The sequence below is a fragment of the Lepisma saccharinum genome, chromosome 2 (assembly GCF_977018435.1).
Source record: "Lepisma saccharinum chromosome 2, izLepSacc3.1, whole genome shotgun sequence".
NCBI classification, from domain to species: domain Eukaryota; kingdom Metazoa; phylum Arthropoda; class Insecta; order Zygentoma; family Lepismatidae; genus Lepisma; species Lepisma saccharinum.
This window is the reverse complement of record NC_139230.1, coordinates 15444300-15732657: the sequence shown is the minus strand read 5'-3', so window position 1 is coordinate 15732657 and position 288358 is coordinate 15444300. Positions and strand designations below refer to the sequence as shown.

Below are 288358 nucleotides of genomic sequence, written 5' to 3'. Positions count from 1 at the left end.
ATATATATATATATATATATATATATATATATATATAGTGTGTGCGCGCGTGCGCAATTTGTAATTAATTAATACACTTACAAGGGAGGTCTAAGTCTCCCCCTCCGATTTCCATGAAACTTGGCAGGTGTATAGAGGCCCCACCCCTCAAATGTCAAGATGAGGAGAAATTGACGTGGGGATCTGACCCCGAAACCACGTAAATATGGCATAGGAAGAAACAGGGGGCATAGGGCCTATCTATACACCTGCCAAATTTCATGGAAATCGGAGGGGGACACAGGGGTCAGATGATCCCCACATGAATTTGTCATCTTGACATTTGAGGCGGGTTTTGCTCCCTAAAACAGTTTTTTAGCCGAAACAAAAAAAAACACGTATTTCTTCCTTTGGGCCCCTCTATACACCTGCCAAGTTTCATGAAAATCGGAGGGGGACACAGGGATCAGATCCTTACTTAAATTTGTCCTCATCTTTACATTTGAGGGGATTTTGCCCCCTAAAACAGTTTTTAGCTGAAACAAAAAAACATGTAATTCTTTCTTTGGGCCCTCTATACACCTGCCACGTTTCATGGAAATCGGAGGGGAACACAGGGGTCAGATCCCCATTTCAATTTGTCCTCATCTTGACATTTGAGAGGAGGTTGCCCCCTAGAACAAATTTTTTGCAGAAACAAAGAAACACTTATTTCTTCATTTGTGCCCCTCTATACACCTGCCACGTTTCATGGAAATCGGAGGGGACACAGGGGTCAGATCCTTACTTCAATTTGTCCTCATCTTGACATTTGAGGGGATTTTGCCCCCTAAAACAGTTTTTAGCTGAAACAAAAAACACGTAATTCTTCCTTTGGGCCCCTCTATACACCTGCCAAGTTTCATGGAAATCGGAAGGGGGACACAGGGGTCAGATCCCTACTTCAATTTGTCCTCATCTTGACAATTGAGTGGGTATCGCCCTGTAAAACTGTTTTTTAGCTGAAACAAAAAAAAACATGTATTTCTTCCTTTGTGCCCCACTATACACCTGCCAAGTTTCATGGAAATTGGAGGGGGACACATAAGTCAAATGCACACTTAAATTTGTCCTCATATTGACATTTGTGGGGGGGGGGGTTGCCCCCTAAAACCGTTTTTTAGCCGAAACAAAAAAAACGTGTATCTTCATTTGGGCCCGTTTATACACCCACCTGCCAAGTATCATGGAAATCGGAGGGGGACACAGGGGTTCGATTCTTACTTCAATTTGTCCTTATCTTGACATTTGAGGGGGTTTTGCCCCCTAAAACAGTTTTTTTAGCTGAAAAAATAATACACGCATTTCTTCCATTGGGCCCCACTATACACCTGCCAAGTTTTATGGAAATCGGAGGGACACAGGGGTCAGATCCTCACTTCAATTTGTCCTCATCTTGACATTTGATGGGGTTTTGCCACATAAAACCGTTTTTTAGCTGAAACAAAAAAAACATGTATTTCTTCATTTGGGCCCGTTCATATACACACCTGCCAAGTATCACGGAAATCGGAGGGGGACACAGGGGTCAGATCCTCACTTCAATTTGTCCTCATCTTGACATTTGAGGGGGTTTTGCCCCCTAAAACCGTATTTTAGCTGAAACAAAAAAACACGTATTTCTTCCATTGGGCCCCACTATACACCTGCCAAGTTTCATGGAAATCTGAGGGAAACAGGGGTCAGATCCTCACTTCAATTTGCCCTCACCTTGACATTTGAGGGGGTTTTGCCCCCTAAAACCGTTTTTAGCTGAAACAAAAAAAAAAAAAACACGTAATTCTTCCTTTGGGCCCCACTATACTGCCAAATTTCATGGAAATCGGAGCGCTACACTTAGATAACCTCCCTTGTTAGTCTTACACTTTGTAATTATTTAACACTGCATATATTATAATGTTTTATTTTAATTTGTAAAACTGTAACTGTAGAACAATTGTATAATTTTTGTATAACATTTCTATCTTGTTATATATGTTAAAGGTTTCATCCTGGAATGGAATGTCTCACATTTATGTGTGTTTTTATTTCCAATACATTCGAATGAATACATATTCATTTCAAAGGCATTTACAAAATCACCTCTGACATTTGTGCACGAGTGTGTTAGCCGATGCGTAGCAAAGTATTTTAGGAACAACACTTGAAAAAAAATCTTCTAGGACTAACGAAAAATTTCTTTGTAATCGAAGATCAAAATACCTTTTAAGGTGTGGTAATATTATAATGGGATTGAGATACGAAACTCTTGGATCCGGATCCAGATCCGAAACTTTCAGACCCGGATCCAGATCCGAAACTTTCAGACCCGGATCCAGATCTGAAACTTTCAGACCCGGATCTGGATCCAGATCCAGAACTTTCGGATCCGGATCCATATCCGTAACTATTGGATCCGGATCTGAACGGATCCGGATTTTTCGGATCCGGATCCATTTGGCCATCCCTAGTATGGATCTGTTGCATATCTGTCCATTTCTGTTGTCTTATCACTGTCCTGTTCTCCTGATTTTGTGCAGTACCTTGCAGAAAGCACCCCCAGAACTCTGTTGTGCTAATGACTCAATAGACATGTATTGTACTGGTTGAGGACATACTCATCTAATCAAAATACATTGCTACTTTTGACTTACCAACTTTGGTTTTGGGATTTCTTGCTTGCTCCCCTAATTTTTTTGACCAGTGTATTTAAAATATTTAATTTAAGGTGCAGAGTTTACACTTGCCATTTCACATACTCAGACTGTAAATACTGGCATATCTACAATCACAAGTCACAAATATTATGGGATATATTAATCTATGAAAAAATATTAATACTAATTTCAAACTCAAATTTACCTAACCAACTTCAAGATATCTTATGTTGCAATAATCCTCCTGTCGGACACTGCGCAGGACACTAAGAATGTAAATGGATTGAGAGATTTCTGATTTATTATCCATTCAGCTTTATTTTCTTACCTCAATACAAATAAAAGCTAAAGTGTGAAAAACTTGCCTCAGGACATTTATAAATATGTATAAATTCAATGAGATTTCGATTAATAATAGTTGCAGAGTGGGCCTCCCAGATGGCGCAGTGGTAGCATCGTCGCCTTGTAATCAAGGGGTCCCGGGTTCAATACTCGGTGGAGGCACAAGTGGTTCGGATCCCACTTTAAACTGTAGGTCCAGTCCCGATTAGCCTTACTGTGCATAAAGTGGACTTAAAACACCCACTCAACTCAACTCAATAGTTGCAGAGTTTCACGTCTGTGGAGAAATATTCACACAGAATGCACACATAATTCTCAGAGCCAATAATTCACACATAATTCAAGGAATTCCCGGTGAGTAGCCACCCTACATGTGCAGTAGATTGATGATTTTGTAGTCCAGTGCAGAGGCAGGATTGATGGAATTTTGATGTCCAGCTTTGGTGTTCTAAACAAGCTGCAATAGACAAGTTGTAGGCTGACCCAGAGATTCCCATGGCGAAGGTTCCAGCTCCATAAGTCTAGAGCAGAGCAGTGTGTTCCTATCTAGTTCCCATGGTAGTCAAGCAAATTCAAGCAGATTCAAATCCAAGAGAAGCTGAAGATTTCACCATGGTGATCAGAGGGAATTAGACAATTTGCTGATGAAGGATTGGATCATGGAGTGACCCATGTCTAAACAACAAGGGAGTGTAGCACTGAGAAAGTCCACGCAAAACATTTCAGGTATCCTAAGTTCAGTGACTTGCTGCTTGGAATTGCTTTATATGAGGAAACATATAGTCCCAAGACTTGTTTGAGCAAAGCTGTGTACATTTTGAAGTTTCATAATTGTCAGAACACTAAATGATTTAGGGACAGGTTCCCTTCAATTCAAGATTCATTCAAATATATGTTGTTCAGGAATTGGGAGAAGGTTGATACGTAAAAGGTTGGAGACCATCAGATTGTGTGTACAAAGTGTATTGTGTATCTGTAAGAGGATATAATTTTGTTTGGTCTATGTTATGTAAAGAAGGATAGCCTCCCTGAAGGTGCAGTGGTAGCATCGTCGCCTTGTAATCAAGGGGTTCCAGGTATCGGCACATAGTGGTTCGGATCCCACTTTAAGACTGTAGGTCCAGTTCTGATTAGCCTAACTGTGCATAAAGTGGACTTAAAAAACCATATCAATCAATTATATAAAGAAGGGGAGAAGTTTTAAATCGTTCTATCATGGATTTGAGAATGGTATTCACACCTGATAAGTGCATGCACATAGTTTATGCCATTAAACATTTCTTCTGGAGCCGTGTGGTGATCTAGTTGGTAGGGCATATGACTGCCGCACAGAAGATCTGGGTTCGATTCTCAGGGTGGGTGACCTAAATTCGGAATTTTCCTGGCATTGTCCCTGCATAAAGAGGCTCTGGGGCTCACTGAGACTCAAATCAGTTGGTAACTGGGGCACCACGTGGGGTAAATGTGGCTGGAGCATGATGCTGATCACATCACCTCCAAATTGGCTGAGATCAAGAATATGTGGGGCCCTACCCCACATCCCCTAAATCCTCTTATGGTGGTGAACCTTGCAGAGTTACACTATTTGGGTTTTGGGCCACCCTATAAACATAGGGCTGCACTACTCTGTAACAGTAGTGCTACTGTAGGTTGGGAAGATTGTGCTTCATGAACATTTGTCATTTTTAGCTTATGAAGATGCATCATAACCAAGTAATTAGCAATTTGATGTGGTTTGATTTATGATTGATTGATTGATTTGGTGTTTTAAGTCCACTTTATGCACAGTAAGGCTAATCAGGACTGGACCTACAGTTTAAAGTGGGATCCGAACCACTTGTCTCCACCGGGTATCGAACCTGGGGCCCCTTGATTACAAGGCGACGACGCTACCACTGCACCATTGGGGAGACCCAGGTTTGCCTGACGTCAGCAACTCACCTGTGGTGCACCAGCCCCTAAGTTGGGAAGATTGTGTTGCATATGAATGTTTAGCACATAGAGATGTTTTATAAGAGAGTAATTACAAACTTTGTGCTATGATTTTTGAGAAAGTTATTATCCATAATTTTCCATATCTCGCATCACAAATGCCGATGTTATGGCTTCAGTTTGATGCGAGGTGTGCACTTGATATCTGCCAGATTGGAGATCCAAAATGTTACAATAAAAGGCAAAACAATTGAAGAATCATGGCAAACTGCCATTTTACTTTTATGTGTTTTATTTTTTTTATTATCACTACTGAATGTGGCTGGCTAACCCACAATACTATCCAAAAGCCAAAATGTACATGTTTATCCAAGAAAATAAACGGGATTTTTATTGAAAAAGGTTCAATCAAGAAAGGTGAAAATTTTCCAAACTAATTGTTAGAATGAATTGTTTGCCTGCAATGGGCAGACAGATTGACTGAAATATTGTGAACAATCCAATAAGGAATACAGTGAAATCTCTATTTTACATTTTTCAGGGAACCAAGATAAAAGAACTTAAAATGTGGGAAAATGTAAAATCGAGGAAAATTTTATAACATTTTGCTTGGGGTTTCACTGTATTTCACATAGATCAAATGTCTCAAATCCAGGCAAATGGGCCAATCAAGTTGATTGATGTTGTGTTGAGCTGCTGTTTAGGTAGGCATGTAAGTGCACATAAAATTTGTCTTCATAGCTTGGTTAGTTTCATAGATACTCAGATGGAAAACAGAATGGTGCATAAAGGTATTTATTCAGTGTTGCTGATTGGAATCCTAAGAAGTGATTAAAATAAGCAAGATGCAATTAAAAAAATACATACTTTTGATTACTTTGATTTATTTTACACAACAATCTCTCCCCCCCCCCCCCCCCCGGGATCTAACGTGAAATCTACCATAGTAAGCGGTCTATCACTTTGTAGCCTTGTATTGTTTCGAACATGGAATTGTTTCCACATGAACATATCTGGCAACAGTGTATTGCTGTTGATAAGTGAGTTCATTTCGTATTCTTAATTGACACAGGAAGGGTGACTTTGCGAGAGTGTGTGTGATAAACTGCTGTTTTTTCATGTGGTGCACTTTGTGTTGGATATTTGACTACTGTACAGTCTGAGAAAAAAATACCTGGGCCACGGGACGTAGAATTTCGTAACGTCTTAAAGCCTGTTGTTTATGCAACCCAAATAACAAAATATTCGCTTAAGTTTGCCTGGTGATTCTGACTTCTCGGGAAGGATTGAGCTTTGATAGCATGAGTCACATGACTCGTGCCCCAGCCACAACAAACAGCTGGGTGCTACGATGCCTCCAGAAGAAAATTTCAGGAACTGGTTTCTTGACAAGAGCTACTCGTAAGGAAATACTATTCTATCAAGTGATATTAGAGTCATTGTCAAGAAGGTTCGCTGAAATGATGGTTCTCATCACAGACCACATGCCACACGTTAATTGTTTAAGTCTAGTTCATGCACTGGACCTACAGATTAAAATGGGATTCGAACCAAAGCCTCTCTACTTGGTATTGAATTCGGAAGCCTTTCATTACATGGCGAAGACGTTACTACTACGACATCAGAGAGGCAATGGAACCCCTTGAGAAAGAGATAAGCGAAAATTGCTACCTGACAAACCATATTTGCCCGTAAATTTTAAATATAAGACAATATTTTGTACTGACAGTTTCGAACCGTGGGAGAGGCATATATTTTTTTGTACCATCGTCCATTTCACGAGTTTATAATTCTTCCTCACCGACACGAGTAACGCGAGTGGTAGAAGAAAAGCGAAGTAAAATAACTGAAACAGAAATAAAAGGAAAAAGCGAAATAAATTTTATTCATAATATTCTGCAGTCACTTGAGTTGTATTCACGGGATGCTATCTTTAAAGAAAGCCGTGGTCTCTTCCTTGTCTTTTTCGCTTTCTTTGTGCTCTTGCTTCCCCCGTCACGATTGGTCTAAAACTAATTAATGCGACGTTAATTAAACAATCCAAACAACGAAACAATGCACAATCAACTGCACAAGACAACATTCCAAATGTTTTCGAATCGGAAAACAATTGAGATGCTGTAAAATGACTTAAGATGCAGTAATAAAGTGGGAATTCGGTACCGTATAGAATTAAATCGGTAGAGATGTTCGATTTGATTGGATGTTTGTTATTTAGATTTGCTATTCTTTCACTTTTGGCAAATAGCGACGATGAAGATGAGTGATGCTATGATGAAATTGATGAAGGGACACTTACCAAGGACACCCACGCCCAAGTCGAGATTCTAACCAGGGACCCATGGCATCGTAGCGCGCTGTGCTAACCACTCCTCCATGGAGTGGACATTATAGCATATTTTGTGTGCTCAATTGGGATCAATCAATGGAATGAATAGGCATATTATATGATTAATAAATTCATATCATAATACCACGTCATATTATTCGGCACGAAGTAACATCAGAGACATTCAATCTTGCATTTTTGCCTTTCAACTAATTCTTTGAATTCAGGTTAATCACAACAATAAGATAAATTATGAAGAAAATGATAGTGAATGTGGGATATTGACAGTTATTACGAATTTCCTGAGAGAAACAACATTAAGCAGGCTCGGTGGTCAAGCTCATTAAGTGATTGACATTCGATATCGTCGCCAAAGTTCCCGGTTTTGAGTACCGTCCTTGTCGGGGGTGTTTGACTATTTCGTCATCAATTTCGTGTAATGGTCACTCGTCCTTATCGTCGCGATCATCGAACAGGGAATAAAAATTATAAAAATAAATACGATGGAAGAGTACTTATTTCATCTCTCACGAAATCTCCTACAAAACCGGAATATATAAAATACATGTATATTCATTCACATACATTTTCGATTTCTATATTTAACTAGTCGAGACCGAGAACGGGAGAGCAATTTTCAATTCGACAAACCGAGAGACGGAGAAACTGTCAAGTCTCGTTTCTTCTTGGCACCTCCGTAATCGAGTTGTTCTGTTTGTCATTGGCTTTGTATTGGCAATTATTGTCATTATTCTTCCCCTGCAGGTAAACCATAACGATGAATTATGATGAAATGAAGCAGATAAAAGGGCAAGAACAAGAAAGTCATGCCTGTTCGGGACTCCAACCCAGAACCTTATGTAACGAGATTTGAAATTCTGGAGAAGGCGTCCGTGTTTCGCTTGGTTTTCTCTTTCCTCTACTTCTCTTATATTATCATACATGTATAATAAAAATGGATCTCATACGATATGTTGCGATTCATAATTGTGCTGGTTAGATGCTACAGATGTGAACTCCAACCTGCAATATATTATTCCCTTTTGTTTCGTATCTGGTTGAACATGAAATTTTCTTACACTGTTTCAATTTCTTTCTTAGTTTTGGTTTGGTGCACAGATATGCTAATCTGGACTCGACCTTCAGTTTAAAGTGGGATACTAACCACTATGTGCATCCATCGTGTATCAAACCCGGGATCCACTGATTACAAGGCGACGACGTTATCACTACTCCATCGAGGAGGCCCCATGACAAAATGTTATTCACTCGATCTCTACCATAATTTATTTCAGCATTTACATTTTCGTTTTCTTCTTCTTTTTACCTTTTGTTAACTACTCTTATACAACTCTTTTTGCGTCTTCGAATTTCTTCTTGTTAAAAAAAAAAATAATAATACATGCAGGCTCTATAAAAATCCCCCGTTCAAATAGATAAAACGTTCACTCTCGAGAACTAATTTACATGTTTATCACTAACGTAACCATTAGGAAACTATTGAAATGTTAACTGATATAACTGCAGATGAAACAATACTTACAGCCACTAACGAAATATCTATTCTTGTGTAGCCTCACAGACAACAAGTATCTGGTGAGTCATTCACTCTTGCTGACTACGGGCGAAGGTCACTGAACTAAAGGGTGGTGGCAAGCAAGCAGGCTTGTGCTCTACCAAAGACGAGGTCACGTGTTCCAGTTATCAATGGCGTACGAAATAAGGAGGAACACAGCTATCTGACGTATGTTTTGGTCCCGTCATTGCACGTAGACAGTGGCGTATGCTGGTTCTAACGAGTGGGTAATCTCCGACCTTTTGATCCTCAAACTCCAAAAGTTTCCGTGCAATTTATGTCACGCTCCATATTGGATTTAGGAATATTGTGTCGGAATGTTTGTCTTATTGCTACGATCACAATCAATTAATTCTCGTTATTGCAGTTTACTATACGCGTAGAATTTCAAATAATAAAACAAGACAGTATTATAAAGCTATAAAAAAACAGCCTGTGAAATATAAAAATGAAAGACGTGCACTAGTGAAATAAAAACCCGCAATATTAATTTAAGTGCAAAATTCAACTTACTCCAGGACCCGATTACTTGTGCTGTACTACATCCAAAGCACGCTGTTTGTCCAGTTGCACGTCAATACGTGTCTGGGCGAAAGATTGCAGCTTAACAAAGGAAGTTATGTGACTTTTGGATTTTTCATGTTTGGCACAAGTGTTGCAAAGATTACAGTCACGCATCCATACATTCTTTTCAGCCCCGAAAAGTAAGCACGGCGAACAAAAATGCAAAGCTTATTAACACTTATACTTCCTGTCAACCATGGTGTTTTGTCATAATTTGCTTGCGAAAATGCCTCACATATTCCCGATTTTGTCTTTGTGTGTAGAAATAAGTTCAAGCGATGACACTGGCCTACCTGTATTAACAATTTGCAACTTCTCCTGAAAAGATCTTGTTCCAAAAGGTTTCACCAGCAAATCTTGTATCACATCCATTACCCTTTAACACAGCACTATCACGACAAACACTAACACCTAAATAAATAATAAACACGAAGCACAGCACGAAGCCAACGACTACACGCATTCAGTTTCACGCGCCAAACTTCTGTTGTTGTGTTCCTGGCTCAGAATGAAATTCCCTATGAATAATAAAAAAAATCCCTTTCCGAGCTCGAATTGACAGGTTTTTAAAAGTTCGAATCATTGCAGGTCAGAGTCAGAATTTTATTTCGGGATGGGGATCATCCCTTATTATCAGCCGCCACATAAATTTGAAACAGTGGGGTTAGAAGTCCTGAAGATGAATCTCAGATTATTACAACGTATTAAGCAAAGTGTTTAATCCTGCTAATGAAGTAAAATGAATTACCACTATACACTTTTTAAATTAGATATTTGTAGGATTTCGGGGAGGGGGGTTTCCCTTTAAAAAAATATTCAGTTCCGTGAGATAAGTATTCTCGCTGCTTTTGAAGATTAGAGAGGAGAAACAATCACTATTTTTGTAAATACAAGGATGGGGGGAGTCAGCAAATAGGTGCTTTAATTGCTTAAACCTTGAATTTTAATTCAGTTTGCTTCATCTTCAATATTTAAGCTTTTCCCTTTTGATAAATTTATGTTCAAGTAACAGAAATCAGCAAGACAGAAGCAAATGTAAAGTGAAAATTAGCGTAGAATTGGTTTGCCCATGTTATTCAGTTTTCCTGTTCTTCGCACTCTACCGGGTATGTTTTCCCTAGTTGAGCGGAGGGAACGGAAAAGGCTCTCAAGGTTGAGAGTGCGACCGGTGGACTCTCACAAGAAGGAGCTTACCCTGGGCACGGAATCACCGCGCCTGAAAAGCAGTGTTTCCTCCCCCTCTTTCCTTTCTCCTCCCTCCTCGCCAAGGGTTGTAAGGAAAGCGGGAGGAATGACGTCAGGGTGAGATTGTGTTCGCAACGAATGAATCAAATTTGAGTGATATGATATGCAACCATTGGAAGACTATTGAAAGAAAAGCTACGGGAACCTGCCAGTTTTTCTACTGCAGACAGGAAACCATAAACATGCAAGAGAAGCTTATATTCTATGAAACCTGACGCTATGTGCTCGAATACTGGCTATATATAATCCATAGAGGCATAGCAACGTTAAACAACCTCTTATATGATACATATAGGTTTAAAAAGGTCGCAATACAAAGATTGTGTGCGCCTCACTGATCGCGTAGTGGTAAGGCCTTGTAATCAAGGGGTCTCGGGTACGATACCAGGTGATCGCACATAGTGGTTCGGATCCCACTTTAAACTGTATGCAGTTCAGATTAGTCTATCTGTGCCGGTGACTCAGTCGGTAACGCGTCTGACTACCATGCTATAGGCCCCGGGTTCGATCCCCGGCCGGTTCAAGCCCGGGAACTTTTCTAACGTTGGAAGCGGCCCCGGCGCCCACCCAGCGTCGAATGACGTGGATACCTGGGGGAAACCCTGCGGGTAAAGGCGGTCAGGGGCGTGATGATGATCACATCACCCCCCACTCACGAACGAATCAAGAAAGTATGGGGCGGCGTGATGCTGATCACATCACCCCCACTCACGAACGAATCAAGAAAGTGTGGGGCGTTACCCCCACACCCCCTATACGCCTTCATGGCGTAGCGCTAAGCACAGGTGAGAACTTTACCTTTTTTTTTGCATAAAGTGGACTTACAACAAAATTTAAAATTGCGATAAAGATTATGATAAGGTATTAAAGAATTGGGTCTAACACATTTTTTTATTGTTTACCAATGACCTTGTTAACGGTGGAAGCGGTCCCGGCGTCTACCCAGCGTCGAATAACATGGGTACCTGGGGGAAACCCTGGGGGGTAAAGGCGGTCAGGGGCGTGATGCTGATCACATCACCCCCACTCACGAACGAATCACGAAAGTGTGGGGCGTTACCCCCACACCCCCTATACGCCTTCATGGCGTGGTGCTATGCACAGGGGAACACTTTACCTTTTTACCTTGTTAACTAATATTCTTAATTTCAGTTTCAAGATGAAATCGGCTACGAAATAAAAGGAGTGGGTTCATATTTCTGTTACGAAATTCCACTTTTGTAGTAGACCTGTGCCACACTAAGATGTGACATAATAAACAAATCTGAGACACTTTCAAAGTATTAAATTGCTATCTACGTATTTGGGAACAATCTTTCAATATAATACTTTTTTTGGACGCGTCAAATCATAGTATTTAATTCCTGTTTTAGCAGCTTTAAGAAACCTGATTTTTTTGGGGGGGGGTTACAAATGCCCTTTCTGCTCCCGTCAAGTTACGCCTATGAAAAAACAGGAATTCAAAGTAAAAGACTGTCCCGACTAAATCGGGAGACACGTCTGATAGATTTACAATTGGGAAAATCATAATTAAGCTTGTAGTTGAAAACAACCTATTTTCATATATTGCATGCAGCTCTACTTTTTCTGCAATGTGGATCAAGAACTGGGGACGTGGAGAAGCACAACACTCCACGTAACCAATAGTCACGTGACCCTCTTTACTTTCCTGTCATGTTGACCTTCGCGTGGAACACATTTCTCGGTGTTAAGACAGGCAAAATCACCCGATCATCGAAGGGTGCAATATGTGTTGCCTACCCTCCTGCATTACTTGCTCCTATTAAAGCCTTATGGGGAAGAACTTTTTTCCATGACTGTACACGTGTATTTGTGATATGCCGGGAAAGTTCTGTAGTAGCGTGGAAAAAGCCAGCATTATTGCATGGCGAAGTGAAAACGTCCCGATAAAGACGATATATAAACAAACATGTCATGCAAAATTAACCATAATGAAGGTACTGGCAGCCGCCAGAGGACCGCCTCTGACTGTCATTCCAAGGCACAAATTCGATGGTGGGAGGCAAAGAAAAACAACCAAATCTACAGATGCTCTCCTAATGAGAGAATATAGAAAACCCCTTGACTGACAGCATCAGAACTTAAAGAAATGCACCCAAGATGCAGCAGCCGCATTCTATGTTTACAAAGGGAGAATGTGATACCAAAGGTGTATTAAGTGTACAACTGCAAGTGATAAAATGAAAGCAACATCTTATTTTGCTTAATTATTGCATTACTGTTAGATATTATATTTTAATGTGTAGTGTGTAGAATTCACATAAGAAATAAGGGAAGTTTCTAATTTTTTATGTCAGTCCTTGTATCTTAAGCAATCAATGAAGTGTATCTACAATTAGAGAGTGTAGACTATGGACATGGAATAAATGTACACAGTACAATTTATATAAACAACATAAGCAATGAAGTGCTTAAGTAGACAATGGACATGGAATAAATGTACACAGTGTAATCTATATAAACAACATGATGTCCACGACACTTTTAAAGGCTGTGTTCTTGCCGCCGAGTCTTGTAGCGAATGTCACGGAATACTCTGTAGAAGCAAAATGAAATTCTCTCATTCCAATTTGTTGAATAGGTATGGGCATTCTTCATTTTGGCAGATAAGGACATCTTGTAAAATATCACACACAATATTTTAAATAGTATTTTCATTACTGAAAGGAGACATTTCATAAAGCCTGTAAAAAATTGAATGCTGGTTCAGTGTAATTTGAAAGAGTTTGACTTTTCATAAATACGTGACCTGAAATTTTGAGAAAAAATGGCTTCTCTGAGAAGTACCATTTAAAACATGTAGCAAGAATTGTATTGTTTAGTATTGATTACAAGTTTAGAAATTTTGCATTTAAGAATTCATTATGAAATTATATTATTTTAAAACTGAAAAGTGTCAATTTTAAATTACTTTCTAATGTGTTATTGTGAATGTTTTGTGTCCTACATTTTGGGACATTATGTCCTACTTTTCCCTTGTAGTGATCTGGTAACCCTAGGTTTGGGGAATCGCAAATCAGGGCCAACACTGGTCAGAAGAGCCCATGATAGCAAGATGAGCTCAAAGTTCTATAGGGTGGCCATTCAAGGACCATGATAAAATTCACGTATAATGCCAAGCTTCTAAGGTGAACTTTCCAAAAATTCAAGTATACAAGCAGATGCTTCCTCTCCTTCAACCTTACATATTACTGCCTCTCATCACATTACACACACAGATGAAGGGTCTGTGTGATTTCAATCCAAAAATTCTAATTCAATTAAATGGTATATACATATATTGAAAATATTTAATTTATGGTACGGCGTTTACATTTACTATTTCACATACTCACACTCGAAAAACATGTACGAACACAAGTCTCAAATATTATGGGATATTTGTTAATTATATAATAATTTCAAGCTAAAGTTTAATGGAGTTGGTGTTTTCAGTCCACTTTATGCACAGTAAGGCTAATTGGAACTGGACCTACAGTTTAAAGTTGGATCCGAGCCACTATGTGCCTCCACCGGGGTATCAAGCCCGGGACCCCTTGTTTACAAGGCAATGACGCTACCACTGCACCATCGGGGAGGCCTAAGCTTTGAAATAATCTTTCATCTGTTAGATACACTGCAAAGTAGACTAAACAAACAGACACAATTTTGTTTTATTTTCCACACAATTTCCTTTTCCTTCTTGATAAAAATAAAAGCTAAACTGTGAAAAACTTGCCTCAGGGCATTTACAAATATGTTTAAATTCAATGGAATTTGGAATTAATAAAAGTTTCAATTCTTCATATCTACAGAGAATGAAATTCATGCAGAGTTTACGCATCATTCCCAGAGTCAATAATTCACGCAGAATTCACCAAATTCCCAATGAGTAGCCACCCTGTTCTATAAACTATAACTACATTAAACAGGCTGCCACATTGCAAGGCAAAGAAAACTGTTTCACGCACAAAGAGCAAGAGTTGACGTTTGTAAGTTTTCACCTGCAGTGTGCATGCAGGACAATCTGAACTAACTATTAACCTTTAAACAGCCAAGCTTCGAAAGTAGCCCCTCTCTCGCTGTGGCCTTTGCATGCGATTTTTAAATTTTTACACTTATTTCAGAAAAACGTTATATCTCAGACTATTTGAGCAATCTACTTCGGATAACTTTTGTTTGAAAGCAAAAACATCGGAGCACCTGACTGTGTACAATTCAGAAAGCCCAAGTGAGAAAAACGGGTTGGGAGGGGCCAAGTCCCTAAATTTAATTTTGGAAAAAGGGCGCAAACTTTTGGATTGTTTTCAAAGAGTAGACCTTTTGCAAGGAAGTGAAACTTGTTTCAAGTCCCTAGTTCTCATACAGGCTGAAATATGACTCAATAAGTACAATCCTGCATTTTGGCTAAAAATAGCTAATTTGCATATTAGAGAAAGGGGGAGGGGGTGGGTTTTCTTCCACATGACATTTCCAAGTCTTATCTCAACAGCTTTCAGCATTTACAACCTCACATACAAGTATGAAGGTCCTAAAAGCACGTGAATGTTGTAATTGGCACCATGGGTCATATATGATCCATTGGCTGTTTAAAGGTTTAAAACTCTAAAAAGGTAAAAAAAAAAAAAAAAGGTAAAGTGCTCCCCTGTGCATGGCACCATGCCATGAAGGCGTATAGGGGGTGTGGGGTTAATGCTCCACACTTTCTTGATCCGGTCGTGAGTGGGGGTGATGTGATCAGCATCATGCCCCTGACTGCCTTTACCCCCCCCCCCCAGGGTTTCCCCCAGGTACCCTGTCATTCGACGTGGGGTGGGCACCTGGGCCACTTTCAACATTAGAAAAGTTCCCGGATTTGAACCAGCCGGGGATCGAACCCGGGACCTTTAGCATGGTAGTCAGATGCATTACCGACTGAGCCACCGCGGCCATATTTTTAAAACAAACTGTAGTTGACATATTCATGGATTCACACAGTGCATTGATGATAAAAATACTCACCCCAATAAGTGCAAAACTTTGTGTAAATATTGTGTATGTAAATGTAAGGTAAAAGTAAAGTTTCCCAAGTGTATAGCACCATGCCATGATGCCATGCCACATTTAGGGGATGTGGGGATAGGGCCCCACATATTCTCAATCCCAGACATTTTGAAGGTGATACGATAAGCACCATGCTTCGGCTGCCTGTACTAATGCCAGTATAGACCTATTTAAATGTAATTGTAACATTATATCTATTCGCTGAATTTCTGTATGTTTTGTTTCGTTGATTGAATTTTGGTTTTCATTTAGCTTATAAGGTTATGTCCAACAGTTTAGCGTCATTTATTATATTACCTCTGTTTCCTTTGTCTTTATAATCTAATAATTAAATTCTTCTCACAATTGTTCTTAAATGTAAAATGTATATTTCGTCATTCATATTTCTTGTTATTTTCTTAGTTATGTTCTTGTTTATGTAATAGTGTCATCCCATATTGAACACTGTAATTGGGCAGGTGCCTGTTGTGTTTCAATTAAATAAATTGCTTTGTGAACGCCCCTCATACATTTGAAGCCCAGAATTTGGTATCAAACTTCATTCATATTTTATACACATTGAATCACAAATGCTATCATTTTAAAAGTGCAGACTCCATGGAAGAGCGAGTAGTGCAGCATGCTATGAAGCCAGAGATCCGAGTTTGAGTTTTTGCTTTTAGGGCCACTTCATGCACAGATAGCCAGACACAGAATTTGGGACTGGACCTACAATTTAAAGTGGGGTCTAAACCACCATGTGTATTGAACCATGAATTACAAGGCAGCAACTTTACCACTATTCCATCGGAAGAGGCAAATCGTAGGTAAAGCGTAGTCATCCTATATATTTAATATTTTAAGGGGAAATAACAGACATAAGGGATTACAAGCACTTTCTGGTATAAGTAACAAAATTAATTCAAGAAAAAATGAACATCTTTGTGCACCTATGAGGGAGGATCAATTAGTCCTTAATTTGATGATATTTTTTAATCAGTAGATTTCTACATGTAGTGTTGCACAAGTTTGCTACTCATTTCTGCCCTACATATTCAGTGCTTTTCATGGTCAAGTCGTCCAAGGAGCGGCAGCTAGCACACCTTGCAAGTAAGAGCGCCTCTGCAGGCAAACTTGTTGCAACATCCACATAACTGGAACAGTTAAGGGAATAAGCTCATACAATTACATTGACATTTACAATTTAAATGAGCATGTACCTTGTTGAAAGAGATGCTGGAAATGTTGTCCTTATGCATTCACACATATAATGTATTTTTCAAGGAAATTTTCACTAACACTTATCAAAAATTGCTGCATTTTCTCTCCTGGTATTTTCTTTCAATTCTAATGTGTGGCTACAGGTTTATAAGCTTGGTAGCTTGCTACGCAGATGTCATTGAAATGCCGGATTCTCGTGCAAGGCACTGGGGGTTGGGGATTTTTGAAGTATGTTCCAATGTAGTCTACTTTCTCCTCAGTAAGCACACATCGTTTCATCCTTTTCTTCTTATCAAGAACAGACCCTGTTTCCATAAATTTGTTCACAAGTTTTCTAGCACTGTCTCTGTGTGGAACAGGAACATAAAAGTCAGTGTGGGTCCAAATGCTAGCAAATTGGCTCTCACTTGCCCGGCAAGCTAGCGGCTGCTCCACAGACGACTCAACCACGGAAAGCACTGTATTTGCAAGTCCAAGTTCATGCCTGCATACATCAAGAATAATCATCTTTGGGCTCCCTGCAATTTCTGGTGTACCTCAAGGTAGTTCTCTGGCACCAAAAGCACGGGGCTATGGATCCTTCCTGCATGGTGAGTGCAGTACAGGCAGGTGGTTAATTTGAAACGTATCCTTAATTCATTGATTCATTCATTCAATGTTGGGGATGATACCTTTAAAAGCCTCCCCAATGATGTAGTGGTGATGTCATCATGGGTTCAATGCTTAGTGAAGAAACATGGTTTGAATTCCACTTTAAACTGTAGGCCCTGTCCCAATTAGCCTTTCGGTGCATAAAAAATAAATTCAAAGACAAACCTTTAACAAAGGTTATGGATACTTTCTCCAATCATGCCATGCCAAACTAGTTTGAGTGGGTATGCATGTGATACTTTTTTTTGAAGGTGTGTTTTGTTTGTTCACACTGTAGAGCAAAGTCACGCAATCAGAGAAACAACCCCCCCCCCCCCCCAAGCACCAGCCCAGGCAGTTCTCATCCAAAACATGCATGCTGTTGCTGTGGGAACTGGTGATGCTTAGTCATATCTACATTTTCGGCTTATCAACTTCAATTTCTTCTACCTCAGTAAATACACACGGTAAATTTCTATAATTTTTGTTATCTCATAATTCATTCTTAGCATTAAAGAGTAAATGCTAGTCTTAGTATTTGTCCAATCCTTTGTGGAACACTGGGAGGGTTTTGCAGATCCCCTGAGGGGGTCCCGCGGACCACCGTTGAAGAACCACTGCTCTAGACAATATTGATCTTTCTTGGGCTATGCAGAAAAAAAGGGAAAAATAAAACTTCAGTAGTGAATTGATGTGCATACACCAGCAACGAAGTACTTTTGTACAAAAAGTTAAGACATGAGATAGCAAAGAGGAAACTGTTGAGTTCCCAATGGCACTACTCGCTGTGTCTGCTGTAAGATGATATGGTCTTGCAGTGTTGGTAAGTTCTTGTTAGTTGAGACTGATGGCTGAGGGAGATGGGATTTGAAGTTTGACCATGTTATACCATGGTAAATAAAGATTTCCACATTAATTTTCATAGAGATTATTTGTATTTTTAATGTGTACACCTTCCTTAACATCCCATTCTGTTTTTATTTTAGCCCATGCCAAAAATAAAACACAATCCTGTAGTTGGTTTCTATCACATGTTTGGCCAACCCAGAAGAACTTTCTTTCCTGCATATGTATCCTATGTGATCTGCAATATAAAACGAAAGTCAAAAGCCTCCAGCCACCAACAAAGGGTTGGAAAACAGCTGACTGCTCTTTGCTGTTTCACAAAACTGCGCCATAGGATTACAAACGAAGTATTGTTGAATGATTTGCCTTGTTTCTGTTGGTCATGCTATTTTTAGCCCCTTGCATCACGTGTTTACTTAGGTAAGTTGCTGCAGAGGGTATGACAGACTAACAAAGCAAGTTGGATGAATTGAAATTATTAGAGTTTGAACTTTCATTCAGTGTGTGTATGTTCCCCAGCTTGTGGCATGTGACCAGTGACTAGCTGTTGCCTTTGAGTCGGTGCTTTAAGTCCACTTTATGCACAGAAAGGCTAATAGGGACTGGACCTACAGTTTAAAGTGGGATCTGAACCACTATATGCCTCCACCAGGTTTCGAACCTGGGACCCCTTGATTACAAGGCAATGACGCAACCACTGCAACATCTAGGAGGCCCACAAGCTGTGGCATTGAGACTTTTTTCTCCTCCAACAAAAGTAAAGGGCATATAAGATGGCACCGAGTGAACTTGACAATGAGTTATTAGGTACAGATTTGTAAGGGGGGATGAAAACATCAGCTACCAGATGGCTTTGGTAAGCAACTCCAGTGACTAGGATGGAACTCGGGGTGGATCTTTGCATGACAAAAGCGACACTGCTTTTGATGACTCGACCTGGCAAAAACCAACTGCACAGCACCAACAGTTTACTCCCCAACCATTTACAGGTAATCACGGTATGACTGCCCCCATGGATGCAAATTCATTCCCTTGACTTCTTCTGACTACTGTTCACAGATGCACTTTTCCGTCTACTGCTTGTGGAATGCCAAAGATACTACGACCAGCATGTTGTGAAACATGGGACAACAAGACAGCAACTCCTTTTACGATCCGCAACTTCACCTTCTTTTCCATTCTTCTGGCAATGGGACATCACAGAGTAGACAGAATCAAAGACTATTGGGCACGTGATGGACTGTTTTCAATCACCTGGTTCAGACGGGATATCTGCAGAGACAGCTTTTTTACATATCCTCAGGTTTCTTCATTTCGAGGACAATTTCCAGCCAAGACCCAAATGCACGAGACTACGATAGGTTGTGGAAGATCAGACATTTATTTGATGGAATCAATGACCAATACAGCAGACACTATGCTCCTACCGAAGGTAGATCTGTTGATGAGGTCATGGTTCTATTCAAAGGAAGGGTGATCTGTATATCCCAAAGAAGCACAAGTGGTTTGGAATAAAGATATTCCAAATCAGTGATGAATTGGGATATACTTACAACATGACAATATACCTGGGGAAAAACAAGAGACCTAGCCCTAATGTTTGACTTGACACACAAGGTGAGAAATATTGGCCATAGATTGTTTATGGACAACTATTTCTCATCACCTGCATTGTATGATGAACAAGCAACTCTTGGAATCCAGTGCTGTGGTAGCCTACTGTGAATCCAAGTCAAGAAGTCTTCACATGAAAGCACTTTCATCTCTGAAAAGGAGATATTTGTGCTTTTGTGCATGGAGGTTTGACAGCAAACTGTTGGAAGGACAAATGAGAAGTTTACATTCTGACAAACTTGCACCCACTACCAGTAGACTGAAATTTCAAAGATGACAACAGCAACGCTATCAAGCCTGCCATTGTTGTAGACTATAACAAGTCTATGGGATATGTTGACAAATCAGACCAAATGACGTGTACGTACTCTGAGCACAGATGGACTCAGCAATGGATGACCATACTTTTTATGCATTTACCTACAAAACAGTTCTGAATGTGTACCTAATGTATAGACTCTTATCACATGAACGTATAACACACCGGGACTTCAGACTGCAGCTTATAAGCCTCCTCTTGGAGGAGGGGCACCTTCGCTGGGCTCTCAAGGGAACCCAGGTCCATCAACAACACCCACATGGGCCCTTCACATGCCTATGGAGGCAAAGGTGCGGGTTTTGTGCAGAGGGGGGCAAAGCAAAGAAAACAAATTTCCAGTGCCCGGAAATTGTCTACAACAATGTTCCCCTCTGCATTTTATGCTTCTGAAAGTACCATGCATGGTAGGAGGTAATGGCAGCCAGGCGGAGTCAAGGTAGATAAATTATTTTTTGCTCTACATTGAAAAAAAATCTCCGAAAGTATTACAAATAACTGCCTAAATTTTTCCACATCAATGGCAAACATACCAGGCATTATGTGGGTATCTTTTGGAGATTCATTTGGCATAGCCTGCGTTGGGTTTCGAAGAATTTGAACTTTCATGTAAAAAAAATTGTCACTTTCCATTTTTTCTTCTAACTGATTATGGATTTTTTCCCCCATCAGGATTATAGCCCAAAGTATACTGAACAAAACGAGGTATCATTTGCACCTCTTAGTTCTGGAAATATAAAATTTCATTTAGAAGTATGCAGAATTTCAAATTTCCCTCTGAAAACATGCTTGGCGTTAGTTCAAATACCTGGAAAATCAGTCTCAAGTGTCTAAGGGTCTACCAGATCAAGTCATCTAGTCTTTACCTTAACATTGGCCCTACCAATATGATTATCATTTATGTTATTTGGAAGAATTAATAATACAAAACATATACTAGCACATTAGTACCGGAAGGTGTGCCAGCACTATTATTACCAATTATAGTATGTATTGAAATAATTAGAATTCTAATTCGTCCAATAACCCTATCAGTACGACTAGCAGCAAATATAATAGTTGGACATCTAATAATATCAATAATTGGAAATACAACTCCATAGCTCTCTCTTTCTTCTTACTTAGTACAAAAACTTTTCTACTTTAGTAACTTTTCCCAATACTGAATACTCATGTAAAGGATCATTTTCTTGCTTAATTTTTTTAAATATATCTACATAGGCAAGTCAATTCCCAGTCAAGGTTCCTGTCTATCGCTTTTTGTAAAAAGTTACACACACTCAAAGTCTCAGTTGCGTGACTTGTTAGACACCCTGTAAAATTTAGAGAAATTAGAAGAAACACACTCATGATATGCTTGAAGCATATTTCAGTCCTAATAATTTTTCTTTTATCTGCTTCATTATGTTACATGCATTCATTTTAAGGTTAACTTAATGGTATAAATATACAATGTGGAGATTAAGAAAAGACAACAGAAATCAGACTAGAAAAATTTAATGTGTGCTGGAAATAACATGTTACAAGTAGCTTTCCTTACTTAAACTGAAACATCAATGCACACACAAACAACTTTTGAAAAATAACACATCTTAGAAACACTTTTTTTTTTAACAAAATGACAAGAAATAAAAAACGTATCCAAAAGAACTTTGTCTTTGTCTCGACACCTATGGCAGTATGGTCACGTTTGTAACCTTTATCACAATTTCTTTGGCTTATAAACAATACTGAGAGAACTCAGTGGCAACTGTAACTGCTGGTCACCTGCATCAGCAATGGCATTTTTCAGTCTACGATCCAGAAACAAGCAGACCTTTTGACTGTCGCCTATTCAAGCGCAATGGACAAATATAATAATAAAATATAGAAATGCCTTTAAGAACAAAACTAACAGTCCTAATAATTTTTCTTTTATCTGCTTCATTATGTTACATGCATTCATTTTAAGGTTAACTTAATGGTATAAATATACAATGTGGAGATTAAGAAAAGACAACAGAAATCAGACTAGAAAAATTTAATGTGTGCTGGAAATAACATGTTACAAGTAGCTTTCCTTACTTAAACTGAAACATCAATGCACACACAAACAACTTTTGAAAAATAACACATCTTAGAAACACTTTTTTTTTTTTAACAAAATGACAAGAAATAAAAAACGTATCCAAAAGAACTTTGTCTTTGTCTCGACACCTATGGCAGTATGGTCACGTTTGTAACCTTTATCACAATTTCTTTGGCTTATAAACAATACTGAGAGAACTCAGTGACAACTGTAACTGCTGGTCACCTGCATCAGCAATGGCATTTTTCAGTCTACGATCCAGAAACAAGCAGACGATCATCGCCTATTCAAGCGCAATGGACAAATATAATAATAAAATATATAAATGCTTTTATGAATAAAACAGAAAATCGTTGGCAATACTCAAATAATACTGACTGCTGGTCACTTCTGGCAGTTTTAAAAATTAGGAAAAGCCTGTTGCAGTCTGTATGCTTCAGCGACAAGCTCACTTATTTCATCAGTACACCATTCTTTTGTGGGCAAGTTTTGAAGCATCCGCATCAGACCCTAGAACACAAATATAACTAAATTAGAATTTAAAACAATACCATTAGCGGTATCATGCACAAAAATCCTGTTAACATTTGAACTACCAATGAACTGAAAAGTGATCAAGAAGAAGAGGCTGATATTATCAAATGACATTCTAAGCAAGTCCAGGTATTTTAAAATAAATTTCTAGATAACTCTCTCATGCTGATTTGAAGTGAATATCTACCGAAATTAGTGAACCACAGTGACTATACATAAAGATATAAACAGCTACATTTTAGTGTAAAGAATGGACACAACAAATTATTTTTGGAATTCCTTTTTCTGTCCATGTCCTTTTCTACGGCATTGGATGTATGATATTACCAAGAAAACAAGTAAAATAATGCTCCCATAAGCTTAATGCAATTCTCCTTGCCTCCTACAGGCCATCCTGGCAGTGTTGCCAAACCTGATGCACATAAAAGAGCTATATATATGAAGGCTGAAAAAAGTGCCTCCTAGAGTAATTTTAGGTGTCAAAGGGGTGGGGGTTCACTTTAAAATGATGACAATCTATTTTTAGTTTTCACTGTCTAGATCTGGCAGCATCACCCATGTCAATAATCCATCAATAGGGGCATGCATATTTAGTTTTTGACGAAAAAATGAAATTTGAAAAAAACACATTGTAGTGTTAATTGTTCATGTTTTTGAAAGGTGTGAGATGCATTTTGTGACCATGTTTTGTCACGAAATAATGCGAAATGAACTGCAAAAAGCGAAATTAACTCAAACATGAAATTCAGGGTTTATTCACTGACACGACACCTTCTGAGGTCTGAATTATTATGAGTGTTATGCAATTCCCGGAAAATTGATTAATTCTGCTGTTAATATTGGAGAAGCAAAAAAGGGATTCCTTCACACAGAAATAAACTTAATTTTCTGATAACTACATAACTGTGCTATTAGAAGTGAAATGTTAATTATGTGGAATAAGTGTAGTTTTTAAATCAAATTTAGGATTATATTCACAATTTTAAAACCAAAATGTGTTTTCATATACCACTTTTCATCCAACTTTTCACCGATATAACACTGATATTTTATTTACCGCTTTTGAACCCGAAATTGACTCCGTTTTTGTACCAAAAATTTGCTTTTTTATTTACCAAAGTATGTGCCTCTATCAATCAATGATCATATGAAATTGAAAATAAAGGATTCCCAGATGACATTAAGTCATCTTCAAGTCAGCCATGGTGCTATAAGAAAAGTAACTTGGAGGTAAGAGGGGGGTGGGAGTGATGCAGCCAACATAATATTATGTGTAAAATGAATATTCACGGCAAAAGTTCGTCTATGTGGACCAAAGTCAGTGATGGCCTCATAGTGGGGCAGGTGCCCAAGTACACAGCCAAACAAGTGCACAAAAATAATCAGATCTGGCTCCGAAATCCTTGACATGCCCTTAACATTTAAGCTGCCACCCAACTGAAAAGTGATCATGAAGAAAAGGCTGTAGGACTGGTTGGTTCCAAGATTCCCACTGACATTATCAACTCTGAATTACTGACTTTTCCATGTATTTAACACACGCATACTTAGTAATTTCATCACCACTTCAGGTATTTTGAAATAAATATTTCTAGTAGGGATGGGACAGATTAATCGGTAAAAAAAAGTAAAGTGCTCCCCTGCGCTTAGCACCATGCCATAAAGGCATATAGGGGGTGTGGGGGTAACGCCCCACACTTTCTTGATCCGGTCGTGAGTGGGGGTGATGTGATCAGCATTACACCCCTGACCGCCTTTACCCCCCAGGGTTTTTCCCAGGTACCCATATTATTTGACACTGGATGGGCGCCGTGGCCGCTTCCAATGTTAGAAAAGTTCCTGGATTTGAACTGGCTGGGGATCGAACCCGGGACCTTTAGCATGGTAGTCAGACGCATTACCGACTGAGCCACTGCGGCCAGTACTCTATTGGTATTGGCTGATATAGGCATATCGGTGTATCACTTTTATTGGTAAAATTACCGATTATTTTACCATTCCGATATATTGATAAATACATGATAATTTAGTGCAAAATTCTGCCATTTTGTTGTAATTTTTATGGATAATCTCTGTGCCCTACTCTCCAAAAAAAGTAGGGATGGGCCGATATGAAATTTTGGCTGCTACCGATATAAAATTTACCGATACCGATAACCGATATTCTACCGATCTGATATAAAATTAGAAATGGTCCTTGAAGACCCTGAAATTTTCATTGATCTCCGTAATAAATGTGTGTTTCGAGCTGATTGCAATGCAAAAGAAGTTGAATATTTAGAAATTTACTTTTCAGAAAGTAGGGCATGGAGATTATCCATAAAAATTACAATGAAATGGCAGAATTTTGCACTAAATTATAAGATATTTATCGATATATCGGATCGGTAAAATAATCTGTAATTTTACCGATACACTGATATGCCTATATCGGCCGATACCGATAGAGTACCGATTAATCGGTCCCATCCCTACAAAAAGTAAATGTCTAAATATGCAACTGGTGGCCGCAGTGGCTCATTTGTTAACGCATCTGACTACCATGCTAAAGGTCCCAGGTTCGATCCCCAGTCGGTTCAAATCCGGGAACTTTTCTAACGTTGGAAGTGGCCCCGGTGCCCACCCAGCATCGAATAACATGGGTACCTAGGGGAAACCCTGGGGGGTAAAGGCAGTCAGGGGCGTGGTGCTAAGCACAAGGGAGCACTTTACCTTTTTTTTTACGTAAATATGCAACTCCTTTTGCACTGCAGTCACCTTGAAGCACACATATATTAAGGACGTCAATGAACCTTTCAGGTTCTTCAAGGACCATTTCTAATTTTATATCGGATCGGTAGAATATCGGTTATCGGTAAATTTTATATCGGTACTTTATCGGTATTGGCCAAAATTTCATATCTGCCCATCCCTAATTTCTAGATACCTCTCTAATGGTTTCACTAACTTACAAATATGTGCAAAATCCTAACACTAATCAAGTCTATCAAACAATGTTAACAGTAAGACTTGCAGAGGGCAAAAATGGCATTATCTCAGAATTTTTTGGAGTGGAAATTTGCCAAAATTAGTGAGCCACAGTAGAAATAGATAAATTTACAGATAGCATAGCATTTAGAATAAAGTAGGGGTGGTGCAAATTGTGTGTGATTCCAGTGGAATGCCAATTTCATGTTTAAAGGAGCCCACTGATAAAAAATAAATAAATAAAATGCAGGACATGATATAAAGCAGGAAATTATTGGGGAAGAGATGAACTGAAATTCAAGTAAGAAATGAGCATGGTAACAACAGGACAGAAAGTTGGTTTTGATTGATTTGGTGTTTTATTAAGTCCACTTTATGCACAGTAAGGCTAATCTGGACTGGACCTACAGTTTAAAGGACAGAAAGTTGGTGTCAAATTAATGGACTCTTGTGGAAGATGAAAACTTCCTGTAGCTGACCCTCCCTTCAGAGTCCTTTATTACAATGGGACAGTGTTAAAGGCAGGCAGGCCCATTATCTGCATAGAAAAATTGCTGCTGTGTTTAAGAATACATATATTATATCCTGCAGCGACTGCTGTGAAAGGAGCATGTTTTATTTTTCTTTCAGATAGTAAAACATCACCCATCTGCCCTGTATGAGAATACTATTGCATTTTTGGATTTTTCCACTGTAGAAACACACAAAGGTAAAGTTTACTCCAATGCTTATGCACTTTGCCTTACTCTGTACATTTTTTAACATATTTTTTGTGTTCCTGGTTTTTTTCCTGCATTATAGATTTAATTTCATAGTCCCAGTACAGCAACATGTTATGTTATATTTTCTGGATTTTACATTTTTGGCATTTTAGGTTGTCTTATCTTGGTCCCTTGGAAAACACAAAAATGGGGTTCCACTGTAAGTACACACACACTATGCAAAAACTAACCTGAAAGTCCTTTTCATGAAGTAATTGACTTCTCCAACGTAAAAGAAATGCAGCACACACATACACATGAAACTCTGCAAAACCATCACATTCAGCCATGTATGTGTCCCAGAGTCGAATGGTGCAGTGCATAGGCAGTTCTTTCATCAAGAAACTTTCCATCCAACTAAATGAAAAGTGCATGAAATCAACTTCATTCTCCTGCAGATGACTGTGGAGCTCGCCTAGAAAGAAATGTAAGAAAAAAGTTAATATTAAGCAATGTACTATATCAATCCATCAGAACAGAAAGTGGCTAATTTCCTTAAATGGAATATATACAGAGGAAGGGATTCTCTCAGGTGGTCAATATTCTAAGAGAATAGCTTCATCAGTCACTGACAGGAAAGCTGAAAGACATATTTTAAATTTGATACCATTTACCTCGTGCATGCAAACCAGGTGCTCCAATTTATAGCAATTACAATTTCTTGACAGCTCAAAAATTATGCAACTTATTCAATAGGCTAATCAGCATGGGACACTATCAAAAACTAGTGACGAAATTATATAAAAACCTCAATAAGTATGTACAGTAACCAGATTACTGCAATAGATTTGGCTTTGAAAAAGATACTGCATATTACACCTGTACCAATTCATGTATCCTAGTTCTGTATGTTTAAAATTTAAAAAAAGAAACAACGAAATAGAAGACTCTTGCACTATTTACAGACATATCAGATCAGAAGAATTATTGATAATTTAAACTGAAGCACTGATATGACTATCACCTGATATCAATAGAGTAGCAACTAATCTCTCCCACCCCCAATAAAACAAAATATATCCCAGATACTGAGACCAGCAAGATTACATGTATGAAGAAAAAGATAACATTTGGGAATATAAAATCAAGGTTCCATTGTATTTAATTAATTTCTTTCAGCACTATGGTCCATCAATAAGAGGTGTTCAACTTTGTTACAATTCCTTCAGGACTCTTAAAACATGCACACAAGATCTTGAATTGCAGCAGCCTAAATTAAGGTTCAGCCCAAAATATACATAGATGGTATAGGAGGGACACAAAAATCAGTTGCTATCAGAAAATCAATTCTGTTTTCAAATGTATGGGGTAAGGTAAAAGATGTAAAGTTCCCCATGCATATAGCAACGTGCCATGAAAGCACATTCAGGGGATGCGAGGGTAAGGCCATCTCAGCCATTTTGGAGGTGATGTGATAAGCACCATGCTCAAGCTTCCTTTACCCAGGTTTCCCCCAGATACCTATTGATTTGAGGCTGGCATCCCAGTGCCAGTTTACGTGGAGACAAGGCTGGAAAAATTCCAACCTTAGATCAGCCACCCTGGGAATCGAGCCCGGGCCTACTGCATGGCAGTCAGATGCCCTACCAATAGAGAGACCACCCTGGCTCCCATGGGGAATAATTTGTTCATTTGATCAAGTAAGAAGATTAAAACAACCAAGTTTTAGCATGTTCTAATTTCATATTTCTAGGAGTCGAATTTAGAAATATACAAGGTTAAGTCCCCAAATAAGTGACACTGGTTAATCTATCCCATGTATTTGCCATTTGTCGGCAACTATAGGAAGTCAGTGCTTGTGCATCAAAGGCATTATGGACTTCGTCTGACGTCAGTTGAGAGCAGACACTTTCAACTTTTGTAGTTTTTTATTGATAGAAAGGACATCAGTGAAGGCAAGCTACAACAAATTTATTAATTGCATCAAACTGCTGACAAAATTCTTCATATAATAGGATAGGTTACCAATCCAGAAGATTACAATTTTGACCTGCGACAGCCATTTTATTTTTATTCACTGCATTCCCTAATGAGAGAGAGTAAGAGACTCTCTCTTACCTAGAACCTTTATTTTTGGTATATATTTTAAACAAAAAGCTTAGGTAGTAATTAGGGTTACACCAATGCAAATGTATTGAACGATGCCAGTGGTGTCAGTATTGGAAAGTATCAGTTAAAACGCACCTACCAATACCAGCCAATACTTTCCCAGCACACTAGTCTTTCACAGGGTCCGCAAAAATGTCATGCGACACTTTCATGGAGTCTACTTAACCAGAAAATTATGCAAAATTCAAACTACTTATTTTGCACAAATTTTGTATGAAAAATACATTTTGTGATTACATTATATCTATTATAATATTCTTGAATATTCTAGAGGAAATGTCTTTGTAAATTAATGCACATAACTGGAGAAGAATATTTATGCACAAATATTGGTCAATATTTTCAACAAATTGTAATTATTGCAATTTTCAAGTAATCTGTACTGGCATCGGTTCAAAGTGGTATCGGCTCAGGCCTAGTAGTAGTTAAAAATATTATTCAAGCCATATTTTTTATTAAAGCTCCATATTCATGATAAACTCCTTCAATGTACATAGACTTTTCAGTGAAAAATGCAGGCTTGACCAGGAATCAACCTGGTCTCTGGCATACTGTGCCATTGCTCTAACACTGAGCTACCAAGCCAGCCTGGCATTGCCTGATTTTTCAAATGAAGGGATTATCAAAAACAACTGTATAAGTTAATCAGTTTAACATTGAAATTTTTAGAACACTAATTTCACCTGGGAAAGGCCAGGAACAATAAGAATTTGCTGCTGGAGGGAGTTGGCCCACTACTGCACTGACCCTTCAATTTTAAAAATATTGCAAATTTATTAAAGTGTATTTTATTTAACACAATGGGGTCTCATGATGGGCGTAGCCTGCAGTGCACTTAAAGTCAATGTGGACGAACGACGGGCATAGCCCATCCCGCGGTATGCAATCGCTTCGCCGATTGAAAGACTGGCTATGCTCGTACTTCGTTTCATGCACATGTTCATTCAAGCCCCTCTGTTGAAATTCCGACCACTAGGTGACTCATGTGCTATTTTTATCTTGCACCTGGGACTGTTTGTTGTCGTGTTGATGTACTGTGCATTGTCTAGAATGGCGTCGTTCGATCCAGACTGCAGAGAGGATTCCGACTCAAGAGTTTGAAGTTAGCTACAATTTTGATGATGCAGATGAATTTGAAGATTTGGAAGGTAGGTTATATTCGTAATAATTATTGTCGACAATATAAACAGTGTTGCAAACTCTAGTATTTTATGAATGAAGTGAGAAGAGGTAATTTTTTTGGGTCTATTCATCTTGCCTCTTGCTTGATTCTCCTACATGCACTGATGCATTTTTAGTTTTTCCATTTATTATTTTGTATAGTGTATGTCAAATGAAAATTTATTTAGTTTATTTATTTATTTGTTTAATTTTTACAGATGACGCAGAACCAACTGATACATCGTCTGGTCCTGTCCTACAGCCACTTTTTCATACAAAAGATAATTACTTGTAATTTGTAATTATTTTTTGTTATGTGCACATAAGAAGTATTCTTATGCAAGATTCAAAAGATGTATTGATAGTTTATGTAGTTAATTATTGAAATTTCCAGATTACTTTTTTTCCTTCACAAAACATTGCTGAAAAAAATATTAAAAAATGTCTGAAAATGAAAAGAAAATTTAACAATTTTTTTTCATTGACAAGAGGAAGTTTTGTAGATTTATGAAATATGTGGCAAATAAAAAATAAAAAATATTTTTTCTATGATTTTTTAAAAAACAACCAAAAACTGCAGACCAGAGGTAAAAATGCTGTATTATGAGTCCAGACCCGAATGTGTTAACAGTGTTACGTATTTCTTCAATTTTCAGCTCAGTAATGACAATTTATTTCTATCTTTACAAATTAATGTCAAAAATGCACCTCTTTCTTATTTAGAACCACTTTCCAAAACACCATCCTTTCCAAATTTCTTATCCTTTTAAAAAAGAATGAGGAGAATGTTGTGGTATGCACATGCATGGACACATTTTGTTTTCAGAGTTAAAATATTTTGAGAACACAAATTGTGCAATTTTCATTGATCCTGCATCAACCTCACAAGAAGTTGATTTCATACTTAAAAATTAGCCTTATTCTGATAAGGATGAAAAAATATCTTAATTTATGTCATGTGAAAATCTATGAACTACATTAAATTGTTACAATCTTCAACTATTGGTAAGAGTATCAGCAAGGGTGTTGGCTCAAACCCTATGATGTGTAGTGTTACATATTGAAAAATTCTAGTATGCAAAACAAAATTCCATCAAATATCTATTCCTCTCCCTTCTAGTATCACTCAAGTGTTTTCTCTTCTGCATTATTTCATAGTATTGGACTAAATGTACACATTATGCAGAACTGTACATAACCACCTTACAATGTGGTTATGTACACCTTTTGTGCATCTGTGTGTGTTTTATAAAGATATCCATTTAACCATATTTATAAAATGAGTATTAAACTTGCCATCGATCTTTTGAATAACTTCCTTTAACTTCTTTACTTTCTGCTGGATACCTCGTTGCCCAAATGTATAATTATCTTCAAGTCCTTCCAAAAACTTGGACAAATGCCAGAAGGCATCTGCTTCAATGACATCTAGTTTCTCTGTAGGTAAAGTGGCAACGTCCCATGTTTGAAGCTCTGACCCTACAGATGATTGTATGATCATGATAAAAAATACAATATTCACAAGTAAGACAAACTTTACTACAATTCAGCAGAACCTAATAACAAGCACTAAACAAATTGTTCCAGCACTGACTTAAGGAAATCTTAAAAGATTTAAAACTGCAAAAAGTGCCAAACTGTATTAAATATTTCTGTAAAAGTAAACCCACAACTACTTCAGCTTTTAATAATAATACTAATAATAATTTTCTTTAATACGCAGGCAAGGTTGTTCTGTCAACTAACCTAACCCTTGTCAATGTAATGTTACATGCTTAAAATAATACATATATACTTCTAAGAGAGAAAAAATAAATGAATACACAAAGTGTCAGCGGCGGCAATTAGGAGGGCACTTGCCCGCCCCCCAATTCTCACCACTTTTGCCCCCCACTATGCTAAACCTTATCTACAAAGGGAAATATACTCCCCCCCATTTTGGAACCCAATTGCTGCCACTGCAAAGTGTTTAACATGTTGAGTAAACACAATGTTTTAACAATATTTCAATATTCTCTGGATAATGATTTGCCATAAAAATTTACATGTACTTACAAAAACTAAATTTCAGATAGATGAACCATGCATCATTCCTAGGATATCATTCACTGCTTTCATAGTAAACATTCTTCTATATTGTAGGTTTAAAATGTCGTCTGTTGCATGTTAAAGTTTATTATCAAGTAACAGTTGGGCTGAAAAGTTCATAGGCTGACTCATAGATGGCGTTACTAGAATTAAATCCATGTGATTTTTACTTAGTACTAACCTTCAAAAGATACGTGTATACATTTCACAGCTGCCGGATAATTAGTTCGTGAGATATAGCATTGTGAGTGAAGCAGCTTTTGTTATTGTGAAAAAATGGATAAAAAAGAATTTCGTGTGTTAATAAAGCATTGCTTTCTGGCGAAAAAAAATACTGTTGAAGCCAAGGCTTGGCTTGATAAACATTATTCGGACTCTGCACCAGGAAAATCAACCATTGAGAAGTGGTTTGCTATATTTAAACGAGGCGAAATGAGCATCAAAGACGATGCACGCAGTGGATGCCCCAAAGAGGCTGTTACCGACGAAAACATCAAAAAAGTCCACAAAATAATTTTAAATGATCATAAAGTGAAGTTGATCGAGATAGCTGAGACTTTAAAAATATCAAAGGAATGTGTTGGACATATTGTGCATGAATATTTGAACATGCGAAAGCTGTGTGCAAAATGGGTGCCACGCGTGCTCACAATCGATCAAAAGCAACAACGTTTTGATGATTCGGGGCAATGTTTAGCGATATTCAACCGTAATAAACACGAATTTTTCGGTCGATATATTACAATGGATGAAACATGGCTCCATAACTACACTCCAGAGTCCAATCGACAGTCAGCCGAGTGGACTGCACGTGATGAACCGAATCCAAAGCGTGGAAAGACGCAACAGTCGGCTGGCAAGGTTATGGCATCAGTATTCTGGGATGCGCATGGTATTATATTCATCGATTACCTCAAAAAGGGCCAGACCATCAACAGCGATTATTACATAGCGTTGTTGGAGCGTTTAAAGGATGAAAACACGAAAAAACGGCCCCATTTGAAGAAGAAAAAAGTGCTGTTTCATTAAGGCAATGCACCGTGTCACAAATCAATGAAAACGATGGCAAAATTATATGAATTAGACTACGAATTGCTTCCCCATCCACCATATTCTCCAGATCTGGCCCCCAGTGACTTTTTCCTGTTTGCAGACCTTAAAAGAATGTTCGCTGGAAAGAAATTTAGCACTGATGAAGAGGTAATCGCCGAAACTGATGCCTATTTTGAGGCTAAAGAGAAATCGTACTATAAAAATGGCATCGAAAAATTGTATGACCGCTATAATCGTTGTATCGCCCTCGAAGGCAACTATATTGAATAATAAAATCGAATTTTGTCAAAAAAATATTTTTTACTATGTTAGCCTACGAACTTTTCAGCCCAACTGTTAATTACAATACCTTTTAAATTACTTCAACTGTAAAGTTAAAAAGCATGAGACAACATTACTTCAAATCTTACCTTGTGGTACAGCTTTACTCATAAATGCCATACAAATGGGAGCAACAACATTTAAAACTCCTGAAAAGAATAGGACTTCTTGATGCTGCAAAGACCACACAAATGTAATTCTTTCCATTATGCACAGCAAAATTTTCTGTGACAGCAAGGGTGAAACTGGAAGACTTTTCCTCATTTCCAAACTGATCTAAAAATAAAAAGTTATAATGTCAGTTGCCAATAAAAAAAATATAAAATGTTTTGTCATAGTACAGAAATACAAACTAACCATGCATTTGCTCTCTTGCTTCATAAGTATTATTGGTGTTCACATCAGACTTTTTCAGACAAGAGCCAAAAATGCCATTGTGTGAAGCTGGTGACAAATCTGTCTACAGAATGTAAATGCCACAATGATAAAATTGAGATAATATATCTAAAAACTATTCTAAACTTTCAGCCATGAACTAATCTAAACAAGGACCCCTTGAATACAAGGCTATCTTACTACTACACCATTAGGGAGGCTCTTCTGAAGATTCAAGAATGAATAAAAAAACAACGTTTGATAAATATTGCAATGGGAATAACAACTGATGTGTTCTGTGTTCAAGATCAAATTTTTCAAATATTCACTTTTAATTTGATTTATTTATTTTATCTTACTATTCTGCTACTTGTATCTAATTGTGAAGATTATGAATGGTGGAAAGATTTTCTTTTAAACAAACATCATTAAAAATTTCTTATTCTATTTGAGAATATTAGGTTTGCTTTCACAGCTTATACAAAATCAGATATCCATATCACTTACATAAACTGCAAAGCAAGGTCAAAATTATACTTTAACTTCTGTTCAAAAAGTTTGTATTGCATGTCTTATCTCTCTAGTTATTATCTCTACTAACCATATTCTCCCCAGCAAACCCAATGTTTACTGAACAATATGTTACTCTCCATTTTGCTACATGTTCATGCATAATTAATAAATACAATTATCAAAAAGAAGAAAAACCTGCATCAGCTGGTAGACAATTTCTAAGTAGTAGTTGCACAAATAGCTTATCTTCATACTGCTCACTTTTCAGCGATTGCCTAGAATACTTGCTATTCCTGGATCTTCAGGGAAATGGCATTGTACCTTCTGCCAGCTAGCTATGCTGAATGTCCCCCCCCCCCCACAAACAGTTATTGTTGCAAAGAGACCAGTCAATTTATGTTGCCCCCTAGTACATAATTTGTGGTGCTGAAATGCAGTTTGAATTTGAAACTGGGAAATTCAAGTGTTAAATCTAAATTACTTTATTTGTTCTTGCAAGAATTGTTGCTCCAAGTACTTGTAAAGTCTGGTGTATCTCAACTTGGCTTTATAAAGTTGTCAAGGCTCTAAAGCATTCAATAAATGATAACACTGATGATTTACAAGGGTAAGATGATAGCTGATTTTGGAGTGGTTAGCCACAGGCAAATACTGAGAGTGTACATTTACCAAAAGCTGAGGATGTATCTGTCACACTTGTTAACATACTTCCAACACAAATATATTTTAATTCTAGATAATAATCTAACATTAGAAATACTCTTGAAAAATAGATGTAGAGTCCAGCACAGATTTATTTATTACTAAACACAACAGGCGAATGCCCAATTACAGTGTTCTACATTTCTTATTTATCTTTACACTCAGTATATCAGATCTTTACCACCATGTACAATATATATAAGATACAGATATAATATATTATAAATTACATAAAATGTGGAAATAAAATAAACAAGGATAAATCAAGGATAGAAGTTATTTACATTAAAGAAATATATTAATTGTGTGTGTAATAAATTACCTGTGAATAATTGACACACTAGAAAGTACGTACATATATGTAATTGAGTATAAACTACGAAAGAAATATATATTTACAAATATTGCGTTTATGTTTACATTGTTGACATTTATTCTTCCATTCCTTGAATAACATTTTTGAATGTCCCAATAGGCATGCGATGGGCGACAGAACTAAAGAAGCAATGTTGCTAATGGAGCAGATAGAAAAATCGCTGCAGTGTGCCGATGCATAGCTGTTACGTACAACAAGGAAATTAGAGAATTCAGGTCTATCTAACGTTGAGTTTTAAACGTCATGCATTATACCAGGACTAGGATTAATATGTACTAACAAGTGGCTTTGTATGTAGCTACATACATATGGACTAAAAATTCGCAAAATATGAACTAACACATACGTAAAATTACCAAAAATGCTGCAAAGAAGACTTCTTCATACGATTCCTTATTTGAGTGATTTCAAACAAAATTAAAAAAAATATTATTTTTCATTGCATTAATGCACTGGTGGCGTTCTAACTGTTCACTCCCAAAACCCGTATACACTGGTATGGAACTGCAACGGCAGATAACAACATGCCAACGTGTTAAACTGCGACAATTGGACCACAACACTCCGCCTCAAGCAGTATTATTATTTCCTCTCTGTGATCGGCGAAAGTCGGTTGCCTTTGTTCTACATTTACAAACGATGCCGGCTTCCACAACAATAATAAGTACATATACTGCCACTAGACCACTAGACGATAAGCTGCGCTGCTTTTTCTTTTGCTATGAACCAGGGCTGGCGCTAGTCATTTTGCCTCCCTGGGCGGTGGCGGTAGATGCCACTCCATTTCGAACCCCCCCCCCCCTTAACCAAGAAACAGGAAATTGAAAATCAATATATTCCTAAGTAAAACATCAAAATATAAAATAAATAATGAGACTTATGCTATTTCAATACTATTAAGTGCAAAATAATATCTCGCTCGACCAGTTTTCAATAGGCTTATTTTTTTCTTCTCTTCAAATTTTGCCGCCCTGGCCGGTGGCACGGTTCGCCCTCCCCTTCTGCCGGCCCTACTATGAACTTGGTCACCCATCAAAGCATGGCAATTTTAACACAGAAAACAATATGCATCGCATTAAGCAGCAAAAATGACAGCCTCCTCTACCTAAATCCCATCTTTCGCAGCAAACGTCGCAAACTCTCTCGACTTCCTGCAAAATGTATGTCCGCCTGTAATTTGACATGCAATTTTTTCAATGTCGGCACTTCATTTTCACGCAGAGCGTAGTCGTATATGCACCTACGGATAACGTTTTCATCGAAAGCGTCCACTGACGATTTGGTCGCTGGTCTTGTCGTTCTTTCCCGGGAGTGTGGAATGATGTGGAGGGGCCTTCTGACATCTCAAGAGATTGTCTTTCGTTCATGATAGCCCTGATTGTTCGTTCAGGAACTCCAGTCGCAGCCGCTGCTCTCTTGCCAAAATGCTGTATTGGGATGCTAACACCTTCACTGGTTTCCTCCTTCATGAACTCGTGCACGTTGCTTAGAATTTTCCGAGCTTGGCTATGCAAGGTTTTTGATTTCAACTTTGACAGAACTGGATGCATTATGGAATTTAACGTTCATTAACAAACACACACTGTCACATACACACACGCAATACACGCACACAACGTCAAACCGGTAAAATACTTGGTATGAAATAAAAATATGGTGCTTCCAATCCAACAAAACTCGCTGTCATTTTACCTGCCTTTTCCCTTCCGTGACAGAAATAGTGATTCATTATTACAGTTGGCAACACTAATTACTAGCTAGCCAATGAGCATGCACTGCATAAAAGAAGCAACCACTACGCCGTGCTATATTGCCACATTACCGTCCCAGCCGAACGGTGTGAACCGCAAACTGGAGCGCTATTCAATTGTTTTCAATGATGTTTGTGCGAGTGTGTCCAGAAATGGAATGACAATATGGCAACAATAGCGAAGGTTTTCGAGCAGGGTAGAACACGTGATACTAAGAGAGAGGGAGATGAAACGAAAATTGGTATCTACGCAACGGCAAATTTATGTGTGTTGTACTCTACAGTGGAACCCCGATATTATGTTCCCGCATTATATGTTTTCCCGCTTAATACGTTCATCCAGTCAGGCCCCGTTAAATAATAGGATGTTCACCTCGATTTTACGTTCACTCCAACTCCTGTTTCCCGCTTTATAAGTTTTCCGAGCCGTGATGATGTTTTAAAATGCACTGATGCCAAACCAATTCTCGCTAAATGGTGCCTGCCTTAGAATTTGGACAAAGAAAGTTTACCCTCCCCACTCCGAGTGGAAAATTGACAACAGGACTCTATAATCATTTGCTTCTTTGCTGAAACAGAAAAGCAGGGGGGGGGCTTGTTTTTTAATTTTTTCTTTATTCTTGTCTGCAGCGTTAATAAGAAGGGTTTGCTAACCTCCGCTATCAGATACTGAATAAGAACTGCACTACTTCTTTAATGGGAAATCATTTAGATTCCTAAGGAAATACGATTGGATCCTGTATATTTCACTGTAAATTATGTTTAATCTAAAGTTTTTCGTGAATGCTGTGTCATTTGGTCATCAGAATGAAGCTGAAAATGCATAAGCTAAAGTGATTATTTTTTTCTATGGGCAGATGAGCGATATTTTACTGTGAAAAATATTGTCAAATGAATTGTTTGGGGGGGGGGAGGGGGAAGCGAAGTTCGGACACTTGTATTATTTATTCTGCATGGGGCAGAGAATGGTTCCTTTTATACAGATTATGTGATTTGCGTGTTGTACAGTGGCGGAGTCAGGAAAAATGAGTGGATAAACAAGGGGTGTGGCAATATTATCTTGGAGCAGTCAAATTTAGTGCATATCTAAATACCATTAAAATGCTTATTTGGGCCAAAAGAGCATATATTTACTTACTTTTTCTTATTCGCTGGGAAGCTGTGGTTGCCTAGTTAGTAGGGCATCTGACTGCCACACTGGGTTTGATTCCCAGGGTGGGTGATCTAAGCTGCTCTGGAGCTCACCTAGCCTCAAATAAATGGGTACTTTGGGGAAACCCTGGGAGGTAAAGGCTGCCCAAGCATGGTGCTGATCACATCACCTCCAAATTGGTAGAGATCAAAGAATAGGGGGTAAAGGTGGCCACAGCACGGTGCTGATCACATCATCTCCCACACACCCCTATATATGCATCCCGGCATGGTGCAAAGTGCACAGGGAACTTTACCTTCACTTTTTCTCATTCCCTTGGGGGGGGGGGACATTTGCTGTTTCTTGCTCGTGTGGAAGAGACAATCAATTAGCATAAAGGCGAAAAGGTATCGTCCCGTCTCTTTCCTCTGCGGTTTACAATTAAGCAGTCACTCCTGCATATGTACATTCTACGAACATAGTGTACTACAAGTAAAAAGAAAAGTCACCCATCTCCCCCACGAGTTCATTAATCAGCCACCGGTGTGCATGATTCAGCCAGTTTCTTTTTTGTAATACCTCTATCTGCGGCGAAAATATTGCTCCTATGTCAGTAGCATTGAAGTGACAGCATGGAGAGCCTAAAGCAGTGATCCCCCCTTCTTCTTTCCTTCTGCAACTTGGCCAGGAATGATCACACTTCTGATAAGACTTTTCTTCAACAACTGCATTGGCGCCGCTCCAGCACATGTTCAACTTCCCTTCCCCCTCACTATAGCGGGTCGGTGTGGTGTCTGCAGGCATCGAGCAGCTGGCAGCCGGCGCCAGTGTTTGTCTCCTGGCTCCAGAGCAATGACTCATCCATCATAAAGGGAAGGAAAACTGCATTGTTTTGAATCTCGCCTCAGAAGGTTGTTTTGCTTTGAAGATTATGAAACACCAGCACCAGACACAAAGTGACAAGTTAAAAGACAGCTATTTTTTTCTTCTTGTTTTGCCTTCTGAAAAACATCTTGAACTCTCAGAACAGTGCAGGGAGGAAATGCACACGATGCTAATAATAATATACTCTATACTTTTCTTGGGAACTATTCACGTGTTGAAAATAAATTGTGAAATATTAAACTTAAATCGGGAGGGAAAAAAACCCACTAAATCCAACAATAAATCATAGATTAATATGGACGTAAATAACAATCAGTGGCATGTCCAAAGGTGGGGTTGATGGGATCATCCTATTAAAAAATATATATGTAACTGCTCTCACCACACCCTTGCCAAAATCATGGGAATGTCATTCATAACAATTCCTCGTATTGTAACGTCAAAAAATGCATAACTTTGACAAAGCTGTTTTCAGTTCAGTTTATGCAGTTGGGCTGATCGGAACTGGACACACATGCAGCTAAAGTGGGATCTGAATCATTCTACATGTCTCCACTGTGAACTGAATCCAGGACACTTACCGTATATAAAGATGTTTGATGTCCAACTATAAATGATCACCCCCCCCCCCCCCCGCCCCATTACCAGATACTTTTAAAACTAGCAGAGTAAATAAAATCCCACACCATCAAAAGCATAAATAGAACCTAATAGGTGGCAGATAGAAGCAGTCATCCACCGAACCACCGTCCCTACCCTCGAAAATTGGTCACGTTAATCCGTCACTGATTTTCACAGCAGGTCTTGCTTTTTTTCCCCTTACAAATTCATAATCATACTTCTTTACCATTGTTGAATTATTTTTGTCGATTGTGAAGTAGTTTCTTACTGACACTTGAGATTCACCCCTCCCCAATGCTCTCCCTCTTTTTATGTTTCCCCGCATTTTAAGTTTTTTTATTTACAGGCCCCTGAAAAATGTAAAATTGGGGTTCCACTGTATTTCTATTTTGCTGTCTGCAGATAATATCTGAATATTTCTGTACATGAACTTGTAGCAATGGATGAAGTATCCCATAAAAATAATTCTAAATGAGAAAAGAATTAACATGGTATAGCATCCCACTGTATGAAAAGTATGGATCAGGGTTCCCAGGTTTGCACCCTGGGTAAGCCAATGGACATGCCATTCTGCTTGATCCATCATCTTTCTTGCCGGTTAATCACTTAGAAATTAACCCTGACAGGTTAAAAGAAATGTAAAATAACCAAAAGATCAAATTTGGATCAAGAATGACAATATTCTAAACACAATATTATTTATATTGAAAAGTAAATTTGTCCAGTTGACTCCAATAATTTGAAGACACATCCACATTGTAAAAATCTATATCCCCTACAACACCTACATTCTGGTAATGTTTGGTTCATTTTGTTTCCTACTTGTACATTCATAGATATATGATTGAAGGAATAACTACACAAATATTATTACATAACTTTTAATATTTCAAATAGTTATTCGTAATCAAGTTACATACCTGCTCCTTAAGTTTCTGATGGTGAACATCCCAAGACATGTCCCAGTATCTCTTCACACAGGTCTGGTACTCTTTTCTCTTAAAATCCGGGCTTCCTTCTAGCATGCCTGACGCACAAGCCTATTGGAAAAAAAAAATATAAACGTGAGGTCCTGATGGTGATACATTAACATTATAATATAATGTTAATTAATGTTTAAATATATTTTTATGGATATTGGAATCTACACAGCTAAAAGGGCTGCAGGATGGGTGGGTGGAGTAGAAGAACTAGATTATTCACTATAATTTAATTGTAATCCAAGGTTCTCATCATTTCATAAGCATACTTGAGTGATTGATTTGGTGATTTAAATTCACTTTATGCACATTAAGGCTAATTGGGACTGGACCTACAGTTTAAAGTGGGATCCGAACCACTATGTGCCACCAACGGGTTTCGAACCCGAGACCCCTTGATTACACTCAAAAAGATTATGTACAGGGTGTAAATTATGCAAATCTAAACTACTTCTCCAGTAACTCCTGAAAAATGGCAATTTTCTCCTCAATACACATAAGGAAGAAATTAGATTTGAGGAATTTATTTCACACGTTCATAAAAAAACCATACAAATAGCAAAATTTTGCACTCAATCACATATATTTACAGATTTATCACATATGGAAATTTATTGACATTTTTACCAACAAATTTATATTCCAATATGGTTTTGTCAGCTAATAGCAATGAAGTGTCATTTAATCTCTGTCAATCATAGAGGTTCAAACACACAAAGTATGAGTAAAAATATTGAAGATAATTTCCAAACGAAAACTAAAAAGAATCACAATTTCAACATATATTATACTTATATGTACATTGAAGGGGCAAATACATGAAAATATGTAGAAATAAGCAAAGCACTCTTCATTCGTTGGAAGCGGCCCCAGTGCCCACCCAGCATCGAATAACATGGGTACCTGGGGGAAACCCTAGGGGGGGGGGGGGTAAAGGCAGTCAGGGGCATGATGCTGATCACATCAACCCCACTCACGACCGGATCAAGAAAGTGTGTACCTTCATGGCGTTGTGCTAAGCACAGGGAAACACTTTAACTTTTTTTTTTTACCTCTTCATTCTCTCTCTACACTTACATACTTAATATGAGGCTTGTCCGGAAAGTAAAGATGCAAACCAAAAATAAGATATAAAAGATATGTATTGCTCGCAACTAAGTTACAGTTGATACACTGATACAGAGGCTATTTCTCCACATAAGTGCCACCATTGTCCAAACATTTGTTCAGATGCGTAACAAGTTTTTGTATCCCTGAATCGTAGAAATCCACCGCCTGCATCTGGAACCAAGTTGTGACTTCTTCCCTGACTTCATCGCCATCGGCAAAGTGTTTTCCACGAAGATTTTTCTTGAGGTGCAGTAACAGGTGGTAGTCGCTGGGTGCAAGGTCGGGGTTGTATGGCGGATGGTGAAGGACCTCCCATTGAAACTGTGCAAGCAGATCCTTGGTGACATTCGCTGCATGGAGGCAGGCGTTGTCATGAATAAAGCGGATTCCACTTGACAACATGCATCCCCGTTTGTTTTGAATTGGACGTCGAAGATGTTCAAAGTCTGGCAGTAAATTTCAGCATTAATTGTTCTTCCAGGAGGCATGACTTCCACCAGCAAGATGCCGCGGCGATCCCAGAAAATGGTTGCCATCAGCTTGCGGGTTGAAATTTGACGTTTTCAATTTTTTGGCCTTTGGAGAATGGGTATGGTGCCACTGCAGTGACTGCTGCTTGAATTCAGGTGTATGGTGGAACACCCATGTTTCATCACCTGTCACAATGTAGTCCAGGAATGCATCTCCCTCTTCTGAGTAGCGAGTAAAAGTCCAGTGCATACCCCTGTCCTTTGGTTTTGTGTTCGTCAGTCAAATGTTTTGGGACCCAGCATGCACACAACTTTCTCTACCCTAACCCACACACAACTTCATGAATAGTGGTGTTCGAACTATCAGGAAACATCACACAGAATTCTCGAATTGTCACCTGCCTATTCGCATGCACCTCTGCTTCAATACGATTGCAAAGGTCGTCAGTGATCACGGACGGCCTCCCAATTCTCTCTTCATCATGAACATCACGTCGACCTTCTGCAAAGGCACGCACCATTTGGCCACATTTTGACGATTCATTACGTTGCCATACACAGTCACAATTTCTAGGTGGATCTCCGATGAACGCTTTCCTTGTGCCTGCAAAAACCTGATCACGGCGCAAACTTCGCACTTGGCGGGATTCGGTATCGCCGCTGCCATTTCCAACACGTGTTCGTCGCACAAGACTGAGCTCAGCACTGACGACTCACTCCCAATCCTCATCGTATGCATCACGGTTACTGCCAGTGTTGCCAACTTTGGTACACATTTTTCCCCTAATGTGCAAATGTGTTTGTATCTTTACTTTCCGGACAAGCCTCGTATATTTTCAATACACTCACGGAAAAAAGCTGTGATAGCAAGGATAGCCTCAAAACTTCTCAGAACCAGTATAAAAGGCCCGCTCTTCCCAAAAAAGATAAAAACATTTAGTAAAACATCTCCCAACATGGATGAATGATAAATCATTGGGAAGGTTAAAACTCTGTCTCAGGAAATTAAAAGCAGCACATGCGAGACGAATGTGCCGAACACTTAATACAATATTACAGGTATGGCACAGTGGAGGGTCAAGCCCTTGCAGCAAATGGCAATGTGTGAGACGGCTGTGTCAGATTTGAAGTACAGTTAAGAGGACTTATTCTCGGCAAGAGAGAGAATGAGAATGAGGTGTACGAGAAGGTCACCATCTGCATTAGCAGACTTCACAGTAGCATCAGCTACTCTGTTCCCTTGATACCTACATGACTGGGGACCCAGCAGAAGCAAACTAATTGTTACTCTATTGGTATGGGCATATCTGTGTATCAGTAATATTACTGATAATTTTAGCCATTTTCATTACTTTTATGTATAAGAGAATACAATTTGTATGTCATGGTTCTGTGAAGTAAATTTCTAAATAAGCAGTTCATTATTAAAGTAAATTATATTGAATCACTTGGATACATACATTAATTGAGGAGGTGAATGAATGTTCCGCAAGAATCATTTGCAATTTTGCATTGGCTCAGTTATCAGAATCAGTAAATTGTATTTCAATTGTTTATCAGTACTGGGCAATACTTCATGTCAGATCACTTTCCGAAATCAAACTAAATGAAGAATCCCTGTGCACATATAAGTACGGTTACAGATATTGGTGATTTTTTTTCCCAACTGTATTGCAATGCACAAAATAACATTCCAAACATACCACATATAGAACAAATATTGTCACACTTTTGAGAAAACCGAAATTTACAAATGGACACAATATCTATTAATCTGTAATGGAAAATAAACATATGTTACAAGCCTTTGTCTTCAAAGCAGCTTGTGTGAAGAAAATCAACAGGTAGGAGCATATTCTAGCCCTTCAGATGTACTTCAATGTGGCTCATTGTTCAATTAGGTGACTTTCCCTGAGAATTTTACTTTTTTCAAATTCCCTGAGATTTCCAGGTGTGTGGGAACCCTGCATTTTTACACTCAAATTCACCAATTAAGAAACCTAACCATTACAACTTTACTTTCCCAATTTGGTCTTTTGAATAGAGGCACATTTTTTTTTTGTAAATAAAAAGTAAAATTTTGGTACAAAAACAGTCAATTTTTTGTTCGAAAGCAGTAAATAAAATTTACAGCAGTGAATAAATCTGACTTCTAACCAGTTAAAAAAAAACAAGAAAAAAAAACACTACATTTATTATTCACCATAAAATTTGTCCACACTAACAGTCGCATGGAGAAGCATTCTTCATATTTAAAAAACACTACATTAATTACAATAAAATATTTCATTTTGAGAGTTTTATGTGGGATCTTTCTTGATATAAAAAATTGCACCCATTATTCACAATGTAATTTGTCCACACTAATAGTCATATAAAAGAATTATTGATAGAGCTGAGCCGATACCACCATTTGCCGATACCGATACCATGACCGATATGCACCAATACAGATGCCGATACCAATACTTGTATATTTCCAGTATAAAATAAGAAGGCTAGTTACCAAGTCATACTAACTCGACACATCACTAGGCACGTATTTAGAAATATATAATTTGGGGAGCCAGACCGAGCCAAGTGTCTCAGAAATATAATAAAATTGTTTCTATTTAATATGTTAATATAATTATTTGTAATAATATGAAAATTAATTAATTAGTACTTCTATGATGCGTATGGAGTATTGTTGTATGTAACCACAGACTAAGAAATGAAGGAAAGACAATGTTAATACTATTTTGTTCTTTCTATCTTGACTAAAAAATATTGTTATTACATAAATAGTAAAAGGACGCTATAAAATCAGAGATAAAACAGCAAATATTAATCATCTAGCTTACGTGTAGTTAAGACCGCTAAAATTTGTGTCAAGACAACAGTCATGGCATCGAAATTTATGCCAAAGAAGTAAAAAAGTGAATATTTATTGAATAACAATTTGATGAAAAGTAAAGTTCCTGATAAATATTTTATGTACATTATTGTAAGTAGTGGTGTACATAGGGGCCTGTCCGATGGTGTCGCCGTCGCTTTGTAATCAATAGATCATGGGTTCAATACTTAGTGAAGGCACATAGTGCTTTGGGTCCCACTTTAAAATGTAGGTCCAGTCCCGATTACCTTATCTTTCTTAGTACTGTCATTCAAAGCCATATGTTCCCAATCTAATCCAGGTGGAAATTATTGATTGACTGATTGATTTGCTTTATTTTACTTTGCTTTTTGTGCCACTTTTGGCTAATTTTGCAAAGATGAGGTTGAGTGATGATGTGATGAAATTGATGAATGGACACTCCCAAATATTCATGCCCAGGCCGGGATTCGAACCCTGGCATTGTAGCACGATGTGCTAACCACTCTGCCACAGGGGCTGGCTTTCAGCGAAAATAAATAGCCATCATTGGACGATACTGGCAGTCACATGAAAGACAGAAGTGAAGAGGATAAGTATAAATTGCCGATTCCTTTTCAAGCTTGAACATAGATAAAACAAAGCTAATTTCACAGTGACCTTTTCCCTCTTTTCCAAGAACTTCGCAACTACCTGACCCAGCTTTAGCATGGCGGGGGGTTAAAAACATCCACCAATCTTACCACCAAGAGCTTCAAGCAAGTATTGGCAATGAATTTCCCAGAGCGTTAACTAAGCAGATACATGCCTTCATGGTCACGTTTGGATTCAGCTGTCACTAACCCATGCCTTTGATCTTGCCATCTCCTTCCAAGGAGGATGGGGTTTTATCCAGTGTTTCTAGGAAAATCTATGGAACTTCCTGTGCTGGTCTCCCAATCTGTCACAAGGAAGGGTGAACGAACTTTTAGAAAGGACAAATGTTGAGACGAGCTGTTGCCTTTGCCCGCATTTCTAGCCACTGAAAATCTTTGGTATCGGTAAGAGAAAATAAACCGATACTCACTGATACCGATACATCGGTATTGGCTCAGCCCTAATTCTTGATATTAAAATAAAAAGCACAACTAGGGCCACATATTTATTGTGAATAGAAGATCAAGATTTCGGTACAAAAACGGCACATTTCAGTTCATTTTTGCTTCTCCAATATTTGCGGCAGAATTAAACAATTTTCCATGATTTGCATAATTCACAGGATAACTCAAACTTCAGAAAGTGTCGCATTGGTAAACAAACTCAAAATATCATGTTTAAGAGTTTATTTCACATTTTGGGAGTCCATTTTGCATCATTTTGTGACAAAACAGGGTAGGAAAATGCAGAAACATAAAATATGAGCATTACAACATGTTATTTAACATTTCATGTTTTGGTCAAAGATGAAATATGCATGCCTCTAATCATAACACATGGTTCACAGTTACTAATGCACATGTTTGTTCTGTTTAATCAAGGAATATTAGTAGGACCAAGCTGATACCAATACCATAGGTTGTAATTTAATCATCGATACGATAAGTTTCTGAAATTTGAGCATCTCTAACAGTCCACGAAAATGTCACACAACACTTTCTAGAGTTTAAATCTACTGAAAATTATGCAAAATGCATACTTTTTCTATATTTTTGCACTATCTTGAAAGAAATGGATTTTGTGATTAAATGACTGTGTCAAGTGATGTTATGAATATTTTGAAGCACAACTTCAGCAGATTGCTAGGCAGAGGCGTCAATTGTGGGAAAAGACTTATTACTTTCCTTCACTTCAGATCCAAGCAATGTAATATAAGCTTAGTTGAGCACTTGTGTAAAATAAATACTTCTCCTATATGTAGAAATTAAAATTTAGAAATGCTCATTTATGTCGTCGCAGAGCAAGCTGTCCTTTTCCCACAATTGACGCATGCGTCCAGGAGACACCTCTGTTGCTAAGGTAAATTGTACTGCCTGATGGTTCAATTAGTTACATTCGAACTTGAAAATCTGAGGTTCTCAATTAAAAACATGTTTTAAAATTCATAAATATTCTAAAATATTTTGAATTAATTTCAAGTAAAAGTATCAGAGGGAATCTGGAAGAATGAAATGTAGTATTGGCTCAGCCATGTATATTAGTTCTTTTCTTTTATGTACATATTGCTCACATTGTTCAATTATCTTGTAGCTTACGGTTATTACAAGCATATAAAAACAATTTTTAACCTTTTGGATCCCAAGCGTCTCGATCGAGATACCTACAAGTAACCCTCACGGTCCCAAATGTCTCGATCGAGATGCTGTGTCAAGGTCGTAGTTTTTACGTTATAACTTTTCTATTTTTGGCTAGAATTTCGATTTTTTTTTAATATTGTTCCTAACACATGCATTTAACAGAAATGTTTCTTGCACCTTTTTTTTTTCCTTCATGAAAATGGAGGTGAAAAGGCGGGAAAAGGGACTTCTCTTTTCAAGGGAAAATATAAATTTCAAACATTTCAACAATTTTTTAAAACAATTTTTGGGGATTCTCTCCCTTCCCCCTCCATATATACGCCATATTTGCATAAATTTTGCATTTTGTGCATTTTGACATTTTTTTCGGGGGTGGCGGGGGGAAAACCATTTTTTTAAAGAAAAGTATTTTTAAGAGGATTTCCCCCCTTTCCTCCTCCATATGTTCGCTGAATGTGCATAAATTATATATCGTCTGAATCTGTGATTCATTCTGCGTACAACGGTATATCTTTCATATCTCCAGGGCATTTAGTTTCTGAGCTATAGTCATTTCAAGGTACCGCTGCATTTTGAAGCTTGAATCAGTGGCGTGCCCACCATTCCTTTTGGGGGTACAACTCAAGTTACATTGGTCATACGACAATGATGCAAATATTTTTCTGTTTCTTACATGCCAGCGATAATTTCTATGTGCATTTTGAACTTTTCATATCCTTTTTTTCGGGGGGGCGGGCGAAACCCCATTTTTTTAAAAAAAAAAGTATTTTCAGGGGATTTTCCCCCTTTCCCCCTCCATATATATGCCGAATGTGCATAAATTATATATCGTCTGAATCTGTGATTCATTCTGCGTACAACGGTATATAGTTCATATCTCCAGAGCAAATAGTCTCCGAGCTAAAGTCATTTCAAGGTACCGCTGCATTTTGAAGCTTGAATCAGTGGCGTGCCGACCATTCCTTTTGGGATGTACAACTCAAGTTACATTGGTCATATGATAATAATGCAAATATTTTTGTGTTCCTTACATGTTAGCGATCATTTTCATGTGCATGTCGACACTGTCATGTACTTTTTTCGAGGGGCGGGAGGGGGCAAAACCCCATTTTAAAAAAAAAAGTATTTTCAGGATTTCCCCCCTTTCCCCCTCCATACATATGCCTAATTTGCATAAATTTCATATAGTCTGAATCTCTGGTTCATTTCGCGTACAACGGTATATCACTCATCTCTCTAGGGCAATTAGTCTCAGATCTACACTCATTTAATTGAAACTCTGCATTTTGCTCAAAATCAGCTCGGGACCGTGAGGCTTACTTGTGAAAATGGCCTTGGGACTCAAAAGGTTAATGTGATATTTTGGGAGAAGACGCACCACCTTCTACAAACAATGGACATTTCCACAATTCTTTTACAGCAATTTAAAAACTACACGCTGGAATAATGACCCCTGTAAGTTCTTGTGTTTCTCTGCATTCAGTTTAAGACAAAAACGAGACTTCCAAAGTTGCGAGGCTAGCGTTGTGCTCGAAACACTCTTTGCCATGTTAATATCTCACTACTTAGAGATCATTTGTCATCTGCTCTTAGAGCATGTTAACTGGGGGTAGCCACAGAGAGCCAACATGTGCAGCAGTTTTACAAATCTGTAGATTTAAATAATGGAAGAAGGAACAATATGCTTTGCAATGATCATTCATCTATTAAATATCCCTGCTGCTCACGTGCAATATAAATGAAAGGGTTCTGCTGCATCCATGTTCTCAGGCCATGAGAAGAATATTGCTTGTAAAATTGGTTACTGACCAAATTCTCAAAAATATATTTTAAACTTATATTTACCGAAATTTACAATAACCTATGTAGTGCAAAATAAGAAGCCTATTTTACTTTATTCTCCATTAAGCAATTTCAGTTTCTGCTTCATTTCTGTTACACAAATTATGATGAAATATTTTTGTGTAGATAAGGGAAATACACTGTAGAAGATTACATCAGTTGCATAGTACATTTCAAAGCTTAGTTTATGTGTAATTATTACAAGGAAATAATGTGTATATGATTATACCACATACTCAAATGGTGTGATATATTTTGAGTTTTGTACTGTGCAAAAAGCCACTTCATCTCTTTACCCCAAATGCATTAATTAGTTGGTTCACAACATCACCACTAGGATTGTATTGAGACGAAACATGGCAGTTCTGGTCTTGTTCTCTTTGAGCATTGTAAATGTCTGTCTCGTGTTTATTTGTAAATGTTTCGTTGGCAGTCTCATCTAGATTTATAAACATCTGTCTCGTTATAGTCTCAGTTTCGGAGGGCAATTATCGTTCTTGTCTCAAGTCTAAAAAAATACAGAATTAACAACGTATGTAAAGGTGGTTTATCATACAAACTTTCACAGTGAATAGAAAATATAGACAAAAATTTTTATTAATGATTATTTTTGCTTGCTTGTGTGAATGCTACGAGTCCTTGAAAACTGGATATTATCCTGCTTATATATGCAAACCAAACTGCCGATTCAGAATTACCATGAATGAACTGGCATTGTAATTATTATACACAAAATTCATGATTTATCTGAGGAAGTTGCATGTTCCAGGTTTGATTCTTGACCTGGGCATGACTGTTTCTTTGTGAATGTCATTTCATTGAAGTAGAAATTGTTACATAGGGAGATGCTTTCTCAAGACAAAAGTGGGAAGAAACGTGATGTTAGAGACTATACATACTAAATTAATCATGCTTTCTCATCGTTGTGGTTAAAGTGACGGAAAAGAGACATAAAAGTAGGGTAAATACATAAATTTGCAATATATATATATATAAACAAACTGCAATAAACCATCATTTACTGCAGGAAATTTAAAAACTCTGCATACCATTTTTACCATATCACCTGTTATATTTAAGAAATTGGCATGTAAACCTGAGTGTTCTAAACGTATTGTTATTTTAAAATTTCCGAAGAAAATAATTTCTTGCCAGTCAGAACCTATGTATTGGCAATGAACAAGGCTGTTCATGTGTTCAACCATCGACTGTTACCAGTGCCAGTATTGCTTTGCCAGACAAATGGAAAAATTCTGTACTGAGTGGCTGAATTATAGTAAATACTGCTATAAAACGTAAAGTGCTCCCCTGTGCTTTGCACCACAGGGTGTGTGGATTTAGGGCCCCACACTTTCTTGATCACGGCCGAAGGTGGGGGTGATGTGATCAGCACCATGCCCCTGGCTGCCCCGCCTCGGCATGGGTGTTCTTTTGTGAGTGTCCCTTAATCAATTTCATCATATGAAATGAAAAGTAAAATAAACCAAATCAATTGCTGATTAATTGTTTGTTTGAATTGTTGTTTTATGTGCACTTTATGATAGATAAGCTAATCGGCACTGTACCTACAGTTTGAAATGGAATCTGAACCACTGCACAATGAGCCTCCACCAGGATTTTGATCAATATTACAGTTATAACAATGTAGTAAATTTAATAAAAACAAAAACAAGCAGTTGTACAATGAATCTTGTCACATTCTTGAAACAATAACTGTGAAACAAGAATTTGTTAAATTTACTACATTGTTATAACTGTAACATTAATCAAACTAAGAATAAATGTCTGATGAAGGGAGTGTGTGTTCTCCCAAAACATTATATGAAAAATTGTAGTTATGGGCTTGTAGATCCATACTACAAGAGAAATAATCCTAAATACAGTGTTCCACTTAACTTTAGGTTTCTCAGGGGAACAAGCTGTAAAAACTTTAAAATATGGGAAAATGTAAAATTGAAGAAAATTTTAAAACATTTTGCTATGTTGGGACCATAAAGATTGAATGCATAACATGGTAAAATTTGGGAAGGTAAAATCAAGGTTCTACTGTATTAGCGCAAGTATAAACTTCATACCTGACTTTCATGCAGACCAGAACTTGGCTCTGCGGTCTTCATGCCAGATGGGGAATGAATCCTATTTTCCATAAAATTACCACCTGGTGGTACAATCTCTTGCTCTCGATTTGTGTCAGACCTAGATGATTCTTTGTCAGACTACGAGAAAGAATACACAAAATTACATACATTTATAACAACACTACAGAATAAACATTACGAACACTTACAATTTTATTCAGATACCTTATTAAACAAGTTTTAACCTTTAGCTTATGTGACCTTTTATGATGTGAACCCTATCTGGAATGGAAGTCTTCAAACACATGCATTTTAAAATGCAGTGATGGGGAAAAAAATATAGGAGGACAACTATTTACTCCATACAGTGGGAGTTGGTTTTGATTTTTCCTAAAATAATCATGCTCTTGTGAGAAGGGAAATTTTGGTATTCACTTCCCAACAAACACAATAAGCAGAAAATGTAAATTTTACACAAAAATTCATATTTGAAGATAAACCAAAATAAACCAAAGTGATATAAAAATTATAAAATGTAGTACCCACAGCATTGTGAAGTTTTGATTAAAATAGTTCAATATTCATAAAAATATTAATTTTTATTACACAATACTAAAAAGTGGCAGAAGTGGTGGGAATAATTGATCAAGCAAGATGGCATGTAAACACGGTTGGATTGAAGGTATATGTCCCTTGTTAGCAAATAATTTTCCTTGATGTGTGCTAATAGAGGTCAAGCATCAGTAATTTTAAAGTTTTTAAAAAATCCTTTAGTTAACAAAATTTTAGAGGTTTTCCAATTTTTTTTTCATTTTTCAGGTTTTCCTATGGTCTTTCAAGGCGCATAAATCAAAGTATCTAGGTTACATTGCCTGTTGCTAAAAACCAATGCTTACTTGGTAATAGTTGGAAACATTACTTTTTCTAGTGCATAATATATTTTAATTAGGGATGGGATTGATTAATCGGTACTCCATCAGTATCAGCTGACTGATATAGGCATATCGGTGTATCAGTAAAATTACCGATTATTTTACCGATCTGATATATTGATAAATATCTGATAATTTAGTGCAAACTTCTGCCATTTTGTTGTAATTTTTATGGATAATCTCCATGCCCTACATTCTAAAAACTTAAATGTCTAAATATGCAATTTCTTTTTCACTGCAGTCACCTCGAAACACATTTATTAAGGAGGTCAATGAAACTTTCAGGTTCTTCAAGGACCATTTCTAATTTTATATCTGATCGGTATCGGTAAATTTTATATCGTTACTTTATCGGTATCGGCCAAAATTTCATATTGGCTCATCCCTAATTTTAATTATTTTTATGATAAACTACAAGGCAATTTTCAACCATACTTAGCACAATTGTATGCACAGAGCAGTGCACAATTTTGCAATTTTTCTATTCACTTTTCTTTCTTGTGGAGGCAGCACAGGTTCACCAAAAAGGGGATTCTTGAGTAAACTATCCTTTTCTTCTTCTTCTAACTGTATCTGAATCAACATAGAATGTCAACATTTTACTTCCTGTGAAGTATGGAAAGGCGATCCATCCCCCACCACATCTGGAAAATTTGCCAAAGCCCTCAAACCCTTCAACATCCGAGTAGCGCACAAACCCATATCCCAAATCGGAAGGGCACTACCCAACTTCAAGAGATACTACCTACCCAAACTTGCATCCCCCGGTGTCTACAAGACCACATGCCAATGCCACAACACCTACATTGGCAGAACCATCCGCACCATCCAAGAACGGATTAACGAACATGTAAAAGATGCCAAAAACGACACACCTAAATCAGGCCTCTCCCAACACCTCCACTCCACTAACCACACCATCTCCTCCATATCCATACTTCACCCAACCGGCTCTGTCATAGAAAACACCATCAAAGAAACCCATGCCATCATCCAGCAGAAACCAGCACTAAACCTGGACAATGGACAAGCACACCCAACTTGGCACCCTGTCCTCAGAAAGATCCCCGACCTGAAAAAGAAAAGATGCTATGCACATACTCGACCCCCCTCCAGCCACGCGGGGAACAGGAACGGCACATTACCGAGCAATGCTGCCCAGCCCCCAACCCCCAACTGACAACGCCACCGGACAACAGGAAGCAGACGACACAAACCAAGATGCACGCGCCAGTGCTGCCGAACGGGGAAAATCGCAACCACCGCCGCCCGGGAACAAACAATGTAGTGACGCGGTACCATCTCCGCTTCAAACGCCATACCCTTTTGTGAATGAAGACAGTGGATCTTCGAAATTAATAGGATTGAACCATTAAATTGTGCAACGCGGAAGTACGAAATCTTCTAAATTTCACGTAAGTAATTTTAAACCGCGTTTACCGCAACCACCATGAATTGATCAGGAAATTCAGAAGATAAATCATCTTCATGCCTGTTACAGAGGGCGATAGCTGCATCTGAAGTTGTAGGAAGGACGGAAGAACTGCTAATATTATCCATACCCTTCTTCAGTTTAAAACACCAGAGGGATTTAAATGGCCCATACTTTGCTCCGTGGAAGTTTGAGGAGCTTTATCATTAACATATTAAAATTGTATAGGCTACGCAAGGTCACGAGACAGAAGAAAAGTCAAGACAAAGCGCTTTTAATTCAAGAAAAAAATAAATGGATAAAAATGTCCAAGCAATTTTAGCGTTAATGTTTCACATGAGAACTTACTTACTTAGTCGCATCCTCTTCTACCTGCTGGTGTCGAGGGGTTACAGAGAGTTCTCCAGACGTTTCTGTCCATTGCCTTTTCCTGTGCCTCTTTCCATCTTATGCTTCGTTTCTCCAAAATCTCTTTGACACTCATATTCCATGTCTTTCTTGGTCTTCCTTTTGGTCTCGTTCCTTGTGGACATGCTTCCCATATCTGCTTTGGCAGTCTCGTCTCACTCATTCTGCTCAAAAGGCCGAACCATCTGAGTTGATTACATTCAACTGTTTCTTGTAGTGGCTGAGCATTTAAAGATTGCCGAATGGTTTGATTCCTTATCCGATCTTTCCTGGTTTTCCCACTTATTCTTCGAAGGTACCTCATTTCCATTGTTTGTACACTTTGCAGGTGTTTTCCAGTCATTGTCCAATTTTCACTGCTATATGTAAGTGTTGGTTTTTCCTCAATGCCTACTTCTACCGACAGAGGTCTCTGTATCTCAAATCGCAATTCCTCCTTCCAAGCGACGGAGGAAAAAAAAAGCCTCACAGTTCAACTTCGGGTTCTCGTCGAGTAACATTCAACAACAGTACAACTGTTTTTTTTACAACTTTCCTTCCCAGAAAAAAAATCACTAATGATGATAATATTAATAATAATGTAAAAAATAAATTGACTGTTTTGATATGCTTATTATTATTATTAGTAGTAGTAGTATTAGAAGTAGTAGTTCCCATGAGCTGGCCCCAGTGGCGGAGTGGTTATCACATCGTGCTACAACACCAGAGGTTCCGGGTTCGAATACCGGCATGGGTGATTGTGAGAGTCGATTCATCAATTTCATCATACCATCACTCTTGCCCATCTTCGTAATTAGTCAAAAGTGGCAGAAAAGCGAAGTATAATAAACCAAATCAAATCATAGTATGAAGTTCCCATGTGCATTCATTTGTGATTGGCATTCCGGCTATTGAATCAATTAGTTTTGTATTGACAGTGCCTGTGGAAATTAGTGCATGGTGATGATAATAATACGTCACATTTTTATCATCTGGAACTATCAACATTTTCGTTAATCTCGTCATCACCTTGTAATCCAGGGGTCTTGTGTTTCATATGCAGTGGATGCATATAGTGGATTGGATCCCACTTTAAATTGTAGGCCCAGTCCCGATTAGCCTATCTGTGCATAAAGTGGACTTAAAACAACAAATCAATCAATCAATCTTTTCGTTAATCTATAAATTTCTCATTTTACTATTTATTTATTTTGACATTAATTTTCTAGGTAGAACACCTCTCTGATAAAAAGAATAGTGGTCTTAAGTAGAAAGAAGCTAGAAAATGAATGTGTTTTATTAAATGTATATTATTACACCATCTCCTTACTGTTCATATAGGTAAGTTAAAGTTTCCATTGCACATTGTACCATGCCATTAACCACACATCTTTGATCTCATCATTTTAGATGGGTGATCAAGATCACGCTCCGGCAGACTTAGTCCTCTCCAAATGGTTGTCCCCAGGAACCCATTTATTTGAGCTGAGTGAACCCCAGAGTCACTTCATGCAGGGACAAGGACTTAGATCACCCACATCAAGAATCAAACTCGGGTCTACCCTACAGACTAAATCACCGTGGCTCCCTGCCTCTATTCACATAATAATCCATAATTATTACAAGTATTACCTATGCTGTATCTATTTCTTTCTACTTAGTTATTTTATCGCATTTCTGCAACTTTTGGCTAATTGCGACAATCAGTGAAAATTGGATGAAATTAATTAAGAACACGCACACCCAGGCTGGGATTCTGACCCAGGAACTGCAGTGACAATATCGAAAGTCGACCACTTTATGCACTTTGTCTTAGCAGATATTGTATTATTGAGACAACTTTGCTATTATTATTACATGTGATACAATTGACCAGCATTCGAAAACCCTTCCCAAAATATATTTCTAGATAAGTGCATACGTCCATGCCATGCCCCAGAAATTAAGTAAACGACGTAATGATTCAAATATTTTGTTTTAACGATTGAAAAAATTGACACTTTGTCGTTGCTTTTAAATGACTTTGTCAAAGCAGAGGAAAGCTTGCTTCCGTGATGATGTCACAAGTTTCTCCCTTGCGGAGACCTCTTCAAACAGGATAGGGGAAACTCTTCACGGACCTTGATAGATGTGACTACAATAGAAGTTATTTGTTTTCCTTGTTTGGCAGGGGGGGGGCTGTACCTTGATGTTGACAGATTGACCCAAGGGAAGGTGGGGGGGGAGCATAAAAAGAAACCTAATTGAAGGTTTAAAAGCCACTCATTTTGAGTTTCTCTTTACATTCCAAAGAAAGGAATACTTTCTAAAAGTGGTATTTTGTGGTAAGTTCAAGGAAGTACATAGATTACATGGATTGTTGTTAGACCAACAGCCTACTTAGTAATAGCTGGCAACTCCACTTTTTTGCTTTTTTGTATGATAAACTAGAGGACAAGTTTCAACAATTTTAGCATGACTATAGATACACAGGATTAGTATGTTTTGAATTTATCTATTCACTTTAATATGATGTCGCACGGGTTCCCTAATTGTGGCTGTATTTGGATGGAATGTTCACACTGAAGTTGCATAATTAAAAAACAAAATAAAATCTGGCACCAAAGACTAACCTCATTAGCAGGCACATCCTCCTCAAGTGCTCTGTCCAGGCAGGTTCTCAGTTGCTTCAGTTTGCCTCTAAGAACATCTATGGTCTCCGTGCTCTGCCCTGGCAAAAGGTTGGACATTTCGTGTTTCAGCTCTTTTCTCGTTAGCATTATTTTTTTCTTTAGTTCTTCTGCGAGAACTACTTTCTCTTCCTCACATGGCTGTTTTTCAAGTGCAACATTCTGAGAATATACACAAAAATAATTATCAACAAACACCATGGTGGCTACTCTACGATATGCAATAAAACAATAGAAATATGCAGGGTACATGGTCGCCATTGTGCTGGAAAATTTTCACCTGACACCTGAATTTTGAAATTCAGATTAATTTCTTTTATTTAAATACTTCGAGCTCGCTTATGGAAATTTCCAATACATATTTCTTTTCTCAACAAGCACAGGATGCATTTTTAATGTGTGTGTGTTTCCTGTATCATTAAATCACAATAATAAACATGCCATTATAAATTTTTGCACTGTTGCTAGTGATATGGTAGAGTTGAATGTTCTAGAGTAGGTTAACATCATTACTAGGGAAACAAATTTAGGGTAAATTAAAACTAGGGAGAGTGGTAAAAAAAAAAGTTAGATTGGCGGTACATACTAGCAGTGAAAATTTCTTTTGGGAACACACCTTTGAATGGCAAGAGGAAACAAAATAAAAACAATACATTAAGTTTTGTAATCAATACCTTATCACCAATCAAGGATCGGGCACACATACACAAACACCCACCCACAGACCCAACCTAAGTACAAGGGGCATTAGGTTAATATCAGAAAAGGCTTGCAAGGGCTATTTCCCAAAGGCTTATACTATCCCACAATTAGCATCAATGGTAATGCTTAAAAAACATTTGCTACGCCCACGGGACTCTGTACTCTGTACCAAATACAAAAGATTTTTTTTTAAAATTTGTATTTGGTACAGAGTCTGAAGTCCTTGCTAGAAGGTTGAAACGTAATGTCTAGTTTACGTTTTAAAATAAAATATATTCTGCCTTGGTCAGCATATTGAGTTTTTGGATATCATGGAAACAAGGATTAATGGTGTTGTCATTAAACATTTTACGTCACCAAGTACAATGAGTGTGGAAACCACGTGACCAAGTCACCAACCATCTGTACTGCATGCTGTGTACTTGCATACTTCTGTTCTTGGTGCTTTTGAACTGTACTAGGTGAAGTCACTTCTGCCAAGACCATACTTCAAGTCTGTGTTTTGTACCTTTCGGACAGAGCCTGACACTATTTTGGCAAGGATCAACACGCATCTACCATCACAAGGAAGTAGTTAGATAGGTTCATGTCATCAGTGATGTGCTGAAAGTGGGGGTTACATATACTTTTCTAGTAGTCCACCCTCATTTTGTCATCTTATCCTGCTTCCGATATTCTTCTATCTTTCTTTTTTTAGGAATATTGGGCCAAACAGGAGGAGAGGGGGTATAGAATCCATCAACTCCCTCTTTCACACACCACTGTATGTTATGTGTGAAGTGTATTGCATTACCAAACAAACTGGCATGACTTTAGCAAGGATCGACGTGCAGCACAAGTACCATCACACGGAAGTCTTAAAATTGGCTTGTCATGCAAGACACTTTTTTTTTTTTTCAGAGTGATGTGGCACAGTTCTAGCGAAGATAAAGTATGTGCACCTATCGTAATAAGGGAGTGGCAACGTCAATATTGCTTGCTCGAAAACACCAATCGAAGTGACGCGATATATGTGGAGATAGCCGACCTCCTTGACTGAGTTGTTAGCACAGTGAACTACAAAACTAGGGATCCTGGGTTTGAATACCTGTGTTGGCATGGGTGTTTGCTGCGAGTGTCCCTTCATAATTTCACCATACCATTACTCATTCTCATCATCGTGATTAGTCAAAAATGACACTAAAATAATTCTTAAAAAATCAAGTTACACGGAGGTAGGAGTGTGCCCACTGTCACCCGAGAGCGATAACGTCAGTATTTGTTATGAGAGAAACTGAATTAAAAGCAGTGCGATTTTGCCAGAAATCCAGTACGTGCCTACACACACAAGGGAGTATAGTAACATCGTTATTTGTTGCATGAGAAATGCGTTAACAAGTGAAGTGGTGTAATTTGCATCGTGAGGACAATTGGGAGCTACTGGAAAGCAATAGTGAACTCAGATAGCGAAACCATACATTGAAGCGATGGGACTTGATCTGACTATGCATCATCACACACCAAGTTGGAAAGTGTCTGGTCATGGGACTCAATGGGCTATTTCTAACGGGGGGATAGGTGTATTCAGATTACAACTGTAATTGTAGTTTTTAATTGATTAATTTTACTTCATGCACAGCGAGACTTAAAAAACTGTGGTATATCCTTTCACACATTCACCTGAAAGTCGAAACAAATGTGATTTGTAAGGAAGTTGTTCGCATTGACTTCCGAGGGATTTCCGTGGACTTGTCAGCAGCTACACTGGCATCATGTGCAGGCTGTTTAGATCTGCTCAGTTGCTATGCAGCTGACTAAAAAGGAGTGCAACTGAGAGCATACACTTGTTTACGTTTTGGCCTCGCAGGAGGGTGATTCATTCTCCAAGCCTTTCTTATCTTATCTTGCTCGTTGCGAACACATTAATTCTGAAATCGTTGCTACAGCTAGCAAGTTGAATGTAACTGCCAGCTGTGAAGAGATTACGAGAAAAGAAAAAAAAGAAATGCACTTTGACAAGCATGGTAATATGTGAAGTTTTTGAACTGAGACTATGTGCATGAGAAACCACAATTTGCAGTTTTTTCCAATGTGATCAAGATAATTTGTTTACAACTACAAGTAGTAGGTTCCTTTATACAACTGTTTCACTACAAATCAGTAGTGTAAACACAGCCTCAATTGCCGGTTCTTGTGTTTCCTACTTAATTCAATGATATTTCACAGCTATTTCATGAAAAGGCATTAATTTCATGGAAAAGCACATATTTTGCATTACTTCACAAATAGAAGTCGCACATGTTTCATCATTGGTGATATAGTTATTTGTAGAATGTTAAAAATTGCAATGTTTCTTCACATTTCACATTTTTGCGCATCACGAAAATTCAATGTCTTTATTATGTATTACATTAGATACCATCTATAGATGTCATTGTTGCAAACAAATGAAAGTTTCTAACAATTCTAGGTTTTCCTAGTGAAAAAATCAGACATATTGATGTCAAATGTCACACACACTAAAAATGCATGAAATGCATGCACTGTTTTAAACTGCAAAATACCATGTTAGAAAGTATGAACAGGGACTGGCCACAGGATGGAGAGAAAATATACAAAGCACGAAATGTGGAGGAATCCATATATTATGATGAATCAGTGACAGCACCAGAAAAAATTAGGAAAACAGAGGAGGTCAGTCCCATTCAATATGCACCTAATACAACACTAAAACGTATATTATGACTCAAATAGCATCTAAAGTGGAAATCATAGAACTTGTAATGAATTTGCGATATTCTTCAAACATCAACATTCATTACACCAGTTTTGTGACGCATCTCCTTAATTGGACAAAGTTCTAAGTTTTGCCACTCGATTGCAGGCATCTCCCTACTGGTTAAATGATACTTGCTGCCACCTGGTGGTACTTCTTGTCACATTAGATTTGAATGTTTGAATGCAGTTGGAACTCAAATTTACTTGGCCTAGATTCAGCGACTGGGAACGTCATGCAAAAACAGCTCGCAGCTCTGCTGTTACCTACATGCCTGCAACTGACAAGGAAGTCTTGCAATGCATCGTGATTACGAATTAGGATGCCATTTGCAATTTTAGCAACTTGCACGTGCATTTAAATACGATGGTTGCAATACGTAGTCACTTCCAAGATTGGTTTCATGTTATGCATAAACTACAGTGACATAATAAACAGGTACGTTAAGAATATGTAGTGTTTTGAAACTTTGTGAACTGTGTAGCAAGTGAATTTTGAGTTATTGTGCGTAATCATGTACCTGCCTTCGAGTGCGTATTTTTGCTAAATGGTCAGATCAATCTTGAACTGTCTAAATTGAAAGTTAAAATTGCACAACATTTTACGTAGCTTCATTCCCATGAACTGCAAAAATAATTCTTAGTGCAGAGTCATTAAATATTCACATGTTATGTAATTTAAAACTGTTCTGAATTGTAAAGTAAGGCAAATGCACAAATTGTGGTTTAATTAAATCTTGCGACACTTCACAGAAAAATGAAATTGCAATTTTGGCAACGTTAAAGCGTGTCAAGATCCAATTTTTGCATTGTACTGAAATACTAATCAATTAACCTGTCCTTTTAGTAGTGTTAATGAGTACGTAATAGTTTGAGTGTTGACGGGAAAGATTAAAGTATTTATAGAAATGTCAAGGCATGCTTAGGTTTCGAAGTGAATAATTACAATAATGTTAATATTCTAGTCTACTTGCTTGGTAAACAGATTGAAGCTTTATTGCATATTCCGTGGACTTGTCAGCAGCTACACTGGCATCATGTGCAGGCTGTTTAGATCTGCTCAGTGTTAGTATTTGTGAAAAGTTAATTAATAATGGAATATGAAAACTTATTATATATTGTTGTTTATAAAATGAATAGCAGAAAAATGAGTATAGATTCTCTGACATTACATGCATCAAAAAACCTTGTTAAGAATATTGTATGCTTAAATGAACATGTGAATAAAAGCGTGCATGTTGTTAACAAAAAAGAAAAAAAAAGACCATTCTTGAAAACTAAAAACAAAAACTCCTGCATCGATCAAATAGTTGGTGCTGGGCTTAGCATGCATGTTGTAATGTTCTAATGGTATTTAAGCTTGAGCATAAAAGGAACATATGTAGCACGACAGTGAAATTGACTCCAGTCTTGTAAGTGGCACTTGCGTCCCTCTATGCTTGTAACCTTGTGGCTTAAGGAAAGAAAAAACTTTAATGACCCTTATGCAAAACCTTTTCACAACAGTACCAAATATTGTATGTTGTGAGTACACGAGATTTTTGTGCTTCCTTCATGCTCCCCCCCCCACCCCACCTTTTTGTGCTAGCATAGCCTTTAACGATTGACTCTGTATAAGTTTCATTGAGTTAAAAGGAGGAAAATCCCAATTGTTTGTGAGTGCCTGGTTTGGTTTTGAACTGCTTTTACCATCTTGTCCCAATTAGCGAGTTTCCTCCAATTCTGGGTATTGGTTCATTAACTCAAGCAGGTGTCACAAACTTAAGACCTTCTGTAAACAAAAGCACTTGTACCTTAACAGTGTTGCAAACTTTTGAAAATAAAATAACCCACATAGCCACAAGGTAAAAGGACATTCCATTTTTCAAACAACGCGGAATAAGCAGTGTTTCACTGATGACCTGTTGGGAGTTAATGTATGTATGTAAAAAAAGAAACCAGAGTTTCTTGATTAAATTTTTTTGGTGTTTGAAAGTGTTATGGTTTACTATTATATATAATGAAAGTTAATATATATGATTGGAATGACTAAATTAATAATTATTAATTAGAGAAAAAGAAGGAAAATAACTAATTTGGAATTCAATTATCACCTATCCTTGAATCGTCTCGGTACCTAATGACAAATGTGGTCAATCTACACCTCAATGCCACACATTCCAGTATCCTCCAGGGTGTACATCAATGTCTCAAGTTACATCATCCAAAAACACCAAGGAAAACTAAAACAGCAACTTAGTGAAGCGCACACTCAAAAAGAAAAAAAAAGGTGGGGAAATAACACTGTAGGATGCACAAACAGGGTGGCTACAGATAAGGAGAAATGAAATTCCCTGACTTTTCCAGGTTTTCCAGGACAAATTATATATTTTTCCCCGTCATGTAAACTAAATCCATGTTTTTACAAATGTAAATAATAAACTCTCATACAGATCCAGATATGGATTGTGTTACGTACCAATATTATCTTGAGAGAAACTGACTTCATTTCTCTATGACTTGAAACTGCAAAATAGTGAAGTTGGAAAATTATTACAATTCACAAGCTAGGGAGAACTTATTACAGGAATTTTTTCATATGCAGCCTGTTTTCAATAAAAAAGATTGATTAGTTTAAAAGTTGTGACTAAATGAGATAAGAGTGAAACTGCTATTGATGAAAAAAGAAATTTTGTAATTTATCAATCTCCTTAGACTTTCTCATTATTATATGTTGATATTTCCACTGAGGTTTGGATCCCTCTGCTTGCAAGACCCATGAGCGCAGATTTACTTTTTGATGCATTAACACTTTTATCATACTTCTCTTTTCTCTGTAAATGAAACAACTTAACCTTTGCACATATGAGCGAGATTTAGACAGGGCAAATTCATGACTTATTCGATGCACACATGGAAACACAGTATCTGCTTGGTACCAAAACTTCTAAAATCCCTTAAACCTGATTCTCTGGAGTAAATGTTCTGAAAGTGAAACAATGGGATCGTACAAAACAAAAACAAAGTGTTATATTTATTTACATTATAAATGGAACTTCTCCTTCAGTACAAAAATTCACAGTATACAGTATATCCATGTACTGTGAAACTGACAACACGCAGTTATACCATTATTGCAAAATTATACCATTGGCAAAAAGGGTATATACATACTGTATTAAAAGGCCATAAATTTATAGACAAGAGTCTGCTGCACTCGCAGCACAGTCGTGTTAGGTCAGTGCTAGGAGAAAGATGGTACGTATGGTAATCAGATTTTTGCATGCTCAGAAGTGAGCCATCAGCATAGAGCCACCAGCAATTGCGTGAGGTGTATAAACCAGACGTCATGAGAGACAGTATGGTCTTACGATGGTGCAATTTACTGAAGGATGATCTAATGTGCACTACCCCATCCATAAGTGAATGTGGATTGTTTTGAATCACTTCAAGTGAGAGATATTGGACCACTCCTATACACTCCCGACCTTGCACATGACTCATCTCTTTATTCAGCTGAAGAGGCACATTCTACATTATTCACCTCTATAACACCAAAATGTTATTTTATTTACCGGTTTTGAACCCGAAATAGACTCTTTTTGTACCAAAATTTTGCTTTATTTGCCAAAAATGTGTGCCTCTACAGATTAACAATCATCTATCATGAGTTTGAATGGACAGGGCCGAGTGGGGGGGGGGGGAGGGAGGTGAATTGCAATGCGACTGTAGCAGAAAACTGAGGTTGGGATCATGCACATGCCAATTTTTGTTAACGTTTACAAATGCAGATATCTGTTCCACTATGTTGTGATATTATTCAATAGATATATCCCGATTCGCTGGATTCTTGACATGGAATAACAGTTCAATGTCAATGTAAACATGTGTTAACCTGTATTATGTTAAGGGGATGAAAAAAACCCTTCATACACTGCTACAATAAAGAAGGAAAAGTAAGCCAAAAGAGTAATACAATTCTAGCAGCATATTTGCAGTGGTGCAGCAGTGTAAGATTCCATTTATGAATTTGAATTTTGTTGCATGTTGCATCCGACAAACATCGTAAACTACAAATATTGTTATTCTGCGACATCCAAGGAACATTGGATTAATAAGAGTGCAATGCATACGATTATTTTTGAACCATTTTACATTGGAATGTAATAACAGAAAATAACGCGAAAAATAATAAACTAATATTACATGTGATAATGTGACTCCTATATTTTTACTCAACAGCCTTCTAAAACTTGCCTGATTTTCAAAAATGCCTATTTTGTTTGTTACATTATTAAATTGCTGGGCAATCTGTGGAACAGGGAACAAATGTCGAACTGCTATGTCCAACATGCATAAAAAGTTGTTTCAATGAAGTGTGGAACCACACCAGACAAACTCCGATATACAGTCACTGACACTTCTGGGTTTTAACTATCCCATTAAAAGTCAATGAAATTGTTACAACCCAGAATTGTCCATGACTGTACAAGGCTCTGTTTATGCATGCAATTTTTGTCCGAGACATTCAACAAAAATTAATTGCATAAGAGTGCCATGCATACCATCACGACTCGCCCTCTTTCACCCACTAAAGTATTCCGGAGTGTGAGCATCTCTGGATTATAAATCTGCTCCTCTGCATCCCGACCCTTCCCACTTTCCCCCTGCAGCATCATCCTCACCGACAATGTGAAATCACACTATCATATGCTGACATTCGACTTACCACTTCTGTTTTTGTACTTAGTGAGAAGGATTGAGGTTGGCAACAGCCTAATAACTGATTTCTTCTGCAGCATGTAGTCTGTTCTATAAAAGTAGGCTAATTCAAGAAAAACATGTAAATTACATTGAGTTATACATTTTAAATCTATTTTCATTAAAGGTTTCAACTGATCACGTGAGCAGCAAGAAAATAGCACCAGTTTTGAACATGGTGACTTCAATGTGTGCTCAAGAGTTTCCTTCAGAAATACAGCCGTTTGAAATGTGTCGAGAAGCAGGTTGTTCTTAACATTTATGTGACGTTGAGAGATGAAAGCATTGAAGTTGGTGTCAGAGTGTCGTTGTGTGTCTGAATCTTGCATTTTCAGTGTGATGAAAGAAAGGAAAATGACCGGCCAAGTCGTGAGTCCCATAAAGAAACACATTGTTGCTTGCATAAACAAGTACACCAATTTTGAGATAAGCCTGATTCGGCACAAGGTGCATTCATATTTTTTCAATCAGAGAGATGTCCACTGTGAAGAAAATATTGGCGGATGCTATTAGTGATAATGACTATTTCCCCGTTTTGACATTAATTCGCCTCTTGTGGCACATTGAGTTAGTTTTTGGGGAAGCAAATTTGACAGACACTCAATGACAGGGACGATATCGTCTAGCATCGCAAATGCCTCCTGTTCAAAAAGGAACTGCTGAATCAAGGTAAGAAAATACTTGCATGAGACGTGGGTAAATAATGTGATTATTATCGTCTTATAGTTTCCAGTGCACGAGAAACAAAGAAATATAAACAATATATTTTCATTACTCGGCTTATCTTTCTTTAGCTTCCCCTAAAACTGGCAGTATATTTGTTGCACCAAGGAAAAAAACAATCCTCTGTATGTCAACAATGTTAGGCAATAATTTGGTGGAAGCGACAGCAACAAAACCAAAAGGTTTGAATTTACTGAAGCCATTCTCTCACCCGCTTGTAAGTTTTACTTTCGTGATGCCATACTGAGAGAGGAAAGGGAAGGGTGATCTGCTAACCTAGTGTCAGATAAATAGAACTTTTGACGTAGAAAACTATGATCATTCTTCAACAAGAACAAATTTTTAATCACTTCTCAAAAATGTATTATACTTCAGTGTGTAGATCTATCAGTTAAAATAGGAATAAGTTTTCCCACATTACATAAAATTAAAGGTCGGGTGGTGTCAGTGAACAGCATATGATGGCCACAGCATTCTCGAAGTGAGATGGCTTGTTTACAGAGGGTTGTAAGGTTTGTTACTCCAACATACAGGGTGTCCGACTTAAAAGTATAATAAAAGAAAAATTAATAACTTGAGAAGTAATTAAGATATTTATTGGCGGTTTGCTTCTACAAGTATATTAACTCAAAATGTTTTTTTACGTACCTAATACACCTCGACATGTGCACCATTAGTGGCGCGACAGACATCTAATCTGTATTCCACTTCTCTCCCAAGTGTTTTGCAGGATTGCAGGCGTAACATTAGCAATAGCTGCACGAATGCGATGGTGTAGATCTGGTAGATCACGAACTGGTGTCTGGTACACTTGATTCTTGATACACCCCCACAGAAAAAATCAAGTGGCGTAATGTCTGGGCTTCTAGGGGGCCAAGCAATCCATGTACTACCTCTCCCAATCCAGCGCTCTGGGAACTCATGATCCAAGAAATCGCTCACAATGTTTGCAAAATGGCATGGTGCACCATCTTGTTGAAAGATCACTTCACGAGGAAGTTGTGGCACAACATACAGCTCCAACATGTTGATGTACGTTCTTGCATTAACTGTAGGCTCCGCAAAGAAGAATGGGCCTATAACCCTGTGCTTCAACAATCCACACCACCCAGTCACTTTCGGAGAGTCACGTTCCCACTCCATCACTACGTGGGGGTTCTCACTTCCCCATATGCAGCAATTGTGCGTGTTTACCTTGCCGGAAGTGTGAAATGTAGCCTCGTCCGAGAAACAGATGAAATCGAGGAATGCCTCATTTTCATCAATTTTTGCCAGAATTGTCTCCGCGAAGTTCTTCCGTCGTGGCCTGTCCTCGGGCTTGATTTTGTGACGAAGCTGCATTTTGTACGCCCGTAGGCGCAACCTTTTATGGACGACATCGTGTACTGTCGAACGAGGTAACTGTAACTGCCTACTTGCTTGTCGGATTGACTTACGAGGGCTCTGCTGCAAGGACTCTCAGATTAATTCAACAGTAGCCTCTGGAACTGCGTGCTTGGCATGGCGGCCCGACATTGAAAGCAAACTTCCAGTTTCCCGAAGCTGCTTGTCCCACTTCTTGATTGAAATGTAACTGGGAACATCGTCGGTTGGTCACAGTCCATGTTCAAGCCGAAAACGACATTGTACCAGTGTAACAGACTTTAGTTCCGCGAGAGAAAGCACACAGAACACCTTCTGCTGTGGAGTACACATGGCTACTGACGTGCGCGTTTACGTGAACAAAGCAGTTACGTGCAGTTATGAGAATGCGCACGTGGTACCAACTGCCGCAAGCATACGTAAAAAAACATTTTGAGTTAACATACTTATAGAATCAAACCGCCAATAAATATCTCAATTACTTCTCAAGTTATTAATTTTTCTTTTATTATACTTTTAAGCCGGACACCCTGTGTATATATATATATATATATATATATATATACAGGAAAACCTCGTTAATACGATATTCGATATTGGTTAATACGAAGTACCCTTTAATCCGAAGTTCTTCCCATTCCCCAGCCGATAAGATAGGATTTATAATGTATTTCAGTACGGATAAATCGAAATACGGATAATTTTTAATACGAAGTTGTTTACAAGACCCTTCCGCAAAACTGGTTTCGCTTAATTCGAAGTAGACACCTGCGTAAGTCGACAAGAGAAGATCGAATGTGGAGAGAGCTTGGATGTTATTTTAACTTGACCTTGACATGTTTCCTTGTCCTAAGAGTTGCTGACAACTTGAGGGAAGCAGGCCGAAATGCCCGCTGGACATTGACATTCTTTGTCAATGTGCATGGGAGGTCAAGCTCTTTCCCCGCTGAATGCGCCACCTTGGAAATATTCACCAGTGCTAGATGAGAAATGCGAGATAAGATCACACGAATGTTCCAAAATACAAGACGCGTGGTGCCTGGAAGTCTCACCCATCTGTCTAGCTCTGAGCTCGAGATACAGCAATTTCCCGTGAGCGAGCAACTTTTGGCCTGGTAGCCGACAACTTCCGGTAACCACTTTCATTAAAAGCATGTTCTTTGTGCCCTGTAGAACTTCATAAAAAAAGGGAAACTGTTACAGATAATCAAAGCGGCATAGGCCAACTAAAGATCGTCAACCTGCTTAATGCGTTGTCATCTAGGTTTCCCGCAAAAGTTGACGTCGATCTTACGTATGTTGCAACTCGTTTCCCGCTTCATACGTTTCCCAACTGTGCCGGTCATAAAACTTGCCAAAACAGTGTTTTGTTGTCTGGGTGACTTCTCCCCTTTTTCTATCCGCAAATGGGGGGGGGGGTCCGTTGCTAATTGTTTCAGCCACGATTTTCTTTTTTTTTTTTTTTTTTGCTCGTGTGCACACACGGGCTCCTTTCCTAAAAAAAAGCAAACAGTTCTGAATTCCTTCTTCAAAACGAACAAAAACCGCATGATAAGTAAAAGAAAAGTGACCCCCTTCCTTCTCCTACAACAGCTCATTATCCACCACTGGCCTCTTTCTTGTTTGAATTCAGCTGTCTGGATATCTGGATAGGAAATATTGACCGTATTATTGTCTGTTGCATGGTAAAAGGTAATAAAAGGTAATGCAAGGATCATTTTTCTTTTTCACACTGCTGATAAAAGTTCGGTCTTCGACAACTGCGTTATCTTTAAAATGCCGATGATTTCCCTTCTGCCACCTGCTGCTCGAACTTCCAGCCGGTCTCATTGTGTTTACGCTGCAGCTGGCACCAGTGTTTAGTCTAGCGTCTGGGAAAGCTCTCGCTTGTCAATAACTGCAATGACTCATCCAGTGCGAAGGAATAAGCGTCATTGTTTTGAATCTCGCAAAGCCATATATAATCCCTGCTTTTCTTCAGAACCATTAGCATGCTGCTGTTAAAAAAAAAAACTACAAAAAAAAACCCGCAATGCTCAATGTAGGAATACGAGAGGAAAAGTTTTGGCGGAGCGAGTGTTTGACCTCCAGAATACTCCTGAAACCTACAATAAATTGTCGATTAATCTGAAAATACGCAAGTTTCGTAAAGCTTGTTTTTAGTTCATTTTATGCTGATGAGCTAAGCGGGACTAAATATACAGTTTAAAGTGGGATCCAAACCAGAGTGATTATCAAGTGCGGCACTGTTTAATGTGTCCTAGGATACACATTCGGTTCAAACAGATCACAAGTTGTGTGTTTACTTTTTCAGAGTGGATTACAATGCAAGTTGAGGAAGAGTTTGAACTAATCCCTGCAAAGGGGGAGGGGGGGGATATGAAGTTAACTGAAGCAAAGAATACGTGACTTTTTTTACAACGAAATTTACAGCCCCGATTTTTTTGTTTTGTGCCAGGGAAAGGTTGTGTTCTCTCCCAAGAGAATCTTCTCTTACCAGTTAATCCTGTAACGGACAATGTTCTAGTGAACGCACATAAAATCCAATATTCGTTCTGTCCGATTATCTCTCATCTCTTGCTTGCGCCAGTGTGACTACTGTCAAGATTCTTCCGAGTTTCACTTCTTGCAATACACGAGATTGTTTTCCTTTACGGGTTTCTTATGAACTAAAATTGTAAGAATTTCGTGGAAGCACGATGACTTTGCACAATTAAAAGAAAATACCGTTTTTCAAACGACTTTTTGCCACAACATGCATCCCGTGCATAACCGGTTGTATAACTAGGCAGGATAAATGGTGTTAACCTTCTCCTTGGAATCTTTGTGTCCACGTTAAGGTCCGTGTTCTCATTTTTTGTAACATTTTTTACACTTTCTTTAAAACATACAATATTATTATATAGTACATATAAAGCTTATTTTCTGAGCTACCACCAAGTATAAAACATCCTTTGTGGGCGTAATTTATAGTCTACTTTATTTACACCTGAAAACAGGCGCCATCTTCAAAATTTTGGATAACTCGAAGTCGTTTAATACGAAGTTGACATTTTTTGGTCCCTTGAACTTAGTATTAACGAGGTTTTCCTGTATATATATATATATATATATATATATATATATATATATCTTGTTTTCTTGTATGGTGGGGTTGACAGATCAACCACGGGAGAGCATCTGCCCCCTGGGGACATCATGGGGTTAATTGAAGTGATTATGTTGGTTGATTTAACTAATGCCATTTCTTATAAATGGACAAGGAAGGAGGTAAAAGGATATGGCATTTGTTGAAGTAGCCATTGCAGCACTGCCTCGAGTGATGACAGAGATAATGGAGAAACTTAATTCAAGTTGCAAAAGCCATGAATTTTGACTAGGACTCAGCCAATACCAATATCGGTATCGGAAAGTATCAGTTGATATTTTTGCACTGATACTAGCCGATACCATTGTCTTTGTGTTGCTAAAAGCGTGGCCAAAACCAAAATTTGTTCCTTTAACAAAAGTCCATTCACTTTTTCCAATTTACCTTTGGCTTTGAAAAAACTTAAAAATAAGTATATTTTTGCATTTGTTAGTTGAACGTGGACTCAAGTTCCATGAACAGCAAGTACATGACAAAGAATCCATACCCAGATAAGACTCGCGGTCAAGTATCCTGTAAATCAAGGGTAACGTGAAACTATCCCAAAATGAGTTCCTTGGAAGTCTACCAGGCTTTGTTCCCACAGATGCTGTCTCGTGTAACAATAATTCCAACAAGGTCCCAGTGCCAACAAGGCCCCTGGTGTATTGTGGACATCTCTCTCAGAGACCTCCCGCAGTCAAAACAGTCACCGCCCACGTGGTGGACATGTCTCCGACATAGTACATAGCATATTTCTGGAAATTCAAATACCTGGGCTAACCCCCTTTTCCATTCCAACTTTAGACTTTTGTTTGTTCCGACCTGGATAACTGGGTTTCAGCAGGCATGTTTCGACACAGGGACGTGGCTGAGGAATAATGATCTTTGAACGACAGGTGATGGCAGGTACTTTCTGGAACATGTAGTGATGGGTTTGGATTTTCCTCCACGCCAATGGATAGAAGAACTATGCAAATACTTTTTTTTTAAGAAGTCATTTGCCGAAGTTGAAAGCAAAGTCACATTGGAATATCACTGTACTGAAGTCAATCGCCTGATATATAACCAACTGGTTAGTTAACATTCTCTCCTTACATTTTGTTTACAAATTTCACTGTTAGTTTTGGACAACGTGTCCGGTCGGGGTTAGTAAATCGCCATTTATTCTTGTGTTCACGATGATTTAATGTTAGTTTGGGAAGATTGATCCCTTAGTTTTAGAGGAGGTTGAAGAGGCATGATCTCATTTTTCAATACTGGGGGTGGGGGATGACAACACTATTATCTCTCTCTTAGCATCTTATAATATTTCTCTCATATTTGAAACATCTGATCGATTATCACCGATCTAAAAAAGACTGTAAACTTGAGTATCGGTATCGGTGAGAGTATCAGTATCGGCTCAGCCCTAATTTTGACGTTTTCCAAAGTAAGCAATATTTCCTGAAAGAGTGGTCTTTTGTGGCATGTAAGTTTAAATAACTAGGGTACATAGCCTGTTAGACCAACAGGCTACTTAGGAATAGTTGGCAACTCCACATTTTTGCTGCTTTGCATAATAAACTATGGGACAAGTTGCAACTATATTTAGCATGACTATAGATACACAGCAGTGGCACAGTTTTAATTTATCTATTCACTTTTATGTAGGGCTCTGATTGTGGCTGTATTGAGATGGAATGTCCACACTTTACTTTCTGGTTCACTTGTGGCTTGTAGTTAATGAAGACTTCCATAATTATAAAAAATAATAATAATAATAATAATAATAATAAAATCGGACACTAGTAAAATCTGTCACCAAAGACTAACCTGGCTAGTTTCCATTTCTGCTATTGGTTCATTTTCCACAGTGTCTGACAATGGCATGACATCATCTCCTTTAACATCATCTCCTTCTCTTTCTTCCAAGTCACTGACCTGCTGGGAAGGTGGAGTCTCTTTTTTCTTTGTTTCCTCTTGCTGTTTTAGCTTTATAATCTTTATTTTGATGCGCTGCATCTCCCTTTTCAACTCAATCGATTTTCGCGTTCTGTAAGCTTCCGACACAGCATTCAGCTTAGTCCTAAGACTTTGAAATGATTCTGACACTTCGTCCTGCCTCAAGTCCTGCAGAGACAAAAATAATCATCAAGAAACACCATGGTGGCTACTCTAATATACAGCTGAAAGAAAAGTGCAATAAAAGTTTTCACATAAAATTTCTAAAAATTCAAGGCTAAAAATTCTGCTATTTTGTTACAATCCTTATGAATATATATGGTGCACACAAATTATTGACTGAATTTATAAGATCATATTTTCACCAATACTGAAAAAAAAATACTTCATACTACCACCACTACCACCATTTGAAAGAGGAATAATTGCAGTTTTACATAGATCTTAAATGCATTTAACATGCATACATGTGGCAGGACAGATGTCCAGGCAGTACTCCCATTCTTGCCAAACCTTCTCAAGCATGCCTTGGGTGTTGGTAAGTGCAACAAGAAAGTTGTAACTACCATCAACAACAACAAAGTGATGTCTGAACCCCTATGTTCCTTCACTAGGTAATGAACTCTGAACCCCTTGATTACAGGCCATGTGTTTATCTTAACATTTAACTTAGGCACATAAGGAGAGTAATCAAGCAATATACATATTGAGCTTCTCCAATGGCAACATACACACCTTGTATTCAAGAGGTCCTGGGTTCAATACCCAGTGGAGGCACACAGTGGTTTGGATCCCACTTTAAACAGTAGGTGCAGTTCCAATTACCTTATATGAGCATTAAAGTGGTATTAAAGAAAACCTGAAACCAATCTGAATACAGTATAACCTTGATTTTACATTTTTCAGGGGACCAAGCTGAACAAACGTAAAATGCAGGAAAATGTAAAATCGAGGAAAAATTCTTAATATTTTGCTATGTTGGGACCATCAAGCTTGAATGTAGAATGCAGGAAAATGTAAAATCCAGGAACATCAGGAAAATGAAAAATCTAGGAACATAAAATCAGATGCAGATAAAATGTGAATCATCATTTGATTTTGTACAGACTCCTAAATGAAACATACAATTAAAATTATTGAAATAATAAACTAGAATAAAGAACAGGCTTTCTACAATTAGTGCACACCTATACTATATACAAAGTGGAATCCTCATACATACATGCATATCTCTCTCTCTCTTTTTCAGAAAGAGAGAGACCGAGAGACAGTGAGTGAGTGGGTGGGTGAGAGTGAGTAATAGTAGTAGAAAACACTTACCAGATAATAAAAATGTGGACATTTCTCTGCATCAGTCGCATTGTCGCAATCGTATCCAAAGAGCAGGTGATGGAGGTTACATAAGGAAATGGCCATTGGCCAGAAGGTTCCATGTAGTGAGCTGAAGGGGAAGAGGGAGGGAGGAGTGAGAGGAGTGTGCTGTCAGGCGTATAGATAGAGTTGAGTGGGTGGGTGATAAAATGGAATGGTTGCTGAGTAGTCTCCTTCAGAACAGGGGGGTATGCATGCACTTGTAGCAATTCTGTAAGCTCTGTGCTATCTTACAGAGGTACTGGTAGATAGGAGTGGATAATTTGATTTTTCGATGTTACTTTTCCAACATTAGGGGTTTTTCTCTTAACTTTTTGGTGTTATTTTCTACAAAATTTGCATATTAATTTCAGCATGATTTTATGCCAAATATTATGCCATTGTTGTGCTTTCAATACATTTAATATTATTCTCAAGGAAATTATTTTCCCATATTCTTCTACACAAATGCCTCCTGTTTGACTGTAGATGACCACATGATCTCTACAAAATCAAGCCACTTTGCTCAGGACCGGAAAAATGTTTCTCAAGTGACAAATAAGGCTCCTGTGAGCTGGAAATTGTGCCTTCAATCTCTGTCAAAATCATGCCATTTAGCATGTGTTCTTGCATGAAAAATACCGATATTAAGTCTCCTGTGTGTTGGTAGGTGCACACTCGATCACCAACAAAATCCTGCCACTTCACTCAAGAATGCACAACCATTTCTAACACAACAAATACTGTTGTTGTGGCTCCACGTGATGGTAGGTGCAACTCATTTCCTGTTAGAAACCAGTCACTGTTTTGTGATGCCAAATGTTCTGACAGAATGTGTAAAAACATGGGAAACATATGAGGGCAATTTGAAAGTTTTAAAAATGATTGATAGATGGCCACAGTAGTTCAGAATGGCACATGCCAGTGTAATCCACCACCCTTCAAGGGAACATGTGCGTACAGTATCACCTGAGTGCCTTCCTTTGTTTTGTGTCGAGAGGCATGAACAGCCGAGCAGGTGTGACTGTAGTGCAAAATGGACAATATTGAGCACAATGCAGTGATGAAAAAGTATTTCACAAAAAAGAGAATCAAGGTGACAGAAATTCATGCCAATATGAAGGACACTTTAGGGGATTCTGCTCCTTCATTTGCCACTGTGGCAAAATGGGACTACTGAATTTAAATGTGGCCATGAGAGCTTAGAAGATGACTCATGTAGCGGAAGGCCAAAATCAGCAACAACTGCAGAAATGATTTAAAATGCACATGTTATAGTGTTGGAGGACAGTCGTCTGAAGGTGCGTGAAATTGATTAAGCTAAAGCTTCTTAGTTGAATGGGTTTTCTTATTTTTATGGTAGAATTGGGCATAAGAAAAATGTCTGAGAGATGGGAACTGTATCTGTTACAGTTTGATTGATTTGGCTTATTTTACTTCACTTTTGTGCCACTTTGGCTAATTGTGAAGATGAGGATGGGTTATATGATATGATATTGATGAAGGGATGCCCACAAACACCCATGCCCAGGCTGGGATTTGAACCCGGGACCCCTAGCGTTGCAGCACTCTGTGCTAACAACTTCGCGACGGAGGCCAACTGTTAACAAATGATCAAAAGTGAATGCTGATGCATGTCCAATGAATGAGTGACTCATTTTAAGAAGAACACGACAGATTGTGTGAGAAGATTCATAACTACAGATGAAATATGGGTACACTACTACATGCCAGAGACAAAAGAACAATCAAAACAATGGAAGCATCATGATTCATCACCACCAGAGAAGGCGAAGGTGGTTAAGTCAGCGGGAAAAATCATGGTGTCGATTTTTAGGATGCAAATGGCATCCTGTTGACAGATTATCTCCCAACTGGTTCCACGATCAATGGACAGTACTATGCTAACCTAATCAACCAACTGAACACAAATATTCATGCAAAAAGAGCAGGATTGAAGAAGAAAATCATCATGTCCGCTCACACACTTGTGTTTTTGTAATGTCAAAAATCGACCAATTGAAGGATGATTTGCTGCCACATCCTTTTTATTTACCTGACCTGGCATTCTCAGACTTTCATGTCTTTCCACACCTTAAAAATTAATCGGTGGGAAGCAATTTTCATCAGATGAAGACATGAAAGCCGGCAGTGGAGGACTACTTTGCAAACCTTGAGGAATCTGCATTTCATGATGGGGTCATGGCACTGAAACATCACTGGATGAAGTGCATTTTTCTCAAGCAAGACTATAGTAAATTGAAACCAATTTCAACAGGTAACTATGTTGCTTTTTTTCCCCTTTGCCATTCCTAGAACTTTTCAAATTACACTTGTACATTTGCACATGGTTTCATGTAGGAATTATTTCATGTATAAAATGCCCCATAGTTTTCTTCTGGATAGTCTGGGGAAAAATTGAATTCTGTAAGGTAAAGTTCCTCATGTACATAGCAATGTGTCATGAAGGCACACTTAGGAGCGCACACATTCTCGATCTTCGCCATTTTGAAGGTGATGTGTGATCAGTACAACATTCCAGCTACCTTTACCCCCCCCCCTTCCAGGTACCCATTGATTTGAGGCTGGGTGAGCCCCAGAGGCACTTTATGGGGGACCAAAAATGGAAAAATTCCAACCTTAGATCACCCACCCTGGGAACTGAATGTTTCAATATGGTACATTTTATTAGTTATACCGCGTACGCTTTTAGAAGGAACATGAGTTCAGCCAATATGCAGCCAGTGCTGTCGCCCTGTTGCCAAACCAACTGCTAGTGGAAGGAAAACACACAGAATTCGCTGTGTCCAATATTCAGCTTTTTATGGGTATAATGCATGCACGTGATATTTCAGTACAATGAAATATATAGTGAATAATTCTACACAGGATTATATCATATCACTGCAGCATATAAGATAAACTCATACCTAAAAGAAGTTTGAAGGTACGTATTTATTGTAGAGGAACTGCAAGGTCGCATCATCGCTCTCGTTTCTGTTTTCTGGCATTTTTTCCCAGGAGATTTGAATAGGGGTTCGCCAATTTCTGTGGTAGATACTTTGTCCTGTTTTATAATGAGCAACAGAGTATGCACACATCACACGCTTTAGCTGTTAAGTTCTCGACTCGGAGAAAACACTGTTTCAGCACGCACATCTTGCGAACGTCAATTCCTTGAAGTAAGAATAAGCTTTAAAACTAAGATTTCTGTCTAGTGAATGTAATATGAGTATTTTACCCTTGGTGCCTGTACTACTGGTACGTACGTACTGTAAGGGCTGTATTGCACAATGCACTACAACGCCAGGAGTCTCGGATTCGAATTCCGGCCCGGGCATAGGTGTCGTCTGTAAGTGTCCCTTCATCAATTTCATCGCCGGCCCCCGTGGCAGAGTGGTTAGCACATCGCGCTACGACGCCAGGGGTCCTGGATTTGATTGATTGATTGATTGATTTGGTGTTTCAAGGCCACTTTATGCACAGGAAGGCTAATCGGGACTGGACCTACTGTTTAAAGTGGGATCCGAACCACTTGTGCCTCCACCAGGTATCGAACCCGGGACCTTGTGATTGAAACACGGGTTCGAATCCAGACTTTGGCATGGATATTTGTGAGTGTCCATTCATCAATTTCATCATATAATTTTTCATCCTCATCTTTGTAAATTAGCCAAAAGTGGCAGAAAAAGAGAAGTAAAATAAATCAATCAATAAGGGCTGTATTGAATCCTCTCAACAGTTCTTCGTGCCGTACGAGTAAAATTATCTTACACCACCATTGCTATGAAAACGCTGAACTCAAAACTGACCCAGACTCGCAATGTTTGTGAACACACAAGATAATGAAAGGTCATTGTACATATTCAGCCGAATTTGACACCCATAGCTTTACCAAGACACAACAACTCATCAGGGTCAACACGGTGGCAACGAAAAAAACAACAGACTGAACACGGAAGGAAAACGAAAGGGTCATTGTGTCTGTGTGTAGAGACGTGTTGTTTCCAGTGTTTCTTCGAGAAAGGATAACTCCGGCTGTAGGCTATGGAAATTCATGGGACTTTGACAGTCAGGTTCAAAATGTCATGCCCCATCTTATGATGAACCTTAAAGTGGCGAGTTTTATGAAAACTTCTTGCGCGCAAGAAAAATACAGAACACTGCGTTTAACTTGCATGCCGCACTTTCCTAACTGTACAACGTTGTACTCCTGCCACGCACACCCCCTCTGTGTGGCTCCGCCCGATATCGATTCTAAAACCGTGCGTCGTATAGGTCTAAAACAGAAGTATTATTGGTTTTCACTATAGTCTTCATTTTCTAACCACACATTGAAATTCTCAAAAAGGCTACCATTTGCATTTTATGGCAAATTCACGTTATTTCCTTATTTCAATGGATGATAAATGTGATTAGAACAAATCACTGCACAAACATTAATTTGCATAAATTAACATTACTCAGTGCTATCGCATTTGAGAAAAATTAAGAACTCTAAGTATAGGTTTGGGTGGAACAGCAGTGGATGATTTGAGGTTGAAGGCTGTGCATGCTTTATGAAGGAAAATATATCATAGGTGAGGATGTAAATGAAGCTTGAGGTGCAGAGTAGAGTTTGGGGTAACTGTGTGAATCTGAAGGGTTGAGGGGGTAATACGAAAAAGGAATCTCTGGTTGTTCCATCAAGTGGTGTTTGGCTAGAAAACTAAAATACTTTTGGTCAAATTTATCAATATTGAGAAGCAGACACTGAAAACCAATGGTAGGTTTATGCAGTAACTGAATTAGAGAAGTTAAAACTACAATCATAGAGGAAAAAAAGATTTAATAAATGTGATAAACTCTACCATGAATATGACATAAAACTTACTTTCAAATTCTACAATGTTAATTTAAATAAATCAAATACATGATATATGTGAAAGCATACCACAGATGGGCTGATCTGCACATCTTGCATATGCAGATTCCAAATCTTCTCAGCTTCCAAGATACAAGGGGACAACAAGTTCTTCGATGCTATTCTCAAGAGCTGCTCCATCGCACTATCTGAAATGTATGTTTAAAATGTATTTAAACTGAATTTTGTATCATCTCATACCAACAGCAAGGCTTGGTCGACAATGCATATCCAACCATCACACCTGTCACCCATCACTCCTCTCTGGCTACAATGCTGCACAGACACAGACTATTTCATTCTCCTCTAAACATGCACACACACCACACAATATTGACCTTCTCTTTTTGTTTTTGGTAAGTATGTAGTCTCCTACCTTACATATTTTTGTTAACTTTACATCATAATATATTTAATTTTTCCTGTGACTGATGAGTTTCCTCTTTCATTTCTTATTTTACATATATGGATAAAAGAAAGGAGGGCTAAAAGGGCTAAATAAAAATCAAAGAAGGAGAAAGGAAACACTCACCTGACAGTGGAAAAAATTCAAATTTTCGCAGACTATCGCTGCATCATCAGTGTTAGGAAAGACTGAAACGATGACCATCATCCTAACACTGATGATGCAGTGACAGTCTGACTCCAACTTCACAGTTGCCAACAGCCATAATACCATCTTCAACAACTGTTTCAGTGTTGCCATTATTCATCTTTAACCCCCCCCCCCCTTACAGACACGTCTTTCCGCAGGCAACGGGAAAAGGCCTATATATCAGGCATGCAGGCCACTGTACCCCCTGGACTCAACCCAGCCAACCAATAACTCTATCCCCTCCTCCCTGAAACCACCCATCCACCATGCAGTAAACACTGGTGAAAGGATGTAACCTTTGTTACCTATCAACTAACTTTCTCTGGCAACATTGTACCGACACTACTTTCAGTATTCTGTGCCCCTGTACTACATGAAACTATGCACCCCTTTCTTCTCGAATGACAATGTGGTAACTCCGCAAAATATCAATGTATTTTTTTCATGTGGTAAGTGTTTACTGTCTCCATCATTTGTGTGTGTGTGTATGTATATATATATATATATATATATATATATATATATATATATATATATATATATATGCGCGCGCACACGCACGTGCGCACACGCACACACACACACACACACACACACACACACAAGGTTCACCGATAAAAGAAAACGATTTTTAGGAAAGAAAACAAGTAATTACCTTCAAATGACTTTATCACCTTCAAAATAATCCCCAGAGGAGGCAATACACTTTGACCAGCATTTCTATAGGTATTGGAAACACTGTTGATAAGTCATTAACAATAAATGCTTGCAAAATACACTTAACATTTTATTTAATGTCCGTGACGTCGTCAAATCTTTGCAATTTCATAGCCATCTTAAGCTTGGGAAAAAGGAAAAAATCTGCCGGCAATAAATCTGGAGAATATGGAGGGTGATCGATCACTGTCACTGAATGCTTAGCAAGGTATTGTTGTACAGACAATGCGGTATGAGGCTGAGCACCTCACTAGTGACCTCTCAGTAACAAAATACTGATGGTGGAAATTTCTCTCCTTCCCCCTTTTTTGTGTTCTGTTTAAAATTGATGCATCTCCTATTTTTGTAATTGTCACATATTTACCTGGAATAATCTACATTATTATATAAATAATATATAAATATATTAAATAATATACTAGCTTATTTCCACAAGACTTTCTTGTGATTGTTTTATTAATTTTGGTGGTCCCTGCCGCCATCCACATGCAAACTGATTGAAATTAACAAAACCATTACAATTTAAGTATTGTGCAAATAAGTTAGTAATTAATATTTCTTTGCAATAAAAAAGTAAGTACTCACCCTCGGAACTTGTTACACTTAATTCCCTCAGGATCGAAATCGAACGATCTTTAGACGGACTTGCATGAGGAGAACTAAGCCTGAGATAGAAAAAAAGGGAATTTCAATTACTGGTAATGGCATTTATGAACTTATATATTCTCTAACAGCAGAAATGATGACATGCTATATTATAACAAACTACATCCTGTTACAAACCCAAATATATGAAAAGAAGGGAGTTTGGGAAGGTGAATAGAGATGGCAGCACCGGATACAAAAGAGTAATTAATTAATTAGCCATAAGATAAGCAATGATTAAGTAAAGCTAATATGTAAAACAGGAGATGATTAATACATGTTATTAATGTAGAAAATCAAAGAATCAATAAAGGAAGAATATAGAAATATTAATATCTAAAGTGGAACCCCGATTTTATGTTCCCCCGTTTTACATTTACCCCCATTATATTTGGAGTTTCATAAATAATTGAGGGGTTACAAAAATTTATTGTAAGTACTGAATCACACTAATGAAACCAGTCCAGAATGAACTAGGAACTAAAACACTTTTCTTAACACCTATAAATGTTCAATGTGTGCACCACGGGTGACACGGCAGACATTGACACAATAGTCTAGTTCTTGCCATTCTCGCATCAACATCGGCCTGTTGATATTGCCTATCACTGTGATGATGAGGTCCCTTAGGGCTGCGATGTGGGTGATTTGAGTGTCGCCCAGTGGCAGGCATATGAATTCTCAGCTTAACAAAACACACACGTACAAACTGTTCGCGTTCCTCAATCATTCTGTACTGTTTTCATAAGTTCAACAGTTTACTTGCAATAAATTCTTGTAACACCCCAATTTTTTTATGAATCGCCCAGTACATTCAATTGTCAAGGTCCCAATAGAGCAAAATACTAGAAAATTTTCCTGGATTATACATTTTCCCACATTTTAAGTTCTCACCAAAAAATATAAAATCGAGGTTCCACTGTACATAGATTCTTATAGGTAACAAATATAAAAAAGTCTAGAAGAGCCCAGAGAGATCTTGGAACTCAACAGCACAGTGTTGCTGTATTAGCGTCATTTCTAGGAAGGAATTTGTTTAACATCAGTGGCAGTGAATTCCAGCCATTGCCCCACAGCACTTTAAACAGTTTGTGCAACATAATCACTGCATTGGCTTTGATACCTCATTTCAGCCATTGTATTAAGTGACAAAAATGGTTGTATAGTTCAGTGGGGAGGCACATTCCAGTTGATGCTCCAAGGAAGGAAATAGCAAATAGACAAAAGTTAATTAAAAAAGGTGCTGCTGGAATGAATGAGAAGTTTTTGATGATATGCCAAGTTGTTGCCGAGATGAAGAGTTATTGTAGAGATGCAGTTTTCAAATTAAGTGGCAGTGATGTGACTGAACTGCATACGTGTTTGGTATATCCATATCTACTCACAAAATATATACAGGGTAGGCTATATTGTATCTACCAACTTCAAATGACAACGGAAAGTCGTTGAGTGCTTGTCGTAACTTTACATGGTTATGAAATAAAAATATATACATGGGCATTTAATACAGTGCATAATATGGACAATACAGACATTCATGCACCTTGAAAATAACATCCTCTAATTGTCCTCCTCCTGCCTGGATGCACTGTTTGAGGCAATACGAGAAGGCCTTCATGACATGCATCTCAACATATCCTGTCGAATAATGTGAACTTCATGATGACTGATGGTTCACATCATTACCCATTTAACCCACCTCATAATGCTGTGTATCTCAGAGACAAGTGCATGGCGATCTTCATGTTTTGCAGCAGTGTGTGGTTTGGATGAAGGCTTTCACCACTGCAATCTGCATGGATCAATATTCCATGGTATTCTAATTGATTGACTGATGTGATGTTTTAAGTCCACTTTATGTACAGTAAGGCTAATCATAACTGGACCTATAGTTTTAAAGTGGGGCTAAACCACTGTGTTTCTCCACTGGGTATCAAACCTGGGACCCCTTGATCACACGGCAACGATGCTACCACTGCACCATAGAGTGCATACAGTACATAGAGTACCCTCATGGTATTCAAATTGCGCAACTCCCAACTCTCCATGGATGTAAGTATGCCACACATGCACACGTACATTCTGGTAGGGTGGCCAACTCAAATTAGTAGATACAATATGCACCACCCTGTATCTATACATATAAAGGACTCAATATCAAAAATATAAATCTTTTAAGTTTATGCTTCTCCATATACTTTTATTAGACAAAATAATGTTTTACTGATATCCCTTATGTGGCCATTGCCTAGTATTCTTTTCTGAGAAAGAACTCTACCTGAGGTAAACCTGTGGCGTGAAAAGTTACCAATAGACATGGCAATTCCATTACACTAAGAGCTGTATCTCAACATGGTTCATGGTTAACTCTTCATCTGAATATAAATGAATATATAATGTGCTATAATACCGAATACCGTTGGGCAACAATGTTAATCCTGCACATAACGTACAAATTACATCAATGATTAAACAACAGAAATGAGATTTCACTAAACAAAATGTTGTAACTTACTCTGCACAACCTACCCAGGTTCTATTTCAAGCTGCACTCTCATCTAACACATCTAACTCTCAACTTAATTTACACATAGACAACACTGACTTGTATTGTCTATTGCACATGCACGTAGAAAGAAATAAGCATTACAGGTTCTGGGAAACTCTGGTGTACAGACAAAGGGTTCACTAAACTGCTGTAACTGACCTGTTCAGAAGGAGGCCTCTGTTAAGTATCTTAGCCACATGAACACAACATTTTCACACACATTCATCATGTGAACAATTAGCAACATTAATAACTCACCAAAATGAACTGATGATACTGCATATGTCATCTGCACTATGACCAGTTCTGTCCAGTGCCAGTTCTGTCACCCCTGCAGGCGGCTGCAATGAAGAGAAAGCCCATGAGTGAACAAATAAAATCTCTTTATGATCATAGAGTACATAATTTCTACAAGGAATGAAATGTTTTATGTGAGGTCCTCTTAAGCTAATTAAATATGCAAGCAACATCTAAATATCCATGAGAAGTGGCATTTCTTTGCGAGTGTCCCTTCATCAATTTCATCTCATCACTCATCCTCACAATTAGCCAAAAGTGTCAGAAAAGCAAAGTAAAATAAACCCAATCAATCATGTTCAAGCATCTCAAGTATCTGCCTTTTTACTTACAATTTATAAAATTGATCTACCAAAAAGTGAATATAAATAGAGATTTACATTGGCTAATGTTTCTCAAAATTATCATCTTAGCAATTGTACATTCCCTTTTGTACTTCAATATTCTTCTCAAACATTCAATTAGCTTTACAGCTACCAAAAAGCAATCAAATAAATCCCCAACATTATTTTGCAAGTGATTATAAACTTGTGGTTACATACTGCATGTTGCGTTTATCCAAATAAATGTAATTCTCTATGCGGAGGACAGTATAGGGCTCGGATCTTTACAGACGTTTAGCAAGAGAACACTAAATTGATATTTATCAATGTTATATTTATAATATAAACATAACACATTAACTAATAACATATTTGCAATAGCAACGCATTGCAATGCCACTGTTCAAATCGACTCAGTATTGTTTTGGGCTCAAGTGGATGAGAGTAATGGAATCTACAAAATTCTGCCATCTGCGGTCAAAAATTAACTTACTGATTAAACATGAGATTATACAGCACGGGGCATGAAAGTTTCAAGAATTCAATAAAACGTCATTAGTGAAAATTCAGTTCTGCTGCACATATAGCATCATATTAAGCATCTAGTATCAAGAAAAAAGAATCATAACTTTCTGATCTTCAAAAAATAAAATTCTAAGTCAAAAATGGCCCCTAATATAGCACTTTCTACCTATTAATATTCAGTAGCAAGAAGTTCCACAATGCAAGCAACATGAACAACACTAAATATTATACTCTACTGATGAAGGTCAATATTTACTACAATCTTCACACTGGGAGCATTCCATTAGCACATACCTTAAATGACTTATCTTCTGGAACATCCAGAGTACTTTGAAAAACCTGTAAAAAAAATTATAAAATAAATAAATACTGCGACAATTTCACAGCTCTTCATTTTACACTATACATAGTTGCATTTAATAAATATATACTAGGGTTGAGCCAATACTTAATACTTCGTATCAAAAAGTATTGGATGGATTTTATTTACATATATTTTCCAGCATTTTGAGGCCTCCCGATGGTGCAGTGGTAGTGTCGTCACCTTGTAATCAAGGGGTCCCAGGTTTGATACCTGGTGGAGGCACAGAGTGGTTCGGATCCCACTTTTTTTTTAAGAGAAAGACTCGCACCCAGTCTCCAGAGTACCAAAATACATCCTCCACCATTGAGCTACCGAGCAGGACTGGCTTCGCCTGATTTTTCACTGTGTGGAATCGTCTCTACTAGTGCTACCACAAAGGGATCTGTTGACTTTGGAACACTGTCAATGTAGACACTGCCTGGTTCCTCCCAGAGCAGAGATGAAGTTTACATGAAGATTTCACACAGGTAAAACAGCAACAGTGAAAAATCAGACAAAGCCAGGCCAGCTTGTTAGCTCAATGGGTTCACGTCCTGGTCAAGGCTGCATTTTTCGCTGAAAATTTTACATAGTATAACTCATAGTTAAACTTGGCACAAAATGCATAATATACATCAATTTGTGCATCATTGGTTGCTAGAGATCGTGATGAGCAAATTATTTTCAAATATTGTTTAAAAATCTGCAAAATTGTCCTTTACTCCAAGCTCATCATTAAATTTTCTGAATATGCTGGGGCACAATATTTTTATGTAATGTAGTCTACATGTATTGCAATAGCACTTTGCATGGTATGTCCATGGGATTGAATGGATGTAAAAAAGCCTTCCTTTTGTCAAGTGTTTTGCAAAAGGAATGTCTACCACAGGAAAACACAGAAAATATAGAAATGACTGCTAAAAGAAGAACTGAATGCTCTCTCTTTCAGCCATAATATCAATTACAAAGACTGTACAACAGAAGATGCATCAGACTGTACAAGAACAAAGATAATCAGTTCAAGAGCCATTCCTGGTCAGGACTTGTCTTACTTATGATTTTAGTAACATCTGCACACTTCTCTGATTATAAATATGGCCAGATTAAACATGAAGATCTTTCATAATTGGGAAAAGAGAGACGTGGTAGTATATAAATACGGAGAAACTAGTACTCACTTTTATCCGCGAAGCTGTTTTTTCTTCTTTTTCGATTAATTTCAGTGGCCACTGCCACCATCCTCGTTGGAACTTGCTGCGCTGTTGCTTGGCCAAGCCAAGCCAATGAAATTAATCGAAAAAGAAGAAAAAACAGCTTAGCGGATAAAAGTGAGTACTAGTATATATAGTTAAATGTAATAATACCCCGAATATTAAATGTGTCTTTCCAACATCTTGATTTATCAATTCATATTTGGGCGGGTAAGTCCGGGAAGCGTACCTCTCGCTCCGGAATAACTAGGCTGAAAGTCCCTATGATAAACCAGCAATCATTCCTCGGAATGAATGCTGGTCTACTGGGGACATCCTCCATGTTAATGGTCACTGGAGGACAGCGTAGAGCTGCACGGGGATGGGTGCGTCCAGGTTGCATAGCAGGGTAGTTTCGTAGGTTCAATCAAGCCCAAAGTGGGTGAGTAGGTTAGGTTCACCTATCCTATTGCTCGGCAACGTAACCTGGAGGCACGTATCCCTGGACCAGCTGCGTAGACGAAGCCATTCAACTCCCGAATCTATCGTCTGTCTTTTGTCTCTCGCGGATCGCAACGGTTCCCGGGAAAAGGGTCATTATACCCGGGGTCATAGAATCGAGAGTTGACTGTATAAGGTTTTCAATATAATGTGCTTGAATTTTCAACGTAGCATGCACCGTTGAGGTTGTAAGCTGGTACGAGCCTCAATGAGAACTGGCATTGTATTGTTGCCACATGCTTCGTCCTTAAGGGCGCATTTATGTTATTGTGACACCGTACTGTACTCTGTACATTGAGAATTATTATGCAAAAATAGAGGCAAAGTAAGAAGAGTGTGTGTATCTTTAATTATACCTAATGTTATCTGAAATAGAGGTTCATCATTAGGGCATAGTGATATGAAAAAAGGATAAAATTTGATAGACTCTGTACAACCTTAACATCTGCTGGTTATGCTGTCTTCCCTTATCACCACATCTTGCTTCTCGAAACTACCTTCAAGGTGTCTTCCACCATTACTGCCCGTAGTCCTATAGGGTTGCAGTCATGACGGATCTCCAATTCTTGTAACTTAACTTCCCCAAAATTCTCACACTTTTATGCATTTTCTTCACAGGCACATAGTGGTTTGAACCTAAGTTAAACTGCATGCCATAGTTGTGCATAAACCGGACTTTAAAATAAAATTAAGTCTATGTCCATTCTTGGGCAATTCATCACCATTAGCAGGCAAGAAGAGCTAATGAGGCGTTACCTTCAGCACAGACAAGTTGTAGTCTTCTGAGGGTGGAAACTGCCATTTAGTGACATGACAGAGCTTGTTATCGAAGATAACAAGAAACTGTGGGCGAAAGTACACATTTCCACTGTCAGCAATGGAAGAATCCGCCAGGTTCTGAAGAAAATGCATGACAAACAGTTTCGGAAGAAAGTGGGGTCATTCTAAATGGCTACAGAGAGGAAGTTTCTTTACACCTTGTCACGCAAATGTGAGGACTATACTAAGTGCCAGAGTGACTTGAAAATTCTGAAAATAGTGTGTGACTTCTTACAAGATCAGAGATCCAAGAGACTGTTACACATGATATGAACAAACGCTAAGACAATCCAGAAGAACTTGATGGCATTGCAAGGCATTGTGAGAGAGAAACAAAGGACTTTAAAATACTTGTCAACAAGGTACTCATATTTATCAACTGCAAGTACCTCCTTAGGACATCCAGGAAGTCACTGCCACTTCAAACGATGAAGGTGTACATGATCCAGACTACGTTCCCTCTACGCGAATAAGAAAACCAAAATTGTTGCGGCGCCGAGGGAGGTCCCATGTACTGCATCAGCAACATAGCCAAAGTAGCAGTTGTGATTGCAACCCTATAGGAGCACCGGACAGGATGGCGTAGGACACCTCGAAGGTAGTTCAGAGAAACAAGGTGTGGTGACAAGGGAAGACAGCGTAACCAGCAGAGGTTAAGGTTGTCCAGAGTCTATCGCTAAAAATGGGACTAAAGATTGGATATGAATACATATGCCCTCCATGCATGCCACTGGCCCTTTGGATATGTTCCAGAGGCATCTGGAAGAGAAGCAGGGAATCATTAAATTTATTATTATCATCATTATGCTGGTCTTGAACCACTGCTTCCTTCCTTTTGATGAACGGTACCAGATCTCTTTCCTTATTCATTGAGACACACAACTTACTCGATACGGCTAATCTAGTGCGAAGTTTGCATGAACCGTTACCCTCTTAATAGTCATTATTGTTATCATATCTGGTTTGCGCCAACAGAAGATGTTGTCTGAGCGCAAATATATTTTACCCTGATTAGAAGGATGAAAATGAAGACCTCTTTAGTTTCGAAATGTTATCCTTTGTTACTTGCCTGTTCTTCCTGGCATTTACTTGATATGGGTTGCACTTCCACATGTACAGACAAATCTTTGGTTTTAGAAAGTTCATCAACCAACAATTCAGGTGTATCCGTGCCTACAACTAATTCTCTGGCTTTCAATAGCACCTGGTTGGAAGGAAAACATTATTAGACATGTCAAACAGTAGAAAGAAAGCAGTATGAAAATATTCATGAATTCCTAGCCATAGTAGCTTCATTGTTAAGGCATCTGCACGTGAGAGACCTGGGTTCGATCCCTGGTAGGGGAGAACTGAGATTTTTTCCCCACCTGTTCAAGTGGCTGGAGGTGCAGATGCCATGATCAAGAAAGTGTGAGGTCCTAACTCCACATCCCCTATACACCTTGATGGTATGGTGCAAAGCACAGGGTATCACCTTACTTTATATTTTACAATGAGACTCAGGTAAGGAGAACTAACATAAGGGGAATAGATTTTATTTTTCCTTCTTGGCAATCTGGCATCGTAACTATTATTTTTAGATTAACTTGGAGATACAAAAGACACTGCCATTTTTCCCATTGTTCCATCAAAAGTAGTACTGGGTATGGTGGAACTGATAGTATTTGTTTGATCCCTAAAACATCCACTTGTAGTGTTTTTCTCCTGGATTCTGGATGTTCTTGATCCTCTCTGCATGAAGATTTACCGGAAGGTAAGATTTCAAGTTTGGCTTTTTTGTCACATGCTTTCTTATTTTACAGATCAGAAAAGCAACTTGATGTAAATGAAAGTAATTCACTTTCATAATTCAGAAAATAGTTTGTTAAAAGGTATGAAAATAACTTGATGATAAACTTGAACATGCAACTGATGACATTTTAAACCTACAACATAGAAGAATGTTTACCATGAAAGCAATGATTGAACCATAGTGAATCACATTCTAAGAATTATAAATTGTTCATTTATGTGTAATTAGGCCTCAAATATGCATTTATATGGACTTGCCAGAGTTTACGAAATCAAATGAAATTAAAAAATCCATTGTACGAATATGAATTTTCTCCAAGGAAAAACAGATGCAAATATGCAAAAATCTACCCCTAATGATTATAGTGTAAATAGAGGTTGTGACTATGAATTGGGTGATTTTTGCAAGAGCTTTAGTTCTTATACATGGTGTGAAGAAATTTCACAAATACTTGAATGGAAGAACATTTACTGTGTACAGTGATTCTCTTCCTGTGAAGTATATTTTCAGGAAGAAAGCTAAAATTTCTTCCACAGGTAAGAGTAGACTTCAAAGATGGGCTTTGCTTTTATCTACCTATGATTTTAAAATTTAGTACACTAAGCATGTGGAAGTAGCAGATTTGTTATCAGGATTGTCCTTAAAGGAAGCACCTGAAGATGATATTTCTAGTGATGAGTACGTATTTCATTTAGAATGTGAACCAGTCTTGTTACAATGTATTAAGGAAGAAACTGCAAAAGACTTATTAAGGCTGAGCCGATACCACTTTGAACCGATACTCTTACCGATACAGATACTTGAAAATTGCAAGAATTAAAATTTGTTCAAAATATTGACCAATATTGATGTGTAAATATTCTTCTCAAACTATATGAACAAATTTTACAAGACATTTGCTTTAGAACATTCAAGAATTACATCAAAATATTAAAATAGATATCAAGTAATTGCAAAATATAGTTTCTTGTGCAGAATTTGTGCAAGTTTGAATTTTGCATATTTCCAGGAAAATTATACTCCACGAAACAGTCGCACGACATTTTTGCAGACACCATTAAACACTAATGTATTAGAAAAGTATCGGCAGGTATCAGCCAATACCAATACATCGGCTCAGCCCTACTTATTATCACAGCACATAATCTTATATGTTACTGAAGGATGGCCAGCAAAGCTAAACAAAGATCAACAAGCTTCACCATTAGCACATTTTTTCCCAGAGAAGACATGAAATAGTTACTGAAAAAGAATGCTTGATATGGGGCAATAGGCATTGCATGATACAGTCTTGAAAAAACTGCACGTTAATCATCTAGGCTTGTGGAAATCACAACAAATAGCAGATCAGGCTTGTGGAAATCACAACAAATAGCAAGATCAATGTATTGGTGGCTGCAAATTGACATTGGTTTGGAAAGAGAAGTTGTTAACTGTCAAGAGTGTCAAGCACTTCAGAACAATGTTCAAAAAAAAAAAAAATATGTACCTTCGGAGCAAACAGAAAAGCCATTTCAAAGAGTTCATTTGGATTTCTTTCATTTCGCTGGTCGCACATGTTTATTGTTAGTTGATCCATGCGGCCATAGTGGCTCAGTCGGTAATGCGTCTGACTACCATGCTCAAGGTCCCGGGTTCGATCCCTGGCCGGGGTCAAGTCCGGGAACTTTTCTAACGTTGGAAGCGGCCCCGGCGTCGAATAACATGGGTACCTGGGGGAAACCATGGGGCTTGATGCTGATCACATCACCCCCACTCATGACCGGATCAAGAAAGTGTGGGGCGTTACCCCCACACCCCCTATACACCTTCATTGCATGGTGCTAAGCACAGGGGAACACTTTTTACTTTTACTTTTTGATCCATGCACACGATGGATAGAGGTTTGGGAAGTTCAGTCCACATCTAGTGAAGAAACGATAAATTGTCTCAAAGAATGTTTTGAAAGATATGGATATCCTAGTGTAATTCGTATTCGTAAATTAGTGCAAAATTCTTAAGCTTCCTTCCCAAAAATGGAAGTCCATTATCACATGTGTTTACACCTTGCTATGCAAAGGGGAAAACTCCTGCAGAGTTGTTGTCCTCATATCAGCCTCTTAATATCTATAATTGGTTCTGGTCGTAAATTATGGAGATGGAAGTTGTGAGAAATGACAACAACCAAGAATTACTGTCTATCGGAAGTACACTGTGGACAAGAAATTATGCATCCAGATTTCCAAAATATGTACGAGCTACAGTTACGGGTCATTTAGGAAGATGCCTGTTATTGGTCAATGCCGGTAGAACAACGAGAAGGGTACACCTGCATCAAGTAAAGTTTAAATCTAACATGTCGGATACGGACAGTGGAGAAGATAACTTTTGGATCTTTGATGGTTCCGTGTCGGCACAGGAGAGGGATTGTAAAAAGACACCGCAGACATCGCAAAAGGAAGCTGTTACTACCTAAGCTGTGAACAGTCCTCTATGATCTTCCAGTCAGAGGAATTCACCTGACAGGCTGCAGCTGTCATTTGGAAGTAGAGGAAAGTTTCAGTAGCTAGATTGTGAAACATCTAGGATGTTGGTACATCTTTGAATATGGATGTTCAATTCTTTTGTTGTTTGGTGGTCAAGCATGGAGTTAGCCATGTTGTATTTTTCTTAGTTATGGATTAAATTATTATTTTGTAACATGATTTATTATATTACCATGGTTGGTAACACATACACCCTGGATGTAGCTACTTGTTGCATTAGAGGTAATACACGACCCTGTGCTTTACCATTCAGTTATGATGGTAAAAGGTAAAAAAGGTAAGTGCTTCCCTGTGCATAGCACCACGCCAAGAAGGCGTATAGGGGGTGTGGGGGTAACGCCCCACACTTTCTTGATCCGGTCGTGAGTGGGGGTGATGTAATCAGCATCACGCCCCTGACTGCCTTTACCATCATTAGAAAAGTTCCAGGATTTGAACCGGCCGGGGATCGAACCCGGGACCTTTAGCGTGGTAGTCAGGCGCGTTACCGACTGAGCCACGAGTTGTGGAATGGGCCATAGCATGCATATGCTGTAAAAACATTACAAAAACAATGAGATATGCATGTCCATTCAATGTGCATTTCAGAACGAAATAGAGGTAATTTATGTTAAAAAAATCAAAATGTAAGGATTTTCATTTGGCATTTTATTCTTTAATGAATAAAGTAGTTAAATTTGTTTTCAGTATCGGTATGTATGTTTTGCTATGTATTATTTTGTCCCGAGTGTGGAGTATTTAAAATTGTCAGATTCATTGTCGCACCCTGAATAATACATAAAACTTATTCAGTCTGTCATGACTGAACCTTAATTAAGTTATTAATGCTTAAAATCACAAAATGAAAGAACACTTATGACATTCATATACTTACCACGTCCTGGTCTCTCTTCTTTGCACCCTTCCTTAGAAACTTATTTGTGTCCCTTAAATCATACTTTCTCTTCTTTCTGAATGAACGTCCTAAAAGAAACAAGACAGATTTAAAAGGATATTATTACATGTATCTCTTAATATGCAAATATATTTTTAAAAAATAATTAAGAGAAGGTTTGGTGTTTTAAGTCAACTTTGTGCACAGTAAGGCTAATCGGGACTGGACCTACAGTCGGATCCAAACCACTATGTGCCTCCACTGGGTATTGAACCCAGGACCCTTTGATTACAAGGCAACAATTACTTGAGAGAAGATTTTGTCCTGCTCATATTTCTGGTTGGCTAAGAAACCTGTACCAAAGGTGTTATTTACATGCCCACTACAACACAGTGTGAAGTTACAAGCAGCATCCATTAATCCTTTCCTTTCTCAGCATACTTCTTGAATTGCTACTATACCTACTTCATGTTCTCCACTTCCACTTTCAGTTCCTTAGCTTTTCTACCAATCAAAATTTAAATATTTCATGTAAAAATTAATCTTTATCTTTTTTTGTGTTATCTTATCCATATTTTAAATCAGTTTGGCGTTCATCTCCTGACTTTCTAAGAATGGCGAATTTCTCATCCATGCTCCAACCTGAAGGAGCAGGCCATTTAATTTTGGCGTTTTTGTACCCTTGATTGGTTACTTTCACCATAGCTCCAGAGCCAATGCTGCTTCCAGTATTACTTCATTATTTTCCTCCTAGCCTTTACAAACAGCTTGACCAGGGGGGGGGGGGGACAGTGTAATATGAAGGGAAATTTTCCTTGGTGCAGTAAAACAAAAATTTATGGAAAATATCTAAAATTGCAGGAAAATTGTAAGTGGTGGAATATTTTTTTTTTTAGATATCCATATGCTGAAGAAAATGCATAATAAAGGAGAAAGGCAGGTCAATCCCTGCATTACCAGGCTTGTTCACACAAAACTGAATTGGATGTTCTATATTGCTCCAATGACTCTGATTTCTCAAGAAGGCTCTTCACGAACTTGTTAAACTTACGAATGTGAAAGACTTGATTTGGGCTATTCCAGAAATCTACAAGTTAGCTTGTTTGATTACAACAATATCCTTGACAACAGCTTCTGTCAAAAGATTTTCTTCTGCACTTGAGAGCAAAGATGTACTCAGAGCAACTCAACAACAAGAATGGTAAAGTTCCCAGCCCAAGTTTCTTTGGCTTTATTGTGATATCGTCATGTTACATATGCATTTTTTACATGGTTCAATTTCAATTTATGTCTGTTAACACATACTGCAGAGCAGTAGTGAAGAGTGGACTGGACTGACGAAGGAAGCAAGTGATTCGAGACATTATATATATACAAACACACATACATAATTGTTGATTCAAATTTTGCCCCCCCCCCCCAAATTTATATTAAGGTGGTGCTTCTGACTAAGGAGTCATAAACATTAAAATCTCCATCCAAGAAAACACATGCATGGACGATGTACTCACCACAATATATTCCAAACTCCTGTAAGTGTCGCACAAAGCCTCCATGAGAGAGGTAATTCTTTCAAATCGGGTGTTGGTCGGTTCGCTTCCACGATTTTCATTTCTACTTTTCTCCCTTGAGCTAAACGAAGCAGATGTAAATTGCTAAATAATAGTCACTTCTTTGGGTTCCCCGATGGTGTAGTGGTAATGTCGGTTATTCACTTCCATATACTTCAATATTATTCTTGCCGCTAAAATGTTTGAAGATTTTGTCCAATACATGCTTTTGAAGTTAGGTTAGGCCACTTAGAATTTTAATAATAACCCTAAATGCTTTCATGGTTAGGTTACATGGTAGTCTGTGTAATGTGTCAAGAATGAGGAATGGGGAGTTTTGAGAAAGGTGCCTCTACCATCTAATTAATGGACTTTTACAAATTAAAATTGTGCTGATTAGTTTCAAATTACTTCTACATTCATTCCAATTATTGTACGATACTTGTTGCTGCTTCTTCCAATGGAGAATGCCTTGTCCATGGGTACCATGCATGCTAAAGGTAATTTTATTATTAAAATGCCGAGGGAACTAAACCTGACCCACCTAACCTAACAACAAAAGCATGTTTTAAAACAAAATCTTCACACATTTTGGTGGCAAGAAGAAACTACACATCACACTCCATGGTAAACGAACAGATTCCTTCAAACAATACTGGAGAAACAACAGCCCTCCCCCCCACCTTCAATGAAAGTCAATTCTGGGGGGGGGGGATATTGACAGGCAAGGGCACCTGAAGGGGGGGAGGCACAGAGGAGGATTTCCCCCTTCGATTTCAAATTTTATGTACATTTCGTAAAATTTCCTTGCTTGCTTTGCTCGCAATATACAGGGTGCCCGGCACCAACACTACAAATAAGAAATGCATGCTTGCATTTATTTAAAAAACAGAAACTCAACAAGATTTTTTGGTAGTAATCAGTAGATCTCCTCCAGCATCTGCAGGGTGACTGTGTCACAAACACTGACAATCCTCTGATGCAAATCATCCACATCCAGTACTGGGGCTTTGTACACATTGTCCTTTATGTAGCCCCAAAGGAAGAAGTCCAAAGGGGTAAGATCAGGGGATCCAGGTGGCCATGCAATGGGACCACCAAGTCTGACCCAACAAACTTCAAGGACTTCATTTAAGCAATCCGTCACGTGAGTGGCATAATGCAGAGGGTGGGGGTGGCATCTTGTTGGAACATTTATCCTTCTAGTATCTGAGGTAAAGCAAATTATCAATCATGTCCAAATAAACATCTCCATTTATTGGTCATTCAATAAAAAAGAATGGACCTATGACCTCATGCACTAGTCTGATACTTATTGTTGCATGTGAACGGAGAATAGCTTGTCCATGGGAAGCGCACATGCTTGTGTAAGGTAATTTTAAGTTGTTTTTTCCAAAATAATTACCTTTTTTTTTAAAAAAAAAATACAGTGTTCATTACTTTAAGGAAGGTTCAAATTTCCTGTGACAATGGTTGCCAAAATTCTATGATAATTAATCTCCCTACTAGGAGAATTTGAAAAAAAAAAAAAAAAAAAAAGAGTATTCCTAAAACAATCAACAATTGCACTTTTGGTACAGTCGACCCTCCGTATCGAAGTGATAAGGTCATTTTTGTATCATTTATGAAGATTATGTTGTATACGAATGATTTGTGTTGTTTTTAGCTTTGGGAGATGTATTATAAGCTGTAAGCTGGATTGCTTTGCTATGACCAAAACATTTTTTACGTTCGTATTGGCAATGGTTGTGGCATGATTTTACAATACCAGATGGTTCCCCAATTTCTTTCATTGCTTGCATAGTCAATAATTTAGGCCTCGTAATCACGAATCTGCAGTTAAAATTTGGCACTCACATCATGCACGGGTAGCCCCACGAACCATGCATGATAAGGTTAGGTTAGGCAAAATTACCCAGTTAAAATTTGGGTACCAGTTTCATAGATATTTTGTGTTTCGCATGGTTTGTACTTACCAATTGTGCATTGCGGAACATAATTCAAGGTGCCATTATGCTTTTTACACAAAACCCAACACTTTTTCTACTAAAATAATGCATTTGGTACTCATTTACTATTCCCCGATCAGATTTCTTCATTTTACAGAAGAAACTACTTATTCATGGTGGTTGCGGTAAACGCGGTTTAAAATTACTTACGTGAAATTTAAAAGATTTCGTAATTCCGTGTTGCACAATTTAATGGTTCAATCCTATTAATTTCGAAGATCCACTGTCTTCATTCACAAAAGGGTACGGCGTTTGAAGCGGAGATGGTACCGCGTCAGTACATTGTTTGTTCCCAGGCGGCGGTGGTTGCGATTTTTCCCGTTCGGCAGCACTGGCGCGCGCATCTTGGTTTGCGTCGTCTGCTTCCTGTTGTCCCGTGGCGTTGCCAGTTGGGGGTTGGGGGGCTGGGCCGTGTTGCTCGGTAATGTGCCGTTCCTGTTCCCCGCGTGGCTGGAGGGGGGTCGAGTATGTGCATAGCATCTTTTCTTTTTCAGGTCGGGGATCTTTCTGAGGACAGGGTGCCAAGTTGGAGCATGGGTTTCTTTGATGGTGTTTTCTATGACAGAGCCGGTTGGGTGAAGTATGGATATGGAGGAGATGGTGTGGTTAGTGGAGTGGAGGTGTTGGGAGAGGCCTGATTTAGGTGTGTCGTTTTTGGCATCTTTTACATGTTCGTTAATCCGTTCTTGGACGGTGCGGATGGTTCTGCCAATGTAGGTGTTGTGGCATTGGCATGTGGTCTTGTAGACACCGAGGGATGCAAGTTTGGGTAGGTAGTATCTCTTGAAGTTGGGTAGTGCCCTTCCGATTTGGGATATGGGTTTGTGTGCTACTCAGATGTTGAAGGGTTTGAGGGCCTTGGCAAATTTTCCAGATGTGGTGGGGTGGTATGGAAAGGCGATCCATTTGGGTTTAGGATTTTGGTTCGGGTTATCTCTGTTTCTTGGATGTCTGAACTGGGTTTCTGTTTTTGCGCACCACATGGATAGTTGGCGCTCGGTGTAACCGTTGTTTAGGCCTATTTCCGTTACGCACGCTATTTCATCTTGCAGGTCATCTTCTGTGCAGCTGTGTGTGAAGGTTCTTCTGTAAAAGTTCATCCATACTCCAGCTTTCTGTTTTGGTGGGTGGTTGAATTTTGCATGGATATACTGGGTGCCCGAACCTGGTTTCCTGTATACGGATGCGACAAACTTGTCTTGGAGTCGTCGGATGCTGAGGTCGAGAAAGTTGAGGCGGCCATTTTGTTCCCTTTCAACGGTGAAGTTTATGTTGGGATGTATGTTATTGAGGGCAGTTAGGAGAAGGGTTAGGTCCTCTTCCTGTTTGTAAATGACTATGGTGTCATCGGCATATCTTTTGTATCTTATATGAGCAAATTCTGGTTGGGTGAGAATTGACTTCTCGGCCACATGCAGCACTACGTTGGATAGGGGTGCAGAAAGGGGGTTGCCCATCGCTAGGCCCCCTGTCTGGTGGAAGAAACTGTCCTCGAACTGGAAATAGTTGTGGGTGAGGCAGGCTTGTAGAAGGTTGCAGATTTCATCAGTTACAAATGGAGGCGTGTTATTGCTGAGTAGCCAAGTTCTGGTGGAGTCAAGTGCAAGGCTGATCGGGATGGAGGAGTACATGTCAACTACGTCTATGCTGGCTAGTTTGCAGTTGTAGTTTGTCATTGTGGGCGGTCAGTTTCTGGAGGAGCCATTTGGTTAGGTGGACACTTGGTTGATTGAAGCCGGCCACTATGATTCTCAAGGGGGTTCCTGGTTTGCGAGTTTTTGGTATGCCATATGCACAGGGAAGGCTGGGGTGGGTGTTCCTTAGTTTCCGCAACCACCATGAATTCTACACCTTTCATACGGAAGGAAATGCGGGAATACGAGCGAAAAGAAAACACCATCAAAGAAACCCATGCTATCATCCAGCAGAAACCAGCACTAAACCTGGACAATGGACAAGCACACCCAACTTGGCACCCTGTCCTCAGAAAGATCCCCGACCTGAAAAAGAAAAGATGCTATGCACATACTCGACCCCCCTCCAGCCACGCGGGGAACAGGAACGGCACATTACCGAGCAACACGGCCCAGCCCCCCAACCCCCAACTGGCAACGCCACGGGACAACAGGAAGCAGACGACGCAAACCAAGATGCGCGCGCCAGTGCTGCCGAACGGGAAAAATCGCAACCACCGCCGCCTGGGAACAAACAATGTACTGACGCGGTACCATCTCCGCTTCAAACGCCGTACCCTTTTGTGAATGAAGACAGTGGATCTTCGAAATTAATAGGATTGAACCATTAAATTGTGCAACACGGAATTACGAAATCTTTTAAATTTCACGTAAGTAAAACTACTTATGGTAATAAGTTCCTGTAGCATTGTCTAACATCTGGAAGGTGTTTTCCGTGATGTGGGAATGTATCATAGTGAAAATTCATGTCTTTTGTTGAAAATTAATTCACCGGAGGACAACAGCCTTTGGCGAATATATCTTGGTAGATCATCACACGTCGTGCTTGTGTTTTGTTTATGTTCATTCTGTGTTTCCAACCAAAAATACAAACATGTTGTGTCTTGAATGTGTGGTGAAATTCATACCGAGAGCCCCACAAACGATTCACGCATAGCCCCACAAACCATTTCTGGCAAGGTTAGGTTAGGAAGGCATAGTAAAAATTTGTCCCACAAACCATTGACGCATAGCCCCATGAACCATTTCTGGCAAGGTTAGGTTAGGCAAGCATAGTAAAAATTTTGTTTGTAAAACAATGCAAAAAAGTTTTAAAAAAAATCAACTTAGTATTTTTGGTAACGAAGGTTGAAACACTGCATAGTGGATGAAAATTGAAAAAACAAGCATGACACACAAATGTGTACATGCCATATTGTGTTTTCCGCAAGCGAAAACTAAAAGAAAGAAGTACTCGTAATGTGAAAAATTGTAATTACTTCCATTAAAAAAACGTGAATACACCTTGAACAATGTTTCACGAAGCAGATAGGTATGTACAAATGTTAAAAATGACGAAAAGAAGAAGTTACAGGTGTTCGGGGAATAGCAAATTTTTACCACGAATTTTTCTACATGCTACCGAACGCACGTAACTGTGCGATATCGCTTACTTTGCATGTCATGCTTGTGTTTTGTCGATTTGGAGTGGGTATGCAATGTTTCCAACCTTAACTGAAAAATACCTACTTTCGTGTTCATTATGTCATCACAAACCATTGACAGATAGCCCCACGGACCATTTCTGTGGGTTAGATTAGCATAGTTAAAAAAAAAATCTCATAAAAAGGCACGTTTGGAAACACTGGCGAGAACGTGTGACTTTCGACGCTCACGCCATCTGCAGGAACATAATGGAAACAAGGGCATAATGTTGTCGCCTTGCACAAAATCAAAGTTTATTATATCAAAAGTGCTTATTTCTTGTTGTGCAACATTCTACGGTGAGAAAATACTTCCGCGAACTTTCAAAATGCTACAGATTTCTGCATGTAGTTTCGGTAAAAATTTACACCTATAACTTCATAATTTCTTCAATTTTTGACATTTGTACTTACCTATCTGCTTCGCGGAACATTCCTTAAGGTGTATTGATGTTTTTTTGATCAAAGTAATTGCAATTTCTCACATTACGAGTACTTCTTTCACGTAGTCGTTTGGTAACGGTTCAGATTGTTTTATGATTTCTCCTAGCACAAAGACCAACTGTGGTAGAATTTTGAAAATCATTGTCACATGAAATTTTAACCTTCCTTAAAGTAATGAGCACTGTTTGGACGGTTCGAAACACTGGATACCCAATGAACATGAACAAATCAGGACACGTGATTATGTACGAATGTGTACGTGCCGAAGGCTATTCTCAGTCTGAGAATTAATTTTCAACAAACATGAATTTCCCCTATCATACATTCAAACATCACACAAAACACGTAAACAAGTACCGTAGTTTCTTCTGTAAAAATGAAGAAATTTGTCTCCGATATAACAGACATTGGAACGAGTTTACAATACCGGACCACTCTCCAATTTCTATGAAATTTTGCCTACTCACTAATTGTGAACTCCTAATCATGAATCTGCATGTAATAATTGGCGGTCAAGTATGGAAATCGAGAGAGAAAAAAACGAAATAAACTACGTTTTCTCAACCTAACCCTACCATAAGAACAACAGCTCTACGGAAAACACCATTTTCCCAACATGAAGAAATCAACAGGCAAGACAAGGTTTAGTTCTCTTAGCTAAAATATTTATTTTTCTTTGTATTTATGCTAATGGTCCCTAACCTAACCTCGTAGGCATTCCTCGTCTGACGTCAGCAAAATTGTTGTGCGCAAAGGAAGACCATTAACGAATTGCGAAAAAAAAGATGGTTCCGAATTGCTGTGTATGGACAATCACCGTGGTAAATTGCAAGGTTATTTTACAAGTTCTACACATAAATGTACAATTTTAAGAAGTGACCGCCAAATATGTATCACAGATATGTCATCAGGACACCGAAATTAGTACATAGGCGAAATTTTATAGAAATTGGAGATTGGTCCGGTATTGTAAACTCCTGCCCAGACATTTACCAAAATAACTACTTAGCAGCAAGTACATCAACACTGCCAATGAATATAACAAAATACATATGTGAAGAACGCCACATTTTCTTCAGCCGCAAATACAAGCCATGCAACTTTCATGATTTCCTACTATCTGAAATGTTCATTTACATCTTAGCCGGGAAGGACTGGTTTCGCAGATTGCAACCCTGCCATAAGGAGCATGGCGTGGTAATAAAATACCTAAGATAATGCTTTGGCGTTCTTGAGTTAATTACTCTTGATGGTAAAAATAGCCATATATGTTTTCATGACCTGGTCAAAATAGATGCAGCAGTTCAGAATATGGTCTGCTATGTAAAAAAATCCAGTCTCGCCATATTTATGAAAAATGGTAGTACATTTTATTTGAATCGAAGTGGAATGATTCACAGCAGTTGGACAGAACAGGGTAGCAGTTCCAATTGTTTAATGATATTTCTTAATGTATCCTAGTATAAATTCTAAATATAAATTCTATCGCAGAATTATGGTACTTGATTGAGTTTGTGTTTTAAGCCCACTCTATGGGCAGGAAGGCTAATCAGGACTAGCCCTACAGTCTAAAGTGGGATCCGCATCACTAAGTGTCTCCATCGGGTATCGAACCCGGAACCCTTGATTACAATGCGACGACGCCACCACAGCCCCATCGGGGAGAATTGTGGTAACGATTGTCACACTAAATTTAAATCTTTCTAGCCTAGTAAGTAATTAGGACTGTTTGGATTTCCGGAAACCGGTATTGATTGTCGAAAAACTATAAAAATTGCCTTATGCACGCATCCGCAATTCCCATGGAAGAAAGAGTATCGCACACTATTAGGGATGATTGTGGAAGTAAACTCGAAGCTTTCTGAAAGTAATTAGCACAGTTTGCTGTTCGAAAATCTCTAATGTACAGACAAAAAGAAAAATGATAATAATGAGTCATACTGTACCCTTCATATCAACATGTTCGTATTCCGTTGTCTCTTTGGCCAACTCGCGACTACAGTTTAGACTTTGCATTCTTCTTTCCTTTAATCGCACAAACATTGACATTCTTTCTAATCTTCGCCTCAGAAGCATTTTCTTCTCTTGGAGGTCTAACTTTACCAAATCTTTCAACTTCATCTTGCAGAAAAAATCAAAGTTGTTCCACACTCTCGAACTGAAGACTCTCGTAGCGTCTGCTGTGCTGACTAATGCATTCTGGTACCGGAAATGATGTCACGTTTAGTGTTGCCAACTTCAAGATGACGAAAGTTTTATTTTAAAGAGCTGTTCAATGCCAAACTTTTCTACTAGAGGCGCCACCCCTGTTATGAAGAATAATTTCGATCGTCATCTGGCTGCCCTAAGCAAAACGTACCATTAATAATAATAATAATAATAATAAATAAAATCATTATTATTAATAGGCCCCAAAATGAGGTTCAGTTAACACGTGTAACAATAATAGGTGCACCAATGTTACGTCTGTCATGTTATCACCGAATTGAAATGAGAAGTAAGCGACATGAACGCAGCAAAAACAACATGTAAAGCTGGTGGAGTAGGGTTGCCAGGAGTGTAAAAAAAAATCCATTGCAAGAGGCGGAAAATTATGCGAATAGCGGTTTATGAATTTCTTTTTTTTTTCGTGAGGGTGTTGGACAATTCACGAAATTCACTAGTATCACGAAAATGTATGCACGTACGGACACAAATGCAACTGTAAGGGGTAAATTGTAAAAAAAAAAACCCCCGGCCAGCAAGAATCGGTTAACCTAGGATTTCATAAATACAACATTTTATTATAAGGCTGCATAGTCCACATCATTCTTCCTACAATATTCTAGCATCTAGGGAAATGGCATCGAATTGAAATGTCACAAAATAACGTATAAGACAGAATAAATAAAAACTTAAAGTCCCGCGGCACCCAATTTGCGGCCCGCGAGAATTTGGTTTTACAATGTAGTCAAATCACGTTCCTTCGAAAATTACCTTGTACGCTCCATATCTATTTCTTCGAATCGGATTCTATGTTCTAGGGCATTTTCAATGTAATCATACGTACCGAGTATAAGAAGGAAATTTTAAAATTCCCTCATGCCCAAACTGTGGCACGCGAAGATCTGATAATCTAGGGTGTCCTAGGCACATTCTTTGTTTATCACCCTGTATAGTCAAAATATTTTTTCGAATGATATTTTACATTCCAGGGAACTTGCACCGAATTCAAATGTCGCATAATAACGTAAAAGAGGGAATAATGAAAAACTTAATGTTCCGCGGAATCCAACCTGTGGCCCGCAAGTAATTGTTTTCACCATGAAGTCAAAGCACGTTCCTTCGCCAATCACCCTGTATGATCCATATATTTCTTCCAATCGGATTCTAGGTTGTAAGGCATTTTAAATAGATTCATACGTACAGAGAATAAGGGCGAAATTTTAAAATTCCCTCTTGTCCAGACTGTGGCCCGCAAAGATCTGATAATATAGGGTGTCGTAAGCATATCCTTTGCTTATCACCGTGTATAGTCAAAACATTTCTTCGAATGATATTCTGCCTTCCAGGGAACATGAACCTAATTGAAATGTATCACAATAACGTATACGAGAGATTAATGAAAAACTTAATGTCCCGCGGTACCCAACTTGTGGCCCGCTAGGATTTGGCTCTACCATGAAGTCAAAGCACGTTCCTTTGCCAATCACAATGAATGCTCAATATATTTATTCGAATCAGATTCTAGGTTGTAAGGCATTTTAAATGGAATCATACGTACAGAGTATAAGGTGAAATTTTAAAATTTCCTCATGCCCAAACTGTGGCACGCGAAGATCTGATAATCTAGGGTATCGTAAGTACATCAATTGTCTATCGCCTTGTATAGTCAAAATATTTCTTCGAATGATATTCTACCTTCCAAGGAAATTGAACAGAATTGAAACATAGTATAATAACGTAAACTTTGGAATAATGAAAAATTTAATGTCCCGCGGAACCCAACCCGTGGCCCGCAAAAAAATTGGTTTTACAATGACGTCAAAGCAAGTTTGTTCGTCAATCACCCTGTATGTTCCATTTATTCTTTCGAATCGGATTCTAGGTTCTACGAAATTTTGAACGGAATCATACGTATCGAGTATAACGGGGAAATTTTAAAATTTCCTCATGTCCAACGTGTGGCCCGCGAAGATCTGATAATCTAGGGTGTCGTAAGGACATAAATTGTCTATCGCCTCATATAGTCAAAATATTTCTTCGAATGATATTCTACCTTCCAGGGAACTTGCACCGAATTGAAATGTCGCATAAAAACGTATACGAGGGAATAATGAAATAAGCTTAATGTCCCTCGGTACACAACCTGTGGACCGCAAGAAATCAATTTCACCATGAAGTCAAAGCACGTTCCTTCGCCAATCACCCAGTATGCTCCATATATTTCTTCGAATCGGATTCTACGTTCTAGGGCATTTTCAATGGAATCAGACATACCGACTACAAAAGGGGAATTTAAATTTCCCTCTTGTCCAAACTGTGGCGCGCGAAGATCTGATAATCTAGGGTTTCGTAAGCACATCCTTTGATTATCACCCTGTATAGTCAAAATATTTTTTCGAATGATATTCTACCTTCCAGGGAACTTGCACCAAATTGAAATCTCGCATAATAAAGTATACGAGGGAATAATGAAAAACGTAATGTCCCGTGGAACGCAAACTGTAGACCGCCAGGATTTGGTTTTACCATGAAGTCAAATGGCGTTCCTTCGCCACTCACCCTGTATGCTCCGTATATTTCTTCGAATCGGATTCTAAGTTCTACTGCATTTTCAATGGAATCATACGTACAGAGTATATGCCCAAATTTTAAAATTTCTTCTTGTCCAAACCGTGACCCGCGAAGATCTGATAATCTAGGGTGTCCTAGGCACATCCTTTGTTTATCACCCTGTATAGTCAAAATATTTCTTAGAATGATATTTTAACTTCCAGGGACCATGAACAGCATTGACATGTTTCATAATAACTTATACGAGCGAATAATGAAAAACTTAATGTCCCGCGGTACACAACCTGTGGCCCGCGGGAGATTGGTGTCAACATGAAGTCAAATCACGTTCTTTCGCCAAACACCTTGTATGCTCTATAGATTTATTCGAATCGGATTCTTGGTTCTAGGGCATTTTCTATGGGATCATAGGTACCGGGTATAAGGGGGAAAAATTTATAATTCCCTCATGTCCAAACTGTGGCATGTGAAGACCTGATAATCTAGGGTGTCGTAAGCACATCCTTTGTATATCACCATGTATAGTCAAAATATTTCTTCGAATGATATTCTACTTTCCAGGGAACTTGCATCGAATTGAAATGTCGCATAATAAAGAATACGAGAGAATAATGAAAAACTTAATGTCCCGTGGAACCAACCTGTGGCTGCGAGGATTTGTCTTTATCATGAAGTCAAAGCAAGATCCTTCGTCAATCACCCTGTATGATCCATATATTTTTTCCAAACGGATTCTTGCTTCTAGACCATTTTCAATGGAATCATACGTACCGAGTATAAGGGGGAAAATTTGTAGTTCCCTCATGTCCAAACTGTGGCACGTGAAGACCTGATCATCTAGGGTGTCGTAGGCACATCCTTTGTTTATCACCCTGTATAGTCAAAATATTTCTTCAAATGATATTCTACCTTCCAGGGAACTTGTTCCGAGTTGAAATGTCACATAATAACATATCCGAGGGTATAATGAAAAACCTAATGCCCCGTATTACCCAACCTGTGTCTCGCGAGGATTTGGTTTTACCATGAAGTCAAATAACCTTCCTTCGTCAGTCACCCTGTAGTCTTCATATATTTCTTCGAATCGGATTCTAGGTTCTAGGGCATTTTAAATAGAATCATAAGTACCGAGTATAAGCGGGAAATTTTAATATACCCCCATGTACAAACTGTGGCAGGCGAAGATCTGATAAACTAGGGTGTCGTAGGCACATCCCTTTTGTATCACCCTGTATAGTCAAAATATTTCTTCCAATGATTTTCTACCTTCCAGCGAACATGAACTGAATTGAAATGTAGCTTAATAACGTATACGAGGGAATAATGAAAAACGTAATCTCCCGTGGAACGCAAACTGTGGACAGCGAGGATTTTGTTTTACCATGAAGTCAAATGACGTTCCTTCGCTAATCACTCTGTATGCTCCATATATTTCGTCGAATTGGATTGTAAGTTTTAAGGCATTTTCAATGGAATCATACGTACAGAGTATATGCCCAAATTTTAAAATTCCTTCATGTCCAAATTGTGGCCCGCGAAGATCTGATAATCTAGGGTGTCGTTGGCACATCCTTTGTTTATCACCCTGTATAGTCAAAATATTTCTTCAAATGATATTATGCCTTCCAAGGAACTTGTACCGAATTGAAATGTCACATAATGACGTATTCGAGGGAATAATGAAAAACGTAATGTTCCGTGGTACACAATCTGTGGCTCCCGAGGATTTGGTCTTACCATGATGTCAAATCACCTTTTTTCGTCAATCACCCTGTATGCTCCATATATTTCTTCGAATCAATTTCTAGGTTCTAGGGTATTTTAAATGGAATCAGACGTACCGACTACAAAGGGGGAATTTTATATTTCCCTCATGTGCAAACTGTGGCCCGCGAATTTCTTATCACTGTGTAACAAATTTACAACTTTTTTCTCTTTCCGAAATGAATGCAACTGTTTCCGATAGAACTTGTCATGCTGATTACAGTGGTGTAACTGAAATTCCTGTATCAGCCTCAGATTTCGAGAAATAATAGTTGAAAATTTTATTATGTAATGTAAATGTTATGCTATTTGAAGCACTGCAGGAAGTGGGATGTAACGAAGAATGAAACTAAAAGTAATTCGTTTTTGAAATTACACAGTACAAGAAGCAAAGATTACAATGCAATCGATCTACATAAATACCAGTACTGGTAACAAAATAAATACCCTGCCCGACCCCTGTCCCACATCCCTAGCTGCTCCCTTATACCACCCTGAGTCAAAGGTACCTACGTAAACGCCTAAATGAAATTAACATCAATTCAAGAGCTACAAATATATATTATGAACAAAATATGTTATGTATTACACCAATAGGTATCAGAAGTAACAATATTGATCAAATTAAGTAATGTACATACATCCAAGGATGATACATAAAGTAACATGTATAAAGATGTTCAAGGTAGTCTTATCGGCGCTTCCGTTTGTACTGAGCACTCTCGTTTCAAGCTTCAACATAAGTCAGCTAACATAGTAATCCCACACTTTCCCTTGTACCTTTCTTGCAAGACACGAATGGTCTGATGAAATCGTTCACCATGTTCATCTTCTGGGAAGAAATCTAAGTGACTGTGTAGATAATGAAGCTTTTGGGATATATAACAACCCATTGCATGAAAGCTCAGTAGCAGTTCTTCTACAAGTTCGGCATATTGTTCAGATTTTCGGTTTCCAAGGAAATTTGTTATCACATTCTTCAGTGCAACCCACGTTCTTTTCTCATTTTCATGCAGGATTTTGTCGAATGTTTAATGAGATCTCTAATCTGTTGTCCGACGAAGATTCCTTCCTTTAACTTTGCATTTGAGATATGTGGAAATATTGTCTTTAGGTACTGGAAACCACTACCCTCTTTATCTAGTGCCTTCACAAACACCTTCATTAATCCTAATTTTATGTGTAATGGTGGTAAGTACACATTTTTTTGATCAACAAGAGGTGTGTAACTAACACTTTTCTGGCCAGGAACCATCGACTTTCTTGTGGGCCAGTGTTTCAGACGATAGTGTTTCTCTTTTGCCCTGCTAACCCATTCACACAGAAAACAACAGTGTTTTGTATGTCCTGACTGAATTCCCAAAAGCAGACCAAGAACCTTAAAATCAGCACAAATGTGCCAAGGATGATCCGCATACTTCATTCTGTCAAGCAAGAGCTTCATATTTTGGTATGATTCTTTCATACCTACAGCATAGGTGACTGGAATAGCAGGGGGACTATTGCTATTGTGTAATAACACAGCTTTAAGACTGACTTTCAAAGAATCAACAAATAAACGCCATTGATTCATGTCATACTCAATGTTTAATGCAGACATAAGTCCACACACATCTGAACAGAACACCAAACCTTCCTGACAGCTGAAAAAATTCACTAGATCACTTCCACGACAGCGATACATTGTTACTTTCGTGTCCTTTCCCAAAAGGTTGCAACCTTGTGGTCTGGAAGCTAATAGTTCAGCCTGTTATTTGGACAATTGCAGATCTCTCACGAGATCATTTTTTTCTGCTTGCCATATTATATGTGGTTCCTTTGCGTTCCCCACATACACAGGATCTTCACTTCCTTCACTTTCGGATTCACGTTCAGTATCAGAGTCACTCAACGTCCAAGAAATTGGTGGCACAGGAACAGGAACTCATTACAGTGTGGAACAGGCCTAATAGCAGAAGGTACACATGGATAGTTGATTGACTTGTTTGTTTTTGCGGTTATTCCACGAATGTTTGTTAAACAAAAATAACAGTCTGTGGTGTGGTCTTGTGGCTCACGGCACACCATTGGCACGGCTAATGGTATTGCCTTGTGTGTTCCGTTCAACCATCCCCGAAGGTTCACAGCACAGGATTTACAACACACGTGCGGAGCCCATTTTTAATCCTGGTCCCCGACTTTGCAGGAAAAGTACAATTTATAAGCCTTTTCCACAGCAGGTGTCAGGTGAGTAACATTCGACTTAACAGTCACTCTTCCACATATGTAACAGAACTTGTTTGGGTTATTTACACAACTTCTTGGCATGATTTACAATAAAGATACATCAAACACATATAATGTCAGAACCGGAGATACTTGTCACATCCGAACAGGAATATCTAACAGTCACACGTAGCAACAAACTGAAATCTTTGTGCTGCAAGTCCAGCTTTCAGTACCTTCTGAGCAGTACATTAACACTGTGTGAACTCGTACAAGAGTTCTTGGAACAGACAAACATCCAGAACAACAATGAATAACAACACACAAATACACTCTCAATAATGTACCACCGGCTTCTGATACGGATTTTCATGCAGTGTTGCAGCTTCACAAGGGGAAGTGTTGCCACCTTGAAAGAGGGAAATTTCGTATTTTAAAAATCCCTTTTTCCCCATTTGCGGGAAAATGGAGGCTGATACAAACAAATGCACTAGTGCTCCTACATCAGGGTACCAAGGGGTATTATGGTCACTACATACCATCCAGGAAAGAAAACCTTTGTTACACAGTCTAATCTAAGCAGTGTTCCGCAACCGGTGTGCCGCGGCACACTAGTGTGCCTTCACAAGGAAAAAGGTGTGACGTGAACTTTTACTTCCTATTGTAATATTGTAAGAAATTAATTGTCGATTTGAAGTAAGAAGGTGCATGTTTATTCTTGCTGATAACTGTTATATTTTCATAGAAATTAAATGTAATTTATTTACTCAATATTGTTATAGTTTGCTCATCTTATATGTATTCTCGCCTGTAATATTGGGCCGTATTGATGGGTTACAGGCGGCAGGCTTTGTGTTCACCGCAAAGAAAGCCGCGTAAGACTTTTAGCAAGCACCAATCATACAATAGAGCTATTCAAGCGAGTTCTTTGTTTGTAACACTGCATCTTTTGTGTACGGCTGGATGTTTTGTGCCTGTTTGTCGGCGCTTCTTAAACTTTATTGCTCTTTTCCTTCGCCGAAGAACCCACACATTGTCAGACAAAAATTACAGTATTTCAGTTCAGGTCTATCACAGCTGTACTCTGCAGTAGAAACGAAAATATTCTGACTAGTATGGATAAGATTTAAGGATTTATTAATAAGTTGAACTTGTGGATACAGACAATTAAAATAGATCGTGAGAGATGTTTCAAACTGTATTGCCCCTTACTGACAATAACAAGGTGTTGATGGACTTGATTAAAGAACATTTAGTACTCTTGCAGCAGACTTTGAAAAAATATTTTGGAGAGAGCGTTGAAGATTTTGACTGGGTACTCGATCCATTCAGTATGGATTCGAAATATCTTCCGAAAAATTTTCGCTTACAAGAGGAACTGACAGATTTAAAAGCAGACAGAACATTGAAATTAAAATTTTTCGAAGTGCCTTTGGATACATTTTGGTTGTCAATAAGCAGTGAATACCCGGCTATCTCCGAGATGGCAGTTAATGTGTTATTACCATTTCAACTACTTATTTGTGTGAACTGGGCTTCTCGACGTTGACTGCAATTAAAACATCAAAGAGAGAGAGACTCAAATCCATCGATGAAGAAATGAGACTTACTTCGTCAAGGATTCCGCCACGAATCAGCCGTCTGTGTGCAGCTAAGCAGGCTCAAGTATCACATTGAAGGTATGAGTAGAGTTATTTAGTTTAAAATTCGTATTAGAAATGTGTATTTTCTACAGTGAATTAAAGTTAATAAATTTTTAATAAATGCATAAGTATATTCATGTTTTATAATAATAATAATAGCAACAATGACAATAATAATAATTGATTACATAACGACGTAATATTTCGTAATTATATTAAGTTTCATATGATTTTGAGGGGACAGACATTTTGGTGTACCGTGTTGAGTCTAGGCCCGTCTGGGGTGTGCCGTGAGTAAAAAAAGGTTGCGGAACACTGGTCTAAGGTGTCGAAAGCACATCCTTTGCTTATCACCGTGTATAGTAAAAACATTTCTTCGAATGATATTCTACCTTCCAGGGAACATGAACCGAATTGAAATGTCGCAGAATAACGTATACGAGGTAATAATGAAAAACTTCATGTCCCGCGGAACACAACCTGTGGCCCGCGAGGGATTGGCTTCACCATGAAGTCAAATCACGTTTATTTGTTAATCACCTTGTAAGCTACATATATTTATACGAATCGGATTCTTTTTTCTAGGGCATTTTCAATGGAAGCATACGTACCGAGAATAAGGGGGAAAATTTATAATTCCCTGATGTCCAAACTGTGGCACGTGAAGATCTGATAATCTAGGGTGTAGTAAGCACATCCCTCTTGTATCACCTTGTATAGTCAAAATATTTCTTCGAATGATATTCTACCTTCCAGGGAACTTGAACCGAATTGAAATGTCGCATAATAACGTAGAAGAGGGAATAATGAAAAACATTATGTCCGGTGGAACGCAAATTGTGGCTCGCGAGGATTTGGCTTAACCATGAAGTCAAATCAGCTTTTTTCGTCAATCTCCCTGTAAGCTCCATATATTTCTTCGAATCAATTTCTAGGTTCTAGGGTATTTTAAATTGAATCAGACGTACCGACTACAAAGGGGAACTTTACATTTCCCTAATGTCCAAACTGTGGCCCGCGAAGTTCTGATAATCTAAGGTGTCGTAAGAACATTCTTTGCTTATCACCGTGTACAGTCAAAATATTTCTTCGAATGATATTCTACGTTCCAGGGAACACAATCTGTGGCCCGCGAGGGATTGGCTTCACCATGAAATCAAATCACGTTTATTTGTTAATCACCGTGCATGCTCCATATATTTATACGAATCGGTTCTTGGTTCTAGGGCATTTTCAATGGAATCATACGTACCGAGTATAAGATTAATAAAATTAATAATTTCCTCATGTCCAAACTGTGGCACCTGAAGATCTGATAATCTAGGGTGTAGTAAGCACATCCCTCTTGTATCACCTTGTATAGTCAAAATATTTCTTGGAATGATATTCTATTTTCCAGCGAACATGCACCGAATTGAAATGTCGCTCAATATAATATATAGGAGGGAATAAAAAAAACGTAATGTCCAAACTGTGGCCCGCAAGGATTTGGTTTTACCATGAAGTCAAATCGTGTTCCTTCGCCAATCACCCTGTATGCTCCATATATTTCTTCGAATCGGATTCTAGGTTCTAAGGCATTTTGAATTGAATCATATGTACAAAGTATATGCCCAAATTTTCAAATTCCCACACGTCCAAACTGTGTCCCGCGAAGATGTGATAATCTAGGGTGTCGTAGGCACATCCTTTGTATATCACCCTGTATACTCAAAATATTTCTTCGAATGATATTCTACTTTAGAGGGAACTTGAATCGAATTGAAATGTCACATAATAACGTAGATGAGGGAATAATGAAAAACCTAATGTTCCGTGGTACCCAACCTGTGGCTCCCTAGGATTTGCTTTTACTATGAAGTCAAATCATCTTCCTTCGTCAATCACCCTGTATGCTAAATATATATTCCTTCAAATCCGAATCTAGTTTCTAGGAAATTTTGAACGGAATAATACGTACCGAGTATAACGGGGAAATTTCAAAATTTCCTCATGTCCAAAGTGTGGAACGCGAAGATCTGGTAATCTAGGGTGTCGTAAGTACATCAATTGTCTATTGCCTTGTATAGTCGAAATATTTCTTCGAATGATATTCTACCTTCCAGGGAACATGAACCAAATTGAAATGTCGCATAATGTCGTATACGAGGGAAGAATGAAAGACTTAATATCCCACGGTACACAACCTGTGGTCCGCGAGAGTTTGGTTTCAACATGAAGACAAATCACGTTCCTTCGAAAATCACCCTGTATGCTCCATATATTTTTTCGAATCGGATTTTTGGTTCTATGGCATTTTCAATGGAATCATACTTACCAAGTATAGGGGGGAAAATTTATAATTCCCTCATGTCCAAACTGTGGCACATGAAGACCTGATAATCTAGTGTGTCGTAAGCACATCCTTTGTTTATCACCCTGTATGGACAAAATATTTGTTCGAATGATATTCTACTTTCAAAGGAACTTGAACCGAATTCAAATGACGCATAATAAAATATACGAGGGAATAATGAAATAAAACTTAATGTCCCTGGGTACACAACCTGTGGCCAGCAAGAAATTGTTTTCTCCATGAAGTCAAAGCACGTTCCTTCGTCAATCACTCTGTATGCTCCATGCATTTCTTCGAATCAATTTCTAGGATCTATGGCATTTTCCATGGAATCAAACGTACCGCCTACAAAGGGGGAAATTTAAATTTCCCTCATGTCCAAACTGTGGCCCGCAAAGATCTGATAATCTAGGGTGTAATAGGCACATCCTTTGTTTACACCCTGTAGAGTCAAAATATTTTTTCTAATGATATTCTACCTTCCAGGGAATATGAACCGAATTGAAATATCGCATAATAACATATACGAGGGAATAATGAAAAACATTATGTCCCGTGGAACGCAAATTTTGGCTCGCGAGGATTTGGCTTAACCAAAATTTCAAATCACGTTCCTAAGCCAATCACCCTGTATGCTCCATATATTTATTCGATTCGGATTCTAGGTTCTAAGGCATTTTGAATGGACACATACGTACAGAGTATATGCGCAAAATTTTAGAATTCCCTCATGTCCAAACTGTGGAACGCGAAGATCTAATAATCTATGGTGTTGTAGGCACTTCCATTGTTTATCACCCTGTAAAGCGAAAATATTTCTTCGAATGATATTCTACCTTCCAGGGAACATGAACCGAATTGAAATGACTCATAATAACGTATACGAGCGAATAATGATAAACTTAATGTCCCTCGGTACCCACCATGTGGCCTGCAAAAAATTGGTTTTGCAATGACGTCAAAGCAAGTTTGTTCGTCAATCACCCAGTATGCGCCATATATTTCTTCGATTCGGATTCTACGTTTTAGGGCATTTTCAATGGAATCAGACGTACCGACTACAAAGTGGGAATTTTAAATTTCCCTCTTGTCCAAACAGTGGCGGAAGAAGATCTGATAATTTAGGGTGTCGTAAGCACATCCTTTGTTTATCACCCTGTATAGTCAAAATATTTCTTCGAATGATATTCTACTTTAGTGGGAACTTGAACAGAATTGAAATGTCACATAATAACGTATCCAAGGGAATAATGAAAAACTTAATCTTCCGTGGTACACAACCTGTGGCTCCAAAAGACTTGGTTTTACCATGAAGTCAAATCACCTTCCTTCGTCAATCACCCTGTATGCTCCATATATTTCTCGAATCGGATTGTAGGTTCTAGGGCATTTTCAATGGAATCATACCTACCGACTACAAAGAGGGAAATTTAATTTCCCCTCATGTCCAAACTTTGGCCCGCGAAGATCTGATAATCTAGGGTGTCGTAGGCAAATTCATTGTTTATCACCCTGTATAGTCAAAATATTTCTTCGAATGATATTCTACTTTAGAGGGAACTTGAACCGAATTGAAGTGTCACATAATAACGTATTCGAGGGAATAATGAAAAACCTAATGTCCCGTGGTACACAACCTGTGGCTCCAAAGGATTTGCTTTTACCATGAAGTCAAATCACCTTTCTTCGTCAATCACCCTGTATGCTCCATATATTCCTTCAAACCCGATTCTAGGTTCTAGGAAATCTTGAACGGAATCATACGCACCGAGTATAGCGGGAAATGTTTAAAATTTCCTCATGTCCAAAGTGTGTCCCGCGAAGATCTGATAATCTAGAGTGTCGTAAGTACATCAACTGTCTATTACCTTGTATAGTCGAAATATTTCTTCGAATGATATTCTACCTTCCAGGGAACATGAACCAAATTGAAATGTCGCATAATAACGTATACCAAGGAATAATGAAAGACTTAATATCCCGCGGTACACAACCTGTGGTCCACGAGAGTTTGGTTTCAACATGAAGTCAAATCACGTTCCATCAAAAATCACCTTGTATGATACATATATTTTTTCGAATAGGATTTTTGGTTTTAGGGCAATTTTCAATGGAATCATACGTACCGAGTATAGGGGGAAAATTTATAATTCCCTCATGTCCAAACTGTGGCATGTGAAGACCTGATAATCTAGGGTGTTGTAAGCACATCCTTTGTTTATTACCCTGTATGGACAAAATATGTCTTCGAATGATATTCTACTTTCGATGGAACTTGAACCGAATTCAAATGAGGCATAATAAAATATACGAGGGAATAATGAAAAACTTAATGTCCTGTGGTACCAAACCTTTGACCGCGAGGATTTGCCGTTACCATGATGTCAAAGCACAATTCTTCGTCAATAACCCTGTATGCTCCATATATTTCTTCGAATCTATTTCTAAGATCTATGGTATTTTCCATGGAATCAGACGTACCGCATACAAAAGCGGAACATTTAAATTTCCCTCATGTCCAAACTGTGGCCCGCAAAGATCTGATAATCTAGGGTGAAATAGGCACAACCCTTGTTTATCACCCTGCATAGTCAAAATATTTCTTCGAATACTATTCTACCTTCCAGGGAATATGCACCGAATTGAAATGTCGAATAATAACGTATACAAGGGAATAATGAAAAACATTATGTTCCGTGGAACGCAAATTGTTGCCCGTGAGGATTTGGTTTTACCATGAAGTCAAATCATGTTCCTTCACCGATCACCCTGTATGCTCCATATATTTCTTAAGATCGTATAATAGGTTCTAAGGCATTTTCAATGGAATCATACGTACAGAGTATAAACGCAAGAATTTAAAATTCCCTCATGTTCAAACTGGGGCACGTGAAGAACTTATGATCTAGGGTGTCGCAAGAAAATCCTATATTTATCACCATGTATAGTCGAAATATTTCTTCGAATTATATTCTACCTTCCAGGGAAAATGAACACTATTGAAATGACTCATAATAACGTTTACGTGCGAATAATGATAAACTTAATTTCCCACGGTACCCACCATGTGGCCCGCAAAAATAGGTTTTACAATGACGTCAAGGCAAATTTGTTCGTCAATCACCCTGTATGTACCACTTATTCCTTCGAATCGGATTCCAGGTTCTAGGAAATTTTGAACGGAATCATACGTATCGAGTATAACGGGGAGATTTTAAAATTTTCTCATGTCCAACGTGTGGCCCGCGAAGATCTGATAATCTAGGGTGTCGTAAGTACATTAATTGTCTATCGCCTTGTATATTCAATATATTTCTTCGAATGATATCCTACCTTCGAGGGAACTTGAACGAAATTGAAATGGCGCATAATAAAGCATACGAGTCAATAATGAAAAACGTAATCTCCCGTGGAACACAAAATGTGGACCGCGAGGATTTGGTTTTACCATGAAGTCAAATGACATTCCTTCGCTAATCACCCTGTATGCTCCATATATTTCTTCGAATCGGATTGTAAGTTCTAAGGCATTTTCAATGGAATCATACGTACAGAGTATATGCCCAAATATTAAAATTCCTTCATGTCTAAACTGTGGCCCGCGAAGTTCTGATAATCTAGGATGTCGTACGCACATCCTTTGTTTATCACCCTGTATAGTCAAAATATTTCTTCAAATGATATGATGCCTTCCAGGGAAAATGAACCGAATTGAAATGTCGCATAATGACGTATACGAGGTAATAATGAAAAACTTAATGTCCCGCGGAACACAACCTGGGGCCCGCGACGAATTGGCTTCACCATGAAGTCAAATCAACTTTTTTCGTCAATCATCCTGTATGCTCCATATATTTCTTGGAGTCAATTTCTAGGTTCTATCGTATTTTAAATGGAATCAGACGTACCGACTACAAAGGGCGAATTTTATATTTCCCTCATGTCCAAACTGTGGCCCGCGAAGTTCTGATAATCTAAGGTGTCGTAAGAACATCCTTTGCTTATCACCGTGTATAGTCAAAATATTTCCTCGAATGATATTCTACGTTCCAGGGAACATGAATCGAATTGATATGTCGCATAATAACGTATACCAGGGAATAATGAAAAACTTAATGTCCGCGGAACACAACCTGTGGCCCGCGACGGATTGGCTTTACCATGAAGTCAAATCACGTTTATTTGTTAATCACCTTGTATGCTCCACATATTTATACGAATCGGGTTCTTGGTTCTAGGGCATTTTCAATGGAATCATACGTACCAAGTATAAGGGGGAAAATTTATAACTTTCCAGCGAACATGCACCGAATTGAAATGTCGCTTAATAAAGTATACGATGGGTTTAAAAAAACGTAATGTCCAAACTGAGGCCCGCCAGGATTTGGTTTTACCATGAAGTCAAATCATGTTCCTTCGCCAATCACCCTGTATGCTGTATGCTACATATATTTCTTCGAATCGGATTATAGGTTCTAATGCATTTTGAATGGAATCATACGTACAAAGTATATGCCCAAAATTTTCAAATTCCCACAGGTCTAAACTGTGGCCCGAGAAGATGTGATAATCTAGGGTGTCGTAGGCACATCCTTTGTTTATCACCCTGTATGGTCAAAATATTTCTTCGAATGATATTCTACCTTCCAGGGAACATGAACAGCATTGAAATGTCTCATAATAAAGTATACGAGCGAATAATGAAAAATTGAATGTCCCTCGGAACACGAATTGTGGCCCGCGGCGGATTGGTTTCAACATAAAGTCAAATCAAGTTTAATACCCATCTCCTTGTATGCTCCATATATTTATTCGAATCGGATTCTTGGTTCTAGGGCATTTTCTATGGGATCAAAGGTACCGAGTTTATGGGGGAAAATTTATAAATCCCTCATGTCCAAACTTTTTACTGGTCGCGGTGGCTCAGTCGGAAACGCGTCTGACTACCATGCTAAAGGTCCCGGGTTCGATCCCCGACCGGTTCAAATCCGGGAACTTTTCTAACGTTGGAAGCGGCCCCAGCGCCCACCCAGCGTCGAATAACATGGGTACCTGGAGAAACCTGGGGAGTAAAGGCGGTCAGGGGCGTGATGCTGATCACATCACTCCCACTCACGACCGGATCAAGAAAGTGTGAGGCGTTACCCCCACACCCCCTATACGCCTTCATGGCGTGGTGCTAAGCACAGGGGAACACTTTACTTTACTTTTCATGTCCAAAACTTTGACACGTGAAGATCTGATAATCTAGGGTGTCGTAAGCACATCAATTGTCTATCGCCTTGTATAGTCAAAATATTTCTTCGGATGATATTCCACTTACCAGGGAGTTGCACCGAATTGAAATGTCGCATAATAACGTATACGGGGGAAAATTGATAAAAAAAACTAATGTCCCTCGGTACACAACACGGGGCCCGTTACAAATTAGTCACGCCATGAAGTCAAAGCATGTCCCTTCGCCAATCACCCTGTATGCTCCATATATCTCTTCGAATCGGATTCTAATCTAATGATCTAGGGTGTCGTAAGAACATCCCTTGCTTATCACCCTGTATAGTAAAAATATTCCTTCAAATGATATTATGCCTTCCAGGGAACTTGCACCGAATTGGAATGTCACTTAATAACGTATCCGAGGGAATAATGAAAAACTTAATGTCCCGTGGAACCCTACCTGTGGCTGCGAGGATTTGCCTTTATAATGAAGTCAAAGCACAATTTTCCGTCAACCACCATGTGTGTAAATATATTTCTTTGTATCAGATTCTTCGTTCAAGGGCATTTTCAATGGAATCATACGTACCGAGTATAAGGGGGGAAATTCATAATTCCCTCATGTCCAAACTGCGGCACGTGACGAACTGATAATCCAGGGTCTCGTAAACACATCCTTTGTTTATGACCCTGTATAGTCAAAATATTTATTCGAAAGATATTCTACCTTCCAAGGAACTTGCACCGAATTGAAATGTAGCAGAATAATAATACGACGGAATAATGAAAAACGTAATATCCCTCGGTATACAGCCTGTGGCCGCGAGGATTTCTTTTTACCATGAGGTCAAAGCACGATCCTTCGTCAATCACCCTGTATGCTGAATGTATTTCTTCGAATCGGGTTCTTGGTTCTAGACAATTTTAAATGGAATCAGACGTACCGACAACAAAGGAGGAATATTAAATTTCCCTCATGTTCAAACTGTGGCCCGCAAAGCTCTGATAATCTAGGGTGTAATAGGCACAACCTTAGTTTATCACCCTGCATAGTCAAAATATTTCTTCGAATAATATTCTACCTTCCAGGGTATATGTACCGAATTGAAATGTCGAATAATAACGTTTACGAGCGAATAATGATAAACTTGATGTCCCTCGGTACCCACCATGTGGCCCGCAAAAATTGGTTTTACAATGACGTCAAAGCAAGTTTGGTCGTCAATCACCCTGTATGTACCACTTATTCCTTCGAATCGGATTCCAGGTTCTAGGAAATTTTGAACGGAATCATACGTATCGAGTATAACGGGGAAATTTTAAAATTTCTTTAAGTGTCCAACGTGTGGCCCGCGAAGATCTGATAATCTAGGGTGTCGTAAGTACATCAATTGTCTATCGCCTTGTATAGTCAATATATTTCTTCGAATGATATTCTACCTTCGAGGGAACTTGCAACTAATTGAAATGTCGCATAAAAACGTATACGAGGGAATAATGAATGAAACTTAATGTCCCTCTGTTACACAACCTTTGGACCGCAAGAAATCAGTTTCACCATGAAGTCAAAGCACGTCCCTTCGCCAATCACCCAGTATGCTTTATATATTTCTTCGATGCGGATTCTACGTTCTAGGGGATTTTCAATGGAATCAGACGTACCGACTAAAAAGGTGGAATTTTAAATTTCCCTCTTGTCCAAACTGTGGCGCGCGAAGATCTGATAATCTAGAGTGTTGTAAGCAAATCCTTTGGTTATCACCCTGTATAGTCAAAATATTTCTTCGAATGATATTCTACCTTCCAGGTAACTTGAACGGAATTGGAATGTCGCATAATAAAGTATACGAGGGAATAATGAAATACGTAATGTCCCGTGGAACGCAAACTGTGGACCGCGAGGATTTGGTTTTACCATGAAGTCAAATGGCGTTCCTTCGCCAATCACCCTGTATGCTCCATATACAACCTTAGTGACAATGAAGTTCGACCAGTCACAAATATAGGAGTGCGTTGTGAAAGAAGGAGAACACATGCATATGCTGAACATATTTTATTCAGCAGGCTACATGGAACAAAGGAAAACATAAATTTCCGCTGCAACGCAGCAATGTATGGTGTCCACACAAAATAAAACATTTTCGTCCATCTACACGTGACATTGAAGTTCGACCACTGTTAGAAGGGATCCTGTTTACCATGGTGTGACGCCGCCCCGTCGAAGAATAACTGTGGCAATACGTCGGGGCATGCTGCGGACGAGTCGTTCAGGGTATTCCACATCGATGCGGTGCCATTCCTCCTGCAGGCAGGCGATAAGCGCAGCCACTGTCGTGGGTCCCCTGTGTTGCACACGCCACACATTCTCAATGGGCGAGAGGTCGGGACTCGATGGTGGCCATGGCAGAGTTCCCACGTGATGGCGAGTCAACCATTCTCTTGTCAGCCGCGCTGTATGAGGCCTGGCATTGTCGTGTTGAAAGATGAGACGCCGCCTATGGAACAGGTGCCTTCGCACTGTGGGAAGATGCCGCTCCAGTATGCGTGTATAGGTGTGTGCATTTACAATGCCCTCACAGACGTGTAGTGGGTCAACCCCAGATGCCGTCATGCATCCCCATACCATCACTGACGCAGGTTTCTGTACCCGACGTGCATAACATTTTGCTTCATTCTGTTCCTCCTTATGACAAATGACTGTTTTAAGTATTTTCCCGTACACAACATTGAAAATGGATTCGTCCGTCCACAAAACTATGTTCCACTGCCGAAATGTCCATCCCCGATACATTCGTGCCCACCGTAGTCGATTGCCTTTGTTCAACATGGAAAGGAAGGGTTTACGTTTCGCCTTGTACACTCGGTAACCGCATCGCTGTAGGTAACGGCGAATGGTTCTGGTTGACACTTCAATGTGAAAGCGTTCTCGAGTCCACAGTCGTAATTCGGCCACAGAAACATGATTTTTGGTCTGGATATAGCGCCTAAATATCCGTAGGTCACGCACGCTCAGCAGGCGTTTTCGACCGGGGGGCCTTACCTGGCTCTGTAGTACACGTATTTTGGTGGTGTTTGATGATGCAGTGGACGGTTGACTTGGGTAAGTTCAGTTGGCGCCCTATTTCCCGTTCACTGAGTCCATCCCGTTGCAACTCCACCACTCTTCTCCTCACGGTGTTGCCAATAGGTTTGCCCCTGGCCATGGTGATGTTGCACTGCGGTTCCTCGGTGCACAGCACGCGCTTATATACGGCGGACTCCCTTATCGTGTCCGTGACGTCATGCTTCCGTCGAATGCGCCACTATCTGGAATTTACCGCATGGGTCTGGTGCCTGGTCGAAGTTCAATGTCACGTGTATAGTTCGCCGTTTTCGTTCTTTACGTGACCTTAGGTGCAACATGCTGGGATCACGATTCTTGCCTGCTCACACGCCTCCTCTTACACACATGCGTTACTTCTGCGGGTCACCCATTCCACCGCCTATGTCTCTGTGCATTTAATCACGTATTCCTTTCTAGTCGAACATCATTGTCACCAAGGTTGTATTTCTTCGAATCGGATCCTAAGTTCTAATCATTTTCAATGGAATCATACGTACAGAGTATATGCCCAAAATTTCAAATTCCTTCATGTCCAAACTGTGGCCCGCGAAGATCTGGTACTATAAGGTGTCGTAGGCACATCCTTTGTTTATCACCCTGTATAGTCAAAATACTTCTTAGAATGATATTCTAAATTCCAGGGAACTGAACCAAATTGAAATGTCGCATAATGTCGTATCCGAGGGAATAATGAAAGACTTAATATCCCGCTGTACACAACCTGTGGTCCGCGAAAGTTTGGTTTCAACATGAAGTCAAATCACGTTCCGTCGAAAATCAACCTGTATGCTCCACATATTTTTTTCAAATCGGATTTTGGGTTCTAGGGCATTTTCAATGGAATCATACGTACCGAGTGTAAGGGGGAAAATTTATAATTCCCTCATGTCCAAACTGTGGCATGTGAAGACCTGATAATCTAGGGTGTCGTAAGCACATCCTTTGTTTATCACCCTGAATAGTCAAAATATATATTCAAATGATATTCTACCTTCCAGGGAACTTGTTCCGAGTTGAAATGACACATAATAACATATCCGAGGGTATAATGAAATACCTAATGTCCCGTAGTACCCAACCTGTGGCTCGGGAGGATTTGGTTTTACCATGAAATCAAATAACCTTCCTTGGTCAATCACCCTCTATGCTTCATATATTTCTTCGAATCGGATTCTAGGTTCTAGGGCATTTTAAATAAAATCATAAGTATGGAGTATAAGCGGGAATTTTAATATACCCCCATGTAAAAACTGTGGCAGGTAAAGATCTGATAAACTATGGTGTCGTACGTACATCAATTGTCTATCGCCTTGTATAGTCAAAATATTTCTTCGAATGATATTCTACTTTCCAGGGAACTTCAACCGAATTCAAATGACGCATAATAAAATATACGAGTTAATAATGGCAAACTTATGTCCTGTGGAACCAAACCTTTTGGCCGCGAGGATTTGATGTTACAATGAAGTCAAAGCACAATCCTTCGCGAATCACCCTTTTTGCTCCATATATTTCTCCCTATCGAATTCTTGGATCTAGGGCATTTTCAATGGAATCAGACGTACCGAGTGTAAGGGGGAAATTTTTTATAATTCCCTCATGTCCAATCTGTGGCACGTGAACATCTGATAATCTAGGGTGTCGTAAGCACATCCTTTGTTTATCACCCTGTATAGTCATAATATATATTCGAATGATATTCTACCTTCCAAGGAACTTGCACCGAATTGAATTGTTACGTAATAACGTATCCAGGGGAATAATGAAAAACTTAATGTTCCGTGGTACACAACCTGTGGCTCCCAGAGATTTGGTTTTACCATGAAGTCAAATCACCTTCCTTCGTCAATCACCCTGTATGCTCCATATATTTTTCGTATCGGATTGTAGGTTCTAGGGCATTTTCAATGGAATCATACGTACCGACTACAAAGAGGGAATTTTAATTTAACTCATGTCCGAAATTTGCCCGCGAAGTTCTGATAATCTAGGGAGTCATATTCACATCCTTTGTTTCTCACCCTGTATAGTCGAAATACTTCTTCGAATGATATTCTACCTTCCAGGGAACTTGCACCGAATTGAAGTGTCACATAATAACGTATCCGACGGAATAATAAAAAACCTAATGTTTCGTGGTACAGAACATGTTCCTCGCGCGGATTTGGTTTTACCATGAAGTCAAATCAACTTCCTTCGTCAATCACCTTGTATGTTCCATATATTACTTCGAATCCGATTCTAGGTTCAAGGGCATTTTAAATGGAATCATACGTACCGAGAATAAGCGGAATATTTAAAATCCCCCCATGTACAAAGTGTGGTCCGCGAAGATCTAATAATCCAGGGGGTTGTAGGCACATCCTTTGTTTACAACCCTGTATAGTCAAAATATTTCTTCGAATGATATTCTACCTTCCAGGGAACTTGAACCGAATTGAAATGTCGCATAATAACGTATACGAGCGAATAATGAGAAAAACTTAATGTCCCTCTGTACACAACCTGTGGCCCGCTAGAAATTAGTCTCAACATGAAGTCAAAGCACGTTCCTACGCCAATCACCGTGTATTCTCCATATATTTCCTCGAATCTGATTCTAGGTTCTAAGGCATTCTCAATGGAATCATACGTACCGACTACAAAGAGGGAAATTTAATTTCCCTCATGTCCAAACTTTGGCCCGCGAAGATCTGATAATCTAGGAAGTCGTAGGCACATCATTTGCCTATCACCCTGTATAGTCAAAATATATCTTCGAATGATATTCTACCTTTAAGCGAACATGAACCGAATTAAAATGTCGCATAATAATGTCACGAGTGAATAATGAAAAACTTAATGTCCCGCGGTACACAACCTGTGGCCCGCGAGTGTTTGGTTTCACCATGAAGTCAAATCACGTTTCTTTGCCAATAAGCTTGTATGCTCCATATATTTATTCGAATCGGATTTTTGGTATTAGGGAATTTCAATGGAAACATACGTATCGAGTACAAGGGGGAAAATTTATAATTCCCTCATGTCCAAACTGTGCACGTGAAGATCTGATAATCTAAGATGTTGTAAGCACATCCTTTGTTTATCACCCTGCATAGCCAAAATAATTCTTCGACTGATATTATACCACCCAGGCAACTTGCACCTAATTGAAATGTCCCATAATATATCCGAGGGAATTATGAAAAACTTAATGTCCCGTGGTACCCAACCTGTGGCTCCCGAGGATTTGGTTTTATCATGAAGTCAAATCATCTTCCTTCGTAAATCACCCTGTATGCTTTATACATTTCTTCGAAACGGATTCTTGGTACTAGGGTATTTTCAATCGAATCATACGTACCGAGTATAAGCGGGAAATTTGAAAATTCAATTATGTACAAACTGTTGCCCGCGAAAGTATAATAGTCTAGGGTGTCGTAGGCACATCCTTTGTTTATCACCCTGTATAGTCAAAATATTTCTTCGAATGATATTCAACCTTCCAGGGAACTTGCACCGAATTGAAATATCGCATAATAACGTATAAGAGGGAATAATGAAAAACTAAATGTCCCGTTGAACCGAACCTGTGGTCGCGAGGATTTGTTTTTACCATGAAGTAAAAGCACGATCCCTCGTCAATCACCGTGTATGTTCCATATATTCCTTCGAATCAGATTCTTGGTTCTGTACCATTTTAAATGGAATCATACGTACCGAGTATAAGTTGAAAATTTATAATTCCCTCATGTCCAAACTGTGGCACGTGATGAACTGATAATCTAGGGAGTCGTAGGCACATCCTTTGTTTATCACCCTGTATAGTCAAAATATTTTTTCGAATGATATTCTATTTTAGAGGGAACTTGCACCGAATTGAAATGTCGCATAATAACGTATACGCGGGAATAATGAAAAACCTAATGTCCCGTGGAACCCAACTTGTGGCTCCAAAGGATTTGCTTTTAGCATGAAGTCAAATCACCTTCCTTCGTCAATCACCCTGTATGCTCCATATATTTCTTCGAATCGGATTGTAGGTTCCAGGGCATTTTCAATAGAATCATACGTACCGACTACAAAGAGGGAAATTTAATTTCCCCTCATGTCCAAACTTTGGCCCGCGAAGATCTGATATTCTAGGGAGTCGTAGGCACATCGTTTGCCTATCACCCTGTATAGTCAAAATATTTCTTCGAATGATATAATTTACTTTAGAGGGAACTTGCACCGAATTGAAATGTCGCATAATAACGTATACGCGGGAATAATGAAAAACCTAATGTCCCGTGGTACCTAACCTGTGGCTCCAAAGGATTTGCTTTTAGCATGAAGTCAAATCACCTTCCTTCGTCAATCACCCTGTATGCTCCATATATTTCTTCGAATCGGATTGTAGGTTCCAGGGCATTTTCAATGGAATCATACGTACCGACTACAAAGAGGGAAATTTAATTTCCCCCATGTACAACCTGTGGCCCGCGAAAATTTGATAAACTAGGGTGTCGTAGGCACATCCTTTGTTTATCACCCTGTATAGTCGAAATACTTCATCGAATGATATTCTACCTTCCAGGGAACTTGCACCGAATTGAAGTGTCACATAGTAACGTATCCGAGGGAATAATGAAAAACCTAATGTTCCGCGGTACACAACCTGTCGCTCCAGAGATTTGGTTTTACCATGAAGTCAAATCACCTTCCTTCGCCAATCACCCTGTATGCTCCATATATTTCCCCGAATCGGATTCTAGGTTCTAGGGTATTTTCAATCGAATCATACGTACCGAATAAAAGGGGAAAATTTAAAATTCCTCCATGTCCAAACTGTGGCACGTGAAGATCTGATAATCTAGGGTGTCGTAGGCACATCCTATGTTTATCACCCTGTATAGTCAAAATATTTCTTCGAATGATATTCTACTTTAGAGGGAACTTGCATCGAATTTAAATATCGCATAATAACGTATACGAGGGAATAATGAAAAAACTTAATGTCCTGTGGAACCAACCTTTGGCCGCGGGGATTGTTTTTACCATGAAGTCAAAGCAAGATCATTCGCCAATCACCCTGTATGCTCCATATATTTATTCCAATCGGATTCTTTGCTCTAGGGTATTTTCAATGGAATCATACGTACCGAGTATAAAGGGGAAAATTTATAAACCCCTCATGTCCAAACTGTGGCACGTGAAGATGTGATAATCTAGGGTGTCGTAGGAACCTCCTATGTTTATCACCCTGTATAGTCAAAATATTTCTTCGCATGATATTCTACTTTCCAGGGAACTTGCACCGAATTGAATTGTTACGTAATAACGTATCCAAGGGAATAATGAAAAACTTAATGTTCCGTGGTACACAATTTGTGGCTCCAGAGATTTGGTTTTACCATGAAGTCAAATCACGATCCCTCGTCAATCACCGTGTATGTTCCATATATTCCTTTGAATCGGATTCTTGGTTCTAGACCATTTTAAATGGAATCATTCGTACCGAGTAAACGTTGAAAATTTATAATTCCCTCATGTCCAAACTGTGGCACGTGAAGATCTGATAATCTAGAGTGTCGTCAGCACACACCTTTGTATCACCTTGTATAGTCAAAATATTTTTCGAATGATATTCTATATTCCAGCGAACATTCACCGAATTGAAATGTCGCTTAATAACGTATACCAGGAATAATGAAAAACGTAATGTCCCTCGGTACCCAACCTGTGGCCCGCGAGGATTTTTTCTAGCATGAAGTCAAAGCATGTTCTTTCGCCGATCACCATGTATGCTCCATATATTTCTTCAAATCGGATTCTAGGTTCTAAGGTATTTTCAATGGAATCATACGTACCGAATAAAAGGGGTAAATTTAAAATTTCTCCATGTCCAAACTCTGGCACGTAAAGATCTGATAATGTAGGGTGTCGTAGGCACATTCTTTGTTTATCACCATGTATAGTGAAAATATTTTTTCGAATGATATTCTACTTTAGAGGGAACTTGCACCGAATTGAAATGTCGCATAATACCGTATACGAGGGAATAAGGAAAAACTTAATGTCCCGTGGAACCAACCTGTGGCTCCCGAAGATTTGGTTTTATCATGAAGTCAAATCATCTTCCTTCGTGAATCACCCTGTATGCTCCATATATTTCTTCGAATCGGATTCTAGGTTCTAGCGTATTTTCAATGGAATCATACGTACCGAGTATTAGAGGGAAATTTTTATATAGCCCCATGTACAAACTGTGGCCCACGAAGATCTGGTAAACTAGGGTGTCGTAGACGAATCCTTTTTTATCACCCTGTATAGTCAAAATATATCTTCCAATGATATTCCATTTTCCAGGGAACTTGTACCGAATTGATTTGTTACGTAATAACGTATCCCAGGGAATAATGAAAGACATAATGTCCCGTGGAACTCAACCTGTGGCTCCCGAGGATTTGGTTTTATCATGAAGTCAAATCATCTTCCTTCGTGAATCACCCTGTATGCTCCATATATTTCTTCGAATCGGATTCTAGGTTCTAGCGTATTTTCAATGGAATCATACGTACCGAGTATTAGAGGGAAATTTTTATATAGCCCCATGTACAAACTGTGGCCTACGAAGATCTGGTAAACTAGGGTGTCGTAGACAAATCCTTTTTTATCACCCTGTATAGTCAAAATATATCTTCCAATGATATTCCATTTTCCAGGGAACTTGTACCGAATTGATTTGTTACGTAATAACGTATCCCAGGGAATAATGAAAGACATAATGTCCCGTGGAACCCAACCTGTGGCTCCCGAGGATTTGGTTTTATCATGAAGTCAAATCATCTTCCTTCGTGAATCACCCTGTATGCTCCATATATTTCTTCGAATCGGATTCTAGGTTCTAGCGTATTTTCAATGGAATCATACGTACCGAGTATTAGAGGGAAATTTTTATATAGCCCCATGTACAAACTGTGGCCCACGAAGATCTGGTAAACTAGGGTGTCGTAGACAAATCCATTTTTATCACCCTGTATAGTCAAAATATATCTTCCAATGATATTCCATTTTCCAGGGAACTTGTACCGATTTGATTTGTTACGTAATAACGTATCCCAGGGAATAATGAAAGACATAATGTCCCGTGGAACCCAACCTGTGGCTCCCGAGGATTTGGTTTTATCATGAAGTCAAATCATCTTCCTTCGTGAATCACCCTGTATGCTCCATATATTTCTTCGAATCGGATTCTAGGTTCTAGCGTATTTTCAATGGAATCATACGTACCGAGTATTAGAGGGAAATTTTTATATAGCCCCATGTACAAACAGTGGCCCACGAAGATCTGGTAAACTAGGGTGTCGTAGACAAATCCTTTTTTATCACCCTGTATAGTCAAAATATATCTTTCAATGATATTCCATTTTCCAGGGAACTTGTACCGAATTGATTTGTTACGTAATAACGTATCCCAGGGAATAATGAAAGACATAATGTCCCGTGGAACCCAACCTGTGGCTCCCGAGGATTTGGTTTTATCATGAAGTCAAATCATCTTCCTTCGTGAATCACCCTGTATGCTCCATATATTTCTTCAAATCGGATTCTAGGTTCTAGGGGATTTTCAATGGAATCATACGTACCGACTATAAGGGGGGGAAATTTATAATTCCCTGATGTCCAAACTGTGGACGTGACGATCTGATATTCCAGGATGTCGTAAGCTCTTTTTTTGTTTATCACCCTGTAGAGTCGTAATATTTCTTCGAATGATATTCTACCTTCCAGGGAACTTGAACGGAATTGAAATGTCGCAAAATAAAAACACGAGGGAATAATGAAAACTTTAATATCCCTCGGTATACTACTTCTGGCCTCGAGGATCTGTTTTTACCATGAGGTCAAAGCAAGATCCTTCGTCAATCACCCTGTATGCTCCATATATTTCTTCGAAACAATTTCTAGGATCTATGGCATTTTCCATGGGATCAGACGTACCGAATACAAAGGGGGAAATTTAAATTTCCCTCATGTCCAAACTGTGCCCCGCAAAGATCTGATAATCTAGGGTGTCGTAAGCACACACATTTGTATCACTCTGTATAGTCAAAATATTTTTTCGAAAGATATTCTATATTCCAGCGAACATTCACCGAATTGAAATTTCGCTAAGTAACGTATACCAGGGAATAATGAAAAACGTAATGTCCCGCGGTACCCAACCTGTGGCCTGCGAGGATTTGTTTCTACCATGAAGTCAAAACACGTTCTGTCGCCGATCACCCTGTATGCTCCATATATTTCTTCAAATCGGATTCTAGGTTTTAAGGTATTTTCAATGGAAACATACGTACCGAGTATAAGGGGAAAATTTAAAATTCCTCCATGTCCAAACTGTGGCACGCGAAGATCTGATAATGTAGGGTGTCTTAGGCACATCCTTTGTTTATTACCATGTATAGTCAAAATATTTCTTCGAATGATATTCTACTTTAGAGGGAACTTGCACCGAATTGAAATGTCGCATAATAACGTATACGCGGGAATAATGAAAAAACTTAATATCCCTCGGTATACAACCTGTGGCCGCGAGGATTTGTTTTTACCATGAGGTCAAATCACGAACCTTCGTCAATCACCCTGTATGCTCCATATATTTCTTCTACTCGGATTCTTTATTCTAGACAATTTTCTACGGAATCATACGTACCGAGTATAAGAGGGAAATTTTAATATACCCCGATGTACAAACTGTGGCCCGCGAAGATTTGATAAACTAGGGTGTCGTAGGCAAATCCTTTTTTATCACCCTGTATAGTCTAAATATATCTTCGAATGATATTCTATCTTCCAGCGAACATGAACCGAATTGAAATGTCATATAGTAACGTATCCAAGGGAATAATGTAAAAGTTAATGTTCCGTGGTACACAACCTGTGGCTCCCAAAGATTTGGGTTTACCATGAAGTCAAATCACCTTCCTTCGTCAATCACCCTCTATGCTCCATATATTTCTTCGAATCGGATTGTAGGTTCTACGGCATTTTCAATGGAATCATACGTACCGACTACAAAGAGGGAAATTTAATTTCCCCTCATGTCCAAACTTTGGCCCGCGAAGATCTGATAATCAAGGGAGTCCTAGGCACATCATTTGTTTATCACCCTGTATAGTCAAAATATGTTTTCGAATGATATTCTACTTGAGAGGGAACTTGCACCGAATTGAAATGTCGCATAATACCGTATACGAGGGAATAATGAAAAACTTAATGTCCCGTGGAACGCAAACAGTGGCAAGCGAGAATTTGGTATTAGAATGAAGTTAAATCATGTTCCTTCGCCAATCACCCTGTATGCTCCATATATTTCTTCGGATCGGATTCTAGGTGCTAAAACATTGATTGATTTGGTGTTTAAGTCCACTTTATGCACAGTAAGGCAAATCGGGACTGGACCTACAGTTTAAAGTGGGATCCGAACCACTATGTGCCTCCACTGGGAATCGAACCCGGGACTTCTTGATTACAAGGCGATGACGCTACCACTGCGCCATCGGGTAGGCTCTAGGTTCTAAAACTTTCTCAATGGAATCATACGTATCGACTACAAAGAAGGAAATATAATTTCCCCTCATGTCCAAACTTTGGCCCGCGAAGATCTGATAATCTAGGGTGTTGTAAGCACATCCTTTGTATATCACCATGTATAGTCAAAATATATCTTCGAATGATATTCAACCTTCCAGGGAACTTGCACCTAATTGAAATGTAACATCATATATTCGAGGGAATTATGAAAAACTTAATGTCCCGTGGTACCAAACCTGTGGCCGAGGGGATTTGTTTTACCGTGAGGTCAAAGCAAGATCCTTCGCAAATCACCCTGTATGCTCCATATATTTCTTCCAATCGGATTCTAGGTTCTAGGGTATTTTCAATGGAATCATACGTACCGAGTATAAGAGGGAAATTTTCATATATGCCATGTACAATCTGTGGCCCGCAAAGATCTGGTAAACTAGGGTGTCGTAGGCAAATCCTTTTTTATCACCCTGTATAGTCAAAATATATCTTCGAATGATATTCTACCTTCCAGCGAACATGAACCGAATTGAAATGTTACATAATAACGTATCCAAGGGAATAATGAAAAACTTAATGTTCCGTGGTACACAACCTGTGGCTCCCAAAGATTTGATTTTACCATGAAGAAATCATCTTCCTTCGTCAATCACCCTGTATGCTCCATATATTTCTTCGAATCCGATTCTAGGTTCTAGGGCTTTTTATATGGAAACATACGTACCGAGTATAAGCTGGAAATTTTAAAATTCCTCCATGTCCAAACTGTGGCACGCGAAGATCTGATAATGTAGGGTGTCGTAGGCAAATCATTTGTTTATCACCATGTAAAGTCAAAATATTTCTTCGAATGATATTCTACTTTGGAGGGAACTTGCACCGAATTGAAATGTCACATAATAACGTATACGAGGGAATAATGAAAAACTTAATTTTCCGTGGCACACAACCTGTGGCTCCCGACGATTTGGGATTACCATGAACTCAAATCACCTTCCTTCGTTAATCACCCTGTATGCTCCACATATTTCTTCGAATCGGATTGTAGGGTCTAGGGCATTTTCAATGGAATCAGACATACCGACTACAGAGAGGGAATTTTAATTTCCCCTCATGTGCAAATTTTGGCCCGCAAAGATCTAATAATCTAGGAAGTTGTAGTGATATTCTTTGTTTATCTTTGTTTAAACTTGTTGGTGCGTAGTTTTTCTACCAGAAGTCTGGATGAAAAAAATAAACATAAAAAACCTAGGACGTCCTAACCGAATTTGAATCTAGAACAAGCATGTCTGAAGAAGATTTCTGGTAAGTTTGAAGTTTTTACTGTAGAGCTTGAACTTCTGGTAACGCAGATATCACCTTTCCAGTGAGATATTTACTTTGCTGCCCTATTTCACATATCAATTAGTCATGTTGGATGTAACGTTTTCAAATATGTTATATTCGTAAACCTTCCACAAAAGAAAATTGAATGTTAATATGCTCATGGGTTCAATTTTCGGCCATCAGATGGCGTCGCCCCTGATAGCTCCCCATGTGCTGCCTCTAGCGGCAGATTCTAAAATTAGCCGGCTTGCCGTAAATCTCGGCACACAGTCAGACACAGGGGGTGCTCGTTCGGCGGCGCAGATCGTATGCGCAGTTGTCCGTGGATACACGACGTCATCATCGAGAAGCTCGGCGCGGAAAAGGCTGGTTCCTTATGCAAATATTGAGATATTTGACAACGAATATCTTCTAAAATATAGTAACAGGGGAAAAGTTACAACTTTTACTGTTAAGATTCATCTTTTCTAATCAATTTATCACAAAGTTGATTCAAATGTGTAAAATGGTTTTCAAGAAATCGTGTTACGAAGGAACCCCTGTTTTGTTCTCTCCAGGCTTCCAATATAAGGGAGTTTTAACTTAAGCGCGTTGGATTTCTTTTTGCTCTATGTGTTAAAATAAGATTATTTTGTTCTTGTCAACTGAATTCATGCCTAAATGCTATAGAAAGTTGTGAAAACTATTATCAGAAAACTAACGGAAGCAATCTAAAATATCACAGCCTTTCCAGTCGGTAATTGCGTAAGTAAACGAAAAGACAAGATTGTTATAAAAAATGCGGGATTGCCCATTTTTGTGAAAAAGGCATTGTGCGAGATCTAAAAGCAGAACATTTTAATATTGTATGTAAATGTAAGGGTGTAATAAACGTGACTACTTCCCGTAAAATATCACTGCACTCTCCACGTTTCTCTTCTGTCTTTTCTTTGGCGCCGTCAATAGCTTCAACACGTTGTTTTTTTATATATATTTGTCACATATTTGTTTTAATTAGTATTCTGCTCGTTCCGCCACCTGAACGCAGCAGCTAGGGCTCAAAGGGCAGTGCAGTTACACCGGAAGAAGGCTCGGGAATGGCAGGCTTCAGAAGTTAACTCATCCAAATTAAATTAAATAGGTATGTGCTCTCTCTAAATTTAAACATAGTTCACAAATAATTTGATTAAAAGTTTTAAAAGTATCTGTTTTATTTAATAACGTATTAATTGGTGCAATCTTCTCCAGCATAGCTATAGACAGTGAACACACTACAAGGGGGGGGCAGGAGAATTTCTCTCTCTCTCTCTCTCTCTCTCTCTCTCTCTCTCTCTTATCTGCCCCCAGTATAACGACAAAAATAAATAAATGAATGAATGCTCTTTTAGCCAAAATATGCATTTTTGTGTCGTATGTAACGGAATAATAAACATGATTGCCCCGGAAAAATATGATTTACCCCTCCATCTTTTCTATTGCGCAGTCACTAGCTACAACATATTTTCATTTCTATTGTTCCCACATATTTATTTTAATTTTAGTATTGTGAATCATATTCCACTGTGTTACCTCCACTGTGTTACCCCCCCCCCCCCACACACACACACACACGCGCGCGTATGTACGATTTCAGTTGTAAGTTTTAGACTAAGCTTGTCAAATGTCCACTTATATCTTTGTATTCTTGAGCCATTTAAAAAGAATCATTTCGCCCCTTCTTCTGGACGATGTTTTCCCACTGGAAGCCCCTTTGCAGTTCGAGATCCGGGGCTATAGCCTTCCCAAGCCACAGTCTCCTCCAAATACTGTCCTGGCCTCATGAAAGAAAAATATATGTATTGATACGAAATATTAATTTGACTTGGCAGTTTCTTTTTTCGAACAGGAATAAGTTTTAAATTTTAATAGCTTATAAATTTACACTAGCAATTTTGAGTAAAGGTTTTACGTAACCCTAAAAGTACATTTAGAGACTGCAAGGTCAACTCTCGATATTTCAGATATATTAATAATTTTCATCACAACGTCTAGTAATAATTATTTGTTACTTCAATAACCTCCTCGCAAATGTTTCTCGCATATTAAAACGTAGATGCCATATGATCGTCATTTTCTGTTTATTTCCTTGTAATGCTGACCTCCGTGGCGAAGTGGTTAGCACAACACTTTACGATGCCAAGGGCCCCCAGGTTCGAATCCCCGCCCGGGCATGGGTCTACTTTCCTTTCTTCAATTTCATCATATCATCACGCATCCTCATCTTTGCGATTAGCCATATGTGACAGATAAGCGAAGTAAAATAAACTAAGTCAATTAATCAATTATTTTTTAAAACTCTTTCATTCTTCTTTAGCATGTCACGTTTTTGTTAAAATTATATTACGATTTGTAAAATAAAAATTCTAAAGGAGAACACGCAACTTTCTTTGTAGCGCATCGGTCAGAAAGTTTCAGGAATATGGATTTTCAAAATACATTTTTTCACATGTAATTTGTCCCCTTTTAAAAGTAGCGCGTTTTCAATTATGTTACTAATCATTAAAAGGATGCCTCAATACCATCTTGGAGGATGACAATTAATAATTTTCCCCTCCTAAAAGTAATAATATACTTTCGCTCTCTGAATCTCCCATATAAATGCTAGGGGCCGTCTGCTTGAGCCGAGCTCACTCCCTCTCTGGTGACGTCACACGTTCGTGCAAGATCGGCAATCTTCGGATGGCTTGACCTAATCTCTATCTACCTTGAGTCAGACCAGGGGGGTGAAACTCTAATGCCACGAGTTGTGGTCTTCGTGACGTCAGCGATGTTAGCGACATCTATTGGCAGTGCATCCAAGTTATGCGCTTCTCAGTCGCGAAGTATTTCATAGTTCAACGCTAGATGTCACTCCATCGCCAACTAACAGTGAAACCAAACACAATATACATTTGCTGATCCTAGTTACATTGAACGTTTTTAGGACATCTACTTGAAAGTTCTCGCAGGAATATCTCCAGAAGAAGTCTTTGAATTTTAAGTTTGTTTTATGCAGAGATAGGCTAGTTGGGACTGGCCCAGCAGGTTAAAATGGGATCACACCATTAAATGCTTGAAATGGACAACGATGTGCGGGGTATCTCCAAGGTAGAAATATCTACGCAAAGCATCCCAATCTGTCCTATTTTATAATTTATTATTTGAAAATATAGGAGCATTCAACAACTGAACTCACGGCTCCAGCTAGCATTCCCTCATCTAAAAACTTCCATTTCGAACACACTCTCCAGTCTCCACCAGTGTGATATCGAACCCGACACACCTTGATTACATGGCAACGAAGTTACCATTACGCCATCCGGGATGCGACATGGTCTTATGCATCGTGCATTATGTAATACAGTGTTGAACTTCTTTCCTTGAATAAGAAACTCGAAATCTGGCCCTGAGTTCCCAAAGAATACTGTAGACATCTTAGAATTAATTATTTATTAATTAGTATTAATTATGAATTATATCTAATCCTTGGTATTTGCTGCTTGTAATATGAAGCTTATATTACACAGCGCTTCACATTGATATTTATTTCCAAAAACATTTTTTTCTGTCATCCAGTGCTTAGCTTATTTTCTACTGGTAGAGTTAGCAACACTCATTCAACGTTCGCCAGCCCCCGCGAGCTCAGCTTTGAATTTGAAACGGCTGTCACCGCCAGTTGGACAATAGACGTGGATAGACAAGGGTCGAAGGTGCAGCGTGATGTATGGAGGATGCTTTGTTTTGGACTCGTTAGCAACGGCAGTGGGTGGATGCAGTTTAATGCACTGTTATTGTAACCTATAGCTGCAAAATTAGTTATTTCGCTCATGCTTTCATTGAAGAGAACTTGATATTAACAGTAGGATATTTAAAAGGTAAAAAGGAGAAACTTAGAAAAATATTTGAAATATATTTGTTGGTACAACCCCCTCCCCTCCCTCTCCTCTACACAGCCTGCCATCTAGCGTGCCCACAGAGAAGCAAATTGGCAACGTAGTTGGGTGCACTGCCAATAGGTGTCGCTAGTTTCGCCCGTGACGTATTAAGGCCACAGATTTTAACATTGAGTTAACAAGTCTCTCCCAGTAGTTTGTCTATGAGTCAGACACACTCTCGATCGCGAGGAACGAAACGGCACACAACCAGTTTTTGCTGCTCTCTACACCTGTTTCCTCGTCAGCGAGAGACGTACCTAGACATGCTGCCTGTCGAATAGAAGCCAGCCGTTTGTGCCACTTGTGCGATGGGACACTGCAAAAGAGTATAAGTAATGGAGCACGGTGTCATATGGTTTTTGGGCTGAACATTTTGTTAGGTACGTAAACTCAACGCTGTGCAATAGGAATGCAAAAACACATTGCCGTACATTTGCTGTATTTAACGTTCCTTTTTATCTTACATTAAGGCGACGGAAACTTGTTGTTTTCACCCCCCCCCCCCCTTTGTGCATTGAACAGAACAAGTGTGCCTATACCAGTTTTACACCAAAAAAAAAAAAAGGAAATTGGGCGCATATATGCGTGAACTTGAATTAAATTAAGTTTGCCGGTCCTTATGCTAAAAATACTTATTCTGGCTGTAAATTTGATGTGCACGCATAAATAATCTATGAGCAAGCGTACACCAAATTAATGAACAGGCAGGTCGTGTTCCTCGATCCTGCAGTGCAAAGTTGTTGTTTTTTTGCGTATTAATTTAACGTTTGCCCAGTGATGCAAAATCGCAACTAATTGAACTTGAATTTGCAAAAACAAAGTATAATCATTCTTCGAACCTGCTAATTCTCGCTGAACTATTCATTCCTATTAACCCCCTTTAACGGTAGCATTAAAAATGCCATAGAATCAGAACAATAAGTGGGATATGCATGTATCAAAAGGGTACTAGTTAAATAAAAAGGAAACTTATAGTGTATTTGAAACACGTACGAGAGAGAGGAAAAGTTTTGGCTAATTTTTGGGTTTTGTACTGGCTTATTGATGTCCGTTGTCAAATACATACATGTGTACGTACTATTTATCTGCAATTGGCACTTGATTAAATGTTAATGATTGTAATAGTGCACGCAGGCCGTGCTATCAATTAACAAGTGTGGCTGCACGCCTTGAGAATTGTATCTTTGCATGTACGGATTGTTGTTAGTTTTTGCACTCTTTTACAAGTCTTCTTGTTTTCATAAAATATGCAATAAAGTGCACAATATATTTATATTGTTAAAATTGAAATTTAAAATAGTATATTTTGCTACCTGGAATTCTTGTCCGTAAGCTGGTGTAAGAAACGTACGTTACTAGTCAAATAGCAAATTAAAATCCAAGAGATCATTGGGGCATAGGAATGATATAAATGAGAGAGGGAATAACGTTAACTTAATTACGAGAACAAACTATTTGCAATGGAGAAGGCTTAAAGGTGCTATTCATTGCCGGACCCTTCGACGTATATATGTATATATGTGTATTCTCTTACAGGGCCTTTGTCTCGTGCTTCTCGCGGGTTCTGCCCGTAAACTCCCGCATTATCGTGTGAGAAGTACGACACAAATTAAGAATTTGTAATCTATAGTACGGGTCTTATTTTCCACTCACAGTTGCCGTTGCCCGTAGCCGCTTCCAGCTTAAATATTGTGGGCAACCTCAACCGACCCCACTATACCATTACAAAATTGGCAGATTTGCATGGTTTAATTTTGATCCGTAGTGTGATCATTACAATTTTTTTTCTTCTCACTTGTTTTCGATATACGAAACTTGAAATTTTTTTCCCTCACATTTTTGCCCCCCCTTTTTTTCTCTCTTAATAGTTTTTTCCTCCCCTTTAGGTTTTTTTTGCTGCAATATATATATTTTGGTCATGTATATTTGTTTTCATATATATATTATTATTTATGTGCATGGGCCCTTAGTTTTTTTTTATTGCAACAATATGACTTTTGATATACCTCCTCCGTATTCACCACCACATTTACCTCCACCATCACCATCGACCTTGGATTTTGTACGTACGTGGCTTGGTATTACCCCAGAATCAAACCCCTGTGCGAGACTCTGTGAGATTTAATGCAATTAATTTTCTTTTTAAGGATTTGTCCTTGCTGCATGGAAGAGACCTCAACCAATTGTTTATTTTTATGCTTACATTACACAAAATCGTTAACTTAGATTTGCTTGATGTCGAATCTATTTTGTTATTGGCTTTACAATATACCTTACCCCCTCTTAAGGAGATATGGCTGGAAGGCCTCTTGCAGAAATTACCCTGGCATTTGTTTAAATTAATGGTATGGAATCTATTGGTTCCACATTCCTTGTTACTGCCTTTTCAGAACGGTGTCCTTCATAGGGTGCAACAACCCGATGAAAGTTTATATTCCTTTGTTCGGGACATCTACGATGCTTGTCAGACATTCCCTATTGAATGGTCGGATCCTCAGTTAATTGATACAATCATTGAGGGTATCGGTTTTCCAGCTCGTTCGTTACTTTTGGGGCATTCTCGTCCCCAGACGATTCAGGATTTATTCCTCTTGGCTCAGAATATCTGGCAGCCCGATTAAAAATGGAATCTTCAGCGACGTCCGGAGGCCGTTGATAGTCCGGTGCAGTCGTCTTCCGCAAACCGTTCTTTCGCTTGCGATAATTTGCCACATGAACCTGTTTCAGTTCATTCAAGTATGCCAGCTGTAGAGCCTTCAGCACAGCTTGGCCAAGTGATAAATTTACAAATGGATACGGGTAGACCTATTGTCGACACACCTTCTTCCTTCCTACATGCGGAGTACCCATTTTTGTTTGAGGGTCATCCCACGCCCACTATTCGGGTGCTTATAAAACATGGACAGGAAACGTTTTTTGTGTAACATTTTTACCAGTAATTCTCACGTTCAATGCACGTAAATATTAGTCATTGTGCTTATCAAGCTGTGTAAAAACGAATATTCCTTCTTGTCCTCTGTTAAGTTAAAAAATGCTACAACTAAATCTGTTAGAATTCTATTTCTTCTTCCATCTCTCGTAATCTTCGTATTACTGTTAAATAATTATTAATTTATCATAATATGTGCAAACGTGCAAAACATGATATTCGGAAAAGACGAATATATCAATTTCTTATCATGTTGGCTGTTATATACGAAATAAATCACTTAAACTCACATTACAAGTAGAGCAAATTTTTGAGCTGTCGCCCCTCCACTTTGGTTCACCACGAGCCGCCACTGCGTGGCACACAACCTGTGGCTCCCGAGGATTTGGGTTTACCATGAAGTCAAATCACCTTCCTTCGTCAATCACCCTGTATGCTCCATATATATCATCAAATCAATTTCTAGGATCTATGGCATTTTCCATATAATCAGACGTATCGACTATAAAGGGGGAAATTTAAATTTCCCTCATGTCCAAACTGTGCTTCGTAAAGATCTGATAATCTAGGGTGTCGTAGGCACATCCCATTTGTATCACGGTGTATAGTCAAAATATTTCTTCGAATGATATTCTACCTTCCAGGGAAATTGCACCGAATTGAAATGTCACATAATAAAGTATCGGAGGGAATAATGAAAAAGGTAATGTTCCGTGGCACACAACCTGTGGCGCCCGAGGATTTGGCTTTACCATGAAGTCAAATCACCTTCCTTCGTCAATCGCCCTGTATGCTCCATATATTTATTCGAATCGGATTGTAGGTTCTAGGGCATTTTCAATGGAATCAGACGTACCGACTACAGAGGGGGAATTTTAATTTCCCCTCATGTGCAAACTTTGGCCCGCGAAGATCAGATAATCTAGGGAGTCATAGGCATATCCTTTGTTTATCACAATGTATAGTCAACTTATTTCTTCGAATGATATTCTACTTTCCAGGGAACTTGAATCGAATAGAAATGTTGCATAATAACGTATACGTGGGAGTAGTGAGAACTTAATGTCCCGTGGTACCCAACCTGTGGCTCGCGAGGATTTGGTTTTACCATGAAGTCAAATCACCTTCCTTTGTCAATCACCCTGTATGCTCCATATATTTCTTCGAATCGGATTCTTGGTTCTAGGCTATTTTAAATGGAATCATACGTACCGAGTTTAAGTTGAAAATTTATAATTCCCTCATGTCTAAACTGTGGCACGAGAAGATTTGATAATCTAGGGTGTCGTAAGCACATCCTTTGTTCATTACCATATATAGTCAAAATATTTCTTCGAATGATATTCTACTTTCCACGGTACTTGCAATGAATAGAAATGTCGCATAATAACGTATACGAGGGAATAATGAAAAAAATTAATGTCCCTCTGTACACAACATGTGGCCCGCTAGAAATTAATCTCAGCATGAAATCAAAGCACGTTCCTTCGCCAATCACCCTGTATGCTCCATATAACTCTTCGAATCGGATTCTAGGTTTTAGGGCATTTTCAATGGAATCAGACGTACCGACTACAAAGGGGGAATTTTAATTTCCCTCGTGTCCAAACTGTGGCCCGCGAAGATCTGATGTTCTAGGGTGTCGTAAGAACATCCTTTGTTTATCACCATGTATAGTCAAAATATTTCTTCGAATGATATTCTGGCTTCCAGAGAACTTGAACCGAATTGAAATGTCACATATTAACGTATCCGAGGGAATAATAAGAAACTAAATGTTCCGTGGCACATAACCTGTGGCTCCCGAAGATTTGGTTTTACCATGAAGTCAAATCACCTTTCTTCGTCAATCACCCTGTATGTTGCATATATTTCTACGAATCGGATTCTAGGTTCTAGGGCATTTTCAATGGAATCTTACGTACCGACTACAGAGGTGAAATTTAGTTTCCCCTCATTTCCAAACTTTGGCCCGCGAAGATCTGATAATCTAGGGAGTCGTAGGTACGTCCTTTGTTTATCACCCTGTATGGTCAAAATATTTCTTCGAATGATATTCTACCTTGCAGGGAACATGAACCGAATTGAAATGTCGCATAATAACGTATATGAGCGAATAATGAGAAACTTAATGTCCTGCGGTACTCAACCTGTGGCCCGCGATTGTTTGGTTTCACCATGAAGTCAAATCAAGTTTCTTTGACAATCACCTTGTATGATCCATATATTAATTCGAATCGGATTCTTGATTCTAGGGCATTTTCAATGGAATCAGACGTGCCGACTACAAAGTGAGAATTTTAGTTTCCCCATGTCCAAACTGTGGCCCGTGAAGATCTGATGTTCTAATGTGTCGTAAGAACATTCTTTGTTTATCACCATGTATAGTCAAAATATTTCTTCGAAAGATATTCTAGTTTCCAGGGAACTTGCACCGAATTGAAATGTCGCATAATAACGTATACGAGGGAATAATGAAAAACTTAATGTCCTGCGGTACACAACCTTTGTGCCGCGAGGGTTTGGTTTCACCATGAAGTCAAAGCACGATCCCTCGTCAATCACCCTGTATGATCCATATATTTCTTCGAATCGGATTCTTGGTTCTAGAAAATTTTCAATGGAATCATACGTACCGAGTATAAGGGGGAAAATTTATAATTCCCTCATGTCCAAACTGTGACACGTGAAGATCTGATAACTGTACAACACGAAATTTGTCCTTTGCTTAAAAATATGTTTTTCTAATGTATTTTTGCATGAAAAACACGAATCTGAAATTAATTTCTTCGTATCACGTACAGTTTTTTGAAAAACGCCATATCTATATATTATGTGTATTAATTACGTTTAAACAATTATAAATTCCTTTAACTGTTTTTAACTGGTATTTTTTTTCCAGTGCTTGATAAAAATGATATAGCTATCAGTTCGCATTGTTACATAAAGAAACATTTTGCTGGATCATCTAGTGATAAATTTGTTACATAACAATAACCGTGCTGGCACCACTGACGAACAAGGTTTGCCATCTGTTTTGTCCTATCCAACGTGAAGGTTGTGCTTTGCAATTGCAGGAGTTTGTGTAAAGTTTTAACGTTTGTGGCGTGTTTCTGTTAGTGAGGTGTGTATGAGAAGGAGGCTTCGTTCAGTGGATCATAATGTCCCGTCAGTGTAAGAATAACCTTGATTCATTTTGTTATATATGTGGTGAACTGACGTTGAAAAGTCAAAGAAGTAGCCTTACCCTTGTTGTCAAAAAAGCATATGAACTGTATTGTGGATGCCGAGTAGGCGATCAAGATAAGCGATGGGCACCACATATCTGCTGCAATTCTTGTTCCAGGAACTTGCGAAACTGGATGCAAGGAAACCGAAGTGGGCTAAAATTTGCCGTACCAATGGTTTGGAGAGACCCCAAAGACCACGTAAGTGACTGTTACTTTTGTTTGACAGATGTAATGATCTTCTCTTCAAAATCAAAACATCACATCCGATATCCTAATTTGGAATCAGCAAGGCGCCCAGTGGCTCATAGTGAAGAGCTACCTGTGCCGAAAGCTCACGAAAATTGTACATTTGATACATCATTTGAAGAAGGAAGTTAAGGCAACGAGGACGTCGACTTCGCGCCACCAACCCTCTCAAGTGCACCACATCTCATAACACAAGAGTTAAAAATCTGGTACGGGACTTAAATCAAATCTATCGAAAACAAAAGCAGAAATCTTGGGCTCTCGACTTCAAGAATGGAAACTATTGGATAAAAATGTCAAAATCAGATCGTTCCGAACGTGACAGAGTAACTTTTCATCTTGCTTTTCGGAGACTGGAGGAATTGAGTTTTGTAACAATATTAATGCTTTATTTCAGGAGTTGGGCCATGAACACAATCCAGCAGAATGGCGATTGTTCATTGATTCGTGTAAGATAAGTCTGAAGGCAGTATTGCTCCATATTTGTAATCCATTAGTGCCAGTGGCGTATACTGTTCACACAAAGGAGACATATGAGGTAATGCGTGACATATCGCAGTACATTGAATATAATACATTCAAGTGGTGAATCTGTGGAGACCTGAAAGTAATTGGAATTCTTACTGGCATGCAACAAGGGTATACCAAATTTTGTTGCTTTCTGTGTGAATGGGACAGCCGGGAACGAGTTAACCATTACATGCGGAAAATATGGCCACCACGACTGGAATATGTACCAGGAATCAAGAACGAATCACATCAACAACTCGTGAACCCTAAAGATGTTTTTCTTCCCCCATTACACATCAAACTAGGTGCACTGCTTCCAAATCATGGGATGCCACATGTCCCTGAAATTACATTTTTTGGATTCTCATTTTGACTTCTTTCCACAAAATTTAGGGGCTGTTAGTGATGAACATGGGGGACGGTTCCACCAAGACATTTCGACATTTGAAAAGCTGTTCAGTGGACGATGGAACAGCAGTATGAGTAGAGACAAAAGGAGAGTTCTGCGCCAGAAAGTGGTGCTTTTTTTGCAACCTTAACGGAAAACATCGTAAGGCAGACGCGAAAGAGGTGCGCTCGTGTACTTTTCTTAGTCTAACTTAACCTAAAGCAAGGAGCTGGCAACCTTGCTTTAGGCTTGCATTATGTAGTTCCAGTGCATAAAGCAATGTTGCCAACGTACTGGTCTCTTGCCATAGCCTTTTACGATGGGAGTTTCTAAAAAAAAAAAGAAAAAAATGGGAGTTGGCCCACCCCCTTTGACTTGGGACCACCAAACTTGGTATAAATCGACATGGGTGGCATTTAGCAATACCTTTTACCATTTTTATTTATCTCTAACCGTTCTCGAGATATGATCCACTGACGAAATTTCGGAGGTGGGCCATAGTAATCGCAGCGCGCTCAAACTTGGTATGGGTATTCTCTACTATCATAAAATGCTTCCTCGAAGTCAAAATCGCGGTCTGTTTTGCTCTATCTCTTACCGTTTTCGAGATATTTGACATTTAAGTTTTTTTATTGAGGAAACCTGCGGCAAGTTATTACGTTATGTGATGACTCATATCTTCTGATTGCGCAACAAATTATGACGTAATATCATGACTCATATCTAACGTGGTCTCTTCTGATTGGTGGAAAAATACGTCATACTTAACGTGGTCTCTTCTGATTGGAGGAAAAATACGTCATAAATAAACCGAGGTTATATAAGGGGGTGCGCAGAGCAGTCAGTCACAGTCTGCGAGAGCAGCTTGAAGAGTACGGACGTCCTGTCGCAGTGTTCCTCGTAGATTTGCCTTACATGGTGAGTAGCAATTACTTTCTGTTTGATTTTTAAAAATTGTATACACAGTGCAGTGTAGTTGAGTTTATGCGAGACTGATTGAAGAGTAGTTATTTTGTAGTACTTAATGTCCCGCGGTACACAACCTGTGGCCGGCGAGTGTTTGGTTTCACCATGAAGTCAAATCACGTCTCTTTGCCAATCACCTTTTATGCTCCATATATTTATTCGAATCGGATTCTAGGGCATTTTCAATGGAATCAGACGTACCGACTACAAAGGGGGAATTTAAATTACCCTCATGTCCAAACTGAGGCACGTGAAGATCTGATAATCTAGGGTGTCGTAAGCACACCCTTTGTTTATCACCCTGTATAGTCAACATATTTCTTCGAATGATATTCTACAAGGGTTGGATAAAAAGTAATGGCAACACTGGTATAATTGCTACTTGACTGTATTGGCAGAGGAGCACGTGTTACATTCCTTCAAAGTAATCGCCCCTCATCTCTACGACCTTCTGTCACACGTATGGAAGGCGTCGTACACCGTCAGCGCGTCCATCTCTGTCGATGTCCCGCAGTGACCGCCCTATAGCATGTATGATGGCTTCGCGCGTGTCGTAGTGCTTCCCGCCCAGTGGTTCCTTCATTTTGACAAAACGGTCGTAATCACACGGTCTCATACCGGTGAATACGGCGGATGTTCCAGTACCTCCCACTACTAGTTATGCAGGAGCGCCGTCACATTGTTCGCAGTGTGACACCTTGCATTGTCAAGCAGGATGATGGGACACCGTGCCGTCGCTTCCTTCTTAATGCGAGACGAAGGTGGTGTTGCAAGAAGGTGCAGAAGTAGGCTGCGTTGACCGTCTGCCTGAGAGACGTTGTTCTTCTTGCCTAACATAATGTTAGGGCGCTTGCACTCTCGTCCTCCGCTTCAGAGCACTGCTGTTTTTGACTGAATAACATACAATCGCTCCCAACTCACTATACTTCCTCGTCTGACATTCCTTTATCAGCCACGAAACGCTTGTGGCGCTGTGACTCACCCCTTTCACGGGACAGCAGTGTTGCCATTACTTTTTATCCAACCCTTGTACTTTCCAGGGAACTTGCACCGAATTGAAATGTCGCATAATAAAGTATACGAGGGAATAATTAAAAATTTAATGTCCCTCGGTAAACAACCTTTGGCCCGCAAGGAATTGTTTTCTGCATGAAGTCAAAGCACGTTCCTTCGCCAATCGCCCTGTATGCTCAATATATTTCTTCGAATCAATTTCTAGGATCAACAAACAAACCTGGTGTCGAAAGAGGAACATTCCCTCTTCAAATCCGGCATCACTCACCTCCCCATTCAACCCCTACCTCCGGAATGTAATATACCCCCCAGAAGATCACAAAGAATCCACCTTCGACAAACTCAAAAACAGGACATCCCTCCTTAGGACTAAGATCACCAAGAGGATAATGAAGCAGAACCTCCCACAGGAACATCAAGAAGGAGACACTAATACACAAGACAGTGATACGCCAAAACGAAAAAAGGTTACGCTTCCCCGGAGAAAGGCAAAGGATAACACTGCAAGGACTCGACCTAGGAACCAACCGAATTTAACCCAGATTTTTCGTTTTCGTTTCTTTCTTAAATTGTAATCTTACACCGCCTTCTTTATTCTCGTTACTAAACACACTGCAAACTTCTCTCACTGATTCTTGACAATTCTCTATATTTCCACTACCGAACGTACTAATGTACCCGATACTTCCCAGGAAATCCCTCCCTACTTCTTCCCTTCCTGATGATGTCCCGGGTACCAACCGTCGTACCGATGTTCATCCCAGTCCGACCAACTCTTGCTGGTCTCCCGCAAGTCTCCTTGCATCAGGTACCACTCGTTCTTTCATATCTCTTCCTACTATTAATACGTACATCTCAAAGCCAATAATACTCTCACTATCTCAAACATAACATACTAGAACACAGACCCTGCTTAACATTCATAGAATCGTGTTAATGTCCATTCCTCATCTCATCCATCAACACTAATGCACACGACACACAATAAAACTTATCCTAAGAAAACATTACCCACCCAATTACACAGTTATGTAATTTCGTATCTGTGATCATAAATAATGTTAAACACTAACACTTATTTACTTCCTACTATTTCTAACCTTTATCTTAATCTTCTTACCTTGTAGAATGATGTGAAACCAACTTTGTTCAGGAAAACCGAACAAATTTGGTTCTTCACACTGGGACATTCTTGCCAATGTCACAGTGAATTATTGTAATTAAAAAAATAAATAATGGAAATCAAGGATGAATCAAAGAAAAGCGGGGGAATCCGTAAAAAATTCACGGACCTGACGCCCTGGGTTAATTTTCAGGTACCAGGGCATAAGCACATACCTCCGAAAGTAGCTCGACTACTTTTATCCGTATACATAAAATAATAATCGTTCTATGTAACCATATCTGGTATACTGTTTAAAAAAAATAAAATTCTTTGTTTCTAGGATCTATGGTATCTTCCATGGAATCAGAAGTACCGAATACAAAGGGGGAAATTTAAATTTCCCTCATGTGCAAACTGTGCCCCGTAAAGATCTGATAATCTAGGGTGTCGTAGGCACATCACCTTTGTATCACCCTGTATAGTCAAAATATTTCTTCGAATGATATTCTACCAATTCACCGAATTGAAATGTCGCTTAATAACGTATACCAGCGAATAATGAGAAACGTAATGTCCCGCGGTACCAAACCTGTGGCCCGCGAGGATTTGGTTCTACCACGAAGTCAAAGCACGTTCTTTTGCAAATCAGTGAATACTAAATATATTTATTCGAATCGGATTCTAGGTTGTAAGGCATTTTAAATGGAATCATACGTACCGAGTATAAGGGGAAATTTTAAAATTCCCTCATGTCCAAACTGTGGCACGAGAAGATCTGATAATGTAGATTGTCGTAGGCACATCTTCTGTTTATCACCATGTATAGTCAAAATATTTCTTCGAATGATATTCTACTTTCCAGGGAACTTGCACCGAATTAAAATGTCGCATAATAACCTATATGAGGGAATAATGATAAACTTAATGTCCCGTGGAACGCAAACAGTGGCCCGATAGAATTCGGTTTTACCATGAAGTCAAATCATGTTCCTTGGTCAATAACCGTGTATGTTCCATATATTTTTTCGAATCGGATTCTTGGCTCTATGGCATTCTCCATGGAATCATGCGTACAAAGTATAAGCGCCAAAGTTTCAAATTCCCTCATGTCCAAACTGTGTCCCGCAAAGATCTGATTATCTAGGGTGTCGTAGGCACATCCTTTGTTTATCACCCTGTATAGTCAAAATATTTCTTCAAATGATATTCTGCCTTCCAGGGAACATGAAACGAATTGAAATGTCACATAATACATAATAACGTATCGGAGGGAATAATGAAAAAATTAATGTTCCGTGGCACACAACCTGTGGCTCCCGAGGATTTGGGTTTACCATGAAGTTAAATAACCTTCCTTCGGCAATCACCCTGTATGCTCCATATATGTCTTCTAATCGGATTGTAGGTTCTAGGGCATTTTCAATTGAATCAGACGTACCGACTACAGAGGGGGAATTTTAATTTCCCCTCATGTGCAAACTTTGGCCCGCGAAGATCTGATAATCTAAGGAGTCGTACGCATATCCTTTGTTTATCACCCTGTATAGAGAAAAAAATTCTTCGAATGATATTCTACTTTCCAGGGAACGTGCACCGAATTGAAATGTCGCATAATATCCTATACGAGGGAATAATGAAAAACTTAATGTCCCGTGGAACTCAACCTGTGGCCGCGAGGATTTGCCTTTACCATGAAGTCAAAGCACAATTTTTCGTCAATCACCATGTGAGCTCCATATATATTTCTTCCAATCGGATTCTTGGTTCTAGGGCATTTTCAATGGAATCATAAGTACCGAGTATAAGAGGGGAAATTTATAATTCCCTCATGTCCAAACTGTGGCACGTGAAGATCTGATAATCGAGGGTGTCGTAGGCACATCCTTTGTTTATCACCCTGTATAGTCGAAATATTTCTTCGAATGGTATTCTACCTTCAAGGGAACTTGAACCGAATTGAAATGTCGCATAATAATAATGCGAGAGAATAATGAAAAACTTAATGTCCCGCGGTACACATCCTGAGGACCGCGAGTGTTTGGTTTCACCATGAATTCAAAGCAATTTCCTTCGTTAATCACCCTGTATGCTCCATATATCTCTTCGAATCGGATTCTAGTTTTTAGGGGATTTTCAATGGAATGAGACTTACCGACTACAAAGGGGAATTTTAATTTCCCTCATGTCCAAACTGTGGCCCGCGAAGATCTAATGTTCTAGGGTGTCGTAAGAACATCCTTTGTTTATCACCATGTATAGTCAAAATATTTCTTCGAATGATATTCTATTTCCAGGGAACTTGCACTGAATTAAAATGTCGCATAATAACTTATACGAGGGAATAATGATAGTGTGACGTGGAACGCATACAGTGGCCCGTGAGAATTTATGTTACCATGAAGTCAAATCATGTTCCTTCGCCAATCAACCTGTATGCTCTATATATTTTTTGAATCGGATTCTAGGTTCTAAGGCATTGTGAATGGAATCATACGTACAAAGTATAAGCGCAAAATTTTCAAATTCCCTCATGTCCAAACTGTAGCCCGCAAAGGTCTGATAATCTAGGGTGTCGTAGGCAAATCCTTTGTTTATCACCCTGTATAGTCAAAATATTTCATCGAATGATATTCTACTTTAGAGGGATCTTGCACCGAATTGAAATGTCACATAATAACGTATACGAGAGAATAATGAAAAACTTAATGTCCTGTGGAACCAAACCTTTGACTCCCTAGGATTTGCTTTTACCATGAAGTCAAATCACCTTCATTCGTCCATCACCCTGTATGCTCCATATACTCCTTCAAATGGCATTCTAGTTTGTAGGAAATTTTGAACGGAATCGTACGTACCGAGTATAACGGGGAAATTTTAAAATTTTACTCATGTCCAAAGTGTGGCCGACGAAGATCTGATAATGTCGAAAGTACATCAATTGTCTATCGCCTTGCATAGTTGAAATATTTCTTTGAATGATATTCTACCTTCCAGGGAACATGAACCAAATTGAAATGTCGCATAATAACGTAGATGAGGGAATAATGAAATAAAACTTGATGTCCCTCGGTACACAACCTGTGGCCCGCAAGAAATTGGTTTCACCATGAAGTCAAAGCACCTTCCTTCGTCAATAACACGTATGCTCCATATATTTCCTCGAATCGTATTCTACGTTCTAGGGCATTTTCAGTGGAATCATACGTACCGTTTACGAAGGGGGAAATTTTAGAATTCCCTCATGTCCAAACTGTAGCTCGCGAAGATCAGATAATCTAGGGTGTCGTAGGCACATCCTTTTTTTTATCACCTTGTATATTAAAAATGTTTCTTTGAATGTTTTTCTACCTTCCAGGGAACTTGCACGGAATTGAAATGTCGTATAATAACGTATACGAGGGAATAATGAAAAACTTATGTCCCTCGGTACACAACCTGTGGCCCGCAAGAAATTGGTTTCACCATGAGGTCAAAGCAGATTCCTTCGCCAATCACCCCGTATGCTTCATATATATCTTCGAATCGGATTATAGGTTCTAGGGCATTTTCAATGGAATCATACGTAGATATTATAAGAAGGAAATTTTAAAATTCCCTCATGTCCAAACTGTGGCCCGGGAAGATCTGATAATCTAGGGTGTCGTAAGCACATTTTTTGTTTATCACACTGTATAGTCAAAATATTTCTTGGAATGATATTCTACCTTCCAGGGAACTTGCACCGTATTGAAATGTCGCATCCGATGTAACGTGGTACCCAACCTGTGGCACCCGAGGATTCGGTTTTACCATGAAGTCAGATCACGTCCCTTCGCCAATCACCCTGTATGCTTCATATATTTCTTTGAGTCGGATTCTAGGTTCTAGGGCATGTAAGGTCTGTGAAAAGACTCACGCAGGCGCGGATACTACGAATCAACTTCTTTAGCAATGCAAATTTGGCGTGTTTCTACCCAATTTATATAATCTCGAATCCGTGTCTAGCAAGTTATGAAGACAAAATCTTTCTCAGATTACAATAAAGTATACAGTTTATACATTAGTAAGTTTTGACAAATCTCTCAAAAGTCTCTGATACACGTTTCTTAGTTAAGAAATATTTGTACATCAATAAGTATATATTAACCCTTCCGTCATCAGTTTCATACATAAAGATTAGTACGTTAACATCTTTCTAATTTTAAATCGGCGTTCATCCATTTATGTCATAATATTAAGTATATTGGAATAATCAAATCTACTCTTTTGGTCAAAACCAGAGGCGGGGCGTGCATGTATCCTCTGTTACCGCAGGTAACACCAAAATATAAAGAATTGAAGAAAACGTCTTAAAATATTATTACGTACATAAACTGGTAATATTGTCGTAAAGTTAACATTGCAGACTGACATTTTTTCTGACACCGGCAAAAGCGAAGAGGAGGACTGATCCGGTACCCTCCACAGGCAACATGAGGAAAGGGCCCTGAGCCCACGCAAGGAAGACTTCGCGTTGCGGCACTGACTGACACCGGGAGGAGGAGGCGGGTTTATGGCATTTTGCAGTCTTCCTGTTTGATCTGTTAAATAATCCAGTCAATAAAAATATACTTGCATAGAATAATCTGTTTTTCAAATACTTTAATCGGGTAATCTGCTTTTGCGTACTTCCTCAGAAATATACACAATCATAGTTCTTTATAAATTTAGCACCTGATATAGAATAAATCGAAGTCTACTTAGAGTTGGCCTGTGTGCTTCTGGTACATGTAGTTACTTGAAAAAGCAAATATTGGGTGTATAAAAAATAGCATTCTTGTGAAACAGTAAAAATCAACCTTATATCCTCATAGCATTAGTTGCAAGTGCTTCTTGCAGGCGAATAAGGCTCTGGCGTGTGGACCTACGTCACCTATAATCCTTTGTAAAGTTCGTGTTGTCCTATAAATTGTCGATATACATGCTAAGTCCCTAGTTACAACCTAAGCTTTTAGTTTCAATCAGAGGATTTCAGTGTTCAGATAGTGATTGTAGCCTCGTATAATAAACCAAATAGAAATAACCCAAGTGTTGATGCACCCAAAAAACCAGTAATACTTCAAAAATACCTTGAAAAAGGCTATAAGGCTAAATTATTCTTCTAGCATAGAAAAAAAGTTTAGCCAGTGGACCTATGGTCCATATAGTCAGTCGTCTGTGAACTTCGTCTTGTCCTGTGAATTGCCAATATATTGATAAATGGTTATATATAAATTATTTTTTTTTTAAAAAAAAGGAACAATGTTGGTAAGCGTCCAGTTATGGACCCATCGATAAAGGAATTTCAGTCTTTATAGACACAGAATAATTTTCGTTACACTAAAAATGTGGCCTCGTATAAAGGTAAATAGTCGAAATGATAAACATTTCGTGTACTTTATTCAGTAAGCCTTAGCTAGAAATACAATAACAGCGTTACAGACATAAAAATTAAGCAAGCTTTGATATTCTAGTGGCACATAATAAATATAAAATATCCTTTAAAATACTCTGACAAATACTCTTATACCTAGTATAAGAGTAACAAAATACTCAGCAAACTCTAAAATAAACAAACTTTCCTACGTAGCAGGCGTAATTTGCCCTAAATTAATATAGAAATACAGAACCAAAAATAGCATAGTGGAAATCAGTAAACCCTAATAATAATAATAATAATAATAATAATATATTCTGTGGCTTACATTTTAGCTAAAAGTACTTTTTCTTTAGTGTTTTTGAAAAGATTTAAATAAATACTAAACTCTAAGTTAAAAATTTGTAAATGTATATATGATACAAAACAAAATAAATAAAAATTAATACATACCCTGCAAAAAATCAGTAAAAAATTGAAAACATCTCTTTGTGCATCCAAAATATAATAAGAAATCCTTCCTGACTGGATTAAATTCTGTTATTTGAGTAATATTAAGCCTAAACTTGTAAAATAAAAGGGTAAAACTTGACGAAACACACTTCATGTGTACAAAATTTAATTCAAAACACATCTAAATTGTGTTATTTGAGTAAACTTGGAGAATAATCCTGTAAACTTGGAAAATCTCTCTCTCTCTCTCTCTCTCTCTCTCTCTCTCTGTTTGTGTGTGTGTGTGTGTGTGTGTGGATGTGTGTGTCCAAAATGTAATAAAAAAAACGTTCAAATCGTGTTATTTGAGTAAATATTAGGCTAAACTTGTGAAATAAACAGATAAAAGTTGAGAACACACACTTTGTGTGTCGAAAATGTAACTAAAAGTCTTTCCTGAATAGTATAAATAGTGCTATTTTGGTAATAATAGATATAAATTTGTGAAATAAACAGATGAAAGATGAGAAAACACACTTTGTGAGTCCAAAATTTAATAAAAAATCTTTCCTGAACAGATTAAATTGTGTTATTTGAGTAATAATAAGCCTAAACTTGTGAAATAAACAGATAGAAGTTGAGAACACACACTTTGTGTGTGGAAAATGTAACTAAAAGTATTTCCTGAATAGTATAAATAGTGTTATTTTGGTAAAAATAGGTATAAAGTTGTAAAATAATAAGTTAAAAAGTTGTAAAAATATATTTGCGAATCCAAAATTTAATAAAAAATGTTGCCTGAATAGTATAAATAATGGTAAAAAATAATTTAAAGGTGGACAAAATACACTTTGTGTGTCCAAAACTTGAAAAGTAAACAATTAAAAGATGAAGAACACAGTTTGTGTGTTGAAAATATAATAAAAAAATGTTGCCTGAAGAGTATAAATAGTGTTATTTTGGTAAAAAATTAACATAAAATTGTAAAATAATAAATTAAAAATTGAAAAAAATGTCTTTGCGAGTCCAAGATTTAATAAAAAAATGTTGCGTGAATAGTATAAATAGTGTTATTTTGGTAAAAATACATAAAAACTTGTAAAACATTTGACATAAAATCAAAGTTTGGTAAAAAAAATAAGCTCAATATTATGTTAAATAGCACACAGTAACATAAATTTAGTACCTAAATCAATAATCAATGGGTCCTAGGTTCGATACCCCGTGATCAAAGCAAATAGTGAAAACTGTAGGCCCAGTCCCTGATAGCACTCCCTTCTTCCTAGTACAGATAAAAAAACCCTTACGCTTCGTTCTCCTTGTTCAAATTAAAATTCTCGCTCCAATCTAATTGGGTATCCAAAAATCCTCTTTTCTTGTCTTCTCGGTAACCTTGGCTTACTTAGACAGAAACATGTTCTAGCATGCAAGCGACGCACAGTTTCAAAAAATTTGACCCTTGCTGCGCATTCTCAGACATCCTTTGTTGTCTGGATCAATCCCTTCCCCTGCCCTACAGTATTGCATAGCTTTCCCCTGTTATTGCGTACTGGTTAACCTTGGAAAAACCGGTTCTGAAAACCTACCGACGCGTTCTCTGATTGGTCAATCGGGTTCTTTCTTTGTTCTGACGTCATTTGACCTTGACCGCAACTTCCCCAGACATCCTTTCTCCTCTACCCTCAGCGCGGAGTTCACCGTCTCGTGTTTCAAACCACCGTCTTTTATAACATATAACATTATTACATAGTACTAACTAATAATATTACATATCGCGGGTTCGAGTACCGGGACCGTCTTCTTTCGTACCATTAACACCTTTCATAGCGGTTCATAGCGGTTCATAAACCATAGAAAACTTATTTTCAATACTATAAACATTAATATTATCGATTTATACATTACATACTTTGCAGTAATGAATATAAAACCATATGCATAGCGTTTAGTACCTCTAATTACCTTCTATATACATATTTTTCATAAAATAAATAATTATATATTCATAAGCAAATACATAAATGTAAAGTATTCTAAGTACTTGCAAATGAATTCTAAGTACGTGCAAATTAATTAAAACCCGTGCAAATTAGTTAGAAGTACGTGCAAATTAATTGCGAATATTAAATAGCAACATCCACTATCGTACATCTCTACTACTGGGGTCCTCTGTCCTTCTAAAAATGTCAACCTAAAATTCTATATTTCACACATATATTATTTCGGTTACAGGAATTTGTGATAATTGTTGAAAGGGCCGATTGAGATTGACATACGTTGTCGCAGGAATGCGATAATTTCGGATTGAAGCAATGTTTTTGAGGTGGTAGAACTGTTTTTGGGTGAAAACAATACTTACAAGCATAATTTCCCGATTGTTATCTTAGCACGCTCTGAAGTGTCAGGTGTCGCATGTTCGAATCCTCAGCAAAAAATGGTTATTTCAAATTTTGTTCTTATTATTTTACTTACATAATTATAAAAATTAATAATTACATACACAAAGAAGTAATAATTTTATTTCAATAATTCACCATGCATCCTCATCGTCACGATTATCCTATAAAGCGAAAGCCTTAAAGGTAGCAAAGGACGTAAAATATACGAAATAGTAGTGGTGTCAGAAATGAGATTTCAGTGGATTTAGCGAAACAGGGAGTGGGAGTAGTTAGGAAACAGATGAAGACTACATCTACTCTACATACGTCTTATTTGAAACGAAAAGTTTCGCGATTTGGGCAACTCTCGTTTCAAAAGAACTAAGATGGCAACATTAGTAGAACTGGACTTGCAGGTTCCGAAGGAAATATTGGGGAAGGGCCGATGCTGAGAGGAGAGGGGGCAAGGAGGGTGCTTCACGTGTTACAAAAATAAACAACGGTTTGTGGGAGGGACTGTGCAGTGGGAGTTTTGTGACTGGTGTCTTTCGTCTTTATGTTGTTTTTGGGCATTGCAAATTAATTAATGGAGCTTGCTCCGAGTTTCGAGGTGGCGGGTTCATCCTATCTGGACAGTGTGTGTAATCGTGCGATAGAAGATATTTTGAAGCAATCTTTCGGTTCGTTATTTTGCAGAAATAATCGAAATTATGGCGAAAGGGAGACCAAAGCCTATTTTGAACGATTTAAAAACCAAGTCGTCTGCTGGATATGACCGACATTTCAATGTTTCGTGGTATAACGACTATCCGTGGTTATGTGGATGTGTGCAGTTGTCGAAACTCTTTTGTTGGCCATGTACTCTATTTAAGGGTGAAAAAAAAAAGTATCGAATTCAGATGTGGATAACATGGACCATGACGCACCCAAAAATTCAAATTCAAATCAAAAACTTCTCTTTATGACAGCATCATAGAAGTTTTTTGATTTGATTTGATTGATTTTGCTTCGCTTGTGCCACTTTTGGCTAATTTGCGAAGATGGGGATGAGTGATGAAATTGATGAATAGACATCACAAACGCCCATGCCCAAGCTAGGTTTCGAACCCGGGATCCCAGCACCATATAACTATTTTCAAAGTCGGATTGATCTTCTCTATAAGTAGCCTTCGATGTTTCTGTAAGTATCAAATTACGTATTATTGCGTCAACAACCAATGTTTGCGATTTCACTTTAGTCCTTATGTCAACATTTTTTTTCCTGATTAATAACTTTACCAAAATCTAGTGTTGAATTGCATACGTACCAGATTAATATTATATGAACTACTTGGAAGACATTAGAGAGGGCGGCATGAGGTGGAGAGGCGCCCAAGTCTCCCGTAAATGTCCTACTGATAACCGGTAACACTTTTAAAAATCCACGCCACGCCACTGGTCATAACATATCTTTTAGTTTACAACTTTTAAACTTGCACCTTATATATTTTCTCTTTCTAATTGATCTATGAAATTTGTCAAATAAAGCAAGAGCGTGACAAGGGACAAACCCTGAAAACATCCGTTTAGATCAGGTACTCAGTCTCTCCCGCCTGGCACTCATGCACCCAGCTAACTGAACCATCGTTGATCCAGTTCTTAAATACATCTTGAGTAATTTCGAACAAGATAAGTTCCTTTTCGAACCCGCAACTGTTATCGGCGCTGTTAGAGGATTTTTACGTATAGTGTGGATATGAGGCTTCGATGGAAGCCGCACGCAATACTGTTTGAAACGACAATGAATTGACTTGAGTTGGCAAAATCTGCTAATGGAAGAGATTTGATGAAGTGAAAAGAATATTGCGGATTTATTTCACAAAAAGGAGTACGAACATAAACTACTTTCGCTTCGATCAATGCCTCCATTCTCTGCCTGATGAAGCACGAGCAGGTCCTCTGTAACTTCCCTTGTTTCAACTCCGCGAATGCTGACTCAATATCGGCCTGGGGTGGCTGGACTTGAAACTTTGAAATTACACCTATATTTCACACATACGTCAAAAAGGGAAATGGGTAAAAATTTAAAGCGCAAGCAAGTGGATTTCAAATCTTAAAAAAAGAGAAGAAATTAGGATCGTTATTTTTGGTTGGTTTGGTTGATTTTACTTCGCTTCTTTCTTGTCCTTCATTAACTGGTTTGAATATTTCCTGGAACACGATAACTTCAAAATTAATCTGCGATTTGGAGAAAAAGGCATTTCTTCTACTCTGGGAAAAGTGCCTCTCTTGGAAAAAATCACGTCCACTTTCATAAGCGAAGTTGGTGGGGAAGCAGAACGAGACAAAGTGGCCATGTGGCCATGTACTTAGATACAGAATGTATGGAAGCAGGATCGTTCAGCAAGTCATTCACATATTTTAACTATGTACGTACAAAGCCATATATGTAGCATATACGACTGGTTAGTGCATTACAATTCATCGGTTTGTTGTGCATTGTAAAACATTTATTGAGTTGAACGAACAAAATATACTTTAAAAATCCATTATTGTCCTAATTATTTGTTTGTCCAAATATTTAATAAACGATAAGATGTCCCTAATTTGCTAATGGACGTGATTATCATGGCATTTTAAAATATCGAGTGCCGATATCTGTGGCAAAGAAGTTAGCACAGTGAGCTAGGACGCCAGGGATATCTGGTTCGATTGGTTGATTGATTGAGTTGGTGTTTTAAGTCCACTTTATGCACAGTAAGGCTAATTGGTACTGGACCTACAGTTTAAAGTGGGATCCGAAACACTATGTGCCTCCACCGAGTATCGAACCCGGGATCCCTTGATTACAAGGCGACGACGCTACCACTGCGCCATCGGGGAGGCCTACATCTGGTCCGAATCCCGGCCTGGGCTTAGGTGTTTTTGTGAGTGTCCTTCATCAATTTATTTGTGCACAGCAGGGGCGTGCCGTGGCCTTTCGTGATAGGCAAGCGATGGGTGAATTTTTCGTTTCGGTTAATTATAACAATTTCAAATATAATATAGGCCTACACACATCCCCATTTACAATAATGTGCATAGTGGTGACGTATCGGGCTTGAGTGTGTGAAGTGCATACATACCGTAAAATCAAATCTTCGTTGCACGGTTTTTAAAGAAGGAAAACAGCCTTTCGATATAACTTTTAAATTCCAACCATGAAGAAAATTATGATTTACCTGATATTTGAGGGCAACTGTAAATTAAATTACGTTCTTCTTTAATCCTGAAAATAAGAAACATCCTATTAGCATGAAGTTTTGATATTAAATAAACGGACGGGTTTTGGTTTCTTACTTGGCTAGAATTATGAATCATGCCTTGTCTTCAGTTGGATGCAAGCGCAGATGTGATTCTGCGAACGTTCATGTCTTTGCACTGCATTATAAAAATTGCTCAAATCACTCACCGTAGCCTGTATAGTTCCATCAGTGGCGTGCTCGGGATTTTCGAAAGGGAGGGGTTATGTATACTTTTTCTTGGTAGTCAGCCCTCATTTTGTCATATTTTCCTACTTTTGACGTTCTTTTTTAGGAATACTTGGCGAAGGGGGGGTTATAACCCACATCACCCCCCCCCCCCATTTTGGGCACGCCACTGAGTTCCATGGTCCTAAATTTGTATTGAATAAAACGCATGGCCAACAAAATAATTTATTAAGATCATTGCTGCCACATAACCAGATAATATTGTTATACTGAGATGTTTTAAACTGCCTTATGAAAACTTTCCCATCTTTCTTAGTTGGTTTGGTTATGAACAATTCAGGACACGGTCGCTCATGGTTCACAAGCTCCAACCTTTCCACCTTATATTCTCGAACTGAATGGTTTTGAAAGAAGGCATCTAATAATCAAGTCCTTACCTGCAACACTGCAAATCGATGGCTCGTCTGGTATGTCAACCATGGCGGAAATTTTCAATGTAGAATCATACTTTTACATCAGGTACAAAAACACTACGCAAAGAACAGAAAAACACAGCACAATATCACAGTAAAAAACAACACGCTTCTTCCGTTTCACCCTACATGCAGTTGCAGTGTTACATACCCTCCATATTTCCGAGTAACTGACTGAATGACGGATATGTTCAAGTACCGGCTGTGATTTCATTTCTTATAAATAGCATACGACTAGTGATGATCACTGGCTAACTTCATAATGTAATTTGTTGATTACTATAGAGTTTCAAACATGAAAATAGTACCGCGTTAGGTGGTGTTAAGGACGCACAGAAAATTCTGGAAGTTAGCAACCTTGTGGCCAGTGTGGACGATTTTTTTCCAACACCCTTGCCAAAGACAGATGCGGGCTTGGTGTCGCTTGCCCTCTGTCTTTTTTCTTCGTGAACGGGGATCGACAGTGACCATGCAAGAACTGCATAAGTCACTCGAAAAGCGGGGAGAAAGGCGAGCAGTCCTCTTCTTCTAACGCAGTCAGTCGTGCCGCATCACCCAGAGTCGTCAAGGGCGCAGCCGGTTTATGTTCCAAGCCAATAGAACAGGAAATAGGGGAAATCAAAATTCTGTAATGTAAATATCTTATAGTAAATAAATTCCATTTTAAGGTATATAAAGGCATTGAAAAACACGGACTTAAGATATCAAAAGTGTTTTAAAAAACAACGCAAGCGACCAGGCACGTATCCAGGAATTCCTTTCGGGGGGGGCTCAACACCATTTTTTTAAGGGGTATAGTAAGAACCTCACAATTGTATGTTCAAGACCAGTGGTGGCAATTGGGTTCCAAAAGGGGGGGGGGGTGAAGGGCGGTGCAAGGAAAGTTTACTTTCTCTTGGCAGACAAGGCTTAACATTAAGAGGCCATAATGTTGAGGCAAGAAAATAAAAAATGGGGACCAACTATCCTTAAATCGTCGCCACTGTAAGGCTGTCATTTTAATCAGAACGTGAAATCGGAACATTTTTTACCACTCGACTCCTCTGTTTCCATGCATTAACATTATATGCCGGAACCATCTCGGTATGTGTGTTTGTCCATTTCTTCTCATCTGGCATAAAAACATCTATGGTATCTTTGAGAGTTTTTACGAAGCTGTTACACATGCACGGGATGGACAATTCACTCGACAACGCGAGATTCAAACTGTGGGTTGCGAACTGGGCGCAGACAGTTCTCGAGTATTTCTCTCTGATTTTAGCCTGAACACCACTAACTTGTCTTGTCCTCCCATTTTTGCAGCTCGTATAAAAGCCAAAACCCACCACATTGTTCAGATTCAGTCCTTAGCACTCACAAGTGTTCAAAAATGCCTGTCACAGCTTCCGCTGTCTTGTCATATATCGGCACGAAACAAAGGAAGTCTACTCGAATACAGGTGGATCACGAAACAATTAATGCACATTGAAAACCCTTCCGTTCCCAACACATCTAATGTTTCGTTTCTCAGTATGATCAAATGCTTAATCATTTATCTCCAGTGACGTGCCCAAGGGAGGGTTGGTGAGGTCATAACCCCATTTGACCCAGCATTTTTTTAAAAAAAATAAATAAAAAAAAGAGGAACGTCAAAGACAGGAAAAAAATGGCAAAATCAGGACTGACCACCAAAAATAGTATGCGTAACCCCTTTCCCTTCCGAAAATCCTGGGCATGCCTCTCTTTATCTCGGGCACATTTTTTTTTTAAAATCAACTCACCAGAAGTTTTTATCATTCCGTATTGGAGATTGAAGTAAGATGCGTTCTTCCTGCAGGTTTGAATATGATCCTTTAGGGTGCTGTCGTCTGCCTGCTTTCACACCTAAACTTAACAAGGCCCTAATTTTCCATCCTTGTGACTTGGATTTTCAAGACGTAGGAAGGTTTCAGACTGAAGGGACACGCGATACATGTCGATTGGAATGTGCCAATCAACAGCAACGTTTCACACCATAGCGACACAAGAGGACGCACAAACCTAATCTTCAGGCGACACGGTGTGAAATCTCCCTTATTAGGCCACTGTTATTGTCACCTCGACGTAGTTGTTCACCACAGAAAAAAATTCTCCTCAACCGGTGGGAATGCTCCTCAGTTTTCTTCTCTCTCCTATATTTTCTGTGCTTGTTCACTATACAGGCAACACCTTACGATTTGATATACACAAGACATGTACTATGTAGACATTTTAACGAAAAATCGGTTCAAGTCAAGGATGGCTAGTTGGTAGAGCCCTGATTTGGGTCCTGGTAGAGCCTGCAATTTCCGCCTAAAATGTCTACATATGCAACATCTTCCTTTTTCTTCTCGACATTCATAAAATTTTCGGCTGTCTCTTTATGGTAGTTAAGTGTTTCAATGTATTTCGAACCCAGTAGGCTTAAACACAAAAGTTATTTTTTTTTTACCATGAAATTCTCGGACTGCATATACGAAATTTAGTTCTGGCAAAACTAAATCATCACTCAAAACTTTGATTTTCAGTTGATCTATGCAGCTTATTTCTGTTTTAATAAAGCACTCCAATATCCGGTACTGCTGAAATATTCACTTTAGAGAGAGAGAGGCCTTGATCTCTTCGGCCCTCGAACCGAGCTATCACTACTCTGAGGCCCCGGAAGTTCTGCTGTCATCAATGTCTTCATTTTCGAATCACTATATATCTTATAAAGCAACCAGAGGATGCTGACTGATATGATCACCAATCGACTGTATGAATTGTCTTACCTCTGAAATCTCATTAACCGATTCTTTGTACAGATCAACCGAAAAATTGAATCCGCGTATTTATATCCTCGTTATATTCTAGAACGTTCCACAGATAAAACGATTCGTTAATATTGCCAGTAGTTGACTCCTTCTCTCATTCAAGAACGTACCCTCTCCCGGCTTCCAGAGATTAGAAATTACAACGAATCGCCCTACGTGTGGCGCTACCTTTGCTGTGCAGCTTCCAAATGCTGACAAGTCTCTACATAGTGCTCAAGTGCGCTGCGACAACACCGAAAGCGTAAGAAAAGTTTAAGTGCAATATTATCAACAACAGGGTTATAGAACTTTCTCCGTCTTGCCTCGATAATTTTCTATCTCCTTAAATCATCGTCACATTATTCAAAAAGCCAAAAACCTAATTTTATCTAGTGTAAAATATAAAATTTCCTGGGGGGGGGCTCGAGTACCCTCAACCCCACCTTGGATACGTGCTATTAACAATAACAGGGTTATATAACATTCTCCATCTTGTCTCGATAATTATTTCTCCCAAATTATCATCACATTATTCAAGAAGCCAAAATCCTAATTTTATCTAGTGTAAACAGAAAAAAATCCTGAAGGGGGGCTCGAGCCTCCTGATTTCCACCTTGGATACGTGCTATTGACAATAATAAGGTTATAGAACGCTCTCCGTCTTGTCTCGATAATTATTTCTCTCAGATTTATAAATTTATTATCTTTACATTATTCAAGACGCCAAAAATCTAATTTTATCTAGTGTAAATTGAAAAAAATTCCTGAGAGGGGGCTCGAGCCACTTCATCCCCACCTTGGATACGTGCTATTAACAATAACAGGGGTGTAAACATGCTCCGTCTTGCCTCGATAATTATTTCTCTCCTTACATCATTTTCACATTATTCAAGAAGCCAAAAACCTAATTTTATCTAACGTAAACTGAAACATTTCCTGGGGAGAGGGTCGAGCCCCCTGTGCTCCATCTTGGATACGTGCTATTATAAATAACATGGTTACGGAACATTCTCCGTCTTGCCTCGACAATTATTTATTTCCTTAAATTATTGTCACATTATTTTATTTCACACCACAAGAAACAAAAAACCTCATTTTATCTAGTGTAAACCTAAAACTTTCGGGAGGGGCTCGAGCCCCCTAAGCCCCCCCTCTGGATACGTGCCTGCAAGCGACGCTTGCCCCGCCTTTCCTTACCGCACGTTTCTGGTGCACAGCACGTCCAGGTTTTAATCCCGGCCTGTTCATGGTTAATCTTTATTGTAATTGCAATTTCATCATATCGTCACTGATCCTCATCTTCGCGTTTAGCCAAAAATGGCTGAAAAACAAAGTAAAATAAACCAAATTATTCAATCATTCAATTTCATTACATCGTCTTTAGAGGGTGAATTTATATGCACTAAATGAGGCCAAAACATTAAAACAAGCGTATGGACTTAAAATATGCACTTACAAATTATAAAAGCGTGTCCCAAGAATTGCGTATTATGGTCTGTATATATTTTACGACATTTCCAATTAGTTCCTTTTTAATTTATTAACAGTAGAACGAGAGAAGTCGAAAATACCTCCCACCCGACCCCCACCCACCAGCTTCCCAATGGTTGTCGGCACTGTCAGCGGCCAGTGTCTCCAAGGACCTACCACCCTCTCCCCTGCCCTACTTAAGTTTCCTGTCCCCTCAGTTCTTTTGTGAATGCAGAAGTGAAAGGCAATATTTTAAACTGTTACAGGGGACCCCACCAAAGAAGACGGAAGCAGCAAACAGCAGAATCGATGTGTTTTGTGATTTCTTTATAGTATAAGAAAAACATGATTTGCGAACGACCCCAAAAATAGTGTAAACAAAATTTGAGACATTGAAACATTTTTCGCAAATGCACACAAGTTTCTCATACAGAGTACACACTGGCGTACGCAGAGAGGGGGCTGAATGTGCTGCAGCCTCCTCCGAAATTTTGGTAAAATTAACATTTTCTAATATAACCAGCAAAGTACTCTGAAGAAACCATCACACTATGGTCTCTTAATACTAGGGCATGTCTACCAAGACAAGGGTTCTCTTTCGCACACACACCCCTGTTTCGACACCCAATGGTTGCCACTGTCCTCGGTTACCATTTTTGAGAGTGGAAACCTCTAAATATAGGAAATATCTTATTGTGTGTGCCACCCCTATTAGAAAGTAGCTATAAACTCTCCACCTTCACACCTTCAGACCGTCCCAAAAAAAATCCTGTGTACGCCAGTGATTACACACAACATTAGATATAAGCAGCGAAAATACACACATTTCGTGTAAATACACACACGCAACGCTGTACTGAAGACAAATTGAGCGGAAACTTCAACTTGAACTTTCTGCGGATTCTGCTGAGACACCCTGTATAGATCCACCACCGCATTTGAAACCCTGGCATGGAAGCAAAGGAAGGGTCTATATTTTGGCAAAATAAACTTTATTCATAATTGGGAAAAGAGAGACGCGGTAGTATATAAATATGGAGAAACTAGTACTCACTTTTATCCCCGAAGCTGTTTTTTCTTCTTTTTCCATTAATTTCAGTGGCCACTGCCACCATCCTCGTTGGAACTTGCTGCGCTGTTGCTTGGCCAAGCCAAGCCAATGAAATTAATCGAAAAAGAAGAAAAAACAGCTTCGCGGATAAAAGTGAGTACTAGTTTCTCCGTATTTAAACTTTATTGTTCTCTCTATTCTTCCATTTTGGATAAGAGGCGGAAGAGGAGCAGACGGATCGACCCTCTAGCATCGCCACTGAGTCGATACTGGGTCTCTCTCTCCCTTAGCCGGCCTCCATGGCGGCGTGGTTAGCACAACGCGCTACGATGCCAAAGATCCAGGGATCGAAGCTCAGCCTGGGCATGAGTGTTTTTTGTGAGTGTCACTTCATCAATTTCATCATATCATCTTTAATTGTTATCTTCGTGAAGCGAGGTATAATGAATGGTAAGGGAGAAGACTTCGGTAAAAAAAAAAGAAGAAAAGAACAAGACGAGACGAGACTCAGACTTTGTGAAATTTCAGAAACATTACCTAAACGAAATTTGCTTTACTTTGCGACTTCTCCAGCGATTTAAAACAAATATCTCGTTGTTTATATGTCATATTTAATTTTAAATATTTACAATTGTAATATATTATAGGGAATTGTGACCCGGTGTCGCGAGATTGCATATCTTTTCAAGTTAAAATTCCTATTTTCAAGAGTTCGTAACGTCACGACGAGGCGTCAAATGAAACAAGTTTATTTAGCAGTTTGTGTTAAATGATCTCTCTCTACACGTTATGTTACAACTTGGGGCATCTCGGAGGGCCGTTCGTGGTGTATGTCAGACTAAATACATTCTTTGAGACGAGACAGAGACTTGCTCTTCGATACCGAGAACGAGGTAGGTATATGAATGACTATGTATGCCGAGACTATAACCTGAGGAGTGCCTCTAATAAATTTTGTAACAATGTCCATAACTATTGGAACTAGTAAAGTATTTTCCTTGTTTAGAAAGTTTTCTTATTTTTTATACTCATTTCCACACTGTCGTATTTTCCTAATATTCCACTTCCCCAGTTGTGATTTGTTGCCAAGTTCAAAGCATACCAACAATACATCTGTGTTTCGGTTTTCAATAGCGGTGTCCTGGGCTAAATGCAATAAGTCTTCAACCTGGGCTTACATGAGGCCTATTGACAGCAGCAGATAAAGCCCTCATACTTACCACATTAGAGTCCCACAGCATAACTGAACTTCATGGCACGGTGCTGTATGCACGGGAAACTTTATATTTTTTTTACCTTACCTCGGCTTATCGACAATTTCAGTCTGAAAATTTGGATCGACGTTCGAGAGTAGAAATACGAGGGTTGGGGCATGGCAACTTTCTTTCCCGTGAGAATGCAAGACCGGCACAAAAATTCCAAATATACAAATGGAAGAGGACAGTGTATGGAACTGAACAATGGATGAAAAATGAAGTTCATGTGTACCAAGGGTTTTGGTAGGGAAGATCATTAAAACAAGTATTAGTCACAAGGCTACATTAGTTGTACAAAAAGAAAAAAAAATAGTGAGACAGAGTCATAGCAACTACAATATGTGTTGTGAAGCTCTGGGGGACTACTTTGAGGGTTCATGGAGCACTTTGTGCACCTATTTCGTTTTATATATTTTACAGATAATGTTACACATTTACGGTTTTAACGAAGGGGAAAAATAATAGTCTTAAAAATACCTAAAGTTTTACTGTTAAAGAACATTTTTATTGATATTTAATGACTAAATAATCGTATGAAAGTAACAATAATCTCAGCTAAAATTTCAACATGAATTAGCAACTTGCTTATTATGTTATGCAGAAGCCACTTCCATTAATTCTTGTCAACAATAAATCCGACACTTTTTTGGAAACAAACAGCCACGCATCCAGTCAAAGTACATAGTGTTTCGGATCCTTGTTTAAACTGTAAGTACAGTCCTGATTATCCTTTTTGTGATGAAAGGGACTTAAAAATAACTCAAAGAAAGAAACAAATAAGTAGTCACGCTTGTGCAATCGGAAATTAGGTTTTGGTGTTAATCAAGGGGAAGACCCGGTTTGGCACCCGCGGGCAGTTGTTCAGGTCGCCAGGCTCTTTAGCCGCCCGTGAATATCTGGCTGAGTTTTGCACAAAAATTGACACAATATTCTGTATAGGATTTCATATGCATTAAAAATGGCAGAATATGCATTACAGCCATTTCACAGAATGTGAGCCTGGATTGTCACGACAGTAACAGCGCTTTCAAGGTTTCTCTGTTGGTCACCACTTCAAAGGGAAATTGGTAAAAACACAATCGAGACTAAGGACCGTTAGTACTACGTACATGATTTGCTTGATTACTTTTTATCATGATACATTTATGAAGGGAAAATTATGTTTTATACACAGTCACGGTCTTGGCATCTAGCCTTACTTTTATTTCTGTGAAATGGCCCATTAACGGCATTCCTGCATTAGCCTATCTGTGATGAATAGTGGACCTAAATAAAATCGCAGACAGAAGTCGCCGGTTTTTAGCGAATAGTAGATGGAACGTTCATGGGTGAGACGGTTGTGGTACCGTTAAAGGTAACATTCCAGCAAAGGGGTGCACCCCCCCACACACACATCAAGGCCAATGGCGCGTCCCCCCTCCCCGATCATATAATAATCCCAATAAAGTGTTTAGTTACAACAGAGTGTCTACTACCATCCTATTACCGAAGGCCGCTTTTACTTACTGAGCATTTGACTTGATCTGCCCCCCCGTAAATCTTCCGTTTCTTCATATAATTGATTGAATGTGGTGCATCTAGTACAGCAGTTAAAGTAACTGAATTACTTACCAAATATATCCTCATTCACTCCTCCCCCAGCCATATCTCAGATATTGCAGCATGCTACCATGTGTAATCTCTTACGTGTTGAATTTTTTAATATTAATTTATAGAAAAATCCCTCTCTCTCATTTTGATGGCACGGTAGGCGCCATTACTCCGCCCCCTTACTCGACTTCGTGGTGAAGCTCGTGCCAGAATCAGCAGAGTAGCTGAGCGTAAAATGGGAAAACTTTGAGGAGGACTATTTGTTCTGAACAGCGAATACATATTATTGCATTGCGGGTTCGAGACCTGGTGAAAACACTTTGTGGTTCCATTCCTAACTTAATTTGTAGGTCCAGTCCCGAAACCCTGTGTGAGCATAAAGTTGACTTATCAGGAAACTGAAACTCCAACATTATGTATATGGCCTGATCCTGTGGCAGAGTGGTTAGCACATCGCGCTACGACGCCAAGGGTCCCGGGTTCGATCCCGCTCAGGCTTGGTTGTTTGTGAATTGATTGATTTAGTTTATTTTACTTCGCGTTTTGTGCCTCTAGGCTAATTTACGAAGATGGGGATGAGTGATGAAATTATGAAATTGATGAATGGACATTCACAAACAACCAAGCTCGACCGGGATTCGAACCCGGGACCCTTGGCGTCGCAGCGCGGCCACAGGGTAGGGCCGGTTGTTTGTGAATGTCCATTCATCAATTTCATAATTTCATCACTCATCCCCATCTTCGTAAATTAGCCTAGAGGCACAAAACGCGAAGTAAAATGAACTAAATCAATCAATTTTGAATATGAAGTCATCCATAACCATCTTATCTCCCCCTGATGGCGTAGTGATAACACTGTTGCCTTCAATCTAAGAGGTTGGGCTCGATGCTCGGTGGAAGCGCATATTTGTTCGGATCCCACTTTCAATTGTAAGGTAAGTCTCGATTAGCCTATCTGCGCATAAAGATCAGATCACATAAATTTTGAAATTCTGAACAACTTTCTTAGCTAAATGACAACAATCTTCCTGAATTCGAGACGCAAGGCTCGCAATTCTAGCGTCCTGGTGGTCGAAGAACTTCCGCAACCATGTATTGTAAGCCACTCAATGGAAAGGAGTCACACATTCCAGGAGCGTAGTCACGGCCGGGGGCAAAGAGAAGACTGTAAAGTAATTGAGAAGGCCGTAATGTCAACCTCTCACCCGAGCCCTAGACAGGTAGGGACAATGAGACGTCGATAGGTTTGGACCCTCCACGTGTGTGAAAAGTTGTAGCTATTCTGCGAAGACAAAGTTGTTCACCCTGGAGTGTATTTTGCAGACTAACGAGGTTCTGGCATCCAGACTAGCCGATAGTAAAATCGTCCCTTCATCCACTTCATCCTAACACCTTTCATCCTAATAATCACGATTAGCCAAAAGTGGCAGAAAGGAGATGGAAAACAAATCAATGGCAGTTACTGCATATGGATTATAATTGAAGTGACAAGAGTGAGGAGGGTCCACTCAATAGTGTACGAGGATTCACTCTTGCGTTTTAACCAGAGTCGCAGGTTCAGTCCCCAGTAGAATCATACTACATAGTATTTCGGATCTCCTTTTAAAATGTCAGATTAGTCCTGATTACCGCAGCAAAAAACGAAGTGGACATTAAAAGAGGTATGAAAATTGTGTACGATCTCTAATGCGAATCATCTATTAATGTAGAAACTACAAGAGTAAGGAATTTTCCAAACAAATATAAGAAAGTGAACAATTTGCCATTTATAACCAATGACACAAAAATATCTGGAATTTTAAAATGTTTCCCTACGAGCACCCAAAAGGAGGAAATTACAGTTAGAATTCTTGAAACAGGTAAATTAAGGTGCCGTGCAATGAAAACACATTTATGGGGTAGGGCCTCATACATTCTCGATGGCTATTTTGGACCTAACGTGTTCACCATCACGCTACAATCTATTCCAGGCTGGGTGAACATCATGTATGCACGGACAAGGTCTGAAAAATTATTTCATCACCCACCCAGTGAATAGAACCCAGGCTTCCCACGTGGAAGTCGGACACACTACCGACTAGATTACAGTGGCTCCCATAAATAAGAAACAGTACATAACGTTTACAAAAAAATCCAGCCACCTCAACATTTTCAACCGGAGCAAGGGTGTTTGATAAAAGACGTGAGATTTTTTAATATATATTTTTAACGAAGTTCGAGTTAACAGTTGAAGAGTTGTCTTGGAACACATCTCCCCATCCCAAATCTTCAAGCATGAATTTTGAAAAATATTTCAAATGTCATTCATAAAATTTGCTTATGTGAAACTTTTACAATATACATCATTGGCAAACATATTTACACACTTCTTTTAATAAAGAGGGCTGACAAAGGCAAGAAAAAAAAAAGTCACAACCACACATGAGGTTCTCAAGAACGTAAGATAAGTACGTATATATTGTAGAGATATGGAGATTACGAATACGAGAAAACCTCGTCAAGAGAATATTTACGCTTGTTTATTTCCTGGAATTGTCCGACCAGCGGGCGATCCCAAGAATGCGCTAACTTTGTAACTTCCGTGAAAACAATGACTGAAAGGCAAACGCGTGGATCTAAACAAGATCTAGCGTGTTCGAAAGGTTTAACAACCTTTCGAAGCCTAAGATTATAAAAGGGAGCTCACTCCCCGAACTCGCTCTCATTTGACTCTCATTGGATTTTGACGCTCACTCTGGATCATTAGTCTCAGATTACACTTTACTCTAGAACACATACAACTACAGAACTACGACGACGGAACACGAAGTTACGGCTGCATAGCATGCAGCGAGTCGCGGATTTGTGAGCCAAGCGTCACGGAATCGAACCTTGGCATCAGTCACCATTCGGTCTGCAAGAAGCATCTGGACAAGAACATCACTCACCTACCAGGTATGAACAAGCGTGAATAACCTTTAAATTCAACTTTCCATATCTCTTCCCTCTTAATCGGAGCAGGTTCAGCTAACAGATACAATTAAGCTCTACCTAAAATGTATAATTGAAACATCCCTGTGACCTCAGATCCCAGGTAAGACGGGATTACAACAATATGAAGAAACACTTAAATAGGGTAGATAGGTGAAACACTGAATTTCATAGCAAGGGAGTTGTTGTCCTACATAACTATCTTGACCCTAAGTACATTTCACTGAATTTGATAGCCTCGTTTAGAAATAGGCCGGTCTTTTAAATCCGTTTTTCGCTTCAAGTGTTCCTCGTTCGGGCTGACGCAACGATCAAAGTGCAGCGCCTTGAATTTAAGGCGCTGTAGTTCAAAGTGACGACTTCGGAGCTCGATATGAGGGGGTAAATAGGTGATTCTATAGGTGTCTCTCGGGTTGTCCTGTTGTGCGACATGCGTACATTGACGATAAGAACTACTTCAGTGTAGGACGAGCATCAAAGTTTAATCGGATGAGAACAGAAACACTGCGTGAGCCATACCAATTTTATAATAATTATTATATTTTTATTTCATTTATGTTTGTGATGTATCATACATATCATACATACTTTAACGAATATTAATAAAATAAAAATAAAAATATTGATATTAATGTAATAATTAGGCCTAACCGATTTTAAGGGGGTCGTATACTAACCCTCTTGGGATGTCCCCTTTTCGGGCCAACATGTTATTCGCACTTTAGCTACCAGGCCATGTACAGTGTCTCTCAATAGTTTTAGGACAACGACATTTTAAACTAGGCAACCCAATTTACACAAGGCGTTGGTGGGTTGCGTGTAGAGTTAGGCTCAATTTCAGGGTTGCCACATGCACATTAGATATTTATAAAATACGCGAAAGAAAGATATCCAAATATTATTGCATAAAACTAGAAAAAAAATCAGTATTACATTTGTTGCAATACTCTCAGAAAGAAACAACGTCGATTTTCTAGTATTTCATTGTTGATGAGTCTACACAAAGGAAAAGTGGAGAGAGGAAACGAAAGGGAACAAAGGAGAGGAAAAAAGAGAAAGCAAAAGGAGAAGAGGAAAAGTAAAGAAGGGAAGAAAATAGAGGAAAGAGGAAGTGGATAGGAGAAGTAATGAGTGGAAAGGAAAAAGATGCGAGGAGAAATGAAGAAAATGGAGCAAAGAGGAGAGAAGAGAGGAAGGAAAGCGAGGTGATAGAAGAGGAGGAAAGGAGTTTGGAGAGGGGAGGAGGAGACGAGAAGAGGGAAGTGGAGAGTAGAGTAAAAGAGAGAAAGAGAGAAAGAGAAGAACGAAAAGATGAGGAGAACAGTGCCGTGGAGTCGGAAATATAAGACAGGAGAGGAGATAAGAGGAGTGGAGAAGGGTGGGATGAGGACAAGTGGCGAGAAAAGTAGGGAAGGCGGTATGAGTTAAAAATAGAGAAGGACGGGAGAGGAGAAGGAGAAGTTAAGAACAGAAGGGACTGGAGACGAGAGGAGAGAAGGGGTAGTTGCAGAAAATACGTCTCGGCGTCAAGAACTGATGCATTGATAAAATTTTCGACGTGAAACTTTCATTAACATTTTATAATGTATTGGAGAATGTATTAGATCGGTGCGAAATTCCTTTTGGCCGAGTTCAGAGCAAGATAAAATCTTCCACGTAAGATCTTTGATTTTACCTGCGATTATACCACTAAAATCATGAATGTAATTTTCATATTTATAAGAATTATCCAACCCCCCTTCCTATACATGTCATGTGTAAAGAATACTTGTTTGTTACAAAGAAAACGAAGGTAACACGACCCGGCGAAAACATTTAATGGAGAATTGCACATGATGGAAACTTTTCAGTCGATATTTGTGAAGGTTTTTTGAACTCGAGTGGAAAAAGGGGTAATATTAGTGTGTCCTGAATTGCCACAAATATAAATAGTTATTTCATTAATATTTGTCAATGTCTTTGAAGCAGAACACAATTATCGTTAGAGTATCATAATTCAAGATCTGGTACGTGAAAATATCCCTTTGAACGTGTGTCAATTCATTTATTTGTTTATTATTTTTTTTAGAAAATTCCAGTTTTAGGACAATCTAGCCACTATACGCTATTATTACAAATAATGTTGCCATGCTCTTGTTTAATAGAAGGAGAAATATTTTTAAAAAGAAAAACACTTCATAAGGAGGATCGAACCTAGGACCGCTTACAATGCTCTCAAGAACTCTAACCAATACACTACGTCCTTAATTATTCTGTCGCCTCAATATTGTAAATGTTATCCTGAAAAAAAAAAATCAATACTCTCACATTGCTCTGTACTTCTATAATTACTTTATACACATGCATTTGAAATCTTACTCGGATTTTTTTTTCGTATTAGTATATCTAAGGTTGTGAATATATTTTATTTGTAATTTTATAACGGTTACATGATCATCTACGAAACAGTTCCTTATATCTTGGTATCTGTAAAGAGATACATTCAAGTTTTCAAATGATTTTAGACCACTAGATCCGTGTCCAGTCATCATTGCTCAAACAAACGTTTGAAAACTCTGTGGAATTTTCATTCTGAGATAAGTTGCCTTACTTGCTACATGTATGCGAACTACTCCCTGTCCCACTTATCTCTGGAGCAGGTGAACAAAACAAGTATCTGAGCAGCGATGAACACATGAGAGGAACGGGATTGCGTGGAGGGAGGAGATCCACTGCAGTTACCAGCTATTCCAGCAGCGTGTACTGCCTCGCTCTGTCCACTCGATCCCCCTTCCCCTCTTTCCCCTTCTCTTCCGATTTGCGCGACTTTGCTCCAGACATGCTGGAACAGGGCACAGTTAATTGTGTGCCACACATTTAATTCTTACTCAATGTTGTCAATTTGCATTCAGGGGGTAGTTTCACAGTTACAAACTATTTTGGCCTTGATAAGAAGTTTAGTGTAAATAGTCATTTTGTTTATATATTATTTTAAAATTGAGGTCTATGGTTAAAATCCTCATATTTAGGGCTGAACTCGTCACCTAAGAGGTTGAAGACCCGTCCTGTTCTTTGTGCGTTACCATCTTTTTATTTTTCTATTCATTATTCATCCTCATCCTCGCGATTAGCCAAAAGTAAAATAAGAAAAGTCCTCCTCCGTGATCGTGCGGTCTAAGGCGCTGTGCTTTGGACTCCGACTGCGGGACGGCATGTGTTCGAGTCCGCCTGGGTCCAGTCTCTGGGTTCTCGGCCTGTATATAGGACCGGTGGCAACCCACCATCGTGAGGAAATTGGGGAGCTACGAGTGAGTAGCGTAACCCAGTCTCGTAGATCTCGTATGGGGGATGTTCCTGGGTAAACAAAAATAGTCGATCAGACAATTCGATTATCGAAGGCGATAAAAGAACTTCCGGTTTGACCAAGTTTCCAATATAAGCTAGTGGAATAGAGATTGTCTTCGAGCTTACATTGTTAAAAATGAGCGGATACAAAATGGATCACTTGAAATTTTTAAGTGACAGAGAATTAAAGATACCTCGAAGAAATTGACCAGTTCCCGGAGCCATTGGATGAAGATTTACGGAACAATAGAAATCTTTACTGAGACAATGTTGATCCTCTACCAATGGTTTCGTTTTTTTTTTGTTTTTTTTCGAGTTGGTGTTTTAGTCCACTTTGTGCACAGTAAGGCTAATCGGGACTGGACCTACAGTTTAAGTGGAATCCGAACCACTATGTGCCTCGACCGGGTATCGAACCCAATGGTTTCGTTGGTATATACATTAAACAAGAAAGTTGATTCGCTTATAAATTAAGTAACAGACTTTTTATATTAAAAAAGAAGTAAATAATAATAAATTCTTAAAGGTAAAAGGAAGATTAAATACACCCATGAAAAACAAAGATATTCTGCTTAGCCTAATAGTTATAAAGTGCACATTTTATTTCTCATTAATAAAACCACAGATCAATTTTTACATTCGATATCTGTTGGAGGCACAATGTGGCTTAAACTCTAGGTTGAGTCCCGAATAGTCTTACTGTGCATAAAGTGTACTTAAAACAAAAAAAACTGAAATGTACTCTGATTATATCAGAATGGATAATTTTTCGACATTGTGTATCACTAGAAGACAGCTCTCTTTATTGTTCTTTTTTCCACAGATAAAAACATGCATGGTTGTAAAAATTTACATCTTTTAAATTTGTTATGCCAACATATGTGCGTTAGAAAATTATAATTTAAAAACACTTAAATATTTCATTGGGTTTATTTAACGGCGATGAAGTGACGTGTCTAGGGCCTACTTTCTCATGTCGTGGTTCAGTTTTTTTGCATTACTGCCTGAATCCACTGAGTTTTCGTATCTGGTCTATCGAAAAAAGATTCACAGATACTTGAGAAAAATTATTCGTTCTGGACCTCATATTGCAACCAACAGCCACGCAATGATTGTCGTCTTTTCTGCAAGATATTACCTCTACCTCTTTATAATCCATGTTACTCTTTCAAAAGCAGAAGTAGGGTCCCGCCCGTGCCGAAGAGGAACGAAATTGTAAACATCAGGTGAATAACCCATAATGGTTGAGGGTTCGACGTGCTGACCCCACGTCACTCCATCTGGTTGAAGATCACTAGGAAGGATTGTGGGAGGAAGACTGGCAGTCGGGAGATAGGCCAAGGCCCTTCGAGAGCTGTTGAGCCATGCGTTATTGTTTTTATTAAAATAAGAAAAACAAGGGAATGAGGAAAAATTAATAAAAAAAAATATTTATCTATATTAAACCAACCATTCAATTTTGTTTTGTTTTTCATGGATCGGTTGCCCTACTACGCGGTAATCCCAATAAGTATCTTACATGTTACACGATAAAGCACGTATTACTATCCGAATACTCATTCAATAAGCATTTTTGTTTGCCAGGAATCATTACTTATTGCATGTTGAGCTAGTGCCCACCTAGCCGCCTCTGATGAAATCTATTATTCTTCAGATTGTCTTTAAAATTCGACTCTGGTCACTTGTAATTTGCTGGGTGTAGACGCTGTGCATCGACGCACAATGTTTTGCGATAACAAGCGACCTTGTGAAGCGTGACTCATGAACGCGAACAAGCTAGGCTACCAAGCTTATCTGCCTTTGAATACCCAGTCAATTTTTTAACCTTTCCCGAACGCAATTCCTACTGTAGAAGTGTATACGTATATATTATCTCAAAAGAGCAAGAAAGGAAATTCAACCAATGTTCTCCCGTCGTATAAAACCAAATATTATCTATTAAACGAAAAGTTCACGATTGTCAATAAACGGTTTAACCAATCTGAGCTTTCAGGAACTTTTCACGCATAATTCCACTGTCTAGGCCAATGACAGAAAAGCAAGCAATACTTTTATTTATTCTTCAAATCAATTAAAGGAATGTGTAAGAATTTATAAGAAATAAAGAGCGGAACGGAACGACTGTTGTTCTACCTTAAAAATTGTTATTCTTCGAAATAGTAAAATAAGAAGGATTTAATCCAACACCTTAACACACTGTTCCACGAGACTCTATTGATTAACACTGTCAAATGTTATGTGATTTTATGAATACAATTTTCCGCCTGTTTACGTATAACGTCTCGCACATTTAGCAGTTCGCAAACGTTTTTGCAACCGCTGTAATTATTTCCTGTTACCATACGTAACAGCAAATACATTTCATAAGACTGTTCTGGACACAAGACTTGCGTCAGAAAACAACCATTTCGTATGTTCCAGTATCACAAGAAGAGAACATCGCCCTGCAATGTTCAAGACTCAAGATATTTTTCATTAATAATGTCCAATCAACATAATAAGTTAGAAGAAGTAACTAGCATTTTCACAACAACTACCAATATTCTTGTTTTTCTTCATCACTTCCAAAATATATTCTCGAAGATAGCTGCTATACTACAAAAAAAAAAAAAAAATCAAAATTAAAGTAAAATTCAACTACATGTATATCCAAGGACATCTACAATATTGGAGGAACAGAATACTTAAACATTGTTGATTCAACGGAAGGTAAGGGCGTGGTGTAGTGGTGTCGGCCCCCGTGGTGGAGTGGTTAGGACATCGCGCTATGACGCCGGGGGTCTCGGGTTCGAATCCCGGCTCGGGCATGGATGTTTGTGATTGTCTGTCCTGAAATTGAGAATTGAATGAAATGATATGGGCTAGCGGTCCCAGGTTCGATCCTCCATACGAGGTGTTCTCTTTTATTTAATTCTCCTTCTATTAAACAAGAGCAAGGTGACATTATTTGTAGTAGTAGTGTAAGTGGTTACATTGTTCTACATCTGGAATTTTCTAAAAAAAAATAAACAAATAAATGAATTGACACACGTTCAAAGGGATATTTTCACGTACCAGATCTTGAATTATGATACTCTAACGATAATTGTGTTCTGCTTCAAAGACATTGACAAATATTAATGAAATAACTATTTATATTTGTGGCAATTCAGGACACACTAATATTACCCCTTTTTCCACTCGAGTTCAATGCAAAGATACCTTCACAAATATCGACTGAAAAGTTTCCATCATGTGCAATTCTCCATTAAATGTTTTCGCCGGGTCGTATTACCTTCGTTTTCTTTGTAACAAACAAGTATTCTTTACACATGACATGTATAGGAAGGGGGGTTGGATCTGCATTTCACATTGGTCAGCTCCTTCTACCTGTGTTCATGAGCGAAAGCTTCTGGGGTAGTGGTTACTGTTAAGGATTGATAATCTGATGGTCGTAGGTTCAAACCCCTCCGGTGGCAGAAACTTTTCGTACGTTTTAGACATATCCCATTGCGTTCATTGTCCACGCCGTATGAAACGGAATGATTCAGTTTGGAATTAACGATGGGAGGAGGGGAAATGTTAAATAACAAAATCTCAATTTCAACGAACCGAGAAGAGGAGAAGAATTGGATAATTCTTATAAATATGAAAATTACATTCATGATTTTAGTGGTATAATCGCAGGTAAAATCAAAGATCTTACGTGGAAGATTTTATCTTGCTCTGAACTCGGCCAAAAGGAATTTCGCACCGATCTAATACATTCTCCAATACATTATAAAATGTTAATGAAAGTTTCACGTCGAAAATTTTATCAATGCATCAGTTCTTGACGCCGAGACGTATTTTCTGCAACTACCCCTTCTCTCCTCTCGTCTCCAGTCCCTTCTGTTCTTAACTTCTCCTTCTCCTCTCCCGTCCTTCTCTATTTTTAACTCATACCGCCTTCCCTACTTTTCTCGCCACTTGTCCTCATCCCACTCTTCTCCACTCCTCTTATCTCCTCTCCTGTCTTATATTTCCGACTCCACGGCACTGTTCTCCTCATCTTTTCGTTCTTCTCTCTTTCTCTCTTTCTCTTTTACTCTACTCTCCACTTCCCTCTTCTCGTCTCCTCCTCCCCTCTCCAAACTCCTTTCCTCCTCTTCTATCACCTCGCTTTCCTTCCTCTCTTCTCTCCTCTTTGCTCCATTTTCTTCATTTCTCCTCGCATCTTTTTCCTTTCCACTCATTACTTCTCCTATCCACTTCCTCTTTCCTCTATTTTCTTCCCTTCTTTACTTTTCCTCTTCTCCTTTTGCTTTCTCTTTTTTCCTCTCCTTTGTTCCCTTTCGTTTCCTCTCTCCACTTTTCCTTTGTGTAGACTCATCAACAATGAAATACTAGAAAATCGACGTTGTTTCTTTCTGAGAGTATTGCAACAAATGTAATACTGAATTTTTTTCTAGTTTTATGCAATAATATTTGGATATCTTTCTTTCGCGTATTTTATAAATATCTAATGTGCATGTGGCAACCCTGAAATTGAGCCTAACTCTACACGCAACCAACCAACGCCTTGTGTAAATTGGGTTGCCTAGTTTAAAATGTCGTTGTCCTAAAACTTTTGAGAGACACTGTACATCGGGTTCGAATATTGTTATTATTTGTTACTGTCACCACCAATATCATATAATGACATGATCAATCATCCTCATCTATGCGATTAACCAATGGGAGGAGATAAGGAAAGGCTAATAAAACAAACCAAATCAATCATGCCCACCTAATAACTGTAGGAGTTATGGAGTTATTGTTTATTGATTTCCTTTATTTTACTTCGCTTATTGTGCAACTTTTTGCTAATTTACGAAGATGGGATGAAAATTTGCAATTAAAATCCACTCATCGTCGTAGAGTTAGGAGACACACAAAGCACCTATATGGGAGGTAGATATGTGATACAATGGTATCCTTATGTATAGTGCTGTTGTTCGAAATTTATGGCCGATAATGAATTATATGAAATATTGCGCCTGATGTGTTTCCAAAAGGGCGAACTGTGATTTTCCTTGTGCCCCTGTAGGCCAGGCCACCCTACAATTCTTGGAATTATGTTGGCAGTGGAGTACCCACCCGAGAGGTGCGATGGTATTGGTGAAGTCATAAAGCATATATAAGTCAAATACACCTTTTTGATATTTATACTGGCTTTCTCAACGCGTTTTTAAGTCTGGGACCCATCTTCAAGGATATTACACTTCATGGGACCCATAAGCATAGCCGCCGGCAGAATTAGTTGTAGGAGTATGCACCCAGTTTATAAGTACATTTTTGGCAACATCGGGTACTTTAAAAAGCCTCCTTTTAAGCTTGCTTTTAAAAGCTGTAGTGCACGTAAACTGAAAAAAGAGCGCCAATTCCCGGTGAACTCTTGAAACACCCGCAATCTATTTGTTCATAGGTGATTAGCTTTGTAATCCAAGCAGTCCATTACCTTCTCAATCTGAAAGCCTCATGGCTTGCTCCGGTCACGTGACTATGCGTCATCAACTGGAGGCGAGATAGCCGCCATGTCTGATTTGCTTCTTCGGAATCTATGTTGGACCTTTTTAGTGAATATGGAATTGTAATGCAAATTTAGGAACTGTAATCGAGTTTACATGACGTGTAAATATGCTTAAATGTGCAAGAGGTATGGTGTATAAGTGTTGTGTGCTCAATTACAAAGGCAATTATGATGAAAAAGGTAAGAGTAACGTTCACATTTCTTCAAGATGTTGCTGAAAATGAGAAATGTTTAGGGCAATTCCATGTGATTCGGTCCCTACGAAAAGATACAAGTTAAGTAACAAAGGTTTTATACTCATAAATAAATAAGAGTAATAGTTCATGATGTAAACATTTCATGTGCACGGAATAGGCATCTCATATACTCTTAAATGTGGTCATGCCTTATCTCGTCAACATTTTTTTTTTAGAAATATCAAATAATTTACCCTGAATTACAAACGTTGGTTAACGTTAAGATTATTGTTTATGATTGCAAATTAATTTGTTTCAAGATTTAGCCAACGTTTAAAATACGCGTATTACGTTCGTGTCTACTAAAGCAATTTGTTAGTGAAAATTTTATGCAAGCATTCGATAAAATTTTCATATTATTTACATAAATAATGTGCTTAATGAAAGAAAGCTATACAACGGGGTAAAGTTCCGCTTTATGGTTCTTTATGCTAATCGGAAGATATGTTGTACATTCAAATACAAGGGTGTGATGTGTAACAAGAACTTCGATGAAATATTCGTGTGAAAAACTATCCAAGAATATATTACTTATGTTTCAAATACAAATGTTTTCACACAGAAAGCATATTGTTACATAGCTATGTTAATATGAACTACAAATGTATTAAATTTTATAAAAGTGTTTCATATGAACTGCTTTTTATTTTTTGTCTTTGTGAACCTTCAATGTTCGTAACTTCGATTATTAAATCAGTGATAGTGTTTATTATTTCATAATTTATTAACATTCATCACGATGTTATTAACAGAATATTAAACAGTGTAAGGAAATATTACAAATGTTTATATCCCAAGTGAACGCTAAGATCGAAATATTAATCTGCTTTTTTTCAATGAAACTCTTAAGTTATTGACACAGATCTTACTAACGACAATGAAAAGATTCAATTTGTATATTATCTTTCGTTCAATAAAGTCAATAGGATTCAAATTACAATATGACAAATGATTTAGGTTGAGTCTTTATTCACAGAAATTTAACATTGCCCTTGTACTAATTTGTTTCCCTTTTGCTGCAAGGATATAGATATTAAGCCTTTGTATTGAGATTGTATAGCTAAGCAGAATATCTGCATTATCTGATTGATTAATTTTGGGTAAAGTTAAAGACAATTTAATTAATTAGGTAACTTGGAAAGTTTACGGTCAACCTAACATGTTTTTTTTTATTTAATCAATTGATTTTACATACAAAAGTTCATACAAAAGCGGTTACGAGTTTTACTGCAGCTGACAAACATTCCCGATAATATTTTTCAAAGATACACAGTGTTTAAATTTATCCGCCAGGAAGTTTCTAACGGTTATCAACTATTTCTTTGTGCTATGGTAGGAATTTTTGTGGTGGCCTGAATGAAAATTTTGGTGTATATATTCAATATTATACATTTTTCTTCTATATTCGTCGGGAGGGTAAATGTCAAAATTTAACTTCATAAAAGAAATAAATATACCTTAATTATCTACTGTAAAATTACGACAAGGAGTTTACAGCGTTAAGACGATCGCCTCCAGATGATGACGTCTTGACTGAGCGCTGTGGCCTGAACCTCAAGATGGTCTCGAGCAGTCTCGATAGCAACGTGAAATAAAAAGACAGTTGACACCTCTCGTCCAACTAATACACACACAAACAGGCGGTCGCAAATATCAAGCAATACCTTAGGTCGACATGAATGTACAGTGGCGCACTATGCTAAACACTTCTACAAACGGATAGTGTCTTTTCCCCTCCCCCCGGCCCCCTCTCAGCTTTCGCACCTTGCCCACCCAGTTTAGGAACCCAATCGCCGCTACAGTGCACGTGGCACACAGATAATTAAGAACTCATGATGCGACCGAAACGAAAACGATGCATATTCTATCCTTTTGACTCAGAGATGCTGGTTAAAAGCAATGGTGGACCGCGAATAACAGAAACGTAGAGTTTAATTTACACGGGTTGAAATAAAATTGTTAAAACAATGTATCTGATTTATATAAATGTAATAGGTAATTCATAAGTATAATGACCATAATAACATTTTGTGGAATTCGACGCCTTAAATAGGTTTCTCGCGTGAAGTGTTGCTCGTTCGGGCTACATAATCTCTTTTGCACTCCTGTTCTCCTGGTAGTAAACTGTCGATATCACTTCGAAATTTTAGAAGTGCGGTACCAAGGGAGGGTGCGAGTGGGTTGTCGCTCCCCTTCCTTCGAGAAGTATTTTTGATATGTAAACTTTAATTTAGTTTCATATAATATAACTTGAACATATTGATCAATAAGATTTTCTGGTTATTGTAGAGTAGATCCGAAACGAGGAGGGAGAAGATAGAACTCATCAGTGGCGTCTCGTCCCTTGGGGCTTCCGGGGCTTAGCCCCTAAAGAAAACCGGACGTATTGACGTAATTTTCAATCACCATGATACATAACTATCACACAATCTTTTAAAAGGCGACATTTACCCACGTAAGTTCATCATCTGCTGCAATGGATACGACAGCGCTCCTAGCGGCATTGATGTCAGTTATCGGTCTCGGGGCTCGTCGCAGAGGAAGGCGTGGTCTAGGCTACAGTGAAGGTCACGTGCTAGCAGAGAGAGCGAAGGGGGGAGTGCAATGGGATTGGGTGTTGATTCGGGGCTAGTTCCGTCGCGTCGCGTTCGTTCGATCCCGCGTGTTGTAGTGTAGCGTTGTGGTGGCTTTTAAGTAAAGGAACATCTTCGCAAATTTGTTGCTGACATCAGTGATATTAGGAATGAACTGGCTAACTCTTCAGATGATAGTTCTGTTCTGTGTAATGTTTTTCAATGAAAAAATAATTACAAAATTTGCTGAGCAGAAAAACAGGAGAGCACAGTTCTTGTTTAAATGAGAACCAACGTTCGTAGAAAGGTACTTTTCACAGCAATACCTGTTTCTTTTGTAATTCATGTGAATGGTCATTATATTTTAAATTCTTTAAAAAAATAAGTCCAATTTTGTAGTTTGTGAGCGAGTAAGAAGATGACGACCTGATTTGTGGAAAGCAAATAATGGATTCATCATCAGGAAAATGGTCCTGCCCACACGGCATTGTCAGTCAAGGCTTTTTTGGCCAATCATGGGATCCCAGTGTTAGAACATCCACGCTATTCGCCGGATCTCGCTCCGTGCGACTTTTTTTTTCCCAAAGGTCAAATTAGCACTGAAAGGAACCAGATCAACGACCGTAGGATCGGTGAAAAGAAAAGCGACGGAGGTCATGAACATGGTTTCAGAAAATGATTTCCAGCGTTGTATCGATAGTACAGGGGAGTACTTTGTAGCAACAGTCTGGTTTCTTTCTAGCCACACCTCGTATGTACAGAAATAATTATGTTCTTCATGCATTTTCTGTCTCAAAAATACAGTTTGTGTGCTTCTTTTCCTTTATTAGCTAATGTGAAATTGAACGTGTTGGAAAACTATTTCAAATCATTTGTTCCAACACAAATGCTTTAGCACTGGTCCTACCCCGTTTGTGCATGATTTAAGACGATAATAATGTATTTGATGCTACTACTATTATTACCACTATATTATTATTATTATTATTATTATTATTATTATTGGCACGTTTGTCCAGACAAAAATTCGTGGTTGCACCTCTGCTCAAAAAGAACACTCATTCCCAGGCTCGAACCTGGGACCCTTGGCTTTGTAGTGTGTTGTGTAACCACCCCACTTGGAGGTCTGATAATGAAAGATGTATGGTAGGACAGCTTACTGCTGTGGAGTACTTCTCCTAATTTTATCATAAATCTTAAGCCATTCTGTGACTAGCAGAAATCAGTATCAGCTTAAAAAAAGTTATATTTGGGGTTTGTACGCTTCTGCTCAAAAAGTGGTGGCGATAAGTGGCCCAGACACCCCGTGCCGCTGGCATGTGGTAAGGCAAAGGAGGCCCCTTATATTGTTTGGTTTCGTACCATAGTCATAAAGGAACACATTTTTCATAATGTAAAGAGGATTCAAAATTTCCCTCTTTGAAACTTGTCATGCAAGAAGTCATTGATCAATCAAGGGATTCCTATTTGTTTGTTGGGTGTCAAACACGTGTATTTCAACAACAAAATAATACAATTCACGCAATATTTTGCAAAATGGTTAATGTAACCAGTAAGCAAACATTGTCTGTACTGTAATGATGCAAGACTCTCCCCTTTCAAGCAAATAGAATCCGTAGTGAACAAGGGGACCCATGTTTTAATGTTTTAGCAAGTACAAAAATGTATTATATATTCTTACACAATCGTTCAAAGTGCAGATAATATGTAACCATTATTCTTTAATTTATTCGATTTTTTATTTTTTTTGCATAACACAACATAATCCTTGATGTCCCACTAATTGCTGCCAATGCGACACAATATATTAAAAATTTGCCCCCTCTAGGATTGACTTCGCCCCCCCCCCCCTCCCTACTAAGAATACCTGGCTACGGGCCTGAGTAGAAGTCGGTGCTAAAGCATTTCTGTTCGAAAAAAACGATTTGATTTATTATTTCAAAACGTTCAATTTAACATTAATAATGGAAAACAAGTACACAAACTAGTTTTGAAAGACAGAAAATGCTTGATAAATGCAACCAAATTCTATTTTGCATTAACATGTAGAACTTTCATGCACGCCCGGATTTTCCCGGACATGTCCTACATTTTAGCCTTATGTCCGGCGTCCGGGAGAAATTTGAAAAATATCATAAATGTCCCACATTTTTAGAGTCACATAATATTAATTAGGAAAATAGGTAGCAGAAAAAAGTCATGCAAATTACAAGTCTATGGACTGCGCTTCCAAACTATATAGTGAAATTTATTTTGATTCAGTCATTGCACAAAAAGAATAAAGTTTCTCCTACTATTAAATAAACGGGAAAACGGAAGCAATTAATGAACAAAGTCTTGGGAGCACTTTCTGCCTGAGCAGAATGTCTTGCCTTAGGGTTTATACTGATGGAACAAGGTGTTGCCCATTCTTATTCAATATAATTTGATTGTAAAGCAGGAGTATAGAGAACAAAGTTATTCAGGGTGTCTGCCAGTCAAGAAAGTCGTGGAAGTCAAGAAAAAGTAAAGAAATCAACAAGGCAACAAATTATTCTTGTGGTCAAGAATTTTTGCTATTGATTGGTTGATTTAGTTTATTTTACTTCACTTTTTTCTGTCCCATTGACTAATCGCGAAGATAAGGATGAATAATGGTAAGATAAGATGGATGAATGGATAGTCAAACCGACAACCGACACAAACCCCACATAAACTTACTGGCAGTGAGTCCAGATGCCAAAGCCTCGCTTGTCTGCCAAACACAGTTCAGGATGCATTAACACAAAACAGCATATGTAATTCTCTTCTTAAATTCAGCTTCAGTTTTCATCTTAACTGGCCCTTTGCTATGGATTTTCAATAAATAAATATTTATTTTCTTAATTACTAATTTCCAACTTTACCTAAGTAAGTAGGATCAAGAAAAGTCCAGAAAAGGTCAAGATTTCTGGATGTATTATTTTGGTAGACATCCTGTTATTGAACTAAAAACTACCCAAGATGAAACCATTTAAAATTACATTAATTGCTGAATATTTGTTTGCCATTACAGGTCATAATTCAAATGTTGAGAGAGTACTTTCATTACCATCAGCACAACAGACTCACGAGAGAATTATTTCTTCATAAAGTCTGTAAAATGTTTGGCATTGGTCCCTATAATTTCAAAGAGCTTGACTGTCGACTCTAACATAAATATATAGTTTGACTAAACCTGAAATTTTGATAAAAATTGTCTCGTCTGAGAAGTATCACTTAAATCAAGTAGGAAGAGGTGCATTGATTAGTATGATTTCAAGTTTTGAAATTTTGCATTTAAACATTCGTTGGGAAATATTTTTTAAAAAACTGGAAAGTGTCGTTTTTCAACTGCTTCCTAACGTGTTCTATAGAAATATGAATTATTTATTGAGAATGTGTTTCGTCCTACATTTCCCTTACAGTGATCTGGTAACCCTAGATATGTTTCACATATATAGCTATGCAACATGCAGCGACGCGGACACTAAATTGTGTACGTATTCAAAGTTTCTTTAATACATATTATATAAAACATATATTTTTTACATTATAGAACCAATTCATCCATCTCGCAATAAACCCAACAGGAAAAATTAAATAAATTGTCAGCCGGCCCCCGTGGCAGAGTGGTTAGCACATCGTGCTACAACATCATGGGTCCCGATATTTTATGAACAGCATAAAATACTTGTTTCCAACACAGCCTCGTTGTGAACACTCCCATACCCTTGGTGCGAGTGGTCCCAGGTTGAATCCCTTGTAGGGACCTGGAATTTCAGTGTCGGCCTTGCATCATGAGATTAACTGAGGAACTACTAGAAAAGAAATAGAAGCCTGGAAAGCCAATCAAATGTCCATGGGACTCTTGTGTGATGATCATCCATTTATATATTTTAATAGTATTCTGCCATTCATAAGAGTTATGATAGGTTCGAGTGAGGGATAGTATAAGTTGCCACAAGATATGAACCAGATGTTGAACAATCAACATATGCAATAGAAACTGAACGTTATGTTCGAAACATTAATGTACAATGAAACATGCTACAAAAAGATCACACACAATGTAACTGTCTATGATTTCTCTTCTTCTAGCCCTGAAGGCCAAACCTTGTAGCCATACACTTAATACCTGGACCGTATCATCCTCCAGGTCTCCCATTACAAAAGAATCAGGTATGCTGATGACCGTATCGATCTAGTGGGTTGCGATTCCTGGTAGCATAGGTGCAGACTCCATGGGGTTTGGGGGTGCTCATGCTTCCCCCCAGTGTTAATGATGTGGGGGCAGGGGCCCCAAATAATTTTGCTTAAGAGGATCTAATGCAGTGGCGTGGCGTGGGATTTTTAAAAGTGTTACCGGTTATCAGTAGGACATTTAAGGGAGGAGCCGTAAGACTTGGGCGCCTCCCCACCTCATCCCCCCCCCAATGTCTTCCAAGTATAGTTCATATAATATTAATCTGACACGTCTGCAATTCAATACTAGATTTTGGTAAAGTTATGTCAACATTTTTTTTCCTGATTAATATGGACTGAAGTGAAATCGTAAACATTGGTTGTTGACACAATAACACGTAATTGATACTTACAGAAACATCGAAGGCTACTTATAGAGCAGATCAATCCGACGACTCTTCTTTGAAAATAGTTATATAATGCTGTGGTCCCAGGTTCGAATCCTTGCTTGGGCATGGACGTTTGTGAAGTCTATTCATCAATTTCATCATATCATCACTCATCCCCATCTTCGCAAATTAGCCAAAAGTGGCACAAGCGAAGCAAAATCAATCAAATCAAATCAAAAATGTTCTATGATGCTGTCATAAAGTGAAGTTTTTGATTTGAATTTGAATTTTTGGGTGCGTCATGGTCATGGTCCATGTTATCCACACCTGAATTGCACACTTTTTTTTCACCCGAATATAGAGTACATGGCCAACAAAAGAGTTTCGACAACTGCGCACATCCACATAACCACGGATAGTCGTTATACCACGAAACATTGAAATGTCGGTCATATCCAGCAGACGACTTGGTTTGTCAATCGTTCAAAATAGGCTTTGGTCTCCCTTTCGCCACAATTTCGCTTTTTTCTGCAAAAGAACGAACCAAAAGATTGCTTCAAAATATCTTCCAGTCATGGCCGTAGGCAGGAAAACATTTCGGGGGAGGGGGGTTCACTCATAATTGTTCCCATGCGCATCGCAAGAAATTTGAATAATAGAAATAATAATAATTATTAATTAATAATAATTAAAATTTCATTATAAATAACTAATTGATACAAACGTATTATTATTATTATTACCGTCCTTATATCCTTGAGGATACTTTTCTACTCGATCCATCAGAAGTGTGAATATGGAGCACAAATGTTTTTATTATTATTTTTACGTTTCATGCAGTGTGTACTGAGATGCACAGTTATTATATTTTGTTATTAAGTTTTAGGTTTCTCAAGAAAAAGGTTTAAAAGTAAGAGAAATTTTAGTCATAAAGTTTATGTTGCTTGACCACTCACATAAAACTTAATTTTTGTTTTTTTTTAAAACTGTGGAACCAGTTATTCTTTGGATTAAATGGTAAAACATAACATGGTGCCTGTATTGTAACCTCAATTTTTCGATCTAAAGTCATTTTTCTTTGGTTATTCTGTTCGAATACTAACTGGATATTATTTTCGTTATTAACAATAAAACTAACAAACGTTCTGCTATTTTGTAAATTGCAATAAACGATGTCAATTCGGGGCGAGGGGGTTCTATGGACCAGTTCGATCCCACTTTCCGACGCTCATATTGTTCCTATATTTAGCAAACAACATTATATACAACCACTACACACTATACAAGTTTGTCCTTTATACGACCGCATATAGGTTAAATGTATGTACTATATCGATCGCTGGGTGAAGAGTAGTGAATGTAATGCGCTACGAAGCTGGATATCCTAGGTTTGAACTTTTATGAAGGGGTTTTTAAACCCTTATCGAACAGGGAATTTAAAAGTTGGAACGGGAATTTTGGGACAATCACAAGGGAACTTTCAGTCTGATATAGGAACAGCACTGGAAAGAGGACAACAGAAGTGAAAATGAAGGGGTCGCGGGTGGCTGCGATTCTGAGAATTAAACCAGTCTCGCTCAAATTGAAGAATTCAAAATGTTTGAAAATTCTAGCTCGATCATTTCAGAATTGTATTTTTGTGAAACTGCAAATAGTTTTTTGAAAATGTGTCAAACTTTGGTTTCTAAACTTCCATTAATCAAATATGCCAGAAGTTTCGAGGGGGGAGGGTTGAACCCTAAACCCCCCCCTCTAAATACGGCCATGCTTCCAGTGGCGGAGCGTGACCTTTCCAACAGTGTAAGCCTATCATGATGAATGTTATTTGCCGTTGAGCTTATTTTTGAGCTGACATGGTTAGTGATTTATTCACACACATCGACCCCCCCCCCATTTTTTCAGAGCGATTCCCTGGAATTGTTTACCAAATTAAAAATACTGGATAAATCCCTGGGATTGGTGTTTCCTTTGCTAGGCTGTGTAAAAGCAAATCTAGCACCTAAAATATAATAAACAGGCTTTTCGAACGATGTTCGATGAGTGTTTGAATCACGGATTACGTAATTAATAACATTTGGTTCACATTTGACATGAGATTTGTAAAATTGGTTCAATCTTCAGCTTTCATTAACATTTATTTATTTATTTTTACACTTTTTAGCTCAATTATTACCAGCTGAGTTCATACATAAACGGAAAACAGAGATCTTAATATTTCTGATGTTTATGCTCTCCTACAAGCTAAAAACAGAAACAAGAATTTAGCACATCAATGTGTATCTATTTTTCCCGTATCCCGCTCATTTTTAGATTTCTCCTTTTTCCCCTTCCTGTTAGATTTTTGCTTCAGAATTCCCTGTTCCTGAAAAAAAACCTCCTTGAAGCACCACCGGCTCAAATTTCCTTTGCAGTCAACCATTCATACCCGACAACGCTGGAGCCCCTCCTCTTGCAGGACCTGTGTCTCGCTGGCGCGTATTCAGTGAAGCAAACCCAAGCATAATGGTGCTAAATCTCGCAAAAGTTTAAAAAGTCGTTTGTAAGTTGGGGATATAAATAAAACAAGAGGGCCACTTTTCGTTGTGATTGAATTTTCTCAAACTTTTCACGTATAACGTCAAACCATTCCAATGTATATTTATGTTTTTGTTATAAATTAATATTAATACGAAAATCACATAACAATTTAGTAGTATGTAGCATAATTTTGGAGTTTAAACGACACCATGGATGTCCAGAAGGGGCAAGGCAAGGAGACATTTCCTGAAAAATGAATGTCAACCATTTTCACACATACAATTTCATTTGAGTCACATCAAATTGTTAATTATTGTAAGGGCGTTATTGCAGAAAAATGTTAACTTCAAATTGAATTAATATAGTTTGAGAAGGGAAATATACCTAGTTTACCCCAACCCCTGAAAAAAAAAATACTTTGCTTAATCCTCCCTGGTGGAAAGAAATACTGCGGACGTCCATGAACAACACTTTTTCTAAACATGAGGTTTGCAACGCTGCTGTAAGCCTGTGGCAGTAGGTTTACAAACTTAGGGTTTGGCCCGCTCTTCTACCTATATTCCTTGCTCTTCTCCATCCAGATACGGTAGGCACTGCTCTTTCGCGGTCAGAAATTTGTAAGGTAACATTCAGACGGCTTACAACTTTCCGCAAGCAGAAGGCGGGAGTTCCCATGTGCCGCCTGGTGCTGAAGTGTTGCAATCTAACAAACAGGATCTTGAAGACTGCTATCGGGCCTAGTTGAACTTTGGAGTTTTTACGAATTTTGCCATATAATTACATACATTTTACTAGAACTAATAAACTGTAAGCCCGACTTACACTTCTTACATGGACGCTCCGCGCCTGATATCTTCAATCGCACAATGACACACACACTGTTCAGATAGGATGAACCCGCCACCTCGGAACTCGGAGCAAGCTCCATTCAGCCAATGCCCGAAAACAACATAAAGTCGAAAGACACCACTCACAGAACTCGCACTGCAGTCCCTCCCGCAAACCGTTGTTTACTTTTGTAACATGTGAAGCACTCTCCTTGCCCCCTCCCCTCTCAGCATCGGCGCTTCCCCAATATTTCCTTCGGAACCTGCAAGAATCCAGTTATACTACTGTTGCCATCTTAGTTCTTTTGAAACCAGATTTGCCCAAATGGCGAAACTTTTCTTTTCAAATAAGACGTATGTAGAGTAGATGTAGTCTTAATCTGTTTCCTAACTACTCCCACTCCCATGTTTTGCTAAAACCACTGAAATCTCATTTCTGACACCACTACTATTTCGTATATCTTACGTTCCTTGCTACCTTTAAGGCTTTCTCTTTATAGGATAATCGTGGCGATGAGGATGCATGGTGAATTATTGAAATAAAATTATTTCTTTGTGAATGTAATTATTAATTTTTATAATTATGAAAGTAAAATAATAACAACAAAATTTGAAATAACCATTTCTTGTTGAGGATTCGAACCTGCGACACCTGACACTTCAGAGCGTGCTAAGATAACAATCGGGAAATTATGCTTGTAAGTAAAGTTTTCACCCAAAAACAGTTCTACCACCTCAAAAACATTCCTTCAATCCGAAATGATCGCATTCCTGCGACAACGTATGTCAATCTCAATCGGCCCTTTCAACAATTATCACAAATTCCTGTAACCGAAATAATAATATATGTGTGAAATATAGAATTTTAGGTTGACATTTTTAGAAGGACAGCAGACCCCTTGACCATACCCATCCCTCTCCTCTCCTTCTCGCCCATGATGTTGAAGAAGGACAAAGAGGACTTTTGTAATCGCTGATATTTAGAGTAAATACAAAATATCACTTGGTAGTTTGCTTTTCCCCCAGTGTGATTTGATTTTTTTAAATTTTGATTTGGCGATTTAAGTCCACTCATGCACAGTAATGTTAATCGGGACAGTTTAAAGTGGGATCCGAACCACTTGTGCCCTTGATCACTGTATAACGGTCAAATATTGAGTAACCGGTAATTAATCTAATTGCCCGTTATTAAGAATTAATTACGATTGGTAATATTAAAATCCGTCGCGAATACAGGTGTCTAGCGAACTGCCTTAGCCAACACTAACTTGCTCAACCACCGTTTTTCGCCCGAATTCGGATTTACATGCACTCTTATGGGGAATAGCAGGAAAAGAGCAACTTCTAAACCAATGGACCGAATTGGATGAGATTTTAACCAGCGGAAGACCACATCATGAAAGTACTGATTCCAAGATTTGAGCCTAATCAGAACAGAAATACGGGAGTTATGAATTATTAAAGATTCATCGCTGGATTCAATGGGAGCCGGTGTCCTGGTGAGTTAGCCTTACTGAACGTGTCGAATACAATAGCAGAGGATTTAACCTAATCTCTGCACGAGGGGCCGCTACCAGAGGTTAAGGACCGGAGTGAGCGTTGACCAGGATAGGAGGACAACGGTCAAAGCACCAGAAACAATAAATGAATACCTAAACACTGAGGCTAGAGCGTCACTTCGTTCAAATCAGGAATAAAAGGGATGATTCGGAATAGCGAGAAAACAGTTTGCCTACAATCGCCACCGGAGTGTGAGCTACGTGCGACCTAGCTCGGAGTCGCGATCAGACCCGTTGTCTGGATTTGTTTTTTCCTCGAGTGAGTGTTTCAGAGCCATGGAGTAGAGCAGAGTAGACCCAGGGGGTCGTTACCCCCTCACCGTCAACGCATTCGTGCACCTACATGTGGTATGTGAGAATAACGCCAGACACGTCCACCTGTGTAATCGTCCGAAACAACGTCCTAAGTAGCAGAAGTTAATAACATTTAATATCCATGTGTGTCCATGGGAAACCGCGAGAAGTGAACGAGTGAAGCCAGGATCCGATGATGCCAGACGGAACTGCCGGGAGATCCATTTTCGCCAACCAGGATAACCGCAAAGTGCAATAATGGAGTGCAGACGTCTTCCAAAACTGTAGGACCACTTTCACCCTACCCAGGTCAGAGGGAATGCCGCGAAGGTAAGATCCAACCATGTGCGTGTGTGAGAGAGATGACGCCAATCTACCGCGAATCTGCGTAAATCAAATCATTGCATAACTTAAATCAGTGCTGGGGCATAACTAGGCATCGGTATTCCGGCGGACAATCAATGTTGTAGATCAGAGTTTATGTTAACAGCAAACAATAGTTCATTGAAATATATTTATACCTTCAGAAAAGATAAAAGGGGTTCGCACAAGGAACAATTATTCACTTTATACTTAAAATCCTAAACGGTAAATTGTAAACGTCAATGTAGCCAAGAAATAGCATGAGTACAGTCAAAGTATTAATTAATCTAACCTTTGTAATTGTCATATTGTCGCAATATGCCATGGAATGAGTGTATGAATGTGAGATCGAGTGAAAGAGGGCAAGATGTACTGTGTATTTATCTGTGCTTTAATATATGTGTATATTCAGACCCACCGTAGTATTATGTAACGTCATTTCAGGTACTTAAATCAAATCCTCCTAGGTTTATTCTCGATAACTCCGACTGTAGGTACTTATCCTGACCGTATTATAATGGACATTTCCACTCAATTTTTTTACAACAATTTTAAAACCTACACCCTGGAAAAATGACCCCTGCAAGTTCTCGCGTTTCTCTGCGTCCAGTTTAAGGCAGAAACGAGACTTCCAAAGTTGCGAGGCTAGCGTTGCGCTGAAAACACGCCGCCGCCATGTTACTACGTCACTCCTTAGGGAGAGTTTGTTTGTCGTCTGCTTCGAGCGTCCAGTTCCGGATGGGTAGCCCACGGTGAGCGAACACGTGCAGCAGTTTTTCAAATCTGTACCGATTTAAATAATGGAAGAAGGAGCGATAGGAGAAAGAAAAGCTATGCTTTGTAATTATCATTCTTCTATGAAATATCCGTGCTGTTCACGTGCAAGATAAATGAAAGGGTTCAGCTGTGTGTGTGTTCTCAGGCCATGCGAAAAATATTGCTTATAAAATTGGTTGCTGACCACTCAAAAATATTTTTCAAACTCATATTTATCGATATTTACCGTAACCTATGTAGTGCAAAATAGGAATTTTCACATTCTTCACTTTATTTATAAAGCCTATTTAACTTTCTTTTCCATAAAGCAATTTCAGTTTGTGTTCCATTTCTGTTGCGCAAATTATGATCAAATATTTTTGTGCAGATAAGAGAAAATATACTGAGAAGATTACATTAGTTGCACAGTACATATCTATACTTAGTTTATGTATAATTATTACAAGGAAATAATGTGTATAACCATGGGCGTATTTAAGGGGGATTCAACGGGTCCAACCCCCCTCTTTTTTGGTTCACTAAAATTACCAGTTTCCTTGTTCATAAAAAAATTCCTTCGGACTTATTTCATTCTCTTAAATTAGAGACGTATAGGACGGGATACGGATGGGAAGGAAATTTCGTAATTCCACACACCAGATGGGACTGCAGACCAATATCTGCAATTTCCTGATAGTTTCGAAATTTCTGCGATAACACAGCATTGAGACTGTCAGTTATTTTTTCCCCCTCGAATCATATTAAAGAAATTTGGTTCTTAAAAACGTAGTGACACAAGATGAACAGAAAAGTATCAATACTTCGTGACTACAAACACACAACTTTGTCTGGTCCAACATCCCCTCCCCCCATGCTCCCCAACAAGTTCATCCATCCCTCCTCCCCGTGAACTATATATACGCCCATGTGTATAACAACATCCCATACTGAAATGGTACGATATAATTATTTTGAATTTTGTACTGCGAAAAAAGCCGCCTCATCTCGTTACCCCGAACGCATTAATTGGTTGGTTCACAACTTCACCACTAAGGATCCTATCGAGACGAGACATGGCAGCCTTGGTCTCGTTCTCGTTGAGAGTTGTAAATGTCTGTCTCGTCTCAATTTATAAACATCCTTCTCGGTTTGGGAGGGCAATTCTCGTTCTCGTCTCAAGTCTAGAAAAATATAGAATTAACAACGTATGCAAAGGCTTATCATTATAAATACAAAAAACCTTTCTTAATATTTTTTTTTATTATTTTTTTGACTCCTCGTTTCGACGGTACAGCCCTCGAAAACTAAATATTATCCTGCTTATATATGCAAACCAAACTGCAGATTCAGAATTACCAGAAATGAACTGGCGTTGTAATTATTATACACCATGATTTATCTGAGGAAGTCTCATGTTCCAGGTTTGACTCTCGACCTGGGCATGACTGTTTCCTTGTGAGTGACATTTCATTGAACTGGAAATTGTTACATGGGAGGATGTTTGCTCGAGACTTTGGGAACATCTAGGGGATGCTTCTATTGTTAATGTTAGTGTTGCTCACGAGACGAGACATGTTCCGTCTCGTCTCATAAAAGGAGAAGGGACAAGTGAATGTTTTCGAAATGAGATGGGACAGAAGAAAAAGTTCGTCTGTTATCATGGCAGGTTGGGTGATACTTAGATTGTGCAGTTGGTGGTAGTGTGTGTGTGTGGGGGGGGGGGGAGGTGTACTCCTGCACCCCGACTTCGAATACTGCTTGCAGTTATTCATATTCATTGTAGCGATTAGCCAAAAGTGGGAAGAAATGTGATGTTAGAGATGATACATAATAAATTAACTATGCGTTTTCATCGTTGCGGTTAAACAAAGTGAACGGAAAAGCGACGTAAAAGTAGGCTAAATACAAAAATTTGCAATATATATATTAACTGAAGAAAACTGTCATTTACTGCAGGAAATTTAAAAACTCACCGTACCTTTTTATACCGTATCACCTCTTATATTGCAGAAATTGGCGTGTAAACCAGTGTGTTCTAAAAGTATTATCATAGGGTATTATCTTAAAATTTGTGAAGAAAATATTATGACGAAAATAATTGTAATTCCAGAAAAGGCATTCCGATAACATTAAGTTCTTGCCAGTCAGAACTAACCTATGTATTAGCAATGAGCAAGGCTGTTCACGTGTTCAGCCATTGACTGTTACAAGGTTTGCTTGTAAATACTATTATACTGCTAGGACATAATTCATCTCCAAGAAATGGAGCACAGATTTTTGCACTGGAAGTTGTAAGATACTTGTTTTACACAGTAACAAGTGAATTTTCTGTCGCTTCCGCAGCTCATGCTAAGTTGACGGGACGAGCAGAAGCCCCGCCTGCACGCATTTCTAAGTGATGACGTCAGAGGACCTCCTGTCTGTGGAGAGGGCGTTTTCAAATCCGTGACGTAGTAGGTGAATTTCAGCGGTGTTTGAAGGTGTGTTTCTCGAGAACCGAAACAAATAACGCCGAGATATTTTGCACATCTCATGTTTGTGTCATTATCTGTAAAATGAATGGATTTAAAACGTTTTTCATGTCAAAGTGGAAATGTCCATTCATGTAATGTTTAATCTGCGTGACAGGTGTCGCGGGACAGATTCTGCGTTGTTGCGTTGCTTAGTCCAGTTGAGTTGATCCTTTTCAGAACGTGACAACTGCGCCATCGTTCCCCAGTGTGACTGGACACCTTCAGAGTAAGATAGACCCGATTAGGCGACTTAGCTCTTTTCTGTTAATTTGGCAACACTGATCTGTATCCGGTAAGTATCACCAGCAACTGCGGCGGCTAAACAGTCATGCCAATAACCCGCCTCCTCCTCCCGCCGTAACAGTCTTTGCCGTGACGGACAGTCTTCCTTGGGTGAGCTCAGGGCCCTTTCCTCATGTTGCCTGAGGAGGGTACCGGATCAGTTCTCCTCTTCGCTTTTGCCGGTGTCAGAAAAAATGTCAGTCTGCAATGTTTACTTTACAACAATATTACCAGTTTATGTACATACATAATAATATTTTAAGACAGGTTCTTTAATTCTTTATATTTTGGTCTTACCTGTGGTAACAGTGGCTACATGCATGCCATGCCTCTGATCTAATGTATTATTTTGCTTCTCTTCTAAAGTTTACTCTGAATTGTGCCACATGAACTTAACTTTAAATACACATTTGAAATATTCTAGACCATCAACTTTGGTGGCTGAGACCGCTAAACCATCAACTTTGGAGGGGCTATTACCAGAGACAGCAAAACATGACTTATTACTATATACTAAGTATATAATTATGAGTATTGTTAACATTTTTACTAAAACGCGTTTCAAAAAGATGATGTGCATGAACTAGGGGAGTGGATGGGAGTTCGGGCTACAAATGGCTCTCACATGACATTCAGAACGAGATCGTTGATATATTAGGGAGATCTGTTTTTCACTCCGTGCTAGCAGATGTTAAAAGTTGGGAATATTTTTCTATTATGGTTGACAAAACTTGTGACATCCATCCATGAACAACTGACATTCTGCATTCGAACTGTGAATGAAAATTTTGATATTTTTGAGGAATTCATTGGCTTTTACGAGATTCAGAACACCGAGGCCAAAACTTAAAAAAGGGAGGGAGTGAGTTATTCATTAATTTATTTCAGTGATCAGAGCCCACCCAATAATTTTGACAAGGCAGTGTACCTGCCTGGAGATGAGTGAGGTGTGCTAGTACCTGGTTCTGGATACCTCATTCTACCTGGAGTAGGTTGTACATTGAAGCATGCCACAGAATGATTATACACAGAAAGTATCTCTATGATTATTCTTCTTGTAGCCATGAAGACCAAACCTGGACCGTATCAAGTTACATGGAAACAGTTGAGCATTCTGTCATGTGATTGGTGAATGAGTGCACTGTTGCCAGATCAAATATTGGGGGAATTGCTTTATTCTGTTGCCTGTTAAACTCTGTGTATTTTTCTGACCAAGTCTAGGTTGCCAGGTTGTAGCCTGACCAAGATATCGCCACACAAAGGACAAACTTACAAAGAATTGTAGGATTCTTGTTCTTCCTAGTTTCGATTCTCTGGCAATGAATAGAGGTGAAAAATTGACAACAGGGCTCGACCACTATTCATTGGTTACTTGTGCACTTTTCAAAAACCTTTCTGCTAACAGTTTTCCTCTAGTTTACATTCACTTTTACTTACCATCTCTATTTAATGTTTAATGAGGGAGTTACAAATGGTCATTGCAAGGATTCATCCAAAGAAATGTTTACATGCAACTTGCTAGTTGAAATTAGGTACATCATAAAAATTTTCTTATACATGCTGCATGTAATTGATTGCACACAATCACATGAAACATTTTCCCCTTTGTGTCATATTTTTATGTGAATTCATAATACGTAAACAAAATTGTAACTGAAAAACCAGACTAAAGTCACCTGCTCTCATAAAATTAAATGGGAAGGGAGTTGTGTGATATATCAAATCAAGTTAGAATTTCATGAGAAATGCAACATTAAAGGCAACCTATCTTTAATCAGAAAAAAGTTATGACTGCATGATGAAAACAGTGCCAGATTGCTCCTTACATGTCAGAAACGCAGAGAGATCATACTGTTGTCTGGGAAGGGATGTTCATGTACCATTGAAAAATATTTTAATCAAGGACACCCTCCCGCAAAATGGAGGTTGACGGAAGGGCACTGTAGTCAATTTTGTTTGCGCAGTAATTTTGAAGTGGATACACACTGATTAATTGGAATATTTCAGTGTCCAAAATGGAACATGGCAATGAAAATCAGCACTTACCAAATTAATTTAATGATATTGGCCAGAGGAAACAAATATTCCATTAGATCCAGTCATTGTCAACTATTTAAATCAAATTTTATATTTGTCAACAAGCCTAGACATAATCAAACTAGTGCTCTCTATGATAATGCAATAACACCTTCAGAACACAGTGGTTTATTTTAAGGTCACCAGCCTTCCCCATAATTCACTGTAAGCAAATAAATACACTGTTAAAAAAAGACTGGACTTTTGTCATGTCATAAAACATGAACCATTGTTCGTAGCAAGTTCCAGCAGGTGGCGCTCTCTAGCGGTAACTTTAAGAAACACACTGTTATCTGCTGCATCATGCTACGGTCACCAGTATCCTGGTGTAAGCAAGTTCGTGCAGTAACCTCTCAACACATTCACTTCACAGTGAAGATGAAAGACCTAGTGGTGCAACGTGTTTGTGTGAAGTTAGCTTTAAACTGGGAAAATCTCTTAGTGAAACATGATAAATGCTTGAGCAAGCCTTTTGGAATGTTGGCATGAGCCAATCGCAGTGTCGTGAGTGGTTTCGTCATTTCAGAGAGGGCAGAATATCGATCAAGGAAGATTCAAGATCAGGACGACCTTGGACATCAACAAATGAACACAATGATGATGTTTGATCCATTATTCACACAAATCGTCTGTTGCTGAGGAAGTCAGTATCAGCATTGTGTCATGTCACACAATTTTGACTGAAAAACTTCACATGCTTCATTTTCCTGCTAAACTCATGCATGCTGCAGTTCTTGACTGATGACCAGAAAGAAAAGCACCATAACAATAGATGAAACTTGGATTTATGGCTATTAAGAATAGATGAAACTTGGATTTATGGCTATTAACAATAGATGAAACTTGGATTTATGGCTATTAACAATAGATTAAACTTGGATTTATGGCTATGATGTGGAGACCAAGAAGCAAATTTTGAAGCGGGATGGGAAAAATTTGCCTTCACCAAAGAAAGCATGCACGAGTTGATCAAACCTGAAGGTGGTGTTGATTATTTTCTTAAAGACTAGGTGGTGTGTATTATGAATTGTTTCTCCTGGTCAGACTGTGAACAGTGTCCGAACAGTGGCAAAAATGATGGAAGCACTGCATTGCAATCATAAGGGAGTACTTCGAAGGAGACAAGCATGTGTAATGTAATAAAGTTTGTATTGCAAAAGTCATCCCTTTTTCTTTTTTGAACAGCCCACATATGTTTATTTTACGAAACACAGATCTGCTTTGCAGAAAAAGAGGTTATTTATTTGTTCAACTCCTCTGGTAACCAAAATGTCATCTTTCTTCTGAGAGAATGCAAAAGATGCTGCAACAATAATATCTAGTCATTATTTTTTCTATTGTTCAATGTGCTGTCCGTTGTTCTATTAAAAACATATTGGATTCCAATTTTATCTCTAATTTCTGATGAATATTCAGTGTTTATCCTGAGTTTACTAACCATGTTCTCGATATTTCACCTATATCTCATCTGCATATCCTCTAACTTTATTTTGCAGAAAGCACATTTTATCATAATCTAATATTCTTGCATGTCATTATCAATCAACAAGAATAGTTAACATGTTGACTGCTCCAATAGAAGAAAAAACCTCTCCCTAGGGTCATGATGTCTTATTACAAGAATATAATAAAAAAGTTGAAAGCAATATGTTTCTTGATGATTAGGTGAAAAATTGTTATTTCTAATGATTTTATGTCATATGCAACTATGACTCTGCTGTGTACTATTGTACTGATATCATTTGAGGAGCTCCCCAGCAATAATTGAAGGCCAATCACCCAATTGCAAAAACTTGAAGAAATGTTTTTTGTTTACTTGTCAGATTTAAGTGAAATTTAAAGACAAAAATAAACATAAAAGAAATAAATATACGCAACACTTTTTAAATTGATTGTATGAATTGTAACAATAACACCATCATTAAATAAGATTTTCATGAACCATTTGCGAAAATTTGTGAACAGGGCCACTCTTGATCTAACATACCATCATGGTAATGTGAGTTACCAGTCCACCACGAGGCTTCCAAGGTAGAGACGTGTGAGTTAAATATGTTTTATTAAGCCCCATGTGTAAAACTAGCACAACTTAAATAAAACTCACGTGGCAGCTAACGTGGTAAGAAAAGTCGTAAGGGGTATTCCATTGTCAAGGGTGCGATACCCAGATTATTTTGACATTAAAATAACTATTCTACTAATAGTTAACAAACCTTTTTCTTACAGCTTCTGTGGAACTAAACACTGTTGATTAAGAATAATTACCCTTAGAATACTTGCCCAGATTTATAGTTGTGTGTGTCTGGGTGGGACAAGAAAAACACTAACTCTTTACTTAATAAGATATTTACTTTAATTTCTGTTCATCTACAAAAGATAAAAAAAAAATATTGAAGATAAAGAGAGCAAGTAATTGACCTTTGAATATTCTAATGCATTTTAAGAGAAAATGTTAACAGTTAAAGGAGAATTTAATTGTTCTCTGTCCTCACGGGTGGGACACAATACAACACAAATGTAAATCAAAAGTTAAAACAAACAAACAATATGTAAAAGACTTTTTACTATTAACTAAATTATGTAAAATACTTGGATTTCTATCCAAATGGCAACAATCTGCTCAAAGGAAACATAAGGTATTTCTCTTTCAATTGTCTTTCTAAAAAATCCCAAACTCCTTAATATTCCTGAGGAAAAACACACTTTAATTTCATCTTTTTCACAAAAGCTCTCGTCAATACTAGCATATTTATAGAGTTGTTTAGGCTGCCTCTTCTTTCTTGAAGTTTAAAATTCTCAAAGTAATGCACTCCCAGGTGTGATTTTATTTGATAACAGTTCCTGTACTTGTTTCTTCCATTGATGATTCCTTTCCCACATCTGAAGGAACAGATTACACATTACAAATTCTTCTCTTCATGAGCTGTGACTGACAAGTTTGTCCAACTATCGATTTTCCTCCATCACGTTTTTGTGCAAAATGTAGGGAATGCAGTCCATCAATTGTTGGAACATGTTTCCATCTCGTATTCAGCATTTTCTTGTACTTGTTCATTTCTAATCCATTTACGTGGTGATTTTTATGCCAGACACTGAGGAGTGTACAGATTCAACAAAATCCTTAGCATTCTCTACTTGAAATTGGTGCTGCTTGACTCTATTCCAGAAAATCTCCTTTTCACAATTGCTCCAATGCCGTCAACAACCCCTTTGCAAAAAGTACCATTGCCCATCAACGTCATGATCTTCTTTCATGTAGCACTTTGACAATGTTAAGTAATGCACAGCTTCCATGTTCTGAGACTTTGAATCAGCCTCCCTCACCCTCAGAAGTGTTCGTGCGTTAAGAAAATTATTTATTGGGTTTTTATTTTTATGGTTAATAAGTAGAATCTATTTGAGATCTGCTCTCATGAGAGTCAACCTCTGGAGGGTGAACACCTTTGATTCAAAGTGCAAGTGAAGCTATGTTTATTATTGCTCATCTAACGAGCGTATTTTCAAGGTGACTGACTGTTAATTTAGATCAAAATGCAAGTCTCCATTCTTCACCAAATGGCCTGCATCTATATTGTGAAGTTCGGATGCATAAAATGTTCGACATACATGTATGTATGCTCTTCAATGTTTTTCATAGCTATATCTGGATCTTATATAAAGAGGTGATGACCAAGAAATTCTCATATTTTTTTTCTCAAATTATGAGAAGAAATAGCTACACCTTATGTGGCAAAAAAAAAAAAAAATCCCTAAGCAGTGATGCCTCAAGGGCTTGCCAGACAGAAGGCTGTAAATCCAGAAACCTTTGTATAAACTGTAAGACATATGACTGTGGACCTTGTTCTGGACAGGCATACTGTACTTGTGTTCGCTGCTTGGATGCCTCTGGTGCTTTTGATTAATTAAAATCCAATTATTTCAATCTGATTTAAGTGAACATGAATAACACAGTTTTTCTGACTTGAATATTTGTGTATCCATCTATTATACACTGCAGAGGCAGAATTTGTAAAAAAAAATATCTTATAATGATGTGAAAATAAGACAAAGAGAGAAACCGAAGTTATTTTACATTCCGAATAACAACAGTGGAAAATAACATATTGTGATGTGCATATTACTCACAGCTAAATAATGGAGAACGTTAAAAAGATCAATTACGATCAATTACTTACGTGTGTGAGTACGATTTGTCGATCAAAACAAAGTTTCAGAGGTCAAGACTGCCTCCTTCTTCAGGTTAATGCGTATTCTTAGACACCAAACATGCTGTCATGTTAAGAAAGTGTTAGTTGAGGATACAGGTTGAAGGTTATGGTAAAAAAAAAACTCTTATTGAAGAACCTGCATTGTAGCTATAAAAACAATCATTCTATCCAAACACAAATCTAAAACCGCACATATCACAATCTAAAACCTCATAAAAGAAATGTCCAAAGCAGCTGTTTGAAGTTGCCCGGCCTGTGCTTGGGAGAAGCGAATGTGCAGCATATGCTCAACACTAAGAACGAAGCAAACTTCTCCTCCTTAGTTTTCCCCTCTTGACACCCATGCGTCACCAGTCCAAGGTGTTTCAGAGCTGCTTTGGACGTTTCTTTTATGAGGTTTTAGATTGTGATATGCACGGTTTTAAATTTGTGTTTGGATAGAATGACGGTTTTTATAGTTACAATGTGGGTTCTCCAATAAGAGTTTTTTACCATAACTTTCAACCTGTATCTTCAACTAACACTTTCTTAACATCACAGCATGTTTGGTGCCTAAGAATATGCATTAACCTGAAGAAGGAGGCAGTCTTGACCTCTGAAACTTTGTTTTGATCGACAAATCGTAATCACACATGTAAGTAATTGATCGTAGATCTTTTTAACGTTCTCCATTAACAGTGGAAAATATTGCAAGGAAAAACTCTGCCCATCAAAGTCATGAGTTAATCGTAATTGGAAATCACCATCCTCCCTAATGTTAACATCCATAATATTTACATATAATATTAAAATATTAATTAGTTTTGTAAAAGCATCCCACGTTAAATTGCATACATTCAAGCATCACTATCGTATTTTAACCATGTAATATGCAAACTTTCCAACATGGTTTTCTTGTACTATTCATGAAAGTGGGAAAAATAAAGGTAAAGTTCCCCATGCATATAGCAACATATCATGAAAGCACACATTTTTAGAGGATGTGGGGGTAGTGTCCCACACATTATCGATCTTGAACATTTTGGATCAAGTGATCAGCATCACACTCTGATCACCTTCACCCACTGAGGGTTACCCCAGATATCCACTGATTTGAGGCTGGGTGAACCCCAGATCTGCTTATGCAGGGACAAGGCCAGAAAAATTTTGATCTTACATCAGCTACCTCGAGAATCAAACCTGGGTCTCCCATGTGGCAGTTGGATGCCTAACTGACTACACCACAGTGGCTCCAGTGCTGTTGTCTAGATAGTATCAATTGTTTAATAGACTTGCATAGGCATGAAACTAGTTGAATATCTAAGCAACTTCAGAAGCAAATCACACAGAGATTCGTCTGAATGCTCTAGAAGGAATTCTAAGCGCACATAATTTTTCAGATTTTGGAATATCATAGCAGTTTCTCGAAAGGAGAAGAGAATTCAGCCAAATACCCATTTGAACTTTAAGCCTCTTGGGTTTCCATGTAGCCAAAAGGTTATCCCTGTTCCTTTTGGGTTGTGTTTTCTCAGGTTCAATTACCGATGGGAACCCCTAAAATGTTGGTCTTGACCCAGCGTTGTGAGGACAATTGGAGAGCTACTTGAAAAGAAGTAGTAACAGGCTCCCGTGTCGAAAACAGCAGTGATGGGGCTCAATGTGGCGGACATGCATCAGCCAATGGAACATTGCTTTGCAGCTCCTGACACTCACAGAGCTATTTCACCATGGAGTTGAGTGTAGTTGAAGTTTTTAATGTAAGATGCAAATTATTAATTAACTTCTGAAAAAAAATTGAAATAAGGGTTCAATTCTTCATCTTCCACTTTCTCTGGCTGTCCAGAATGCTCTTCATCTTCCAGACTAAAATTCCCAGGGAAGATGAAATCATCACTTGCCTCAGCAGCATCTTTCTTCAGTTGATATGCAAAAAGCATGCAGTGCCTGATGTGCTGCTTCTTTATGTTACATCATCTGTATTTAACCCTTTTAGGTTGGTATTGCAGTGCCCAAACATGGCGGGGAAATTTCCAATTTGAACAATCACAATAGAAAAGTATAATATGTGAAATAGGGGTCAATAATTGATTTGTCCACCTAAATGCACAGCCATGAAATCAGGTAGGTGGCAAACGTTCACACTTTTGCCACGTCAGAGCACAACCCCACGTGTTCAGAGGTTTAAGATCAAGAAAAAAATCATTGTAGAGCCATACAGTTTGTCTTTGTAATACATGTGATACAAACTGCTCGAAAGGTTAGGGATGACAACTGTATGCTCCTGAAAGATTGGTTTGATGCTTGAACTAGGCAACAGCCCAGTTGATGTTGCCACACAGTGCACAGGAACCAGCAACTTTTGTCCCCCTCTCGCTTTCCTTTTCCCATATGTGGCACCAGCACAATTCTGCCTGGCCATCTATATTCATTTAATACATTTAATATATTACAGGCCAAGATATATTGTCAATCCATGCTCCAACTTTTTGCAGCTGCTGCTAAAATATATGAAACTTTATAAACATCACACAAATGCACACTATACTCTGTCCCAGGAGTCTGTAGAGCAAGCAGAAAAATCAAATCCTCTATGTAAGTAGTCACACATGAGGGCACAGCCAATGAACACGTGTGCGAGAAAGGGATTGCATGGAGGGGGCAGGATGACCACAATTACCAGCTATTTGCAGCATCATGCACTACTTAACTCCATCCCCTTGCATTCTTTACAGTTATGCATGGCTTTGCTCCACAGACTCCTGGGATGCAGTATAATAAACACAACATAAAATATTTCCTTCTGACAGACACAAATTGTCATAAACTTTCTTCTTCTCCTGAGACGGCAACACTAACATGCTATGTTTGTTTACAGTAGAAAATCTTCCTGAGCCAAGACCCTACATCCCGTGTAAGAACCAAAGGGGTGTTGAAAACAGGTAAGGATGCCTATCACATGCTCTTTCTTACAACCTAATAGCATGCAGAAAATACATGAAGCTACTGGGGAATTGCTAAAAAAAATATATATATCCACTTTCACATTACAATGGCAAATGGCTAAAAAGAGGCTGATGAGAATTGAAGCTTAAATTTTCTATAATGTTCATCTAGAGTTCAACTTTTTACATGTAGAAGGAAAGGTATGATTCAACGCAAGCAATCCGCATGTCCCTCTTCTCCCAATTTTGATACTTAATGATAGACCCTCTAATGTATAATACAGACAATTGTTGCAAACAATTAACAATTTATTAATGTTGAACATACACAAATCAACATAACAAACACAAAAACACAATACAGGAACATAAAATCAAACACAAAAAACATAACATGAATATAACAAAGAAACAGAAAAAAACAATAAAACACTATTAAGAAAAAGAAAAAGAAACAAGGAAACAACTGAACATAAAACATTAACAAACCATAATACAATTAACTGAATCTACAAACACAAAATAATTAAACAAAATCATATCAACTAACTAATAAGAACCAAAAACAAGTAAGCACTTCTGGTTTACTACCACCAATTGGACTGCACAAACAGAATCACTGCAGCCACGATTAAACTCACAGCAAGAAAAGATGAAACAGAACCCTGAAAAAGTTACAGATAGATAAAAAGTGCAGAGCAAATTTAAAGAACACATGCATGAAACAAAACAGACAAATAAAAAATATGTACTAACTGAAAGAGGTGAAAAAATACAGTAAGCAGCTTGTCTCTACAGCTGATAACACAAGATGATAGAGACATGAAACTTGCACTGAGTAGGATTTTTTATTTGTAACTTTAATATTGAATATAGTTTGATCATAGAAAATACAAATTTTGAGGAAAATAACAAAAATTGGAAACGCACAAATTTCTGCATATTTTAAATGCAAAAAATCATGGTCCCTACAAGTATAGGTCACCCAAAACAATTGAGGAAAAACATGACTCGAATGAAAAAGAGTGCCAGAAAAATAATTGTGTCGGAGATAGAAACTTACCGCAAACAAAAGGAAATTTCTATATTTCGAGGCTAGTCCTCATTGTCACTGTAGAGTAGAACAGAGTAATAAGCGAAAGAGGAAACACTCACCAGAAACAGGAAAACTTTAATTTTTTGTGGCAGTAAGCCACATCGTCAGGAGTTGAGAACCAAGTGTCAATAACATAGCAATAGCATGACCTGCAGTGTTGCCAGGTCCAGAAAAAAAGGGTTGTGTGCCACAAAAAAATCCTTCACCAGGCTTGTCAAAAATGGCGAGTGGTGGAGGGTGTGGGGGGAAGGCAAAGAGTGGTGATGAAGGTGAGGATGGAGGACATTACTGGGCGGCCTTGTTCAGGCCAGGGCATGTGATTGCACTCATGGGGGATATGTAGGTTCTCTCCCATCTTATACGTACTACAGTGGGTGGATTGAGGCAAGGGGTGGATGATTACTACCTGGAAGCAGTCATTGAAGGGTATATTATGGTGGTTGGTGTGCACTGCAACAGCGAAGTTCAGGATTTGGGTAGAGGAGCAGTAGTTGTTGATGCAGAGGTTGAGGGCTGTGAATGTTTCCCCCAGGTAGAAGCTACCACAGATGTTGCAGATGAAGATACAAATCAGGTTTGAGGTGTAGCAGGTTCCTTTGAGACCTGGCAACACTGCAGGCCATGCTGTCGCTAAGTCACTGACACTCAGTTCTCCAATCCTGACGATGTGGCTTGCTGCCATGGAAATTTGAAGTTTTCCTGTATCTGGTGAGTGTTTCCTCTCTCACATGTTATTTTGCCCTTTTATCTTTTTTTTTCCACTTTTGAAATTAATCCTTTCATGTACAGCCACCTCAAAAAGTATTGCCAGAGAAAATTGTGGTATTGCTGCATCTAATCTGATAATGCCATGCAGTCCTGGCTAGTAAGAAAACATTTCTGAGGCCTCCCCCTAACCACACCTGCCAACTGCTCATCACTTGAACACAATGCAAACAACACCTTGAATGTTCAAGATCAACAGAATCCACAGGAGGAGGGGGAGGGATGTTTAAATTTGCTGATATACACTTGAGAAGCATGAACTCTCCTTCGGTAGCTGAAGGCATTACGTAGTGAACTTTTGATTTTGCAACCGAAGTTCCAAGGTTCGATTCACGGCTTGCACATGGATGTTTTTTGTGAATGTCCCTTCGTTAATTTCATTTAATATCCATCCTGATAGTCACATTAGCCATCTATCTCTTTGTGTTCTCGTGTGCATTTGCATACACACATAATCTCTTCGATGAGTTAGTTTCAATTTGAAAACAGCATTTGAAGTGTTGATCTTGTTACAAAATATATGTTACCACCATTACAACTAAGTGGATGCAGTGGCTCAGTCGGTAAAGCATCTGACTACCATGCTAAAGGTCCCAGGTTTGATCCCCAGCCAGTTCAAATCCGGGAACTTTTCTAACGTTGGAAGCGGCCCCGGCGCCCACCCAGCATCGAATAACATTGGTACCTGGGGGAAACCCTGGGGGGTAAAGGTGGTAAGGAGCGTGATGCTGATCACATCACCCCCACACACGACCGGATCAAGAAAGTGTGGGGCGTTACCCCCCACACCCCCAATATGCCTTCATGGCATGGTGCTATGCACAGGGGAGCACTTTACCTTTTTTTTTTTTTACCATTACAACTAATGTATGGAAATTAAAGCCAAATCAAGACATCTGAAAACAAATGGATACAACATAATGCGTTATGAAGCCAGAGATCCCAGGTAATATGAGAAAAATGCCAATTCTGGAGAGACAAGACATCTCACAGTCTGGCCCAGGGGAAATAGTAGCATTGTGTGTCAGTGCAATATCTAAAATAATAATTAGCAATATCTGTGAAACTGCAATTTGTAAAGTTAAATCTGGTATTCTCATTAGTACATTAAAGAGAGAGAAGCGTATCTGGCAAGTCGTAGATGGGGGTGAATATTTTGCAGGGAACAGTCATATTTAATATATTCTGAAATATTAGCTACATCTTAAATGTATATTTCAATAAATGTTCAACATGTTACCAGGGTTTTTTGTCTGTTTGGTTCTAAGTGGAAAATGTATGGCTTTATCCTGAAATTTGGGGGTGGTGTGGAATATTTAATCACAATGAAATCAGTCAAGCCTTCTGCCTACTAATCAGAGAGCAAGTGCACTGTTGCCAAACCGATTTTCGCTAAATGCTGCTTTCCCTAGAGTTTGGACACTATGTAAGTGTTTGACTCCACAAAATTGCAAATTGAAAGTTGACAATAGGGCTCGATCTCCATTTGCTTCTTTACCCACACATTTATGGAATCCTTCATAGTTAATGGGGATGAATGGGAAGGGAGTGAGGAAGATGACTTGTTTGTGAAAACTTTTTTCTTTCTTCTTGTCTGCCATGTTGGCAATAGAAAACATTAAGAAGGGCTTGCCAACCTCCATTATCTTCTATGAAATAAGAACTGCACTTTTCTTTTAATGAGAATTAATATAGATTCCTCTGTAAATTATTTTTAATCTGAGTTTTTTCACGAATACTACATCATTTGTTTATTAGTGAGAGGATGAAATTGCACAAACTAGAGTGATTCTTCTTTTCTATGGGTGATATTTTTTTTTACTCACTGAGAAAAATATTCTTGTCAAAACAAATGTTGGAAGGAGAGAGGCATTTGCCCTTCTAATGCCCCCTCTGGTATCACAAGTCTTGCAATTACTAAAAAAGTGCCAAGTATTTCAGCCACGATTTTCTTCCTGTAAACCAATTAGCATAAAGACAAACTTTAAACAGCATATGTATCCAGTCCCAATTATCCCAACTGCATAAAGTGGGATCTGAACCATTCTACATGTTTGAACTGTGAATTCAATGCAGGACACTTTGATTACAGTTTACAAAGATGATTGCTGCTTGATGTCCAACTATAAGTGATCCTCCATTACCTGAACACTAACTACCAAACAATTACCAGTTTATGGAGTAAATGGAGATCCCACAAAATCAGGTGGATAAATTGAACTTAGTAGGTGGCAATCAGAAGCAGTCATCCACCACCCCTACTCACAAAAGTGGGTCACATTAACCTCCTTTCCTCTGGCAACCTTGAAGGGAAGTGCAGCCAAAAAGAAATCATTTATATATAGATGCAACCTCAACAAAAAATAACTATAAAAAGACTTTCTGCAAAATGAAGCTAAGGCAAAAAAAAAAAACTATATATAGACTGCTGCAGATAATCATTACATACTAGGTAATGTAAAAGGTAAAGTTCTCCTGCATGCAGCACCATACCATAAAGTCACAATTAGGGGTTTGGGGTTGATCTCAACATATTCTCGATCTTGCCCAAATTGGAGGTGATGTTATCAGCACCATGCTCAGCCTGTCTTTACGCTCCAGGGTTGCCCTCAGGTACCCATTTATTTGATGCTGGGTGAGCATCAGAGCCACTTTATTCATGGATAAGGGCTATTTTTAGAGTCTATATATACAAGGCTCATTCAATATATAACCAGAAATATGTTTAAGAAAAATTTATTACAAGCACCAAAAGAACTACAGTACTATGTTTCAACATAGTACCCCCCTAGTTCAATGCAGCTATGCTAACACTTGATAAGGGCACTGTTTTCAAAGGGTAAAAAAATATTTTGGACGCATGCATAACCACTCATGCACTGCTGACTGGACTTCATCTTCATTCTGGAACCTTCACTGGACCAAAGGTGTGGAAAGTCAAGGCTACTGGAAGGAAAGGCTGGGGTGTCACACACACCTCTTCTCGCGACTGGCGTGGGTGTGACGTAATCGGTGGACAAAACCCTGATGAGCCTTTATTCCATGTGGAAAGAAATGTGCTAACTCTTTGTAAAGGCTGATCTTCTTTGTTCTTTTTGCTCAACCCCCCCCCCCCAAAAAAAAAAAACTTTCTTCAGTATGTCTTTAAAGTTTTTCGTTCAAAGTCTAAAGTTCTTTAAAGTGTTTATGAACTTCCTGACATTCATCTTAGTGAAATTCAAAGATTCATAAGATTGATTGTTTGATTTGGTGTTTTAAGTCCACTTTATGCACAGTAAGGCTAAACGGGTCTGGACCTACAGTTTAAAGTGGTATCCGAACCACTATGTGCCTCCACCGGGTATCGAAACTGGGACCCCTTGATTACAAGGCAACGACGCTACCACTGCGCCACCAGGACAAAGATTCATAAGACTCTGAACTGGAATCCTAATAAAGAAAATTAGTGAAGATATAAATATCTATAGTCGAAGCAAAGTTACCAAATTGAAGTAGTTAAAGTGAAAACAGCTCCTCCCTCACTCCTAAACACTAGCAATAGATATTTTTTTCATTTTTACATATTCTACATATCCATAACTTTTGCTTTCTATTATTATTTGTTTAACAAAATGCATGACCAGGCATATTAACTTCAATTTTACATGAAACTTTAAGATTCACAGAGAAATGTGATGACCAAAAAACTACCCATGCAATACAAATGTTAATAGCGGTGTAATCCAATTCTGAAGACACGCATTACCTCGAATCCTAAGTGAATCTGTATATTCAGTCCCAACTAGCTTCTGAGCATAACAAAAGATCATTTTTGTTCATTTCTGCTTTGGTTCCACTGCGAAACCAAGGTGCAAAGTGATCTGTCCGCCCGGTGACGTCACGCTTTCATCAGGGACCACATGATCAGGTATGGCCCCAGCCTTCTTCTTTTATTAGTCTTGGTGGAAACCGGAAGGTGTGAGATCGGGCAAATATGGAGGGTGGGGTAAGCACTCAAACTTTAAGTCCTCGATGGTAGACAATGTGACATTGGCAGTGTGTGATCTTGCATTGTCATGGAGCAAAAGCACACCAGTGGACACTAGACCACGTTATCTCTGCAGAATGGCTAGTTTCAGTTTTTCACGCAAAAGGTTGGAATATATGGTACTGTTTACAGTATGACCTCTGGGGATGTAACGTTCAAGAATTGGCCCCTTGTTGTCCCAAAACAAAGTCAACATGACCTTTCCAGCACTCCATTCAGCACGCACCTTCTTCAGTCTGGGAGATGAAGGATGTTGCCATTCCATTGCCTCATGTTCTGGTTAATAGAAATGAACCCAACTTTCATTTCCAGTGACAATACGATGGAGAAATGCCTCACTATCAGCTTCATAACAGCACAAAAGCTCCCTGCACACATCAACACGTCTCTCCTTCATTTCCGATGTCAAACGTTTCGGAACTCACCTCGCACACACTTTCCTGAACCTCAGTATGTCATGACTGATATGGAGGGCTGATCCTACACTTATCTCCATCTGGGAATCAATTTCACTGACAGTAATATGCCGGTTCTCCCGTATCAAGTCCTCCACTTGAGCAATGTTGCTTTCCGTGACTGCAGTGACAGAGTGACCTACCTGGATGCGGAGAATCTTTAACACTGGTTATGCCCTGCTTGAACTTCTCAGCCCACTCATATACTTGTGATCGAATCATACAGTTATCACCATACTGAACGGTCATGCGGCGATGAATTTCTATCGGTTTCACACATTCACTCAACAAAAATCTTACGACATGTACTGAATTGTCATGCGGCAATGAATTTGTATCGGTTTCATGCCATCACTCAACAAAAATATCTCAACACTCCAGTGCTCCAGCTTGGAGCACTCCTGTAAGGGTGCTGCCATCTTGTGTAACTGTTTCCCAATGTCCTGTGCACGAGGCAGGCATGCCAGTCCCTGCTATGAATAGCTTACCAGTGCCTTCACAAAATAACAAACATATAACAATTATGGTTGCATTTTAGATTTTTTATACTACTTTTCTGGTTATTTATTGAATGAACCTTGTAGCTCCACCCCAGTTAATTTGCCATTGATTTTCACAGCATGTCTTACTTTTTCCCCCCTTAGGAATTCATAATCATAGTTCTTTCCTATTGTTAAATTATTTTTGACACATTATACCCCCAAAAAGTAGATTGTGTAGTAGTTTCTTACTGATACTTAAGTTTCACCCCTCCCTCATGCTTCCTGCTTTTTAAGTTTCCCCCATTTTAAGATTTTTATTTATGGGCCCTTCAAAAACGTTAAAATTGGGATTTCACTGCATAAATAGTATATCATGAAATTAAGCTGGACACAAGAAATACATGAAGAATACAGGTTCCTGTGCACTGTGTGGCAACGTCAACCTGGCTGTAAATGCCCAATTTGAGCAAGACTAAGCTCTCTCTGGGGCACTTTTGAATCCCATTCGATACAGAGCTGGTGATCGTGTGAATTGAAAGTTCGTTACAGGCCCAGTTTACAAATACCAACTCTACAATGAGCTGAACCCACAGGGTTGTGGTCCAACATGGCAAGAGTGGAAACTTCTACCATACACCTAATTTCATGGCCTTGTGTTTAAATGCTACCCATCCTCTCCAGATTTTAATATCTTCCTTTTTCTTTTCCCTGATGAGGATCCTCATTTGTAGGATTGAAACACCTAATTTTATCTGATTGTTGATTGAAACAAGTATACCTTTTATTCAGTTTATTCCAACTATTATCTCTCTCCACTGACACTTCCATCCAAAAATAATGGAAATGAGACTGCAACTACCATGAATTCATGCAAATATTCATAATGATTTCTCCCCCATCCAACTCTCACCAACCTGTTAGTAATACACTAGACAGAGGATTAATGGTTTTTCATCCGGTAAAACTATCAACCTGTGCACAGTCTTTTCCTTTGCTCCTGTATACTCGTCCTTCTATATTTTCTTTACTGCATCATTTACGCATGCACATCCATATTAAACTACAGTAACATATAAACATATCCTGCCATTTCCAAACTCTCCAATTTCATACATACCCTCTCGCGATTAGCCAAAAGTGGGAGAAAAATAACAAAAATAAACCAAATCAATCACTCATACATACATACATACATCTGTATATGAGCCATGTTCAGGGAAACAGGACTCAGATTTCCTTAAGAAAACATTATAACATTGTTTGTGTGAAAAAAATAGTTGAAATAGTGAACTGATTTAGCACAAAGAGAGTTACATACTTCAATAACAGTTACATCCATGTGCAATTTCTGGACATGAAATGGTGCATGTTATTACAGTTTTTTGTGTTCAGATCCCTTAAACTATACATACATTCCAGTAAAGACCACCCAAACAGTTGAAAAAAACTTCTTACATGACATAACATAGATATAAATATTAAATAATAATATCCCTTCTTCAGATCCAGATCCAAGCCTGGGTCTTTGATGCACTGTGCCCTTGCTCTACCAACTGAGCTACCAAATCAGCCCTAGTTTCACCTGATTTTTCGCTCATTTTAAAAGACCTTTGCAACTGCTTATGCCTACTTCATTCTACCAATAGTGAAGTTTGGTTGGGAAAACAATTTACAGAGATTGAGCTCTTTGGATAGGGCCTCAATTTAAAAAAATACAAACTCAATGATGCAGCCAACATTTTCAATAATTCCAATTGCTTCCAATATTAAAGCAAGAGTTCAGTGCAGGGCCTTTCATGCACAAATTAAAAATGCCCAACCTTGTGGTCTTGAGCTGTCAGTCTCCATGGGGGAGTAGTCAGTGTAATGTGTTACGAAGACAGATGTACCAGGTTCAAACCCTGGCCAAGGCATGGGTGTATGTATCATTGTGTTTGCTCTATCACCATTTCACCAATTTCTCATCCATCCTCATTGTTGTGATTAACCTAAGAGGAAGACAAGCAACATGCAATAACAAAAAATGAAGAACAAATTCTCTCACTAGAATGGAGATTATGAGACTTCTTTATGAAGTTTAACTATATCTATGAACAAACAACATGCCAATATTCTTACCCTTTGAAGTTGCATATGTTCCTCTTCCTGAGCCCTTTCTATTACTGGAGAATATCTTGCTATATCCGTCTTTTCAGTTTTTAATAACTCATTCAGGCTAAAAAAATGAAAGATTACTCAGAACATTCTACTATATACCAAATGCTTATGCGAATTATTAAAAAAAACTTGAACAAAAATACATTATGCACTTCTTAAGTTTAAAAATTAAATATACCAATTTATACGGATAAACTAGAACTCACTTTTATCCGTGAAGCTGTTTTTTTCTTTTTCGGTTAATTTCAGTGGCCACTGCCACCATCCTCGTTGGAACTTCCTGTACTGTTGCTTGGCGTGCGTCTTTTGTTTGAAGGTCTATGCCTGCCCCTAGGTGCACTGTTGTTAACTGTGCATCTAAATCTGTGTCGTTTGCTATTTCCGGGCGATAACTGTTGTAGTATGGGAATCCATGTGTGGTGCGCTTGCCCGCTATCTATGTTTAGCTCATGCGGGAAGTGCATTATGGTGTGTGTTTCCTTGATTTTGGTGTCTACGAGCATGTGGGTAGTGTGTTTGACTTGAACCTTTCAAATTTTATGACTATTGTATTTGATATGTTTAGCAAGACCAGTAGTGGGTTGGGCTTTTTTCGCATCTGCTAGGTGCTGTTGGATTCTTTCATTGACAGATCTGATGGACCTGCCAATGTAAAGTGCCTTGCATTCACACTCTGCATCGTATACACCTGGGTTATCAAAGGGGAAGAGGAAGTACCGTTTGTGTTTATTCAGTTTATCAGCTATTTTGGAATTGGGTTTGTGCGTTACTTTGATGCCATATGGGAGAAGGGCTTTGGATATGCGGTTGGAAGTGGTGGGATGGTAGGGGAAGGCAAACCATTTATATTGGCCGCTGGGGGTTGATTGTGGATGGGTTGATTGTGGTTGGTTAGGGTGTCTGACCTGTATTTCCACTCTACTGCACCAAGTGGAAAGTTGTGCTTCAGTGTAGCCATGTTTCAGGGCTATTTCAGTGATGGTGGCTATCTCCTCTCGTAGATATTCTTCACTGCAACAGTAGGAGAAGGCTCTTCGATCACACATTGGCTTTTTGCTGGGGGGGGGGGGGTGGCTAGAGAGAGCATGTATGTACTGGTTGCCTGCATCTGGTTTTCTGTAGACAGTGGTTGTAAATTTGTTAAGTGCACAGCTGATGGTGATGTCCAGGAAGTTGATTTTACCATGTTTCTCTTGTTCTATGGTGAAGTTGATACATGCTCTCTCTAGCCATCCCCCAAGAAAAAAGCCAATGTGTGGCTGAACTTTTATCGAAGAGCCTTTTCCTACTGTTGCAGAGAAGAGGAGATAGCCACCATCACTGAAATAGCCCTGAAACATGGCTGCACTGAAGCACAACTTTCCACTTGGCGCAGTAGAGTGGAAATACAGGTCAGACACCCTAACCAACCACAATCAACCCCCAGCAGCCAATATAAATGGTTTGCCTTCCCCTACCATCCCACCACTTCCAACCGCATATCCAAAGCCCTTCTCCCATATGGCATCAAAGTAACGCACAAACCCAATTCCAAAATAGCTGATAAACTGAATAAACACAAACGGTACTTCCTCTTCCCCTTTGATAACCCAGGTGTATACGATGCAGAGTGTGAATGCAAGGCACTTTACATTGGCAGGTCCATCAGATCTGTCAATGAAAGAATCCAACAGCACCTAGCAGATGCGAAAAAAGCCCAACCCACTACTGGTCTTGCTAAACATATCAAATACAATAGTCATAAAATTTTAAAAGGTTCAAGTCAAACACACTGCCCACATGCTCGTAGACACCAAAATCAAGGAAACGCACACCATAATGCACTTCCCGCATGAGCTAAACATTGATAGCAGGCAAGTGCACCACACTTGGATTCCCCTACTACAACAGTTATCACCCAGAAATAGCAGACGACACAGACCCAGACACACAGTTAACAACAGTGCACCTAGGGGCAGGCATAGACCTTCAAACAAAAGACACACGCGAAGCAACAGTACAGGAAGTTCCAATGAGGATGGTGGCAGTGGCCACTGAAATTAATCGAAAAAGAAAAAACAGCTTCGCGGATAAAAGTGAGTACTAGTTTGTCCGTATTTATATACTACCACGTGTCTCTTTTCCCAATTATGAATAAATATACCAATATGAGCAGCTACAAAAAGAGCAGATTGGGGGATGCTTGTACATATTATGTAAAAGACTGTCATGATGTGAAGGCAAAGACAAGATGTGTATTTATAATGATGATACATAATTAAGATGAGGACAATCTATCATTATATATGCTTTATATTACAGCAGTGGTGTTTTCTCCATGTTACCACATTTACAGCCGGATCTTATACAAGCTTCATATAAATATATAATACTATAACTTCCAGCCACAAGAATGCAGTTTCAAGTAGCACACACATGTTATTTTTTTTAAAAAAAACAACTAATTCTGACTTTTCTGAAGGTGGTTGTCCTATCACTATGTTTAATTAAATCTTCTATTATCCCTGTGCATAGGCGCCGACTCCATGGGACTTGGGGGGGCTCGACCCCCCCCCCCCCAATGTTAACGATGTGGGGGCAGAGCCCTCCAAATAATTTGCTTAAGAGGATCTAATGTATTACATTGCTTCTCTTGTAAAGTTTACTCTGAACTGAGCCACATGAATTTAACTTTAAATACACATTTGAAATGTTCTAGACCATCAAAGCTGGGGGGGTCTGAGACCGCTAAATCATGAACTTTGGGGGCGGGCTATGACCAGAGACAGCAAACCACATGAGGGAGGTTATCTAAGTGCCCCCCTCTGATTTCCATGAAACGTGGCAGGTGTATAGAGGTACCCAAAGGAAGAAATACGTGTCTTTTTGTTTCGGCTAAGAAACGGGTTTAGGGGGCAAATCCCTCCTCAAATGTCAAGATGAGGACAAATTGAAGTGGGGATCTGACTCCTGTGTCCCCCGCCGATTTCCATGATGCTTGGTAGGTGTATAAAGTGGCCCAAAGGAAGAAATACGTGTTTTTTTGTTTCTGCTAAAAAAACAGGTTTAGGGGGCAATCCCTCCCCCTCAAATATCAAGATGAGGACAAATTGAAGTGGTGATCTGACCCCTGTGTCCCCCTCCGATTTCCATTAAACTTGGCAGTAATTTAGTTGCGTTCTTTGCAATATCTTGGCGATTTTTGCCACTTTATTATTGTTCGGTAAGTGCGACGTAGTAAATTTTTCACCTTGAAAGTTAGTTGTACAGAAAAATATCGAGGGTATACAGCATCAGGCCCAATTTTGTCTTAATCTGGCCCTGGTTAACATTTTTACTAAATAGTTTCAAAAGACGATGTGCCTGAACTAGGGGAGTGGATGGGATGTTCGGGCTACAAATGGCTCTCACATGACATTCAGAACGAGATCGTTGATATATTAGGGAGATCTGTTTTGTGCTCCGTGGTAGCAGATATTAAAAGTCGGGAATGTGAACAATTGACATTCTGCATTCGAACTGTGAATGAAAATTTTGATATTTTTTAGGAATTCATGGGCTTTTACGAGATTCCGAACACTGAGGCCAAAACTTGAAAAAAGGGAGGGAGTGAATCATTAATTAATTTATTTCAGTGATGAGAGGCCTCCCCTCTATAATTTTGACAAGTCGGCACCCCTGTCCCTGTGGCATCCAATTTATCCTTATATATTTGACACAGTGCCACAGAGTAACACTTTGGGATGAGTAAACAATTATATACATTTTTAACTTGCCTCATGGCACATTTTTTATTTGCCCTACTGCCTCAGCTAGTGTTGAATATTCATATTGAGATTTAAACATCAAAAAATGAATAGACAGCATAATAATAATAATTTAATAACTCATAGTGCAACAGTCCATAAGGGCCAGGGACTTTCCCACATGCCTCAGCAGAGGTGGCCAATCCTCCAACCAGTTATGGGGTGACGTGCTGTGATGAACCCCGTCATTGTTGTAGGTTTGCAAGACCAGGGAGACAGCATACACTGATAAATAGGGCACAGATTTCCATGTATTTACATTTTTTTTTTAAATGCCTGGCAGACCTCTGGGAGTTTCTACATGTTTTGGGCCCCCTGACAGATTTTTTAGCACATAAAATTACATATTTTTGTTGATTTCAAATACCTAGGTAAAATAAAATATTTCAATGACAGAGCATGCTTAGTACATACTTTTCCTTTTTAAATAACATAAAATGTGCCCCTTAGCTTTCAGAGGCCTCAGTTTAATACGATGCACATTGGAAACTTGCACTGCAAATCGGGGATTTCCCTTTTACTGTGACACACTCAACTTTACAGTGCCCCTACTTCAGCAGGCCAGTTGATTCCTGACATTCACGAGTGTAATGTGTCCCAGCAGTGCTCTGTTGTGTCTACCACTTCTGATGCATGTGTGTGTTATCCCTGATAGATTTTACAGTTTTAAGTGTTTGTAGGTTCACTGCTTTCACCATGCCTAAAATACAAGCAAAATTGTCATCAAAACTAAATGAAAATGTGGTGGAATTTCCAGATGTATTCAGTAGTGATGAAGCAATCTTACTTTGTAAGCCATGTGGTAAATCAGTGGACTTCAATCAAAGGTCACTAGTGACCCAACACTTACAAGGGTAAAAACAGGCAGTTGTGAGTTCATCAAAACAGCGGCACCAGCACATTGCAGCCAATATACCTTTATGAAGAGCTCAGGCCCCAATGAAATTTCGATAATTTTCCTTCGCAAAACTGCCGACTCCATGGCTCATCCTCTGTGTCTCTTACTAAACAAGTGTTTTTATGCAGGTGTGTTTCCTGAACTGTTCAAGCATGCCAATGTTGTACCGATCTATAAATCTGGAGACAAACGTTCGGTAAAATCTTATCGACCAATCTCTCTCTGGTCACCTCTCTCTATCATCTGTGAGAAAATAATCAAACACAGTTGTTAAAGTTCATATCTCCCCTTATACACACACACAAATTAACAATGCCCAACCTTGTGGTTTTCTTCTGCATGGTTTTCTTACAGGCAGCTCTTGTTTGACCAATCTATTGGTATTACTTTCTCATGCTACTCAGTCTATCTCAAACAATTCCCAGCTTGACATTACATATTTGGACATTTCAAAAGCTTTCGATAAAATTAACCATAATTTCCTTCCTCATAAATTACAATCCAGATTTCACATCCATAGTAAACTTCTATCCTTGCTGAAATACTATCTGCATGCACGAGAGCAACATGCTATTTTTTTCTGGCTCCTCTTCCAGCTTTCTACCCATCCTGTCTGGTGTCCCCCAGGGAGAGTGTCTTAGGCCCACTTTTGTTCCTTCTTTACATGGATGATCTGCCAGACAGACTGTCTTCTTTTCCCATAAATGTACTTGTCTTTGCATACTACTGTAAAGTCTTCAAAGAAATTTCATCTGAACGAGATTCACTAATCCTACACCAAGCTTTTGCAGAACTACTTTTGTGGTGTCACCAGGGAAAACTTGAACTGAATCCTCAGAAATGATCATGCCTCACTATTTCCTTAAAAAGGAACAAATTGCTCTCTTTTTATACTCTTGAAAACAGTCCCTTCAAAAAGGTTTCCTCTGAAATAGGTTACCCCCACACCCCCTATACGCCTTCATGGCATGGTGCTATGCACAGGGGAACACTTTACCTTTTTTTTTTACCGAAATAGGTCTTGGTGTTATCATCGACAAAAGCTAAACTTGAATGAGCACAGTACATATACTACTAAATGAGCCATGTGTCCCCTTGGTATTCTGTATAGGTTCCCTGAAATCCAAAACCAATCAGCCATTCTCATATTTTTCAAATCCTTTCTCTCTCAAACTCTTGAATATTGCTCTCCCATCTGGACTATGGCTTCTAAAACAAATCTTTCCAGGTTTGATTCTGTGCTCAGCTTTTTCCTTGTCATTGCTCACCATAGAAGAATACCTACCTTCTCTCAAGACACCTCCATAAAACAGATATTATGTCTATTTTGAATATCCAGTCACCACACACTCAACATGAACTAGCAGACATGAAATTTTTGCATAAAATCATGAATGGCAAAATTAAAACCGAGTTCTTAGTCAACCAATTTCATCTACCACTACCCACACAGTCAACCCGCACGCAATGTAAAGCTCTTTTACATTCCCGCTACAAGGTTCTCTCTCCTACAGTGGCCTCTTTACTATAGACTCCCCCACTTATATAATAACCTGCTTGTAAATATTGATATTTCTTGCTAGAACACAGCTTCCGACAATCGATAAGAATGTACATGTAACAATTTCTTTTTCTCGTCTGTCATCTTGTATTGTCTTTTATTTTCATTATTTTCTTGTTACTATAGTTTCAGTATAAAATGGTATTTCAGTACTGTATCTGAAACTAAGTAAATAAATAAAACAAATCTAAATGTATTTCTGTCAAAGTACACAGGATTAAGCATGCCTGATGAATCCACTGAAAATTCTACCTGCCAAAATGTCTCGAAGAAACTGAACAGAATTCATGAAATATGCGGTAGTGCAGATATTTGGGTTGGAATAGACAAGACATGTGACTCGACTGGCTGGAAAATTGGGGATGTCGTTATTGGTACATTGACAGAGGATGAGGAGAATTCTCTACAATTCCTATTAAATTGACAAAAGTTGATTAACTGATGAGGCCGCCTATGCAGGGGCGGTGCCAGAAAATTTTGACCGGGTGGGCAGGATCCATATATTGATAAATTTGGTTGGGCACATAGAAAGTATATGCGTTTCACAAACATGCATTCTCTCTCTACCTCTCCCCCTCCCGATTTTGTTTGTATTTCTTTCTTTGTATTTTATTTATGCTGGTGTACCTACATTATCTTATTTGACATTTACATACATTTTTCCTCTTCTTGTGTTCCCCTTTTCTCTCTCTCTCTCTCTCTACCTATCTATACATTATCTATCTCTCTCTCTCTCATACACGCATATGCAAGTGCACATAATCCTTTCATAAATCCTAATGAAATTTCTCATCTGAATTATCTTCATTCACTCCATCCCAGAAAAAGGTGGCAAAGGGACTCGATGCAGTCACTTATTGAAAAAAAAAAAAAAAAAACACTTGGGAGGTCTTAGTCCAGGCTCGTAACAATGATTTTATATCGGGGTGACTTTATAGACTTTAGATAGCAGCTGTATCACCAGCTGCTATCTAAAGTCAAAAAAGTTGGGAGGGTAGAAGCCCTGAACATAAATTTCTCAGTTTATATCAACTACTGTTTAATCCTACTAAGGAAGTAAAATTAATAACCACCAGACACTATTTAAATTATGTGTGTAGTATTTCTGGGGCACCTCAGCATCTTTAGCCCTCCTCTTGGCTATGTGCCTGTCTTGACCCCTCAAAGATCTGTTGCTGCTCAGGGTTTTCCCCTCTTTCTCATTTCTTTTGTCTTTCCTACGTCAGTCTGGATATAATCTCTTTATTTCTCTCTCATTTAAGTTCTCCTTCTTTCATTGTATCTCCCTGCCCATGCTTTCAACTGCTCACTGTGCACTTCAATTTTTAATAATGAATATACTGTCTTGTCCCTTAAGAAGGAATTTTAATTATTAGGTGAAAGTGAAATAAACAGTAGGGATTTACTGTTTAATTCATGCGAAAATGATGAAATGTATGTAAGAAATTCTCTACCAATGCAAAAGGCAGCAAAAGTGATTAGGTTACAAGAAGTATTTATAATTGTGAAACCAGCGCAGTCTCTAGGAGGTCAAGGCTTCGCACTACATGGAGGCAAGCCACCTAGCAGTGAAAATATTTGAAATTTAATTTTTAGCATACCCGGTGGAAGCACATAGTGGTTGGGTTCCATTTTAAACTGTAATTATAATAAACCCCAGTTATAATATTGTGAGTTTTTAACTGAAAAGAGTGCTGCTTACTGGATAAGGGTTAATGAATGATCCCTTTACTTGTCTCATGGGGGTTTTACAAATTGATAAGTGCACATGAATCTTTGCATTTAATTAATGTCTTATTGTGAAAGTTTTAAAACACACAAGGAACGCACAATTTCTGATAATTCTGCATTAAACTTTCCCAGCATAAAAACGAGAATTCTCACACAAGATATCACTGAAATATAGTAAAAATAAAGGAACTGGCACAAAATGAATTTTGGAATAATCACTGCAATTACGGAAACAATCACTTACTGAAGTAAATCTTCCTCTGGAAATGTAAAAAAAGAGATGCTCGAAAGAGTTCAATAGAAATATGCATAGCGCTTGGGAAAACAAATACTTTTACATATATTGTGGATTATAGCAAAAAATTAATCAAATTTTCCAATTCCTCTCATGTTCAGAGAGCTTTAAAACTCTTGGAAAATGCTTCATTCATTTATTTACACTTACCACTAGAGCCCGGATTTTAGGCAGAATGCCTATTCATTTCAGACGCTGGTAGACAAAAATTGAACACAAAAATACACTGATCCGAAGGTTCTTAACATTCTGAACAATACTTTATGTTGCCTTTTTTGCCTATTTCACCTTATGCTGCCTTTTTCAAACATTTTCGCCTTTTTTTTGCCTCTTTTGTCATTCCAACAAGACATTTTTTTAAAATTATATTTCTCTTCTTCTATTTGATTTAGTTTTTAAATAACCCTTGTTATTCAAATGCCACCACATATTTAATTTACATAGCAACAATTCATGCACAAGTTTTAAATTCAATACCAGGCAGTTTGGCAACATTGCATTCATTATCTGTTTCGCAGAAACAACAACACAACTGACTACCTTGCGGAAGCAAAACAAACATATTTGATCTTGCGTCGCGGTAAGCGATTGTTGTCTCGAATTCACCATTCTTGAACAGAAATTCACTGCCAGTTCTCTTCAGTAATTTGGAGTGTAGAACCGTGCTAAAATGCCTCTCGGACAAAATGTGCCTTTGAAAAGCAAGTTAAACTGGCAAAATGGAGAAGATTGGCACAATCCTAGCAGGCGACAATACTGTCACGGTTGAAATTGATCCATTCGTGACAGCATGCTTCAAATACACCCCTGTAACATCCGTTGACGTGGAAAGTTCCTTTTCAGCTATGAAGAATGTTTTGTCTGACAGAAGACAGTGTTTCACGACTGACAACTTGAAGAAAATCCTAGTTGTTATGTGTAACATGTAAATACGTACTGGCATCTCTAAAGTGTCCAAAATGCATTTTCTTAAATTTTATTGTTGCAATATCTTTCAGATGTGTGTTTATTTGTGTTTATCGTTGCTAAATCTGCAAATTAAGAAAAAAAAACATCCATTGAAGCATTAATATTTTACAAAGGCTGTGTATGATAAAACTTTTACTGTGTGTTTTTGTATTTGTGTTAGTTTCTTTGTTTTGGCCCAGGTAAGATTAAAAATACTATTAAGTGTATGTGGTGTTTGTTTTTGTTGTGCAGCAAGCAATTTTTTATCGACGTAGGCATCCGTCATGTGCGAATGAAAAGCAACTAAATTAGATTTTAAAAAGGAGCCATTTTGCTGGGCATCATACATATTAAAAGTAAAATCTGAATTGTTTACCCTACTAATTTTAGGTTAATTTGTAAATACATTTTAAAAGATTTAAGAAGAATTTAAGTCCTTCTCTTCAATTTTTAATGCATCTTCTTCAATTTTCACTGCCTCTTTCTGAAACTTGACTGCCTTTTTTTCAATTTTCCGCTGCCTTTTTGCTTGCCTTTTTTTTAATACTTTTCAGTGCTTGAACATCCGGGCTCTACTTATCACCATAGACGTCAACTTTGGGGGACACTTTCTGCCCTCCAAATTCCTCAAGAAGTACATACATTATATGTCAATCTTGACCCCTCCCAAATGTTTATATGAAGCTGGCACCCTCTGATTATCATCATACTCTCAAAATAAAAAAAAAACATTACCCAAAATGCTAGGATAAAAAAGCCTTGTCATGGATCTATTTCATACCATAATGTGTTTTTATTTACCTGCTTGGTAGTTTTAAGATATTTGTTCCATTCTGAATCATTTTGTACTCCCCAATTCTGAAAATGTGCACTTTGGTTATAACCAGATATTGCACTACTTCTAGCCACAAAAGTATTAACTGGATCATGTTTCAAGTTTTAAATGAGAGATACATACTTTCTAGTACCAAAAATATTCATAAGAAAAATGTGCATGAAGTCAAGACAAGAATACACTTTATCTTATTAAAGCATTCATATTTTCCTAATCACTTACATCTTGAATTTGTTCAAGGGGGCAATCAAGCTGGCAGACGAATTTTTGGGTGGGCACTTGCCCACCCCTGCACCTATGTGAAAAAAGCGGCCATGGGACTTCCAAGTAAGCTATCCTAAAATGATTCACATCGTCAGTGTGGTTCGTATGTTGCATTATGTTCGCGAGAAAATGTGGATTGTGTTTCCCAGTGTTGATACTCTGATCACCAATGGGTGAAAAAGATTTTGTTAAAGCACAATACACAATTCAACTTTTTCACAACATGACTCCTGAATAAGCCCTACCCCCATTTCCTGTTATCTTGAGGTTTGATACGTGGTTAAGTGCAGCTGAATATTATGCTGACACTTTTCAGCTGTTTTTTTAGTGTTGCACAGCAGTTAAATCCAGAATGCTTCTTCCATCTAAATTTTGCAGGATTTGCATTCAAATAATAGTTTGAAATCAGAGTTGATGTACATAAAATCAAATTTTACATTTCTGGTAAAGGTAATCAACACTTTAGAAACCTCTGATTTGCCTTTGATTGATGCAGTACGTGAGGTTGATAATGCCCTCCAAGCAGGAAGGTATATGGGAAGAAGGTTGACAATTACATTTCAATCCATTAGCATAAAACTACTGTATTTGTCCAAGTTACTGTACTTACCCTGTTACTTGTCCTTCAATGCTGATCAGTTGGCTCTGAATCAATTCAACAGCATTGTTGAGGCTACACATTTTATTCTGGACACACATCAACACTTCTTTCATTTCTCTCACTTCCTTCCCTATTGGCTCGATCTCCTGTTTTAGTTCTGTAAATTAAAAAAAAGAAATGCTTAATGCAACAGCTGGGATAGAAAATGACACTTCTCATACATTAATACAGTGGAACTCAGATTTTAGAATTTCCTTAATTATCTTCATGGTCTCAACATAGTAAAAATGTTAATAAATTTGGCTTAATTTTATATTTTCCCATATTTTAAGTTTCTACAGCTTGGTTCTGTGAAAAATATAAAATTGAGGTTGCACTGTACTTTTATGTAAATTAACATAGCCTTGGTTACTGCTGAAAATTCTACCCAGCCACCTACATTTTCCAATGTCACACTAATATAAAATTAGGTTTAAATAGTTTTCAACCAATGGATCAGGCAAACATCATTAAACTAATTTGGTAACTGCTGATTTTCATTGGCATGATACATTTTGAACACGACGAAATTCTAATTAATAACATTTACAAAAGACAAGAGGTAAATGGAGGTAAGACAATACAACCTTTCTCTGCACAAGACAAAAAGAGAAAGGGGAAGTGTCAAGCGGACACAATAATTTTGTTTTCTTGTCACCTCCACTTCTCAGCTGGGCAAGCTGTTTAAAATTCAAAGTTAAGAAAAAGTCATCTTTCTATGCCTCAACCAAATTCATCTTCTCCTTCCCAGTGACCAGTTTAAGGTAAATATATAACAAATAATACTTTAGCCATCCAACATAATAACTCTTCCTTGACTTGCATTGTTATCCACCATGCAATAAGCATTTTGTTAACCAAGGACACATTAAATAATGCCGAACTCAATACTTACGAGGGCCGTACCGAAAGTAATGTAAAAATGGTCAGAACCTCTTTATTAACTGATGTAGATCGTTCAAATTGCACATGTAGTTGGAGTGACTCTTCCTCTATACGGGTGTTTCAGAATCTTTGTCTTCCATGTAGGTGAATAATGGATTCCAAGCAGAAGCAATGTGCTGTCATAGAGTTCTTGACGAAGGAAGGGTGCAGGCTGTCCGACATTCACAGAAGGCTACAGAATGTGTACAGAGATGATACCATTAACAAGAGCAATGTGCACAGGTGGATGAAGAAGTTTACAGAAGGGGAAACCAGCATTGAAGACAAACCGTGCAGTGGGAGACCATCAACTGCGACCACTGACATGAATTGTCAGCGAGTTGATTTGCACAGACAGAACTGTCACAATCCGTGAACTTGCGGAACCACTGAACTGTGGTCACAATGCCATACAGAAGATGGTGGAAAGCTTGGAGTATCGGAAAGTGTGTGCGAAGTGGGCAGTTGACACCCGAGTTGAAGGAGAGAAGAGTGGAAGTCTCCTCTTTGGCAACAAATCAGGTGATCAGCAAATTGGGCTGGTCCGTGGTCCCCCATACACTGTACAGCCCAGATCTGGTGCCCTCAGACTTCTACTGGTTTGGTCCAATGAAGGACAGTCTTCGGGGACAACAATTTGATGACACAGACAAGGTGAAAGTGCCTGTGAAGAAGTGGATACACAACAGTTCACACCAGATTTTTTTCAAAGTGGATTTGAAAGTTGGGTTCAATGATGATGCAAATGCATAGCTTTAAATGGAGACTATATTGAGTAGCTGGTTTGTATAGAGGAAGAGTCATTCCAACTGCATGTGCAATTTGAATGATCTACATCAGTTAATAAAGAGGTTATGACAACTTTTGCATTACTTTCAGTATGACCCTTGTACTAAAGTCAGACTGCTGTTAGCCACGAAAAAAAACCCAAAAAAAAACACTCAATCTTCTCTTCTGTGCAAAATGCAATGGGACTCACTCCACCTGCAAGTGCCTTCCCACTTGTTTACATTGCGGCAGCCTTGTACAGAACTAGCAAAGATGTCAGTTTGGGATATGTTTTGTTTTGTAAATCAGTGAGTGACTCATCCAACAAACACAAGAAAGATAAAAAGAACATAGATTTTATGCTTCTAGATTATCATACTCTGCTATTCTGATGTTGAAGGAGGGGATCGTGCATTGTGAAAGCCATATGTGTTTTCTAATGACAATGTTTTCAAAAATCGAAAAATGCCCAAATGGAACTTTTTTAAAAAAATGCAATTTGTCCCATTCATGCTGTTGAAAACAACATTTTCAAGGCTTTTTACAGCTTGAAATCACTTCTCTCTGGTGGGATGACCTCCACCGATGAATTTCTTCAGAACTTGCTGGTAAGTTCATCACCATCCAGGACTAAAGTTAAATTCTAGACAACAAGGGTAGATCATTATATGCTCCTATGTTATCTGACAATTTTTCCTTAGTCCATGTAACGAAAAGCTATATTTAAAAAAAATACGCCTTTCCTTACATACATAAGGTGATGCTTCTCGTGTAATATTTGACATAGTTCTTGGTATTGTCACCAGATGGCAGGTAAATTGGTACAGCAAAGCGATACTTGCTGCCCTCTATACGACGTACGGTTTTAGAAGCGATATCGGGCGGAGCCACGCAGAGGGTGTGCATGGCGACCAGCCAATGGCAGGAGTGCTATGTTGTACAGTTAGGAAACTGCGGCGTGCAAGTTAAATGCAGTGTTCTGTATTTTTCTTGCGTGCAAGAAGTTTTCATAAAACTGGCCACTTTAAGATTCATCATAAGATGGGGCACGACATTTTGAACCTGACTGTCCAAGTCCCATGAATTTCCATCGCCTACAACCGGAGTTATCGTTTCGCGAAGAAACACTGAAAAAAACATGCCCCCCCCCCCTACACACACACACACACACACAAAATGACACTTTCGTTTTCCTTCTGTGTTCCGTGTTTTTTTTTTTTCGTTGCCACTGTATTGACCCCGATGTGTTGTTGTGTCTTGGTAAAGCTATGGGTGTCAAATTCGGCTGAATATGCACAATGACCTTTCATTGTCTTGTGTGTTCATACATATTGTGAGTCTGGGTCAGTTTTGAGTTCAGCATTTTCATAACAAGGGTGGTGTAAGATAAATTTACTCGTACGGCATGAATAACAGTTGTGAGAGGATTCAATACAGCCCTCATTGATTGATTTATTTTACTTCGCTTTTTCTGCCACTTTTGGCTAATTTACGAAGATGGGGATGAGTGATGATATGATGAAATTGATGAATGGACACTCACAAATATCCATGCCCAGGTCTGGATTCGACCATGGCATCATAGCGTGATGTGCAATACAGCCCTTATGCTCGATAGTTGTGCAATAGCGTGTGTTTTGTGTGAGTGTTATTTAATAATGTCGCACCGGCGCCATTGTGGAGTGGTTAGCATATCGCTCTATGATGCCAGGAGTCCCGGTTTCGAATCCTGGCCTGGACATGGATGTTTATGAACGTCCCTTCATCGATTTCATTATATCATCACTCATTCCCATCTTCGCAATTAGCCAGAAGTGACAGAAAAGCAAAGTACAATAAAGCAAATCAAATCAAATTAATAATGTCGCTCTCGAAACCTAGTACGTACCAGTAGTACAGACATCAAGGATAAATACTCATATTACGTTCACAAGACAGAAATCTTAGTTTTAAAGCTTATTCTTACTTCAAGGAATTGGCGTTCGCAATTCTTTGCATGCTATGGAAAATTGAATTCTAGTTTTAGGTGAAACAAACAAAAACACACACACACACACACACAAAAAAAGAAAAAAACCTACTCTTTTGAAAAGCAAAACTCACACTATCATATTGCCAATTTCGATACAATATTGTAGTGTTCGCGTCACTTTACTAATCATTAGAGCCCGGATTTCCATGTACAAACAAACAGCAAAATATGCACGAAAAATATCAAAAATATGCACTAAGATATGCATGAACAATATACAATTATTTTTTTTTCCAAACATCTTACTTTAATGACCTCTGTTGCAATGAACTATGAACGTCTTCCTTAGGTTTTCTTCTGTAAACCCTCTATGTTTATAAGTGAGAAACGTTTTGTAGATCGAGAAGTTCATTTCTACATCAGCAGAAGTCACTGGTGCATGTGAGAAACACCAAACTTCCTCCTGTGTTAGGTCCTCTTCCAAGTCCACATTTTCACCATTCAGTACATTTGCAATATCAAAGATTGTTCTGTACCCGGGATATTTGTCTAATACTTGGCAAAGTTTTTCTGACGCTATTTTGGCAACACCGTGAGTTTCACTGGACAAAGTTTGCGATACTTCACCCAACATGGACAGTGAACACTGCAAACGATTATTACAGGACTAACTGTGTAACAATTGCAGGTATACTTGAGAAGTGGTTGTGTATGTAGTCACGGACACTGCTGGCTTGTAATGAATACATTGACTTTCAATGGAATCGTTACAAACCGGCAGTGTCCATGACTGTACTTAATTTTGTTCCCAATGCCACTTCTAGAGAAACATTTCTGTGATACACAAATAGAGGCTGCATCTTCTGGTTTTAGTGAGTCTATTGTAATGATCTTCAATTAGGCAAAACGTTAACCAACAAAACAACATTTATTTAACATTTATTTAACTTATAACTTCATGTTATAGAAACTACATGAAAGACATTCAACAAAGACAAAAGACAATCTCTCTCCAAATACAATTGTTCACAGTATATCTTCTAAAATCTTTTATCTTTTTCTTAACTTCTATCAATTCTCACCCTCTAACAAAAAAAAAAAAATCATTCATAGGTCTTGTTACCAAAGGAAAGTTGTAGTCTATCCGGCTCCTTCTTGGATCTAGAAGATCTTCGAAATTCTGTTTTTTATGTTCCTCCCTTCTGCAGGTACAGCTGCCTCTGGTTCCCCATGTCCTGGTGCTGCCTCTGTATACCTTGGAAACGTCCAAAAATCATCCAACTCCTCTTCTTTCTTCTCAACCTTCAATCTCTGACCTTTATAGTTGTTCTTAAGCTTTCCCACTTCATGTCTGTGCACTCTTTTTGTCAATCCATTTCAGAGTTTCACTTCTAAAAGCCTTGCTCCTACTCTCTCAATCACCTGAGCTTTTATAAATTTAGGCACTAAGGATGGAAATTTTTTTATCTAAACTATTTCACCTGATTTGGGCATCCAAGTTTCAACCTCGTATTTATTATTGTCTATATTTTCATCTATTTGGCAATTTGGTAAGTTGAATCTACTTCTTGGCTGATAACTCATAACTCTTTCTGCTGGAGACATTCCTAATCGTTGCCACTTTGAAAATCTTAGATAGTATAATTTTTTTTCCAGTCAATTCTACGTCCCTCATTTCTACTTTGAAAATATTTCTTTCTTAATAAGCCTTTAACAGTTTGCACCCACCTTTCCGCTAAACCATTACTTTCTGGATTCCAAGGCGGTGAATGTACCAGCCTTATTCCATGCTTTTCACAAAATTTCTCAAATCGATTACTCCTGAAAGGCGGTCCATTATCTGATACAATAACAGAAGGATAACCAAATATCTGGAAATTTCTGTTTAAACATTCTATAGTTTCTTCTCCTTTGTCAATCGCACCTGCCTTATTTCTGTCCATCTAGAGCAACTATCAATGAATAGCAAAAATTTCCTTCCTCCGTATTCAAAAAAATCAACATGTATTCTCTGAAAAGGAATCTGTTTCCATCCAACACATTTGTTTCTGGATGTATTTCTTTGAAAACTTTTGCATTCTACACATTGATTTCCCAACCTGTCAAGATCCTCGTCTATCTTCACCAGTAGAATTATCTAGCCATTATCTTCATTTTAGGTGTACCTACATGTTCTGCATGTAACAGCTTCAACACTGTTTCCCTGCATTCTTTCAGAATTATTATACGTCTTCCTCACATAAGACATCCTTTATTCATTGTTATTTCATTCTCCCTTCTGTAATAATGTAAGATCACAGTATTTTGGAACTCTTTTGGAAGTGAATTAGGCCACCCAACATCAACCCATTGTACAACTTTTTGTAAAATGTCATCGTCTTTTGTCTTCTTTACTATGTAATCTAACAATAGAGGTTCAATTTCAAAGGTGTCAATATAATTTAAAGATTCCTCAGCATCCCCTATTGCCAATTCTATTGGCAATCTAGATAAAAAAAAATCAACACATTTTGTGTAAACAATTGTGTATGAGTATTGTGATAATAACAAGGCCCATCTCAGTAAACGTGAACATGCTAATGATGGAATTGCTGCTGCCTCGCCAAAAATATATTTTACAGGTAAAGAATCACTATAGACTATGAAATTTCTTTATGCCGGTCACTAAAGCTAATGCTTCCCTATCAAATTGGCTGTAATTTCTCTCTGAAGGCGCTAGTGTCGCCGAAGTGCAGGCAATTGTTTTCAATTCACCCTCAATCTTATTGCACAATTGAGCCCCAACTCCTACACCACTTCCATTTACAATCAATACAATATCTTGATCTGGATTGTATGGAGTTAATATCTCAGCTTTTCGCAATGCTTCTTTGGATTCAAGAAATTAAGCTTTATGTCGATCTGTCCACGACCACACTGCTCCTTTCTTTAGCAATTCATAAAGATTTGTTATCTTCATAGCAAACTTTGGCATGCTTCTATGATAAAATGAAATCATTCCTAAATATGACTTCAACTCTTTAACGTTTGTTGGCTCTGGACAATTCAATATTGCTGTCTTATTCTTGATTAAAGGTTGAAAACCATTACTAGATATCCTGTAACCTAAATAGTCTACCTCTTTTTTGAAGAACTGACATTTATCGAGATTAACTTTTATATTGTAATAGGTCAATCTATCCAAAACTAGTTTTGTGTTATTGAAACATTCTTCTTCTCCACGGCCTGTTATAATCAAATCATCCAGGTAGCATTTGGCAAATGTATAATCTAACAGTATTTGATCCATTGTTCTTTGGAAAATCTGTGCACTGCGGCTTAAACCCATTGGTAACCTGTTATAAGTAAACAATCCCCATTTAGTATTGAGAACCAATAACTTTTTAGCCCTCTCGTCGAGTAACAGTTGAAAATATGCTTTAGTCAGGTCCAACACTACATGTGTGTTTGCATTCACTAAAGAATTAAGTAAATCATCCACTCGTGGCAAAGGATAAGTTACTTTTTCTACCACTTTATTGACGGTTACCTTAAAATCAGAACACAGCCATAGATCACCATTATTTTTCTTTACTACCACCAAAGGTGTACCCCAATCAGAATACTGAATGGGTGACAAAACTCCCAATTGAACTAAATTATCCAATTCAGCCTTTACTTTTGTTTGTAAACTGTATGGAAGATCGTATGTCTTTTTGAATATTGGAACTGCTCCATCCTTGATTGGTATTGTAGCTTTAAATTGCTTAATAGGTTCACAAATATTACCAGAAAAAACTTCTTTGCACCTATTTATTAAGTATTCAACTTTCTGATTATTAAAAGTTAGTTGCTTAGATACTGTTAACAAAGAAGTGTCCCTAGAAATCCTTAACTGAAACCAAGATTTCCAATCTGGCCATAATTCATCCAACCAGGTCCTTCCTAAAATAGGTGTCTTTAATTTATTTCGGGAAATGTACAATTTTCTAATTGCACATCCAGCATAACTCTCCCTACTATTAGTAATGGTCTTCCATCTGCATTTCTTAAAGTGAGAACACTCTTTATAACTGGAATGTTCCTAAAATTCGTTGTATGGAATTCCTCATCCCAAACAGATACTGCTGCCCCAGTATCTACTTCGAATTGGACCTCTTTTTTTCGTTGCACATCAACCTAACCAAACAGTTATCAGCTTCACTTCTAGAGCTATTCATTTGAAAATCTGATTTTGTACATATAATTGGTTTTTATGTACCTTCATCCCATGTGAAGGTTCACTTGAATTATTATTAAACTTCACAATGTCTAATCTACTTCTCTTATTAATGTACTCTGGTTGATCCACTTCCACATTTACAACATTCAATAATAAACTTTTCATAGATGTATCAACCTCTGATTTAACCCTAGTTGCAGATTCATTCCTAATAACATTGCTATTTTTATTCTTACAGCACTGCTGAAAATGACCTTTTAATCCACATTTAAAACAATGTACATTCCAAGCCAGACATTTGTACTTTTCGTGTACATTATTACACCTTGAACATTTAAGAGCAGCTTTCTTACTTTGCTGACTAACTGTTCTATCTTTTTGTACATGATGTACATTACTGAATACTGTCTTACCTTTTTGATATAAAAAGCTCACATCTTGCTCTACCATTTCCATGGTTGATGACAAAGATACTGCTTTCACAAAATCAAGCTCTGGTTCAGCTAATAATTTCTTTCTTGTTACTTCACTACGTATGCCAAAAACTAATTGGTCTCTCATCATTTCATTAAGAAACGTACCAAATGAACAATTAGCTGCTTGATGCTTCAAACATATTACAAATTCAGATAACGTCTGCCCTTCCTCTTGTCTCAACAAACGAAACTTATACCTTTCAGCTATGACATTTCTTTTAGGCCTGAAATGGGTTAGCAATAATGAACATAAATCTTCATATGACTTTTGTGAAACTTTTGCTGGTGTCACTAAATCGCTTAGTATATCGTACAATCTTCTGCCAGCTACGGAAATTAATGTACAAACTATTTTATCTGCTGCAATATTATTTGCCAAACAGAATTGGTCAAACCTTTCAATGTGTGTTTGAATATTGCCATGTTCTACATTCGAGCTGTTCAAAAAAACTGTACATGATTACTAACCGCCATCATTCATAGCTTCTTATTCACATTATTCTTGTTACCTTCGTTCCATTTTTATCCTCGTCGCCAATTGTAATGATCTTCAATTAGGTAAAACGTTAACCAACAAAACAACATTTACTTAACTTATAACTTTATGTTATCAAAACTACATGAAAGACATTCAACAAAGACAAAAGACAATCTCTCTCCAACTAGACTTGTTCACAGTATATCTTCTAAAATCTTTTATCTTTTTCTTAACTTCTATCATCTATGACTGCCTTCACTTCATTGAAATTTTCTGCATAATACAAGACAGCTTCTAGCCATGAGCCCCATCTTGTTAATACCAGTTGCGGAGGTAAGGGAACATTATTCGCCAGTTTGCGAAAGAGACGTACTCGCGAAGGGCTTTCACAAATAATTTCCTTACATTTGATACAAGTGTGTCTACTTCCAGGTATTGGTATCTGATTATTTCTGCTACGCGATGAAGACCGTGTGAAAGACAAGTCAGATGGACTAATTTAGAATAAAAACTTTCAAACCAGATGCTGCATTGACAATGTATGGGGCCGTGTCAGTAACAAACAGTAACACATTGACATCGTTAAAGAATTTGGCAATTCTGGAATGATTCACTTTCTCAACCACCTCAATATTCAGTAAGTAGGGTTTACCACTTGCCTTCATTGCACCAACAACAGAATTGCAAACACAATGTCCTGCCGCATCCATAGTCTCATCGATAGACACCCATTTTTTCTCGTGCTTCAACGCTTCCCGAATTTCTCCCATGACCTCATTAAAACAAACAGGCACATAGTTTTTATGTAGCATTAATTCATCTGGCACCTTCTTTCCCATGTACTTTTCAAGGAAACCTTGTAGATTGGTATTGCTCAGTTTCCACAAAGGAATATTAACACTCACAAATGCACAACACAGACCTACATAGAATGTATCACTTACTGTGCATTCAGATCTTGAATTAGTGGACAAGGTAGTAAGCAGTTGTTGTTTACTGCGCGATCTTCTCTGAAGAGCTTCCCTGTGTCTTGCTGTATTCACATGTTGAGTAACTTGAAATTTCTTCTCTGTTGAAACTTTTTTGCACACCACAGAACAAAACTGACCGATCTTCTGTAAATATACTACTTCCAAATTCATGTACGTATTTACACAACAATACTGCCTTACTTGATTTTTCAGGTGGCATGTTCAACACAACACAAAATAACACTTACACATTCTTGAACTCCTTTGATATTTTGATGGACAGCAGACACCCTTTCCACATAGTTGCCAAGTCGCGAGAAAGGCTTCGCGCTAGTTGACAGTTGTAAAAGCATCAGTTGTAAAAGCTGTTGTTTAAAAAGTGCTACATAAAATGCTGAAAAAAAACTTATGCGTCTCAAAAGACTCTTTACAAGTTCGTCGGAAAGAGAAAAATATTTTCTATAAGTTTTTGCATGCTACATGAAACATGCATTTTGCATATAAATCCGGGCTCTACTAATCATAAAAAAAAAAAAAAAACTTAATTGTAAGAGTGAATGTTTCATTGTTTTGTTTTCTTTTCTTTTCTTAATGCAAAGATAAGGGAAACACTAGTGTACCTGATTTTTCTTCACTTCTTGTGTGTCGCTTATCTTGTAACTCAATCTTTTTACAACTTGATCGCTTTGAGAAATGTGGCACTTTGATTGGATGCTAGCTTATACTCTCCCTTTTATTTTTGTATTTTCTATCTTGTTCATCGTTAAGCTTTGGCCAAGAAACTAGTCGCTTGAAAATAAGATCAACGATTGAACTTGCATAGTTTGCAACAGCCAGGTTGGTTTTTCTAATCATCAACATCTTTACCCCTTAGCGCATGACTTCCTAACAACCTTATCCTCTGGGAAAAATATTAGAACACAACCAAGCATTACATCTATCTACATGGCTCTGATTATCTGTGACACTATTCCTTCTTATGAAGTGAGAAATAAAGTACTTGACGAGACAAAACATAAAAAAACTGTAAAAGTCCAGTTGATCTTACAAGCTGCTTCCTTCAATTTGTCAGGCAACTCATAGAAGAAGAAACAAGTGAAGGTAAAGTTAATACAACACTCAAGCTAAGCTAAGCTAAGCTAAGCTAAGCTAGCTAGCCAGGAAATTATATGATTTGATTTTTGTTGTTTAATGTAGCTTTTCTGCCACATTTTCACTAATTGCGATGATAAGTATTGGTTGGTTGGTTGATTTGGTGTTTTAAGTCCACTTTATGCACAGTAGGCTAATTGGGACCGGACCTACAGTATAAAGTGGGATCCGAACCACTATGTGCCTCCACCGGGTATTGAACCTGGGGCCCCTTGATTACAAGGTGAAACCCTCAATGATGAGGATGAGTGATGATATGATGAAAGGACACTCACCAAGAACACCCATACCCAGGCCAGGATTCAAACCCCAGACCCTGTCATCGCAGCACACTGTGCTAACTCAGCCATGGAGGTCACCTATTGGCCAGGAAATATAAAGGACTTTTAAATCAAAGGATACCTATTGTCATATGGGGTGGCCACTCTAGAACCATAATAAAATTCAAGTATAATGCCCAGTTTTCAAGACAAACTTTCCAAAAATTCAAGGATACAAGTAAATGTTTTCTTTGTTTCAAAATTACATATTACCAGTTCTCACACATAGATTCAAACTACAAATACAAGACACAAATGTTACGGAATACACTTATCTACAAAAAATTGTACCTTGCAATAATCTTTCCTCTGTCAGAAAGATTGTCATGTAAAGGACACTAACAAAGTAAACAGATTGAGAGAATTCCATTTTATTTTCCATGAAGCTTTTTTTTTTTACTTCTTAGATAAAAGTAAAATCTAAACTGTTAAAAAAATTACCTCGCTGCATTTATAGATAAGTTACTGGTGTATAAATTCAATGGGATTTGGATAAATAAAATTTTTCATGTCTACAGACAAAAATTCATACAGAATTCAAAGAATTCCTGGTGAGTATCCAATGTCCCATACAATGGCCACAAGGAACAAGCTAAGGGCTAAGCACAAGCTTTGGGCTCCAGCTGCAGGTTCAAGTCTCCTGGAAGAAGCATAACAACTTATCCCGAGATTGCAGCCTATGCACGGGGCCAGTGGCCACCCACCATCGTGAGGTAATTGGGGAGCTACGAACGAGTAGCCTAACCCTATCACATAAAACATGCAACAACTAGGGGTCCATTGAGCTGACCACACATCACACTGTAACTGGTTGGATGGTCTCCCTCCTCTGATGAGAGTGACTGTGTATGGGACCACTTGCCACTTAAGTAGGAAGTTACAAATGAGTTGCGTAACCCAGTCACATAAAATATAAAAAAATTAGGGGTTCATTGTGCTGACCATGCATGACCCTGTAACCAGTTGGATGATCTTCCACCTGTGATGGGAGTGAGGCTGGCAGTCCGTAGGTACACACACCTTCACAGGCTGTTATAGTATTATCCAATATCATATTAATGAGGTGTTCCTGTATATCAGCTCAGCCCTAACGTGGTATTGACTATGTACTGTATATGCTACTAACATTGCACATTAGTGTAGCATTGTCACAATTTATATTAAAACAAGTAATGTGAATTGCATTTAAAATATTTCAACTTACGTGTTCCATCCACAAACTTCGAAGACATTTGTAGAGGAGCAGGTTGTTCTCCAACTGAACCACCATCAGGCTGTTCTCCAACTGAACCACCATCAGGCTGTTCTCCAACTGAACCACCATCAGGCTGTTCTCCAACTGAACCACCATCAGGCTGTTCTCCAACTGAACCACCATCAGGCTGTTCTCCAACTGAACCACCATCAGGCTGTTCTCCAACTGAACCACCATCAGGCTGTTCTCCAACTGAACCACCATCAGGCTGTTCTCCAACTGAACCACCATCAGGCTGTTCTCCAACTGAACCACCATCAGGCTGTTCTCCAACTGAACCACCATCAGGCTGTTCTCCAACTGAACCACCATCAGGCTGTTCTCCAACTGAACCACCATCAGGCTGTTCTCCAACTGAACCACCATCAGGCTGTTCTCCAACTGAACCACCATCAGGCTGTTCTCCAACTGAACCACCATCAGGCTGTTCTCCAACTGAACCACCATCAGGCTGTTCTCCAACTGAACCACCATCAGGCTGTTCTCCAACTGAACCACCATCAGGCTGTTCTCCAACTGAACCACCCTCAGGTTGTTCTTCAAATGAACCTCCACCAACCTCAGGTTCTTCTCCAACAGACACTGATTCTCTTTTAACCTCTGAGCTTGCTTTCAGTGGAGACCGCATCTGTAGCTTGCTGGTGGCCACTTCGGAATCAGCATCGATCACGTCCTGAGAATGAAAATGTAAGCCCTGGTTTAGAAGCAAGTAACTATGACTGCATGTTTCACATGCAACAGAAATAACATCTGCAGTAATGATTTCAGAAAAAGACACAGTCCAAAAGAAAATTTAATCTCATCAGCCCAATATTACAGAACGAGCAATGAGTTGCCCATCATACAATTACAATCCAATAAGACAGGTGAAGGACATAGCCCTTCATTCATTATAAAATTTTATCGTCAATAATAATAATAAATCTCTTTATTAAGCAGGCGAGGTTCAGCCTATAGGCTGCTCTGCCACCTAACCCTTGTCAATGTAATGCTACATATATAATAAACTGCATGTGGAGCAGTGAGCTACAAGTAAAATAATACATATATACTTGTAAGAGATACACAAAGTGATTAATTACAAATACAAAAGACAAAATAATAAGTAATAATAAAAGACAAAAGTAATACATAATAATAAAAATACAATTTCATGTAAGTGACTTGATACCTTCAATATTTGCTGCGACTCTGCCATTGTTCCATTAACAGTATATCTTTTAATTTACCTCTGAAATTTACAGGGTTCTTTATGCATGCAATGTTTGCAGATCATGCATTCCATGTTTTGGGAGCCGAAAAGGAGAAAGCTATCAATCACACTGTCTCTCTTGTGCAGGTGTTTTGTACAAATTCCAAGTGCTGGATGTCACATTTTCTTACTTGCTGAATTTTTACTCTTGTCAAATTATCTTGCACAATTTTTTTAGAATAACATTGAATAATTTATATGCACATTGTGGAAATTTATTATGAACATTCCACTTCAGATTTCACATTTAATGACAATTTCAATCACAAGAAAACATTTTTAGGTTATTTTCATTAATTCTATATTACCTATTCTAAATATGCTTTCACAGGGTGTCTACCAAAATAACAAATCCCAAATTCTTCACATTTTCATGACTTTTCTTTTCTTTTTTCTTGACCTTTTCTGCCTTTATTTAATCACAGTAGAGACAGTTGGAAATTAAGACAATAGATATTTTTATTCAATGAAAAACCTCTACCACAAGGCTGTTAAGATGAAAATTGAAGCTGTACTTGTAACAAGACATTTACTTACTTACTTTTAATGCATGTAAAAATTAATGCTTCACACTTAATCTTGAATGAAGAATACTTTACTTTAATACTTTTACAAAACTTCATGCATAAGAATGTAATTCTTAAGAAAAGGCGAAAAATTCTTAACCACAACTCAATAATACAATTTTAGATTTCCAAATTTTCAATTTTATCAAATCCCAGTACATATATATAACAATGTAAATTCACTATACTGTACAAAATTCTTGACCACGAATATAATTTCTCCACCTTTTCTTGACCTACCTGTTGGTTTCTTGACTGGCAGACACCCTGTTTCAGTTACTTTTATGTGATGTTATAATCATTTTTACTTTGAAAAAAATGTTACAGAAAAGGTTCATAAATGTGGGAAAATTTACATAAAAAGTAATGGATGACATATCTGTGGAAAGATGCATAGTAGATTTCAGAATAAAATGTTAAATAATAACATAGTAAACAACATATTTTCTACGATTTTCTGAAAAAAAAAAATCTTCTGGGGAAAAAGGTATTATACATATATATACAGGGGATCCATTCCTCTAAAATGACTTGTGGCAAAATATTTGCCAGCATCTCAGCATATACACCCCAAGGAATTAGCTTGCAAGGAGCTTAATTAGGCAAATTTCTTAAAGCACAGTGCAACTGTACTTGTTTTGGCTCTATTAATGTAATGAATTTATTTTCACACATTTGAAAGTGTGGCCATGAAAACCTCTTGTCCAGGGTTTATGGCTTAAAATATTGGACTTCCAAAATTGAACCTTAAAATCAATATATATTAAAAAAAAAGGAACATTAATATGTGTAATGATACATATCACTGGGGCCTATATACATATACACTATGTTGCCATTCGTCACTAGACACCCCATACCAGTATGTTAATCCAGTCGCAGCACCACATCAGTATCGTGTAGAGCCACCTTTCACTGCAATGACGTCCACAACCCTTTGAGGAAGACTTTCCACCAATTTGCGATACAGGAATCTTGACCCATTCCTCCTGCAAAATGGCAAACAGCTCAGTGGTGTTTTTTGGGCAGCATGGCCTGGCTCTCAAGCGGCGCTCCAACTTGTCCCAAAGGTGTTCAATGGGGTTGATATCCGGACTTTGGGCTGGCCAATCAAGTTTTTGCACACCCATGTCCTCGAACCACGTGTTGATAATGCCTGCCGTATGACATGGAGCATTGTCATGCTGAAATAGGTATGGGCCAATACCGAATTATTCCCACAATGTCGGTAGCGCAGAATTGTCCAGAACTCTTTGGTACGCATCGGCATTCATGTTTCCCCAAACTAAAACAAGAGAACCAAGACCATGCCATGAAAAGCAGGACCACAAACATGATGCCCCCTCCTCCGAATTTCACTGTGGGTACAATACAGTCCTGTACACAGCGTTCACCGGACATACGCCACACCCACACACGTCCATCGGACTGCCACATCTGGTAGCGTGATTCATCACTCCATAGGATGGATTTCCATTGTTCGAGAGTCCAATGGCGGCGTTCCTTGCACCACTGTAACCGGAGGGGTCACATTGCAGGCTGTGATATGCGGCTTGTGAACTGCTGCGCAACCATGAAAACCAAGTGCGACGATCTCCCGGCATACAGTACGATCACTTGCAGCACTACTGGAAGCCGATCAAAACTCCTGTGCCACCATCTGTAACAATGCCTTCTGGTTTGACTTCACCACATGTTTCAAGCATCGACAGTCACAATCTGTTAATATTCTCGGTTTACTGGGTCTGGGTCGGCATGTCATGACCCCCTCTCGCTTCTACTTCACGATAACATCACTCACTGTCAACCGGGGTATCTGAAAATTAGTTTGAAATCTCACGGGTCAAATGCCCAAACCTGTGCGCTCCAATGATCATCCCTCTTTCTGCCTCACTCAGTTCGCGTCGTCTGTCCATATTGACTGCTGTAGGTGGTATGAGTGTAATCCCAACCGGCAACACCTTTTATAGGTTATAGCATGTGTACAGATGATCCCAAGCACTTTTTGAGGGGTGTCCGGTGACGAATGGCAACATAGTGTGCATATCTTGGAGATGACACATATCACTGGGATAATACGAGGGGATGCTGAAAAGTTCATAGCCCGACCAAGTTCCCAAACTGTATAGAGGAAGGTCACATTATGTCCTGAAAGTACATATAACAAAAGGCATTGCATAATTGACGGGCTTTCTTGTTGTTTCATGTTTATTAAGTGACCATGTCTGCTCAGCAAGCGAAATTTACAAACATGGAGTGCAGGGCTGTGATGAAATTCTGTTCCTCCAGAGCAAGTCTCCGAAGATGATCCACGAGGAAATGAGCAACACCTTACAGGACTCTGCTCCATCGATCTACTTTCTGCTTCCTCAGCTCAAAACACACCTGCATTTTGCTTCAGATCAGGAGGTGATTACTGTCACAGAGCATTGGTGTGAGGAGCAAATTTCAGAATTTTTTTAAAGTTGTTTGCAAAAGTTGGAGCACTAGGCCAGAAATCGCAGTGAGCTTCGAGGGGAGTATGTTGAATATCTATGAAATTTCATCATTCCAAGTGCATTCCTTCTACATCAGGCTATGAACTTTTCAGCATCCCCTCATACATGTCATGGAGATGATATATATATCACCTACATAATGAAATTGTGGGGACAATATATATCACAACCACAATATATATGGTGGAGATGATTTATGTAAAAAAAATTGTATCATATTGTCTATGACAATATTTTCTTGCTACATTGCGATGCCTAATATCCAGTATCATTAGAGGCATGCATATTTCGTTTTTGATGAAAACACGAAATGTGAAATAATACATTTAAATGTTAATTTTCCATGTTTCTGGAAGGTGTGAGGTGAATTTTCCTACCCTGTCTTGTCATGAAATGATGCAAAATGAACCGCAAAATGTGAAATAGACTCTTAAACACGAAATTTACCATTTATATACAGACGCACCACTGTCTGAAGTTTCCTGCGAGTTATGCAATTCACGGAAAATTGATTAATTCTGCTGTAAATATTTGAGAAGCAAAAATGGACCCCTTTATACAGGAATAAACTTAATATTCTGGTAATGATTTAATGTGCTATTGGAAGGGTTATGTTTATTTTGTGTAATAGTGCAGTTTTTAAATCAAATTTGGGATTATATTCATATTTTTAAAACCAAAATGTAATATTATATACCCCTTTTTCACAGCTATAACAGCAAAATTTCATTTTATTTACCACTTTTGAACCCAAAATTGACTGTTTTTGTACCGAACTTTTGCTTTTTTTATTTACCAAAAATATGTGGCTCTAAGTATCATCCATCCCTAATTGTATTCCATTCCCTTCGCAACACTAACTCATGCATACTCTTCTTTTCTGTAGTGTCTGCATGCTTTTTAAAAAAACTAGCATTCAAGAACCAGTTTAAATTTTACTTCTTTGTCTTATTCATAAAGAATTGGAAAGAAGTGATAAAAATGAGTTTGTAAAAATGTAAATTGTTCAGATTTCATTGTGTTTGGAATTATTCTCTGTCTGTCTGTGTGTGGTGGTGGTGTGTTGCATTCCAGCATCTTTCTTTCAGGCCCAATTCCAACCAATCTGCCAGGGAGACCATGAACAAGCACAGGAATGGACACCTGTAATTCCACGTGTGCAATTTGGATTGCCAGAAACAACCCCATCTCCCCCTGCCACCATATCCACTGCAGATTATGGTGTAAAACAGCTACAAGAAGACCAGAGATAAGAAGCACCAAGCAATGTGAGTTGTGACAAGAAACCTGTTCCTCTTGATAGTGATGTAAATGATGTAAAGGAATAAGATTTTACACTAAATTTCCCACGTAGGCCAGGAAGAAAGGTGATTTGTAAGAGAAACCTAATTGAAGGTGCAAAAACAATACATTTTGAGTTTCTTTTTTATTCCAAAGAAAGGAATATTTTCTGAGAGGAAGAGTGGTCTTTTGTGGCATGTAAGTTCAAGTAACTAGGTTACATAGACCATTGTTACAACAACAGTAAACTTAGGAATGTTACTCTTTTGTTATTTTGTATCATAAACTATGGGGCAAGTTTCAACTATTTTTAGCATGGCTGTAGATATATAGCATTGTTACATTTTGAATTTATCTATTTACCTTGATGTGGGGCTGCAGGGGCTCTCCAAAAAGAGATTTCTTTAATAAGTGTTCTTCTTCTGTATTGAGATAGAATGTCAACACTTTACTTCCTGGATCACTTGTAGCTGGTAGTTAATGAGAACTTCCATAAATAAAATTTGACAAGAGAAATTTGACACCAAAGGCTCACCTGCTCTGCATCATGTGATGTGTCATCTGGAACAAAAATGGCTTGAGGGACTGAGGCAATTCCCTCCTTTGGAATTCTTCCAAACTGATTGCTAGGTTCAAGCATTATTCTCTTCTGTAATAATTTCACTTTAGTCTTTACGACTTCCAAGTCTTTGGTGCGACATGGATCACGCTTCCAATCTTCTTTCGCCTTATCAAGTTCCGATCTCAGCATTTCGTGTGTCTCTGATTCACTTTCTTCTTCCTCTATGTCCTGCAATCAGAGACAAGAATAATCATCAACAAACACCACGGTGGCTACTCAAATATACAGCTGAAAGAAAAGTACAATACAAGGTTTCACATAAAATTTCTGAACGCAAGGCTAAAAATAGTAACAATTACCACAAATAAATTTAAGGATGGTGCAGATTTATCAGTACACTATTGGTATAAGCAAAATAACATGTAACTTAGTGCAAATTCTGCTATTTTGTAACAATCTTTATGAATACAGAAGGTTGATCTGTCTATATGTGTCCGATTTTGACGTCTCATCTACTTTCGGAAAAACCACGGGACCACCAGTGGTTGCCCTCGATGCGAGCACCATGGGTCCTGGCAATAGCCCTGCACCGTAACTTCCATTGTAGGAGGCTCCCTTGAAGTACAGGAACGGGAATCTTGAGCCACTCCTCCTGGCAGGCTTTCCCGCGGCCACAGACAGTGGTAACATGACGAGATGTAAGTGCTCTTTTCAATAGGCCAAACCCGCACAAATCCATGGGACTGGCATCAGGTGACTTCACTGGTATGTCCTGGAAGGGAATAGCCTGGATGCCGGTGTCTGCTGCCATTTGTTGCAGAAATCTCTGTGTAGAACGAGACGTATGTGATGAGGCCTTATCCATATGCACACGGACCTAATTTATTGCATTTCCATACAAACGGGGCAGATCGTCTGTATAAATTGGTGTGAGGATACGTTGCTGATAAAATGCAGAGTTGATTTTGCAGTTTTTAGGCACCTGCCAAATCGTTAACTTGCATTCATAGCAGTATCCTGCGACAACCAGAAATTCTTTCGCGAAACTTGCTTTGCACTGACGGATGAGGTCAGGATAGGTTCTTGCATCTCGTGGGGTGAACGTTACGGCTCGAATTTTGCTACAATCTGATAGATAAATCCATGCTTCATCGAGTGTGGCAACAAACTTCCACTTTTCCCTGGATAAATGGCATTCGTAGAAGCGCCTTCAGTGAGTCTTTCTCTCCCTCCGATGGGCCGCAGTGAGGAAGTGTCCACGACTTTTAAATACCATCTGGAGATTTAATTTGTCACGTAGGTTGCGGTTCACAGTGCCATGTGCACTCATCTTGCCATCACATGTTGCATAGGAGGGTTTTCCTGTAGGGTCATTCAGCGCAACTTCCGAGCTACAGGTGGAGTCACCGCAGTACATGGTCGCTTTCTACTCCCCTTTGTGGGTGAACAAAGTGCTGGAACGTCGTGGTGTTTATGTTGATTAATTATGTTCTTGATAGTCGTTAACTCCAATGCACATCCATTTTCCTCGCACTGTTTTTGAATCTGTGTCACGGAAAACTTGGCGTGGAAAAGTGCTACGATGTAGATTTCCCAAAACCAGTTCACTTTGGGAGCCATGATGCACACACCACACACACGCGAACTTGGCGCGATACTAGAGGTCTTTGGCTTTCTCCTTCTGTATAGATGTACAGGGTGCACACCAATTATTAACTGCTGAATTTGTAAGATCATATTTTCACCAATACTGAAAAGAAACAGTTCATATTGCCACCATTTGAAAGAGGAATATTTGCAGTTTCACACAGACCTTAAATGCATTCAACATGTGTACATGTGGCAGGACAGATGTCCAGGCGGTACTCCCATTCTCACCAAACCTTCCCAAGCAAGTGTTGCGTAATGTTTCTGATGGTGGTGTTGATGAGCCTTCATAGTTCTGGGAGTGTCTGTGTAAACATTACATTCCTCCTTCACTTCCAGAATTATTGATAATTGCAACAAGAAAGTTAATTTAAGAAAGAGTATTTAATAAACAATTTCTACTGTAACTACAAGGAATATTCATGTATAAAATTGAAGTGTAGTTATTCAGAATTAAAAATTCCTTGCTTTTCATTCTTTTTTTATTATCAATTCCTATGTTCTAAGACCACCTAATTGGGCAAATAAGGACTAGAACTACAGTTTAAAATGGTATCTGAACCACTATGTTTCTTCACTGGGTATTCAGCCCCTTGATTACAAGGTGAGCTTTTATCTTAACTTTTAACTTGGGTATTTAAAATGTAATCAAGAAATATACATATAGGGCTTCCCCAATGGTGTAGTGGACATCTTGTAATCAAGGGTTCCCAGGTTCAATACCCTTATGCACAGAGTGGTTCAGTTGGTTGGTTCATTTTGTGTTTTAAGTCCACTTTATGCACAGTAAGGCTAATTGGGACTGGACCTACAGTTTAAAGTGGGATCCGAACCACAGTGTGTGTCTACAAGGTATTGAACCCCTTGATTACAAGGCAATGATATTACCACTACACCATCGGGGAGGCATGGAGTGGTTCAGATCCCACTTTATACTGTAGGTCCAGTCCAAATTAGCCTATATGTGCATAAAAGTGGACTCAAAACAAAATATGAAACCAACCTCAGTTCAGAATGTATTTTCTCCAAGATCCTGGTAAATTTTAAGAAACACATGATTTTGTACATAGTCCTTAATGAAATGTACAAAAAATTTATTGAAGTAATCATCTGAAGAACAGGTTTTCTTCACACACACACACACATCTAACAACCTCTACCTCTCTCTCTGTCTATGTGTTTGTGTGCGTAATAGTAGTAGACACAGAAAACACTTACCCAATAAAAAAATCTGGACATTTCTCTGCAACAATCGCACTGTCGTCATCGTATCCGAAGAGCAGGCGATGGAGAATCATAATGAAATGGCCATCAGCCAGAAGGCTCTGGGTAGTAAGCTGGTGTGCCTGGGGGGCAGTGACAGGAAGAATGGGTGCTGTCAGGAGTTGAGAGTTTAGTGGATATGGGAGACAAAAGGGAATGCTTGTTGAGTGGTCTTGCTCAGACCAGGGGGTATGCATGCACTCGTATCCATTCTGTAGGCTCTTTCTCAATGCTCTGTGCTATCCAGAGGTACTGGTTGGTAGGAGTGGATAAATGTTATCTGGCAGCAGTCATTTTTAAATATAGTGATGGTTATTGTTGTGGATGGCAACAGGAAAGTATAGGTGAATTTTTGGTGTTACTTTTCCATCATTAGTGTTTTTTTTTTCTTTTTTAACTTTTTGATGCTATTTTCCCAAAAATGTGCATATTTATTTCAGCATGATTTTATGCCAAATACAGTATATCTAAAATTATGCTTTCATTGTGCTGCTAATACATTCAAAATTATTTCCCCACATTTCTTGTACCTAGGTACACAAATGCCTCCTCTGTGACTGTAGATGACCACATTATCGCCACCAAAATCAATTAACTTTGCTCAGAACAGCAAAATGTTTCTCAAGTGACAAATAAGGCTCCTGTGTGTTGGTAGATGCACACTCGATCAGCACAAAAATCATATCACTTCACTCAGGAATGCAAAACCATTTCTAACACGACAAATACTGCTGTTGTGGCTCCATGTGATGGTAGGTGCAATTCGATTTCCTGTCAGAAGACCGCCACTTTGTTTTGTGATGCCAAATGTTCCCACAGAATGTGAAAAATCATGGGAAACACACATTTACACATGGTTTCATGCAGCTGTTGGAATTATTTCATGTATACAATGCACCATAGTTTTCTTTTGGATAGAATTTTGGAAAAGGTGCACATTATACATGCATATGCATGTTAAGTGTAAAACACAAGAATAATTGGTTTTCATGGTATTTTACATTTTTTAGGCACAAAATGCATTGAAATTTGCAAAAAGGCAACAATTTGCATTCCATGCCAAATTAACATTACAATTTCCTGATTTCAAGGGATGATAATATGATTAGAACATATCACTGCACAAACACCATTTTGAAGAAATTAACGTTTTTCAGTGATATCGCATTTGAGAAAATTCAAGGTCCCTAAGTATAGGTTTGGGTGGAACAGCAGTGGATGATTTGAGGTTGAAGGCTGTGCATGTTTCATGAAGGAAAATATATCGTAGGTGAGGATGTAATGACGCTCAAGATGTAGAGTAGAGTTTGGGGTAGCTGTGTGAATTTGAAAGGTTGAGAGGGTAATATGAATAAGAAACCTCTGGTTGTTCCATCTATTGGTGTTTGGCTAGAAGACTAAAATATTTAGATCAATATTGAGAATATACTACAGTATACTAGAGAAGGTTTATACAGAATTTACAACTACACTAATAGAGAATAAGAAATAATTTTAAAAAATATTAATATTTTACTTTCTTATTTTACAATTACAATTTAAATTTATAAAATATATGATATAATAACACATGTAAAAACATACCACCGACAAAGCAAGTAGCTGTCTTTGTTTCAAACTGCCCACCAACTCGTTAACAGCTTGTTTCGTCATGGCTTTGGTAGCAGTCTTCAGAAGTACTTCTATGCTGCTCTCTGGAATGAATGTTAAAAATGTATTAAAACTGTATTTTGAATCATCCCATACAAACACCAAGCTTTGGCCAACAGTGGATATCCCCCTACCATTGTTGAAAAAGGTAAACTAATGTAAAATTAATAAAAAGTGCAAGATTTGTAATATAAAAATGAAAAACTGGTACACAGAAATTGAATCACTGGTCTTCATCGAGGTAAAATTTATTAATATCACTTAGATAAACCTGATGTCTGTAACATGGTAAAGTGAGCACATATTGGTGGGATTACAAATGAAACTAACCTGACACCAAATTTTTTTTTAAAAAAATGTGTATTTCTGGCCATTTAAATCTTGCATGCTGCAATGCACGAGGATGGTGTGGGCTTAACAGCGCAGTTGGTAGCTGCAGATCTGCTTTCAGGGTAGGGATGCTTTTAGCAGGAACAGGTTGCTTCTTTCACATAATAATCATTTTAGCCAACTAGATTTTGTAAAGCCAGAGCTGATCCATTATCATCAGACTTAAAACATTATATCAATATTGTGGGAATTTCATAATATGATTATCAAAAATAGAAAGAATTATTAACATATTACTGAGTCTCAGCAATATGTGGTAATGGCAACCAATGGGATTTAAGTTGTGAATGTGGCCCAACTAATTATAGTTTTGACAAACTCACAGGTAATAATTATATTCAAATTCATGCCTCGATAAGTTAAATCAAAATTTAGATGAATATCACAAAATAATATTCCATGCTAGTAGGGAGTGAGTGGTCATCCTAGTGAAATTTGAACTGCTGATCTTGGTATTAGATGCAGAACAAAAATACTTATGCACGTACACTGTCAAACTTCAACCTTCTAGATCAACTAATTATCCAAGGTTAAGAATTCACACAGTAAGGATAGCCTGATAGTAAGCATGCTGGTGCTAACAGGGGTGAACCATGATCGCAACTACAGGTTGCAGGGGTGAAGATGAGTTAAGATTTGGAAGATTGAACATGAAACAACATACCAACCACTAAGCCAGGATGAGAAAAGACAAAGTAGCAACAACCATGACAGGTGGGAAATTGGTAAGTCACAGGTGCTCCATGCACGTGCATATATAGCACATGCAAACTTAAGCCAGAAGGGTAGGGTCTCAAAGAAGCTCGTTCATTTCAAGCTGAAACTGTTGAGTTCCATTACATTTTGGAGGGAAACTGGAAAAAGGAATGATATATGATCAAAATGTGAGAAACATTGCATAAAGGGCCAAATTTTTAATGATAATTAAAATTAAAAAGGCTCTAAGTCCTAGTCAAAGCAAGTTCAACAATGGCAGAAAAGGTCCCACTGTTGGTGAAAAATGAAAGATAAAGACTAGGGTTGAGGTGATACCACTTTGAACCGAAACCGATATTGATGCTGATACTCTCACCGATACTGATACTTGTATAATTCCAATTTAAAATATACAGGAATAGGATGAGAAAATGTGCCAGAAGGGTGGATAAACACAAATTAAGGAGGAGACAGTAAACACTTACCACACAAAAAGCAATAGCTTGATATTTCAGAACCCAGGTCGCATTGTCATTGGAGAAGAGAGAGATCGTGGTTACGAAGTGTTGAGGCACAGAATACTGATGGCAGGCAGCATCACTACCGTCAGTATTGCCAGAAACCGTAGATAGAAAACAAATTTTCTTTCACCAGTGTTTCCTGCATGGTGGGTGGGTGGTTTCGGGAAGAGGGGAACGGGTTATTGGTTGGCTAGGTTGAGTCCGGGGGTATAGTGGCATGCATGCATGGGCCCTTTCCCATCGCCAGCAAAAAGATGTGTTTGTGTGTGTGGGGGGAGGGGGTAAAAGATGGATAATGGCAACACGGCAACAGTTGTTGAAGGTGGTATTATGGCTGTATGGTGTGGATGGCAACTGTGAAATCAGAGTTTTGAGTAGAGGAACTGTGATTATTGATCCCTAGGTTCAAGGGGGTGGATGTTTCGCCCAGGTAGAAGTTGCCGCAGATTTGGCAGATGAAGGTTTAAAGAGCCTATATATCAGGCTTGAAAAAATTTTCATCAAAGCTAGGTGCCAGCTCTAAAAATCAGGTGCCAGGAAACTACCTACTAGCAATTGTGCATACTACAGTGTGTTTCAAAAGTCGCACAACCCAAACTTTGAAAATGTATACCATGAAAACCGTAAGAGGTATTTACACCAGGTTTTCTGCACTAAACTAATCATGTACGCTATCACTGGGTTAATAAGTTTATGTTAGCATGTATCCAAATAAAAGCAATTACATTATTTTAAAAAAATATTGTTAATTTGCTGAAAACATCTGAGAATTGATTTTCAACAATATATACCAACGTAGAAAATTTCAACGAAAAAATGCAGGTTCAACCAGGACTCAAGCATGTGTCTCTGATATACCGTGACATTGATCTAACCACTGAGCTACTGAGCCAGCCTGGCCTCGCCTGATTTTCTGCTGTCGCTGTTTTACCTGCTGGAATCTTCTCTGCCAGTGCTACGGCCATGGGATCTGTTGCCTTTGAAATACAGTATACTTTGATGTTGCCTGGTTCCTCCTAGCGTAGAGATGTTAATTATTGAAGATCAGGCACACACAGGAAATGTACTATCTAGAAATTTTCAGCGAAAAATGCATTAACATCTCTATGGTATGCCAGAGACCCAGGTTCAGGTCCTGGTCCTAATCGATCCTGCATTTTTTGCTGAAAATTTCTACGTAGTACATCTCCTGTGTGTGCCTAATCTTCAATAATAATACCAACTCTTAACAATTTGTGGGATCATTTGTTGGTGTTTGACTAGTCGTAAAACAGTTGCTTTGTGAGGTACAGCAGAAGCAGGGGATTTTTCTTGGAAAACCTCTTGCACATGAGTGTAAGAATGAGTAGTAAAATACTCTTCAGCAATGCACATGTGCTGCTCCAAAGAATATGCCATGCTGAATCAATTAAAAGAACAGGCATAGTAGCGTCAAAAGTGAGCAAAGAGAATTCAGTGTAACCAGGGGCAGACTAGGATTCTCTCAAGAGTCCAATTTCGGCACAAAATCTTGGTTTATGATTTTTTACGTAAATGTATAGCCAATACTTAGGCACATGTGACGTGCGGCTGTTGACAATATTTCGACCTGCTAGCAGTGCCATATAATATCCCAAAAATTTATTTAAATTCTCTGTATGGAGAAAACTGATAATTTTAAGCATTGAAAAATATCTCAATGGATGAGACTTTATAATGCAGAAAACCCGGTGTAAATATCTGTTACGGTTTTCATGATATACATTTTCAAAGTTTGGGTTGTGGAACATTTGAAACACACTGTATAAGAAGCTGAGCATCACGGTATTCAAAACATCGCTAAATCATTCGAGAAAACAGGAAATGGGGTGTTGGGGGACAAAGAGTAAGAAGTTATTACTGATTCTCTGGAATGTTCACAACATTGATTTTAAAAGAAAATCATTTGCTACATTGCTGTACTGCAATTTGAACTTAGAATCATCAAAATTTCGTACATATCACAGCAAAAGATCACAGTCGCCAAGCTGAAATTTTTAGTCGCCACGGCGACCTGGCGACCGGGATTTTTCGAACTCTGGGCATGCATGCCACTATACCCCCTGGACTCAACCTAGCCAACCAATAACCCTTTCCCCTCTACCCGAAACCACCCACCCACCATGAAGTAAACACTGGTGAAAGTAACTTTGTTTTCTATCTACTGTTTCTGGCAACACTGACGGTAGTGATGCTGCCATCAGTATTCTGTGCCTCGACACTTCGTAACCACGATCTCTTTCTTCTCCGATGACAATGCGACCTGGGTTGTGAAATATGAAGCTATTTCAAATATGAGAGAAATATTATAAGAAGTTAAGAGCGAGATAATAGTGTCCTCCTACCCTTACCCCCAATGTTGAAAAATGAGATCATGCCTCTTCAACCTCCTATAAAACTAAGGGATCAATCTTACATTAAATCATTCGTGAACACAAGAATAATTGGCAATTTACCAGCCCCGGTCGGACATGACTTCTAAAACTAACAGTAAAGCTGTAATGTAAAACCAATCTTGTCTCTTTTTTTGTCCTTTAACAAAGAATAAAAATTTGTAAACAAAATGTAAGGAGAGAATGATAACTAACCAGTCTCTTGCTTCTTTATCAGGCGATTGACTTTAGTACAGTGATATTCTGATGTGACTTTGCTTTCGACATATATACTTTCGGCAAATGATTTCTGAAAAAGAAGTAATTGCATAGTTCTATCCATTGGTGTGGAGGAAAATCCAAACCCATCACTACATGTTCCAGAAAGTACTGAGACACGTCCACCACGTGGACAATGACTGTTTTGAATGTGGGAGGTCTCTAAGGAGAGAGATGTCTACAATACACCAGGTGCCTTGTTGGCACTGGGATCTTATTTGGGATTATTGTTACACGAGACAGCATCTGTGGGAACAAAGTTTGGTAGACTTCCAAGGAACTCCTATGGGGAAAATTTCACGTTACCCTTGATTTGCAAGATACTTGACCGCGAGTCTTATCTGCGTATGGATTCTTTGTCACGTACTGTTCACGGAACTTGAGTCCACGTTCAACTAACAAATGCACAAATACGTACTTTTCAGTTTTTTCTCAAAGCCAAAGGTAAGTTGGAAAAGGTGAATGAAACTTTGAAAAGGAACAAATTTTGGTTTTGGCTACTCTTCTAGACACTCAAAGACAATATCGGCTAGTTTCGGTGCAAAAATGTGAACCGATACTTTCCAATTCCGATACCAATACATCTGGGACATGGTATCAGTATCGGCTCGGCCCTAATAGACACACATAGTATGATAAAAATGTGAGAAAAGCATTGCAGAAGAGCTCAGATGTTAAGGAAAAATAAATTGAAAATGCTCGGCCCCTGGCCCCGAGTCCACAATCCACCACTGGGCATGCAATAAAAAATTCGTATCACTCACTCAAAAATGAATATATAGAAAGGCTTAACACTTCACAAAATGGATACTGACAAATGTAGTTTCAAAGTCAGTGTAAACATGTGGGTCTAAATGCTGGTCGACATGCTCCCACTAGCGAGCTGGCCACAGCTCCACATCCAAGTTTTCTATGAAATGCACTGTAGAACCATTACAAGTCTCATGGAAATAGATAAGTGCATTTACTCAATTTTTGTTTGCAATGACATTTAGATACTCACGCTCAGAATCCGTGAAGCTGATATTCGAGAATGAAACTGAATCATTGAAGAACTTGTAACCCTCTGTTGTTCGTCTAGAAATAAAACCCTCACTTTTCCTTTTTTCCCTCACGTCACTCTGGCGATGCATGGCCAACCCAATGCTTCTAAACTCGCGAGGTCCTAGGAACAAGAGAGATTAAAAAGGATAGTGTTACATGCAGCTCTTAATATGCAATTATATTACACAAAGGAAAATTCTCTTGGTCCAGTTTTCTATTAGACAGACTGCAACAAACTGGCCAAGCATATCTATAAGAAAAATGAAGAAAATTACATTATGAAGTTCTCCTGTACTATAAGTAACAACTCATAAAAGTAGGAGTTAATTTAACAGTATGACCTGACTGCATGTCATCCTATGAAGAAGTCATTGTGGACAAAGTCAATGAAATCTACTTGGGTCCAGTTGGCAGAATCATCCTCTTATCCCTGATTTTTGTTACTGTAGTACTACCAAATTTCTTCAATAGTTGTTGCACTGAAGATTTATCAAATTCAAAGCAGACCTCCATGGTGGAATGGTTAGCATAACATGCTATGATGCCAGGAGTCCTGGGTTTGAATTCCAGCCTGGACATGGGTAATTTACTCCGATAAGCTTACTTTTCAGTTTTACCACGTTAAATTTTCTCGCGATCGATCGAGCTCACATGCACGCAGTTTGAGCTTTGTACTTTCATATTTCCACCAATCCCTTAGGTTAGGGGAATGATTCATATTGTATCTAAAGATATATGTTTGGCAGGTATGTGGCTATAGGTAATTTACTCTGATAAGCTTAGTTTTAATTTTTTCAGGTAAATCGATCGTGAGAAAAATTTACATGGAAAAATTAGAAGTAAGCTTATCAAGAGTAAATTACCTATCTCCGTGTACCTGCCAAACATATATCTTTCGATACAATATGGGCATGGGTGTTATTTGTGAGTGTCCTTTCATAAATCACATTATCACTTGTACCTACCTGTCTTTGTCACTAGTGAAAAGTGACAGACAAGTAATGCTCAATAACAAAAAACAAATCAAATTCCATCTCTGGTTCTCAGCAACATAACTGCAAACAGGATCATCTTAACTGTAAGCCAGCATCTTGTTAGGTTTTAATAATGCAGAATAGCCAATAAATAATTCTTTCCTCCTCCTTCTGCTCATTATTGCTACTGTTTAAGAGTTCCAAAAATTCCCACTTCCATCTTTGCTTAATCTCAATTTAAATTTCCTAGTAAAGCTGCTCTTAGTTCTCTAGTTAAAATATACATTTTATCTTATCTCATTTTTCTTGCTGCATCTTTGTTCTTTAACTTTTCCATTCATGAGCTATGTTCTTGCTTTTGCATAAATTCTTAGTGTTTGTTCTCATGCCTTTGTATTCTTTAACTGTCCTTGTTCTATCCATAATTTTTAATTTAATCTGGCTTTGTTTTTCTCTTCTATGTTTGGATGACATTCCTGTTATTTCTTTCCCTTTTGGCCTCATATCCTAGTACCTGTTCTGCCGAGTTCTCAATTCTTTCTTTAATGTTTTATCATTTATCCTCAATTCCATTGTATTTTTCCAATTGTTGTTCCTCCATTTCTGAACAGCATCTTTGAACTTCTTGTATATACATCTTCTTTATTTCCAAGTCTTTGATTCCTTACACAATATACCTTTTGTCTTACTACATGTGTATTTCTATATTAAAATATTTTACAGAGATATTTATTTTGCACCAGATAATAATCCATATCACTGTCTGCTCCCATGTGGCATGTCTTATATCCATCATTACATAATTAATTTCATTTTTTGTGTATCCATCCACTGACACTCACCTTTCTTATGTGGAAAATATATAATTTTAATTATAAATTATTACTTGTAGCAAAATCAACTGATCTTTTTCCATTTTCATTAATATTTCATGCAGACTATGTATTCATATTGCAGATCTACAGTTCTCTTCTTTACCTATCTTTGCATTAACTCCCCAATTATTATCTTTGCATAATGTCCTCGTCTCTGTTGATATACTTCATTAAGTTTGTCATAAAAAGTGTCCTTCATATGTGAATACTTCACTTCAGTTTCTGGACAGTCTTTGATTTCTGTTCAGGATTTTTAGCAAAATGTTACCAGAAATGTTGTAGAAGAGAATGAAGAAATAAGGATAATGTGGAGAAATTTCTGAACATGAAAAAAAGGGAAATGAACATGAAGAAGTGAAGGAAATATTAAATCTCACATGGAAGAAAGTAGAGGAAACACTGAAGAGATTGATTTGATTGATTTAGTTTATTTTACTTCGAGTCTTCTGTCTCTTGGCTAATTTGCGAAGATGGGGATGAGTGATGAAATTGATATACATTCACAAACAACCAAGCCCAAGCTGGATTCAAACCAGGACCCTTGGCGTCGCAGTGCAATGTGCTAACCACCCTGCTACAGGGTCAGGCGAAACACTGAAGAGAATGAAGAAATAATTTCATAATCAAATAATTTTCATACTCACCTGGAAATATGAAGTGCCAGTTGAAATTATACTAGGTGCAGGAGTGATTGGTGTGCAGTGGCTGTACAAAGTAATGAAAACAGTGTGGCAAGAGAAAGAAGTGCCAAGAGAAGGGGGACAGAACGGAATGTAGAAACTACAGAGGAATGACATTGATGTGCCACTCAGCAGTGTATGAGAAAATATTATAGAAAAGTAAGGATGTGATGAAGCTGAAAATTTACCAATGCCGATGTACTCACCGATAATTTTTGGAACCGAGACAGATGCCGATATTTAACCGATTCTGATACATAAGATTATTCAACAGAAATGGCATGTTATTTTCAGCATGACAAAAATAAATTTGCTATGTACATTTCTATCGCATATCATATGTATATACATATATATTCTCAAGAGATACGAATGTACATTTGCATCTACAAAAAGTGGTTATGTGAACCTTTAAGCAGAACATAGATTCTCAAGAGATTTAACATTAGTACACAAGCAGTTCGTTGAAATGCAAAATGAATTCCTGTTCTTAATGTAAATTTAATGCTGGCAGATTCAACTTCAGAAACACAAGTTTTAGAAGCACTTCTAGAAGTAACCAACTTCTTCTCTATCTCAAATCTGTCCAGCAACACTGAACACTCATTCACTGAATACTTTTGCAGCAGGTATCCCAAGTATTTAGTGCCACTTGCTTCAGGTTTGGATACTCATGTTTGAACTTACAATACAACAGCGGATCCTGGTCACGTGGACTAGTTGGTTCAGCAATGCACCGTTTTATTTCTGATTTTGAGGTAGGTTGATCCTCTGAATGAGAGTTTGCAATAATTTTATTACAAAAACTCTACAATGATGAAGAATCATAATCTAATTTTCAATAAATCTTACAAAACTAAACTATAAAACTTATTAGAAGGTAAAACTCTAGTATTATCTGTACCAGTTTAAATATCGGATTTGTGCCAATTTTCATACATCTATACCGCGTTTGGTAGAACCTGTCCCGCTTCCCGCGCTAGGGAGCGCTCAACAGTTTCCGTGCTGGGGAAAGTCAAAGCCAGGCAGCCAATTAAAATACGCAACGTCGCAACAGCGTCTACGTAAACGCCTCTCTTCTGGCTTTCATTCGCTCCTCGCTGCCCAGCAGACGATTTTTTCCTCGTTTCTCATTGACACCGAAACTGTTGAGCGCTCCCTAGCGCGGGAAGCGGGACAGGTTCTACCAAACGCGGTATATAATCGGCTTTGGCACATCCCTAGAGAACAGAATAAGGGAAGTAACAGAGCTGAACATGAGAGAGGAACAGTATGGATTCAGAAGAGGCAAATCAACAGTAGATCCGATATTCACCACAAGGCAATCACAGGAAAGGCACTTTGAGTATGGAAATGATTTGATTATGGAATAAAACAAAGTTAAATTGTACTAAGTTAATTATGATTATGGCATTCCAAGATATAGAAAAGGCATATGATAGCATGGTCAGAACCAATATTTGGAATGCTCCAAGAGATAAAGAGTAGAGGAAGAGATAGTTGTGTAGAGTGCAGAGCACATACAAGGACAACCAGAGTTGTGTGAAGACACCAGTCGGAAGAACGGAGTGGTTCATTATAAGTAATTGACTAAAACAGGGAACTGCTCTTTCCCCACTGCTCTTCATAATTACAATGGATGCAATTAACTAAAAGGTGTGAAAAAGATAGGAGAGGAAGAGATGAAGGCCCTGTTGTTTGCTGATGACATAGTAATATGGGGAAGCATTGAAGAAGTAGTACAGAGACAACTTGATAATTGGAATCAGGAAATCAGAACAGCAGAAATAAAATTCAGTGCAGAAAAGAGCGAGGTGCTAATAACAACAAGAAACAGAGCCAGAAATGTACTAAGAATACAGGTGAACATGGAAGAGTTGAGGGTAGTGGAGAGTTTCAAATATCTAGGAAGCATAATTGAGAGAAGTGAAAGAATACAGAAGGTTGTTTCACGTTGATGGAAACGATTTCAATCACCAGGGAGCAGCACGTAGGCATAGCACAGAGCAGCCAGAGCCAGTAGGACGAAAGTACTGTGTGTTGACTTGCAAAGACGATGGTTGGTGTGTGAGTGAGTGTTTATATTGCACCAAAAATTCCAGTCTTTTGGGAGGGGTACATCTGTGCCCTTTCCGACGTTGGTTATAGTTATAGCCAGATAATTAAACAGTGCTACATGAAAGCATTCCATGTGTCAAAGAAGGACATCAATGCAGTGTTGAATCGCCATAAAGCTTGCACTGTACCTGTTGCTGGAACCAGTCAAAGTGGGCCTCGGACATATCGGAAGCCCAAGTGTTCCTCCGATGTTGTGTGGAAAGTGAGATCCTTGGTGCGATGTGAAAAACCTGCAACGCAAAGAGTGATTGCACAGGCAGTGCAATGTTCCCCTGCAACTGTAAATCACATCATAGCCCAATATTTACAACTCGTGCGGAAGCACAAGGTTGAAGTTCATAAGTTGCGTGCCTCACATGTCCAGGAGTGGAAGACCAACAGTCGGAAGCTCTACGAACGACATCTGGCAGGGGACCGCTGGAAATATGAGGTGTCCCTGGATGAAGCATGTCGGGATGTGGTAAAAAAAAAAGGGCCATCTGCTATCGTCCACATGATGCAAGAGGTCGATCTGAGTGGGTACGTGAATGTGCTGAAAGTTTTCCAAGCGGGTTCATGGTTGTTGGTGGTTACTGCCATAACGGCAAACTTCCACTGTGCAGAGTGGGAAAAAAGGCTAAAATACATACAGCCTATTACCAGATGAATATTTTGGAGCCACTTTACAGACATAATATTCCTTCTCTCTATGGCAGCAACACATCTCGTGTTGTCATCCACCAGGACAAGGCTTCCAGTCATACGCCAAAGACCATGCAGGCATACCTGGATCAGATGGCACGTGAAACGGGCATTCATGCAATTCCGTTTACAGACATCCCTGTGAAATCCCCCAATGCCTCTTCCATGGATTTTTGTGGGTTTCTGTTGTTGAAACGAGCCTTGGGAAGCAGACGGCCCCGCACAATTGAGGGTCTTTGGAAAGCTTGTCAGGAGAAATATGATCGATTGGACCAATGTCTTCTTCAACGCAGTCTCATCCAATGGAAACTCCGCTGCAGGGCCATTGCTGCAAGACAGGGGTATCACGTGGAGCACCACTGCTCAAGGCATCACGGTTTTTCTTAAGGTGAGGTGGGTTCTAACTTTGTTACCATGGACGTGAAACGACCTTCTGTATATGAGGAGGTAAACAGAGGAGGTCAAATGGGTGGTGGACTCTATCAAAGCATTCAAAGATTAATATGTAACAGGGATGTATCTATGAAATGCAAGAATGTAATATGCAGTGGAAAGAACAGATAGCAGAGAGTATTAGCAGAACAGGACAAGATTGGAACACCATGGAAAGAGAGGAGTGGTGGAAGACCACAAGAAAATGGAGAGGCTTGACTTCTATGCTGACCCAGCCAACTGTCTGGAAGATTTTGCAAACCCAATTGCGACTGAAACCGTACCTCATAGTTATTGCAAATGTTACAACCAGACGGCCTCGTCAAATGATATGAATTTTGTAATTCCATGCAGGATGCTATGGAGGACGATGGTTTTCTTGAGCTTCTGCTGTTTAGTGACGAGGCAACATTCCATTTGAGTGACAAGGTTAATCGCCATAATGTTCTTATCTGGGGTACTGAACAATCACATGCTACAGTGCAACATGAAAGAGATTCCCCAAAAGTGAATGTGTTTGCTGCAGTGTCTAAATCAAAAGCATATGGTCTCTTTTTCTTCGCAGAGAACACTGTGATGGGTATGTCATTCCTCGATATGCTGCAGTTGTGGTTATTTCCACAAGTGAAAGAGAATTCCAATAACTTCATATTCCAACTTGATGGGGTGCCACCCCATTGGCACACTACGGTGCATCGCTACCTGAACGAAGAACTCCTGCACCATTGGATTGGGCGATGTGCTGAAGATGACTTAGCCTTTTCCCATGGCCACCTAGATCTCCCAACCTAATGGTTTCTGATTTTCTTACCCTTTGGGGGCATGTGAAAGAGACAGTGTATGTGCCACCACTACCAACAACTTTTGTTGAGCTGCAGGATCGCATTACAGCTTCATTTATGACCATTAGTAGAGATATGATAGTGCATGTGTGGAGTGAACTAGACTATCGCATAGATGTGTGATGAAAGGAAGTTCCATTTGAACATTTGTGAAAGTACATCTGAAACTTGGACAGTTTCTGTTCATTTTCATGTATCACTCTTTATTGTATGTGTTATATATTTCTTAATGCAGCCCTTTCAAACCTGATGAATCATTTATAATTACCCTTTATAAATGCTTTTTGTGAATCTGGGAGATTGCAGTACCAGGAAACAAACATCAGAACAGCAGAAACAGGAAACAAAGTCACACAGAGGGAGAATTAACCTTCAGCTTCCGGATGGTCAATAGCACGCGGCAACAATTAACATGCCACTTCTTGAAAACTACACATGATATACTAGTTCTGTCTTTTTTTTCATTAGTTTACATCTAAAGGTATTACTTACTCAAATTACAAAACAATACACTTATTGTTACTATTATTAACAAGTGCCATTTGAAAAAGCCATTTATTTCCCTTTTGTTACTATGGGATAAATTGAAGATAAAAGGCTGTAACATCTCAAATAATGCATCTTTTTGAACAATTTAAATTGAAAATGTAAGAATTAGTAAAAAAGCAACATTTTAAGTAACATCTGACAATTAAGGGTCAGAGGGAGGGGGGGGAGCAGGGGTGAAGGCCAAAAGTTTGAAATTTTCCGTAATTATGCAAAATTCCCAAACACCAGTGCTTCCCTCCAAATTTGGTAAATTAAGCATCCATAGGACCAATGCTAGAAGCGAAATTCTGGACAATGTCCCAAAGCTGGCAACACTGCTGCTTTCTAAATGTTGTTATTTTTTTAACCAAGAAGTATCAGTCTGATTGATTTCAACGGAACTTTGCACAGTTGTAGGAATGTACCACCGATACATACTACATTTTTCATTCACTTCAGTCTATTGAAGGGGAGGGAAGGAGTTTTTCTTCTTCTTCCTTTAACACTAACTATTGGGAAGCACAATGTATAAATTTTACCTCTGCTAAAACCCCTGTCCTTAAGAGAGAAAACAAAACCAATTTCATCTGTCTATGACAATTAGTTCTCGAGTTACAATTTTCTTTGTACTTTGCAGCAAGTTTGAAAAGCATGCACTTGAAAAGGTGCCGGATTCAACGAGAATACAGGTGAACAACTGGTCTGGCAGATAAAGGTTAATAACTTCGGAATGTATCCACCATGGAACCAAATAGTGGCATAGGAGGATCTGTTCCATCAGTGGCAGGATCAACAAGAAAAGGAATGGAAATGGGGAATGAATATAGTTGATCTTTCAAGAAAAGGGTCGTTTGAAAAGTTCTAAGAATGACAAAGATAAAAACACAGTTACTTTTTGAATTTGTTTTTGTTGTTCTACATAGTCTCCCTTGAGAGCAATTCACTTCATCCAGCAATGTTCCAGCATCATGACCCCATCATGAAACACAGATTTCTCAAGGCTTGCAAAATAGTCCTCCACTGCTGCTTTCTAGTCTTCATCTAATGAAAATCTGTTCCACCGACGATTTTTTTAAGCTTTGGGAACAGATAAGAATTTGAGGATGCAAGTTCAGGCAAATAAGAGTGTATGGCAGCAAATGATACTTCTATTTGTTGATTTTTTGCCATTGCAACAACACACGTGTGTGATGCTAGAAAAACCTATATTTTTACCGTAAAATTCGGAAAACAAACAGATAGCGGCGATTATACCGGTAAAGTAATAGCAACGTATCCCTTCTCAAGTGGGGTGGCATTGTCCTGATGCATGATGATTTTCTTCTTCTCCAATCCTGATTCTTTTGCATGAATATTTGTGTCCAGTTGGTCGAGAAGGTTATCATAGTACTGTTCATTGATAGTGGATCCAGTTTGGAGATAATCTATCAAAAGGATGTCCTTCGCATCCACAAAAATCAATGTCATAATTTTCCCAGCTGATTTGACAGCCTTCGTCTTCTTTGGTGGTGGTGAAACATGATGCTTCCACTTTTTGATTGTTCTCTTGTCTCTGGCATCTAGTAGAGTATCTATAGTGAGAAATCTGCACACAAAATAGGTTGTGTACTTCTTAAAGCAGGCCAGACATTCATTGGACATTCGCATCCCCATTCACTTCTGATCGACTGTCAACAGGTGCAGCACCTATCTTGCAGACATTGTTCTTATTTCCAATTGTACCATCAAAATACGAAACACCTGTTCACCTGAGATGCCCATAGCTTAGGCAATTTCACGCACTTTTAGACAACTATCCTCCAATACCATATCATGGACCTTTTCAATCATTTCTGCCATCATAGATGATTTTGGCCTTTCGCTATGTGAGTCATGTTCTAAGCTCTTACGACCATGCCTAAAGACGGTAATCCTTGTTGACACAGTGGCAAATGAAGGAGCACTCTCTCCTAAAGGGTCCTTCGGATCAGCATGAATTTCTGTTGCCTTCGTTCCCTCTTTTGCAAAGTACTTTTATCACTGCACGGTGGTCAATCTTATCCATTTTGCACTACACTCACACCTGCTCTGCTGTTCCTGCCTCTCGACACAAAACAGCGGTGATACTATGAATGTGCTTCCTTGAAGGGTGGTGGATTCCATTGGCATGCATAATTCCGAACTACTGCGGCCATTTGTCAATCATTCTTAGAACTTTTCAAATGACCCTCGTATAATAAAAAAAATATTAAACAAAATATTTTTAGGTAGCAATCATTTCTATTTATCATTACACAAAAAGGAAGGATAAAAAAAGTATATAAAAATAGTAAAGCCAATCCCTTTATCATGAATTCATGGGGTTATCAATGTAGGAATCCACATATTTTCAATCTCAGCCACATGCTCTGGCTGCCCTTCCCAACCAGGGTTGTCCCCAGATATTTACTGATTGGTGACTGGGTAAGTCCCAGAGTCAATTTATGTAGGGATTTGTTGAAAAAAATCCAATCTGAGATCTGTTTCCTGGTACAAAACCTTGGACTTTCGTACGAAGGTCAGAAAACCACCATGGCTCACAACACATGGGTTTGTTTGATTGAGTTTGTGCTTTTAATCCACTTTATGCACAGTAAGGCTACTCGGGACTCGACCTACAGTTTGAAGTGTGATCCAAACCACTATGTGCCTCCACCAGGTATTGAACCCAGGACCCCTTGATTACAAGATGACAATGCTACCATTACGCCATCGGAGAGGCCACAACATATGGCAGTAAAAATACAGAGAAACTAGTACTCACTTTTATCCGCGAAGCTGTTTTTTCTTCTTTTTCGATTAATTTCAGTGGCCACTGCCACGATCCTCATTTGAACTTGCTGCGCTGTTGCTTGGCGTGGGTCTTTTGTTCGTAGTTCTCTGGCTGCCGTTAGGTGCGCTGTGCATCTTGGTGCGTCGTCTGCTATTTCCTGGCGATAACTGCTGCAGTAGTGGAATCCAAGTGTGGTGCGCTTGCCCGCTATCGATGTTTAGTTCGTGCGGGAAGTGCATTATGGCATGCGTTTCCTTGATTTTGGTGTCTATGAGCGTGTGGGCAGTGTGTTTGACTCGAACCTTTTGAATTTTATGGCTATTGTATTTGATATGTTTCGCAAGACCAGTAGTGGGTTGGGCTTTTTTTGCATCTGCTAGGTGCTGTTGGATTCTTTCATTGACAGATCTGATGGACCTGCCGATGTAATGAGCCTTGCATTCACATTCTGCATCGTATACACCTGGGTTGTCAAGTGGGGAGAGGAAGTACCGTTTGTGCTTGCTCAGTTTATTAGTTATTTTGGAGTTGACATAGTAGATATGTACAGTTCTATAGCCATAGACCTAGCACTGCGTTCAGTTGAAAGATGGCTGACAACTAACAGAATCCCGGCCCTAGAGGTACAAGAGATAATCAGGCTATTGGAAGTTTGTCTAAAACACAATTACTTTCAGTTTGAAGATAAATTCTACAATCAATCTGAGGGCCATGCGATGGGCAATCCACTATCAGCTCCTTTAGCCAACATCGTCATGCACATGGCTGAAAAAGATACTCCACACTCCAGAACTACAATACATCCGATATGGAAGGTACGCGGACGACACAATAGTTGTATACAAAAAGACAGAAGAACTCAACCTCCTAGTGAACAAGCTAAACAGCATCCACCCCAGGCTCAACTTCACCGTAGAACATGAAAAACTTGGTAAAATCAACTTCCTGGACATCACCATCAGCTGTGCACTTAACAAATTCACAACCACCGTCTACAGAAAACCGGATGCAGGCAACCAGTACATACATGCTCTCTCTAGCCATCCCCCTAAGCAAAAAGCCAATGTGTGGCTAAACTTTTATCGAAGAGCCTTCTCCTACTGTGACAAAGAAGAGGATCTACGAGAGGAGATAGCCACAATCACAGAAATAGCCCTGAAACATGGCTACACTGAATCACAACTTTCCACTTGGTGCAGTAAAGTGGAAATACAGGTCAGACACCCTAACCTACCACAATCAACCCATCCACAAGCAGCCAAGCCACAATCAACCCCCAGCGACCAATATAAATGGTTTGCCTTCCCCTACCATCCCACCACTTCCAACCGCATAGCCAAAGCCCTTCTCCCATTTGGCATCAAGGTAGAGCAACAACCCAACTCCAAAATAAATGATAAACTGAACAAGTACAAACGATACTTCCTCTCCCCCCTTGACAACCCAGGTGTATACAATGCAGAGTGTGAATGCAAGGCACTTTACATTGGCAGGTCCATCAGATCTGTCAATGAAAGAATCCAACAGCACCTAGCAGATGCAAAAAAAGCCCAACCCACTACTGGTCTTGCGAAACATATCAAATACAATAGCCATAAAATTCAAAAGGTTCGAGTCAAACACACTGCCCACACGCTCATAGACACCAAAATCAAGGAAACGCACGCCATAATGCACTTCCCGCACGAACTAAACATCGATAGCGGGCAAGCGCACCACACTTAGATTCCACTACTGCAGCAGTTATCGCCAGGAAATAGCAGACGACGCACCAAGATGCACAGCGCACCTAACGGCAGCCAGAGAACTACGAACAAAAGACGCACGCCAAGCAACAGCGCAGCAAATTCCAACGAGGATGGTGGCAGTGGCCACTGAAATTACTAGAAAAAGAAGAAAAAACAGCTTCGCGGATAAAAGTGAGTACTAGTTTCTCCGTATTTATATACTACCGCGTCTCTCTTTTCCCAATTATGAATATGGCAGTAGTTCCCAAACATTTTCGTCCCATGGCACCCTTAGTGTTTCAAGATTCTTCTGCAGCACCCAAGTCTGTACACTTGCAATGCTCAGTTAGTGTGGTTATGTTGCATGTTATGTTAAAAAAAATACACATATTTCAAATTCAGAAACACTTTACATGTAAGAAGTACTAAATCCATGTGTAAATTTACAAGTGTCATTTCAGTGAAAATATTGGAACATTTCACGGTGCCTCTGTAAGCCAGCCACGGAACCCTGGGGAACCACAGACATATGGGAATTGTGATAAGCATAAGTGAAGGGAAACTTGAGCAGCCTTATGAGAAGTGTTACAAAGAAGATGGAGTATTTCCAGAGGAAAAACCAGAAGAAAAAAATCTTGCTAATTGCAGCTTGCAACTAGCTAATTAATATTAGCTAGTTGCAAGCTAATTAATACTACACTGAAACAATCAAGAGACAGATAGTGGCAATTTTTTCCAGTGACTAAAATGTATTTTGTCTTACCTATGTGCATACCTACCCAATAGCATAGTGGTAATGCAGTTGTCTCGTAATCTAGAGGTACCAAGTTTGATCCACAGTGGAAACGTATTGCACAGTGATTCAGACTCCCTTTTTAAATAGTAGGCACAGTTCCAATTTGCTTAGAGTGGACTTACAACAAACTTGTGTGTCTTTGTAGCAAAGGTAATCCTCCCTAACATTTTATGCCCAAAAACAGATCTTACCCAGACCATTAGATGAGGTAGAGCCTTGGCCACTGATAAATAATACACACACTGTTTATATCATACAAGACACTAAAACCATACATATCAACACTTTTCTCAAATACATTCTGTGTTCGGGGACTACTGGCTGATGACACGTTAGAGACAAACATACCACCCTGAGGATGGAGACAGAAGTAGTCTCTGAAACATAGGTGCAAATTGAAACTAACAACGGTGGTTAAAAGTTCAACATTAAACTTTTTTCTATGAATGTGCTTTTGAATTGATTGGATGTAGGTTACTATAGAATTTGTTCAGGATGTGATTTGTTAATAAACATAGTTCATTTATACCATGACGTTAACCATAACTGGGACATGACTACATATAGAATGGAAGAAAGGAATGGGAAGTGAAATTAAGTGCCCTTTCATAATTGGGAAAAGACACATGCGGTAGTATATAAATATGGAGAAACTAGTAATCACTTTTATCCGCAAAGGATGGTGGCAGTGGCCACTGAAATTAATCGAAAAAGAAAAACAGCTTTGCAGATAAAAGTGAGTACTAGTTTCTCCGTATTTAAGTGCCCTTGTTAAAGGTTCCATAGTAATGATTGCTTGGAGAGACTGATCTTTGCATAGAAATTTCATCCAACTCAAATGGTTTAGAATGAGCTACAGCACTTTTTTAAAGTTGCTGAACCCTTTTCCAAAACTCATCTTTACTGTCTCCAAAACACAAACAAGGGAAAGAAAACAACAGGCTGTGATTCAAATTCTAATTGATTCTAAACACTAGAACACAAGAATTTCAGTGAAAAATGCAGCCTCGAAGAGGATCAAACCCAAGTCTCTGGCATACTGTGCCATTGCTCTAACAACTGAGCTACCATGCTGGACTTACTCTGCCTGTTGCAGAATCACTATCGCCCTTTTACCCATGTGGAATCATCTGGGTGTGACAAATCTTCATGTAATGTAATTTATAAATCTGACAATCTGGATAAAACCTACAATTTAAGTTGAAGCTGGTAGAACATACCTCCATCGGAGATCAAGCCAAGGACAAGTTTATTACAAGGAGACAGTGTTGCCACTATGTCATCGGTGAGATATTTATAGCATAATATAGGGTTAAGTCACTACAAAGCTATTACAAATTAAAGAAAACAGCAAATGGCCCAGAAGGCATTCATTCCAAATGGATCTTTTGCAGATTTTTATCAGCAGAGTCTTTCAAAGTGAGGAACAAAGGCCAATGCCATGGCAAACCAAACACCTTAACTGACCAAGGACCAAGACTGTGTGTCAGATGGTCATCCCATCAAAATGAGAAACACAAAGAATCCACTTACTTGGACAAAACTTGTCGTCACCCCCAGTTTGTGTGGCTTCACAATGGTTGTCATATGCGCCAAAAGCAACAGGAACACCGGCATCCTGCAAGAATCACATAGAAAGTACTCTTTATAGGCTACCACCATTTTATACTGCAGTTGACATGAAATTTTGGTCAATACCAATACAAAATTTACCAATACTGATAACCGATATAAAATTACAAATTGTTCATTGACCTCCTTAATAAATGTATGTTACCACATGAAACCTGCTACTGCAATGCAAAAGAAGCATATTTACACATTTACTTAAAAAAATATGGAATGGAGATTATATGTTTACATAAATTTTAACAAGATAGCACAATGCTGTACTAAATTGAAAAATATTCAGATAGGTAAAATTACTGAATTTTACCCATACATGCCTATATCAGCAAATACCTAGTACCAATTAATCTGTCCCATCCCTAATGTAAACATGAAAAAAAGTTGTCCAAACAAATGGTTCCATTCCTCCATCAAATGTTTCAGATCTGTTTCCGGAGTGGCTGGGGGGGGGGGGGGTACCAGAGATTAATACTCCTGTGATTGCCCAAGTGATGTTTCACATTGTATCAACCGTTGCTACCCATTGACAAACATGAACAAACTAATCACCAGATCATCTTTCCACACCCAAACCAAACAACCACCCCCTGATATTTTTTTTATTTATTTGTTAGAACATTCCAAATACAGTGTTAGCCATTTTACATTGGAATGAATTTATAGAACATAAGGACAAACAATACGCTCATATTCCCACATTTCCTTCCATATGAAAGGTTTGGAATTCATGATGGATGCGGTAAATGCAGTTTAAAATTACTTACGTGAAATTTAGAAATTTCGAATTTCTACGTTGCACAATTTAATAGTTAAATCCTATTAATTTCGAAGATCCTCTGTCTTCATTCACATCATCTGGAGCGAAGATGGTACAGTGTCACTGCTTTGTTTGTTCCCGGGTGGTGGTACTTGCTTTTTCTCCCATTCGGCAGCACTGGCTACAAAAAACTGAAACACAACTCCACAAGCAGATACAATACAGCCATCTGCCGAGCAATAGAGAACTGTGCCCTCCTCCAAGTGAAAGGAATAAATTAATCAACACCAAGCCCCACCTACCCTGTGCATACAGCATACCCAGAACTCATAAACCAGGAATTCCTCAGAGAATCATAGTGGCCAGCTTCAATCAACCTAGTGTTCACCTGACAAAATGGCTCCTCTAGAAACTGACTAACTTACGTTACTGCCTAAAGAACAGCCTTGAAACAAAGAAATTTGTCACCTCCTTTGTCAAAGCCAACAACTGCAAACTAGCCAGCATAGACGTAGTGGATATGTACTCCTCCATTCCAATCAGCCTTGCACTTGACTCTACCAGAACATGGCTTCTCAGCAATGGCACACCCCCATTTGTAACAGATGAAATCTGCAACCTACTACAAGCCTGCCTCACCCACAACTATTTCCAGTTCGAAGACAGTTTCCTCCACCAGACAGGAGGCCTAGCGATGGCCAGAACTTTCTGCACCCCTATCCAACATTGTGCTACATGTGGCAGAGAAGTTAATACTCACCCACCCACAGTTTGCACATATAAGATACAGAAGATATGCCAATGACACCCTAGTCATTTTTAAACAGGAAGAGGACTTAAACCATCTCCTAACTGCCCTCAATGACATACATCATAACATAAATTTCACTGTTTAAAGGGAAGAAAATGGCCGCCTCAACTTTCTCAACCTAAGCATCCAATGACACCAAGATAAATTCATCACATCCATATACAGGAAACCAGGTTCGGGCACCCGGTACATCCATGCCAAATCCAAACACCAACCAAAACAGAAAGCTGCAGTATGGATGAACTTCTACAGAAGAGCCTTCACACACAGCTGCACAGAAGATGACCTCCAAGATGAAATAGCATGCGTAACCGAAATAGGACTAAACAATGGTTACACCGAATGCTAGCTATCCATGTGGTGTGCAAAAGCAGAAGCCCAGCTCAGACACCCATGAGACAGTGATAACCCAAACTAAAATCCCAAACCCAAATGGATCGCTTTTACATACCACCCCACCAAATCAGGCAAATTCGCCAAGGCCCTCAAACCCTTCAATATCCAACCGGCAGACAAACCCATATCCCAAATCGGAAGAGCACTACCCAACTTCAAGAGATACTACCTACCCAAACTTGCATCTCCTGGTGTCTACAAGGCCACATGCCAATGCCACAACACCATCCATTGTCCAAGAACGGATTAATGAACACGTAAAAGATGACAAAAAAGACACACCAAAATCAGGCCTTTCTCAACACCTCCACTCCACAAACCACACCATCGCCTCCAGGATGGCTCTGTCATAGAAAACACTGTCAAAGAAACCCATGCTATCATCCAACAGAAACCAGCACTGAACCTGAACAATGGAGAGGCACACCCGACTTGGCACCCCATCCTCAAAAAGATCCCTGACCAGAAAAAAAAAAATATGTGGTGCACATACTTGGCCCCCCTCCAGTTACGTAGGGAACAGGAACTGCACTGCACCGAGCAACATTACCCAGCCCCCCAACCACCACACGGCAGCACCACCTGACAACCAGGATACACACACCAGCGCTGCCAAAAGGGAGAAATTGCAACTACCGCTGCCCGGGAACAAACAAAGCAGTGACGTGGTACCATCTCCACTCCAGGTCATGTACCCTTAGTAAATGAAGACAGAGGATCTTCGAAATTAATAGGATTTAACTATTAAATTGAGCAATGCGGAAATTCGAAATTTCTAAATTTCACATAAGTAATTTTAAACAGAGTTTACCACATCCATCATGAATACAACATTTATTTTGATGAATTTGACACAAGCATCCTAGTAAAACTTCTTACAAGACTTGAGCTTGCTAAACTATCTGTCTAAAACACTAATTGCAGAGATTTGGAAAAAACTTCCATGTCAACATTCTTATCAAGCACAGCGGCAATGCAAAAGGGGGAAAAAATAAATTGGTTATGTGATGGTCAAAAAGGACATGGTTCAAGAAAGCACCAGAGCTAAAACAACAAGCATTGCAGATTGCATGCTGCTTGTAGTCCCTCAGAGAGTACATATATCTCTCCCCTGTCTTTCCAGCAGCATGTTGCCTACTTACCTGTGGTGGGCTAGATTCTGTAGGTACGGAGGACTTCTCCTGCACTTCGTCTTTCATGTCTTGCTGCTCCAAATCCTGACGTTGCTCCACGACATCCTGGAACTCTTCAACATCATGCAGGCATTCCTGCACACCCTGGCGTTTTGGCCTCCTCCTTCGAAGGCCACGCCCTGAAAAGATACATAAACAGGATCTTCAGTGTCAGAAGAATAAGTTTCTTAGCTTGGGGCGATAACATTGATATCTGATACCAAACTTGACTCTCCATCCCGACAAGCATTGTAAGAGTTCACACTATCCATGTTGCAGATGGGAATAGCTTTTGTCAGAATGAAGTGGGGGAGAAAAAGTAGGGTAAAGCCACTTAATTACAGAAAAAAAGAACACAAGTTTGACCTATTCATGCATATCACAGACACACAGTAAAGTAAAAAGCAAAAGCAATGCTTATTCCACCATTGTCTGTTCTTCATAAAGGACAAGGCTAGACCATTTCTGAACAAGACAGGATGAGACTACTGGCACATGCACCCTATCACTGCCATTGTAACAATAAAGTTGGAGTTGTGGTTACAAGCTCTATGAGTACCAATCTCAACCTGACTTTTAAATAGTGTGATCCTTCTTGAACAGATTGACATATAGTATTTTAAATGCAGTAAAGATTTGCTAGTAGGGCTGAGCCGATGCAGATGTGTCAAGATTTGCTAGTAGGGCTGAGCCAATGCAGATGTGTCAATATTGGTTGATATCAGTGGTATTGGTATTCAAAAGTATTGGTTGAAATTTATTTCCCAATACCTTTCTGGCATTTTCATCTTTCACGGGGTCAGAAAAAAGTGCAAGATGTTTTCACAGAGTCTAATTATGCTGATAATCATGCAAAACTTGGGAGTTTCCATTAATTCCTCCATTATTACCACCAAAGAATTGCAAGAAAGTGGTAAATACCAATAAATACTTATTGTAGTAGATTTCCATGCTGTGGTAGCTTAGTCGATAGGGCGTCTTGACTACCATGCAAGAGACCAGGATTTTTTCCACTTGTTCAAGTGGCTCTGGCACCCACCCAGCAATGAATAAAGTGGGTAACTGGAGGAAATTCTGGGGTGCAAAGCACAGGGGAGCACTTTACTTTTACTTTTGCAGTGGATTTCTAAAATGATAAAGAGTTCAAACCATGAGCTCTTCTCACAGTTATTAAATATAACCAGCAGATATGGCAGCATTGCAAGAACCGTGGTTCCATGTTCTAAGATGAAGATTTTCTTTGTTACTTTTAGCTTTATATCTCGCCTGCAATTTTCGCCCTCCTTCACCCTCAGTTGTCTTTTGGAGAATGAGGTCTGTCCCCACGAGGGTCGACGTCCAACAGTGACAACTTCTGTCCAGAACATTAATTACAGTATGTAAAGACATATCAGAGACTTCTAAAAATAGCAAAAATTTGCCAGCTAGCAGATTAAATGGAGAGGCCAGACAATAAAATGAACCTAATAGGTTAAAATAAATCTTCTGCCACTCCAACCTCATGAGAGAGGGTCATTAATCTAACACAGATTTTCACTGCATTTCCTTTTGCATGCAGGAATTCATGTTACTTTCCTGTTGCATTTTTCTTAATACATTATACACAGTGGGGACACTTATCCTCCCTATTTTTATGCACCAGCACTATGGACTCTTCATTCTATTCCTTGTCTACCAAGACAAAGTAAAGTAAACTGTCTGATTTTAAGATGTCACCTATATTTAAGGTTATGTTAGATGTTTCAACATGAGCCACCATTAATTATTAACCTTTTGAGTCCCAAGGCCATTTTCACATGTAACCTCCTTGGTCCCGAGCTGATTTTGAGCAAAATGCAGAGTTTCAATTAAATGAGTGTAGATTGGAGGCTAATTGCCCTAGAGAGATGAGTGATATACCGTTGTACGTGGAATGAACCAGAGATTTAGACGAAATTTATGCAAACTCTGCATATATGTGGCACAGGGGAGGGAGCTAACTCTCAAAATTCCAAAATTTCGGAAAAAAAGATGGGGTCCACCCCTCCCCCCAAGAAAAAAGTACATGACAGTGTCGACATGCACATGGAAATGATTGCTGACATGTAAGGAACACAAAAATATTTGCATTATTATCATATGACCAATGTAACTTGAGTTGTACCCTCAAAAGTCTGATTCAATCTTCAAAATGCAGCGGTACTTTGAAATGACTTTAGCTCAGAGACTATTTGCCCTGGAGATATGAACGATATACCATTGTACGCAGAATGAATCACAGATTCAGACTATATATAATTTATGCACATTTGGCGTACATATGGAAGGGGAAAGGGGGGAAATCCCCTGAAAAATACCTTTTTTTTAAAGAAAATGGGGTTTCTCTCCCCCCCGGAAAACAAGGATATGAAAAGTTCAAAAAATTCACATAGAAATTATCACTTTTCACACCACAAGAAAAACGTGTAGATGACAAAAAAGTCCTTGGAAGTCAATACTTCACTCAAAAAGTATCCTCGCGCTTGGGCATGAAACGACACACACTTACGCAAAACTTTCACAAACGAAAAGCTAGAACGCAGTGAAAAATGAGCGCCGATTTTTGCAGATGCTTGAAATTCTATTTTTAGACAATGCAGGGTAAAATGTGTTGCAACTTGTGGAACACTTGTGCTCAAAAACAAAGGTTTCCTTCAGCATGCCTCGAAATTCCATTCTCACGCTTGGGATGCTTGGGACCGCGAGGGTTACATTTGGGTATCTCGATCGAGACGCTTGGTACTAAAAAAGTTAAATCACATTTTGGTAAAAATTCGTATTTTTTAATAATAATTTTTAAATTTCTTGCCCACCCCAACTTTGTTTGTAAGTTGGATGGAGCAGTTCCAGTTAACTACCATACAAGTACACTTTAAAGTATTTATTTTTTTAATGATTCTGGTGATTCCTTCATGTTCCTCGTCAGTTTTTTCACACACAAACAGCATCTTTAAATTTTTCATTTAAAGTATAAAAGGTCACATGGTGGTGAAAAAAATACCTGCCATATTGTAATATTACATTACTGGAGGTGTCATCAAAGACCCAACAAAAGAAGTGTGAATAAACACCAACCTTTCTTCTTGCCACATTTCTTGGCTGCCTGCTTCTTCTGCTGGGGATTTGTCTTTTCACTTGTGCTGTTTGGTGGCAGCTGAGGTTCCATCACATTTCCACTGGTTCTACTGGTGAAGAAAACAGTGATAATTATAGAACAGCCACAATAATTTAGAAACTTAATTCCTAAACCCCTAAAAATAAATTATTTTCTTGGCCTATGTGCAAATTCCCACTCACTTTGGCAAAGTTAATTCCCAGACCAAAATATGGGTTGAGGGAAGAGTAGGAAAAGGCAGGCCAAGGAACACAACAGAGGACAGAATATAAAAAAATGGGATTAATGTGGGAAAACAAAGGAAATGAAGAGCATTGAGCTGAGGTCAACAGGAGTGGATGAGAGACAGAACAGAGTGCATTGATGCTTAGTAGCGTAAGGGGCTAACGAAGAATTCCCAGACTTGTCCATGTGATTAACATAAATTTCCACCCCAATATATGGTGCTTTAAAATGGTAATTACAAGTTTTTGGTGTTAATGCTGTGCTTTGCATTTCCAACTTTATCCAACAGTGTTCAAAATAAATGAACAAAACAAAACTACACGATCTTGAGTATAATATCTCTCATAAAAATGCTGCTTCGAGCTATTCTATTGCTATTACTATTCTCTGTGACGAAACCACAGACAGAAATGGAAGATGTGTTTTCGTGGTTCTTTTTAAGGTGTTCCTGGCAAAATTGACAAAACTGTATGTTGCGGGGATAAAAGCGTTGAACAATGCTAATGCAACTGAATGTTCACGGGCTACTTTGGACATACTGCAGAAATATGAAATTGTGTATAACATTGTGTGTATTGTTACTGATTCTGATTGGTACATGACAAAATGTGTGGATATTTTAAAAGTAATAATTTCAAAGGATTTGTTGCACATGCAGTGTTGGGCTCACAAGTTAAATATTGTTCAGAACTTCAGGCCTGCCAACTTGACTGAACTTAACGAGTTCATTGCCAAGACCAATTAACCTAACACCAGAAAAAGGAAACATTCCTACCTAGAGTTTCTGAGGAAGAATTGATTGATTGAGTTCGTGTTTTAAGTCCACTTTATGCACAGTAAGGCTAGTCGGGACTGGACCTACAGTTTAAAGTGAGATCCAAACCACTATGTGCCTCCACCGGGTATAGAACCCAGAACCCCTTGATTGCAAGGCAATGATGGTACCACCGTGCCATCGGGATGCCCTTCTGAGGAAGATATATCCAGATGGTGAGAAGGAAGCAAAGTTATTTCCATCTCCTGTGTTAACCAGGTGAAATTCGTGGTATGTTTCTGTGTGCTGTGTGTGTGAATATCAAACAGACATTGTGGAATTTTTTAGTTTCTGTCGTGAAAAGTCCTAGTGTGGAATACACCTTTATCAGGACTCTGATGTTGCCACAGAAATACAGTTCCTATTTTTTATTATTATTATTATTATTATTTTTGGGTGGTAGACATTGTGCTGTGCATTTCAAACTCATAACTACACTTGGAGGTGTCATCTTCCTCTAGCTTTTATTATTGGCAAGTATAATGTAAATTTCACCTCTGCTAAAAGCACTGTCATTCCAAAGAGAAAACTTGGAAAAAACCCATAAGTGCTATTTATCATGCTGTTTGTGTTCTTTTGTTGTTGTTGTCCTTAACAAGTATGTTGCTGGCACATCATGTAAGAAGTTTTTTACTGTCATATCACACAAATTTTGTTACCAATTTCTTACAACGGTGCACTTACCTTTTAAAGAACTTTGACTGCCTCTTTTTTTTCTGAGGAGCTGGAGGGACTTTCAGTCTCATTTTTCTTTGTAACGGAGTAACTCGAGCATCACTTCTGCTAACCACTGTTTCATTTTGGTCAGCATCGTCAGCATCTGAGTCTGGAAATAAAACAAGCATATATCAGTTAAGCATCTAGACAGTAATTTGAGGACCATGGTCTGCCAAGTGATCCACCAGCTGACTCAGGGTGGCCATTCTAGGGCCATGATAACTTTCAAGTATAATTCCCGGTTTCAAGGTGAACTTTCCTTAAACTCAAGGGTACAACCAGATGTTTCCTCTACTACGCATTACTGCCTCTCACCACCCACACACATACATACACACGAAAGTACCATGCGTTCATTTCGATCTTCAGCCGAGAGATCAGGAGAAGTGTGGCGGGCGGCGCTGACGGAGATGCCAACATTTGCAGCCTGTAATGCCCGCTTATTTTTATGGACATATGCAGACATTTATATAAATATTGCAAAATGAGCACTAACCTGTGTTATAAGAGTTGTTCAAAGTGATGTCCACCTACATTCACACGTTCCTGGCATCGTTTGATGAAATTTTGATACACACGCAAAACTTCTTCTTCCGTAATTCTTCCAAGTTCTGCCCTTATATTGTCTCTTAGTTCGTCAATGCTATGAGGGTTATTTTGGTAGACTGTATTTTTTAAGGTTCCCCACAAATAATAGTCACATATGGTAAGTTAATGTGTCTTCAAAAAATATAGGCCCTATTATTCTTTTTGCACTTACAGCACACCACACATCAATTTTTGCATCATGTAACGGAACTTCTTGTACTATTCGGGGATTTTCAGTGCTCCAGTATCTATTGTTCTGTGAACAAACATAACCACGCAAGTGAAACCATGCCTCATCTGAAAAAATTATTAACTGTGGATCAACAATACCATCTACAATATTCTGCAAAACCCAATTATAGAAATTTACTCTACTTACACTGTCAGGGGGTCGTAATTCTTGCACTATAGAAACTCTGTACGGTTTCAATTTTAGTAGTTTAGTGGCTGTATGTGCTGATGATTTTGACATGCCCATCTCCTGTGAAACACGGCATAGAGGTTTGTTTGGAGAACGTTCTAACGCTGCACCAATTTCATCGAGTTTTGCTTCGATTAGAATCAGTTGTTTTTGCTTAGGTGTTTTAAAATTTAACAATCAAGTTTCTCATAATTTAAGGACAAGCTGTCTAACCGTATCTCTATGTGGAGGTGAAATGCCTGGGAATTTCTGTACAAATTGCCTACACACGTCTCGACACGAGTCTGTTTTCATGTAAATGTCACACACAAAAATTATTTGTTCTACGAGGAGGGGGGGGGGGGGGCTGATAAGTTCTCGGCCTGACCCCCTTCTGCACATGTCATCCTGAAATTGCATTGCATTTGAACCATTGATCTCTTGGAAGTTTAAGTGCAAGCAGGGATGATCGTATCACTAACGGTTTTTCATTTACAGGCCATTGATTGGAGAATGGCGCAGCCAAATGCGGAATTTACCAAGGAGGAGTTGCGAGGTGTCTTGAAGTAGTTCTTCCTGTAACAGAAGTCGCCGAAGGAAATCCATGGTTGCATGCTAGACACATTGGGTGTACATTGCCCTTCACACTCCAATGTGAAGAAATGGTGCTAAAACTTTAAGCATGGTGATTTTTCCACAGAAGATGGTGAAAGGTGTGGGAGGCCAGTGTCAACTCTGGAAAAAGTGGATGAGGTTCATGACCTGATTTTGAGTAACAGACTAATTTGACTTCAAGCGACAGCTGAGACCTTGCACATATCCAAAAAATGTGTCTGGTCAATAATTCATGATCAGTTGGACATGCAAAAGCTTTCCATGAAATGGGTGCCCAAACGTTTGAACGCCGATGAGAAACGCAAACGTGTGGAATCTTCTCAGGTGATTTTGCGGTATTTTGTGAACTCTAGGGACAATTTTTTGAATCAGCTTGTTACCCAGAATGAAAGTTGGTTCCACTACTTTGATCCTCAAACCAAACAGCAATCATGTGAGTGGCACCACTCAGGATCTCCCAGGTCAAAGAAATTCAAAGCACAGAGGTCCGCAGGTCTGCTTGCCTCAATATTCTGGAATAAGGATGGTGTTTTCTTATCAGACTACCTTCCAAAGTGATAAACCATAACATCAGAATATTACTGAAGTCTTCTGGCTAAGTTAAAGGATGCTATTCAAGAAAAGCGCAGGGGAAAATTGAGAAAAAAATGTGTTGTTTCTGCAGGACAATGCTCCCGTTCACAAGGCTCTGGAAGAACAATGGATTTTCTGAAGGACCTAGGGTTTCAGTGCATTGACCACCCACCTTATTCACCACACCTTGCGCACTCTGATTATTATCTCTTCCCTAGACTGAAAAAGTCCTGAAAGGACAGAAATTTAGAAGTGATACCGAGTTTATAGCAGCTGCCGAACAGTTTTTTGCAGACCAGGAAAATCTTTTTTTTTGGGAGGGGTTAGAGAAGTTGGAGCAACCAAGTGCCATGTGTGTTGACCTTCGGGGAGAATATGTTGAATAGCCTTAAACTTTCATACCTGTAGCTAAGTCCTTCTGGGTTGGGCCGAGAACTTATCAGCAACCCCCCTTGTAACGTGAACCTTGCGGCTGGCATTCCAACCGTCTCGCTGACACAATACACATACACACTGCAATAACACAAACGAGTAATGGCAAGTAAAAAAGAATAACACACTTGCGCACAGAACGAAATTAACACACTCTTGGTTTACATCTGCTATAGTGGAACCACAAGCAAAAAAACCTGCGCAGAAGCACAGAAAAGATATGCAAAGTGCTTAGGAAAGCAGGAATTAAAACTTACAGGAAGGGAGGGAGAAGCATCTTAGGAATAGCGAGGAATGCTAACAAGAAAAAGGAAAACAGAGAAGAGGAAGAAGAAGGGATTATCTACGAAGTAAAATGTAAAGAATGTCAGAGTGTGTACATAGGAGAAACGAAAAAAAGGCTGAAAGAGAGGTTGAAACAACATAGGGATGATGTACGACTTAAGAGAGAGAGAAATGCAATATTTAAACACACGAGAGAAACAGGACATGACATAGAGTGGGATGAGGCTAAGCAGATAGGAAGGGAGAAGAGAATGCTAGTGAGAAAATGGAAGGAAGCCAAGGAAATAGAGAAGAAAGGCAAAGAAGACACAATGAACTGGAATGGGGGACTGAAGTTAAACAAAGAATGGAAGAAGATGTTGGAAAGAGTGGAAAGGACAAAAGAAAAAGAGGAGAGGAGAAGGAAGAAAAATGAAGGGAAAAGAGCGTGAGATTAAAAAGTCCAACCACATTCTATATGGAAGTAATTGTGTTTAGCCTTTTAGGTGAAAGTAAAGTTGGATAGTGAAAGTCATCTGCTAGAAAGTTCCAAACAACTTTCTAAATAGTCTGGAGGGAGTAATGTTTGTGTATATATATTACCCTTCTTGTTGTATGTGGTTACTTTTGTACTTGATACAGAGTCTGAAGAAGACCTTGCTAGAAGGTTGAAACGTTACGTTAGTTTATGTTTTTAATAAAATAAATTACTGCCTTGGTCAGCATATTTAGTTTTTCTTAAATACTGAGAGCAATAACCTGACTTGCATAACCTAACTATGAAATGCCTGCTAACAGTTCAGATTGTTGTTTTTTTTCAATTTCTCCAGTAAAACTGTTAAAGCCAGGAATCCGATTTCTTCAAAAATTTACAGGAGAAAGTACTTACGAAATTGAGTTTGTGTAATTTCAGAAGGTCGTAAAAGTGTTTTCCCCCATTCTTCAATGTATTTGGCCACTTATTCATGTATTTTTCTATAATAATGTCCGTCCAAGGCACGAAAGCTGTTGCTTGCATTTCCATCCATGTACTTGAACTGGATGTTGTGAGCATCTGATGACATAATCCCCGGTAAGTGTTTCCAAACAGTTTTTTTCACAATATTGCCCAACCTAACCTTACCGTGAATGGTTCTTGGGGCTATTCATGGATGGTTATACGATCCAGAATGGTTTTTGGGGTTATGCAGGAATGTTTTTTGCAGAAATGGTTTTTGGGGCTATTTGTGTATGGTCATACTATCCCGAATGGTTTTTGGGGCTATGCGGGAATGGTTTTCGGGGCTATGTGGAATTTTTTCTGTTAATAAGGTTGAAACGCTGCTTTGCCGTTTGAAACACAATGCTAGTCAAGATTTGGGTAAGACTTTACTATACCGGAGACGGATTTCTTCAAATTTACAGGAGAAAGTACTTACACAAATCATTTTCTGTAGCATTGTTGATGTTCGGGAATGTAGTTTTGATCCATTTTAATGCAAATATATGTGGTTTCCTACGAAAATCTATTTCAGACAGGCTATTGCTGCTGCTGGCATTTGCTTTCTGTACGAGAGCACAATACGTGCTATTACTGCTGCTACTATATGATGTGTCGAGGATGCGTCGTAAAGTTGTTGCCGGGTGTGGAAGATGCTGTGGAATTTGTAATTCCGATGTTGTCCGTATATATGCTAAATTGAACGAAAGGAGTGCTAATGGAACCTAACCTAACAGGCCTAACCTAACCTAGTACGCATACCTTGTCCCCGTGATGGTTCGTGGGGCTTTCATGAATTTTTGGGCCAATGTCAATGGATTTTGGGGCTCCACGTGGATAGTTTGTGGGAAATAAGGAACAACAGTAAGTACTCCTTAATGTAAGAAATATTTTGATAGAAATTCATTATTTCACCTCAAGAAATGTTTCGCAATGCAGAATAGTATGTAAGCAATGTAAAAAATTGTGAAATAAATAATTGATAAGTGTCTCCGGTATAGTAAAGTAGTACCAAGATTTGCCTGCCATTTTGCATGTTCAGGAAGCGAGAAAAGAACGAATGGTACTAGTTTACTATCCTTCGGACACATTTATTTATTTTTTACAGAAGAAACTACTTACCATAATAAGTTCCTGTAGCATTGTCGAACATTGGGAAGGTGTTTTGTGTGATGTGGGAATGTTTCATAGCTGAAATTCATGTTGTTTGTTGAAAATTAATTCTCCGACGGAGAATAGCGCCTTCGTACACCATCACGCGTCGTGATTGTGTTTTTTTCATGTTCATTGGGTATCCAGTGTTTCGAACTGTCTGTGTTTGCAACGAGAGTTAGAAGGATGGTGCGTCACTAGCCCCACGAACCATTGGCGCGTGGATAGGTTAGTTCTGTTAGGTTAGGAAACATAGTTAAAATTTGGTGTCGTGTTAGTATCAGGATCTAGAAATTGGAAATAATTGTGAACCATTGGTGCTAGCCCCACAAACCATTGGCACGTGGTTCGGTTAGTTTGGTTAGATTAGGCAAACATAGTTAAAATTTGGTGTCATGTTAGTATCAGGATCTAGAAATTGGAACTAATTGTGAACCATTGATGCTAGCCCCACGAACCATTGGCACGTGGTTAGGTTAGGCAAACATAGTTAAAATTTGGTGTCGTGGTAGTATCAGGAATATATATATTTGGTTGTGAAACAAAAAAATTCGCGAAAATCGACAGTTTCCATTCCAAAAACTAATGCCTTATTTTAGCTTATTTTGCAATTTCTAGATGTTTCCCACTAATTCCAGGATGGATAGCCCCAAAAACCATTCACGGATAGCGCCACAAAAGATTACAATTTTCTTCGTAAAACAATGCGAAATAAAATTTGAAAAAGAAATAGATCTGATGAACTTTGTTCACGGGCATTTCTTGGGTTCCGAAGGTCGAAACACTGCATAACAATTGAAAATCAAGAAAAGACAAGCCCGACGCATCATTATGTAGGAAGGTGTACTCGCCATATTGTGTCTCAGGCAAGCGAAAAGTCCTACCAGAAAGACGTACTGGTAATGTGAAAAATTGCAATTAATTTCATCAAAACAACGTTAATACACCTTCAGGAATGTTCCTCGAAGCAGATACGTAAAGTACGAATGTCAAAAATTAACGAAACGAAAAAATTAGAGGTGTCCGAAGGATAGCAAATTTTTACCAAACAATCTTTCCCAATGCAGAATAAGTAAGTAGGAATGTAAACAATTACAGAATAAACGAGTTACAGATGATTCCCGGCTTTAACAGTTTTACCAGTTCTGCTAGCAGGAAGACTAATTATCATACTAAAAAGTAAATAAGAACATTAGTAGAATGCTTTTAGGGAAAACATATATTGAACAAAATTAATTGCTGAAACTCTGCAGTGTGTGTTTAAAGGCCTGCACAAGACCTGGAGCAGACCCGTTCGCGAGACATCGCTCCTGAAATGCCATGCAACCTGCGCAACACCCTCGCTTGAGCAGCTTGTATGCCCACCTGCACAGATCGTTCCTGGCAGGCATTGTAGACCCGCCGGGTACCCGCAGTCTTACGATACCTAGTAGGTCTCAGTTCGTTCTTTCCATCAACTGCAGACCCCTCCCTCTGCATGACGTAGTTGCTTCGAGTAGAAACTGCACCTGGCCCACACCGTTCTGCAGTGTTGCCAACTGCAATAGATTTTCACTACTTAAAAAAGGGAACTCGAAGCTTCGTAAGATACATCACCAATGAAATGAGATTTACGAATGTTGATACCCCCCCCCCCCCACACACATGGAAATAGGTTTGCCGTGGCACAGGATCCATAAGTATATGTCGTAAACAACCAATATACGTATATATAGTGATATAGGACAGGACTGAAACATGTCACGTTCGACGCTGAGGTCGCGAGTCGAACAACACACTGTTCTACTGCGAACACCAGGGCCGTAGCCAGCCAGGGCCATTGCCGTTACCCTCGTTTGGGGGGTAGGGCCAAGTACTTGGATAAACGTGCCAACAAGAACAATCACAATAATAGTAATAAAGTAGCATGAAAGGCATTATAATCCTCATAAATCACGCAAAAAGGGGGTAGAAGTCGGTTCTCACGCGCATTTGTGTTGAAACAGAGGATTAGAAATATTTTTTTTCAACACGTCAATTTCACGTTAGCTAATAATGGAAAACAAGCACACAAACTGTTTTTGAAAGAAAGAAAGTGCATGATAAATGCATTCCGAATGTACAGACATATGGCATGTAAAATTTCCATCTACAATATTTTCTTTTCACATGGAGCGACGTATTACATAATCAATTCATCCAACTCGTAACAAACCAACATTAATAGCAAATAATATCACGGGCCGCCATAGCATTCTCTGTTTTAAAACTTTTCTCACTTAGATCGTTCGGCGCTCAGGGCCGACTCCCGCTACCCCTTTGCTACGGCATTGAACTTGATGAGACTGGATAATATTTTATAATATATTTCTACTTTCATAAAATTTGAAATCAAGGGGTTGCAATTACCCCTCCATTCCCCCTCTGCAGGTGCCCTTGGCCGTCTGGAAGGAAAATGCAAGAAAAATATGAAAATTAATTCCATCTTGAGTACCCTTTAGCCCTGCTACTCTTAAATTCTGCTAGTCTGTTTTTTCTTGTACTTTAATGTTTGACCCCCACCCTGACCCTTCCGCTAGACTTAATTTCCGTCCAAGGTTGTGAGCAATGCACCCTACCCCCTCTGGTTGCGCCACTGCGTGCCTGGTTAAGGCACCATGCAATGAAAAGCAATTAGTTTTCAGTGAGGAGATTTTTGTTTGCTCGATCATTCATTTAAATAAATGAAGCTGTAATACTGCGTGCATTTCCTGGCAATAAGATAAAAACTGCTTACGCTGAACTGAAATCGCTAAGTATATAAATTCTCCTTGGAGGAGAGAGCTCCTCCTAGGACCTCGTAGGATTTACGAGCTACGTAAGTAGGCAACACTGGCTGAAGCTGTCCACGTGGTGATGAAACACCTGGAGCGACACGCTGCCGGAGGGCTGTTTCCTTCCAGCAGGTTTTGCAGGTGCCCGGGTCTTGTTGAATGCCCAGTTACCTTGTAAGCGCAGAGCGCCTGGAAGACTAAGAACCCGGGTAAAGACGCAAGTCGACTCGTTGCCGTGGGCAGGCGAGCAGGTATACCTGTCCTCGCGGCAAGCGGGCAGTGGGTAGGTAAAATGCAGAATATGCTGGCCTCTGTGTGTGTTAACAGAAGTAAATCGAAATTGAACCATATTAAAACTTTATTCGTAGCATGATGAAATAGCAATAAAACAAAAGGAACTTGGGCCGCCATTTCATCATGCTACAAATGCAGTTTGTAGCAAATTGACAATATAGAGAAAGTCTCCAATTTTGTTAATTTTCGGTATACTAACTAATTTTGGCCTCCTAATCACGAATCTGTTGTAAAAAACCAGGAGTCACGTCTGAAAATTTGAAAAAAAAAAAGCAGATTGATTTATATATATATATATATATATATATATATATATATATATAAAAAAATCAAATAAGGTAAAAGGAAACACTCACCGGACAGTAGGAAAATTCAAAATTTTCGCTAATTTATAGCATCATCGGTGTGAGAAGAAACAGAAGACGGAACCGGAAGTTGGGGTCCTGCAGAGTTGCCAGGTCCCCATTGAAGAAGAAGCGGTGCGTAGAACGAAAAAAACACTGCTTCGTCACCAGGCTCGTCGTAAACTGTGAGTGTGTAGGATGAGTTGGGAGGGCGGGAGGGTGGGTGAGGGTTGGGCATTACTGGTTGGCCTTGTTCAGGCCAGGTGGAGTGGTTGCACTCATGGCCGATATATAGGCCCTCTCCCATCTTTTGCGAACAGAGGTGTTGGCTGGTTGGGGTAGGAGGTGGATGATCGCTACCCGGAAGCAGTCGTTGAAACTGATGTTGTGGTGGTTGGTGTGGACGGCGACAGTGAAGTCCAGGTTGTGGGTGGAGGAGCGGTGGTTATTGATGCGGAGGTTGAGGGCCCTTGATGTTTCCCCCAGGTAAAAATCACCACAGATGTTGCAGGTGAGGATGTAGATAAGGTTTGAGGCATGGCAGGTCCCTTTGGGATGGAGGGTAAATTTGCCAGTGGCCGTGTGCACCTGGAGGGTGTGAGAAGTGATGAGGATGGGACAGGTCTTGCACCTGGGTCGGTTGCATTTATGGGCAGGGGGGTGTTGGATGTGTGGTGAAGGAGTGTTGTGGACCAGGATATTTTGGAGGTTAGGGGGGGCGTTTGAAAACCACTCTGGGTTTGTCGGGAAATATGTTTTTGGTTTCGGGATCACTGTGGAGGATTGGGAGAAGAGAGTGCAGTGTGTGCCTGATTTTGTTGAGGTGGGGATGATATTGGGTGATGAGTGCAGGTGGGTTGGTGGCAGCAGGTTTCTTGGTGGTAGTGGTATGTGAGGCAGCTCGTGATATTTGCTTGGTGACCAGGATGGAGGGATATCCACGGTTAACCAGGGCCTGGTGTAGGCGGAGGTTATAATTCTGGCGGGAGGTGGGTCCATATATATATATATCCATTATATATATATATAGATATAGATAGATAGATAGATAGGTGTATATGCGTAGTTTTATGAATGAAAATGTAATCTCCTGTGATTGTTTCCAACCACACCGTTGTTTTACAAGAAAATGAGGTAACATAAGCCGGAGACACATTAAACTCATTTGTTTTCAAATAAAAATCATTGCTACTTACCTCATATGCATAGCGGAAGATTTTTCAAGCTGGGGCAAATTTTGACTCACGTTGTCTATCTTCAGCTGATATGCAGTATCGTCAGCTGATGTGCAGTGTTTACAAACATATGAACCGATAAATGCCGCACAAACTATTCCAAAAGGTTTTTAAGCGAAAATTGAGGGTAGACTCTACTTTACGTCCTTATCTGCATGGTGATTGCTTCTTTGCATTCGCGGTGCGCGATCGTGGTGCGACACCCGGCATCTCTTCGGGTAAGTACCTTTTTCTTTTTACACTTTCTGTTCACGATAGCCCCACTATCCATTCACGGGGTTGAGGTATGCCTACGAGGTTAGGTTAGGTTCCATTAGCACTCATTTCATCCCTAATATGTGCTTCATCTAAAAAATACCTCAGTATGTTCAATTGTGCATATCCGAACAACATCGGTTTTTCTCGATTTACTCCTTCAGGAAATTTTTGCTCACTTTGGGATTTACGTTGTTGAATTCCTTATAAAATAAGCTTTCCAACGATATATGACACATATTCTTTAGGAAAAGGACGTAAACTAGAGTCTTACCTTACATTGGGGGGAAAAAAAACCGCTCGCACGTCATCTTGTCAAACTTCCGCGTGGTTGCTACACTGTAAGGTGTTGCATAACCGAACGCACGGAACATTTGATTCATGTAGTCGACGGTAATGGCGGCATGAGCTATCGTACAACAGAGATACATGATTGACGAAAAATACCTTATTTACAGGCAAAATACATTGCACGATTCTAAAAAAAAAATTTTCCCGGCTTCAGAAAGTCCTCAAGAACGCAATTCCGTAAGTACTTTCTCGTCTTTTCTTGTGTAAACTTTAAGAAATCTGTCTCCGGCTTATACTATCGTTACCGAAAAGGATTTGTGATGTTCAATTTTAGTACTAACCCTATTTTTTCGATGAATTTAGGGGTGAAATGATAGCTAATGGAACCTAACCTAACCTCGTGTGAATGGTTCATGGGGCTACCCGTGGATGGTTTGTTGGGCTACCCGTGGATGGATTTTGGGGCTAACGAATAATGTTTCATCAAAATGTACAATTTCCAGAGGTGACCCCCGATTTCTTACAACAGATTCGTGATTAGGAGGCCAAAATTACTTAGTATACTGAAAATTAACAAAATTACACACTTTCTCTATATTGTCAATTCTTACCTGCAGTTTTAATATGGTTCGATTTCGATTTACTTCTGCTAACACATACTGCGGAGTTGTTCAATATATGCTTTTGTAGATAGGTTTGGTTTTCTTAGCTTTAAAATAAAGTCTGCATTCCACTAAGGTTCAGATTTACTTCTTGGTACTACAATTGCGGAGTACTATGTGTTAACAGAGATAATCGAACCATGAAAAAAAATGTCTGCATACCATGATCAAATCAGACTTTATCAATCGGAACGTTGGCCCAATGTTCTTCTTATAACTTAGCATAATCACTGTTGAAATTTTTACTATTAAAATTATACTTACTCTTGTGGGCATGTCTCGTCCTGGTGACCCAGACCTTTTTGAAGCTGACACTAATAAAATATACACACAACGTTTGTTTCAGGGCACGCAAAACTATAAGTTCTTACTTTCGCCAAGACACATGAAGTGTATTTTTTACTACTTCCCTGCATAAACAATTAGTAGCACCAAAATTTCAATTCTACATGCTAGTAAATGAATCATACTGTACCAGGAAGAAATTTATCTTCTAAATCTCGACTTGCGTTGAACATTTCAAGTCGGTTTCCACTCCGACGCAAAGTACACGATTGTCTTTCTACTTTGCGCCTCCTATTGGATTTTATCGACGAAAGTAAAACTGACACTTGCATTTTCGATGACAAGCCTTTCATGATTTTTTTTTTCTCTGCACGAACAAAAACCTCTATTTGGGACTTGTATCTTTGTGCGATGCTTTGGCTTCAACGTTCTTGATTGAATAACTGGTGCATGCTGGTACCGGAAATAACCTCACGCTTAGTGTTGCAAACCACATAATGAAAAAAAAACTGCTATCGAAACTGTGAAATACCAAATTATGCTAAATGCTAAGGCTCTGTGCTACGTTTAGTACATTTTACTTGGAGTTGGTATTTTTCATACGATTGCCAAGTTAACATCGCCCCCAGGAACGTTACCATAGCAACGAATAACATGTTATATTAACAAGATATGCAATAGTCCTATTTTTACTATTTTCGTATTTTGCGACAACATTATTAACAGTTTTATTTCTATAGACTAATGAGAAATTTTCGCCTCTTTTCATAGTGTGATAGAACATTTTGTATGGAGTTGCTATATTTGATACATGGGTAAGTGAGCACCACTTCCGGAAATGTTGCCATAGCAACGTCGGATACGTTAATAAACAAGCTATGTGAGCATAGGCGGAGTTCTGGAGGGGCCAGCCCCCCCCAACTTAAAAAAGACTAAAAAAATAACATGATTAAGTTCAGTTACTACATTTTTGTTCTTAAGCCCATATTATTTGGAAATAATGTTTGAATATTTACGTCGCTCGATTTTAGCACCCATAATGGCATTCAAAATACTTTTTCAGTAGCTGAACACTAGCCCCATTTCTTAAAAATTTTCTGGGGGCAAATTACACTTAATTTACCATTCAGGCAGACATTCAAGAAAAAAGGTGTAATATACAGGGTGCTTGGAAATTCCCCTTACAAACTCCTAGGGCTAGTAGAGGGGACTGAGTAGATAATACAGTGCTCAAAAAAAGTTTTGCATATTATGGGTGCATGCTGTTTGAGTCGCGATATCCCCAAGAGGTATACAATGCTCATTATGTGAGCAATGCCCGAGTCAGAAACTGACATAATGCCCCAAAGTGAGTTTGATATTCAGCAGATAGAGGGCACTAGTTGCCACATTATCCCTGAGCAGATTTGAAAGCAGCCCGATGGAAGGCATTGTCCGTGTCTTATCCGCACTTGTGAGTTGGAAACTGCACAGAAAGCGGGTCGAAAACGAACGGAAATATGCCTCGAGCAACCATTCCTGCTACGGACCGCATTAGAATTGTAACGCTGCTACAAGAGGGATATCGCCAAGTGGACGTTGCTGCCCGTGTGGGAGTGAGCCAAAGTGATGTCTCTCGAGTGTGGAAAAAGTTCAGGGAGACACAATCAGTGGCTGATCGACCACGGCAGGGCGGCCATGCAAAACAACACGCAGGGAAGATCGATATGTGGTGATTTCGGCACGTCGTAGACCCACTGCAACTGCTACCAGTTTGTGCCAGGATCTGCGAAGGGCCTCTGGAGCGAATGTTTCCAATCAAACAGTGCGGAATCGACTTTGTGAGGAAGGATTGACGTCAAGAAGACCCATACCCAAGGTTCCTCTGAAACCACACCATAAGAGAGACCGTGTAAAGTGGGCAACAATGTACAGCGAATGGAGTCAGGAACAGTGGGAGCACACACTCTTTACAGACGAGGTCACTATCAGTTTGCACCCGTTGAGCAAAAGCATAAGTATTTGGAGATCATCAGATGAGAGATTGAACAAGCCCTTCTTCCAGGAACGTCACCAGCAGCAGGGGGCTCCATCATGTTTTGGGGTGGAATCATGTTTGGTCGACATACGCCCCTAATTCATCTCCAGGGTCACATGACTAGTCTGATGTACAGAAACGCTATTCTCGAACCTGTGATAGCAAGTTTCTCTACAACTGTGGGGGATGGCTTCACGCTGGTGGATGATAACGCTCGACCACATCGAGCCAGAGTGGTTCAAGAGTTCCTTGATCTGCATGGCATTTGACGCATGGTGTGGCCAGCATATTATCCAGACATGAATTGTGTGGAGCAAGCATGGGGACACCTGAAGTGAGCAATTGTCAGCCGTGAAAATTTTCCTGTGAACAAGGTGCAATTGCGGGAGGCTACCATTCAAGAGTTGGACAGTCTTCCTCAGGAGAAGCTGAATGCTCTTATCCTTAGCATGCCCCGGCGTGTTCAAGCATGTCTTCGGGCTCGAGGTGGCTATACACGGTACTGAACTCCCATCTGTTGATCCCAGGCATGCCTGCGAGCCGTAAGTACATGGTATTGCCGTGCCTTTCTTTTTTGTTTCGCATCCCACATTTTCAATCTTGTGATTCTGGTGTCATTTTGTTTCTTCTGCATGGCTGCACTGTTTTCTATCTGTTTGTATGTCTCCCCTGTACTCTTGAATATGATTCCATGTATCTAGTACAATAAAATGATCACAAACCCTGAATATGCAACACTTTTTTTGAGCACTGTAATTAGAATAGGAACCCACGCTGCCATGCTACAACCATGACAATATGTCGGATGTGCCTGTGCCTGTGTTGGTATGCAACCAGGTAGGCAGTAAGATGACATCAGAAGATCAGCTGATGACCTAAAGTGTAATCATATATTACAACCATGTCAAATGAGGTGTTGCGTAAGGTACAGAATTGAATGACGTGTGACTCAATACATAATACAAACAAATATATTTCGTAACAATGCCAAGGGAACAAAAATGAAACTTGCTATTCATTGATCACAATAACACCTGTGTCGACAGTGGAACACAAGAATTTGTTTCTGTCTTCTGCACTCGATGTGTCGCATACGACACTGCTCAACTACAACAGTACCTTGATGTGATGACCACCAACATAATTGCACACATTGTACCGACGAATCATGTTCCGGTTCACTCGCTCCATCACACCTGGTGTCCCATCAATCTCTTGTAAAAGGTAAAAGGTAAAGTGTTCCCCTGTGCTTAGCACCACGCCATGAAGGTGTATAGGGGTGTGGGGGTAACGCCCCACACTTTCTTGATTCGATCGTGAGTGGAGGTGACGTGATCAGCATCATGCCCCTGGCTGCCTTTAACCCCCAGG

The 288358-nt window shown here is 38.7% G+C and overlaps 3 protein-coding genes across 5 annotated transcripts; all 3 read right to left on the bottom strand.

The window, feature by feature from the left end:
• Positions 1–21669: 21669 nt before the first annotated feature.
• Positions 21670–73535, bottom strand: LOC145983928 (uncharacterized). Its single transcript, XM_083117092.1, has 9 exons — positions 73407–73535; positions 71958–72254; positions 56678–56896; positions 51312–51452; positions 40628–40747; positions 33443–33629; positions 31188–31370; positions 26813–27036; positions 21670–22869 (listed from the first exon to the last, which is right to left on the bottom strand). The coding sequence occupies exons 1-9, from the start codon at positions 73500–73502 to the stop codon at positions 22759–22761; spliced, it is 1578 nt and encodes a 525-aa protein (XP_082973218.1). The 5' UTR covers positions 73503–73535; the 3' UTR covers positions 21670–22758.
• Positions 73536–77895: 4360 nt separating this feature from the next.
• LOC145983929 (uncharacterized) lies at positions 77896–101375 on the bottom strand. Its single transcript, XM_083117094.1, has 8 exons — positions 101140–101375; positions 92034–92122; positions 87912–88046; positions 84284–84328; positions 83103–83185; positions 80237–80316; positions 78370–78488; positions 77896–78144 (listed from the first exon to the last, which is right to left on the bottom strand). Exons 1-8 carry the CDS (start codon positions 101312–101314, stop codon positions 77896–77898), a joined length of 975 nt encoding a protein of 324 aa, XP_082973220.1. The 5' UTR covers positions 101315–101375.
• A 55460-nt stretch (positions 101376–156835) lies between these two features.
• On the bottom strand, positions 156836–285396 carry LOC145983927 (uncharacterized). Of its 3 annotated transcripts, none has more exons than XM_083117091.1 (12): positions 285161–285396; positions 273777–273918; positions 272014–272123; positions 268891–269060; positions 265689–265773; positions 251671–251832; positions 246326–246435; positions 241805–242059; positions 235622–236345; positions 223126–223273; positions 212160–212256; positions 156836–156865 (listed from the first exon to the last, which is right to left on the bottom strand). In XM_083117091.1, exons 1-12 carry the CDS (start codon positions 285321–285323, stop codon positions 156860–156862), a joined length of 2172 nt encoding a protein of 723 aa, XP_082973217.1. In that variant the 5' UTR covers positions 285324–285396; the 3' UTR covers positions 156836–156859. The 3 variants fall into 3 exon arrangements, with proteins under 3 accessions (XP_082973217.1, XP_082973215.1, XP_082973216.1); XM_083117089.1 differs by lacking the exon at positions 156836–156865 and adding an exon at positions 203382–203881; XM_083117090.1 differs by lacking the exon at positions 156836–156865 and adding an exon at positions 203382–203881 and having other exon boundaries at positions 272014–272120.
• Positions 285397–288358: the final 2962 nt, after the last annotated feature.

Coding starts and splice junctions, on each gene's coding strand:
- LOC145983928 (XM_083117092.1), bottom strand. CDS start 73,502: ATGGCCATTTCCTTATGTAACCTCCATCACCTGCTCTTTGGATACGAT. Junction 40,748..51,311: donor CTGGTCTGCATGAAAGTCAG/GTATGAAGTTTA, acceptor TTTTTCCAATAG/GCTTGTGCGTCAGGCATGCT. Junction 33,630..40,627: donor ATCAGAAACTTAAGGAGCAG/GTATGTAACTTG, acceptor TTTTATTTTTAG/ATCAGTTTGGAAATGAGGAA.
- LOC145983929 (XM_083117094.1), bottom strand. CDS start 101,314: ATGAAGTTGAAAGATTTGGTAAAGTTAGACCTCCAAGAGAAGAAAATG. Junction 84,329..87,911: donor GTAAATGCCAGGAAGAACAG/GCAAGTAACAAA, acceptor TTTTTTTTACAG/GTTTTTCAAAGTACTCTGGA. Junction 80,317..83,102: donor AGTATCATCAGTTCATTTTG/GTGAGTTATTAA, acceptor TTTCTATCTCAG/GCTTAGTTCTCCTCATGCAA.
- LOC145983927 (XM_083117089.1), bottom strand. CDS start 285,323: ATGAAAGGCTTGTCATCGAAAATGCAAGTGTCAGTTTTACTTTCGTCG. Junction 273,919..285,160: donor AGAAGATAAATTTCTTCCTG/GTACAGTATGAT, acceptor TTTTATTTCCAG/ACTCAGATGCTGACGATGCT. Junction 272,124..273,776: donor CAGTCAAAGTTCTTTAAAAG/GTAAGTGCACCG, acceptor TTTCTTCACCAG/TAGAACCAGTGGAAATGTGA.